Consider the following 288358-nt stretch of genomic DNA (forward strand, 5'->3'; position numbering starts at 1 on the left):
TGACATCCTGCCAGTGAAAATGGATCAAATTATCTTTCAGTGAGTCCATTTCATTTTTATTTCTAGGACAGCTGTCTGGAATATCAGCACATAAACAGACTTCATAAACACATCTTCATTGAGCTTATGTAACTGACTTACTCATCCAACATAATGTATTTTTACTTAACCTACTAGAGCTTTATAAGCAATTCATGGTTGGGGTTCCTGGAGAGATCCTAGAGTTCAGGGATTGTTATCATACCAACTTGAATATGTGGTTTAGTTTACAGTTTATCTTGGGTTGTGAGAAGAGTTGGGGACCTAATGGGAGATTGTAGGAGCTTTTTCTTATAAGGGATGTTAAAAAATCCAAAATTATACCTATTTTTCTGTACATATCGAGAATTTGGATTTGCTTTATGTTTATTTGTTCTGAAATATCTAGAGTCTTTGACCAAATCAGTAAATGTAAAGGCTCAGCTGGTAAAATTCTATTTCTTGACTTTTTTCAGTCTGTGTCCCATCTCAGCTCTTGTAGCCTCCACGTGAGCCTTGGCTTTTAAGTTTGATTAGGTTCCATTTGTTTTTGCTTTTATTTCTTTTTCTTCAGGAGACTAATCTAAAAAGGAATATTGCTGTGATTTATTTCAAAGAGTCTTTTGCCTGTGTTTTCATTTAGTTTTGTAGTTCCCAGTCTTATATTAGATCTTGAAGCAATTTTGAGTTTATTTTTGTGCATGATGTGAGGGAGTGTCTAATTTCATATATTTTCAGGTATTCAGTTTTCCCAGTACTATTTACCAGAGAAACTGTCTTTTCTCCAATTTTTGTTTGCTGTTTCATAGATTAATTGATATAGATGTGTGGAGACCAATTGTTTTAAAACTGCAGTTTTTCTTCTTCAACATCAGGAGTGATAGTTATGTTCTGTTATGCTATACTTAAGTAAAATTGCACTTTTGAGACATTTAAATTGACATGCCACATTACAGGGCTGCCCTGGTGACTCAGATGGTAAAGATTCCACCTGCAATGCAGGAGACCTGAGTTTAATCCCTGGGTCAGGAAGATCCCCTGGAGAAGGAGATGGCTACCCACTCCAGTATTCTTACATGGAGAATTCCATGGACAGAGGAGCCTGGTGGACTACAGTCCCACAGGGTCAAAAAGAGTCGGACATAACTGAACAACTTTCACTGAACATTTAAATTACTATGCAGATGTGAAAGTGAAAGTTGGTCAGTCATAAATAAAGTCATAAATAAATAAATAAAAGTCATAAATAAAGTCATAAAAACTCTTTACCATCTCATGGACTGTAGTCCACCAGGCTCCCCTGTCCATATGATTTTCCAGGCAAGAGTACTAGAATGGGTTGCCATGCCCTTCTCCAGGGGATCTTCTCAACCCAGGGATTGAACCTGTGTCTCTTGTGTCTCCTTCATTGCATGCAGATTCTTTACCCACTGAGTTACCTTGGAAGCCCATTAAGTGGATGAAACAGATCTGATTATTCTTGGATTCTTTTGAGAAACCTGCCTTTAGCAGTGATTCCCAGTAGTAAACAAATGATTAACAGGAAAATGGCATTTATGAGACTAATAAATGTTTCCAGTTAAATGCAAATGATAAAATTAACTGTAGTACCTATATGTTGGGAAAAACACACACACAAAACTATGTCTTATTTAGAGTCCCTGCATATTCTGTTCCTTAAAAAAAAAAACAACTTTTATTTATTTACTTATTTTAGGCTGTGCTGGGTCTTCCTTGCTGCAGTGACTTTTCTCTAGTTGCAGTGAGTAGGGGCTACTCTTCATTGGTGTGTGCAGACTTCTCTTTGCATGGGCTCTCTTGTTGCCGAGCATGGGCTCTAGGCATGTGGGTTCAATAGTTGAGGCTCCCGGGCTCTAGACCACAGGCTCTGTAGTTATGGCACATGGGCTTAGTTGCTCTGTGGCATGTGCGATCTTTCTGGACCAGGGATGGAACACGAGACTCCTGCATTAGTAAGCAGATTCTTTAACCACTGAGCCACTAGGGAAGCCCATCCATCATATTCTCTTAATATGCATTTATTCCAAATATGACCTAAATGAAGAATTAAATACCACTGAACATCAGAACTGTTTTTATAATTATATCACTTGGGCCAATTGTTTCAGACACATTTTCCCCATCCAGAACCATTAACCAAAGTCACTAATAAGTAGAAAGGCAGAGTGAAGGACCCCTTCCTCTCCTTTTCAGTTTGTATGTAGCAAACTTATTAATGAGCAATAAAAGAGGTGAAGGGAAAGCAGCTGAAGAAAGAAAGAGAAACAAGGAAAGAAAGATAATTTGTGGAAACAGATCCAGATCCTAGGCGGTTCAGGTTGGGCTGGCCCCTTGTGCTCTGTAGGCCATGATCACTGGAATTTGGAGCTCAATTTCTTACTTGCTTCTTTAGTCTTATCCAAAGAGAAAACTGGATTTCTGAGATTTCTTCTGTGCCTGCTTATGTGCCAGCTCCTTTTGCCAGCCTTTCACTCTCAGAAGAATAAACTACAACCACATCCAGCTTCAAGAAATATCTCAACCCCTTGGATAAGGATTCTGTTCCTCTTAGAAGCTGACATAATCCAGGACCCTTAAGAAATCCTGGAAGCCTTTGCTTTTTCCCCCAAATATTGCTCAGATTCTCAAATCGACCATTAATTTGTTGTCAGGGCACTGCCCTCTGGTTTGTATGACATCAAGCTACTTTTTAGGTAAATGGAGTTTGATTTTCTTGAATGAAGATATTTGCCAACTCTGTGTATCTGTATAAATTGCCTCAAAGCTCAGAGTCTGAGAGCTAAAGGTGCTAATGATAACGACACCAAATGCCCTGAATATAAAATAAGATGTTATAGAGTACCAGTAGTCATAGTCTAAAGCTTATATTTTCTCTCTTTCCTATAACATTATAATATTAAAAGGTCAGGTTAGGCCTTTGTCTGCCTAGTAAAACAAATTAATCAAACTATTAAAACACCAGCCAGTCCTACTAATCAAAAAGATTTTCTCTGTTCCACTATCCTGCCACTTTTTGAAATACTGTCTGAGTTATAATATGTTGCTGGGAGACATTATGTACTAATGGGTTTCTTTTTGCTGTTTACAGGTTTTGGATTCAGGCAGACGGAAAGAAACTGGTCAGCCAAATGATTTGCTGCAGAATAGAAACACTTTGTTTTATAAAATGGTGCAACAACTGGGCAAGGAGGAAGTAGCTGTCCTCACTGAAAGGGCAAAATAGGACAGGGAGTTGTCATTAAAGTTTGTCTCCACGTTCCCTCTTCATAAGATCTCTATCAAGGGTCTGATAACAAGCACTCTATGCCCTTATAAACCTCCAGAGACTAAGATTCATGAGTGGATCTTAACACATGGCAGGTTAAGAGCAGGTCTGCTGAGAATCTGCAGCAGTGGTGGGGATGGGGTCACCATATGTGAACCCTTCTGTGTGCATACCTGTGCCTGCGACAGAGATGTCAGATTGGACTTTCCACACTTCTGGACTCTGGGTTCAGATTCTCATAGAGCACAAAACACTCTTATTTTGCAGACCCTTTACATTCATTCTGATTGGTGCTCAACATATTTGTGATGCACATTCTGTCAAGGAATATCCAGGAAATTTGAGAGCTCAGGGGATAATTTTTTGAAATATTTTGATTCTAGGAAGATCTTCCAGGGAACAGTATAGGTCTCTTCTGTTTTCTAATCTGTAAAGGAAACTTCTACATGATACTGCCAGTTTCTCCCTAATTCTTTGTTGTTTAGACTTAGGTGTATTTGCCACTCACCACCCCCAGGCTTCCTCTACCTTCTAGAAAATGAAATTGTCATCAGGACAAATCAAGAACTCACACTACCTTCACACTGTAGCCTGAATGGTGCTTGAAGGTTTACAAAGCACTTTCTTAGAGATGAGGTGTGTGAAGGACTAAGCACTGTGCATGGTGTGAGGAAGGGGATCGATGGGTAACATTCAGGTCACGTGATATCTTCCTAACAAAGGTGAGATGGTAACTGAAGTCTAGTGTAGGATATTTAGCCATTGTCATACAGCCATCTGTAAGTCCTTCTGGAAGGAGGTGGGAGTGGGAATAGGGTTGATGGGAAGATAGAGGGAGGGAAGGAAGGTCTGGTGTTCTTGACCCTTGACATGCAGTGTTTGGGGTGGGATGAGGCTTCCCCATAGAAAATTTATCTCCTAGTATTAAATAGTGGGTATGTTTTCTATTCTTCATTCTTTTGTGCATTTCACAGATTTTCACTTGTGAGTAGAAGATTACTAGTGTAATATTTTAAATGTCTTAAAGAAAACATGTCCCAGTATCTTAATTACTACTATATGAAACATTTATCTAAAATGTGGCCTTAGTTCATCACTGTCTCATCTCAACCCTCCTTAGAAATGAAGAAATGCAGAGCAGTACCTTCTACTGCTCATAGTGTAGGAGACTTCCTGGGTTGCAGAGCTGGCTGAAGAGGTGGCAGAGTTAGAGTTAGTACTTAGGTTTAGGGACAAGAAAGTCTGTGTTCTGAACTTTTCCAAAGTACTTATATTGTATGCAACTGTAGAGTGTGTGTGTTAGTCGTCAAGTCATGTTTGACTCTGCAACACCATTGTCTGTAGCTTACCAGTCTCCACCGTCCATGGAATTTTGCAGGCAAGAATACTGGAGTGGGTTGCCATTCCCTTCTTGAGGAGATCTTCCCAACCCAGGGATCGAACTCCAGTCTCCCACATTGAGGACAAATTCTTTACCATCTGAGCCATATATCACCCTATATATTTTTTTAATGCCTGAAATTCACAGAGCATTTTCATTAATTCGAGAGTCTGCCAGTCATTGAAGACTTGATAAGCATTTGTCATTTTCTGTGTGACCAAATCTCAAGACATCCAGGAATCAAACTCTTTTGGTCTTTCCACCTTAGGCATTTCACATCAGAAAGAGGTGTACCCACCTGTGTCAAAGTCTTCATTTAAACATTATTATCATTATGTATTATCAAGACATTGAGTAATGAGAAGTAGATCACAGAACCTCTGATAGGTCCAGATAACATAACAGGTTTCAACAACCTCATTTTACAGGTGATGAAACTAAGGCCCCTTAGAAGGAAGGTGGCCCTATGTATATAATTGGTGTTAAGTTAGTTTGCAGCAGATACAGAATTAGAAATCTTTTATTTCAGTAAATGTTTTAAATCAGGTGCAACATACATATAAAAACAGACATGGGTCATAGAATTAGAAATCTTGTGCTTCCTGGTCTAGTAATCCTGCACCTACTCTAACAATATTCAGGGTAAGTTACATTTGTGTAGTTCTTCATAATTTATTTTACATTGTTCTCACATGTATGATTTCATGTAATCTCATGATGGTCCATTTTTATCCATGTCATGGATGAGGAGAGTGGGTCCAGGGCTCATCTAAGGTCACAAAGCTGGTCCAGGGAGCACAGAGAGGCAATTGCTGGGGGAGGCTGAGGGCCACCCTAGGTACTGTGTTCTGTGTCAAGTCTGAGAACACTGCTTCTTTCACGTGGTAGCCAAGGTGGGGCCATCATCCAAGTTCACAGAGTGGCAGAACCTCACCCTTGAGTTGCAGTCCTGCCACTGGGTCAGGTCACCTCTACAGGAAAAAAAAAAAAAAAGCATTTCTTGATCCTCATCCCAGTTGAACATCTTCTTGACATTCTTTCTGCATACTCTGCATCCTCTTAGGTAAGCTCTCAGATTATCAGGTTTTTGGATGTGCAAGCATCAGATACCAATGAATTGTTCAGAGCTATAACACCAGGAGCATTAGCTTAAGTCAACAAAATTTTCACTCTACTAGAACAGAATTCCTTCATCTGAAAAGAAAACTCAACAGCTTGGAAAAGGTGCTTCCAAGTCACATTTTTTAAAATACATAGTTCAGGTGAGCTGAATCACTGTCTTATTGATCCTTTTAGATGATCCATGAAATAGCAGAGAAATTACCTTTCAGATACACAAAGCTGAAGGGACATTAGTTTGCTAGGACTGCCATGCAGCGTACGACAGAGTAGACGACTTAAACAACAGAAATTTATTTTCTCACAGCCCTGGAGGATGGATGTCTGAGGTCAAGCTGTCAGTAGGGTTGGTTTCTTCTGAGGTCTCTCTCCTTGGCTTGGAGATGCCGTCTTTCCTCTGTGTCTCACATGGCCTTCCCTCTGTTTGTACCTGTGTCCTGATCTTCTCTTCTTGTAAGAATTCCAGTCTGTTAGATTAGGACCCACCTGTTTGACTTCATTTTAACTTTTTTGCCTCTTTAAAGACCGTCTCCGAATGCAGTCACATTCTGAGGTACTGGCAGGTTTAGGACTTCAACATGTAAAATTGGAGGGGACACAATTCAACTCAAACAAATAATAAATGCCCGTCATTCATTCCGTTCTGTGATGAAGCAGACCTAGTTGAAGTTTTTTGTAGTTTCTTTGCTCCTGGTGTGTAACAAAGGTGTTATTTAGTCTATTCATAAAATCACTTAATACAGCCCAGAAGTTACAAAATCCTAATATCCTAGTTCTAGGCACCTGGATCGGTTTGAATCGATGGAGGAGGCATTTAGCATCCATGTGACTTTGTGTGCCCTGAGGCCTCTGAGCCTCATGTCCTCACCTGTGTGTAGAGCAGGGATTATAGCTCTGCCAGTTTCTTCACACTTATTATAGGGATCGATGAGAGAGCAGATGCTTAAATGCTTTCAGACTATAGAGTGTTTTACAGTATAAAAGTCGGATCATTTTTCCAACCCACAGAATGGGAGAAAATAATAGCAAATGAAACAACTGACAAAGGATTAATTTCCAAAACATACGAGCTGCCCATGCAAGGCTTCCCTAATGACTCAGACAGTAAAGAATCTGCTTGCAATGAGGGAGAACCCTGCAATGTGCAAGACCCGGGTTCAGTCCCTGGGTCAGGAAGATCTTCTGGAGTAGGAAATGGCAACCCACTTCAGTATTCTTGCCTGGAGATTCCCATGGACAGAGGAGCCTGGTGGGCTACAGTCCATGGGGTCGCAAAGAGTCGTACACGACTGAGATGCTAACACTACCACACTTCCATGCAAGTCAGTTCCAGAAAAACAAACAACCCAGTCAAAAAGTGGGGAAAAGACATAAGAATGTATTTATCCAAATAAGACATACAGATGGCTAACAAACACATGAAAAGATGCTCAACATTGCTGATTGTTAGAGAAATGCAAATCAAAACCACAGTGAGATATCACCTCACACCCATCAGAATGGCCGTCATCAAAAAGTCTACAAACACTAAATGCTGGAGAGCGTGTTGAGAAAAGGGAACCCTCTTTCACTATTGGTGGGAATGTAAGTTGATGCAGCCACTATGGAAGACAGTATGGAGATTCATTAAAAAACTATGAATGAAACAACCATATGACCTAGCAATCCCACTACTAGGCATATATTCTGGGGAAACCAAAATTGAAAAAGACATGTGTACTCCCAATGTTGTAGCAGCATGACTTACAATAGCTAGAACATGGAAGCAACCTAGATGTCCATCAACAGATGAATGGATAAAGAAGCTGTGGTACATATACACAGTGGAATATTACTCAGCCATAGAAAGGAACACATTTGAGTCAGTTCTAATGAGGTGGATGAACCTAGAGCCTATTATACAGATTGAAGTAAGTTAGAGAAAAATAAGTATCATATACCAAAGTGTATATATGGAATCTAGAAAGATTGTACTGATGAAATTATTTGCAGGGCAGCAATAGAGACATAGACATAGGGAACAGACTTATGGACCTGGTGGGATGGGGGTAGGAAGGAGATGGTGGGATGTATGGAGCGAGTAACATGGAAACTTACATTACTGAATGTAAAATAGACAGTTGGGATTTGCTGTATGACTCTGGGAACTCAAACCTGGGCTCTGTAACAATCTAGAGGGGTGGGATGTGAAGGGAGGTGGGAGGGAGGTTCAAGAAGGAGGGGATGTATGTATACCTAAGGCTCATTCATGTTGATGTTTGGCAGAAACCAATACTATTCTGTAAAGCAATTATCCTTCAATTAAAAAAAATAAAATTAAAAGGGATCATTTTGTAAAGGCTGTAGTCAGAAGCCTTGCCTCCCAATAATAAAACAAATATACCCATAGTCCTTCTAAGTAGCTTCAGAGACTCTAAATCAGGGATCCCCAACCACTGGACCACAGACTTGTACTGCTCCATGGGCTGTTAGGAACTGGGTCACACAACAGGAGGTGAGTGGTGGGCTGGTGAGCAAAGCTTCATCTGCTGCTTCCCATCACTCACATTACACCTGAACCTCCTCCCCTCCCACCCCAGTCCTGTCTGTGAACAACTTGTCTTCCATGAAACTGGGTTCCTGGTGCCTAAAACATTGGGGACTGCTGATGTAAATAATTAAAAGTTATTTTTAATAATAAGTTTTGAAATAAATGATACATATACTGCTACAAAATTTAAAATCTTTTAAAAATACTTTTTAAGAATTTATGAACAGAAAGTAAATCACCCTTCACTCCTGTCATCACACAGCTCCTCCCCAAGTGGAGCCCCAGCACTGCTGTTGACCGTCTTGTTGACTGTTTTGTGCATCAGGAAGAACTTGTGAACATGTGGTCTTCCTGTTTTTAAGCACAGATGATAGCTGTTTTTTCCTTTTTTCAGCTAATATTATATCTCAGATTATATCAATGCATATAGTTGTCTCATTCCTTTTAATGACTACATAGTGTTGCACTTTCTCTATTTCCTATTCCTTATTGTCAATACTTGTCAAGCAGGGTTTTTAAAACATAGGGATTACAACCTGATATTAACGTCCACATTTGTTGTACTCACATTATGTGTGAAAATGAGAAACCCTTGGGCAGACAGTATTAATAGATTTCCCAGCCTCTTTGTCACCCTGTGTTTATCTCCAGGCTTTGAATTAGTAAAATGATTTTATCAGTTTGCTCTAGTGATAGAACTTACTTGTTAATCAAAATGATCAGAACTCTAGTGGGTCTACAGGTTGTTTGGCATTAAGTTCAGCCCCATTGAGGGTTCTCAAGGGGCTACTTCCTCCGTAGAATAAACACACCTGTTTTTTAAATTGTGTCTCCAGTAGTGTTATGATTTGCTTCAAATGAATAAGTGGCCCTAGAAATGTGTTGCCTTAGGAGAAGGACTCTAAAACTCTTAAACATTTTGTTTTTGTCTTTCCCCACCCCCAGGTGTGTTTTGAAGGAAATAGCCAGATTGCACTCACAGTGACTGTGTGGTTTTATGAATGTTATGAATGTCTAGTGGACAGCCCTCAGCCTTAATAATTTTTGAGTCAATTGTGTGATTCTACCATGAGTTCATGTCTATTCCAAAGACATTTTTCCAATATGTTTTTGCACTGTATAAATCATATTGCACTTTTTGCATTAGCAACAAATATTTACGTATCACAAGATGTTTATTTTTTTTCTAGATTTTTTCCCTCCACCTTCAAGCTCTTGCAAAAGGATTTATTATCTTTATTTATATGTTACAGTATTTTCTTTCTTATCCAAATCAGAGTGCAGGCCACCAGTAAACCTGTCTCCCAGGTTTTGTGTCTTGAGAGACTCCAGAGCCAAACTCATTTTCTAAGATTTGAGACAAAGTTGTCACAGATAATTTTTTACTGTTTCCAGATTACATATTACTTTCCAATTATGTCAGGGGTTCTGTTTACTTGAAGACAGTGTGAATTTGCTGTTTTGTGTCACTACTTTCTTTAACAGAACTACAATCCATTTTACCACTCAAAGACCTCTGGTTAAAATACTAGAGATAACTAATAGGAAAAACATACAATACATGTAGTTTAAGTGACATTATAGGAAAGAGAGGTGTTGCCCTCCAAAAAAAAAATGGTTAAAGTATAGGACAATATTTTATGTTCATCTCCTGTGTCCCCGGCATTGCACGCAGATTCTTTACCTCTGAGCCACTGGGGAACCCTCTAGAAGAGAAGAAAGAGAAAATATGCTTTCTCAAAGTAGGAACCCTTCCTGGGATTTGCTCATGAAGGACAAACATGTGCTAGACTGTCTTCTCGATACAGAATTTAATTTTTTTTTTACAATTTAAAAGAATGTGGTAAAACATATAACATAAAATTCGCCATATAACCATTTTTAGTCATACAATTCAGTGGCATTAATCACAGTTACAAGGTTGTGCAACAATCACTGTCTGGGTAGCTTTTGGTAGTTTGTTATTTCTGCAGAGTCATTCTGGTATGTTTCACTTTTCTAGAAGTGGATTTGTTTCCTGTGGGTTTTAAGCTTGATTGGCATACATTTATTCACAGTATCTTATATGCTTAATCTCTGCAGCATCTCTTTGTTCTTTTGGCTTTTAATTTTCTTTAAGCTTTCTCTTTTTTATTAATAATCTTGCATAAATTTTTCCTATTTTCAAAGAATCAACTTTTTGTTTTATTGAGGCTCTTTTTTTTTTCTAATTCTTCACATCATTTTTTCTTTCCTTCAACTTTTCCTTTGAGATTTTTTTCTCTAAATTCTTAAATTGGAAACATTAATAATGTCATTATTTTTCTAATATAAATATATGAAGCTGACTTTTTTTTCTGAGATCCACTTTAGCTGCAACCTACAAGTTTTGATACTACCAATCAATAGTCAAAGTATTATGTATTTTCTAATTACTAATTTAATTCATTAATTATATCTTATCTATGGACTATTCATAAGTATAAGGTTTTCTAAATTTCAAATGCTAATGGATTTTTTCTATTAAATTGAACCATGTGGAACTGCTAACATTCAGTCTTTTTATAAGCTATAAAATGGCACTTTCATATGGTTAAACATAATCGTTTTCTTTTGTTATTAATATATAACTTAATTTCATTAGATTGTGGATTTTAAACCAAAGGTAACCACATTCACACAAAAAATGTTTCTACCATTTTGTATTTTACTTGGGGTTTTATAATGTTTTAAATATGTATGTAACCAGTAAGTTTCAAATAAAAATCCTCCCCAAATACTGGAATGTTTTCTGATACATGTTGCAGGCTGGTTCTCTGGGATGCAGACTCAGATGGAGTTTAGTGCTGGGATGTGTATCAGGGGTACCCTTGGGGTCAACACTGTGGAATTAGGAGAGAAGAAACGGGATAGGCCAGAGGAACACTGGCCAGATGACCTTAGCTGACCCCATGGGGGTCTGGAGTGATGAGGGCTCTCCAGGGTTGTCCTGACACGTCCACTGGCCAGGCTGCCATACCTCCCCCTGGATGGGTAGCGCACATAGGCTGCTCCCAGAGGGGCTGGTGGTTTAAACTTGCCCACTGGCGGCACTTCCAGCAGCTGGACAGCGAGTCCTTGAAGGGAGGTCAGGACAGCACGTCTCCATGTCCCCACACAGCATGTGTCACAGCTCCAGAGGTAGGTGATGAGGGTGTACTGTGGGGGAAACTCTTGATGACTGATGTGTAAGTCAAAATGGTGATTTAGTGATTCTCCTCAATACACTCTGGTCTAAAAAATAGAGGAGAAGGTCCATGTGGGGGAGATATCCTCATTCTCCAGGGTCAGCCCAGTTGTCACCTCTTCTGGGAAGTCACCTAAAGATCAGACATCATCCTAGGTAACTCATATTTCTGTAGGACCCTGAGCACCTCTCGTTTGTTAAACTGAACCATGCTTGGTTAGTGTCCTGTGTCACCATGCTGAGATGCTTCATTTGTAAACAAGGGGTCTGTTCTTTCCATTGTGCCCTGGGGCCTATAAAGGACATAGCCTACCCTGACTGTGAGTGTTCACATGTGGTCTGTTTTCTCATTAAATCAAGTGAGAAAAAGACTTGGAATTATGTCCTATCCACTTTTTAAATTACATTTTCCAGCACAGTGTGCATCATATAGGGGGTGCTCAGTAAATGTTTGTTGAATGAATAAATGATGACTGAGAACTAACCTTCCTTTTCAAATTTATAATTTTGAAATTCTAAGAGGTAGCCTGAATAACAGAAAGCCCTGGTTTTGGAGTCAGCCACACTGGTCTGCCTGTCAGGTCTTTCTCTGCTTTCACCAGCAGTCTGCGTGTCCAAAGAACGTACTGTCCAGAGTGGGAAACTTGAGAGTGACGGGAAACTGATAACCAGCCAAGATTCCAGGGAAATAAACTGGCACCCTTCTTGATAAAATGGGCTCTGGACACTCTACAGCCATACAGACTTAGTTTCATTCTTGGGAGAATATCTTAGCCTCTGCATCTCAGCTTCTTTGTCTGGAAAATGAATATAATTTCTGCTCTTGAACCATTGCTTTAGTTGGGATGATGGATGGACCAAGAGCATCCAAAGACACAGGGTGGAATCACTGACTTGGTGATTCAGAATCACCAAGAGAAAAGAGCAAAATGGGTGTGGATGAAGGAGGTTTGTAGACTGTAGAAGGTGTATTTGAGGAGGTCCTCATCTGATGGGCTAAACCAAACTGTTCCTCCTCCACATGTAGTTAAAATGACACAGCACATGGGGAGGAGCACAAGCTCTGGAGTCAGCCTGACAGGAACAAATCCCAGCTCTTTTGCACACAGACTGGGTTTAGATATGAGTTCAGCTGCCTGCTAATCATGGGCTTTTAAGGTTGGGAAGCCTACTGTGCTTCAGTGTCTTTGAAAGTTGAAATGGGGATAGTATGGTTCTCAGAAGGTTGTTGCAAAGACTAACTATGACAGTGACACTCACTGTGCTCTGTACACTAGTGCCAGTCTGTGAACTGTTTGTAACCAGGTTAGAAGTACACATAGGAAATTTAAGAAAGCTAGAAGCTCAGAGCCATCAGATATTGCTGTGACATCCACACTTTGGATGGTGGGATCCTGAACATCCCAGAGACCAGTGTGACTGTTGCACTTGCAGGGGGAGGGGAATGGGGCTGAGCTGCACACTAGCCATGCACTGTGTTTCAGTGATTAGGTCACAATGGGCTGAAAATGTAAAATTAAATAAAACTGATATTTAATCCCAGACAGGTGAGAAACATTGTTTTTAAACAATGCTGGATGTGTGATTAGCTTTCAATCAGTACTACCCTCTCCAGCACTACCCTCTTTATTAATTGCTACCATCTTATTTATGCTTAAAATGAGACCATATGGGCTTTCAAAAGGCCATACTGTACATTATCAATATTTTTAATAGCATTAAAAAGTTGGAACTAATTAAATTTCTCTTTAAGTTTACAGATCTTTATTCCCCCAAGTCTAAAGCCAATACTGTGCATGTATTTATACTGATGCTATTTTTGAATCAGCAACATGGTCCTAAAGTTGAAGAAGGTACCTGAAAACACAACAGGCTACTTTAAAACTCTTCAGAGTTTTTAAACACAAGATTTTATGTGTGAGTTCTTAACTTTCCTTTAAAAACAGAAAGAATAAGGATTAACTGAGCTTTTATTTTTTAAACCTAATGTTCTAAGGAAATTGTTTTTTTCCAAAAACTAAAACAGCAATGTGTGTTGAAAACTAGGATAAACATATATTTATTTGAATTTAGACCTAAAAAATAACATTACAAGAAGGAATAAAATGCCCAGCACTATGAAACCTCCATCTGTACTCCAGGCCCATCTGACTTGCCTTAGGAGTCAAACTGGAATATTGTGTGTGTGTGTGTGTTTTAAGAAGAACCAAGGTTAAGACACGCTAAGAATGTTTTACACAAAGTTTACATTGGATGGTTCTGACTAAATTCACTCTTTCATTCAGCAACGATGCTCACAAGTATCCATCCCAATAGGTGGAAGCTTGGGGTATTTCAAAACAGTGTTTGATACAAAATCTAATCATATTTAATTGAGAACATTATGTGAAAAACATTTTTAAAATTACATCTTGCAGACTACGTAGACAAAGAATGAGTCTCTTAGATGTAGTTTATATCACATTAGAAATGTCATGAGTAATGATAAACAGAGGCTTGAGGGTTTTTAAACCCTACACGTCACAACAATAAAAATTTTTAAAAATCCAAGTTTATATTGATTCTAATAAGACAGAAAATAGATAGGAGGAAGGGAAAGCTCTTTTTTTGCAGTAGAATGCAAACTCACAAATCTAAACAGATTAACAGAAAAGTACCATATGGCAGACATCATTGTCATGAATAATTCAGACAAATATCATCATTGGCTGAATATGCAGTGAATGTTTGGGGATTGGGGAAGACACGGCATTTTCATGGACTCAAAATATCTTCTCAGATTAATTCTTTAGGGAAGAATTGTATTTTTAAAGTGGAAAAATCTGGTAAACACCAGGCTAAGCAAGTAACCAGAGTAAACATTACTAATAATGAACCTAATGACACCCTTAGCTTTTTTTTCATGTTTCTTTAAAAATTCATTTAAGTATATGACTTACAATGTGTTAATTTCTGCTGTAGAGCAATGATTCAGTTATACAGATACATACATTCTTTTTCATATAAATTAAATCAGGGTGACAATATACAGCCTTGTGATACTCCTTTCCTAATTTTGACTCAGGCAGTTGTTCCATGTCTGGTTCTAACTGTTGCTTCTTGACCGGCATACGGTTTCTCAGGAGACAGTTAAGGTGGTCTCGGATTCCCATCTCTTTAAGTTTTCCAGTTTGTTGTGATCCACAGAAAGGCTTTAGTGTAGTCAATGAAGCAGAAGTAGATGTTTTCCTGAGCAGAGACCATAAGGCCCCCAAAGCCTGGAAATACACTTCCTGGTCCCTTACAGGAAACCTCTGCTCACCCTGCCCTGGGGCTCTGCCGTTCTAAGCGAGGCCTGTGGACCAGCATCCTTGGCCTGCCCTGGGAGGCTGTTAGAACACGGAATCTTGTCTCCACCCCAGACCCACTGACTCAGAATCTCCGGATCCCAGGGGAGTCCTGCTCGCAGTACAGTCAGAGAAGCACTGGTTTAGAGGCTCTGCGCCGTCCTCCTGCTAGCTTGCACCCTCACCGGGGGGCAGGCAGGGAGGACCAGGGGGCGCGGCCACCTGGAGCCCCGCCCCCTCCACTCTATGCTCTGAGGGCCTGATCCCCAGAACCCCTGCTCCAGCGCCAGTGCCCGCCTCCCTCCCCGGGCCCATGTCCCAGCCCGACAGGAGGTCCCAAAGAGTCATCATGACTGAACACACACACCCCTCAGACCCCAGGCACAGGAGGACTCCAGTCACAGCCCTATTATAGACTCGTGCTTGGCCGGTGGCCCGGAGCTCCCTGAGCTTCCCTGCGCAGGAGCGACTCCTGAAGTTACTGCCGAGCTGCTCATCCTGTACGGTTCCCAGCAAGCCACACCTTGGGACTCAGGCTCAGGTTTGTGATGAACTAAGGCTGCGGTGGTTTAGTCGCTAAGTCATGTCCGGCTCTCGTGAATCCATGGACTGTACCTGCTAGGCTCCTTTGTCCATATGGGATTCTCCAGGCAAGAATACTGGAATGGGTTGCCATTTCCTTCTCTAGGGGATCTTCCCGAACCAGGGATTGAACCTTGCAGCTTCTGTATTGGCAGGGAGATTCTTTACCACCAGAGCCACCAGGGAAGCCCAACTAGGCTGGGCTGGTATGAAACCTCCAAGGACAACTGTGCTATACTGAACATCACCACCAGGGGGCAGACGAATCCACGTATCCAGGTGAGCAGCGTGGAAAGGCCATGGAATGAGGGGCCAGGAAGACCTCTCAACGGACAAGAGGTATCACAAGCCCCCACCTTACCCACCTCATCGACACCCTAGACACAGAAGCGCACACTCCTACTCCTACAGAATCACCAGATTTGTTTACTCTGTTCCTCGTCCAGATAGAGTCTTTAAAGCTTAACATGGCAAAGGCTTGTGGTTTGTAAAATCTCCAGGGGAGCTCTGTAAATCCCAGTGCTGAAGCATCATCTCAGTTAAATCAGAATCTCAGGAGAGGGAAGGCAGGAGGCAACGCTTTTTAAAACCTCACAGGTAATTCCACCCTGCAGCCAAGAGAGGACCTCTGTTGGAAGCAAAAGATCTCATTTCTTCCCAAATGGCAGCTGCTTTCATTGCTAGAAAAATGTTTGTCACTCAGTCTTGTCTGACTCTTTGCAACTCCATGGACTATAGGCCACCAGAATTCCCTGGAATTCTCCACGTAAGAATACTGGAGTGGGTTGCATATTCCCTTCTCCAAGGGATCTTCACAATCCAGGGATCAAACCTGGGTCTCCTCCGTTGCAGGCAGATTCTTTACCGTCTGAGTCACCAGGAAAAACAAAGATGGTTTGATTTCTTCCTACTTTGTTACTGACCCTCCCCAGTCAGACCCAAACAGGGGGCAGGGAGTCCTTTAACCAGGTTTGTGTGTGTGCTTAGTCACTCAGTCATGTCTGACTCTTTGCAACCCCATGGACTGCAGCCCTCCAGGCTCCTCTGTCAGTGGGATTTCCCAGACAAGAATAGTGGAGCACGTTGCCATTTTCAGCTCCAAGGGCTCTTCCTGACCCAGGGATCAACGCGAGTCTCCTGCACTGGCAGGCAGGTTCTTTACTGCTGAGTCACCTGGGAAGCCCCTCTGCCAGGTGTGGCTTGTCCCAATAGAATGCTCTACAGGACATTCTTTCCCTTAAAAGCACCCCTGGGACTGCTGTGTGTAATTCCTGTCAGCTGGGGGATGGGGGTTCTCAAAGGACAGGCTCAGCTGTGCTGCTCATGGCTCCAGGTCGTAGTGCTGGGTCAACATCTCTGCACACAGCCCCCTTGCTGCCATCTTGAATCATAGACCTGGGTTCAGCGTCTCTGCACTCGGCCCTGGGACCGCCATCTTGAATCACAGTGCCGGCGCAGAGACTGCACACGGCCCTCAGAGCTGAGGTGTCAGTGTAGCTTTTCACACCAGGGAGTCTCCTCTGAAGGGCCAGGTGCGAGGCTTCTGCACGAGGCGCCCTGTGAGCAAGTGAAACAAGACTCAGCACAAAGGGAGAGAAAAAAGGTGACACTTTATCTCATTAGTCAGATTCTACTTTTACTCCCAGGGAATTGTTGATGGGCTTTGTCAGTGATTGTTCCATCACAGCCCAGCCTCCCTGAATATTAAGGGCACCACCTTACCTTTAAGGTGGAGGGGCAGGGGCTTCCAGGCCTCTCCAGGTGAGTCACCTTCCTAGCATCTGCACAGGTTCACTAGCCGGGAAGCTCTGTGAACCCCATCCTATTGGTTTTTTATTGAGGCTTCATAGAAACATACTTTAGGCAAGACTGGTTAGTGCATTGGCCATTGGTAGTTCAACTGCTTCCAGTTCCACTTCTTCCTAGACATGGGAGGGTGTGGCTGAAAATGCCAACCCTTTAATCAGGTGTTTGGTTTTTCTGACAAACAGATGAATTCACTAAAACTCAGGTGTAGTTAAAAGGGGCCTGTTATAATTATCAAAAGATACTTTTTCACTCTTATCTTAGAGCACCTAAGGGTTTTAGGAGTTCTGTACCAGCAACATCATGAAGACCAATGACATATTCTAAGTCACAACATCATAATCTTCAAGGTTCATCCACGCTGCAGCACTTGTCAGAATTTCCTTCATTTTTAAGGCTGAGTAATATTTCATTGTATGCTTATACCACACTTTGTTTATTCATTCCAGAAATATTTCTTTGAATGCATTTATTTTCTTCCTATATATTCATATGGGCTTCGTGTATGGGGAAAATGTCTGAAGCTATTCATTTCCCTCTTGTATTGGTACCTGCTTATTAGCTCATTTAAAATTTATTTATTTGAGGGATAAACAAAGTAAACCTTGACTTCTTGCTTATGTACTTTTCTCTGTGCTCAGTTCACTGCTGAGTAACTGTCCTTCATGACAGGAGAAGAATGAGCTGTGGTCTTTCCTTTTTCCTTCTCTTATCAAAACAGGATTCCTCAGGGCCAGCCTAGCAGTAGAACAGACACTAGGGAGCCTGGGGCTGTCATGTAAGTAGCCTGGCAGCTTTGTGCCCATCATCAGTTCTCACCTCCGCTGACCAGTACTGGCCACTAGCTCAGGGTATCTCGCGGTGGGGTGGGGTCTATCCCAGGAAGGACTCCAGGGTCCTGCTCCATTCCAATTGGCGCTTCCCACAGTGCCCTTGTTTGGTCCTGATGAGGGCAGCGTGCCAGGAGGGCGGGCTGCTATCTCCTTCTGCCAGCTTTCTCCTGGTCTTCACCACAGCGGAGGGGCATTTCTGCAGCAGCCCGCCCCTCCCTCTGCACCTTGTGGGTGGGGGCCCGGGCTCAGAGCGCGCCCTCTGGTAGAGTTTGCAGCCCAGTGTGGGACCGTGGGCGCCTGGGGTCCTGCGCCCCGCGCCCCGCGCTGTGCGGCCCCCACCGCCTCCATCAGCGGCCTCGCCTCACACCTGCGTGTGGCCCCGGCTGCTCCCACCCCACAGGCCTGCAAGATGCAGCCCGTGTCCCCGGAGGGGAAGCCCAACCCGCTGCAGGACGCGAACTTCTGCTCGCGGCTGTTCTCCTGGTGAGTTCCCGCCTGGGCTGAGACACCCCGCCGCCTCAGGGCCAGTGCATGAGGCTGCTGACCCCTCTCAGGGGCTGAGGGTCGAGGGTCAGGGCGAGGGAGCGCTTTCCGATGGCTGCTTGTAGCGGTGGGGGTCTCCCCACGCCGGCCGCGGGGGTCCCTGTCTGCGCCCTTGGGTGGGGCGGCAGGAAGGGGTAGCAGGACCGGGAAGAGGAACCTGGTGGCGGGGCGCAGGGTCTCCCTGCCTTGCGGCTCGCTGCCCCGTCACCCTCCTTAGTCCCGGGAGCAGGAGGGGCAGCGGGAGCAGGAGGCAGGGAGGCTGAGAACCCAGGCTGCCCAGGGGGGTCACCGCCAGCCGGAGAAGGACCGGACCCCGCACTCCATCCTTAGCCGGCTTCCCCAGGCCAGCTCTGGATTCATAGTTCTGAACTAATTCTCACTTTCCCCGCTAAACGAACAGCCCTGAACAGCTTCTTTTGTCTAATTAGTGGCCTGCTCCTGTTGCCATAATGTCCCCACCTTTCCCCACATTCCTGAGGTGAAGGCTGAGTTCCAGCTGCTCCAGGCTCCCTTGTCCCTGTGTCTGTGACCATGTCTCCCTCCCTCCCTCTTTCTCTCTGTGCGCATCTCTCACTGTTCATTCTGATATCTAGTTGTGACACATTTCACGTGTGTAAGAATACTATTGTTTTTTATTTAATGAACGGGGATGTGATTCTTGAACCATTTTGCTTTTATCTGGGATACACTGACAGGACTGGAGGATGTATTTGACCAGCCGCTTTTCTTACTGTGAATGTCTCTGCTTCCACTTTTGAGAGTCACCCTGGGGATGGGTTCCCTGAAGCCTGTGGGGTCTTATCTGCATCTCTAGGCTTTCCAGAAGCAGTGCAGGGTCTTGATGCAGGTGGTCCTGCCCAGGAGTCCTCTGGTCCTGAAACCACTCAAGGGTCCCTGAGCTGGGAGGAAACTCACAGATGAAAAGGGGCTCAGAGAGATGAAGCTCTTAACTGAAGTTTTCCATCTTGTAGCTGGGACCACTAACTAGGCAGGGCGGAACCTTTGGGTTTAATCACACTTGAGTGATTATTATATCTTTCATTCCTGGATGCTAAACCATTCATCTTTCCCACAAATTCTGATATTTCTTTTGTTTTTATGTGGGAGGGCCTTGGGGATCCCTAGGAGACAGAAACTTGTGTGCATGTTTTGATAGTAGTTTATTCAGTGTGTGAGGCTACATCTCTTGGCCATTTGATAGCCCTTAAGGAAAGAGGGTCAAGAAGGGAAAATATGGGTGTGGGCTTCCCTGTTGCCTCAGTGGTAAATAATTCGCCTGCCATAGCAGGAGACCAGGAGACGTGTGTTTGATCCCTGGGTGGGGAAGATTCCCTGGAGGAGGAGATGGCAATCCACTTCAGTATTCTTGCCTGGGAAATCCCATGGACAGAGGAGCCTGGTACGCTACAGTCCATGGGGTTGCAAAAGAGCTGGACATGACTGAGTGACTAAATAGCAACAACTGTAAATGATACCAAAGTAGAGACACCTCTCCTTAACTTGAGGCAGGGCAAGGAACTCTCCAGGGATGTTCTATTTGTGGATGTTCAAAATGTATGGAAATGGGAAGATGAGGACTTCTCATTGATTTGGGTAGACCCCATTCCAATTTTCCTGCTAAATTGGAAGGAGCTATTACCTCTTATTTTACATGTGAAGTCACCTAAGCAGAGGGTTTGAGTAATTTTTTTAACTTTATTTTATATTAGAGTATAGCCAATTTACAATGTTGTGATAGTTTCATGTGGACAGGAAAGGGACTCTGTCATACCTACACATGTATCCATTCTCCCCCAAATTCTAAGAGTTTGAGTAACTTGCTTGCATCACACAGCTTAATAGTGAAAGTTGGATCCCAAATCAGCAGTCTGTGTAGCCCAGTATGTAACTGCTATTCTGAGCTGCTTCTCTCTGGATACTTGTTCTTAAATGCAGGGAGAAGGCAAATGCAAACAGACCGTTGATCTTGTAGGCAGGAATTTCTCAAGGGAAGTTCTTAAAGTTCTTGCTGTTGGAGATGATGCTCGTGAAGCATCTCTATAAGCAAGCTTTAGGGTGGCTGTTCTCAGAATATGGCTCTCAGACCTGTGGCATCCTTGACACCTGGGAGCTTGTTAGAAATGCAAATCCCCCCTCCAGTCCTTTTAGACCAATTCTGTAAATTTAGAAATGGTGGAGGTGGGGTTAAACAAGCTCCAGGTAATTCTGATGGAAGGTGGAGGCTGGCTTCTGCTTTACGGCGCTCCAACCACTGGTATTGTTCCTTCAGTGCTAACTTTTAAAAAGGGGTCCAGACTTTGTGAAGCTGGTTGGTGACCACAATTGCCATCTTGTTTGTAAAGTGTGAGGTACCCTTGTGATTTCCTCGTCTCCCCCACTGGAAATTGAAATGAGCCCAGGCAGGAAGTGCTGCCCAGAGACAAGGTCCACCTTGTAGAGAAAAACTGAATTTTCATCTTCTCACTGAGTGTTTGCTTTTCTTCTCACATTTCATCTGCTTTCTCAATTTGTAAATGATGGCAATAACTAGCTTACTGACTTTATACAAGTGACTGCACTAGGGTTTTGGTGTTTTCACAGCACAAGTAGGACTGACAGTCTAAGAGAAAGCATACATTTTGACTATTGTAAATTGTGAATTTTAGAAAAGGATACATATTTTTCTATTTCTATGAAAAAAAACTATAGAAGAAGGGCCTCCCAGATAGGTGGCACAGAGGTAGAGAATCCACCTGCCAGTTCAGGAGACACAAGAGATGCAGGTTTGATTCTTGGGTTAGAAAGATTCCCTGGTGTAAGAAATGGCAACCCACACCATTATTGTTGCCTAGAGAATCGCATGGAGCCTGGTGGGCTACAGTTGATAGGGTTTCAAAGAGTTGGACATGACTGAGCACATACAAGAAGAAAGGAATAAGGATTTGTTTTTATTAGCTAGGTCTACTTGCTGATATTTTGGTCATTTCTTAGTCTTTACCCTAGAAATCTTTGCACATCTGCACATGCACAGATTTTTTTTTAAATTAAAATTATAACTCATGGTTTTTCAGAGTTAATTTTTTTGGCAGATAGTTGCTTAACCCTGTTGTGTTAGTTATGCACCACAATAAGACACCAACTCACACATGGGAAAAAAAGGAAGAAACAATAGTGTTGGCAAGGATGTAGATAGAACCCTGCACACTGATGGTGGGGTTGTAAAATGGTGTATCACAAAGGACAAATATTTTATGATTTGATTTACATGAAGTCCTCAGAACAGTCAAATTCAAAGAGAAATAATGTGTCCTTGTGCTTGTCAAGGGCTGGGGGCAAGGGAAGTGGGGAGTTAGTATTTTAATAGCACAGTAGTACAGGATGAAAAGAGTTATGGAAATTGGTTACACAGTAATGTGAAGATAGTTAACAATACTGAACCGTGTGCTTGAAAAATCGTCAAGATGGTAAATTTTATGTTGTGTGCATTTTCCACAGTTTTAAAAAATTTAATGCGAAACAAAAATGGCACCTGATATGCCTCATTTGGAAGTGTTGTTCCTGTGTTAGAGTCTAGACTTTGCCACTTCCTGGTTATATAACCTTGAACTAGCCATATAACCTCTTAGTATTGGCCTCTGGAAAGTGGGGAGAACACCTGGAGAGAACACCTCCCTGGGATGCTGGGAGGATCGGTGATGCTCTGAACAGGACGAGTCCTTCCAAACAAAGAGCAGTCATCACCACCACAGAGTGCTCCAGCAATCCCATGTGGTCCTCAGTAGAAAGCCTCTGATAACTTTGATAGATGAGGATACAACAATAACAGTGCCCAACAGGAAGAAGAGATTCCTCTCCTTTCCTGGCAAGAACTCAGCCAATGAAAAGCCATGGACTCTGTAACAGCTCTCCCAACTTCCTTTTCCCCTCTATACAAGTGCTCTCCAGCTCTGGCACTTTGGGGACTTACACTTGGCTCGCTACAAATGAAAACCTCAAACTGCCATTCTCTGCTTATCTTGAATAAGCCCATCTTTGCTGAAGAAATATCTGACAGTCTATTTGTTTCAGGTCAACAGAGGGTAGGGAATCAACACACTGGGGAACCCATGCAAGACTCCGAATGGCAAATTATCCACTTGACACCTCTGAAAGGACTCTAGTCTCAGGCTGATCAGATACAGAACTATAAAGACCAAAAAAAAATCAAGAGTAAACTACAGATTAACTTAAATTTGTTAGGCAATTTGTTTTGCCTTAAGGACACACCAGTGAATTTAACTATACCTTTGGGATATTCTATTTCTTGCTTGAAGCTGTGGTTATTGTATAAAATTACCAAAACTCATCAAACTAAGCACTTACTGGGAACAGGTCAAGGTCAGAGAAAGAGCCCTGGAGAGCGCACCCAGCCTCCATCTACAACATGTGGATTTCTGACTATTAATGAAGAATAACAAGTGATATTCTGAAAATGGTGCAAAGAATCCTAGTTTGAAATTAAATACTTCTATCCATTCACCATCGATAGTTACTGAGTGCCTAGCAGGACCAACCTCCCTAAACCATCTCAGCACTCAGCCAGTTCACATCCCCCCTCATGTCATCAGCTTCTCTGAAAAGTGTCTCCAGAGAGTCTGTCTTGACACCAGACAGTTTCCACATCCACACTCCCTTTGCAAGGGGAAAGTTCACTGAGACATGGCCAATGTCAGGGGAGCAAGGATTTAACAGCTTCCTGATGGACCAAGTACATCTGGTCCAAGGTCCTGCCCCACCCTCATCTCTGAGGACAGGTCCTGCCCTCACCCCCAATCTGCTGGCCTCAGGGACGAGGGTGGAGAGAAATGCAGAGCTCACCCCAGAGGCTGCAGTGAGGACAAAGTGTCAAGGGACTGGACAATCCAATCCCCAGCTGGACATGCTTCATTAACTATGTTTCTTATTTCCAATAGTGAGGAATAAGAAAAATTCAGTAAACTAAAAAAAAAAAAAAAAGCTAGCTGCCTTTACTGTTAGAAATAAAATAAGAAAAAAGCTAAAATGAAACAGATTTAGATGACATTAGGATTCTTAAAAGACATACTACAAAAGCAGCAGGAGAAATGAAAAAGAAAAGCTTGATTTTATTTAATGATATATAATTTAAAACCTCTAAAGAACAAATGAAAATCTGAAAAAGTATTATATGCATGATTACAAGTTATTTCAAAAATGTAAATGTTCTATAGAAAAAATATATTAACAGACATTTGAAGAAAGACAAATGATAAAGAGACATAAAAAATGTTCCATCTCTATGAATTAAATGACAACCCACTCTTGTATTCTTTCCTGGAAAATCCCATGGACAGAGGAGTCTGACAGGCTACAGTCCGTGGGGTTGCAAAGAGTCAAACAGGACTGAGTGACTGAGCACGTGTAAGTCAAATAAATTCAAATTAAAATGGTTTGAATTATTTTTAACTTTAGGCCCAGAAAAACTGTATCAGGTACTCAAAGGTGACAATGAAATAAGCTCAAAAACAGCTGTTAAGAGGGCAAATTGGTCTGAACCTAATGGAAAACAATTCACCCCTTCACTAATTATTCTACTTCTGGGAATTTGGAAAAAGGAAAGATGCACCAAAATATATGGTCATGGATATGCATCACATCCTAATTAGCAATAAACTGTATTAAACAAAAGTGAAAGACTGCATACATTTCAATTAAATATCACATTTTGACAGACACAGACTCTCAGATTTTAGAGAATGAACTTATGGTTGCCAGGGAGAGTGATGGGGGAAAGGAATAGTTAGGCAGTTTGGTAGGGACATGTACACACTGCTGTATTTTGGATGGATAACCAACAAGGACCTACTGTATTGCACAGGGAACTGCTCAATTTTATGTGGCAGCCTGGATTGGAGCAGGGTTTGAAGGAGAATGGATACAAGTGTATGTATGGCTCAGTCTTTTTGCTGTCCTCCTGAAACTATCACATTGTCTGTTGGATATACTCCTATACAAAATAAAAAGTTTAATTAAAAAATACTATCAAGGGTGAAACAGATCACCAGCCCAGGTTGGATGCATGAGAGAAGTGCTCAGGGCTGATGCACTGGGAAGACCCAGAGGGATGGGATGGGGAGGGAGGCAGGAGGGGGGATCGGGATGGGGAACACATGTAAATCCATGGCTGATTCATGTCAATGTATGGTAAAAACCACTACAATATTGTAAAGTAATTAGCCTCCAACTAATAAAAATAAATGAAAAAAAAATACCACATTTTGAACATTATTTAATGCTATAAATAAATGTCAACTATCAAAAGTTAGGAAGGAATCAGGATCCAAAGATATTTTGATGTTGAACATCTTTTCCTCTTCAAGCAGAATTTTAAAGAGGGTCTTTTGTGGGCTTCCCTTGTAGCTCAGATGGTAAAAAAATCTGTCTGTAATGCAGGAGAACCTGGGTCAGAAAGATCCCCTGGAGAAGGGAATGGCTACCCACTCCTGTATTCTTGCCTAGAGAAATCGGTGGACAGACCAGGGAGTTGCAAAGAGTCAGACACAACTGAGTGATTAATGCTTTCACTTTGGGGGCAGGATATCATCATCTGGGTAAGTCCTGGCGCGCTGATTCCCTGAGCATTTTCTGTAGGGGACAAGTGTGGAATAAATCACCCAACATGTTTCAAACCTGCTTAGTGGTAAATCTCCTAGATATACACTGTTGTTTTGAAAGGAAACTGAGACCTAGAGATGTTAGAGGTCATGGAGAAGCTGAGCTGGAATGAAGTGGAGCAGAGGACAGTTGAGGCCCTGGGTGCTCAGCACCACTGCTGGGACTAGAGTCCAGATTTCTGACTCCTGGACCAGGGTTCTTTAAAGGTGCCAAGGTACCCGGATTAGCAAAATCTGAAGCTCAGTCTATCTTATTGCTTCTTTAATGAGTCATGGATATTCATACATTCAACAAATAGTTCTTGAGCACTTGTACCCATGTTGTCCTTGGAATAACAGGATAGAAGAACTGTGATCTCTGTCATTGCTGTTATTCAGTCCTTCAGCCATATCCAACTGTGCGACCCCATGGACCAACACACCGGGCTTCCTTGTCCTTTACTGTCTCCTCGAGTTTGCCCAAATTCATGTCCATTGAGTTGGTGATGTTATCTAACCATCTCATCTTCTGCTGTCCTCCTCTCCTTTTGCCTTCAATCTTTCCCAGCATCCGGGTCTTTTCCAATGAGTCAGCTTTTTGCATCAGCTTGGCCAAAGTATTGGAACTTCAGCATCAGGCCTTTCTATGAATATTCAGAGTTGATTTCCTTTAGGACTGACTGGTTTGATCTCTGTCCATGGGTTTTTATGGTCTGGCCTTGGAAATTTACCGAGGCCCATCAGTAAAATGGTGTTTACCAATGAACTGTCTCTGCATAGTAACTATTATCATTTAAATAATGCATAATCGATCTGAATAGGTTTTTTGGTGGGATCCTCTGTACAGTTACTGTTTTTTTCCCTTTATAATAAATAACTGCAGAGAGATAAGTTGAGATTATGTAAATATCATCTTCCACTTCAAACTTTCACACACTATTTTTAATTTCCACTGATGACTTTCTGACTTGATTGTTCCTTTTTTTTTTTCTGAGTTGTTAAACATTTTTATTGTGCAGACTTATAACTTTACAGGACATACAGGATAAAAAAGTATAAAATATCAGTAAGCATATAAAATTTCAGCAGTCTTTTTGACCAGCACTTGATTTGCACAAGGGACTAAGCATCTATATAGAACAGACATGTCGTATGACAAAACCCACTGAAAAATTAAAAAAAAAAAATAAAAAATAAATCTCTTCTTTCAGTTTAAAAAAAAAAAAAGAACAGACATGTCTTGGGATACATAGTTTACAGATTAAATCACAAAACAATTTCCCAAGTGATTTTCCTCATATAAAGATAAAAAATATCTTGCACTTAAAAATTATTCAGTATAGCACATTTTCAGTTATGTACACAGCTTAAAATAACTGATGACTTCTTTTATGTTTGTTTGCATTTATTTGCAAGAGCTTTCCTTTCTCTCCTGTTTATGTAGCACTACAGATTCATGGATTCTTTCATTATTTACTGGGTTAAGGCTCATTGCCATTTGTTTGTTCTGATGCTCAAAGTATCCCAGATTTGTCTAGTAAGAGCCATTCAAGCATCTCTGTTCTTCCTGCACATTCTCATGATTTCTTGAACACTTCCTTATTTTATGGCACAAGATGTCCCAGACCTATCTTGGACTCTCTCTGCCTGTTGGTCTTGGCCTGTAGACAGTGAGGCTTTTGCCAGGATTGCCTGGGGCTCTGCTCACCAGGGCTCATACTAGTTATGAGCAGCCCCCAGAGAAATTCTCCTTTTGCAGTCAGTGTTGTGGCTGGATCAGCCCTTGTGGTTCTTAAGATTGTGAGACACGTCTCAGAAAGAACCATCAGGGAACTTTGAAATGCCAAGGTATATCACTCACATGCCCTGGAGGGTACAAGGCACCCCTGGGGTGACACAGAGAGGTCCTGGGTAGAGAGAGAGAGCTCATGAGCAAGAATGGACTTGGGGTTCCCCCTTTTTGAGGTTGAGAGTTGGGTGTCTAGGATTTTAAAGTTTCCCTCTTTATTGGTGAATTTAAAAAATAAGAGCGGGAATTAAAGTACGCGAAGGGAGAAGCAAGCAGTCAGTGAGATGGTCTGTTATCAGGTCAACCAGAGCTTTCTGAAAGTGGTGACTTCACGGGTGGGGTGGCCTGGCTCTTTATCTCGTTGTGTAGCTGTCACGTGTTCACCGGAGATGAATGTCTTTGACATGGATGTCTCCAAAGCTTCATGTCAGGTGTTTATATCTATCAGGTGCTGACACATACAACCCCAACCTTGGAATCAGCCAGTTCTTCAGTTGGTTCCTTCTAGGGAAGAAGGATATTAAAAAGCCAAGAACTGGGTGAAGGGCACCAAAGGATACAAAGTTCCATTATAAAATAAGTTATATAGTAGATTAACTATAGCCACCAGACTGCACATTACATCCTCATGAAAGTGAAAGTCCCCCTGTTGTGTCTGACTCTTTGCGACCCCATGGACTATACAGTTCATGGAATTCCTGTCTGGAATGCGAGAGACCCGAGTTTGATCCCTGGGTTGGGAAGATCCCCTGGAGAAGGGAAAGTCTACCCACTCCAGTATTCTGGCCTGGAGAATTCCATGGACTGTATAGTCCACGGGGTCGCAAAGAGTTGGACACGACTGAGCAACTTTGACTTTCATGAAGGTATAATGTCCAGTTTGGTGACTATAATTAATCCTACTGTATTGAATACTTGAAAGGTGATACGAGAGTAGACTTTAAAAGTCCTTCCCACAAGAAAAAAAATTGTAATTGTGTATGTTAAACAAAACCCCAAGATTAGGGGGCTAGAATGCTCTTTGCTACCAGTGTGTCATTGCTTCTGGGGCCTCTCAGCCTACAGTGTTAGGGAGTGTGTATGTGTCTGTGTGTGAGTGTGTAAACACATGTCTAATTATTCCATCATATCACTATATATTTAAAATATAGTTTGTTTCTTTTTTAACAAAGCCCATCAATGTAGGATTCTAATTAGAGCTGTATAATTTAGATATATGTCACTGTCCTTTTAATTTTTAACAGGTGGCTAAACCCCTTATTTAAAATTGGTTATGAGCGGAAATTAAAACAAGATGACCTGTACTCAGTGCTTCCAGAAGATCGCTCCCAGCACCTTGGAGAAGAGCTGCAAGGGTGAGCACAGGAAGCAGGGACAAGGGAGGGAGAGTGAGAATTTCCAGGTGGGGCTAAAGGGGTTTATGTGTGGGGGGAGGCTTTGCCTTCCTTTGGGTTCTCTGGAGCCTCCTCCCCTGACACTGCATGCTCACCCTCTCAGGCTGACCCCGGGCTTAGCCCACTTTGGAGGCTGGGGGAGCCCGTGTTCCCTGTGTATCTGTGGACGTGGAGGGAGCCCGCAGCCACGGCCCTGGAGGCCGAGCTCTGTCCCCGGAGGTGGGGCCCCTGGAGGAGAGTGTCTGCCCTCCTGAGCGGGTCATGACCTGTGAGTCCAGTAAAGCTTGGCAGGAACTTGTTTCCTGAGACTGGGACTTTTCCCTCAAAACCTGGCCTGGTGGTTTTTCACGTGCTTCGGTCTACACTGCTCATCCTTCAGGAGCCCTGTGACCAGTTAGCCAGCACCTACGGGGCCGCCGCAGAGCGCCTGCGGGAAAGGCTCGGCTCCCTCTCCGCCCCTCCCCCGTCTCACCTGTAGCCGGGCTGCTCTTCACTGTGCTCTGTTTCTCATCACAGGTACTGGGATCGAGAGGTTTTGAGAGCCAAGAGAGACGCACGGCAGCCTTCTTTAATGAGAGCAATCGTCAAGTGTTACTGGAAATTCTATTTCGTTTTGGGACTACTTACGTTTCTTGAGGTTAAAACTTTTACATACTGTGCATTGCTTCTTAGTGTATGCAGATCAGTACTGAGATGGATGAGATGGTGGGGAGAGAGGACAGTGGTTTAAGGTCTGAAGATAAAACTTGTTTCTGAATCAGGATGGAGTTCAGTGGTTGTATTTACTTTTAGAATGGACAGGTGCTTAAAGACAAACACTTCAGGGGATTACTATTGGGTTGGCCAGAAAATTCTTTCAGGTTTCCTATAACAGCTTATGGCAAAACTTGAATGAACTTTTTGCCAAGCTAATAGTTTTTTTTCTAACCAATTAAAACATAGTATTGTGCAAGGATGGCACTGACAAGAAAAGACATTTTATACCATACTAGAAGGAAATGGCAACCAACTCCAGTACTCTTGCCTGGAAAATCCCATGGACAGAGAAGCCTGGTAGGCTACAGTCCATGGGGTCACAGAGAGTCAGACATGACTGAGTGACTTTACTTACTTAGGACATTGTTAGTGCTCAGTAAATGATATAAATGCTAAAAGTGATCCTTGAGAAAAAGAAGATCCTAAAACCTCAAGGAATATGTGCCTCCTGCTTTGGAGGAAGTAATCTTGGACCTGAGCCCAAAACCCAAGACATTTTATAGTCACTCAGCAAGCAATTGTTAACTTGCCCAAGACACATATGATAAATGCTTTCCTAAGAAGGGATCATCACCTCTCCCGTTCCAGTGGAACAGGACCTGGGGCCCTGCATCTGGGCAGGAGCTGCATAGCTCCTTCCTGGGCTGCACCCTCCCCGTGGGCCAGTTCACCCAGGCCAGAGTCCCCCTGTGGGGAGGAGCTCCAGCTTCACCATGAATTGTGGAGAATCCGTGCACCATCTGTGCTGGTTTCAGTCCTGACTGTGGGGGGTGGTTTGCTGGTTGAAGGAAGAGTCTTGGTAGCTGGGATTGGCAGAGAGTGTAGGAGGGGATGTGCAGGAGAAAACCAAAGGCAGAAAGCTATGAGGTCAGTGACCTCCATGACCCTGAAGATCCTGGGTCAAGGCCCCCCAGTGAGACACTTCCTCCTGGGGACACAGTGCCGTCAGCCCCCTGTTCTGGCTGAGCCTGCTGGAGGTCTGCTGCAGACCACCCTGGGTGGCTCATGCTCTACATGGTCCCTTATAGTATTGCCTTAGGGACACAGGCGGGCTGTGAGTGTGTGAGAGCAGGAGGGATGGAAGATGCAGTTGCTATGAAAAGGGTGTTTTAGGTGGAGAAGGTGTGAGCTGTCGTCAGTCCATTGTGTTGGGAGTGAGGTGGGTGGGCAAGTGGTTTACAAGTGGACAGCATGGCTCTTGTATAAAGGCTGTGTTGTACTGAAGGACATTGTGGGCAGTGGGCAGCTGGGTAGGTGAAGTCTGCCCTACACAACTGGAGAGACAGAGAATCTGTCATCTCCCAGGTAATTGGGTCAGGAAGTCAGATTTGGGATCCTAAATGAGGGTAGAGTTCAGGTGTCCATGTCACCTGGATGCCAGATTTGACTAGGATGTTGCTAGAAGCAACATCATGCTGTGTTCAGATAGACCAGGAGCCCTTTAACCTTCCCCTCATTACCACCGGTGATAATTTTAGATAGCAGAAGATCTAAATTCAGCTTGCTGCTGCTGCTGCTGCTGCTAAGTCACTTCAGTCGTGTCCGACTCTGTGCGACCCCATAGACGTCAACCCACCAGGCTCCGCCTCTCTAAAACATGAACACATTTACTTTATGACCTCCTGCCCTCTTAATTCCTCTGGTGCACAGAATGACTCATGGGTTACCCATGATTCTCAGACAGTGCTGTGACCAATCACAGCGCATGCACTCCTGGAAGCACCAGTGGAAAGAGGCAGGGTGATGCCAGTCCAGGGTGAAGCTTTAAGGGTTAGGATTTCAAAGCGTGAAACCTTTGTCCTGTGAGAATTGAGGAGTGCCCATAATGCTTGGGGAAAGAAGTACCAGGCTATTGTTCAACCTGGAGCATGTGCAGGTCTCCCCTAAATAGACCAGCCAGTGAGTTCCCTGCATGCCTGTCCCCTGTGTGTACCTTCATGGGGATCTTGGGTGAGGAGGAGAATAGGTCTCCTCCTGCCTGAGGCCCTCAGGGTAGAGAGGAGGATCCTAAAGACTCTTCCTAGGCCAGAGACACAGAGATCATCTCCCCAGATCATCAGGGCTTCTCTCTGAGAGGTGAGGTCTCCACCTGCTGGTGTGTAAATGGGGTGACCTGGAAGAGCCTCAGTGGGTTCCCTCACTCCCTACCCTGAGTGGGGAGGAGTGACCAGAGTTTATGTCCTCTTCCTGGGAACCTTAGAAATGGCCGGTCTTGTCTAATCACTGACCTTTGTCCAAGGCCACTTTTGCTGGTTGTCTCTGTTTTAGGTAGAGGCTATAAGAAGGCACATAATTGTGTAAGTTTTCGATTTGGAGCTCAGCTGATGGGCAGGAAGTAAGCAGAATCCTCTGCGTCCCAAAGTGGGCTCTGTGCCTGGACTCAGGGCTGGTTCCCCAGGAGCTGAGTGGTCTTTGCATTTATTTCCCAACCCTTTCTTCCATGTGTCCCTCACTTCTGCTCAACCCGGGAGGCTGGGAAGTGGCTGCTGGTGGCAAAGATGCTGTGGGCTCAGAGCAACCACTGAGGGCCACACAGCAGGGAGAGGAGGAGGGGGCACTGAGCCAAACAGATAGGGGCCTGCAGAGCAGACCTGCTGTGTGCGCCCTGCTGGTTCTTGAGAGCTTAGCATTAGCCATTAGGTGTTAGTAATATCCACAGTGATGACCTTGAGACATACTTGAGGGTGATGCTTTTCAATTCATTTAAAAAAAAAACTGTATTTTTATTGTCTCATTGAAAACTTTTTTTTTTAAATTGAAGGATGATTGACTTACAATATTAGTTTCAAGTGTACAGTGTAGTAATTCAATATTTTTGTACATTATAAAATGATCACCCTGATCAGTCTAGTTACCCTCTGTCACCATACAAAGTTATTCCAGTGTTATTGACTATATTTCCTATCTTGTAAATTACATTCCCATAACTGGAAGTTTGTGCCTCTTCATCTCCCTCACCTATTTCACTCATCCTCCAATCCCCCTCAATCCATTTTCTTTAATAAGTCAAGGAAATAGGTGACTCCTTTTTAAAAAGATTGCTTTCATAATGGTGAAAAATTCAAAATTCTTCTTAGAGTGAAACTTTTAATTACTGTCCAGAAAAGTTGACTTTTAGATGTGCCTTTTCTCAAGTTCTTGTTCTGCCAGGATGGCCTGTAAACAACAGTGAGTTTTCTAAGCCCTTTGTGAAACCAAGCTCTGCCATTAAGGATAGAATAGATCTCTTCCCAGGACTCCTGTCTTTTGTGTAAACTGTAGAAATCTTTGCTAATTTTTTGCTTTCTGGTTTGACAAGAAGTTTCTGGCTTATCGTTACACACAAAAAAGCTGTGCATTTTAAGTACAAATTTGCCCCAGCCCTGGAGTCTCCATTTCTCCAAGCAGTCATGGCTCCTTCTAGTGGGAAATGGTATTTAGAGACTATGGTCTGGGCACTAGGGGTGCTCATTGCTGTTGAGTTGGCTATTGTTTCTCAGCTTTGTCATTGGACAAAGCTAGAATACATTGTTTATAGTAAACAGACCTTGAGCTTATATGGGTATTTCCAATCTAAATCAGATTCAGGACAGTAGTGCTTTTACTTTATCTTTTACTCTTAGATTGGTATCTCTTTTCCTCTCATCATCTTTTCTCTTTTCTTCCATGCCTACTGGTGGCTCAGATGGTAAAGAGTCTGCCTGCAGCATGGGAGACCTGGGTTCGATTTTTGGGTTGGGAAGCTCCCCTGGAGGAGGGCATGGCAACCCTCTCCAGTATTCTTGCCAGGAAAATTCCATGGATAGAGGAGCCTGGCAGGTTATAGTCCCTGGGGTCACAAAGGAACACGACTAAGCAATTTCAGTGAATCCCAGTTCTCAATGATACTGACGTAATTATTCATTTAAAAATATTATAATATTAACACTATTAACCATAATGTGACTTTTGGAAGCATATTGTTGTTGTTGTTGCTGTTGATATTGTTCTTAGATAGGCATATCACACAGGGAATGTGTTTTCAAATTTTTTTAAAAAACCACTTTTAATAATTTGTTTTTGTGTAACTGTCAACCTACTTGGTGGATATAGTTTTTGTTTCATTTTACTCTGAAATTTTAGAAATTGATTTTGAAAACTTGATTGTTTTATAATTACAATTCTGTATAATGTTTTCACAATTCCAAAATCAAATCAACAAAAGAGGCTATTTTTAAAGAAGACTGGTATCCTTGTTCCATTATAATTCTTCTCTCTCTTTAGATGTAACATTACAAATTTTGATTCATACTTTTATTTTGTAAATACTTTATTTTATAAACATTTATTTTTTTCCTGTGGTTTCGAATGAAAGATCTGAATTTCATCTTTGGAGTCTCAAGAGCTTGGGTTCATAAAGAATTTTCTTAGAAGTATGATACATAACATGGAACTCAGGTTTAAACCTTCTGTGGTACTTGTAAGTTCTTCAAAGCAGGTTCATGGCCCCTCCAGTCCCAGATGCCCTGATGATGTGGGAGAATAGCAGATGCTTACATGGGATTAGTTTCTACATCCAGAATCTTCCAGGGAGAGAGAACTTCAGGGTTCATCCTTAATCAGTTGAACCTAAACCGGTTTCTGGAGGTTTGCCTTCAGGTCTCAGAGTGCTCTTAATCCCTCCCAAGTGATGCTAAGGAGCAGTCAGGATGAAGACCACTGTGTCAGGAGGAGTGAAGTTGCATTTAGAATCCTAATGATTTTTTCAGGATTATTGATTTTCCTCCTTAGCTCTGGATCTTTCTCAACTCTGCTCCTTGTCACCTGTTCCCCCATTTCTGAAGATAAATTGCCCCTTAATTTTTCCCACAAGCTCATTTTTTTTCTGCTTATATATTTCACTGAAGCATTTTTTCTTTGTCTGATGTAGGTTGTTTCTGTTTTCTGTGTTTTCTTAATTTTTCTCATGAAGCAGAGATGGTGGAGTTGGGTAAGAAACCTTTTAAGTATGTGTGAAAATGTAACGGAGAAACTATACTGAGTAGGAATTTTAGCACTTAACTCTGTGAAAAGTTCCCCTAAGAAGCAGGAAATGGGGCCCAAAAATCAAGTGCTTTCAGGAGGCTGAATACCAAGGACTCCACCAAGAAATGTCTGCTGCAGAGACTCAGATTCTTGTAGAACTTTGATCAAATTTTGTCATATTATATTAGACTCTTTTTTAAAAATCTTTCATGGTTTCATAGTCGTGAAGAATTCCTATTAGGATATAAAAACTCTATTCTTCAATGGTTTATGGAAAGAATATTCTCAAATCAGTCTGATGTCAAACATGAAGAGTTTTGGGGAACAATTTTTGATCTTGTGCTTGCCTATCCAGAAAATTTTAATTTGGTTAGTTTCAAGTTTGGTAGGGAATATTTTCACAGTTGTTTTATTCCTCACTAGTTGAGGTGAGGATCAAGAATAGACAGAAGGGTAGAAGCTATAGGCCCTGGACTGGCATTACTCCTTAGTGAGTTTGTTTGCTCATCTGGGTTATTAAAGACTATCTTTCAGGAGATAACCCCAGACACCTAGGCAGTAATTACCTGCCTTTATTTTACACTCTTTTTGGCTGAATTTCTTGCATTTATTAGTATTCTTTTAGGTGGGTGACATTACTCTTACTCCTCCTGTAATTGAAATGATGTTATGATCAAATACATGAGTAACAGACAGCTGAGTAACAGCCAACAAAGGTCCGTCTAGTCAAAGCTGTGGTTTTTCCAGTAGTCATGTATGGATATGAGAGTTGAACTGTAAAAAAAAACTGAGCACTGAAGAACTGATGCTTTTGAACTGTGGTGTTGGAGATGACTCTTGAGAGTCCCTGGACTGCAAGGAGATCCAACCAGTCCATCCTAAAGGAGATCAGTCTTGAATATTCATTGGAAGGACTGATGCTGAAGCTGAAACTCCAATACTTTGACCACCTGATGCGAAGAACTGACTCACTGGAAAAGACCCTGATGCTGGAAAGATTGAAGGTGGGAGGAGAAAGGGATGACAGAGAATGAGATGGTTGGATGGCATCACTGACTTGATGGACATGAGTTTGAGCAGGCTCTGGGAGTTGGTGATGGACAGGGAAGCCTGTCAATCTGCAGTCCATGGGGTTGCAAAGAGTTGGACATGACTGAGCAATTGTACTGAACAGACAGCAGTGATTCCCAAAAAGAATCAGAGTTTTAGGACACTTTGGGATGGCAGGTATTACCACTGGGCTTCTGGTGGATAGCCCCAGGTTTGTAGCCTGCAGCACTGGGCTTCCCTTGATCCTATCTGGGCTGGTACTGCCATGTGTAGTTTGATGTTTTTGCTTCTCTGTGTAGGTCTCCAGAATTCCATCTCAGTAAACTATATCAACAGTGTGTTTTACAATCTATGAGGGGCTCTTCTTAAGCTCTTTGTGCTTCCAGGAGTGAATGATGAGGCTTCCTAGAAATGTAACAGTGAACCTTTGTGTTCTTGAGAACTGGTCTTCTTCCTCTGAGATGGTCATCTTACTCATAATCCTTCCAATAAACAGTCTTCTCTTCTCTGGAGTAGATGAAATCTCCTATAACCTTGTGGAAGGTAAGGCAGGTGTTACAGCCTGTGAACATGTGTGTAGAACAAGACAGGGGTGTAGGGCTTCAGTGTCACATCCATTTGAGAGATGGCATTAGCTTTCTGTCGTTAATCTGATCAGGCACTATTAGTTGAGCAGAAAGTGCTTTTAGTTATGCTTTGTGTTTTGAATTTTGGATTCTCCTTCTCTTCCTCCTGTGGGTTCCTCAACATTTTACAGACGGAAGAGAGCTATCAAAAACAAACCCATCAGGGGACTCCCCTGGTGGTCCAGTGGTTAAGAGTCTGCCTTCCAATGCAAGGGTCATGCGTTTGATTACCACCCTGAACTTGCCCGATCTCGTCTGATCTGGGAAGCTAAGCAGGGTCAGGCCTGCATAGTACTTTGATGGGAGACCACGTGGAAATACCGGGTGCTGTAGGCTTTGAGTTCCCTGGTGGCTCAGACAGTAAAGCATCTGCCTACAATGCAGGAGACCTGGGTTCAATCCCTGGGTTGGGAAGATCTCCTGGAGAAGGAAATGGCAACCCACTCCAGTATTCTTGCCTGGTAAATCCTATAGATGGAGGAGCCTAGTAGGCTACAGTCCCTGGGGTTGCAAAGAGTCGGACAAAACTGAGTGACTTCACTTTCAGGGAATTAAGGTATCACATGCCTCAGGGCAACTATGCTGGTGCTTTCCAACTAAAGAAGCATGTGCACTGCAATGAAGACCCAATACGGAAAAAAAAAAAAAAAAAAAAAAGGATTCCTGTTGGAGATTTCTTGGTGAATGATGCTTCTCAGTCGAGTAGACCAGTTAAAGTTGATAGACATCAAATCTAGACATTAATTTAGAACAATCAATGTTATATCATGTGGGAGATGGCCAGCATACTCAAAATATGCAAAAGAAAATGAAAGTCATTTCACCATCTTGGTTCAATTAATCACTTTGTTGTTTGGTTTCCACCTAAGTTAAGCGAGGGAAAATAAAACCTTCTTGACCATTATTTCCACATGCAATTCTCTACTGAAATGTAACTATTAATAAAATGCTCCTTTTTAAAAACAAATTGTGATGGTCACTGACATGTGGATACTCTACACTAATTGGAATGAGATGGTTGGGTAAGTGAAATGAACTACCATCAAGCACACCAAAGTCCAGTCTTCATCCAGATAAGGTGATATTGTGTATACAGTGGGACTGGAAGGGAGTCCTCTGTTATGAGCTCCTTCTGGAAAACCAAACAGTTAATTCCAACAAGTACTTCTCCCAGTTAGGCCAACTTAAAGCTGCACTTGATGTAAAGTGTTGGAATTAGTCAACAGAAAATGAATTATCTTCCATCAGGATAGTGTAAGACCACATGTTTCTTTGTTGACCAGGCAAACACTGTTATAGCTTGGCTTGGAAGTTCTGACTCATCTGCCATATTCAGCAGACACTGCTCCTTAGGGTTTCTGTTTATTTTGTTTTTTACAAAATTATTTTAATGGAAAGAATATTAATTCCCAGGAAGACTGTGAAAGGTACCTGAAATAGTTTTTGCTCAAAAAGATATAACATTTTGGGAAGATGGAATTATGAAGTTTCCTGAAAAATGGCAGAAGATAGTGGAACAGAACTTTGAATATGTTCAACAAAGTTCTTGGTGAAAATGAAAAATGTGTCTTTTATTTTTACTTAAAAACCAAAAGAACTTTTTGGCCAACCCAATACTAAGGCTTTATTGTCTTTGAATGAGAGATTTTGACTTACGTTAAAGCTATTTTCTGCTTGTCTTATAGGAGAGAGTGGATGTGTGTATTTTTCTTTTAGGTTAGCCATGAATGTAGCATTTTGTCAAGATGGGTTTTTAAAATGCTAATTATAAAAGTAAAGCTTATGTTAAGGAAAACTGGCATGACTTGTATTTCTGATTAGGGCTTTTTTCTTTCAGGAGGGCACCAAGGTAGTTCTGCCCATATTTTTGGGGAAAATTATTAGTTATGTTGAAAACTATGATCCTGCCAATTCTGCTGCTTTGCACGAAGCCTACGCCTACGCGGCAGGGCTGAGCGCCTGCGTGCTCGTGTGGGCCGTTCTGCACCACGTGTACTTCTACCACATTCAGCGCGTGGGGATGAGGCTGAGAGTAGCCGTGTGCCACATGATCTACCGCAAGGTGAGTGTCACTCGGTACCACAGTGTGTACCTCCCCAGAAGCGTCAGAAATGTCTTGGGAAAGTTCTCTGTAAATTAAACATTTTGTAACTGGGATCATTTACACCTTCCTAGAGAAGCTTGCTATTTGCAGCAGGCCAATTTTGTTGTTATCATTTAAGCAAACTTTACCAGTAAATAATCAAAAGTTTTGTATTGAGATTGGGTCAAATCTGCCTTTGATCACTTTAATCCACAGGTTATTGCATAATATCCACTTAACTTGTAATGGAATCTAATTAAAAAATAAGTATAAAAAGTATCAAATTGGTTTTCAATGTTTTCGTACTTTAATCTTCTAGCTGTATTTGTGGCAATTTTGTTGTTCATTAAGACCATCTTTTGGAAAAGGAAATGGCAACCCACTCCAGTATTCTTGCCTGGAAAATCCCAGGGACATAGGAGCCTAGTGGGCTGCCGGCTATGGGGTCGCACAGACTCAGACATGACTGAAGCGACTTAGCAGCAGTAGCAGCAGCAGCAAGACCATCTTTTATATCAAAGTTGTATTTAAAAGTAAACTTCAGTGATTTGTAAAGTTAAATCTAGGAGCACAGAATGTATTTGAGAAAGGGAATGATTTTATGTTTAAATGACCCATCTAATCATGTTGAATGTAATTATGTGAACTAAAGGAAAATATAAATGGAATCCATGCTAAACATAGACTTGCTCACTATATTCTATAGTTATGATTGTTTATAATGGTATTAAAGAATAGAGCTGAATGTTGGGATGAAACTTGAAATCTTATGTTGTTTTTAGTAATTTTGGTGAGAATTTATTGCTGTTCATTCAAGTTATTTTCTTAATTCAATATTTCCTCTTTCTTTAATATGAATTTTAGCACTTTTAATAAAACCTGATTTGATGTGTTCAGTGAATTTGTATTGAGAAATGCCACAGAATTATTCCATAGTTTACCCTGATCTTAACTAGTTTAAAAGAATAAGGATTTTAGGTGTTTTTACAAATTGCCACAGATACACCAGTGTTAAGAGCTGAAGAGCTCTTTATAAACTTGATCCTACATATCTCTTTGCCCTGGGCTGTTTGCTTTTTCCTAGAATTTTTTTTTTTTTTTTATTTAGCTGTATTTTAGAGTTGAAATTTGCTGAGAGAGTAGATGTTAAGTGTTCTCACCACACACATGAAAGGATAACTACATGCGATGATGGGTATGTTCATTTGTTTTCCTATTGTAACTGTTTCCCAATGTTTATTTACATCAAAACATCATGTTGCCCACATTAAATATATTTAATTCTGATTCCTGTCAATGTATGACAAAACCCACTACAATATAATAAAAAAAAAATGAAGAAAATCCTCAATAAAAGTTAAAACCAGGCAATTTAAATGAAACTTATTGCTTCTTTTACATTTGTTACTTATCTAGAGCTCCTGTTTCTTGGGAATACTTTTCTGGGCAAAATGTAGAATGTCTTCTCCCATCTTTCCTTGAGTAGGCTCTTGTTAAATCTCAGAACCGTGTGGACTCAGGGCCCTGGCATCTCACTGTCTCTGTTTGGTACATGAGCCCAGTTTCTCCTTGGGTGACATACCCTCTAGTTAAGGGTCTTCACTGTCAGTCATCGTCATTTTTGTTATTCTCTTGCACCTTCTATCATTTAGTAGATAAATACTCAGATTTCCCCACAAATTAGCTAGATGTTTATCTTTTCAGATCATGCTTAGCTCCCATAAGTATGTAGGAAATTTCACCAGAACTGCATTGTGAAAACTTTAAGTTAGATTTGAGATGATGGTTTAGTCAAACAAAGCTCATGCATTGCTGCACAGGTGAGCCACTGTCCACCTGGTTTTCTTCCTCTTCCCACTAACACTTTGGAATCCTTTAGGAAATCTGATTTTGGAATCCTAAAAAGGAAATCCAGATTTCCTTTAGGAAATCTGATCTGACCTTGTATGTTGCTTATGTGATTGTAAACATCTCCCAAAGTGTTCATGTACTGGCTTAATTAGCCTAAAATAATTGTTTCTTTACAAAGTCAGAAAGTGTGTACATAACCTGAAATTCCAGAAACATGGGAATTTCCTCGTGCACAGCCTTGCTTCTGGATTTCTCGTGAGATGCAGAAATAAGACACTTCTTGCAGGTTACAGGTGGGCCAATTCCTCAGGGCAAACCTGGGGCTGCTGAGCAGCTCTGAAAGGCCCCTGTGAACGTTTGTGGCTCATGCTCAGGCCCCACCTCCTGATCCTTTGTCCTGAGGAGAAAGCAGGTCGGGTGTTGGAAATGGAATGGCTGCTAAGCTCAAAGTCATAGTTAGTAATTTGGCATATGTATCATATATAATGGAGAGGGAAATGGCAACCCACTCCAGTATTCTTGCTTGGGGAATTTCATGGACAGAGGAGCCTGGAGAGCTATAGTCCATAGGGTCATAAAGAATCGAACGTGACTGAGTGGCTAGTATAAATCATTCTGCTTTAAAAATGGGTGTTAGAACTACTTTTGTAGACTTGGAAAACTAACTAAAACATGTTATTCAATTAAAAAATAAACTGTAAAACAAACAAAAAAAAAGATTGTGTATAAAAGGCTTGTCATTTATTTACCTTTCTGCAGCTGTGGTAAAATTACTTTTGGCTTTGGTTCATTCATTTAAAAAAGTTGTGGTAAAATATATACAACATAAAATTTACCATTTTAACTATTTTTAAGTGCACCATTTAGTGACATTAAGTATATTCACGTTAAGCCATCACCACTGTGCATCTCCAGAATTTTCTCTTCTTCCCAAACTGAATCTCTGCCTCCATTAAACATGGACTCCCCAGTCCCCTCCTCTTAGTCATCACCCTTCTACTGCTTCTTTCTATGAATTTGACTCCTCTAGGTCCCTCATATAATGAAATCACACAATGTTTGTCATTTTGTTTATGCCATGTAAGTACAATATGTTCAAGATTCATCCGTCTTGGAGCAGATGTCAGAATTTAAGTCCTTTTTAAGATTGAATCATATTCCTTAATATGTATATATAATATTGTGTGTATCCATTCATCTGTTAGTGGACATTTGAGTTGTTTCTACTTTTGATTTTTGTACATAATGCTGCTATGAACACAGTGCAAAAACAGTTTAAGTTTGTGCTTTAATATGAGTACATTCCCAGAAGTGAAATTGCTATACTATATGTTAATTTCATGTTTGGTCTTTTGAGGAATTGCCATACTCTCTTCCATTGTGGCTGTATCACTTTATAGTCTTACTTGATCATTGATTTTTCTGTTTAACTTGAGGACTAAATGGAACATTTTTATGAACCATGACATTTTGTTTGGATCCATGGCTCCAGTTGGTGGTCTGTTGAAATAGCTCAAGGTGGTCTGTTCAGGTTCCTCAGATCTCTAGGGAATTTTTCAGAGCTTTTTATCAAATGAAAGAATTATACAGCATAGGCTGTGCTTTTTGTAAAGTCAGCAGACTGGCATTAAGAACACAGGTTCCTCACAGGATTAGTGTTTTGAATATTATACTGGTTAGTTTTAGAATGAGGAAACTAAGACCAAAGTGTTTAAATGATATCACACCTAGTATTAATGACTGATCACATTTATAGTCCACGTCCCCTAATCTCTTCCCTCGAGGTGGCCTCTCCGCTCTCATCTTGTTGTTGTTGTTCAGTCAGTCAGTCCTGTCCAGCTGTCCGTGACCCAATGGACTATATAGCACACCAGCCTTCCCCATCCTTCAATATCTTCTGGAGTCTGCTCAAACTCATGTCCATCGAGTCAGGGATGCCATTCAACCATCCCATTCTCTGTTGTCCCCTCTTCTCCCTGCCCTCAATCTTTGCCAGCATCAGGGTCTTTTCCAGTTTGTCAACTCTTGGCATCAGGTAGCCAAAGTATTGGAGCTTCAGCTTCAGTATCAGTCCTTCCAATGAATATTCAGGGTTGATTTTCTTTAGGATTGAGTGGTTAGATCTCCTAGTTGTCCAAGGGACTCTCAAGAGCCTTCTCCAGCACCACATTTCAAAAGCATCAATTCTTTATGGTCCAACTCTCACGTATGTCCATGACTACTGGAAAGACCATAGCTTTGACTACCTAGAACTTTGTCGGCATAGTGATGTCTCTGCTTTTTAATATGCTGTCTAGATTTTGGCTCAAAATTGCTTTAGTTAACCCCTAAGTCTAAATTTGTATCCCTTTATCCTTCAGGCAGGTCCAAGTTCATTGAGAAACAGGGTGGAGGGTTTTGCTTCTGTCCCCTGCTCCTCCCTTTGCTGTCCTTGTGGGCAGGGCTGCCACCACATTGAATCTTCTAAGGATGAACATGGGTCGCTAGAGCCCTGCTTTCAGGCATCATCCTGCTTGTCCTGACACTACACAAGACCCCATCAAAATACACTCCATTTTGCTATGTCCTCAGACTGACTTGGTATCACTGTAGTAATCCGATTCTCTGTATCTTTTTCTCATTTCAGTCACTTCACCTGAGTACTTTGGTCATGAGGAAGACCACCACAGGCCAGATAGTCAACCTGCTGTCCAATGATGTGAACAGGTTTGATCAGGTGAGCTGCCCCTGAGAGATCCTCTTCCATTCCCCATCCTTCTCACTGGGTTTAGCTTATTGGGATACCAGGTGCCAGGGTTTGGTGTTGGCCAGGATTCTGTTGAGGACACAAGGCAAAAGTTCTCTTTATCCAACCCTCATTTCCTCTGTGTACAGCCTAGATGTGATAATATGTGTTGGCCTATACATGAGCATTTTGTTTTTCTGACATTGTCTGTAGCATACTCCAGTAATAGGCAGGCAGCAGTGTTCTTGCCCAGCTTGGTTAGTGCCCCTGGGGTCCTCCCGGAGTGGCCCTTCTTGGCACGTGGTGTGGGTGTTGAGGGGCTGTCTTCCTCCTCCTCTGGATGATGAAAGCCTGGCGGGCAGGGGTTGTTCTTTCTGTGTGCCCTGTTCAGTGCCTGCTGCATAGGGAGGCTTTGAGGAATATTCCAAGTTGGTAGTCTCCAGCCAGACACAGCACACTCTCTGCTGTCCCATCGTACCCATTTCACACTTACCTTATAAATAGATCACGTTACCCAGAGTGGTGTAGCTGTTGGCCAGATCTGTATAGACCACTTCTCTTTCCTGGATGATCTTGGTCTTTAAGTTTAGGGGCTTCCATTGTAGTTCAGGTGGTAAAGAGTTCGCCTGCAATGCAGGAGGCCTGGTTTCTATATCTGGGTCAGGAAGATTCCCTGGTGAAGGAAATGGCTACTCACTCCAGCATTCTTGCCTGGGAAAATCCCATGGGAAGAGAAGCTTGGTGGGCTACAGTCCATGGAGTCGCAAAGAATTGGGCATGATTAAGCGACTAACACTTTCATTTCTCCTTCAATTATTTTTTCATTAAACATGATGTAAGACCAACCTAGATAGCATATTAAAAAGCAGAGACATTACTTTGCCATAGGTCCATCTGGTCAAGGCTATGGTTTTTCCAGTGGTCATGTATGGATGTGAGAGTTGGACTGTGAAGAAAGCTGAGCTTCGAAATTAGCCTCCAACTAATAAAAATAAATGAGGAAAAAAAAGAAAAAACATAAAAACAACATTAAAAATGGTATCACAGTGCTCGGGCCTGGTGCACTGGGAGGACCCAGAGGAGTCGGGTGGAGAGGGAGGTGGGAGGGGGGATTGGGATGGGGAATATGTGTAACTCTATGGCTGATTCGTGACAATGTATGACAAAACCCACTGAAATATTGTGAAGTAATTGGCCTCCAACTAATAAAATAAAATAAAAAAAAATGGTATCACATTCATATTACATCTTTGAAGTGTTGCTAAAATGATTTAGCAACAAATATTTAGGTAATATTTTAATTATATAAATTCTGTACATAAGATTATAAATAAATTCTTTTAAATGTCTTAAAAAAAAAAAGAAAAATTGATGCTTTTGAACTATGGTGTTGGAGAAGACTCTTGAGATTCCATTGGACTGCAGGGAGATCCAACCAGTCCATCCTGAAGGAGATAAGTCCTGGGTGTTCATTGGAAGGACTGATGCTGAAGATGAAACTCCAATACTTTGGCCACCTCATGCAAAGAGTTGACTCATTGGAAAAGACCCTGATACTGGGATGGATGGGGGGCAGGAGGAGAAGGGGACAACAGGGGATGAGATGGCTGGATGGCATCACTGACTCGAAGGCATGAGTTTGAGTAAACTCTGGGAGTTTGTGATGGACAGGGAGGCCTGGCGTGCTGCAATTCATGGGGTTGCAAAGAGTCGGACATGACTGAGCGACTGAACTGATCTGAAGGCCTAAAAGGCCTATACTTAATTTGAAGGTGAATAAGCCTTAATTTGGGGGGCTCCAAAATCACTGCAGATGGTGACTGCTGTCATGAAATTAAAAGACGTTTACTCCTTGGAAGGAAAGTTATGAACAATCTAGATAGCATATTAAAAAGAAGAGACATTACTTTGCCAACAAAGGTCTGTCTGGTCAAGGCTATGGTTTTTCCAGTGGTCATGTATGGATGTGAGAGTTGGACTGTGAGGAAAGCTGAGCGCCGAAGAATTGATGCATTTGAACCATGGTGATGGAGAAGACTCTTGAGATTCCCTTGGACTGCAAGGAGATCCAACCAGTCCATCCTAAAGGATATCAGTCCTGGGTGTTCATTGGAAGAACTGATGCTGAAGCTGAAACTCCAATACTTTGGCCACCTCATGCGAAGAGTTGACTCATTGGAAAAGACCCTGATACTGGGAGGAATTGGGGGCAGGAGGAGAAGGGGACGACAGAGGATGAGATGGCTGGATGGCATCACTGACTCGATGGCATGAGTTTGAGTAAACTCCGGGAGTTGATGATGGACAGGGAGGCCTGGAGTGCTGCAATTCATGGGGTTGTAAAGAATCAGACACAACTGAGCGACTGAACTGAACTGAACTGAAGCCTTAATTTCTGCCCTGGAAAGGCCACAGCCTGTCTGGAAGGTAAATACTCAAGTAATTATTGGAGAGTGTGGTAGGTCCCATAATATAGCCTTTTTTGGGGAGATGGAGGCTGAATTTTGGAACAGAGAGAGTTTGGGGAAGCCCTGAGCTCATCTGTGTTGTGGACAAAATCAACATCTTCCTTCAGTGCTGCTAGTTGGGTTCTCCCTGGCACGTCCCTGAGGCCGGCCCTATGCTGACCCCGAACAGCATCATCTGGGGTGGACACTTGAATTTCTGCTTCATCAGGTTTAAAACTCACTGAGATCATTTCTGTTTAGATTCCTGTCCCTTCAGAGCAGATTGTTCTACACTCTCTCCTTACTGGTTTTGATTTTATACAGTCCTAAGAAGGCATTGTCTTTCTCTTTTAAGGTTACAATGTTCTTGCACTATCTGTGGGTGGGGCCACTGCAGGCTATCGCAGTGACTGCCCTGCTCTGGATGGAAATAGGAATATCATGTCTTGCTGGGATGGTGGTTCTCATTATTCTTCTGCTTTTGCAAAGCTGCATTGGAAATTCATTTTCATCGCTCAGGTAAGAGAAACACTGGTTTAAAAAATAGGTGATATGTGCTTGGTAATGTTCACCATTTGCTCAATGCTTCTGTGCAAAAACAAAACCAATGCCTTCCCTAGTCTCTTCTTTGCGTGCTTTGTAGACCCTTCAGGATTAGCCAGTGGAAGCTCTAGCCCTAAGCTGAAGGCTGATTTTGAAGAGGGAAAGGTGTTGGCAACTCACTGGCTCCTCCCAGCACCATACCTGAATAAGTGGAGTGTCCTTGAGAAGAAGTTACCTATATTGAAGTTATTTAAGCATTATTAAATAGTAATAAAAAGCAGGTCCCAGAGGGTTGGAGGTGGGTCTTTGTCCAGGTTGTTAGGTGATGGAGGTATTGTGTTTTTTGAATTTTTTTTTCTTCTTCTTTTTTTGGTGACTTTACATGTGTTATTTTTGTCTATTTGAAATTTCCTTTCCTGTCTCGCTGTGGAGAGATGTTCCTTACCCTTTGAGACCCTGTTCCAGTGCTGCCAGGTCTCTGAAGCTCTTGTTCTCCTTTCCCAGTGGAATTAACAGCCTGATCTTTTCTGCTCACTGGCACTTCACTCCTATTTTATCACAGCACAGACACTGTCTTCCTGTTAGATTCAGTGTCTTTTTGCCTTCCCTGCCCAACTGTGACCTCCTTGGGAGGAGAGTTTGTACCTGACTTACTTTAGGTCTTCTTTAGCCAGTACTGCAAGTTCTCCAAGTTACTCCTTGAATTAGGCTGAATGGTTGACTTCCTAGAAGTCTTTTTCTCCATTTGTACTCTGACAAGGGCCTACCTGTGATGTCAGCATAGAAGAGCTGTAGGGAATCATCGATCCCTGGTCCCTCCCTGTGCTCCCTGCTGCTGCTATGGAAAGTTGGGCTGTGGTCACCAAGGCTCATCTCTCACGTCTTTCCCCTCAGGAGTAAGACTGCAGCTCTCACAGATGACAGGATCAGGAACATAAGTGAGGTTATAACTGGCATCAAAACAATAAAAATGAATGCTTGGGAAAAGTCATTTATAGACCTTATTACCAGACTGAGAAGGTAAGTTTCTGTATGTATCACACCATATTTTTGTACTTTCCCCCCTATTTTTACTGACTGAAATTAGAAGTCTTACCAAGTTTTCACATGAAGACGAACTTAAATACTATGAACTCCACACCTCACATGTCGCAAGAGGGTTAAGTGAAAGAGGGTAGGTGTCATTTTAACCTGCTGTTCTATCTGTGATTTTCTTAAAGGCAAAATTATATATGCTTCTGAAGTCAAACAGTCAATAAACACATGAAAAAAATGCTTAACATCACTCTTTATTAGAGAAATGCAAATCAAAACTACAATGAAGTATCACCTCACACTGGTAGGAATGACCATCAAAAAAACATCTACAAACAATACCCTTCTGCTCTGTGTTGGGAGTGCAAATTGGCACAGCTATTGTGGACAACAGGATGGAGATTCCTTAGAAAACTAGGAATAAGTCTACATATAACCCAGCCATCCCACTACTGGGCATATACCCTGAGAAAACCAGAATTCAAAGAGACACTTGTACCTCAATGTTCACTGCAGCACTATTTACGATAGCCAGGATATGTACTTCCAGAGGGGCCATGGCCTTCCTCTGTCTAATGTCTTGGTGTCTCACAATTTTGGGGTGTATTAATCTCTTCCCCCACAAGTTCATGAGCTCCTGGAAGAGAGGGGCTGTGTATTTCTGTCGTCAGTGGGGAGCCCCGCCCAGGACTTGTGGTTATGAATTCTTGTTGGATGAATGTTCAAACCCAGTCTGATTGACCCACAGTATTTAAAAGGGTGTCATGAAGCCTCTGTTTAGTTGTAAGAGTGAAGTGGTGATGAACTGTGTGGTCCTGGTGTCGAGATGGAGCTCCGGAGGTGCACTGTATAGTCCCTCCGTGTGAGGATTTGATATCGATGCTTCTTTTAAAACCTATTTCATGCTCTCTTTTCCAGGAAGGAAATTTCCAAGATTCTGAAAAGTTCCTACCTTAGGGGCATGAATTTGGTATCATTTTTTGCTGTCAGCAAAATCATGATTTTTGTCACCTTCATCACCAATGAGCTCCTTGACAACCTGATCACAGCCAGCCAAGTGTTTGTGGTGGTGACGCTGGTAGAGTCTGTGCGTTTCTCGAGCACCCTCTACTTCCCCATGGCTGTCGAGAGGTTATCAGAGGCCGTCATCAGCATCCAAAGAATCAAGGTTTGGTGACAAATAATTTTTTTCAGTTGTAGGTGCATTTTTTGTAAAATGCCTCCTTTTATTTGGTGTCACTGTGTTCCAGTTAGGTGATATTTAACTTTCCCAGTGCCAAAGGTGGCAGACTTCCCAGAATGTTGTATACTCTCTTCTCTTATTAGGTAGAGTGTGTTACAGGTATCATAAGACTGGTTCTCATGTAGGGCCAGTAGTATATATAGATAGCAGTGGCACAGTGCTCTTGTGTAGTGATGCCTGCAGAGAGTGATTAAAATGTCTAAAAGCAGGAGCAAACAGAGTGCATCTCCTGTGCTAACTCTGATGACTAGGCAGTGACTGTGCACAGTCCTGGGGTACAGGATTCCTCTCTGGGCCGGGAGGGGAGGAACTTGCTGAGAGCTCCCTGCTTCTTGGACAGGAAGAGTGACTTCAGATTCACTTAATTCTCTGTGTTCAAAAATGAGTTCTTCCCTCCACAAATGTTTTGCTTGTTGATATACGAGCCTGCCTTTTGTATCTGCTTTTTCATCCCTGGTCCCTTTTTATTTACTGCTTAATCCTCTCTCTAACTGCTCTCTTCTTTTCAAATTTGTAATTCCCACCATTATGTGAACCAAGAACTTCCATATACACAAGCTGGATTTATAAAGACATAGGAACCAGAGATCAAATTGCCAACATCCATTGAATCATAGAAAAAGCAAGAGAATTCCAGAAAAAAATCTTCTTTTCCTTCATTGACTACACTAAAGTCTTTGACTGTGTGGATCACAACGAACTGTGGGAAATTCTGAAAGAGATGGGAATACCAGACCATCTTACCTGTCTCCTGAGAAAACTGTATTCAGGTCAAGAAGCAAGTTAGAACTGTTGCTGGAACAAGGACATGGAACAAAGACTGGTTTCAAATTGGGAAAGGAGTATGTTAAGACTGTATATTGTAACCTTGCCTCAAGACTCAGTCAGTAACGAATCTGCCTGCAATGTAGGAAACCAGTGTTTGATCTCTGTGTTGGGAAGATCCCCTGGAGAAGGGCATGACAACCCACTCCAGTGTTCTTGCCTGGAGAATTGCCATGGACAGAGGAGCCTGGTGGGCTACAGACCATGGGGTCCTTAAGAGTTGGACATGACCAAAGCAACTATCAGGCTGTTTATTGTCACCCTGCTTATTTAACTTATATTCAGAGTACATCATGTGAAATGCCAGGCTGGATGAAGCTCAAGCTGGAATCAAAATTGCCAGGAGAAATATCAGTAACCTCAGATATGCAGATGACACCACTTTAGTGGCAGAAAGTGAAGACAAACTAAAAACCTCTTGATGAAAGTGAAAGAGGAGAGTGAAAAAGCTCAACATTCAGAAATAAAGCTCAACATTCAGAAAACTAAAATCATGCATCTGGTCCCATCACTTCATTGCAATATAGGGGAAAACAGTGCAAGCAGTGACAGATTTTATTTCCTTGGCCTCCAAAATCACTGCAGATGGTGACTGCAGCCATGAAATTAAAAGATGCTTGCTCCTTGGAAGGAAAGCTGTGGCAAACCTAGACAGCATATTAAAAAGCAGAGACATTACTTTGACGACAAAAGTCCATATAGTCAAAGCTATAATTTTTCCAGTAGTAACGACAGATATGAGAGTTGGACCATAAAGGAGACTGAGTGCCAAATAATTGATGTTTTGGAATTGTGGTGATGGAGAAGACTCCTGAGAGTCCCTTGGGCTGCAAAGATTTTAAACCCCGAGTACTCAGTGAAAGAACTGATGCCGAAGCCGAAGCTCCAATACTTGGCCACCTAATGCCAAGAACCGACTCACTGGAAAAGACCCTGATGCTTTTTGAAGATTGAAGCCAGGAGAAGGCAGCAACAGAGGATGAGATGGTTAGATAGTGTCACTGACTCAATCAGCATGAATATGAGGAAACTCTTGGAGATAGTGAAGGACAGGGGAGCCTGGCATGCTGCAGTCCACGGGGCTGCAAAGAGTTAGACACTACTTGATGACTGAACCACAACAAATACACTATATTATATGATTTTATTGATATAAACCATGAGCTGTAATAACAGTAAATATTATTCCATATGTTATTTAATATGTTCTGATGTGGATTAATACTTTAAGTACAGTTGGTAAAACATTATTTAGACTGTACAAAGGTTTTTATTGCAAATCCCAGGAAAGCAGTTGTTTTTGTTTGTGCTTTCTTCTGCAGTTTAACAATATTTTTTTTCTTTTTTCTTTTCTGTAGGATTTTCTATTACTTGATGAGATACCAGAGCTCCACCCTCAGCGGCCATTGGATGGTAAAAGGATAGTGGACGTGCAAGATTTCACTGCTTTTTGGGATGAGGTAACAAGTCCTCCATTCCAGGACCCTGACTGCTAACAGACAACTGTGACGTGGATTTACTAGAGAATTTTTAAATTTTATGCGTGGTGTAAAATGTGACTTGCTCATTTACTGAAAGTATGTTATAAAAATTCTCAAAATTGGCACTAAAGTTGTATCTAATGGAGATTAAGTATAAAGTCAACCTAAGACCTTTGACTTATTGCTCTCTATGTCATTTTCAAGAGAGCTTTCAAAGTATTAGCACCTTTTGAACTTAAAGTACATACATTTGTAATGTTAGCATTTACAGAAATGGACAGACAAAATGCTGCAGTGTGGAATGGGTTATCTAACAAAGGCACAACTGGTTGTTAAAGAGGCTTTGGGGAGTTAGTGTACAATTTTGCCTTGATTATCAGATCACATTATTATACATAGAGTGAGACTGTGATCTGGGTCTTGGCTGGGGTAGGGTAGGGGCTCCCCCATCCTGAGCTTCTGGATGGTCTGTGCACTTTGTTGGCAGCCAGGGGCAGGAGGAGACAGCAGGTGGGAATAATGAGCACCAGTGATTCCCAGTTAAAGGATTGCACTTGATGACAGGTTGACAGAGAACTGGTGATTTCCAACGCTTGGTTTATTCGTTAGTTTCAGGCAGAGAGAGAAAACAACCAGGTCTGGTCTCAAGAAGCTGTCAGTATTGCACACCCAATGTAGCCCCTTTACCAATGGAAATGCTCCCCCCACCCCAGTTCTGTGGTCCTCTGTGCTCACCCTCCTGTATCAGTGTGGATTAGTCAGGAAAACTGAATCCCACCACGGGAGAGGGAGTTCCATACAGGGAGTTAGTAACGTAGGTGATATAAGAGGGAGAAAAAATTAGAAAGGATGAAACAGTGGTGCATGAGACAACCCAGAGATTAGCAATGGCAGGAAGCTGCTCCCACCCCCGGGCTGGAAGGACTCGGGGAGGAGACACCTCCATCAGAGGGTCCACCCTCCAGAGCAGAGCCCAGGAGCCTGGGCTGTCAGAGTGGGGACCACAGAGCACGTGTCCTGACTGTAGACTCACCCTGTCTTTCGTGCCTGTGACTCTGTGGTGCCACCTGCATCATGTTCACCTGCTTCTGACTCAGCCCCTGTAGTCCCCACAGTCGAGGCAGTGGTTTGCTCCCAGATACATGAAACACATCCCTGTACCTTCTGTCCATGGAGACTCATACACGGTACCTGCCCTTCCCTGATGGTTTCTCCTATTTTAATATAGTAGATTTATCTCCTGCTTGCTGTTTCTCGGCATAATGCTCTTGAAGCATTTATAGAAAGCACCGCTAAAATTCCATTTTAAAGGCCACTTTATGTGAATGCTAACACATACTTTATATGACTCATTAGCAGATTTCTTTTTTCCCAGTAAGCACATAGATTTATTTTATCTGTTTATTTTTTGTAGATTTATTTTAAATCAGTTTGATATATGATGCAGATTGGTTCTGCAGTTTTTAATGAACTGAAATAAAAGTATCTATATACAACCATATCTGCCTGTGCAACAAATATCTGTAAGGTAAAATAAGGGATTTTATTTTATTTTTTATTTATTTTTATTTTTAAATAAGGGATTTTAGTTGTACTACAGTCTATGTGAAAAAATCAGGTGAAAAATCTGAAATGGTTTCTATATACCTTCTAAAGTAAAAAAAAAAAAAATCAAATTATTAATAACTCAGGGTACTAAACTGCTAAAGGAAGAGGAACAAGGCTGTGAGAATTTTCTTGTAAATTCTAATTCTATATTATGGTTTTGTTAGAGCAGCATTCAAAATTACAGGAGAGGCTTCATCAGCTACATTTTCACAGAAATAGCTACAGTGTTAACTTTACTGTGTGGCAAGGTATTCCTGTCTACCTAAATGACAATGATGCCATTGCAGCTAATATTTACCACCTTGGGAGAATGGAAATTCTGTGTATTCTCAACTGAATCTTGCATCTTATAGCACTTACTAAAAACTAATAGTCATGGCACTATTGTGAGGTACCTCGGTTGTTACTACTGAGGGAAACGCAAAAATGTAAGCCTGCCTTTCCCCAGAAACCTCTGAAGCCAGACATTTTAAACAATTAAGGCCCTTGAAAACACTAGGGATATGTACAGATTTGCAGGGAAAAGAAACTCAAGCTGTACCAACAAGTAATGAAGAAATAGTAAATCTTCATTTTAAGAACCTTTAATTGTCTAAATGTAAGGAAATTTGGCTTAAGAAATGGACAAAAACAATTTGTCATTTCTTACCATAAAATATTGAAAACCAAGTGCTAAATTCAACCACTATAGGTTAAAGAAACTAAAACAAAAAAGCCTTAGTGACTGGAGCCTTAATGAGCAAAAGCTCATTTTAAATTGATTTGAGCCCCTGAACTAATCCTGTGTGCCAAAGGCAGGGAAGAAGGATCCCTCTAAGCCTGAGAAAACTAGTGCTTCATAAAGAAACTAAAGAAATGAAAGTATACATGTTATCACACCACAGGAATTGAAACTGGTAAAGGATGGGAGAGAAGAAAGAAAAAGTATGATCTGTTTTCTCAGGGCAATCATCATAAAAATCCACAGTAATCTGATCAACTAAATTTTTTCTTAAATTACACTGCTCACATTTACTGTGTTAAAATGATTGTCTCATTAAAGAGTAAATGATTCTAAAACACCTTCTTTCTTGCCTTATAGAAGTTACTTTTCAAGAAAGCTTGGTGGAAATCTCTTTGAGGCATAGCAGTGTTAGGATAATTTTTTAAAGTACAAAGGAAAGTAAAATGAAATCAATTTTATACTTTAAATAGCCATAAGAAAACTTTTGGGTGGTTCAATAGATGAAGGCTTTTGACTTGATATAACATTGTTTAAGTCACTTGGGCTTTGATTAAAACAGGGATGTTTTCAATTAAATGCTGACTGTTAAGTATCTTAAACCTGGTTTTTTACTGCCCACATCAACAGTTACATCCTCAGACCAACTTTTCCCTTCTTTAATGTGAAATATCGAATCACCAAAATTTTAGGTTGAGTGTACCTTTCAGTCTGTATTGAAGGCACTGTTTTTTAATTTCTCAATGATATAAGGTGCTTTACAAGTATGAACAATATGCTGCTATACTTTACTATTTTTCTTGTTTCTATGTAGAAAAAATTACTGTTATTAAGCACAAAATTTTGCTCTAAGGCTACTAAATTTATGAATTTATTCCACTTTGGAAATGATAGCCCAAAATCCACCTGGTTGATGCTCCTTCAGCATATTCTTCTCAATTCTGGTCACTAAACTACATCCTGAGTTTGCATAAAAATAATGCAGCTTTCAGGCTTTAAAATGACAACATTTAAACTGCCAAGAGAGTCACGGGGTTGTCTGTACAGGACAGTGTTTTCCATCACTTACAGAGTCACAGCTGACATGTCAAGAAGAGAGAAACAATACCACAGCAACAGCCATTTAAGGTAAAAGGAGACACAAGGATTCATGAAGAATATTTTAAATATTCCCTTGAACAAAGTGATTTAACTGATTCTTCTTCAAGGGCAATGCTCATATGGGAACAATTAAAGGTCCTAGAATAACATCTTCCACATGGGAAATATTGAAAGATAATATTGCTTCAGTTAGTCACACTCCAGTCCTTGTTAACTTAGCAGGTCTGTTTTCACAGTGTAGTAGTTCTGTTTTTTAGATCTGCAGAATTTATAGAGAAAGAAAATTACACCCTGTATACCCAAGACAAAGACATTTCCTCCAAAGAAACTGGATGTGTCAAAGGCAGACTTTGGCACAAGTTGGGAGTCGGAGTTAGAGTGGCGTTAGTTGTACCTGATGTGGTCACTATGGTGGGAGCTGAGGAGGGGAAGGCAGAGTTGTGGTTTCAGATTTGGTTGGTGAAGGTTGGCAGTGGGCACAGAACAGAATTCAGCACCTGGCAGTCACTGATGTTGAATTATCTGAAGAGTAGCTTTTAACTTTCATTTATTCCCAAAGCAGGTAGTATTAGCAGCCTTAGCATCAAAACAGGAAACACAGTTGTGCTTTTCACAGATTTCTGGTGCTAAAGAGGTTCGTCTGAGGAGTGGTGGTACTGGGGCTCTTGTGGTGGTACTCAGTAAAGCTGGGGCTGTAGTCATGTTGAGGGTCACGGTGGTTCCCTGAGTCAGTCATCACACAGAGCATGGCTAGGCAGCCTGTGGCCCAGAGCAGCGGGTGGGAGAGCCTGGACATCGCATCCTCCATGAAAGTGTTCAAGTGGACCTGGGGCACCCAACGCTGTCTGTCCTTCTATCCCCTGCACCTTCCCCCCTGCCCCCAGTGTGTGCAGGTGTCCATTGAATTTTTTTTGTACCAAACTATGCAGCATTTTATTTTATTTTTTTTCATTTATTTTTATTAGTTGGAGGCTAATTACTTTACAATATTGTAGTGGTTTTTGTCATACATTGACATGAATCAGCCATGGATTTACATGTATTCCCCGTCCCGATCCCCCCTCCCACCTCCCTCTCTACCGGATCCCTCTGGGTCTTCCCAGTGCACCAGGCCTGAGCGCTTGTCCCATGCATCCAACCTGGACTGGTGATCTGTTTCACCATAGATAATATACATGTTTCGATGCTGTTCTCTCGAAACATCCCACCCTCGCCTTCTCCCACAGAGTCCAAAATCTGTTCTGCACATCTGTGTCTCTTTTTCTGTTTTGCATATAGGGTTATCATTACCATCTTTCTAAATTCCATATATATGTGTTAGCATACTGTAATGGTCTTTATCTTTCTGGCTTACTTCACTCTGTATAATGGGCTCCAGTTTCATCCATCTCATTAGAATTGATTCAAATGAATTCTTTTTAATGGCTGAGTAATATTCCATGGTATATATGTACCACAGCTTCCTTATCCATTCATCTGCTGATGGGCATCTAGGTTGCTTCCATGTCCTGGCTATTATAAACAGTGCTGTGATGAACATTGGGGTGCACATGTCTCTTTCAAATCTGGTAGCCTCAGTGTGTATGCCCAGAAATGGTATTGCTGGGTCATATGGCAGTTCTATTTCCAGTATTTTATTTTATTTATTTATTTATTTATTTATTTTTTCTTTTTTCTTTTTCTTTTTTTTTTTTATTTTTCAGTGGGTTTTGTCATACATTGATGTGAATCAGCCATAGAGTTACACGAATTCCCCATCCCGGTCTCCCATCCCACCTCCCTCTCCAGTATTCTAAGAAATCTCCATGCAGTTCTCCATAGTGGCCATACTAGTTTGCATTCCCACCAACAGTGTAAGAGGGTTCCCTTTTCTCCACACGCTCTCCAGCATTTATTGCTTGTAGACTTTTGGATAGCAGCCATCCTGACTGGCGTGTAATGGTACCTCATTGAGGTTTTGATTTTCATTTCTCTGATAATGAGTGATGTTGAGCATCTTTTCATGTGTTTGTTAGCCATCTCTTTGTCTTCTTTGGAGAAATGTCTGTTTAGTTCTTTGGCCCATTTTTTGATTGGGTCATTTATTTTTCTGGAATTGAGCTGCAGGAGTTGCTTATACATTTTTGAGATTAATCCTTTGTCTCTTGCTTCATTTGCTATTATTTGTTCCCAATCTGAAGGCTGTCTTTTCACCTTGCTTATAATTTCCTTTGTTGTGCAAAAGCTTTTAATTTTCATTAGGTCCCATTTGTTTATTTTTGCTTTTATTTCCAATATTCTGGGAGGTGGGTCATAGAGGATCCTGCTGTGATTTATGTTGGAGAGTGTTTTGCCTATGTTCTCCTCTAGGAGTTTTATAGTTTCTGGTCTTACATTTAGATCTTTAATCCATTTTGAGTTTATTTTTGTGTATGGTGTTAGAAAGTGTTCTAGTTTCATTCTTTTACAAGTGGTTGACCAGTTTTCCCAGCACCACTTGTTAAAGAGGTTGTCTTTTTTCCATTGTATATCCTTGCCTCCTTTGTCGAAGATAAGGTGTCCATAGGTTCATGGATTTATCTCTGGGCTTTCTATTCTGTTCTATTGATCTATATTTCTGTCTTTGTGCCAGTACCATACTGTCTTGATGACTGTGGCTTTGTAGTAGAGTCTGAAGTCAGGCAGGTTGATTCCTCCAGTTCCATTCTTCTTTCTCAAGATTACTTTGGCTATTCGAGGTTTTCTGTATTTCCATACAAATTGTGAAATTATTTGTTCTAGTTCTGTGAAAAATACTGTTGGTAGCTTGATAGGGATTGCATTGAATCTATAGATTGCTTTGGGTAGTATAGCCATTTTGACAATATTGATTCTTCCAATCCATTAATCTGGTATGTTTCTCCATCTGTTTGTGTCCTCTTTGATTTCTTTCATCAGTGTTTTATAGTTTTCTATGTATAGGTCTTTTGTTTCTTTAGGTAGATAAACTTCTAAGTATTTTATTCTTTTTGTTGCAATGGTGAATGGTATTCTTTCCTTAATTTGTCTTTCTGTTTTCTCATTGTTAGTGTATAGGAATGCAAGGGATTTCTGTGTGTTAATTTTATATCCTGCAACTTTACTGTATTCATTGATTAGCTCTAGTAATTTTCTGGAAGAGTCTTTAGGGTTTTCTATGTAGAGGATCATGTCATCTGCAAACAGCGAGAGTTTTGCTTCTTCTTTTCCTATCTGCATTCCTTTTACTTCTTTTTCTGCTCTGATTGCTGTGGCCAAAACTTCCAAAACTATGTTGAATAGTAGTGGTGAGAGTGGGCACCCTTGTCTTGTTCCTGATTTCAGGGGAAATGCTTTCAATTTTTCAGCACTGAGGGTAATGCTTGCTGTGGGTTTGTCATATATAGCTTTTATTATGTTGAGGTATGTTCTTTCTATTCCTGCTTTCTGGAGAGTTTTCATCATAAATGAGTGTTGAATTTTTTCAAAGGCTTTCTCTGCATCTATTGAGATAATCATATGGTTTTTATCTTTAAATTTGTTAATGTGGTGTATTACATTGATTGATTTGCGGATATTAAAGAATCCTTGCATTCCTGGGATAAAGCCCACTTGGTCATGATGTATGATTTTTTTAAATATGTTGTTGGATTCTGTTTGCTAGAATTTTGTTAAGGATTTTTGCATCGATGTTCATCAGTGATATTGGCCTATAGTTTTCTTTTTTTGTGGCATCTTTGCCTGGTTTTGGAATTAGGGTGATGGTGGCCTCATAGAATGAGTTTTGAACTTTACCTTCTTCTGCAATTTTCTGGAAGAGTTTGAGTAAGATAGGTGTTAGCTCTTCTCTAAATTTTTGGTAGAATTCAGCTGTGAAGCCATCTGGTCCTGGGCTTTTGTTTGCTGGAAGATTTCTGATTACAGTTTCAATTTCCTTGCTTGTGATGGGTCTGTTAAGATCTTCTATTTCTTTCTGGTTCAGTTTTGGAAAGTTATACTTTTCTAAGAATTTGTCCGTTTCTTCCAAGTTGTCCATTTTATTGGCATAGAGCTATGCAGCATTTAAAAATTAATTATCTTGTTCTTTCAAGAGCTTAATAACATGGTCACAGACTTCTGTGTAAATTGCACTGTAGTCCAGAACACCCTGTTCTGTTGTCCTGGCCTTGCCTATGGAAGGATTGTGCCCCTTCCTGGGGTCGTTAGTAATTAGGGCTGTCATGTTAGTTAGGTCATGGGTGAGAGAGCCCTCGAGGGGAAGGGGAAGACATTGGGGTTTCAGAGAGAAGCTGAGTCTGAACGAAGTCCCTGCTGGGTTGGGAGGTGGGAAACAAACAAGAGCTCTGTAACCTGCTCTCTTAGACAGCCAGTTGGGCAGGTGTGGGGAGGTCTCAGGGACCCAGGTCTCATTCGCGGAATAATAGTACCTGGTCTCAGTCTTTAAGCTTTAAAGTAAATGATCCAAGGCCTTCTCTGATGGTCCCATGGTTAAGAATCCACCTTTCAATGCAGAGGATGTGGGTTCCACCTCTGGTTGAGGAACTAAATCTCACATGCTATGGAGCAATTAAGCCCACACACTGCAACAAAGACCCAGTGCAGCCAAAATAAATAAACAAACAAACAAACGGTCCTATGGGAGCCTCCAGATCTCATGGGGCAGGGGTTTTGAACTGTGTCTGCACAGAGTGGGGGCTCAACTGATGATTTTTGTGAGTCAGTGTCCCCCAACCTGGATAATCAGTGGCGGAGGGGACCCGGCAGCCATGAACTGTTGAGTGCTGCCGCCTTCTGTTCACCCCAGAGCAGTGCTGAATCCTGAAGCCTGAACAGGGAGGGAACTCAGTCTGCCCCTGAGAGACTGAGGGCCTGCAATAGGAAGCTGATGTTTGTAGGTGGTTCACTATTTTGTAGTCATAACTGAGTAAAAAAATAGTAATGTTGTAATCCTAAGTGTCATACAGGAAGAAAGGAGTGGAGAAGCTTAAAAAGCTTAAAAAGTATTTCTTGTGTATTAAAATCAAGCCTCTTGTTGATAATTTGTCATTTCCCAAATCTGAAACTAGCTTTTTTGGTGTTGAAAAATCATTGTCATTTTTTAAAGTATGTGAATCTTATATAATCAGTTCAGTTCTTTTCAGAAGAAAAATTTCAATTTGAAGATTATTCCGACTTTTAATCCAGAGTCTGTGCTTTTAGTTTTTAGGGCATTTTACTTAATCACATGCAACCACTCCTCTTTTTTTTTCTTGACACAGTGGTTACTGACAATTATATTAACACTTTGAATATGTAAAGACACATGCACACAACCTTAAGTCTCCCAGGAATACAACCTGTGATCAGCGTGATGAGTACTTTGTTCTTCTCCCTCACATTGGAATGTGTGCTGTTGCGTGTACCTTCATGTTTTATGTTTTTCTTACAGTAGAAGTACTTTATTGCTCCTATTTAGCCAGGACAGGTAATGCATGTAACACATATGAATTTGAGGCTTTATCACTTTATCCTATGATGTAATAATTAATTTCTTTATTCCACATTGTTTTGTTGTTGGTGTTACATTAGAGCTCTTGTTAAGTGAGAGCTTTGACTGTTACATGTAAGAGTTAATTTACCAACAGTGACTTCTTCATATTAAAGTTCCCCTTTCCTTGGCTGAGCATTACTGAGTTTCATTCTTTATCAAATGAAAATGGAGAGATTTGTGGAGATGATTATTATATTTATTTATATTATAAATTGTTTATTAAAGTGCCAAGCACTTATGCTGCCACTTTGTAGAGATTAATGAGATAGACAGTTAAAACCAAGGGTTATGATGAAAACTTGAAAAGGAAGTGAGTGTTAGTTGCTCAGACCACTCAGGGGTCCTACTGTTTGTGACCCCATGGTGTGTAGCCCACCAGGCTCCTCTGTCCCTGATATTCTCTAGGCAGGAATACTGGAGTGGGTTTCCATTCCCTTCTCCAGGGAATCTTCCTGATCCAGAGATCGAACCCAGGTCTTCTACATTGCAGGTATATTCTTTACCATCTGAGCCACATGATTAAAAACCTCCCACACTGAATATTCTACTAAGTACATTATTTTTAAAAACTTGTGTGCATCCTTCAGTTTGCATTTCAGGCAGGTGCCTGCTCACCTCTACTGTTTAAATTCTGTGGGGGTCTAGAGCTGTGTCCAGAAATCTGGTAAAAGAAGGAGGCTTCCTAAAAGCAACTAAAACTTCCTCAATCCCCCAAAGAGATGGAGTTGGTTGAAAAGGCCTCCTGGAACAGTATATTGAAATAGGAAGGAGAAAAATGTTGGTTAATGTTAGCATATCAATAGCTATTACGTTATTTTATCTACTTTCTAAAGTAAGTTGTGTGTTACTTTATTGAAATGGGTACATTTTTATAAATTTTAATTTGCAGGAATCAGAAACCCCAACCCTACAAGGACTTTCCTTTACTGTCAGACCTGGTGAACTGTTAGCTGTGGTTGGACCTGTGGGTGCAGGAAAGGTAAGTTGTGATGCCTTTTTTCAGCTCAGTGCAATACCACAGCCCCTGTTAAACACTCAAGAGTGGAACCCAGAGCTGAGTGTGACACAGTTTGAATTGGCTGTATCTAGAACGGTGTTTCTCTAGGTGTGTTCGATGGAATATTTGTTTTGTAAGAAGGTTTCGTGGCCAGATAAATCTGGAAATATGCACATTATGTTTTCCTTCTTGGTGCTTTACGTTGCTTAGTTTGGAACTGGTTGTCAGGAATTTGGACGTCTCAGTGATGGAGATTATTTATATGACAGCTGTTCAGGTTGGATAGAGACAGTGGGGACTTCTTTTTGTCACGGCGGCCCCTCCAGGAAGTCTGGAGGTGGTAAAGGCTCTTCTGGGAAGCTCTGAGCGTTTCCTCACGTGACTTGACTTGGTCCCATCAGTGCACGTGTAGTGAAGGTGCAGCCACGTGCTGGAGATAAAGATATAGACATGAACAAGACCCCGACTCTCTGCCTTTCAGGGGCAACCAGGTTCCAGGACAAGACAGATACACAGGCAGGTTATTTCAGCCCAGTGTGGTGAGCACTCTGATGGTGTGGACACAGATACATCATTTCTGTGTGTTACAGGAGATCTGAAGGACATGTGTAGGTGCACTTAGTGTCCTGTGTTTTGTACAACAAAATACAGAAACCTAAACCTGGGATGTGTACAGGAGAGGGTGATGATTTCTTCCATGGAGGACTTTTAAAAAATATATTTAATTGGAGAATAATCACTTTACAATATTGTGTTCATTTCTGCCATGAATCAGCCATAGGTTTACATATGTTTCCTCTCTCTTGAACCTCTTTCCCACCTCTCACGCCATCCTATCCTCGTAGGTTGTCACAGAGCACAGGATTTGAGCTCCCTGAGCATGATGGACTTCTACTCTTCAAATACAACAACCTCAGAGTTCTTTTAAATAATAATATTTGGATATATTCTTCACACATAGATTAAAAGTTTTTTTAAATTTATTTGGTTGTATTGGGTCTTGGTTGCAGTGCATGATATCTCTAACTGTGGCAAGTGGGCTGAGTTGCCCTGGGGCATGTGGGATCTTAGTTCCCTGACCAGGGGACCAGGGATCTAACCAGAGCCTCTGGCATTGGAAGCAGTTTTGTCTTATTTTTCTTCAGTGCTTATTATCTGAATGTAATTATTGTTTTTTTAACTTTTTATTTTGTATTGGGGTATAGTCAATAAACAATGTTCTGATAGTTTCAGGTGAACAGTGAAGGGTATATGTCAGCCATACATGTACATGTATCCATTCTCCCCCAAATTCCTCTCCCATCCAGGCTGCTATGTAACATTGAATAAGGTTCCATGTGCTATACAGTACGTCCCTGTTGGTTCAGTCAGTTCAGTTCAGTTACTCAGTCATGTCCGACTCTTTGCGACCCCATGGACTGCAGCACGCCAGGCCTCCCTATCCATCACTGACTCCCAGAGTTTACTCAAACTCATGTCCATTGAATCGATGATGCCAACCACCACCTCATCCACTGTTGTCCCCTTCTCCTGCCACCTTCAATCTTTCCTAGCATCAGGGTCTTTTCAAATGAGTCAGTTCTTCACATCAGGTGGCCAACGTATTAGAGTTTCAGCTTCAACATTAGTCCTTCCAATGAATATTCAGGATTGATTTCCTTTAGGATGGACTGGTTGGATCTCCTTGCAGTCCAAGGGATTCTCAAGAGTCTTCTCCAACACCACAGTTCAAAAACATCAATTCTTCGGCGCTCAGCTTTCTTTCTAGTCCAACTCTCACATCCATACATAACTACTGGAAAATATCTATGGTGAAACGGACCACCAGCCCAGGTGGGATACATGAGTCAGGTGCTCAGGCCTGGTGCACTGGGAGGACCCTAAGGAGTCGGGTGGGGAGGGAGGTGGGAGGGGGGATCGGGATGGGGAATACGTGTAACTATATGGCTGATTCATGTCAATGTATGTCAAAACCCACTGAAATGTTGTAAAGTGATTGGCCTCCAACTAATAAAATAATTAAAAAAAAAAAAAAAAAAAAAAACATCCATCACCACACAAAAAAAAAAAAAAAAAAAAAAACCATAACCTTGACTAGGTGAACCTTTGTTGGCAAAGTAATGTCTGTGCTTTTTAATATGTTGTCTAGGTTGGTCATAAGTTTTCTTCCAAGGAGTAAGTGTCTTTTAATTTCATGACTGCAGTCACCATCTGCAGTGATTTTGGAGCCCCCAAAAATAGAGTCTGACACTGTTTCCACTCTTTCCCCATATATTTCCCATTAAGTGATGGGACCAGATGCATGATCTTAGTTTTCTGAATGTTGAGCTTTAAGCCAAATTCTCACTCTCCTCTTTCACTTTCACAAGACAGAGGATGAGATGGTTGGATGGCATCACCAACTCAATGGACATGGGTTTGGGTGGACTGTAGGAGTTGGTGATGGACAGAGAGGCCTGGTGTGCTGCGGTTCATGGGATCACAAAGAGTCAGACATGACTGAGTGTCAGAACTAAACTATCAACTTTTAGTTTACATTGACTAATAGTGCTCTTTTCCGTTTTTTCCTGAATCTTCCAGAGCTGTACTTTATCCTGTTCTGATATTATTGATCAAGCATCATGGTGGGGTTAGCTGTGCTGCCGGGAGTTTTCCATCCTGAGTGCTGCCTGTTCATGTGTGTGTGTTCCCATCTGTTTCAGTCATCGCTGTTACATGCTCTACTGGGGGTGCTGCCCCCGAGCCAGGGGAAGGTCAGCATGCACGGGAGGATCGTGTATGTTTCTCAGCAGCCCTGGGTGTTTCCAGGAACTGTGAGGAGTAACATTTTATTTGGAAAGAAATATAAAAAAGAACGATATGAAGAAGTAATAAGGGTTTGTGCTTTGGAAGAGGTGAGTAATGACTCTTGAGTTGCATGTACTCGAATTTCAAATGACAATATTGGTTTAAGCTCTAAGATTTGTTGAAAGTTCTTTTTATTTGAATTTGGAAGGTTTTTTATTTGTTGTTTTAAGCTGGACTTCTGGATAAGTATGTAGTCATGTACGTTGCTGTTTTGATTCTTATGTGATAATGATGGTCACAGAATGCCTTTGCTTCTTTTGGTGAAGTTTAATTCACTTTTATTCTTTTTTTAATGGACAGTTAACAAAAATATGTAAGAATAGAGAGCACTGTGTAATGAACCCTCATGTTCCCACCACCAGGTTCATCCAGGGTCAGCTGGTGGCCAGTCTTGCTGGATCTTTACCCCTGCCCTGTGCCACCCCTCCACTCAAACCCCCACCTGATCCCCCGGGATTCTAAAGCAGATCCTAGACCTCAGATTAGTTCATCTGTAAACATTTCATTGTTGTTCAGTCAGTAAGTCCTGTCCAACTCTCTTCGACTCCAAGGATTGCAAAAGGCCAGGCTTCCCTGTCCTTCACCATCTCCAGGAGTTTGCTCAAACTCATGTCCATTGAGTTGGTGATGCCATCCAACCATCTCATTCTCTGTCGTCCCCTTCTCTTCCTGCCATCAGTCTTTCCCAGCATCAGGGTCTTTTCCAATGAGTTGGCACTTCATACCAAGTGGCCAAAGTATTGAAGCTTCAGCTTTAGCATCCATCTTTCCAATGAACATTTAGGGTTGATTTCTTTTAGGATTGACTCGTTTGGTTTCCTTGCAGTCCAAGGGACTCTCAAGAGTCTTCTTTAGCAACACAATTCAAAAGTATCAATTCTTTGACACTCAGTCTTCTTTATGGTCCAACTCTCACATCTGTACATGACTATTGGAATAACCATAGATTTGACCATATGGACCTTTGTTGGCAAAGTGATGTCTCTGCTTTTTAATATTTTGTCTAGGTTTGTCATAGCTTTTCTTCCAAGGAGCAAGCATCTTTTAATTTCATGCTGCAGTCAACATCTGCAGTGATTTTTGATCCCAAGACAATAAAATCTGTCACTGTTTTCCACCTTTTCCCTGTCTATTTGCATGAAGTGATGGGACCAGATGCCATATAAATCAACAATAAACATATTCTGTTACCATAAGCAATATAGTATGTAACATTTGCCTGTATATTATCTTTAACCACTTTTAAAAACTTAAGATTTTTTTTTAAAACAAGTTTTTATAAAAAGCTTTTAAGGATTTTAAGAACTTTTAGGCATTACATAGTTAAAGTTATGATGTTGATAAATTCTAGTTTGATATTTTTCCACATAGATTGCTTGACCTTACAAATCCCTCTTGGCTGCCTATAAGTTTGTACTGTCATCTTATATTTACACACTCCTTTCAACTTGGACATTTTCTTTTCAGATTGCCTTGACAATCATAGGATAATAAGTGTATTGATCCTTCTGTGTCTAGGTATAGAGACTTTCAAGACTTGAGTTATTTTAGTGTTGCCTTCATTTCAAATATGCTCATTACCATCTGGGCAGCATGATGTGAAAGAGCAAAAGACTATGAACTGACATGAGCTGGTTCAGATTCCAGCTCTTCTGCTTATCAGCTGACCGTCCTCAGACCAGTGATGTGACCTCACTCAGTCTCAGTTTCCTCATCGTGAAATGGGCCCAGTACTTCCTGTGCAGCTTGTTGTGAGGATTAGAGATAGTCAGCGTCAGGGTCCAGCACAGAGCTTGGTGCACAGGTCTTACCCGCCAAGAGTTGAGAGAAGCCATGTGCACATGTACAAATGATGGAGCAGAATAAGATGATCCTTCATAAGAGATGAGAGATGTAAAGAGAGTCTTAGGAACTCAGCAGGAAGAGATGAATCCAGGTTGGTTTCATGGGAGAGTGTGTTTGGACTGAGCCTGGAAGGATGGGCAGGGTATTGACAGGCGTGAAAGGAGGGGCAATTCCAAATGAAAGAAAAGCTGTGAAGGAAGGCAGGGCTCCTGCTGCTTGATTCTAGAGTCCAGCCCTCCTATGCCAGGGTATGTCTGGACCACATTAAGCATTTCAACAGTCTGCTCTGTGGTGCTTCTACTCTTAGTCTCTGCAGTTGCTGAAGGGCCCTTGATGTGCTTCTGGACAGATGGTGTCAAACCAGCATCACCATTTCCTAGTTTGCCTCTAGTGTGTGTGTCTGCTGTTCAGTAAAAATTGGTGAAATTTAACTTAAAGGAAAATAACGTGAATAAGAACACCTTCCTGTCAGTGGGAGGAATTGTAGTGTATACTAAAGTCAGGCTTTCTCCTTTAACGTAATCAGAAAATGATGACTGGAAAATTAGCCTGACTTGGATTTTGCATCAAATTCTCCGAAATGTTTTTCCCATTTGGGGCTGGTCCATAATTGTCAGAGTCAACAACATACTCACAGTCCTGCTACCAGACTTGGAGGGAGCCTGTTTCTTATGCCCTGACTGTGCTGAGTAAATGAGTGGGTTTAGGTTCCTTTTCTAGAACATGGTTAAGCTTGCTGTGCTATGACATGCTACTATTTTGAGAAACAAAATGAAACAATGTAGAATTAATGCATAAAGCTAAGTGAAACAGTTTGCAAGGACTTCAACAATGAAATAGAGGACAATACCTCTGTGTGTGTGTGTGTGGGGGGGGGGGGGGGCGGAGACTGAGAACCTGACTTAAAATGGCTCATTATTGTTCATGAAAACCAAAGCAAAGGCTAGTAATAACTTCTGAATTCAACAAAGAAAGAAGATGAAATAATGATGAATTTTCATGGCAGAGCAATTGTTGCCTTTCGTTGGATGCACCTCAGTTAATCTTTGAGTGAGCAGGGAAACTGTGTGTGTCTGTCTGTCATTGTGGCTATCAGTGTGGCTTATGATGGAGACCCTATCTTTCTTCTCTTTATGGTCCTGTGCTTTACATGTTATGACCCACACTGTGAATGGTGTCCTACTGTTGGTTTGATAAGAAAATAGTCATCAACCACCAGTAGCAAGTTATAATCAATTCCTATTCTTTTTCCATTTATGGAGGGTGTTCATACTTAGATTCTCACAGCATCCTTGAGTTTAGTGACTCTTGTTTCTGTAACACATTCTGTAGAAGAGGAAAGTGAGACTTAGGAAGATCAAAGGACTTATTTATGATAGAGACACCAGTGCACCATGCTTTCTCCCCAAGTTTGCCAAAGTAGAGACAGAAAAGTGAGCACGTCATCAGCAGAAAGGTACTGTTGTGTATCTTAGGTTGATGCCTGAAGGGTTTGGTAGATAATTCAAAGATTTCTAATATGATAACTGTGTAACTTAAACTTGATTGTTATCTTGTTATTTTGGGCATATTTTTGTCATTTTTTAAAAAATTTCCCCAGATACCCTGGGGAAAAATAGACTGATTTGTCTATTTACTTCTTAAATAATATTCAAATGTAACTTATGATAGATGCCCAGATCCTCAAGTCAAAACTCCATATCCTTCTCAGCATTGAGTTTTTCCTGCTTTCACAGACAAGCATCTATTTAGTTCAGCTGATCTGCTTGGTGTCCATTGAGCACACTGTTTCTTTCCTTTAGGTTTTCCTGCCCAGCTTGCTCTTTCTGTTCTCATTTCTTGCACAGACCTTGTCTGTGTCTGTCACTCTTTAAGTGTCACTGTGAAGACATTGGTCAGGTGTTATCCCTTCTCTGAAAGTGGGAAGCAGAGACCAAGACCAGCAAAAGTGGTAATTTAAGATACAATAAATCCTGTGCCTTCACCAGCCTGGGCCACCAGCTCTCACACCTGTGTCTCTGGCACAGGCCTTCACATCTGCATGTCCAGCTGCAAAGTGACATCACCAAGAGGTCATCTCAGCCTGTCCACAAGCCAAGTCTCCTAAACCTGCCTCCACCATCTTCCCCAACTCAGTAAATGGAAACCCTTTTCTTCCCCATCCTAATGTCCCAAACACCACAGTCCTTCTCTTCTCTTATAGTCCACACCCATCCTGTCAGCAGGTCTTACAGACTCTGCCTTCCAAGTGTGTCTGGAGTGTGATCCCGTCTCTCCATTCCCACTGCTCCTTAGATTATTCTATTTGCTTCCTAACTTGTATCCACCCTCACCCTCCATCTGCCCCCCACCCCGACCTTTCTGTTTGTTTTCTGCAAAGCACAGGAGTGATGTCTTATAAACCTCAGACCATCTCAGTCTTCCCCTGCCCCCTCCCCCTTTTACTGGAGTGACCCCAGGCTCCTCCTGCTCCATCTCTGCCTTCACTCCCCTCATTCTAACTCATCTCCACTCTCTTGTGTCCTTGTCCTGACCGCCTTTGGCATCTCCCTGGGGCCCCTGCACTCGCCCCTCCCTCTGGGAGGAGCAGCCTCTCCAGGTCTGCCTGAGACCCTCCCCGCCCCAGATCTGCTCACAACCCCTCTGAGCAGAGCCGTCCCCCCGCCAGTCCACTCACTTCCCTCCTTCACTCTAGACCCCCCTGAGTCGGCTTCCTTTTCCTTATTGTCCTCAGTACTTCCACTGAGGTTAATTTTTCATTGTTTCTGTCTCCCACTGTGGAGAGAAACTCTAGGGGCTCTGTTTTCTCATGGCTGAATTCACTGTGCCCAGAACAATGCCTGGAGTATAATCAGTCCTCAATAAATATCTGTTAAAATGGTCAAATGCAAAAATGCTTTGAAAAAGTGCAGAATAGAAACCAATGAAAATCCCTGAGAGGTTTTTTAATTTTCCAGGTTACAGATTGGTCACTGTGAAATAAGCCCATTGCTATTGATTAAACACTTGTATGAAGAACTATAAAGGTTAAGGTGGCAAGAGGAGAACACATTTAAAACCTTTTTCTTTTTTCCCTTTTTCGTCTCCATACAGGATTTGCAGAAATTGAATAAAGGAGATCTAACTGTAACAGGAGATGGAGGAACCCCGCTGAGTGAAGGACAGAAAGCCCGGGTCAGCCTCGCCAGGTAAATGGGGTTTCAGTTGCCATGCTGCCCCTCCTCCACGGCTTCTAGTGGACATGAGCACACAGACCCGGCTCACTGGGTGTGCCTGTGTGAAGCAGGGTCTTGGCCCTTTCCCTGGTCTTGTAGAAGGAATATGAAGTTGTTGGACACTGTCATGATTCAGGGATGAGACCCAGGCAGTGTGAAATGTCCTCTCCTGACATCTCTCTCTGCTTTCTAGAGCCGTGTATCAGGACGCAGACATCTACCTCCTGGACGATCCGCTCAGCGCAGTTGATGCAGGAGTCAGCAGGCACTTGTTTGAACAGTGAGTTTGCTCCTGTTTTCTGTCATCTCTGCTTTCCAAGAACCCTGTAGAGATCAGGGAAGAGAGCTCAGGAAAGCTTTTGTGCTCCAGGAGACTCAGCTTGCTCTGCCCTCGTGTCCTTCTGTCCCCTCCCTTCCCTCCACAGAAGATCCAGGAAGTAAGAAGTCTTATTTCCTGATAAAGTTAGGACAGGAAAATATAGAAGGTGCTTCCAGTGTGTGGAGGACAGTGAAATCTGTACTTTAGGGAGTGAGGAATAGATGGAAGATTTCCCCCTGCAACTTGCAGCTGATGAATCCAGACACTGTGGGTGGATCCAGAGCTCAGAAATAAGGATGATGTACGGTTTTTAAATCAGAATGTAGGACTTGGTTACCGGGTAATTGGCTGCCAGTTCTTTTCCTCCATCATGTGTTGAAGGCACATTAGAAGTGAAGTTTATCTCTCTCAGTTCTAGAGGCTGAAAAAGTCTAAGACCAGGGTGCCAAAAGATTCAGTGTCTGGTGAGGGTCCAGTTCCTTTGTCCTCATGTCGTGGCAGGGATGAAGAAGCAGTGTGGGTCCCTTTTATATGGACACTAATCCATTTCATTCAACCTCCACCCCCAAGACCTGGTCACCTCCCAATGGCTATAATCTAGTACCTTTAAAGTGGGGATTAGGTTTCAATGTATGTATTTTGAGGGCAAAAACATTCAGTCTATACAAGTTGTCACAGTTGGGGGTACTTAAAGAATAGAAGTTCATTTTCTCAGTTCTTGAGGCTGGAAGTTAAAGGTGTGGGCAAGTTTGGTTTCTGCTGAGACCTCTCTCCTTGGCTACAGATGGCATCCACCCTACGATGTCCTCACATGGTCTTCCCTCTGTCCTTGTGCACCCCTGTATTTCTGTTCCTTTTTTAAAGAAGTTTTTATTGAAATATAGTTGATTTATAATATTGTGTTAATTTCTTTGTGTGACAAAGTTACTCAGTTATATACATACATGTACATGCATGCTCAGTTGCTTCAGTCCTGTCTGACTCTTTGCAAATCTATGAACTATAGCCTGCTAGACTCCTCTGTCCATGGGATTCTCCAGGCAAGAATACTGAAGTGGGTTGCCATGCCCACATCCAGGGGATATTCCCTACCCAGGGAGCGAACCTGTGTCTCCTGCATCTGCATCTCCTGCACTGCAGGCAGCTTCTTTACCCACTGAGCCATGTGGGAAGCCCGTATACACACATACATTGTTTTTAATATTCTTTTCCATTATGGTTTCTCAGGATATTGAATATAGTTCACTGTATTATACTGTAGAACCTTGTTTATACATTCTATACTTAATAATTTGTATCTGCTAACCCCAAATTCCCAGTCCATCCCTCCCCAACATTGGCTCCATCCATGCAACTGCAAGTCTGTTCACTGTGTCTGTGAGTCTGTTTCATAGATAAGTTCATTTTTGCCATATTTTAGATTCCACACGTAAGTGATATATGATATTTGTCTTTTTCTTTCTGATTTTTTTCACTTAGTGTGATGATCTCCAGGTCCATCCATGTTTCTGCAAATAGTATTATTTTTTTCTTTTTTGATGGCTGAGTAGTATTGCATTGTCGCTATGTGCCACATCCATTTATTTGTGAATGCACATTTAGGTTGTTTCCGTGTTTTGGCTGTTGTGAATAGTGTTGCTATGAATATAGGGGTACATGTGGTTTATAGTTTCATCCAGATATATACCCAGGAGTGGGATTACTGGATTATAAGGTAATTCTATTTTTAGTTTTCTGAGGAACCTCCATACTGTTTTCCATAGTGCCTGCAGCAATTTGTATTCCTGCCAGCAGTGTAGGAGTGTTCCCTTTACTCCATACCCTCTCAGTCATTGTTATTTTAATGATGGTCATTCTGACTGGTGTGAGGTGATACCTCATTGTAGTTTTGATTTGCTTTTCTCTAATAATTCACAGTGGTAAGCTTCTTTTCATATGTCTGTTGACCATCTGTATGTGTCCTTTGGAGAAATGTCTATTTAGATATTCTGCCCATTTTTTAATTGGATTTATTGTTGTTGTATTAGCTGTTTGTATATTTTGGAAATCAAGCCCTTGTTGGTCACATCGTTTGGAAATATTTTCTTCCATTCTATAGGTTGTCTATTCATTTTGTTTATGGTTTCCTTTGCTTTACAAAAGCTGGTAAGTTTGATTAGGTCCCATTTGTGCATTTTTAATTTTTTTAAAAATAATTATTTGTGACTCCCCTGGGTCTTTGTTGCTGTGGGGGTTTTTCTTTAGTTGTGATGAACAAGTGCTACTCTCTAGCTGTGGTGCATGGACTTCTCATGGCGATGGCTTCTCTCATTGCAGAGCATGGGCTCTAGGCTGTGTGGGCTCAGTAGTTGCAGCTCCTGGCTCCAAAGCACAGGCTCAGTAGTTGTGGTGCATGGGCTTAGTTGCTTTGCACCCATGATCTTCCTGAACCAGGGATGGATCCTATGTCTCCCACATTGACAGGTGGATTCTTTACCACTGAACCATCAGGGAAACCCCTGTTTGTATATTTTTGTTTATATTTCTATTGCCTTAAGAGACTGATCTAGGAAAACATTGGTGTAACTTATGTCAGAGAATGTTTTGCCTGTAATCGCTACTGGGAGTTTTATGGTGTCACATCTTATGATTAAGTTTTCAAGCCATTTTTAGTTTATTTTGTGCATGGTGGGAGGGTGTGTTCTAACTTCATTGATTTATATGCCCGTGTCCATGTCCTCATGTCTTAGTCTCCTCTTCATCTATGCACACCAGTCAGATTAGATTAGGTCCAGTGTAAAATCTGCTGGATTATTGAAAAAGCACGAGAGTTCCAGGAAAACATCTATTTCTGCTTTATTGACTATGCCAAAGTCTTTGACTGTGTGGATCACAATAAACTGTAGAAAATTCTGAAAGAGATGGGAATATCAGACCACCTGACCTGCCTCTTGAGAAACCTGTATGCAGATCAGGAAGCAACAGTTAGAACTGGACATGGAACAACACACTGGTTCCAAATAGGAACAGGAGTACGTCAAGGCTGTATATTGTCACTCTGCTTATTTAACTTATATGCAGAGTACATCATGAGAAATGCTGAGCTGGATGAAGCACAAGCTGGAATCAAGACTGCCGGAAGAAATATCAATAATCTCAGACATGCAGATGACACCACCTTTATGGCAGAAGTGAAGAAGAACTAAAGAGCCTCTTGATGAAAGTGAAGGAGGAGAGTGAAAAAGTTGGCTTAAAGCCCAACATTCAGAAAACTAAGGTCATGGCATCTGGTCCCATCACTTCATGGGAAATAGATGGGGAAACAGTGGAAACAATGGCTGACTTTATTTTTTGGGCACCAAAATCACTGCAGATGGTGATTGCAGCCATGAAATTAAAAGAGGCTTACTCCTTGGAAGGAAAGTTATGAGCAACCTAGATAGCATATTAAAAAGCAGAGACATTACTTTGTCAACAAAGGTCCATCTAGTCAAGGCTATGACTTTTCCAGTAGTCATGTATGAATTTGAGAGTTGGGCTATAAAGAAAGCTGAGCACAGAATTGATGCTTTTGAACTGTGGTGTTGGAGAAGACTCTTGAGAGTCCCTTGGACTACAAGGAGATCCAACCAGTCCATCCTGAAGGAGATCAGTCCTGGGTGTTCATTGGAAGGACTGATGCTGAAGTGGAAACTCCAATACTTTGGCCACCTGATGTGAAGAGCTGACTCATTTGAAAAGATCCTGATACTGGGAAAGATTGAGGGCAGAAGGAAAAGTGGATGACAGAGAATGAGATGGTTGGATGGCATCACTGACTCGATGGCATGAGTTTGAGTAAACTCCAGGGATTGGTGATGGACAGGGAAGCCTGGTGTGCTGCAGTTCATGGGGTCGCAAAGAGTCAGACACGACTGAGCGACTGAATTGAACTGAGTATAACTAAGGGTAATTATTACTTTTTTAAGGTCCCTGTCACCAAATTCCAAGGTACTAGTAACTAAGGTGTCAGCAAGTGAATCTGGAGGGGACATGATTGATGTACAGCAGGCCCAGAATAGCAAAGTAGAGACTTCAGCAGAATCAGCAAATGTGAGAGAGAGACATGTGAGGAGCTCTGAGCACTGGACACAAGAAGCTGGGATTCCTTGTCCACTAAGCAGGGGTCGTTAGTCTTTGGTGAAACTTGCCCGAATGTAAAATGTGCTCAGTGTTGGGGTGATGAAAGAGTCGTAGAGATGGATGGTGGTGATGGCTGCACAACAATGTGAATGTACTTAATACCACTGAGCTGTCTGCTTAAAATGGCAGAAATGGTAAATTTCATGTTAGGTATATTTTACCACAATTAAAAAATAACTGTATAGTATCACTGAATCTTTTAGAACATGAGTGAGCAGGGCAGCTGGCACATGGCATGGCCCCCAGCTCTCTGATCTAACCCCCCTTTCCCACTCTCTCCTGATCATGACTTGATGAATTTTCCCTTAGAAAAGTGCCTTGTGTCTTGCTGTGAGTTGAATGACAGGAGCTAGTGCTGTGCAGGGATTCCCCACCCCGACCCTCCTGGCATCCTGAGTATAGCAGGCTCTTTGTTCCCAGCACCCCACCCTGGACTTACAAATGTCTGTCACCCTGTCTTGTGAGCATCTGCACAAGTTCCCCATCACTGTAGGATTAGTTTCTACTGGTGGTTGCATTTGTGTCACAGGGAAGGGAGAGCAGGCATTTTAGTGCCAAGTACAGTATACTGATCACAGAAGTTCTCCTGAGTTCTTTTTCATACACAGGAGATATTAGTAAGATTCTCTCAGATATTTTGGGTGTACCACTTTGGATATATACTTGATAGAAGCAAGCTTAAGTTTGTAGTTTGCTGATCAGAACCACGTCTTTTAGGGTGACTTAAAGCAGAGAGCATGAAAGCAATTTAGGAAATCACTCAGCAGCAACTGGAGAGTGTTCTCAAGTTAGAGAATTGGATGGAACAATATGCTGTGAGAGGTGGTGGTCATATGGAGACTTAGCCATGGGGAGTGTTTTGTATTAACAGTGGATGAATCACACTTCTACTTGCCATTAGCAGTTTCCCACAGTCATGAATCTATCTCCAAGGTCATTGAGGTTTGTGAGTTTATGTTGGGGAGTTTTATGTTGGGTGCACTAAGTGGGTTCTATCACCTACAGAAGGTGAGAGGCCATAGGTGAACTGATGGAGTCTTATCATGCTATGGATCCCATCCTGGTTCAGCCCCACATCCCAGACCCACTCCTCCTGTATCATCAGCTCTTCAGGTCTGTTCTGATCAGATTCCCACACTGCTGTCTACAAAGCTCACCCTCCTGCTCCAGCGCTTCACAGAGCCCCCTCTACCCCTCATGTTCAGGATGCAGCTCCATGTGCTCAAACAGAGAATAGGCTTCTTTGCTGTCTGCTCCTATCAGTTTTTCCAGCTCATCACTGGAAACCCACACCAACTTGGTATCCAGCTGTGCTGGCTTTGTGGTGGGTTCTTTCTCACTCCTTTCTGTCTGTACATGCTGGTCCCTCTGTCCAGAGCCAGGGAGCAGTGTCCCAAGACACAGAAGGAAGGTGAAAGATGGGCCCTGCTGTTCCCTCCTGCTCCTCCAGGGCGCCCATGCCCTCTGTCTTCCCACAGCCCTCAGTGGGTGCACTTGACCATTTATGAGTCCCCCCAACCCCTCCTAAGCTATGAATGCAGGAAAGCACCTCAGCCCAGCATGTTCTATTCCAGGCCCTGCACCTGCTGTGTCTTCTTCCAGGATGTTTCCCCAGACGGTCTCACGGCTCCTGTGTCTCCCCGTCTAAGACAGCAGCACCCTGTGCTTTTCCTTCATAAAACATGTCACAGTGCAATAGTGCATTTTCCACCCTTGTTCTGTGTGTCCCTGTGTACACAGTGCCGAGTATCATCTGCTGTCTTGCCTTAGGACAGTGCCCGGCTCTTCAACAAACCTCTGCTGATTGAATGAATGGAGGTGGGGATTCTGTCTGCCTTATTTGTATCCCCTCCACCATGGGATGTGTCACCTCTTAACACATACAGCCCTTATATAGGATTATATGTGGGATTATAGGATTAACACAGGCTTTATATAAGAATAACAGTTAAAAAACTGGTTGTTGACTCAGTCATTTGTATGGCATGGCTTGGAAATCTTCCCTCTAAAAACTTGGAAAATAGTGTATTTATCTAGTGATTGGATAAAAGCATTATTTAGGAAAAATTCAAAGACATCAACTGATCACTTCATTGTAATAATTTATATTACCTTATCTGTGATGGAATGTGAGGAAGAAAATGTTTTAAAACTTTGGGTTGGTCCCTCTTGGACATAACAGCCTTTCACATTTGGTTAACATCCACTTTTAGGGACTATTGGCAGGTAATTATGAATTAAGGAGAAGAATTCTGTTGAAATGTTTTAGTACTAAGTTTGAAAAGATGTCAATCAAGAAACTTAAGTATGAACATGGAGCAAGCATTGTCAAAATGTAAAAATGAATCCTTCTGGGCTTAATGAAGTGATGGTGTATGTGTCTACATTCCGGAGTCTTGCTTCTGATCACAGACTCAGTGTCCAGTATGTCCCCTTAGGACTTTTCTGTCCTGAGTCCAAAGCACAGGAGCACTTATGGGTCAGGGAGGAGCAGAGAAGGGGGCTGAAGTTTACTGAGCATATTGGTGGTTTAATTTCTTAGAAGGTGTGGATGAGTTGTCATTGACTTTGTTTTGAGATGAAGAAACTGAGGTTGAGTTGCTCGTCTGATGTCGTCAGGCTCATGAGAGGGACTGAAATGCAGTTTGCTGCCTCCAAACTCTTGCTCTGACTCTCTCAGCTGAGCTCTGGCCCAGGTTCCTGAGATTTACTCTGTGAGAGCATCGGGCTCCCAGGGTCCCTGCCTGGAGCCCTGCCCATGGTCACTGGGGTCCCGGACCCAGCTTCTTGCTTCCCTTGACAGGTTGTAGATGCTGTGGGTGAGCCTGGGGCTGAGCTCCTAGGGGTCTGCATTTTATTTTATTTTATTTATTTATTTTTTATTTTTATTTTATTAGTTGGAGGCCAATTACTTCACAACATTTCAGTGGGTTTTGTCATACATTGACACGAATCAGCCATAGAGTTACACGTATTCCCCATCCCGATCCCCCCTCCCACCTCCCTCTCTACCCGACTCCTCTGGGTCCTCCCAGTGCACCAGGCCCGAGCACTCGTCTCATGCATCTCACCTGGGCTAGTGATCTGTTTCACCATAGATAATATACATGCTGTTCTTTTGAAACATCCCACCCTCACCTTCTCCCACAGAGTTCAAAAGTCTGTTCTGTACTTCTGTGTCTCTTTTTCTGTTTTGCATATAGGGTTATCATTACCATCTTTCTAAATTCCATATATATGCGTTAGTATACTGTATAAGTCTTTATCTTTCTGGCTTACTTCAGATCTGAAAGAGACACGTGCACCCCAATGTTCATTGCAGGACTGTTTATAATAGCCAGGACATGGAAGCAGCCTAGATGCCCATCAGCAGATGAATGGATAAGGAAGCTGTGGTGCATATATACCATGGAATATTACTCAGCCATTAAAAAGAATGCATCTGAATCAGTTCTAATGAGATGGGGGTCTGCATTTTAAATGTAGCAGCTTTTTTTTTTTTAACTGTGAATAAAATTTAAGGTTGAATAGTGAGGGTGGTCTTGGATATAGAAAACTGGCATGTGCTCTGAGCTGTTGGGTGGTTTTTGCTGTGATTTGGGCCATTTGGATTCCGTTCTTTTATTTTTATGTTTGTAAGGTATTCAGTCCTAATGAAAAAAGACTTGCCTCCTGGTTGCAAATGGGAATGTTGTAGAGACTAATGGAGGCCACACTGGCATTCATTTTCTATCTAACATTCTTTGGGAACAAGTGCCTAGAAAATGCTCTCTGGCAAAGGTTACCAAGAATCTATTAAGTTTTTGTTGCTAATACGTACATCATTCATTATAAATAATCACCTAGAAAGCTACGAATGTACACATTTCTATATGACATAGATCCCTGTCCTCCCATTCCTACAGAGAGATAAAATAGTGTTTTAGTTCAGTCAAGTTTTAGAATCTCAGTATTACTCAGTTATTTTTCTTTATGAATCATGTAAATAATTGTTAAGCCAAGTTTTAGGAAAAAGAACTTAGCCCTTGGTGTCTCCTCCACTGGAGAACTTTTTAGAATTTTTTAAGCAGAATTAGGTTCAAATTTGTTGCTGATAAGTTTAAGAACCTATTTGGATTAATTGATTTATGTTTATTTAATTTTTATTATTGATTTGATATTTAAACTGCAGATCTTTGACTGCTGTGTGGTCTTTGTCTCATTGTTTTCAAAATGTTTCTAGTTTGAAACACCCCCGTTAATGTGCTTTTGCATTCTGTACCTTTTACATTTGTAGGTGTATCCGTCAGGCCTTGAAGAAGAAGATCACAATCTTAGTGACTCATCAGATGCAGTACCTAAAAGATGCAAGTCAGATTCTGATACTGAAAGGTGTAAGTAGTTTCTAGAAGTCTGTGGGATTGTTAGCACTTAGGCATGCTGAAGATCAGACCTCTCGGCAGGTCATTCTCCCTGGATTCGTGGTAAACACCCTCTTCTCCCTCAGTTTTTCACCCGCTTCTTCTCAGAGCTGGTGTTCTTGCCTTGGAGAATAAATCCAAAGCCCTGTAGAAATGCTACTACTACACTCTAAGTCACATAAATCCTAAAGTATATAGAAATGTAACCAGAGGGTTATTGAATCATAAGTGTTCTAATGAAATTTGTTTGGGATAATGATGCAATTTTATTTAGTCCAAGTGTATTTTTTAGAAATTAGACTTAAGTCAAAGTGTATTATTTAGAAGTTAGAGATCTAAGATTTGTTTGTATTCAGTTGATTGTTATACATAGTTTGCCTAAAGAGCATCTTCCATTAACACCAGAAGCGAGGTTGGGTAGCCGAGCATCCGGGTCAGAGACACCCACTCTGCTGGTGTCGCCAGTTGCTGGTCTCCCTGCCCGGGTCTCTATGTGCCCGATACATGAGAGCCTGTGCGGCAGGAGGACAAGGCTCTGCCTTCACGGGGCTCCTGTTCTTATGGGGATGGTTGTGACAGAGAGAGAGGTGGGTTGACATCCTGGCTGCCTCCCTGAGGAGCTGGTGCCTCACGGGGTCTGAGTGACATGAAGGTGGGGACCACGCAGTCACCTGGGGGAGGGGGTCTGAGGCAGGGGGTCTTGAGGAAGGAACTGACCTGGCAGGTTGGAGGAATGGCAGGAAGACCAGCGTGTATGAGGGGAGTGAGCAGGGGCTGTGGAGGGAGCTGGTCTCCAAGCAGTGGGCAATGGGTGGAAGTGGGATGGAAGTCTTGGACGGTCCAGAGCAGAGGAGGGATGTGGTCTGATGTGGAAGTTAAGAGATTCCTCCGATGTTCACTGGAGGGGCAACCGTAAAAGCAGTTAGAAATCTCAGTAAAGGTGAGAAGACAGAAGTGTGTGCTCAGGCTAGAGTATCAGTTTCTAGAGCTGCCGTAACCAAGTACTGCAAACTGAGTGACTTAAAACAGCAGAAGCTTATCGTCTCCCTGTTATGGAGGCTATAGGTCCTAAATCGGTTGCAGGCAGGGCCATTCTCTCCTGAAGGCTCAGGGGCAATCCTTCCTTCCAGCCTTTGGTGTTTGCCAGCCCACTCCAGTGTTCTTGCCTGGAGAATCCCAGGGAGCCTGGTGAGCTACCATCTATGGGGTTGCACAGAGTCGGACAGGACTGAAACAACTTAGCGGCAGCAGCCTTCCTTGCGTTCCTTGGCTTCCAGCTGCAGCACTGTGGTCTCTGCCTCTGATGTCACATGGCCGTTGTCGCCATGTCAGTCTGAGTCTCTGCTATTCTCACCACGACATCAGTCATATTGGATGTAGGGTCACCCTGCTCCAGTATGACCTCATCTTAACTTGATTACATCTGCAAAGACGCTGTCCTCAAGTAAGGTCATGTTCACAGGTGTCATGTTTGAATTTATCTTTTTGAGGAGGGGGAATCATCCAATCCACAGCTCCTAGCATGGTTGGGGGTGGGATGGAGAGTAGTAAGTGTTCAGACTTGGTGGTCATTTGATGCTTCACTCTTTGGCTTGTTTACCTCTGGGTCTCAGCACCTTTGTTGTTAACCCCTGACTGCTCCATAGGCCCTTGGTTAGATCCCTGACTTCTGAAATGAATCTCTGCTCTAAGAAAGATTATTAAAATACAGAACCCCTACCTCTTTGCAAGCAGTTCCATGTGTTAACTCCTCTCCACTCCTCTAGGAATGTGGGGAGGGACTAAGGTTTTCAACAGAGCGGTTGATTTCATGTGCAAAGGGGGCGATTCTAGTGTGTAAACCCCAGTGTTGACAGTGTTATGAGCAAAGGATCAGTGGGCAGGAGAATAACCTATTTAGCCAGTCCCTAGATGTTTTGGCACCCCTTTATTGCTTCCTTTGAGGACACTACCCCCAATTTTAGTACTAACAAAATAACTATCTGCCCACTAGTGAGCAGCCCTGCCTGAGTTGGGACCATCCTCACTGTTTGTCTGGTCCCTCTCTCACAGCTGATGGGGAATGGCTGTCCCTTCATCCCCCTGGAATTGTCAGCACTTGACTGTTGAGTGAAATTGCTGTCTTTGTAACACCAGTCATTTCAATTTGCATATTACAGATTTGATGTGGTGAGTGGTGATTTCCTTAAAGAGGTGTGTGACTTTTGCCTCCCCAGTGCAACACGGCACACTATATTCTACATCATTTTCTAGTTCTCCAGTATCAGATGGTACTCAGGTGCTTCCCTGCATTTCTCCCAGTGGACCCCCTCAGAGGAGAGGGTGAGAGGGGTCCCAGCAAGGGTCCTGGCCATCTCCCTCCACCTGAGCTGCCTCAACCAGAGCTGCTCTCATTTGATGAGTTTTGCATCCTGACATTTTTTCCTCTGATGTTTTATTTGCTACCGAGTGAACCAGCTGAGTCTGGTTTCATGGGGTCAGAAAATAGTGAAACATCTGCACATTATTTTATGTGACTTTGTTAGAGAGGGAAACTGTGCAAGGATGTGTCACATGTGTTCAAATAAAATGATTTGATTGACTGTAGCTTAAGCAGTTGCCTGATTTGGGGAAGCCTATTTGTCTGCTTGTGGTTGGTCGTTCCTAAGTTTTTTCTCAGATCTGAGTGTATTGATTCTGGCTTAGGTTTTGGTTGTGGGCACAGACTGCCAAGGCTTTAGAGCCACCCCAGCCCCATGTCCTCCTTGTTTAATTACTTTATCAGGTGGAATATTGAATTTTCAGTTGAGAACTTGCTGTGTGTGGGGGCAGGTATGCCTCTCATGTGTTTTCTGTCTGGGACTGTCTCCTATTATCCCAGTGGGGCACATGATAGTGTGACAGTGACAGTGGGCAGTGAAGATTTAATGAGTGACTCTTACCTGTATGTAGATATGCTTGTGCCCACCTCTGGGTTAAGTTTAAATTTCTTTCCTGGAATTGTCACGTGAGGCTTCTCTCAATTCCTGTGTTGTCTAAGAAAAACTGTGCTGATCCTGCCATCAACCTCTGTACTTCTTCCTTCCCTAAGTGCCCAGGATAGTCATGTCAATGGCCTCCATTTTTGACACATGAGCACACCTTTCTTTCACATCCCCCAGCACCTAACACAGGGACAGGGTTTGGCAGAGAATCCAATGCTCAGTTCTGTACTGAGTTGACTGAACTAGATTTCTCAACAAGAATTCCAGAGCCAGGGATTGTTGTTTTTCAAAAATCATAATTTAAGTCCAAATAACTTTTCTTGATTAGTATTTAGGATGGTTTAATATTATCAAATATAAATTAATTCCTCTCAACTTTTTTATTTTAGGGAAAAATGGTGGCAAGAGGAACTTACTCTGAGTTCCTGAAATCCGGGATAGATATTTTTTCCCTTTTTGAGAAGGGGAATGAGCAGTCTGAACCACCTCCAGTTCCAGGAACTCCCACTGTGATCTCTGAGTCTTTGGTTCAGTCTCTCCACTCTCCCAGACCCTTGTTGAAAGATTCAACTCAAGAGGACCAAGATGTGAGTTTCTCATCCTGCAGTGTGCCTGGGTCTGTCTGCTCTTGGTGGTCTCATGGACCTTCAGCCTGCTCTGCTCATGATATCTTCATTTGTCCCAAAGTAAACCCTAAGGTTCCTAAAGTCTTGTTCCATGGAATTGGTAGAAGACCATGAGGGGAGCAAGCCTGCTTAGTGTTCCCCTTTGAGTGTAGGATGGAGAATGTTATGGAGACCAGAAGTGGGTGCACTGCTGTGAATTTCTGACTGAATGTGGCTCACACTAATTGAGGACTCATATTTATATCCTACTCATGCTGGTGGCCCCCGGCTTCTTTTATGCATCCAGAGGCTTAAAATAAAGACCCTCTTAGATGAGTCCTGCTGTTGCTATGTTAAATCATCTACTTTTCCTGTATGTTGGGATGTTCTGGTACTACATATCACTGATGGAAGTATTTTGCCTCAGTGTCAGATGGTTTGTGATAGGTCAGAGGTAATGTGTGCAAAGGACCTGACACATGGTAGACACTTCAATGTGAGTTCCCGTCCTCCTATCTTACCCTTCAAGGCTGAGAACCACATCTTATCAACCTTGAATCCCAGTGGCCAGGAGAGAGTCATGGGCATCCTAGCCTCCTGTGACTTTGTAATGGATTCTAAGTCCTCCAGACAGAAATGCAGAAATGCACTAGATCTCCCTTAAAAATATACATAGATGTTCCTTGATAACCAAACCCAGGAGCCTGGAATGATTCTGATTAGTATTCAGATTAGCTGTTCACTTTCTAGACTCAAGAATCACTCTCTGAAATTTAGGAACCAAATAGATTCAGATCTCATATGCTTGCAACGTGCTATGTAAACTCCTGTTTACTCTTACTCTCTGTGAACTCAGTTTACTGTATTTGGCTAGCGTTTGAGCCCCAAGAATGTTTTATGTTTCTCTCATTGAATGACACAAGTCATCTAGAGGGATACATTAGCTCCATATCATTTTGCATGTTATTTTAGAGGAAATTTTTGCATTTATACTTTAATTGATTTTGTTATGTGTGTGTTGAGAGTCATGTTCTATTTTAAGCAAAGCTCCCCAACAGCGAATAAGCTCATGTGGATGACATTTAATTATTTCTCATAGATTCCTATGAGTGGGATGGCTGGGTCCAGGAGTCAACACATATGTGGTTTGGCTAGATATTCCCACACCGTTCTCTGTAGGAGATGGACCATCCTGTATTCCTACCAGTGTGTGAAATGTGTCTGTGTCCCACAGCTTTGCAGAGGAGGACATTGTTGAACTCTTGAAATTTGGGGTTCATTTTTTAAAATTTCATATCTCACTGCCATTTTCCCCTTCTAGACTGAGAATATACAAGTTACACTACCTCTAGAGGACCATTTGGAAGGAAAAGTTGGTTTTAAGACCTATAAGAATTATTTCACAGCTGGTGCTAACTGGCCTGTCATCATCTTACTTATTCTAGTAAACATCGCAGCTCAGGTACGTAAGGGTGTTTATTTTGATTTGTGCACTCAGCTATTTATGTTATATTTTATAATTATTTTAAAATATTTGTATTAAGAGATTTATCTCAAAGACTTGGCTCATGCAGTTGTGGGCCTAGCTTTGTAAATGTGAAATCAGAAAGGCAGGCCTGCAGGCTGGAACCTCAAACAGGAGCTGACCCTGATGTCTTGAGGCAGGATTTCTTCCTCCTCCAGGAAGCCTCAGGTCTTGCTCTAAAGGCCTTTGACTGACTGGATGAGGCCACCACAGTGTTGAGGGTGATCTCCTCTCCTGAAGTTCTGATGATGGATGTGAACCACATTCACAAACTACCTTCAAGGCAACATCTAGACAAGTGTTTAGTTCAATCACTGGAGATTGGCACAGCCAAGCTGCCACCCAGAACTGACCATCACTGTTTCTGTCAAGCTTTTTGCTTTGAAAAATCTCAACATTTGTTTCGTTATTACTGCCTTTTGCAGTCCACTTGGATTTGCATTGAAGTACATTATATTTGGGGAGCAAAATCTTCTAGGGAAAAGGGGATTTCTTTTAAAGATAGTAACATGTAAGATGCCCTCCCTGGCCTGTGGTCATTGGGGTGAGGGACTTCGCGCAGACCTGAGCCGGAAGGACCGCCTCCGTGTCCTGGAGCCTTCCCCTCCCCCATCCTGTGAGAGGGGTGTGGAGGCTAAGTGATGTCAGAGTCTGAGTGACTGTGTTTCCTGCTCCAGGTCGCCTACACCCTGCAGGACTGGTGGCTTGCATACTGGTGAGTGATTCCTGGTCTGACCCAAAGTGCTAGGAAATCTACATGGAGCCTCACTTTCCCACAGAGTCAGGGGGAGAGATGGGGCAAGTTCAGCCTCCTCTTCTGACCCTCAGGTAGTTTCCCTGAAGAAAAATGAAAGTTCCCGTGGGTGGTGTGTGATCCCCTTGTCGTTTCTCCCCATGTCCCTCCCTGTAGCAGCTTCTTCACGGAAAATTCTTTTTCTTTTCTTTAACTTTAAATATTGTATTTTAACTTTTTATGTTGTATTCCAATATAGCTGATCAACAATGTGATAGTTTCATATGAACAGTGAAGGGATGTAGTCATACATATATGCGTACCCATTCTCCCCTAAACTTCCCTCACATCCAGGCTTCCACATAACATTGGGCAGAGTTCCATGTGCTATACAATAAACCCTGTTGGTTACCTGTCTTAAATATAGCAGTGTGTGCATGAGCATCCAAACATTCTAACTATCTTTCCCCTTGGCAACCATAAGTTCATTTTCTCTCTGTCTTCACAGATAATTTTGAAAATTGAAATTCATGATTCAGACTTTTAAAAAGAAGACACACAAAGGGCCTTGTGAGCTGGGAAACACTTTCCAGCATAAAATACCTTTCTTTAAGTAATTTTTTGGTGATATTTGTGTAAATTTTGTACATATCTATAGTGTAATACTTTTTATTTCCTGTTCCATAGGGCAAATGTACAAAATGACCTGTATTTTGGGAGATATGTAAAAAAAAATGAAGATGTGGTGTTCGTTCTGAACTGGTACTTAGGAGTTTATTCAGGTAAAGCTGAGTCATTTCCTCCATTATATGAGAGTTTAAGGCGCTTACAATGAGTCTGTGTGAGTAACAAGGGCTACCAGAGTAATTCAGTAATGTCTTAACAGACTAAGTGTCTAAATCACATTTACTCAATGTATTAACTAAAATAATTATTTTAAAGCTCTACTAGAAGAAAAGAGGTTGAATGGAGACTCTTAATTTGGTCCATACTGGATTTTGGTAGTTAAACCAGGATTGAATATTGAGAAAATCATCCACTGGAAATATGTAGCTATTGTGTATTCTAATAGGTGCTTTAACTAAATTTTATATTGCTGTATGGATTGGCAAGGGGATTAGAAATGGATCCCCACCCTGTGGTTCAGGTTGTTCCAATTCTGTCCGAATAATCCTTGGCTTTTATTGATCTTGAATGAAATCCTCTGGCTGCATGGACCCCATATAAAAGCATTATTCCCTCCCAGGTATGCATTATTCCCTCCCAGGTATTCCCCCTTTCCACACTGCTCATTTCCTGGGCTTCACTAATAACTCAAGAAGCTAAGCAGGGGAAGTCCATTGTCTGGAATGAGGATTCCTTCTCTTTCTTACCCTGAGAACACAGTGTTACCTCCTCCCCAAGTGTGTGATTAATTCAATTTTGGCTTGCCAGACTAATATTATCATGACTGTCTCTATTCATAAGAGTATTTAGGATACATATAGCATAGCATTACATACTATTTAAAGGATGTCTTTAACAAAAATTTTAAATGCCTTGTTTATCCAGTCATCCGTTTATGGACATTTTGGTTGCTTCCATTCCCTAGCTTTTGTAAATAGTGTTGCTATGAGCACTGGGTTGCATATGTCTTTTGAATTATGGTTTTCTCAGGATATGTGCCTAGTAGTGGGATTGCTGGGTCGTATGGTGGTTCTGTTTTCTATTTTTTAAGGAACTTTCATAAAGAAAGCTGAGCACCAAAGAAGTGATGTTTTTGAATTGTGGTGTTGAAGACTCTTGCCTTGGACTGCAAGGAGATCCAACCAGTCCATCCTAAAGGAGATCAGTCCTGGGTGTTCATTGGAAGGACTGATGTTGAAGCTGAAACTCCAGTACTTTGGCCACCTGATGCAAAGAGCTGACTCATTTGAAAAGACATTGATACTGGGAAAGATTGAAGGCAGGAGGAGAAGGGGATGACAGAGGATAAGATGGTTGGAGGGCATCACTGACTCAATGGACATGAGTTTGAGTAAACTCCGGGAGTTGGTGATGGACAGGGAGTCCTGGCAAGCTGCAGTTCATGGGGTCACAAAGAGTCAGACACAACTGAGCAACTGAACTGAACTTATACTGTTCTCCATAGTGACTGTAGCAATTTACATTCCTACTAACAGTGCAAGAAAATTCCCTTTTTCCACACCTTCTCTAGCATTTATTATTTGTATATTTTTTGACGGTGGCCATTCTGACTGGTGTGAAGTAATATCTTATTAGAGTTTTGATCTGCATTTCTCTAATAATGATATTGAGCATCTTTTTATGTCCCTCTTGGCCATCTGTATGTCTTATTTGGAGAAAGGTCTATATAGATCTACCCATTTTTTGATTTTTTTATATTAAGCTGCTGAGCTGTTTGTATATTGTGGAGATTAATCCCTGGTCAGTTACTTATTTTGTAATTATTTTCTTCCATTCTCAGGACTGTCTTTTTATTTCATTTATGGTACATATATATACTGGGTAAAGGAGGAGGGGGGGGGCTTCCCAGGTAGCTCAAATGGTAAAGAAACTGCCTGCAATGTGGGAGACCTGTGTTTGATCCCTGGGCCAGGAAGAACTCCTGGATAAGGGTATGACAACCTACTCCAGTATTCAGGCTTGGAGAATTCCATGGACAGAGGAGCCTGGCAGGCTACAGTCCATGGGGTTGCAAAGAGTTGAACATGACTGAGTGAGTAACATGCATATACACTGGAGTATTACTTATCCATAGAAAGGAATGCAATTGGGTCATTTCTCGAGATGTGGATGGACCTAGAGTCTGTCATACAAAGTAAAGTAAGTCAGAAAGAGAAAAACAGAAAAAAAAAATATACTTGAATTAATGCATATATATGGAATCTAGCCCCTTCGTGGATCACTGCATGGTGAAGGAGCTGGCATAACTCTCTGAAGCTATGAGCTATGCCATATAGTGTCACCTAAGACAGATGGATCATAGTGGAGAGTTTTGACAAAATGGGATCCACTGGAGGAGGGAATGGCAAACCACTCCAGTGTATTAGCCATGAGAAACCCATGAACTATATAAAAAGGCAGAAAGATAAGATGCCAAAAGATTAGCCCCCAGGTCAGAAAGTGTCCAATATGCTACTGGCGAAGAGTGGAAGACAACTACTAATAGCTCCAGATAGAATGAAGTGACTGGACCAAAGTGTAAACAATGCTCAGTTGTGGATGTGTCTGGTGTGAAAGTAAAATTTGATACTGTAAAGAGTAGTATCACATAGGACCCTGGAATGTTAGGTCTATGAATCCAGGTAAATTAGATGTGGTCAAGCAGGAGATGGTAAGAGTAAACATCGACATCTTAGGAATCAATGAACTAAATTGGACAAGAATGGGTAAATTTAATTCAGATGACCATTGTATCTACTACTGTGGGCAAGAATCACTTAGAAAAAATGGAATAGCACTCATAATCAACAAAAGTCCAAAATTCAGTTAAAAATGACAGAATGATCTCGATTCATTTCCAAGGCAAACTATTCAACATCTCAGTAATCCAAGTCTATGCATCAACCACTGATGCTAAAGAAGCTGAAGTTGACCAGGTCTATGAAGACCTAGAAGACCTCCTAGAACTAAATGCAGCATTCTAGAGAATAACAAGGAGAGACCAGAAGGCCTTCTTCAGTGGACAATACAAAGAAATAGAGGAAAATAACAGAAGGGATAAGGCTTTTCAAGGAAATTGGAAATATCAAAGGAACATTTCATCTAAAGATGGGCACAATAAAGGACAGAAATGGTAAAGACCTATTGGAAGCGGAAGAGATCAAGAAGAGATGGAAAGAATACACAGAAGAACTGTACAATAAAGATCTTAATGACCTGGATAACCACGGTGATGTAGTCTTTCATGCAGAGTCAGACATTCTGGAGTGTGAAGTCAAGTGAGCCTTAGGAAGCACTGTTGCCTATAATGTAGTGGAGGTGATGGAATCCCAGCAGAACTATTTAAAATCCTAAAACATGATGTTATTAAAGTGTTGCACTCAGTGTGTCAGCAAATTTGGAAAATCCAGCAGTGGCCACAGGACTGGGAAAGGTCAATCCTCATCCCAGTTCCAAAGAAGGGCAGTACTAAAGAATGTCCAATCCATCAGACAATTGCACTCATCTCCCATGCTAGTAATGTTATACTCAAAATCCTTCAAGCTATGTTTCAGCATCATGTGAACTGAGAACTTCCAGATGTCCCAGTTGCATTTAGAAAGGCAGAGGAACCAGAGAGCAAATTGTCAACATTTGCTGGATCATAGAGAAAGCACAGGAATTCCAGAAAAACCTCTACCTCTGTTTCACTGACTAAGCTAAAGCCTTTGACTGTGTAGATCATAACAAACTGGGGAAAACTCTTAAAGAGATGGGAATAGTAGACCATCTTACCTGTCTCATGAGAAACCTGTATGTGGGTCAAGAAGCAACAGGTAGTACCCTGTATGTAACAATTGATAAGTTCAGGCTGGAGAAAGAAGTATGACAAGGCTGTTTGTTGTCACCCTGTTTGTTTAACTTATATACAGAGCACATCATGTGAAATGCTGGGCTGGATAGTTTACAAGCTGGAGTCAAGATTGCTGGAGAGTATCAGTCTCAAGATGTGGGTGATAGCACTCTAATGGCAGAAAGTGAAAAGGAACTAAAGAGCCTCTTGGTGAGGGTGAAGAAGGAGGGTGAAAAAGCCAACTTAAAACTGAATATTAAAAAATTAAGATCATGGCATCCAGTCCCATCACTTCATGGCAAACAGAAGGGGAAAATCTGGGAGCAGTGACAGATTTCCTCTTCTTGGGTTCTAAAATCCCTGCAGATGGTGACTGCAGCCATGAAATTATAAGACAATTGCTTCTTGGCAGGAAAGCTATGACAAACCTAGATGTGTTAACCTAATGTGTTAAAAAGCAGAAATGCCACTTTGCCGACAAAGGTCTGTATACACAAGGCTCTCTTTCCAGTAGTCATGTACAGATGTGAGAGCTGGACAATAAAGAAGGCTGAGCACTGAAGAATTGATGCTTTCAAACTGGGGTGTTGGAGAAGACTCTTGAGAGTCCCTTGGACTGCAAGGAGATCCAACCAGCCCATCCTAAAGATCAGTCTTGGGTGTTCACTGGAAGGACTGATGTTGAAGCTGAAACTCCAATACTTTGGCCACCTGATACAAACAGATAACTCAATGGAAAAGACCCTGATGCTTGAAAAGGTTTAATGCAGAAGGAGGAGAGGGTGACAGAGGATGAACTAGTTGGATAGCATCACTGATTCATGAACTTCGGCAATCTCCAGGAGACGGTGAAGGACAGGGAAGCCTGGCATTCTGCAGTCCATGGGTTTGTGAAGAGTTGGACATGACTTGGAATCTAGAAAAATGGTACAGATGAACCTATTTTCAAGGGATGAATTTTTAGGGGATGAACCTATTTTCAGGGTTGTAGATGTAGAGAAAAATGTTTGGACACAGAGCGGGAGTGGGGAAGTGAGAGAGATGAATTGGAAGATTAGAATTGACATATACACACTGCCATGTGTAAAACAGACAGCTAGTGGTAAGCTGCTATATAGCACAGGGTGCTCAGCTCAGTGCTCTGTGATGACCTAGCGCGGAGGGAATGGGGGAAGGGAGGTCCAAGAGGGAAGGGATATATGTATATGTAGAGTTGATTTACTTTGTTGAACAGCAGAAACTAATACAACATTGTAAAGCAACTATACCCCAATAAATTAAAAAAAAAAAACTAAAAATTGAAATATTCTCACAGGAAATGCTTGTACAAGCTTTCTACAAAGAGTAAGTTATGTAGAAATCCACTCATTGAAATTTTTTATTTATTGATCACTTGATAAGAAACTTGAATCTACCAGCAGTTTACCTTCTGAATTAGTGGACAGTGAGGGCTTAGAGAAGAAGGAAGGGATTCTGTTACACATTCATATAGGATGGTGGACTCAGGCAAATTCCTGTTGATGGAATTCAGGAATTTGAGCAGCTTTCAGAAATTAAATAACACTGATGTGGTAGCTGAATGGAAAAAGTACTTGATGGAATATATATTGCCAAAGTTATCCCCTCTCTTTATAGCATTGTGAGTTGAAGAGATGTTTGGAGGGCTATTTTAATTTTTATATGCATAGTAGTGCTCTTTTATGTCATTAATAATACACAAATTTAAATGATTATATTTATTTACAAACGCTTTGGGGTTCTATATAATAGTGAGAGATTAGATTATCTTGTTTAGAATATCTCATGTCAGAATATAATTTGTTGCAATTCAATTATTTGAGAGATTGTCCACTTGCAACTTAACATGGTCTTTTTATACTCTACATAGCTACTTAGGCAAAGAAGTAGCGAGTTTATTTGTATTATTTTAAATTTTTGTTGATTTTTATTATAGTTGCTTTCCAATGTTGTGTTAGTTTCTGTTGTACAGCCAAGTGAACCATTGAACATATGTCCTATCTTTGGATTTCCTTTCCATTTAGGTCACCACAGAACATTAAGTAGAGTTCTCTGTGCTATACAGTAGGTTCTTAAGAAGCTATTTTACATGGAAGTAAATTTCCTTATAAATTACAAGGAAATGGTAGATCATGTCTCCTTTTCCCGGTTAATTCTTGTGCTGGTAGCAAAGCATTGGAGAAGGGAATGGCAACCCACTCACTCCAGTATTCTTGCCTGGAGAATTCCATGGTTAGAGGAGCCTTGGGGCTATAGTCCATGGGGTTGCAAAGAGTATGACACGACTCAGCAACTAACAATTTCACTTTCACCAAAACATACCTTACTTTTAGATTATGGGGCATGTTGTAAATAATGAGATTTGAAATGTGGAGAAAGAAAGATCAGCTACTTGTATAATTATCTTGCTTATAAGTTTTATTACAACTTATAATTGAATTAGGCAAGCCTAGAATGAAACTGTGGAGAAGGCAATGGCAACCCACTCCATTACTATTGCCTTGAACAACCCATGGACGGAGGAGCCTGGTAGGCTGCAATCCATGGGATTTCGAAGAGTCAGCCACGACTGAGCGACTTCACTTTCACTTTTCACTTTCATGCATTGGAGAAGGAAATGGCAACCCACTCCAGTGTTCTTGCCTAGAGAATCCCAGGGACGGCAGAGCCTGGTGGGCTGCCGTCTATGGGGTCGCACTGAGTCAGACACGACTGAAGTGACTTAGCAGCAGCAGCAGCAGAATGAAACTGTACTTTACACATTTTCCCCCCATGTTGTTTCTATTTAGTGAGAGGAAAACAGTGATTTTACACTTTTATTTACAAATGAATTTTTTGAGAGCATTAAACTCTTAGAGAATCTACTTTATATATAAATATATATATATATATATATATATATATATACACATAGATATATGGTTTTTATTCTGTATTCTGTATATGTAAACCTCTATATAAATTTTATTTATAGAATAAAATACACAGTATCTTTTTAAACTGCCTGCCATGATTTAGCATGGTTGAGAATAAGACAGAGATCTTGTGCTGAGTCATGTTTCTTTATTTCAGGGTTAACTGTGTCTACTGTCCTTTTTGGCATCACACGGTCTCTGTTGATATTCTACATCCTTGTTAATTCTTCACGAACTTTGCACAACAAAATGTTGGAGGCCATTTTAAGAGCTCCGGTATTGTTCTTCAATATAAATCCAATAGGTAAGTCAGACACCAAATTTTTCAGTGAATATGTCTTGTTAACACATTAAGTGCCTGGTTTGTATGAAATACAATTTCATATTTGAAAATGGAAGATACACTTGAAAGAAAATCATTGTGTCTGTTTATTCATTTTCAACAAAAGCTTCACTGATAATTTTTCCTACCAGAGAAAATCTGAACATAGGAGCATATAAGCTTTTATTCCAATTTATGCATATCTGTAAAGATAAATGAATGTTTACTTTGCAGGATGATTTAGGAGTCCATTTCTTATGAAACACCTGACAGATGAGGCAAATGTATTGAAATGTTTTTGACTAATTGTTAAAACGTTGGATGTGTTATGTAGTGTTAAACTAAGTAGGAAGGACCTTTTTCCTAGGAACATCTCTACAGAAGACAGGCTATGTGTTTCTTTCTTGCATTGTCCATTCATTTCTGGGACCACAGAGCTCTGCCATGTGCCCGTATTTTGAGTTTTACCTAAATGGTAATGTAAGATTAATTAAAATACAAGATCAGTGAAATATAAGCATCCTCTTAGATAAAATCAACTATCTAGTTTTACAATGGACTTTTGGTTACATTTAAGTGGTCTTGTGGTACCTAGCAGGTGGATCTTCAGTATTAAGTAAGAGTGTCCCTAAGGGTTCCCAGTGGTTATTTCCTCCTCCCTGTGGTCTTCGACCTGTCTTGCTTTGGAAGGTAGCCTCCTGACCTGGGTTCCTATGAAGAGTTAGTTCATCAGTGCATATGCCCACTCTGTTCAATTGGTTAGACTTCTGCTGAGGCCCAGGGAGGTTTTGTTTTTGTAGATCATGATTGACAGGGCCTGTTGAGGCAGGGATGTGACTGGAGGGAGGACAGCAGTAGCCTTGGTCTGGTCATCAACTAGCTGTGTGATCAAGGCCAAAGTAGGTAGATACTACTAGAAGCAAATCTCCAGGCAGGATGTTGTCATGGTTATAAGTATGGACTCTGGAGCCAACTTCCTGGGTTCAGTCCTGGTGCTAGTTACTAATAGTAATAGCCAGTTATGGTTATGTTAATACTTATATGCTAGTTATTTAATTTCTCTGTGTTTCAATTTTCTTACCTGTAAAATGAGGATACTGTTCACACACTTACTGGGCAGGCAAATCTCCAGGCAGGATGTTGTCATGGTTATAAGTATGGAGTCTGAAGCCAACTTCCTGGGTTCAATCCTAGTACTAGTTACTAATAGTAATAGCCAGTTAAAGTTATGTTAAAACTTATTTGCTAGTTATTTAATTTCTCTGTGTTTCATTCTCTATGTTTAATTTTCTTACCTATAAAATGAAGATACTGTTCACACACTTACCAATATCTTGATGTTGTGGGCATTAAGCAGGTTAATACATTCACAGTGCTTAACACAGGGTCAGTGCCTAATGAACCTTAGTGAGGATGTTGACATGGTGTTTGGGAACTTCTGTCCTGTGAAATGGGATTAACTGCTGCCATTTCTGTTTCACAAGACTGTTGTGAGGATTAAATAAGTCTGTTCAGTGAATAAACCTTGTGCAGATTTATTCAAGACATGTTCTTTAGTCCAGGTCCTGTGAGGGGCACAGGATGGTAAACTGCAGAAGCCCACACAATCTTAAGGTATTATGAAGCTAGAGTGAGGAAATAAGTGGAAGAGTCTTGCTATTACTGCTGTGAAGTCTCTCTACTTTGCCTGTTAAAGTGAAAACTACAGTCATACATTTGGGAGCATCAAGTGAGACTGAATTTCTGTTACCACAGCCTCTGAGTGGTTGTGACCACTGTTAACCAGGCTGTTGATGACCTGTAGACTTCTCCAGATGCTGATTTATTATTCAAGGATTTGGAACCAAGTTTAAATCTTTAAGATCACTAATCCTAGAGCAGCAGGCATACCAGTGTGTATCTTGTCTCCCTCTCCTGTGTCTATTATCAGAACTTCATTCCTTCAAGAAAATAGAAGCCCAAATAAATACTGCAAAGATAGGTCCAAAGGTTTAGGGGCATCAGTTATTATTCTTTTAGTGGTAGATTAAATTGAACTCTTCTCTGTGTTTATTTTCAAAAGTTTAATTTTTTAATAGATGATTTATTGTGGTCTTGGTTTCTGGTATGTGATGGCATGAAGAGAAAACCACATAGAGTGGTGTTACTTGTTACCAAGTTCAAGCTTGCTCTGCTCACATCACAATGCCAGTAAGTCTTACAAACGACATGTTAAGGCTAAAGAATAATGACTTTATTTGGAAACCTGGCAGACTGAGAAGATGGCAGACTAATATCTCAAAATAACCATCTTGTTGGAGTCTGGATGCCTGGTTCTTTTACAGAATATAGGGGAGAGTAGGCAAGGGAGTGAAGTCAAAAGGCCATTTATCTTACACAATAAGAAGGTAGTTTTTCTGCAGCCATTCACAGGTGGTGAGGGTCAGATTGTCTCCATGTGAGATGATAAAAGCCACTTTAGTTTAACATTCAGGCAGAAGGGCAGGGTTCCCTGACAAAAGCAGTGAATAGCAATGGTCAAAGAAACAGATCCAGCATGGAGTCAATATTGGCTCATCCCTGTTACAGTTCCTTTGGTGTGCACCTCCCCTGTCTGGAGCCAGTGTCCTGTTCTTTCTCATCCTGAGTCTCCTCAGGGTGCACCGCCCTTGCAAAGGTGGCTGCAGCATCCTTTGTTTACTGAAGTGACAGACGACATTTTTAGTTTATGCCAGATATTTACCAGAAATTCTCATATTCTATCCTGCAGCCTTAAGGATATACTATTATTGTGGATTCTGAGAAGGGAAGTAAAATCAATGATAAGTGATCCTTACTCATTTAGTAATATTTTTGTTTTCCATCCTATATCCCTCTGATCTTCTTAGGTGCTTATTCGTATGTCTGTGCTTGTCACACCTGGTATACCTCTGAAAATAAGAGCTTATTACCCCAGTAGTAAACTTACAACGTGGGAATGGCCACAAGCCATAATTTCCCAAAATGTGAGCTGCTGTGAGCCATCTGGAGGGAAAAAAAAATTGCAGAGAGATTATAATTATGTTTATTTAAAAAGTATCACTTGGCAAAATTAATCTTGATAATGAAAGCAAAATTGGTGTAACAATTAGGATTAACTTAGGTATTTTGCAACTATTTATTTACCAATTTAGCACTTGGAGTATGTCTTAGATGGGATGGATCTAAAGGGACGGAACATTCTCAAATGCACCAACCCTTCCTGTTACTGCCACAAGATTCCCCCATTCTTTTAAAAATCAGGACTCAATTTCAATTCCCCACCCACTGCCTTTGGTGGTTTTTTTGTTTCTCTTTAGGTATCATCCTATTTTGTCTTTCTTTTTACTACTGACATTGACTTATTTCATAAGAATTTGTAATATATTAAATTCGTTGTTGTGTTACCACTAAGTCATGTCTGACTCTCTTGTAGTCCCATGGACTGTAGCCTGCCAGGCTCCTCTGTCCATGGGATTTCCCAGGTAAGAATACTGGAGTGGGTTGCCATTTCCTCCTCCAGGGATCTTCCTGACCCAGGAATTGAACCCCTGTCTCTTATGTCTCCTGCATTGGCAAGTGGATTATTTAGCATGAGCCCCTAGGGAAGCCCAATATATTAAATATTTAATACATGTACTTTAAAAAAAGATGTATTTATTTATTTTTAGTTGCATTCATCTTTGTTGCTGCATGTGGGCTTTCTCTAGTTACAGTGAGCAAGGGTCACTCCTCATTGCAGTGCCTGGGGTTCACATTGTGGTGGCTTTTTCTGTTGCAGAGCTCAGGCTCTAGACACATGATCTTCAGTAGTTCTGGCTCACCGGCTTAGTTGCTCTGCAGCATATGGAATCTTCCTGCACCAGGGATTGAACCCATGTTCCCTGCATTGGGGATACTATACCACCAGGGAAGTCCCTAAATATATAGGCTTCAAAAATATTGTTTTGATTTGTTCATGAATTGTTTCTCTTAAAGCTCCTATCTGAGGAAATGAGTAATTTTTTTGTATCCTATTCTTGCAGGAAGAATTTTAAATCGTTTCTTCAAAGACATTGGGCATATGGATGACTTGTTGCCCCTGATATTTCAAGATTTCATCCAGGTAGTGTACCAGTCCTGCCAGAATTCTCACAGGGAAGAGCAGAGTGCCTGTTTCTCATGGATTTTTCACAGGGACTGGAGGTGGGCCTTTCAACCTGCTGATGTGTCCTGTTATCTTACGTAAGAGGCTGTGTTTCTGAGAGAGAAGTGCAGCTGTGATTGGGAGGCTGAGTTTACATGAGAGACACCTGGGTCAGGAGTGGCTACATAGTCACGTCAAGGTTGGTCTGAAGCAGCGATGTGCAGGGTAAATGGTTCTCCCTCTACCTTCCACGTGTCTTTTGTCAATTACTGTGAGCATGTCTCATAACAGAGAGATAATCACCTCTCATGGAAAGATAACCTAGATCAGCTAAATTATGCATTGTATTGGGCTTCCCAAGTGGCTCAGTGGTAAAGAATTTACCTGCCAATGCAGGAGATGCAAGAGATGTGGGTTCAATTCCTGGGTTGGGAAGATGCCCTGAAAAATGAGAAAATTACACAGAGGAGCCTGGCGGGCTATAGTCCATGAAGCTGCAAAGAGTTGGACACAGCTGAGCACGAGCATGATACATTGTATTCCTACAGGGGACAATTATTTGCTGTACCATTTTATTTGGATAAAGCCAGGTGTGGTTACTTACAAAGAAAAAAATGGTTAAAAATAAGGTGAAATAATACTTTAACAAGGACAATGTTGTTTAGTTGCTAAATTGTGGGACTCTTTTGTAACACCATGGACTGCAGCCCACCAGGCTTCTCCATCCATGGAATTTTTCAGGCAAGAATACTAGAGTGGGTTGCCATTTCCTTGTCCAGAGAATGTTCCTGACCCAGAGATCAGACTTGTGTCTCCTGCAGTGTAGGCAGATTCTTACCACTGAGCCACCTGGGAAGTCCACCAAGTTTCATAGAGAGAACCTTAAGATATGAAGACTTTTAAGCCAGTAATTCGATTATGGGATCAAAGTCATCTCAGAAAATGTCTTTTGCTTTTGTAGACAGTTTTTCTTTTCACAAGCTGATTGCTCTGTCTTAAGGTGTCTTATTACCAAATTCAGACTTAGATTGAAGAAAGTAGGGAAAACCACTAGACCATTCAGGTTTGACCTTAATCAAATCCCTTATGATTATACAATGGAGGTGAGAAATAGATTGAAGGGACTAGATCTGATGGACAGAGTGCCTGATGAACTATGGATGAAGGTTCAGGACATTGTAGAGGAGACGGGGATCAAGACCATTCCCCAGGAAAAAGAAATGCAAAAAAGCAAAATGACTGTCTGAGGAGGCCTTACAAATAGCTGTGAAAAGAAGAGAAGTGAAAAGCAAAGGAGAAAAGGAAAGATATACCCATTTTAATGCAGAGTTCCAAAGAATAGCGAGGAGGGATAAGAAAGTCTTCCTCAGTGATCAGTGTGAAGAAATAGAGGAAAACAATAGAATGGGATAGACTAGAGATCTCTTCAAGAAAATTAAAGATACCAAGGGGATATTTCATGCAAAGATGGACTCAATAAAGCACAGAAATGATATGGACCTAACCGAATCAGAAGATATTAAGAAGAGGTGGCAAGAATACATATAACTGTACAAAAAAGATCTTCACGACCCAGATAATCACAATGGTGTGATCACTCACCTAGAGCTAGACATCCTGGAATGTGACATCAAGTGGGCCTTAGGAAGCATCACTAAAACAAAGCTAGTGGAGGTGATGGAATTCCAGTTGAGCTACTTCAGATCCTAAAAGATAATGCCGTAAAAGTGCTGCACTCAGTATGCCAGCAAATTTGGAAAACTTAGCAGTGGCCACAGGACTGGAAAAGGTCAGTTTTCATTCCAACCCCTAATAAAGGCAATGCTAAAGAATGCTCAAACTACTGCATAATTGCACTCATCTCACACGTTAGTGAAGTGATGTTCAAAATTTTCCAAGCCAGGTTTCAACAATATGTGAACTGTGAGCTTCCAGATGTTCAAGTTGGGTTTAGAAAAGGTAGAGGAACCAGAGATCAAATTACCAACACCCTCTGGATCATCAAAAAAGCAAGAGAGTTCCAGAAAAACATCTACTACTTCTTTATTGACTATGCCAACACTTTTGATTGTGTAGATCACAATAAACTGTGGAAAATTCTGAAGGAGATGGGAATACCAGACCACCTGACCTGCCTCCTGAGAAATCTTTATGCAGCTCAGGAAGCAACAGTTAGAACTGGACATGGAACAAAAGACTGGTTCCAAATATAAGAGGGACTACGTTAATGCTGTATTTTGTCACCCTGCTTATTTAACTTATATGCAGAGTACATCATGAGAAACGCTGGGCTGGATGAAACACAAGCTGGAGTCAAGATAGCTGGGAGAAATATCAATAATCTCAGATATGCAGATGACACCTCCCTTATGGCAGAAAGTGAAGAAAAACTAAAGAGCCTCTTGATATAAATGAAAGAGGAAAGTGAAAAAGTTGGCTTAAAGCTCAACTTTCAGAAAACTAAGATCATGGCATCTGGTCCCCTCACTTCATGGCAAGTAGATGGGGAAACAGTGGAAACAGTGGCAGAATTTTTTTGGAGCGGCTCCAAAATCACTGCAGATGTTGAGTGCAGCCATGGAAGTAAAAGACGCTTACTCCTTGGAAGGAAAGTTATGACCAACCTAGACTGCATATTATAAAGCAGAGACATTACTTTGACAACAAAGGTCCATCTAGTCATGGCTGTGGTTTTTCCAGTAGTCATGTATGGATGTGAAAGCTGGACTATAAAGAAAACTGAGCGCCAGTGCTTTTGAACTGTGGTGTTGGAGAAGACTCTTGAGAGTCCCTTGGACTGCAAGGAAATCCAACCAGTCCATCCTAAAGGAGATCAGTCCTGGGCGTTCATTGGAAGGACTAGTGTTGAAGCTGAAACTCCAATACTTTGCCCACCTGACTCAAAGAGCTGACTCCTCGCCCAGGAGGTGGCGGAGCTTCTAGGAGCTGACCTTTGACTCCAGATGAGAGGGAAAGGCTGCTGTGGATGGTGGGGCAGGAAGTGTTGGTGGAAGCCACATTGCTGTGTGAGGCCCAGTCTTTCTATCACCAGCTGAGGAGGGGAAGGGACGGGGCTGGAAAGTCCTTGTTCAGCTGTGTAAGCGCACCTGTTTCAAACTCATTTTTGATTATTTTGCTTATCCTTGTTGTATAAACCTTTGAAGATTCTTGATTGTTTTTATTTTTATTACTTCTAAAGTATTTATTCCATATACGTTCCTTCATCTAATTTCTTCTCACTCCCTTAAATGAAATTTCAGATGATTTATTTAATATTTTGTGAAAGTTATGCCAGGTGTTGCTAAGGAAAACCCTGGATTCTGAGTAGTTGTCTACACTGCAGGACAGTCCACCCCCTCAGGTGATGTCATTCAGAGACCAGATCCCAACAGAGAGGTGATCGTGAGTTTGTGCACCATCCTGTACACTGACTCTCACAGCTACCAGATATGTTGCCTGTTTAGTCCCATTATATGAGTGGTGGGGGAAATTGGAGCTGCTTACCATTTCAAAGGATGAAGGAAAGCAGCTTAAAAAATCAATTTATGTGGTGTGATTGCACCTGATAGTCATTCATGATGTCAACAGCTTTAAAGTGAGGCAGTGCAGAGCCCCGCAGTCTCCCTTTCCAAGCCCCCGTCCCAGCTTTCCCTCTTACCGTCTCTGCCCCACAAAGCCACACTCTCCTTTCTGTAAAATGGAAAAATAATGCCCACTTAACAAGATTGTTGGAAAGACAAAATGAAATTCATTTTAATATTCTTATTTGCATAACATCTAAATGCATGTTGAGCAGTAAGTAACTGTTTTTAAAATACCACATATGTGTTTTAGGTAGGAAATAGTCTGATGACAGTGGTATTTGTTGTTGTTCAGTCACTAAGTCATGTTCAACTCTTTGTGACCCCATAAACTGCAGCACACCAGGTCTTCCTGTCCCTCACTATCTCCCAGAGTTTGCCCAAGTTCATGTCCATTGAATCAGTGATGCCATCCAGCCATCTCGTTCTCTGCTTTCCTTTTCTCCTTTTGCCTTTGGCAAAATGGCATTATGTTGCATTAAAGTTATTGTCAGAGAGAGTTTCCAGACCCATAAATATCAACTCAAGATTTTGTATCACAGAGATTCCAGGTTTATGATCCTTGAAGATTTGAATGGACACTTTCTTATGTAGACTCACAAAATAAAAATCAGTTGTTTTCAAGACAGACCATTGAGCATTAAGTATTTCAGAGTAATGTAATTTTCATACAATTTGCCAAAGTCCCAAATAACACTGAGTAAGAAGTCTCAATTATCTACAATTCTTGTCATTGAAATCATCACCTCCAAGGAGTCTTCCTACTGCTAAAATAAGTAAAACTGAAAGTGAGATGTGGAAGTTAGGTTTAGGCATTTTAATTAAAAAAAAAAAAAAAAAGTTTGGGGCGTGTGAACTTGCACACAGCTGCTCCCAGAAAAACACTGTAATTTATTGAGGAAAACTAAGTTGTAAAATGCTTATTCCCCACACATCCCTCATTCAGCAGGAAAAAAACAAAATCAGCAGCTTGTCAGAGCTGAACTGAGTCTTCACGTCCGTTCATGGACACAAAGGGCAAATACCCTTGAGCCACCAATGCCGGCTGTGGTGAGAGCACCTCACCACAGCTACAATGCTGTGTGTTACACAGGTAATGCTGTGTCATTCCCTCCTCAGCACACACGACGCACTGACTGCAGTTTTATGAAGTGAAAATGCCCAAGAAAAAGAAAATGTGAAGGAGGTGTCCTCAGTCATTTCTTTCCAGAAAGGGGAGCACAGAAGAACATGCCAGTGCATCTGGATATTGAGAACGAAGCCTGAGAATCAGCATAATTGGTTATTATGGGTCACTTGCTTTTACAGCCTTTGCTTGTCTCAGCACCTCTGACCCTTGCATTTCGTTGTGTAGGGATGTCAGGGAAAGTGTGTAGAGAGTATTCCAGCCTCTCCCACTGAATAATGAGTTTGTCATTTTGAGATTTCTGTGGTGTGGACCCCTTCCCTAACCCCTTCCTCAAATTTCCCTTGGGGACGTTTATTTTTAACATATATTTAATACGAGTCCTTTGTGGATATTTTCTTCCAGTCAGTGGCTTGCCATTTATATCCTTAGTGGAGATCAAGGTTTAATTTTGATGAAGTCTAATGTTTACCTTTTTCTTTCGCAGTTGATGTTTTTGTATCCTAAGAAATATTTGCCTATCCTTAGAACTGTGAAGATATTCTTCTATGTTCTACCATTTTAGATATTGATGCATCTTGCACTAATTTTTATATGTGAAAGAGTAATTGGTGGTTGAGTTATATTTTTTCCAATTTTTCTGGACACATTTGTTAAAGACTTTTATGCATTGAATTAAGGAAATCTGCATCTGTATAATTTATTTTGTTCCTCAGTAGTTGCAGTTTATGCTGATATTTTGATCCTTATACTAATACTGCATTCTTAGTTACTGTACATTTTAATGAGAGATGAAACCCATAGTTTAAATTGTCTAACTTTGTGCTTCTTTGTCAAGGTTGCTTTAATCATTCTGGATTCTTTTACTTTTATGTGTAAATTTTAGGAGTCTTTCAATTTGTTTTTAAATAAAAGCCTGAAAGTTTTATTAATATTTCCTTTTAGCTGTAAAATATTTGAGAAGTCTGAGTCTTAACAATGTTGGATCTACAGTTACTAATATGTGTCTCTGCTTATTTAGGCCTTTAATTTTAGAAATAATTTGTAATTTTTACTATAGACATCTTACACTTCTCTGGTTAAATTTATTCATGCATATTTGCTTTTTCATAGTATTATTGGATTTTTAAAAAAATATTTATTCATTTATTTTGGATGCACTGGGCCTCCTTTGTTATATATGGGCTTTCTCTAGTTGCGGTGAGAGGGGGTGACTAGTAGCTATGGGTGGACTTCTGATTTTGATGGCTTTTCTATTGCAGAGTATGGGCTAGAGGGCTCATGGGTGCCAGTAGTTGCAGCAATCTGGTTCTAGAGCCTGGGCTCAGTAGTTGTGGCACATGGGCTTAGCTGCTCTGCACATGTGGATTCTTCCCAAACCAGGGATCAAACCCATGTTCCCTGCATTGGCAGGTGAATTCTTAACCAGTTGGAACACTAGGGAAGTCTTGTTTCTGATACCATTATTCACTTGCTTGTTGCTAGTCTATAGAAATATAGTTGATTTATTTGTGAATTAACTTTGCATTGATGGAGTCAATAGTGGTATGCTTTTTTATTTTTTTAATTCTATAGGATTTTGTCCATATGCAATCATGTCAGCTGTAAATAATCACAGTTTTGTATCTTCATTTCCAATATTTATGACTTTTATTTCCTTTTCTTGACTTGTGGCTAGACTTTCCAGTTAATGTTAAAGAGAATTGGTTAGATACTATAATCTTGTATTCTCAGGGAAAAATCAATAATTTTTCATTACAAATAATATTAATTGCATTTTAGGTAGATATCTGTTATATTGAAAATACTTCTTTTAGTTCCTCAATTGCAAGAATTTTACTTTTTTTAAAAAATGAAGAAGAGGTATTGAATTTTAACAAATATTTCTTCTGCATCTCTTCAGCTGGTCATACAATTACTTATCTTTACTCTCTTAATGTGAATTATGGTGATTGGTATTTGAAAGATAAACTTAACATTCCTGGAAAAGACTTTACTTGAAAGAGGAGAGTGAAAAAGTTGGCTTAAAGCTCAACATTCAGAAAACTAAGATCATGGCATCTGGTCCCATCACTTCATGGCAAATAGATGGGGAAACAGTGGAAACAGTGGTTGACTTTATTTTTGGGGGCTCTAAAAACACGGCAGATGGTGAGTGCAGCCATGAAATTAAAAAACACTTACTCCTTGTTAGGAAAGTTATGACCAACCTAGATAGCATATTAAAAAGCAGAGACATTATTTTGACAACAAAAGTCCATCTAGTCATGACTATGGTTTTTTTTTAGTAGTTATGTATGGATGTAGGAGTTGGACTCTAAAGAAAGCTGAGCACAGAAGAATTGATGATTTTGAACTGTGACGTTGGAGAAGACAGTTGAGAATCCCTTGGACTGCAAGGAGATCCAACCAGTCCATCCTAAAGGAAATCAGTCCTGGATGTTCATTGGAAGGACTGATGTTGAAGCTGAAACTCCAATACTTCGGCCACCTGGTGCAAAGAGCTGACTCATTTGAAAAGACCCTGATGCAGGGAAAGATTGAATGCAGGAGGAGAAGGGGACAACAGAAGATGAGATGGTTAGATGGCATCACCAACTCAGTGGACATTGGTTTTGGTGGACTGCGGGAGTTGGTGATGGACAGGGAGGCCTGGCGTGCTGTGGTTCATGGGGTCACAAAGAGTCGGACACGACTGAGTAACTGAACTAAAATGAATGTAGCATCTTTTTATTTATTGCTGTTTGTAGTTTGTCAAGAATTTCTGTACCTGTTTTTCATGAAGGATATTGGTCTATAATTTGCTTTCCTTAAAATATTTTGTCAGCTTTTGTTACCAGAAGTATGTCAGTTAGATCAGTTGTTCAGTCATGTCTGACTCTTTGCAACTCCATGAACCACAGCACGCCAGACCTCCCTGTCCATTAGCAACTCCTGGAGCTTACTCAAAACTCATGTCCATCGAGTCGGTGATGCCATCGAACGATCTCATCCTCTATCATCCCCTTCTCCTGTTGCCTTCAATCTTCCCCAGAATCAGGGTCTTTTCCAATGAGTCAATTCTTCATATCAGGTGGCCAAAGTATTGGAGTTACAGTTTCAGCATCAGTCTTTCCAATGAATATTCAGGACTGATTTCCTTTAGGATGGACTGGTTGGATTTCCTTGTAGTCCAAGGGACTCTCAAGAGTCTTCTCCAATACCACAGTTCAAAAGCATCTTATGTATCCTCATGAAAATACATGGGAAATATTTCCATTTTTAATGGTCAGTTTAGTGTCAGCTTGACCAGACTACATTCCTCAGTTTTTCAGTCAAAAGTTGATTTGTGTGTTGCTCTGTAGGTTTTTTTTTTTTTTTTTTTTTTTTGCTCTGTAGGTATTTTTGTAGATGTGATTGAAGTCCATAATCAGTTGATTTTAGTAGGGACAAAGCCTCCCTGAAGTAAAAAGAAATCCTGCATGTGGTGAACAGCATCAGCTCCTGCCCAAATGTTCTAGCCTGTCCTTTGTAATAGGCGACCCTGAGGATTATGGGCTTGCCCAGTCAAGTTAGATTGTGGAATATTATCTTTTTTATATTGCTATATTCAGTTCATTGGTATGTTGTTTAATATTCTAAGACAGTTTGGTTTGCAATTTTTCTTTCTTTTAAAGTCTTCATCTGGTTTTTGTATCATGGTAATGCTGGACCCTGGGAAAGTACGCTGGAAAAGTTTGGTAACACTTTTCTGCACAAGGTTTTTGTGAAGCCCTCTGGACTTACAGTCTTTTCTTTGAGAAATTTAAAAATTATGTATTCAGGAAATTCATTGGTGGTCTAGTGGTCACAACTTGGTGCTTTCACTGCTGTGGGCCTGAGTTTGATTGCTGGTAGGAAAACCAAGATCTCACAAACTGTACAGTATGGCAATTTTAAAAAGGATTCAAATTCTTAAATCAATATGCAGTTACTCAGGTTTTCTATGTCATTATGCTAGTTTTGTATGTAACTTTTAAAGATATTTGTCCTTTACATTAAAATTTAAAAATTTATCTGCACAATGTTTATTATATTCTCTTTGTAATGCTTATGGTATCTTATGTGTTAAAATGAAAGCTAAAGTGTTAGTTCCTCAGTCATGTCTGACTCTTTATAACCCCATGGACTGTAACCTGTCAGACTCCTCTGTCCATGGGATTCTCCAGGTGAGAATACTGGTATAACTAACAATGAGAAAACAGAAAGAGAAATTAAGGAAACAATACCATTCACCATTGCAACAAAAAGAATAAAATACTTAGGAGTATATCTGCCTAAAGAAATGAAAGACCTATATATAGAAAACTATAAAACACTGGTGAAAGAAATCAAAGAGGACACAAATAGATGGAGAAATATACTAGGTTCATGGATTGGAAGAAAAAATATTGTGAAAATGACTATACTACCTAAAGCAATCTATAGATTCAATGCAATCCCTATCAAGCTACTGACGGTACTTTTCAGAGAAGTAGAACAAATAATTTCATAATTTGTATGGAAATATAAAAAACCTTGAATAGTCAAAGCAATCTTGAGAAAGAAGAATGGAACTGGTGGAATCAATCTGCCTGACTTCAGGCTCTACTACAAAGCCACAGTCATCAAGACAGTATGGTACTGGCACAAAGACAGAAATATAGATCAATGGAACAAAATAGAGAGCCCAGAGATAAATCCACGTACCTATGGACACCTTATCTTCAACAAAAGGGGCAAGGATATACAATGGAAACAAGACAAACTCTTTAACAAGTGGTGCTGGGAAAACTGGTCAACCACTTGTAAAAGAATGAAACTAGAGCACTTTCTAACACCATACACAAAAATAAACTCAAAATGGATTAAAGATCTAAATGTGAGACCAGAAACTACAAAACTCCTAGAGGAGAACATAGGCAAAACACTCTCCGACATAAATCACAGCAGGATCCTCTATGACCCACCTCCCAGAGTATTGGAAATAAAAGGAAAAATAAACAAATGGGACCTAATTAAACTTAAAAGCTTTTGCACAACAAAAGAAACTATAAGCAAGGTGAAAAGACAGCCTTCAGAATGGAAGAAAATAATAGCAAATGAAGTAACAGACAAAAGATTAATCTCAGAAATATATAAGCAACTCCTGCAGCTCAATTCCAGAAAAATAAATAACCCAATCAAAGAACTAAACAGACATTTCTCCAAAGAAGACATACAGATGATTAACAAACACATGAAAAGATGCTCAACATCACTCACTATCAGAGAAATGCAAATCAAAACCACAATGAGGTACCATTACATGCCAGTCAGAATGACTGCTATCCAAAAGTCTACAAGCAATAAATGCTGGAGAGGGTGTGGAGAAAAGGGAACCCTCTTACACTGTTGGTGGGAATGCAAACTAGTATAGCCGCTATGGAGAACAGTGTGGAGATTCCTTAAAAACTGAAAAGAGAACTGCCATATGACCCAGCAATCCCACTCCTGGGCATGCACACTGAGGAAACCAGATCTGAAAGAGACACGTGCACCCCAGTGTTCATCACAGCACTGTTTATAACTGCCAGGACATGGAAGCAACCTAGATGCCCATCAGCAGACGAATGGATAAGGAAGCTGTGGTACATATATACCATGGAATATTACTCAGCCGTTAAAAAGAATTCATTTGAATCAGTTCTGATGAGATGGATGAAACTGGAGCCCATTATACAGAGTGAATTAAGCCAGAAAGATAAACACCAGTACAGTATACTAACACATATATATTGAATTTTAAAAGATGGTAATGATAACCCTATATGCAAAACAGAAAAAGAGACACAGATGTGCAGAACAGACTTTTGGACTCTATGGGAGAAGGTGAGGGTGGGACGTTCTGAGAGAATAGCATTGAAACAAGTATACTATCAAGGGTGAAACAGATCACCCGTCCAGGTTGGATGCATGAGACAAGTGCTCAGGGCTGGTGCACTGGGAAAACCCAGAGGGATGTGGTGGGGAGGGAGGCAGGAGGGGGGATCGGGATGAGGAACACATGTAAATCCATGGCTGATTCATGTCAATGTATGGAAAAACCACTACAATATTGTTAAGTAATTAGCATCTAACTGATACAAATAAATGAAAAAAAAAAATACTGGTATAGGTGGCCATTTCCTTTTCCGGGGCGACTTCCCAACCTAGGGCTCAAACCTGGATCTCCCCTATTGCAAGCAGATTCTTTACCATCTGAGCCACCAGGGAAGCCTAATCTTTTGTGTTATCCTCCTTTAATTCATGTAAATTATAAATTCTCTCTTTCTCTCTTTTTATTTTTCCTTTTGCATTTTTGTGGTGATTTCAAAGAACCATGATTTGTGGTTGTTGATTTTTTTGCTTAGAAGTTAGCTTTCTTTTTCATTCAAGTCTTTTGTTATTTAGTTGCTTAGTTGTATCTGATTGTTTGTGGCCTCGTGGACTGCAGCACGCCAGGTGTGCCTGTCCTTCACTATCTCCCAGAGTTCGTTCAAACTCATGTCCATTGAGTGGATGATGCCATCCAACCATCTCTTCCTCAGTCGCTCCTTTCTCCTCCTGTCCTCAATCTTTCCTAGCATCAGGGTCTTTTCCAGTGAGTCAGCGCTTCACATCAGTGGCCAGAGTATTGGAGCTTCAGCATCCAGTCTTTCCAGTGAATAATCAGTGTTGATTTCCTTTGGGATTGACTGATCTCCTTGCTGTCCCAGGGACTTTCAAGAGTCTATTTTTTTTCTTATTTTCATTCTTCTACATATTTTAATATGCTGTTTTTTTCTTTTATTTATAAGATGGATTTCAAAACCCTTGACTTTTAGTTTTTTAAAGACTTTTTTCTTTTTTAAAAATTATTTTAATTTTATTGGAATATGGTTGATTTACAATGTTGTGTTTGTTTCATTTGTACAGCAAAGTGATTTAGTTATACATGTACATATATTCATTCTTTTTCAGATTCTTTTCTCATATAGATTATCACAGAATGTTAAGTAGATTTCCCTGTAATGGTGCTTTTTAAAGTGTACCTTGTTAAATTATCAAATAAGAGGACTCCAGACTTAAATTTGGCAATAAGGTTGAACCCTGACAGAAGCGGAAAGGAAGCTATTTATCAATGAGATACACTAAACACGAAGGAAGAAATACACCATGTTTCCCTAAAGCTTCCTGTTGTGCTGGTTAACAAAGTGTGACCCAAACCCCACCATTCACTGTTCAGTGGAGTTAGCTGTGACTCTCAGTTGAGAGTGAATTGAAGGATACCCAGGTCCCAGAGCTGACGTGGTTGTGAAAAGATCCAAGGCAACCAAACAAGGGATGAAGAATGTGATTAATGTATCCCAAGCAAAGGGAAGGTATAGAAAAGGTTAGTCTTAGGGTTTGTACTTGTGTATGTATGCATATTAGTGACTCAGTTGTGTCCAATTCTTTGCAATCTCATGGACTGTAGACTGTCAGCCTCCTCTGTCCATGGAATTCTCCAGGCAAGAATAATGGAGTGGGGTGCCATTCTCCTTTTCAGGGAATCTTCCCGACCCAGGGATCAAACCCGGGTCTTCCTGCAATGCAGGCAGGTTCTTTACCATCTGAGTCACCAGGGAAGTCCAGGGTTTGTATAGCTCAGACTCATGATATAGCTAAGACTCACCAACATTTTATAATGTCCTAATTTAACAGAGTTAAATGAGTTGAATGATATCAAAGGAAACAGTGGTGACGAAGGAGGGATCTGCGAACCAGAGCTGATCTCTAAACTTCTTGAGACGTACAAGCTACTGTATCTGCTTACATGAAGACTCAGCACTGACCCTTGGTTAGTGTTAAGCTTGTGTGCTTAGTCGCTCAGTCATGTCCAACTCTTTACAACCTCATGGACTATAGCCTGCCAGGTTCCTCTGTCCCTGGGGATTCTGCAGGCAAGAATACTGGAGAGGGTTGCCATGTCCTCCTCCAGGGGATCTTCTCAACACAGGGATCAAAGGCAGGTTTCCCACATTGCAGGCAGATTCTTTACCATCTGAGCCACCAGGGAAGCCCTATCTCAGCACAATATTGGGCTAATGGAGTTTCTCCTCCAAGTATAGATTGTCATCCTCTGCCAACTGAAGAATTTTTCTGAATTGTGAAAAATCACAATTTTCTCTCAAGTGAAAGAGTTCATATAAGAATTTTTTTATTTGTGCTTGTGGATTCATAGACTTTGGATAGAATTTCCCAAATGGTGTGGTCCAAATGGGAAATATATAAAAATAATGATTCTCCTTATTTGGGGGACATCAGGACTTGGGTCACTTGCTTCTGGGTCAGTATGCTTCTTTCTATATACTCATCACTGTCTCTGTTCCATAGTGTGACAGAGGTGCAGAAGCACTGGCTGTGGTGCTGTGGTCCATCAGATGGGCCTGGAATCCAACCAGGTGGGGGGAAATGTGTATGTAGCTTGAATTGGGCTTTTTGGAATTCCTGGGAATGTAGGAGAAAGAAATGAAGTTGGCTTCAAGGAAAGGATTTATTATGTGTTTATTGTACACTAGGATCTTTTGTTTCCTTCTTCAGATGTTAACTTTTTGCTTAGATACTATTTTCATCTTCTACAAGCTTCTATAAGGGGTTTGAGATGACTGGCAATAAAAGATTCACAAATGTATATACATATAAAAGTAAAAGTGCTCAGTCATGTCCAACTCTTTGGGACCCCACGGACTGTAGCCTGCCAGGTTCCTCTGTCCATGGACTTTTCCAGGCAGGGATACTGGAGTTGGTTGCCAGTCCCTTCTCCAGGAGATCTTCCAAACCCAGGAATCAAACCTGGGTCTCCTGCATTACAGGCAGATTCTTAACCATCTGAGCCACTTGGAAAAACAATATGTTGTGTGTGTGTGTGTGTGTGTGTGTGTGTGTGTGTGTGTGTGTGTGTGTGTGTAATAAAGCTGTTAGAGACATCCTCTTTGAATTGCTTTAGAATTTAGGGCCATGAAATCTGAACCTAACTCCAGAGCTTCTGGGAGCATTAGTAATGTATCTTCAGTGGGTACCTAAGGAAAAAGCATTGACCCAGCTTCCATGGAGTCCTTCATTTTGATCTTACCTCTGCTTCCCAGGTTACCTGTCAGGCTAGGTTAGTCATAAAAGGCCCTCACCTGGAGTGGTTTTGTTGCTCAGTCTTATCTGACTCTTTTTGACCCCATGGGCTCTAGCCTGCCAGTTTCCTCTGTCCATGTGATTTTCCAGGCAAGAATACTGGAGTGGGTTGCCATATCCTTCTCCAGGGGAACTCCCTGACCCAGGGATCAAACCTGGGTCTCATGAATAGCAGTCAGATTCTTTAATGACTGATTCACCAGGGAAGCCACCTGGGGAGAGCCACATTATTGAAATGGATGAATGTTATCCATCAAATGATGCAGGTCTGCTAAAAACCAGTAATTTGCTTTTTTTTTATAATTGACATTTTAGTAGTTTTTTTTTTTTTTTGACAAAAATGGAAAGCCAAGTGGCCTAAAGGCTAGACATAGAAGGAGCTGGAAGGACCCCTCCCCATGAACATGAAGGTTGTAGCATAGTGGGATGCACAGTCAAACCAGTGGCTGTAGGAAATTGTTTTTTAATAGGTCTAATAGGAGGGAGGTCAGAAAGTCTTATTTTTCTCCACTTATGATTAGCATTTATTTCTTCAGAATTCCATCATCTTCACTCTGAGTTTTCTTTTGATACCACAGCAGAGGCGGAGAGAGACAGGATAAGCACATGGGTCTCCATCCAGATCATGCAGTTTGGTTCTCAAGGGCTCCTGGCCACAGAGTCACAGTTCTGATTGTTTGTTCCTCCTGTCTGAAGCTGGGGCTCTGGGATTCCCTGAGCATAAACTGCTCCTCTGTTTCTTTAGGATAAGCAATACCTTCCTGGGAAACTTTAGGACAACCACTTACCCTGCCAACCTCATATTTATTATCTTAAAGAACGGCCAGTGTTAACTCAGACAAGCATCTCAACCTTCTCATCCTGGTTCCTTTTTGGTCAAAATTTCCATCAACTGTTATTACTGCCTGCAAGTCATTCATGCCATTCTTTCTATTTGTTAAACAAGCCTATAAAATCAGTCATAAGTCTTAGAACTGTCCAAAAATATTCAGATATTCTTCCCTGTGTTTCCCCAGCACCCTGTGTAGATCACCATGGATTTGTATCCACCTGAGATCATAAACTTCAGAGACCTTGGCCCAGGCTGGGTGAATCTGCAAGTCCCTACCACCTCACCCCACTTTCATAGCAGGCAGACACTAAATGTTGATTGTATTCTTATTGCCTGATACTGTCCTCCAGGGTATCATGCTTTTCCTGATAAAATGGATGCTTAAATCAACATCAACCAACGATATCATTTTCTGTTCTACCGACTGTCTTTTTTAAACCAAAATCATTTCCCAAGAGAATGCCATCTCAGGGTATAATATGATTAAGAGAATGTTCATGGAACTCAGGACAGAGCCTTACATACAGTACGTACATTGTAAATGGAGTCTGGTGTTGTTATAATAGCTAACCTTTGGAATGGACATTTTAAATACTTAGTATAATGATAGAAAGATGGCTGTATATTGGGGGCAAGCTTAAATATGTCATAAAGGCTCATGACATGGGCTTCCCAGCTCCGTGACTCAGGCTTTGCAATGTCCTTTGCAAGTTGCTTTTCCTCTCCCTGTGCCTCACTGTCTCCATTTGTAAAATTAGATAATACTGTTATTAGATATGTTACTCTGAATTTGTAATTAACCACTTCTTTATCCCTACATAGATAGCTGACGCATCTGGATTCTTCATCTGTGATACGTGCTCACTCATCTCTCTAGTAGATGAATCAACACCTGCTGACTCCTGATAGTTTGAGATGCAGCTCCTACTCTCTGAACCTCAAATATTCTCATCTGTTAAAAATAGTAATGCCTGCCTCAAAGGGCTACTGAGTGTGTCACAAGAGCTGATACCTAGAAAGTTCTTATCAGAGTGTTTGATTCATGCAATAAACATCATGAGGACCACATTTAGTTTTATTTCTTTGGAAGAGAAACCATTCCCTACAGTTTCAACAAATTTCAAGGAAAGCAGTTTAATCCTAACAAATCAACAAAGTTTATCTTTGAAAAGTATCCTTGACACGAATGCCTCTATTTTCGCTATTTCAGATATTTCTACTTGTGATTGGTGTCGTGGGCGTGATGGTGGCTGCAATTCCTTGGACTGCTATACCTGTGATTCCCCTTGGCATCATTTTCTTTGTTCTTCGGCGGTATTTCTTAGAGACATCACGAGATGTGAAACGCCTGGAATGTACAAGTGAGTACAGGGTGCTCAGGTTGGGAGGGCAGTGCAGGCTGTCTTCCATTCATACTGCAGTTAACCAGACCCCTGAAATTCTGCAGACTGTTCTGTGGAATTTCTCACTGTTAACATTAGGTGATTGAAAATTATGGCCCCTGAGAGTAGGTTTGGCCCGTAAGGCAAATGGAGCTGGCAGTGGGTCAGCTGCACTTTGCATTTTAGCCCAAGGAGGACGGATGTGAGCACCATGAGGACAGGGACCATTTCTGTCTTGTTCATGACATACTTCCTAACATAGAGTATCTACTGTATTAATACTATCCTTAAAAGTATCTCATCATGTTGAAACTAATGTGGAAGGAAAATAGAGAATAGCATTGAAAAATGTATATTATCATATGTGAAATAGATTGCCAGTCCAGGTTTGATGCATGAGACAGGATGCTTTAGGACTGGTGAACTGGGATGCCCCAGAGAGGTGGAATAGGGAGGGGGTTGAGAGGGGAGCTCAGGATGGGGGACACGTGTACACCCATGGCTGATTCATGTCAATGTGTGGCAAAACCAGTACAATATTGTAAAGTAATTAGCCTCCAATTAAAATAAATAAATTTTTTAAAAAAGAAAAAGAAAGCTGAGCTCTGAAGAATTGATGCTTTTGAACTGTGGTGTTGGAGAAGACACTTGGCAGTCCCTTGGACTGCAAAGAAAGCCAACCAGTTCATCCTAAAGGAGATCAGTCCTGGGTGTTCATTGGAAGGACTGATGTTAAAGGTGAAACTCCAATACTTTGGCCACCTGATGCAGAGAGCTGATTCATTTGAAAAGACCCTGATGCTGGGAAAGATTGAGGGTAAGAGGAGAAGGGGATGACAGAGGATGAGATGGTTGGATGGCATCACCGACTCATTGGAAATGAGTTTGGCTACACTCTGGGAGTTGGTGATGGACAGGAAGGCCTGTCGTGCTGCAGTACATGGTGTTGCAAAGAGTTGGACACGACTGAGTGACTGAATTGAACTGAACTGAAAGTTATCAGAAATGACAAGCAAAGGAAAAGATTAGGAAAAGGAAAGGAGACCTGAGGAAATGTATATCAGAAGTGATATATTTGAAAATATACATTCTTTCACATGTTCTAGTAAGCTGCAGTTGTTAAAAGTATTGAAAATATGTGTGTTAGTTGCTTAATCATGTCCAACTCTTTACGACCACAAGGACTGTAGCCCACCAGGCTCTTCTGTCCATGGAATTCCCCAGGCAAGAATACTGGAGTGGGTAACTGTTCCCTTCTCCAGAGGATCTTCCTGACCCAGGGATTGAACCCAGGTCTCCTGCATCACTGGTGGATTCTTTAATGTCTAAGTCACCAAGGAAGCCCTGCTGAAAAGATAAGCCCTGTTATTTTCAGGTTTCCTCTTTGTCATTGTCAGTATTTGGGGTGACACCACACTGTTTATGTACCCCTTTCTCAGAGCTATTCATATAAATGATGCCGAAAGTAATCCCCTAGGAGAACCCAGGAGGGGAATCTGTCCAGTATGCATTTAGTTGATTACTCCATTCACCTTCCTAGTTTTAGAATAATGGGAAACAGAGGTGTCCCTGGTGGTCCTGTGGGTAAGATTCTGTGCTTCCACTGCAGGGGCCACCACTTCAGTCCCTGGTTAGGAAACCAGATCCTGCAAGGTGCAGCAGAAAAACAATAATGGGGAACACATTTTATGATTAATTAGTCTATTTTACAGGTAATCACAGATGATGAAATAATCAAATTTCTCTTATTAATGCACACATTTCATCAATATTAAAAATAAGGAAAATAGATTGTTATATTTTTTTAAAATTTTATAAACACACTAGCCAAAAATTAAGGAGATAATATGTTTGTATCAGAGACCTCAACCATGAATAAGTATTGAAAATTAATACCAACTTAACCTTCTAGAAACCAAGCCAAGAACAGACACATATTGAGTCTAATGCTTCTCTGTATCTACTAAGTGGACAAAAATCTCAGTTCATCCAGTCAGAGGAGTTGTTTTTTTATTGTGGCATTTGTATGTTTTGTTTTTAATAATAAACACTTGAGGTATTTATCTTTATTTGCAAAAAGGATAGTGATCATCAGTTTCATAAAGTCTGTAGAAGACATTTTCACTCATCAAGAGAAGCAGCTAACCTCCTGTGAGGTTGAGTTTGTTGAGGTGTTTGGATGGATGGGGAGCAGTAGAGTCCAGGTGTGTGTGACATTCTACCTGTATGACTGAGTAGTATGGTAGAACCTGCAGAGGCAGAAGAGGAAGTGATGAGCTCCATCCAGTCTTCTGTGTAGACAGGGCTTCAGACCTTTTATGGTTTGAGGTGACTCATGAAATGAGTCATTCAACAGTGTTGTTGCAAAGCAGGTCTCTGGTACATTGAGAGAGGGATTGTTCCAGAAAGAATATTTGACAGACTTTTTGCCTGGGGCAAGGGCCATTTCCCATTCATATGGAAGTGGAAAGAAGGGCTTCTCCTGAGGCATTTGTCAAGAAGCAGTACAGGATTTTCTCAATATTTGATCTGGAGAGTCTGAGAACTTTGGCACTATCACTGTGGATTATTTGGATTTTTTGCACCCAGTAGGCTGAACCAAGTTAGACACTACATCTAATCCAGGTACCCCATCCTGCACACCTCAGATAACCACATGTGGTGGCCAGTTGACTAGAATGTTTGTGTTCTCTCTCTGGGTGGTGGTGATGGGGGTGTTCAGTCCCTCAGTCATGTCCAACTCTTTGACCCCGTGGGCTGCATGCAGCACACCAGGCTTCCCGTTCCTAGTTATTCACCATCTCCCAGGGTTTGCTCAAACTGGTGTCCATTGAGTTGGTGATGCCATCCAACCATCTCATCCTAGGGCTGAGTGGATGGTCACCTGGCTCCCTGCTCAGGCTGTCCTCCCCCAGCCCAGGGCTTCCCACCCTCTCTGAGCCCCAGTGTCTCACAAGGAGGAAGCCTGCTCCTTCCTTCCTTATAGAGCTGGGGACACTAAACACAAGAGGAGGTTCTGTGTCTTCACCTGTTTGTACCTCAAGCCCTCCAAATGTGCAGTGCCCGGGTGCACGTGGGTACTGACTGAACTGTACCAGCCAGGCATTCAGATCCTGGACTAAGGAGTAAGGACCTGAGAATGGTGTGGAGTTTCCCCCTTGATCCTTTCCCCATCATTTTATAAAGTCTCTGTAGCCTTCTGTAAGATGCATTACTAACTTCCCGTAAACAACCTCGTTGTACTAACAGGTCTTCTCTAGGAGATGCACAGGTAACAAAGTGATGTCAGTATTTCTTGCTGATACAGCACAACTTATCACTCAGCCAGACTGAGGTCACAGGCTCACCATGTGCCCTTGACAACAGCAAGTTACATCCTCATTCATGGTGGGGAATGAAAACCCCACCAGGAAGTGTCTTCCCTGCCCAGCAGCCTGCAGCCCATCTGTTCCCTGACAGGCAGGAGCCTGACCCTGGTGCTCATGGTCAGTGTGCTCTTAGAGAAGATGGTGGGAAATGAATGGTCAGTGATGTGACACCAGACCCCAAACCCACATGAAGTCACTCAAAAGAGACTGGACACAGAGGCCAGTGTCAGATTCTACAAGATTGATGTGAGTGTCACATGCTGCAGTGACCTCAGAACAGCAGGACAGGTATCCAGTAGGCAGTTATAAAGATATCAATTAGATTCCTGGAGCAGAAGTCAAGACTATGCAAAGATTCCTTATCTACCCGGTCCTGTAGGCAAAAGGGCGATGCAGTACCAGATGCACTGTGACCCGCACAGAGACTCCTGGCACAGGTGCAGGGAGAGTCCCCGGATGGGGGAGACGGCAGACTGTCTGTTCTCTTACTCATCTCACCCTGTCCTGGATCTGGCTCTGGTCCAGGGTGGGGGATGTACTGACTCTATCCCAGCCCTTAGGTTACTCATCTAAGGAGGAGATGGCCCACAGGTAGCTTACCAAAATTCAGTGTGGTGAGGACTCTAATGAGGAATTAAATTTTAAAATGCTACTGATTCAAAAATTAGTGAACAGTAATTACTCACTCATGGAAAAGAATGAAATATTATCACTTGCAGCAACATTGATGGACTTAGGGATTATTATTATTAGTAAAGTAAGAGAAAGATAAATATGACATCACTTATATATGGAATCTAAAAATAATACAAATGAATCTGTACACAAAATAGAAATAGACACAGAGACATAGAAAACAAACTCACAGTAGCCAAAGGGGATTTGGAGAAAGGGAAGAACAAATTAGAAGTATGAGATTAATAGACACACTCCTAGATAACAATAAGTCATTACTATAAAGCACAGGGAATTTTATGCAGTATCTTACAATAATATGTAATGGAATATAATCTAAAAAACTAACTGAATGACTGTACTATATCTCTGAAACTAACACATTATTGTAAATCAACTATACTTCAATATATATTTTTTTAAATGTGAACAATTCCCACCTGGTGAGATGCCAGAAAAATTTAGAGGGAGGCATGTTTGAGAGGATCCTGATGAAAGAACAAGAATTTCTTTATCTAAATCTAGCTGTGATTTGAATTTGGTCAAAGATAGCTTCAAAGAGAATCTTTCATTCCCATGTCATTAAAGTGAAGCTTTGTGTGAGCAGGAGTTCAGGGTCAGATGGAGGATTCCCTTTGGCGGGACGTATGATCACAGGGCCCAGGAGGCAGTTGTTTCCTCACGTCCAGTCTCCCTGACTTTCTCTGTGTGTCTGTCTCTGCTTCCCCAGCACGGAGCGTGGTGTTTTCCCACTTAGCATCTTCTCTCCGGGGACTCTGGACCATCCAGGCGTACAAAGCTGAACACAAGTTTCAGAAAGTGTTCGATGCACACCAGGATTTGCATTCAGGTCTGTAAGTTTCTGGAGATAATTTCTAAGGATGAGATCTGCTACTTTGTGAGGCTGACTCCCTCTCGGGTGGCCTGACTGGACAGCATCTCTCTCTGTGCCTCCCCTGATCCCCCTCTGCACACCCGCCTCCCCCACCCCTTCCTCTCAGCACCCGCTCTATGCTCCCCCTCCCCACCTCACAGCCCTGCTTTTCTCCCTTGACTGGCTTGCATTGCCCTTGTATCACTGTGCCCTGTGGACTTCTGTCTGTTTAAACCAAGAGACAGCAAACTTTTCTTTTTTGCAAAGATCCAGATAGAAAATATTGTAGGCTTTGTGTGCTATACTGTGTCTGTTGCAACTACTCACCTTTGCTGTTGTGGCACAAAGACAGGCAAAGATAATACATCAGAAAATGGCAGTACCTGTGTTCCAATAAAACTTTTTTACAGAACCAGGTGGTGGCTGTTCTCACCCTCCAGGCTGTGGTTTGCTGACTCATTTCAGAGTATGGAGGGTGACAGATGTGATTGAGGAAAATAATTTCCTGATTTGCCACCCACTTGATTATGTTTTTATCAGTGAAGATTTTTTCCCTAGGTAGAAAATTCAGGATTTTCTCTAAGTATATAAAATTCAAGCCAATATTTCCAATCATTATTGTATTTTGAAGATAAAATTGCATTTTGAAAGTCACGTGCAGATCCTGTTAGCTGATGGTCACATAGACACTGGCTTCTAAGAGTAAACACCACAGGGCCCTGTAGTGAGGGCAGAAGGTGCTGGAAACAGTGTGAGCTGTGCTCTCTGCTGTGTGAGAGCCAGAAGCAGTTGACCCTGTGAGAGTATGATCTTTAGGTTGAGGCCCAGCACTGCAGGAAATGCACTGATGAGGCGATTTTCCATCTTCCTTCTTGTGATCATATTTCTGTTGATAACCTGTGGGTTGACGTTTTCAGTGCATGCTTCCTGGACTGATTCCTGTGTGTCCCATATGTTGTCTTGTGTTAAAACCTAGTTTTCTGGAATCTTCACGTTTCTTGGGTGTGTAACTTTGCTGTCCTGCCTTATGTAAAGTCTTCTGTAGCTCAACTGAGAAAATGCTCTCACTTGTGAGAAGCAGCTAACATGGTTTTTCTGCTTATGCATTATACGTATCACGGTTCACAAATCCAGAGGCTTGGTTCCTGCTTTTGATGACGTCCCGATGGCTCGCTGTGTATCTAGATGTCATCTGTGCCATCTTTGTCACTGTTGTTGCCTTTGGGGCCCTGATTCTGGTAGAATGTAAGTACAGATGTGAATATTTGTGGTACATTTACAGTTTATATTTTTGTTTGTAGTTATTAAACTCTTGTCATCTTGTCTAATATATACTCTTTGGTTCTAATGAATTGTATTAGTGTCTGCAGTATGTGACTCCACATTGTGGTCCATGTGAAGTCATTTGTGTCTTGGTGAGAAGTTTTATCTTTTTTTCCATTTACTTACTTATTTACAGTAGGTCCTTGTTGAGACCATTTAAAAAAAATTTTTTTTTTGGTGTGTGGTTGATTTATAGTGTGTTAGCTTCAGGTGTACAGCCATGTGAATCTGTTATACATATATCCACTTTTTTAAAGATTCTTTTTCCATACCCCCATAAACATTGGGGTGTATGTATATTTTTAGTACTTTGCATTTTGATTAATACTTCAAATGAATTGTCATTTAGAAAAGAATTTCTGTTTTTGACTTTAGGAATCTTCAGGAACAAAGATCAGGTATGAACATGCCTGCTCCAGCAGACCTGTGGTGCCATGGGCCCCTGCTTTGGCTCACTCAGGCCATTCTTTCATTTTTGTATTAAATTTTATTGGGGTTTAGTTTGTTTACCCTGTTATCTTAGTTTCCGATATATAGCAAAGTATATATATATATCTCCACTATTTTTTAGATTATTTTCCCATATAGGTCATTACAGAGTTCTCTGTACTTTATAGTAGTTTCTTATTAGCTATCTATTTTAATATTCTATATATAGTAGTGTGAATGTGTCAATCCCAGCCTTCCAATGTATTCCTCCCCTCCCTTATCCCCTGGTGAAAAGTTGCTGCTGAATAATAAGACGCTGGGATTCTTGGCCTCCGGAGGAGATGAATTCAATCCAGGGCCAGAGACAAGGCTGGATCGCTCAGAGCTTTTGTGTAATCAAGTTTTATTAAAGTATAAAGGAGATAGAGAAAGCTTCTGACATAGGCATCAGAAGGTGGCAGAAAGAGTACCCCCCTGCTAGTCTTCAGGTGGATGTTACATAGTCACTATCAATCTGTTAATGAAAAGAAAGGAATGTCTTAAAATTCAGAATGGCACCAGATAATTCATCCCAGGCCATAAAATAGTTGACTTGAATCTTGTAGAAGGGCAGATTACCATTCAAATAGTTTCATTTACATAGATTAGGGGAATAATATCTGAGTATAACATCCTGGTTTGTGAAGTAGTTTGAGCCATTTGGCAGAACCAACTTGAAGACAGAGTTTGGGGTACATTAACATAGCTTAAGACAAATATTTCCATAAGAAAAAAAAGTATTGGTTACCTCAAGGTTTGAGAATAGTTAGCCTCAGGTGTAACCAGGTGTCAGGGCAACACAGCATTTTAAGAGAAACCTCTTTTTAAATTTGTATAGAGAAGGAAAAAAAAATATTGCTAGTTTGTTTCCTGCTGCCACTTAAGAGAGATAAAAATGTCTGGCACTTGCAGCCTATTTCCTCCATTTGGAGACCCTTGGCCTTCCTGCCTGTTACCCTCACTGGTAACCATGAATTTGTTTTTTACATCTGTTACTCCTGTTTTATAGATAAGTTGATTTGTAGCCTTTTGATAGATTCCATGTATAAGAAATATCATATTCTATTTTTCTCTGTCTGACTTACTTCACTCAGTTTGAAAATCTCTAGGTCCAGCCATGTTGCTGCAATTGCCATTATTTTGCCTATTGTTATCCCTGGGTAATATTCCATTGTATGCATGGCACATCTTCCTAATCCATTGCTCTTTTGGTGGACATTTAGGTTGCTTCCATGTCCTGGCATTGTAAATAGTGCTGCAGTGAACATAAGGGTGTATGTATATTTTGGAATTTTGGTTTTCTCTGGATAAATGCCCAGGAGTGGGATTGGTGGATGATATGGTAGCTCTATTTTTAGTTTTTAAAGAAACCTCTAAATTGTTCTCCTTAGTGGCTGTACCGGTTTACATTCCCACCAACAGTGTAGGAGAGTTCTTTTTCTCCACGTCCTCTTCAGTATTTACTGTTTGTAGACTTTTTGATGATGGTCATTCTGACTGATGTGAGGTGACACCTCACTGTAGTTTTTTGCTTTTATTTTTCATTTTTTTCACTGTAGTTTTGGTATGCATTTCTCTAATAATTAGAGATGTTGATCATCTTTTCATGTGCTTTTTGACTATCTGCATGTCTTCTTTGAAGAATGTCTTTTAATATTCTGCCCATTTTTTAAATTTTGTTGTTTATTTATTTATTTTTTGATATTGAACTGCAATGAACCATTTGTGTTTTTGGAGAGTAATCCCTTGTCAGTCACTTCATTTGCAAATATTTCCCCCCATTCTGCAGGTTGTCTTTTTTTTTTTTTATGGTTTTCCTTGCTGTTCAAAAGCTTTTAAGCTTAATTGGGTTCCATTTGTTTAGGTTTTATTTTATTTTATTTTCATTAGGAGATGGGTTAAAAAAAAAAAAAGCTTGCTGCAATTTATGTCAGAGAGAGTTCTCCCTGTTTTCATCTAAGTTTTGTAGTGTCTGGTCTTACATTTATATCTGTAATCCATTTTGAGTTTATTTTTGTGTATGATGTCAGGGAGTATTCTAATTTTATTCTTTTACATGTAGCTGTCCAGTTTTCCCGGCACCAATTATTTAAGAAACTGTCTTTTCTCCATTGTATATTCTTGCCTTCTTTACCATAGGTGACCACAGATGCATGGGTTTATCTCTGGACTTTTGTCCTGTTTCATTGATCTATATTTCTGTCCTTGGTGCCACTAGCATACTGTTTCAATTACTGTAGCTTTGTAGCATAGTCTGAAGACAGGGAGTATGAGTCCTCCTACCTTCATTTTTCTTCTTTGTTTTCATCAAGATTACATTGGCTATTCAGGGTATTTTGTGTTTCCATACAAAATGTAAATTTTGTTCTAATTCAGTGAAAAATGCCATTGGTAATTTGATAGGGATTGCATTGAATCTGTATACTGCTTTGAGTAGTTTGCTTGTTTGTTTGCAGTAGGTCTTCATTGAGATCTTTTATCTTTTTCTCTTTCTCAGAATGGGTTGAGGTCTACATAACTGTAGCAAGATTACCTTCTGAAGATTCTAGGTAGTGTCTTATAGTTGGATGGAGACAACCAGGTACAGCTTAGGTTTTAGCTTTGGGGCTACTTGGATCTCTTGGTTGTAGGGGTCTGGTGTACTGGGGTGAGAAAGATTCTCTGTGGCAAAAACAGTATCACCACTGCTATGTAGGTCTCAGGTGAGAAGTTGTTGGAATGTGTGGCATGAATTCATCATCCCTCACTATCCATAGCAGTAACCCTGAATCACAGTCTTTAATAATGGAAAAATGAAAGTAATATTTTAGATTTAAAAGCATTGGCTCTTAGAACCCACTGTCTTGTTTTTGTGATTTCAACTGTAGCTACATTGGACATAGAAAGTGGAATTACTTAATTATAATTGAAGCATAAGGACAAAAATCTGAACAATGACATCTTCACCTATATTATACTGCCAAGTGTATCTCAATCCAGGTGGGATTAATATGGATAAAGGACAAAAATGGTAAGGACCTAAGAAAAGCCGAAGAGATTAGGAAGAGATGGCAAGAATGTACAGAAGAACTGTACAAAATAGATCTTAATGACCTATATAACCACAATGGTGTGGTCACTCACCTAGAGCAAGACATCCTGGAGTGTGAAGTCAAGTGGGCCTTAACTTCAAAGCATTAATATTTAAAAAGTTAGTGAAGGTAATGGAATTCCAACTGAGCCATTTAAAATCCTAAAAGATGATTCTGTTGAAGTGCCACACTCAATATACCAGCAAATTTGGAAAACTCAGCAGTGGCTACAGGATTGGAAAAAGTCAATTTTCATTCCAATCCCAAAGAAAGGCAATGCCAAAGAATGTTCAAACTATCATGCAATTGTACTCATTCTGCATACTGGTAAGGATATACTCAAATTCCTTCAAACAAGACTTCAACAGTACATTCACCAGGAACTTCCAGCTATACAAGGTAGGTTTAGAAAAGGCAGAGGAACCAGAGATCAAATTGCCAACATTCACTGGATCATAGAGAAAGCAAGGGAATTCCAGAAAAACATCTGCTTCATTGACTATGTAAAAGGGTTTTACTGTGTAGATCACAACAAACTGTGGAAAATTCTGAAAGAGATAGGATTACCAGTCCACTGTACCTGTCTCCTGAGAAACCTGTATGCAGGTCAAGAAGAAACAGTTAGAACTGGATGTGGAACAATGGACTGGTTCAAAATTGGGAAAGGAGTATGACAAGGCTGTATATTGTCATTATGTTTATTTAACTTATATGCAGAATACATCATGCAAAATGCCAGGTTGGATGAAACACAAACTGGAGTCAAGATTGCTGGGAGAAATATTAATAACTCCAGATATGCAGATGATACAACTGTAATGGCAGAAAGTGAAAAGGAACTAAAGAGTCTCTTGATGAAAATGAGAGCAGAGTGGAAAAGGTGGCTTAAAATTCAACATTAAAAAAACGAATATCATGGCATCTGGTCCCATCTGGGGTAAAATTGAAAGTAGTGACAGATTTTATTTTCTTGGGCCCAAAAAATCACTGTGAAGTGTGACTGCAACCATGAATGAAAAGACGTTTGCTTCTTGGAAGGAAAACTATGACAAATCTTGACAGAATATTAAAAAGCAGAGACATCACTTTGCCAACAAAGGTCTGTATAAGTGAAAGCTATGTTTCTTCCAGTAGTTGTGTAAGAGTTGTCAACAGATTTACATGTTGGCCCCTTAAAAAGGCTGAGGGCTGAAGAATTTATGCTTTCATGCTGTGGTGTTGGAGAAGACACTTGAGAGTCCTTTGGACTGTTTGTAAGGAGATCAAACCAGTCAATCCTAAAAGAAATCAACCCTGAATATTCACTGGAAGGACTGATGCTGAAGCTGAAGCTCCAACACTTTGACCACCTGAAGCAAAGAGCTGACTCGTTAGAAAAGACCCTGATACTGGGAAAGATTGAAGGCAGGGGGTGGCAGAGGATGAGATGGTTAGATAGCATCACCAACTCAATGGACATGAATTCGAGCAAATTCCAGGAGATAATGAAGGACTGGGAAGCCTGGCGTGTGGCAGTCCATCACAACACAGAGTCAGACATAACTTAGTGACTGAACAACAACAATAACTTTGTTAGTTCTTCCTAAATTCAAAATATTTTTAAAAATTTACTTATTCATTTGGCTGTACTGGGTGATAGCTGTGGCACTTGGGATCTTCAGTCTTAGTTGTGACAGGCAGGACTTTAGTTCCAACAAGTGAACTCTTTGTTGTGGCATGTGGAGTCTAATTCCCTGCCCAGAGATCAGACCCGGGCCCTGTGCACTGGGATCTTGGAGTTCTAGCTATTGGACCACCAGGGAAGTCCCACATAGTGGGTTTTTAAAATTTTTTTAATGTATCATTGTCTTATACAACAGAAGTGATATTATGAGTAATGCTATCATTACATGCAACTGATTTAAATATTATAAAGGAGTCTTCTCACTACTATATATAAAATTGGTAACTAAAATGGACCTACTGTATAGCACAGGGAACTCTATTTAATACTCTGTAATGATGTATATGGGAAAATAATTTTAAAAGGGCAGATTATATATATGTCTGGCCAATTCACTTTACTGTATACCTGAAACTAACACAACTTTGTAAATAAACTATACTCCAATAAAAAATCATAAAAATAAAGGAGTCTTCTTTGTAAAATGACAGAAGGACCTGTGTGAGGGGTTGAGAAGTAGACTGACCTTATTCCTCTTCTTCCTCATTTAGCCTTGGATCTCGGGCAGGTTGGCCTGGTCCTGTCTCTCACGCTCACACTCACGGGGATGTTCCAGTGGTGCGTCAGGCAAAGTGCCGAAGTTGAGAACCTGGTGATGTTTATCTCTCTGTTCTTAGCCTTTCCAGGTCTCCTTGCTGTTAAATGGCATAAAAGCAAACCTTATGTAAAATAATAAAACTGTTATTTGTACTTAATTTTACAAAGTTTTACATTCTCCTCCATCTGCTTAAGGGCTTCCCTGGTGTCTCAGATGATAATTAATCCACCTGCAATGCAGGAGCCACAGGAGACTCAGGCTCAATCCTTGGTTTGGGAAGATCCTCTGGAGAAGGGAATGGCTACCCACTCTAGTATTCTTGCCTGGAGAATCACCATGGACAGAGACGCCTGGCAGGCTACAGTACATGGGGTTGCAGAGTCAGACAGGACTGAGCAACTTTCACTTTCATGTTCCATGTGCTTAAAGTTAATGTAAAATAAAATATATACATATTTTTCTCAGTCATATGTATGCCATGTCAGAAGGTTTTATATTCATCACAAACTGTCTTCAAATACAATAAATGTCTCTATAGGAGGGAGGTTCTGAAAATCTGGAGACAATATAAACTAATTTCTTAGCAGTTTGTTTCTATTTGTTTCTTAATGGGTAATTCCTTATTTTTGGTAAAAGAAAAGAATCCAGTGTTTTGAGGTTTATTTAATTACTATGTTCCTTCACCCCTCCCCCATTTTAGCATTTATCCTTGTGTGTGTCGATCACCTGAATTTGCTTGTGGCCCTTCTTCCTGGTAGGATATGCTCCCTCTCAGAGTGTGCTCTCTAAGGTGTGGAGTCATGGTTGTTTAAGAAGCTTTAGTCAATATGTAAATTATACACTTTTGAATATTTGTACTTTCTCCTAAAGGGAGAAAAACAATAAAAATGAAGTTTTCCCATTTCTTTCTTCTAACAGAGTAGAAAGTGACTGATTATTAAAATGAGGTTTGATGACTGTCCAGTTCTGCTCATCTGTAACATGTGGCCCTTCTGTATCCACATATACCGATTGGTGTCCATAAGTGTTCTTTTCTTAGAAAAAATTCTCTTGTTTTTTATTCAGATGTAAAAGGTGGATCAAAAAATTTTACCATTCATTTATCTAATTCTTTTAGTTTTAATATAAAATTGAAGAAAGTAGTCATAAGTAAAAGTATTGAAGACAATGAACAGGTTTGCTAATTATCCAAGGCCTCATCAGACTCCTGCTTCTGTCCTTTGTGGATGCTGAGACCTGGGATGTTCTGAACCACAGACAAGCAGAAGGCCTCATTTACAATCTCTGAATATCCGTAAACAAGACCCTCTGATACTAACTCATGTGATGTCATACGTGTTTCAGATGATTTCACTAGAAAGGGTGATTGAATACACAGATCTTGAGAAAGAAGCATCCTGGGAACTCGAGTATCGTCCACCACCATCCTGGCCCAATGAAGGACTGATTTCTTTGATCAATGTGAACTTCAGGCATAAGTCGGATGGGCCTCTAGTATTGAAGAATGTGTATGCATACATTTACCCAGGACAAAAGGTTAGTTTAATCCATTTGCCTTTTTAAAATCCAGCTGAAGATTTCACACCACATCTGCTCTTGGTTTCCTTGTCATTGTGTCTGTCAGGGGGATCTGTCAGTGTGTCTGTCCTAATGGATGCAGATTAGATCAGTGACATTGTAGATGAATCCCTCTTGGAAACTGACCATGGAATGGGGATCCCAGCATTTTTTTCCCTGTGTTGTGAGCTCCCTCATGGTGGTTGATGGGCCCTGGGACCCAGAGCTCCATCTTAACCTGATTCAGGGCACTACATGTGACACCTGATTATTCATGCAAAATCTGGGACATCAGCCTTGTCTTCCTGGCCCTAACTCTCCAATATCTCATTCCTTTCCATTTTTTCTTGTTTGTATTTCTGAGATCTTCTCTTCCTCCCATGGTGCCCTCTGGTTGCAGCCTCCTTCTCTGTCCCTTAGCCCTTCCTGCAGCCTTCTCCACTCACCCATACTGAGCTGCCATCCCCCTGCTTCCCCCCAAAAACTGCTGCTTTCTTTAGCACAGATCTGATCCTTACTGGCCTGGCTGAGCTGCTGCTGGAACCATAGCATAGCCTCAAGCCCACTCCAGCAGGGGCCATGGGGTGACCTTGTGTCCACCAGAGAAGAGCCTCAATAATGACCCAGTCAGCAGTGAGGAACCAGGGCCTCAGATGGAGGCAGGGATTAGAGATTGGCTCAAAGTCAAAAGCAAATTTAAGAGAGCAGAGAAGATCCATATGGGAGACGGCAAAGAGGCGTGTGACCTGGACCTGTCAGCATCCATGTCTGCTGGTGATGTTCCTTCCGCACTCAGCTTGAGACCCTCAGCTGGGATCAGGACAGAATCTTGAAGAAGAGACTAAACCAGAACAGACAAGGTGGTAGGAAGCTCTTCCCCACCTCCCTCTGCAGCCAGTATGTCTGACATACACGCCCCCCTGCACTCGGATTGTGTGTAATTTCTCTCGAAGCACCAGGTCCTCCCTGTTTCCAGTACACATGCTGCCCCTCAACTTCAGAGACCCAGGCCCTCTGCCATCTGGATGGTGCAAATCTCCTCATTTTCTGAGTCAACTCTAATGCATCTTTGAGACCCTCAGTTCTTCCTTAGTGTGCTATGTATACTTTTAAGATAGTGTTTATGGTACACCTATGTTTATAGCAGCCAAAAGTTGGAAGGGACTAAATACTTACAATTTAGCCTTAAAAGGAAGAAAATTCTGACTTATGGATAAACCTTGATGACATCTTGCTAAATGAAATAAGCCAGACACAAAATGAATAAACACTCTGATTCCATTTATGTGAGATTCCTAAAGTAGTCAAATTCAAGAAGATGGGAAGTAGGATGGTGGACTTCAGGGACTGGGGGAGGGAAAATGGGGACTTGTTTGCTTAATGGGTAAGAATTTCAGTTTTTTGAGGCAGAAAAACAATGCTCAAGCTTCGTTGCACAGCAATATGGGTGTACTGAACACCGAACTGTCCACCTAAAAATGGTTAGTTGAATTTTATCATAATTAAGATAAAAGATAGCACCTGTGACATGCTTTGTAACTTGGGATCTGTATGTCACAGAACCTTGAAGCCTTTTAAAGTCAGGGAGCATCTTGTTTTCATTTTTGTTCCCAGAAAGTGGCATTCTGCAGGGCACAGAGAGGGTGCTGAGGGACTTCTGGTTGTGAGGGTGAGTGAGTAACACAGGTGTGAGCAAGCAGGAACCAACACACACACATACACACACAACAACTCCGTCAATAACTGAAAGAATTGCTCTTTAAAACTCTTACCACCCCAGACTTATCTAATGGACTGTAGCTGTAATTTAATTAATGAAACCCTTGTAACATGAAAGAATATTCAACTTAATGCCCAAATGCTACCCAGGGAGCTGTCTCAGTTAGTCACAGGGCAAAAGCCCCCTCCTAATTATTTCCAGTTCCATTGTAGGTCAGGAAAAAGGTGAACTGCTGTGTCAGGAAAATATTAACCACAGGTCCTGATACAATCTTTTCCCTGAGAGCACTGTAGGTGATGTTTACTTACTCTCAGACAGTGTGTCTGTCATATTTTCTGTTGTAAATATAATTCTGTTCACCTGCACTTGTCTTATATTTTCCCCAAAGTCATAAAATATGAATTATCTAGGATAATTTGTAGTACAGTGTAGGAACATAACAGATTCTTATTCTTCCTTCTTAAAACCTGCAAATGATAGGATTATCAAGATTCTAAAATGTTTGAGGGAAAATTGAATTTGGAGACTGAATTAATAACTGCAGTAACTTGACTTTTGATCTGTGCCTTGGTCTACTCACAGTATCACTGTTAGCTTCATTTATCTGTTTGGAGATGATACCCAGGCATCACCCCACCTGTGTACATCCCAGGTTCCCTCTTCTGCCTGTCCCATCCCTCACAACTCCAGCACACCCCTTTGATGTTGGATTTTATTGAGAGAAGCTGTGGGGTTGGGGTGAAGGCAGGCAGGGGACATGGGAATGAGCCAGCTCAGCAGACTGGGAGCTTTATTCTCTTTCCCTCATTTCCTCTTCTGTCCTGATTCCTGGAAGTTAGAGTCACTAGGAAACTATAGTAGGTACTATGTAGGATTTTAATTCACAGAAGAAATAGCAAGTAAAAATAAGGAACTAGGACTTCCCTGGTGGTGCAGTGGAGAAGAATTCACCTGCCAATGCAGGGGACTCTGGTTCAATCCCTGGTCTGAAGAGTTCACCTGCTGCAGAGCAGCTAAGCCCTGCACTACAGCTATGGAGCCCCCATGCCACAGCTCCTGAAGTCTTCGCTCAGCATCAGCAGAAGCCCCTCAGGGAGAGGCCCGTATGCTGCAGGAGCAGCCCCCATCATCACAACTAGACAGCTCGTGCAAACAATCAGGAACCAGCACAGCCAAACAGAAAAAAAATCAACATGGGGTAAATAGCACTCTAGACTTCCGGTTGAGAGTCTGAACATGGACTGTGTTTTTCTTTCTTCTTTTTTCTTTTTTTTAAATTTTATTTTATTAGTTGGAGGCTAATTACTTCACAACATTTCAGTGGGTTTTGTCATACATTGACATGAATCAGCCATAGAGTTACACGTATTCCCCATCCCGATCCCCCCTCCCACCTCCCTCTCCACCCGACTCCTCTGGGTCTTCCCAGTGCACCAGGCCCGAGCACTTGACTCATGCATCCCACCTGGGCTGGTGATCTGTTTCACCATAGATGATATACATGCTGTTCTTTCGAAACATCCCACCCTCACCTTCTCCCACAGAGTCCAAAAGTCTGTTCTGTACTTCTGTGTCTCTTTTTCTGTTTTGCATATAGGGTTATCGTTACCATCTTTCTAAATTCCATATATATGTGTTAGTATGCTGTAATGTTCTTTATCTTTCTGGCTTACTTCACTCTGTATAATGGGCTCCAGTTTCATCCATCTCATTAGAACTGATTCAAATGAATTCTTTTTAACGGCTGAGTAATATTCCATGGTGTTTTTCATTTAGATGATTTTGTGGTTGATTTGATCATTTTAGAGAGTCCTGGGAAATAAAGTATTTTCCAGCTCTTGAGGTAGATTGATTTTGCTTTGCTTTTGCTCACAGCTATTATTTGAATGATACATTTTTACATTTTTACAGATGCTTAGTAGACCATGCTATAATGTGCAAAAATATTAGTTTCCTACATTTTTTCCTTTTTTATGTATTACTTTCTTAAAAACCACTCCCCTCATTCCCAGATTGCCCCCATTCTCCTGCTGGCTTCCTAATTCCCTGTGACTCAGACAGATGGTGGTGCCAGGATCAGCAGCACCTGCCTCTCCTGGAGCTTCTTAGAAATGCAGAGTCTCAGGCCCACCCAGACCTGTTGACTCAGCTTCACAGCTGAACATGGGGGCAATTTTTGATGAGTGATAACCTGTGATTCCCAATAAAAGTCCTTTGACAGTTTGAAATTGAATTCAAGGATTTCCAAATCTCTGCTGTGACTGAGCAAGAGACTCTAGAATGTTCTGTGCCACTAGATATACATACTTTTATGCTTTTATGAGATGGTTGGAATGACATCACTAGCTCGATGGACATGAGTTTGAGTAAGCTCTGGGAGTTGGTGACATACAGGGAAGCCTGGCGTGCTGCAGTCCATGGAGTTGCAAAGAGCTGGACATGACTGAGCAACTGAACTGAACTGATGCTCTGTAAAATGCACCTTTGCATTATAATCTAATTTTGTGTGATTCTGCTGCATTTCTTTCCAGTGGAGTCTGTCTTCATTACAGACAGTTTTCATCCTGCAGTCTGTCCTTCCCCACACCAGCCTCCTGCAGGGACTGGAGGGATTTCCCACAGACTCAGCCCAGCTTGAATCTGGAGTCAGAGACACCCTCGTGCAGCAGTGTATGTGTGGCTGTTTCACCACCTGATGGGATCAAAAATGAGTCCTGCTGCCCAAAGCAGGGCATGGGGTCTGTTTAGCCTGTTCCCCAGGCATCATGTGTCCCACTCAGCTGCAGGTTTCTCTCTCAATCTGGTGTGGGTGCCAGGTCTTCCTGCTGACAGCTGATGTCCACCTGCCCTCTTTGCTCTCACTCACCACATGTATGCCTGTGTCCACATCATGCTTTAACATTCTGACCATAAGATCTCTATGATAGGCCTGTTCCTTTAACTGCAGCTACACCTCTCCCCACTTTCTCTGTTCTAGCTACACAGAGGGACATGATAATGTGTCAGGCCATCCAGGGGATAAGGAGGCCCATCAGCAGATGGAAAAGAGGCCAACAGATATGGATTTGAGTCCCATCCTGCTATTTATGGGCTCTAGTATTCAGACAGACTAATTCATTTAAGCCTCAATCTTTTCTTAGACAAAATGGAAGTGATAGATTGTAACCTGTAGGGTTGATGTACAGCTTTAACAAGATAAGCCATGCAAAGCACCCAGAGTAAATGCTTGGACAAAAATAGTTGTTTTCATAGGGTGTAAAATGACCATAACCACTTACGCTGTGGAAGGTGTTGTCTGTCCCATGAGAATGAGGTGTTGGCCATTTGAAGTTGTATTTATGGCTGTAGGATTGATCTGCTGTGTCTGTCTCTGATTTATCTTATATTTAAATAATATGGTAATAGATTTTCCATAAATTTCTCTGGCCTGAGTTAAAAATCTCAGCTCCCATGGAAGTTTCTTTGTCTCAGGACACCACAGGTAATACAAGTAAGAAAAAGTCAAGTCCACTAGAGATCCTGATGTCAACCTATACAGTCTGGTTGAAGAAACAAGAAAATGATTATATTAACTTTGGAAGCTAGAACGAGGTCATAATTTTTGTAGATGTCTATAAAAAATGAAATAACTTTCTGTTAGAGTTGGAATAAGCCCAAATGAGGGGACAGGGAGAACATTTCCAAGGAATTAGACATGTGAGACAGACTTAGTGATGTATGGTTTGGATTTCAGGAGGTGGAAATGCATGTGGAAGACATTCCAGGAGGTGGGACCATCATAAGCAAAAGCATGATGTCCTGATCCTGTGAAGACCTAGACAACTGCAAAGCATTCAGGAAAATGAACTGCCAAGTGTGTAGCATGCATTTTTGCGTTCAACCCTCTACCTAGTGATGCCAAGGAAGCTGACACATGTACATGAAGGATGGAGAGGTTAGAGAGGACAGTTTTGTAGAAGAGACATCCTGGGGTGGAGTGTTGGGTGCTGAACTGTCATTCAGGAGCTTAATCTGAGAAGTGAGAGCACATGGACCAGAGTGGGCAGGTGCAGGGGGCAGGGAGCCAGGAGCTGTTATGCCTCCAGCAAGACATCCTGGGAAAGTGATTCCACTTCTTGGGATCAAATTGGTGTCAATTAAAACAAAGCTATAATACCTGGATTTGTGAACATGCAGGGGAATAGGTGGTAGTAGAAAATGGTATCATATTTCTGAAGGGTAGGTTACCAGCTTAACAGCTTCCTCTGAAAATAGTCATATTTTGTTGTTGTTGTTTAGTCACCTAGTTGTGTATGACTCTTCACGACCCCATGGACTGACACACACCAGGTTTCTCTGTCCCTCACCATCTTCTGCATTTGCCCCAAGTTCATGCTCATTGTATCGGTGATGCCAGCCAGCCATCTCATCCTCTGTCATCTCCTTCTCCTCCTGTTTTCAATCATTCCCAGCATCAGGGAATTTTCCAATGAGTTGGCTCTTTGTGTCAGGTGGCCAAAGTATTGGAGCTTTAGCATCAGTTCTTCCAATGAATATTCAGGACTGATTTTCTTTAGGATTGACTGGTTTGATCTCCCTGCTTTCCAAGTGGTTCATACATGACTCTCAGCAATTCCACATCCGAGAATTTTTGTGAAGGAAGTGATTAAGGTTGTGTGCAAAGATTTAGCCTCAGGGATATTTAACACAGAGTTATTTATAATAGCTAACTATTTGATGCTGCCTAATTATCCAACAGTAGAGGATTTGTAAAATAAATGATATTGAAAGGTTGTTGCTGAACCATGAAAAGACACTGGGATTCTTGGCCTCTGGAGGAGGAGAATTCAATCCAGGGCCAGAGACAGGCTTGATTGCTCAGGGCTTTTGTGTAATAAAGTTTTATTAAAGTATAGAGGAGATAGATAAAGCATCTGACATAGGCATCAGAAGGGGGCAGAAAGAGTATCCCCTGCTAGTTTTCAGCTGGATGTTATATAGTCACTAGCAGTCTGTTAATGAAAGAAAGGAATGTCTTAAAACTTGGAATGGCACCAGGCCCCTCATCCATAAGATGTATTTTGGGATAATCTTGGCGCCAAAGGAGTCATCCTGGGCCACAAAATGATTGACTTGAATCTTGTTGAAAGTCAGATTACCATACAGTTTTGTTTACATAGATTAGGGTAACAATGTCTGGATATAACATATTGGTTTGTTTGTCAACTCGGTTCTGATCCATTAGGCAGAACCAACTTGAAGACAGAGTCTGGGGTAAATGCATAGTATATTAACATATCTTAAGACAAGCATTTCCATAAGAAGAATGCATTGGTTAACTCAAGGTTTGAGAATAGTTAACTTCAGGGGAACCAGGTATCATTAAGGCAACACAGTATTTTAAAGAAACCTCCTTTTAAATTTGTAATGAGGAGGAAAAAAATATCACTAGTTTGTTTCCTCCTGCTGCTTAAGAGAGAGATAGAAATGTCTGACATGCAGCCTATTTCCTCCATTTGGAGACCCCTGGCCTTCCTGCCTGTTACCCTCTCAACATGTAGTATAATATTATGCAACCTTAAAATAAATATTTTTATGAAATACAAAATGAAAACACATATAACAGTATGTTCACATTAATCCCATTTTGTTTAAATATGTTAACTTGTGTCTTTAAGAACATATACAAAAAAAATAAAACAACAACAAAAAGAATACATACAGAAGCCTAGAAAGTAAAAACATTTTAAGAATTTATTTTTTTAGAGTGCTGGGGTACAGCTAGTGTTTATTTGCTTTTCAAATTCATTTGCACTTATTATGATTAAGGAAAGAGTTTATTTTAATTTTACTTTTAAACACTGAGCCTGGCAAAGATGTAATGAGAGTAAAGTGGAGAAGATGGATGAAGGGTTTGTTTTGTGTGGAGCATTGGGTGTTGATTACGCTGAGTGTGGTGTGTGTAGAGAGATCCAGAAGCAAGTGTCTAACAAGTTGTGTCATCATCAGAGAGCAACCTGGTTAGAAAAACAGAAAGGGGTCACTGCAAGCAAATAACAGAAGATTTTCTTTAAGAGTCTTTATAATTGTATCTGTTTCCTTATTTTTGGCTGGGCTGGGTTTCTGTTGCTGCTTGGGGTTTTCTCTAGTTGCTGTGTGTGGGTCTCTCACTATGGTGTCTTCTCTTGTTAAGAGCAAGGACTATATGGTGTGAGGACTTCAACAGTTGTAGCATGTAGGCTCATAGTTGTGATTTCCAGGTTCTAGAGTGCAATAGTTGTGGCACATGCGCTTAGTTGCTTCACAGCATGTGGGATTCAATTCCTGGAGTAGGAATTGAACCCACGTCTCCTGCATTGGCAGGCAGTTTCTTTAATACTGAGCCACCAGGGAAGCCCCTAAGTGTCTTTAGATTGAAGAATGTGAGCTTACTGATACTGGTGACACTCTCCATGGGCAACTGGTAAAACCCTTTGGTTACTCAGAAAAGACGTTTAGACTATAGCTTTGATGACTGAACTCTAGGAATAATCAGAGTCAGGTTTTCTTTGAGTTGCCTTTTTTCTTTTTGGGGATCCTGGGGCCATGCATCCTGTGGGATCTTAGTTCCCTGACAAGGGATTGAATCCATGCGTCCTGCAGTGATATAGCACAGAATTTTAACCACTGAACTGACAGGGAAGTCCCCTGGTTTTTTAGTTTTCTGTGCTGGAGTTTGGAACTCACAGTCCTGTGGTCATGAGCAGTCAGTCCTTGGTGCCCCTACATATCTCAGTCCATTTACCCAAAGTTTACAGATGTTCCCATTTGCACAGATGGATCAGTTTCAGTGGAGTTGATAACATGGGAACATACACACATTCTCACTGATTAGTTCTCACCTGTGTCCTGATGTGTCTTGATTTATGTGTAAGAACACTCAGAAGTACAGGCCCACCTGTATTACTGTGCTTCAGAGATAATGCTTAAAAAAAAAAAAAGGACATTTATGACGACACTCTGTCAGGCAAGTACACTGGCACCATTTTTCCTATAGCATTTGGTCACTTCATGTCTCTGTCACATTTTGATAATTCTTGCAATATTTCAAGCCATTTCATTATTATTGTATTTATTATCCTGATCTGTGATCTGTGGTTTTTAATGTTACTACCCTATCAATGCTTAGATGGCTGGCATTCTTTTAACAATAAAGTATTGGAAATTAAGGTATGTACATTTTTTATACATAAAGCTATTGTACATCATTAGACTACAATATAGTATAAATGTAACTTTTATTTGCACAGAGAAACAAAGCATTGATATAACTTGCTTTATTTTTATATTCATGTGTTGAGGTGGTCTGGAACCAACTGCAAAATCTCTCTGAGGCCTGCCTGTACACAGAACACATGAGCCACATATATCCACACTATGACCTGCCTATATGCAGAGAATGGCCAATCTATATTATATGAATTAGGGTTTAGCATAAGGTACAAAATGTCCTGAGAAGCCTGTGTGCAGATCAAGAAGCAACAGTCAGAACCGGACATGGAGCAATGGACTGGTTCAAAACAGGGAAGGGAGTACCTCAAGGCTGTATATCTTTACCCTGCTTATTTAACTTACATACAGAGAACAGCATGCAAAATGCTGGGCAGGATGAAGCACAAGCTGGAATCAAGACTGCCAGGAGAAATATCAGTAACCTCAGATAAGCAGATGATACCACCCAAATGGCAGAAAACAAAGAGGAACTAAAGAGCCTCTTGATGAAAGTGAAAGAATCATGTCTGACTCTTTGTGACCCCATAAACCACAGCATGCCAGGCATTCCTGTCCATCACCAACTTCCAGAGTTTACCCGAGCCCATGTCCATTGAGTTGGTGATGCCATCCCACCATCTCATCCTCTGTCATTCCCTTCTCCTCCTGCCTTCAATCTTTCCCAACATCAGGGTCTTTTCAAATGAGTCAGCTCTTCGCATCAGGTGACCAAAATATTGGGCTTTCAGCTTCAATATCAGTCCTCTAATGAACACTCAGGGTTGATCTCCTTTAGGATGGACTGGTTGGATCTCCTTGCAGTCCAAGGGACTCTCAAGAGTCTTCTCCAACACTACAGTTCAAAAGCATCAATTCTTTGGCACTCAGCTTTCTTTATAGTCCAACTCTCAGATCCACACATGACCACTGAAAAAACCATAGCCTTGGCTAGACGGACCTTTGTTGACAAAGTAATGTCTCTGCTTTTTAATATGCTGTCTAGGTTGGTCATCACTTTCCTTCCAAGGAGTAAGCGTCTTTTAATTTCATGGCTATAGTCACCATCTGCAGTGATTTTGGAGCCCAGGAAAATAAAGTCAGCCACCGTTTCCACTGTTTCTCCTTCTATTTGCCAGGAAGTGATGGGACTAGATGCCATGATCTTGGTTTTCTGAATGTTGAGCTTTAAGCCACCTTTTTCACTCTCCTCCTCACTTTCATCAAGAGGTTCTTTAGTTCTTCTTCACTTTCTGCCATAAGGGTGGTGTCATCTGCATGTCTGAGGTTATTGATATTTTTCCCAGCAATCTTGATTCCAGCTTGTGCTTCATCCAGTCCAGTATTTCTCATGATGTACTCTGCATATAAGTTAAGTAAACAGGGTGACAACATACAGCCTTGACATGCTCCTTTTCCTATTTGGAGCCAGTCTGCTGTTCCATGTCCAGTTCTAGCTATTGCTTCCTGCATACAGGTTTCTCAAGAGGCAGGTCAGGTCGTCTGGTATTCCCAACTCTTTCAGAATTTTCCACAGTTTATTGTGAACAGTCAAAGGCTTTGGCATAGTCAATAAAGCAGAAATATATGTTTTTCTGGAACTCTTTTACTTTTTTGATGATCCATCGGATGTTGGCAATTTAATCTCTGGTTCCTCTGCCTTTTCTAAAACCAGCTTGAACATCTGAAAGTTCACGGTTCACATATTGCTGAAACCTGGCTTGGAGAATTTTGAGCATCACTTTACTAGTGTGTGAGATGAGTGCAATTGTTCAGTTTGTGCATTCTTTGACACTGCCTTTCTTAGGGTTTGGAATGAAAACTGACCTTTTCTATTCCTGTGACCGCTACTGAGTTTTCCAAATTTGCTGGCATATTGAGTGCAGCACTTTCACAGCATCATCTTTTAGGATTTGAAATAGCTCAACTGGCATTCCATCACCTCCACTAGCTTTGTTTGTAGTGATGCTCCCTAAGGCCCATTTGACTTCATATCCAGGATGTCTGGGTTCACAGATATTGCCTTAAAAAGAAATGGACATTTATGGCAACGCTGTGTCAGGCAAGTACCTTGGCACCATTTTCCTATAGCATTTGGTTACTTCACATCTCTGTCACATTTTGATAATTCTTGCAGTATTTCAAACCTTCCATTATTATTATATTTATTATCCTGATCTTTGAACAGTGGTTTTTAATATTGCTACTGCTGCTGCTAAGTCACATCAGTTGTGTTCGACTCTGTGAGACCCCATAGACACCACCCCATCAGACTCCCCCATCCCTGGGATTCTCCAGGCAAGAACAGTGGAGTGGGTTGCCATTTCCTTCTTCAGTGCATGAAAGTGAAAAGTGAAAGTGAAGTCGCTCAGTTTTGTCTGACTCTCAGCGACCCCATGGACTGCAGCCTTCCAAGCTCTTCCATCCATGGGATTCTCCAGGCGAGAGTACTGGAGTGGGTTGCCATTGCCTTCGCCGGTTTTTAATGTTACTACCCTATAAATGCTTAGATTGTTAGCATTCTTTTAACAATAAAGTATTGGAAATTAAGGTATGTACATTTTTTCTATATAATGCTATTGTACATCATTAGAGTACAATATAGTATAAATGTAGCTTTTATTTACACATAGAAACAAAACATTGCTTAATTTTGATATTCATGTCTTAAGGTGGTCTGGAGCCAACTGCAAAATATCTTTGAGGCCTGCCTGTACACAAAACGAATGAGCCATGACATATATACATATTATGACCTGCCTGTATGCAGAGAATGGCATATAATTCATACATTATATGAATTAGGGTTTAACATGACATACAGAATGTCCTGAGAAGCCTGTATGCAGATCAACAGTTAGAACTGGACATGGAGCAATGGACTGGTTCAAAATTGGGAAAGGAGTACCTCAGTGCTGTATATTGTTACCCTGCTTATTCAAATTACATGAAGAGTACAGCATGCAAAATGCTGGGCTGGATGAAGCACAAGCTGGAATCCACATGCCAGGGGAAATATCAGTAACCTCAGATTAGCAGATGATACCACCTGAATGGCAGAAAGCAAAGAGGAACTAAAGAGCCTGTTGATGAAGATAAAAGAGGAGAGTGAAAAAGCTGGTTTAAACCTCACCATGTAAAAATCTAAAATCACAGCATCTGTCTCCATCATTTCATGTCAAATAGATGGGGAAACAATGGAAACAGTGATAGCCTTTATTTTCTTAGGCTCCGAAAGTCACTGTGGATGGTGACTACAGCCATGAAATTAGAAGACGCTTGTGCCTTGGAAGAAAAGCTATGACAAACCTAGACAGCATAATAAAAAGCAGAGACATTGCTTTTCCAACAAAGGTGCATATAGTCAAAGTATGGTTTTTCCAGTAGTCAATTACGGATGTAAGGGTTGTGTCATAAAGAAGGCTTGGCACTGAAGAATTCATACTTTTGAACTAGGGTGCTGGAGAAGACTCTTGAAAGTCCCTTGAACAGCAAGGAGATCAAACCAGCCTATCCTAAAGGAAATCAGTCCTGAATATTCACTGGAAGAACTGATGCTGAAACTCCAATACTTTGGCCATCTGACAAGAAGAGCCAACTCATTGGAAAAGACCCTGATGCTGGGAAAGACTGAAAGCAGGAGAAGGGGATGACAGAGAATGAGATGGTTGGGTGGCATCACTGATTAAATGGACATGAGTTTGAGCAAACTCCAGGAGACAGAGAACAACAGGGAAACCTGGAATGCTGCAGTCCATGGGTTCGCAAAGAGTCGGACACTACTAAACAAAACAAAATGCCTTATAGTCATTGTATTATCTTTATAAGATAATAAAACTAGCTGAACCCACTTTTCTTGCTTAATCTCTATAAAGATAAATTCTTTTTTGAAATGCCATGATTGATTTGACAGACTAAGATGTGAAACTTCAGAGTTTTTCAAATCAGAAGACATGAAAGGTTCTAAGCATTCTGATTATATTGCTCAGAAAGATTTAGTTATTCTTTTATGAAGCCAGATGCTTTAAAACTTTACTGATTTATAAATGATCCAAGCTTATATTACACTCTCATCAATTCCAGAGTTTACATAGAGATGAAATCATTTCTCGGAAAACTTCCTTTAGAGAATTTGCAGTTGGGCTTCCTGGATGGCTCAGATGGTAGAGAATCTGCCTGCAAAGCGGGAGACTCAGGTTCCTTCCCTGGGTCAGGAAGATCTCCTGGAGTAGGAAATGGCAACCCGCTCTAGCTTTCTTGCCTGGAGAATTCCATAGACAGAGGAGCCTGGCAGTCTACAGTCCATGGGGTTGCAAAGAGTTGGACATGACTGATCGTCTAATGCTTTATTTCACTTTAAAATTCATTGGTAAAAAAGGCCAGTTTCTGCATATATATTTGAATGTGGTTTTAGTCCCCACCAGCATTTTACCCAGGAAAGGAAAATGGTAACCCACTCCAGTATTCTTGCCTGGAGAATCCCATGGACAGAGGAGTCTGGCAGGCTACAGTCCATGAGTTGCAAGAGTCGGACACAACTTAGCGACTAAACCACCAACCACCAGCATTTTACTTACATTGTATTGATTCTTTAATCTTACTGCTAGTGCACTTAATTTCTCTCTGCTTTGCTTTTAATAAATAGACTGACACTTGACATATGTTTTTCAAAGGTTCAATTGTAAATATTAATGTATTAATAAAACGCCTTTTGAACTGCTCTGATGAAAGGTCCCATGTAAACAGTAAACGTTGTTTGTGTTGTTGTTGGTCTCATTATGTACATTTTGTCTACTGGCCTCTGTATTTCAAGACTGAGACCTGCATTTTATATTTGAAGATGTTTCCTTTCAAGATAAAATGTAATTAAGATATTTAATATCAAGAAGTTATTTCATTTTTCTATCAAATAATAATTCCTCTTAGATAAATAACATATCCCTGAGAAAGTGAGTACTTGTTTGTATATAATACTTCTGACTTGACTTGTTGATATCTCTATAAAATTACCCATGTAATTTTCAAGGTCAAATTACACAAGGAGTAGGAATAAAATTAATTTAAAAGCTGACTTCTTATGAACCACTTAGGAGACTACTGGTTTTTCACTGCAGTCAGGTTATTTTTTTTAAGTCATCTTCCTTTACTTACAAATGTTAGTTACATACATATACACACACACATATATATACCTTTATGTCTCCCCCTTTAACATACCACATAATGAATATTATGTGATAATTATAGAAAACAAACAATTTTCTGCATATTAAGCATTTAATCAGGGACATCTGAATAAAATTATCTGACATTTTTAGAAGGCATGAAAGTCACTATAGTTTATATTGTGTATTCTTGGGATGATGGTGGTCTCAATCAGGGACATTTGTGAATTTCTGTCATTTTTGGTTGCCACAGTTTTGGGAATTGCATATGGTATCTAGTGGGTTCATGGCTACTGTTAATCGTCCTACAATATACAGGACAGGTTTCTGACCCTCAACAATGAATTGTCTGGTTCAAAATGTCAGCAGGGCCTTGCCTAAGAAACGTATAGACTATTCTTTACATATAATAGAACTTTTAAGATTCATCTTCGACAATCAGGGTTCTCCTGGGTTTTGTGCATCCTGTTAATTCTTCATCCCCCTGGGTCTCTTTACAGTGTGGCATCGTGGGAAGAACAGGAGCTGGAAAAAGTTCCCTCACTGCTGCCCTTTTTAGATTATCAGAACCTGAAGGTGACACTTACATTGATGATATCTTGACAACCAGTATTGGACTTCACGATTTGAGGAAGAAAATGTCAGTTGCACTTCAGGTATGCATAGCAGAACACTGTCACATGTTCTTTTTATAATGCGTCTAAAGTTTAAGTGCTTTTAATTTGATTGGTCTTTTCAAGTTAAGCGAATGAGTTGATCCTTTTTTTCCCAAATAGAGCATATATGTAGCAGCAGGTATTTTCAACAGACACTTTCATCAGATACCAGGTTTTGTTTGTTTTTTGTTCATTTGTTAGTTTTGTGTGCATGTGATTTAATAACTTACTGAGATAGATTTCTGGACTCAAACTTCCTTAGTTTCCACAACTATATCCACTGATAATCACATTATTCTAAGAATAGAAGGATAAATGGTTTGCTTAGTGCTGGAGAGTTTCCTATAGGAAAACATGATTTTTATTAATAAGTGTCTTAGAGACGTAATTTTGCTGTGGGAAATGAGGACATCTTTTTAAAGTGATTATCTCCTTGGAGAACTTTCTGTGAAACTGTGGGGCTTTGTGAATCATAGGATATATAGATGCTTTGGGGAGACTTTGACAATTTAGCCATTAATGAATAATTTTCACCAGGGAGGCAATACAGAATAATAAGGAAGAGCAGGGGACTCAGAATTCTGTCTCTATGTACCTTGGGTTTCTGTCTTACAAGGCAGATAACAGGATCACCCCCTCAATCTGTTGTGAGGACAGAATAGGTCAATGAGTGTGAAGTGCTTCATGTAGACCCATATATGCCTACTGTGACGGTGGAGAGTTGAGTTGGCCATCTCTTCCTGGGCTCTGATTCTGTTGTCTTTTCTTCTTCTTTGTAAAGTAGTAAAACTTTCAGAGACAGTTTGGAGACTGGATTATATGCAGAGGAAGGCACTCCTGTCATTCCTTGTGGTTCATTCACTCAACATAATTCTGTGACATTTACTGATAATTTACTATTCTCCAGGTATATAGCCAAGGGTAACAAAGTCCCTGTGTCCTCATCTATTATCCTCCCCTCTGCTTTGACAGATTTGCTGATTTTAAAAATAATTTTGAATTTTCATTTATATACTTAGTAATCATCTGCCCATCAAAGGAAGCTCAGGAAAATACCTTCTTGAGATGAGAAACAGAGAGGAGATGAGACAGAACAAGCCAGGCAAATGTGCTTCCTGGAATGTGGGTGTAATGTTTCCTGAAATACCTGTTTATCAGGAAACATGTACAACATGGGCACCAAAAGGAAGGTGAATGTGGGCTTGGGTACAGCTGTTGCCACCTACCCGTGACCTCTAAAATAGCTGGAATTACTCTAAGTACTTTTAAAACCAAGATCTTCTTTTCAGACTCTATTAAAATGCCACCTCACACCCCTTAAGATGTCTGCTATCAAAGAAAAGAGAGAGAAAAAAGAAAATGATAAGTGTTGGCAAGGATGTAGAGAAATTGGAATCCTTGTTCATTGCTGATAGGAATGTAAAATAGTGCAGCTACTATGGAAATCAACTTGTTGGTTGCTCTGAAAAGTTAAGATAAAATTATCATCTGACTTAGAAATTCTACTTTTGAGTATAAACCCAAAAGAATCAAAAGAAATGTCTTGAAGAGATACTGAAACATGCATGTTATAGCAGCATTATTCTCAACAGCCAAAAGGTGGAGGCACCCAAAGGGTCCATTGACAGATGAATCAACAAGCAAAATGTGATGTGTATACATACAGTAGAATATTCAGTTCAGTCCAGTCACTCAGTCGTGTCTGACTTTGCAACCCCATGAATCGCAGCACGCCAGGCCTTCCTGTCCATCACCAACTCCCGGAGTTTACTCAAACCCATGTCTATCGAGTTGGTGATGCCATCCAACCGTCTCATCCTCTGTCGTCCTCTTCTCGTCCTGCCCCCAATCCCTCCCAGCATCAGGGCTTTTTCCAATGAGTCAACTCTTTGTATGAGGTGGTCAAAGTACTAGAGTTTCAGTTTCAGCATCAGTCCTTCCAATGAACACCCAGGACTTGTCTCCTTTAGGATGAACTGGTTGGATCTCCTTGCAGTCCAAGGGACTATCAAGAGTCTTCTCCAACACCATAGTTCAAAAGCATCAATTTTTCGGTGCTCAGCTTTATTTATAGTCCAACTCTCACATCCATACATGACCACTGGAAAAACCATAGCCTTGACCAGATGGACCTTTGTTGGCAAAGTAATGTCTCTGCTTTTTAATATGCTGTCTAGGTTGGTCATCACTTTCCTTCCAAGGATGAGCGTCTTTTAATTTCATGTCTGCAATCACCATCTGCAGTGATTTGCAAGCCCCCAAAATTTAAGTCTGACACTTTTTCCACTGTCTCCCCATCTATTTCCCATGAAGTGATGGGACCAGACGCCGTGATCTTAGTTTTCCGAATATTAAGTTTTAAGCCAACTTCTTTATTCTCCTTTTTCACTTTCATCAAGAGACTTTTTAGTTCCTCTTCACTTTCTGCCATAAAGGTGGTGTCGTCTGCATATCTGAGGTTATTGATATTTCTCCTGGCAATCTTGATTCTAGTTTGTGCTTCTTCCAGTCCAGCATTTCTCATGATGTACTCTGCATATAAGTTAAATAAGCATGGTGACAATATACAGCCTTGATGTAATCCTTTCCAGATTTGGAACCAGTCTGCTGTTCCATGTCCAGTTCTATATTACTCAGCCTTAAAAAAGAAGAAAATTCTGACACATGCTAAAGCACAGATGAATCTTGAGAAAATTAAGCTAGGTGAAATAAGTAATTTACAAAGATCAAATACTATATGATTCTACTAATAGAAGTTACCTAGAGTAGGGAAATTCATGGATACAGGACATAGTATGGTAGGTGCCAGGAGTGACCAGGAGAGAGGATTTTTTAAAAATTTATTTATTTATTTATTTTAATTGGAGGCTAATTGCTTTACAATATTGTTGTGGTTTTTGCCATACATTGACATGAATCAGCCATGGGTGTACACGTGTTCCCCATCCTGAACACCCCTCCCACCTCCCTCCCCACCCCAGCCCTCAGGGTCATCCCAGTGCACCAGCCCTGAGCACTCTGTCTCATGCTTCAAACCTGGACTGGCGATCTATTTCACATATGATAATATACATGTTTCAATGCTCTTCTCTCAAATCATCCCAACCTTGCCTTCTCCCACAGAGTCCAAAGACTGTTCTATACATCTGTGTCTCTTTTGCAGTCTTGCATATACGGTCATCATTACCATCTTTCTAAATTCCATATATATGCATTAGTATACTGTATTGGTGTTTTTCTTTCTGACTTACTTCACTCTGTATAATAGGCTCCAGTTTTATCCATCTCAATAGAACTGATTCAAATGCATTCCTTTTAATGGCTCAGTAATATTCCATTGTGTACATGTACCACAGTTTTCTTTTTTTTTTTTTTTAATTTATTTTAATTGGAGGCTAATTATTTATAATATTGTGGTATTTTTTGCCATACATTCACATGAATTAGCCATGGTTGTACATGAGTTCCCCATCCTGACCCTCCCTCCACCTCCCTCCCCATCCCATCCCTCATAGTCATCCCAGTGTACCAGCCCTGAGCACCCTGGACTGGCAATCAAACCTGGACTGGCAATCTGTTTCACATATGATAATATACATGTTTCAGTTATTCTCTTAAATCATCCTAACCTCGCCTTCTCTCACAGAGTCCAAAAGTCTGATTTTTACATCTGTGTTTCTTTTGCTGTCTCACATATAGGGTCATTGTTACCATCTTTCTAAATTCCATATATATGCATTAATATAGTGTATTGGTGCTTTTCTTTCTGACTTACTTCACTCTGTATATTACACTCCAATTTCATCCACCTCATTTAAACTGATTCAAATGCATTCATTTTAATAGCTGAGTAATATTCCACTGTGTATATGTACCACAGCTTTCTTATCCAGTCGTCTGCCAATGGACATATAGGTTGCTTCCATGTCCTGACTACTGTAAACAATGCTGCGATGAACATTGGGGTAGACGCGTCTCTTTCAATTCTGATTTCCTCAGTGTGTATGCCCAGCAGTGGAATTGCTGGGTCATATGGCAGTTCTCTTTTCAGTTTTTTAAGGAATCTCCACACTGTTCTCCATAGTGGCTGTACTAGTTTGCATTCCCGCCAACAGTGTAAGAGGGTTCCTTTTTTTCTGCACCCACTCCAGCATTTATTGTTTATAGATTTTTTTGATAGCAGCCATTCTGACTGACATAAGATGGTACTTCATTGTGGTTTTGATTTGCATTTCTCTGATAATGAGTGATGTTGAGCATCTTCTCACATGTTTGTTAGCCATCGGTATCTCTTCTTTGGAGAAATGTCTGTTTAGCTCTTTGGCTTATTTTTTGATTGGGTCACTTATTTTTCTGGAAATGAGCTGCAGGAGTTCCTTGTATATTTTTGAGATTAATTCTTTTTCAGTTGCTTCATTTTCTATTATTTTCTCCCATTCTGAAGGCTGTCTTTTCACCTTGCTTATAGTTTCCTTCATTGTTCAAAAGCATTTAGGTTTAATTAGGTCCCAGTTTTTAATTTTTGCTTTTGTTTTCATTACTCTGGGAGGTGGGTAATAGAAAATCCTGCTGTGGTTTATGTCAGAGAGTGTTTTGCCTATGTTTTCCTCTAGGAGTCTTACATTTCGATCTTTCATTCCTTTTGAGTTTATTTTTGTATATGGTGTTAGAAAGTGTTCTAGTTTCATTCTTTGACAAGTGGTTGACCCGATTTCCCAGCATCACTTGTTAAAGAGATTTCCTTTTCTCCATTGTATAGTCTTGCCTCCTTTGTCAAAGATAAGGTGTCCATAGGTGAGTGGATTTATCTCTGGGATTTCTATTTTGTTCCATTGATCTATATTGCTGTCTTTGTGCCAGTACCATACTGTCTTGATGACTGTGGCTTTGTAGTAGAGCCTGAAGTCAGGCAGATTGATTCCACCAGTTCCATTCTTCTTTCACAAGATTGCTTTGGCTATTCGAGGTTTTTTGCATTTCCATACAAATTGTGAAATTATTTGTTCTAGTTCTCTGAAAAATACCGGTGGTAACTTGATAGGGATTGCATTGAATCTATAGATTGCTTTGGGTAGTATACTCATTTTCACAATATTGATTCTTCCAATCCATGAACACAGTATATTTCTCCATCTATTTGTCCTCTTTGATTTCTTTCATCAGTGTTTTATAGTATTCTATATATAGATCTTTTGTTTCTTTAGGTAGATTTATTCCTAAGCATTTTATTCTATTCTTTGCAATGGTGAATGGAATTGTTTCCTTAATTTCTCCTTCTGTTTTCTGATAGTTAGTGTGTAGGAATGCTAGGGATTTCTGTATGCTAATTTTATATCCTGCAACTTTACTGTATTCATTGATTCAGTTCAGTCACTCAGTAGTGTCTAACTCTTTGCGACTCCATGAACTGCAGCACAACAGGCCTCCCTGTCCATCACCAACTCCCAGAGTCCACCCAAATCCATGTCCATCAAGTCGGTGATGCCATCCAACCATCTCATCCTCTGTTGTCCCCTTCTCCTCCTGCCCTCAATCTTTCCCAGCATCAGGGTATTTTCAAATGAGTCAGCTCTTCACATCAGGTGGCAGTAGTATTGGAGTTTCAGCTTCAACATCAGTCATTCCAATGAACACCCAGGACTGATCTCCTTTAGGATGGACTGTTTGGATCTCCTTGCAGTCCAAGGGACTCTAAAGAGTCTTGTCCAACACCACAGCTCTAGTAATTTTCTGGTGGGCTCTTTAGGGTTTTCTATGTAGAAGATCATGTCATCTACAAACAGTGAGGGTTTTCCTTCTTCTTTTCCGATCTGGATTCCTTTTATTTCTTTTTCTTCTCTGATTTCTGTGGTTAGAACTTCCAAAACTATATTGAATAGTCATGATCAGAGTGGGCAACCTTGCCTTGTTCCTGACTTTAGGGGAAATGGTTTCAATTTTTCACCATTGAAGATAATGTTTGCTGTGGGTTTATCATATATGGCTTTTATTATGTTGACATCTGTTTCTTTTATTCCTGCTTTCTGGAGGGTTTTTTTTTTTTATCATAAGTGGATCTTGAATTTTGTCAAAGGCTTTCTCAGCATCTATTGAGATAATAATATGCTTTTTATCTTTCAATTTGTTAATGTGGTGTATCACATTGATTGATTTGTGAATATTAAAGAATCCTTGCATCCTTGGGATAAAGACCACTTGGTCATGATGTATGATCTTTTAAATATGTTGTTGGATTCTGTTTGCTAGAATTTTGTTAAGGAGTTTTGCATCTATGTTCATCAGTGATATTGGCCTGTAGTTTTCTTTCCTTTGGCCTGTAGTTTTCTTTCTTTTTTGTGTGTGTGGCATCTTTGTCTGATTTTGGCATTAGGGTGATGGTGGCCTCATAGAATAAGTTTGGAAGTTTACCTTCCTCTGCAATTTTCTGGAAGAGTTTGAGTAGAATAGGTGCTAGCTCTTCTCTAAATTTTTGGTAGAACTCAGCTGTGAAGCTGTCTGGTCCTGGGCTTTTGTTTGCTGGAAGATTTCTGATTACAGTTTCAATTTCCATTCATGTGATGGGTCTGTTAAGATTTTCTATTTCTTCCTGGTTCAGTTTTGAAGAGTTATAGTTTTCTAAGAATTTGTCCATTTCTTCCAAGTTCCATTTTATTGGCATATAGTTGCTGATAGTAGTCTCTTATGATCCTTTGTATTTCTGTTTTGTCCGTTGTGATTTCTCATTTTTCATTTTGTTGATTTGATTCTTCTCCCTTTTGTTCTTAATGAGCCTGGGTAATGGTTTGTCTATTTTATTTATCTTCTCAAAGAACCAGCTTTTAATTTTGTTGATTTTTGCTCTAGTCTCTTTTGTTTATTTTTCATTTATTTCTGCCCTAATTTTTGTGATTTCTTTCCTTCTACTAACCCCAGGGTTCTTAAATTCTTCTTTTTCTAGTTGCTTTCGGCTGTGGAGTTGAGTTATTTATTTGATATTTCCCTTGTTCTTGAGGTAAGCTTGTGTTGCTATGAACCTTCCACTTAGCACTGCTTTAACTGAATCCCGTAGGTTTTGGGTTGTCTTGTTTACGTTTTCATTCATTTCTATGCATATTTTGATTTCTTTTTTGATTTCTTCTCTGATTTGTTGGTTATTCAGTAGAGTGTTGTTTAGACTCTGTATGTTTTTATTTTTAATAGATTTGTCCTGTAGTTGACATCTAATCTTACTGCAAGTGATCAGAAAAGATGCTTGAAATGATTTCAATTTTTTTTAATTTACCAAGGCTAGATTTATGGCCCAGGATATGGTCTATCCTGGAGAAGGTTCTGTGTGCACTTGAGAAAAAGGTGAAATTGATTGTTTTGTGGTGAGATGTCCTACAGATATCAATTAGGTCTAACTGGTCCATTGTATCCTTTAAAGTTTGTGTTTCCTTGTTAATTTTCTGTTTAGTTGATCTATCCATAGGTGGGTGTGGGGTATTAAAGTCTCCCACTATTATTGTGTTACTGTTAATTTCCCCTTTCATACTAGTTAGCATTTGCCTTGCATATTGTGGTGCTCCTATGTTGAGTGCATATATATTTGTAATTGCTATATCTTCTTCTTGGGTTGATCCTTTGATCATTATGTAGTGTCCTTCTTTGTCTTTTTTCAAAGCCTTTATTTCAAAGTCTACTTTATCTGATAGGAGTATTGGTACTCCTGCTTTCTTTTGGTCTCCATTTGCATGAAATATCTTTTTCCAGCCCTTCACTTTCAGTCTGTATGTGCCCCTTGTTTTGAGGTGGTCTCTGGTAGACAGCATATATAGGGGTCTTGTTTTTGTATCCATTCAGTTAGTCATTGTCTTTTGGTTGGGGCATTCGACCCATTTACATTTAAGGTAATTATTGATAAGTATGATCTCATTGCCATTTACTTTGTTTTGAGTTCAAGGTTATACACGTTTTCCGTGTTTCCTGTCTAGGGAGGCTCCTTTAGCATTTGTTGGAGAGCTGGTTTGGTGGTGTTGAATTCTCTCAGCTTTTACTTGTCTGTAAAGCTTTTGATTTCCCCTTCATATTTGAATGAGATCCTTGCTGAGTATATTAATCTGGGTTGTAGGTTTTTCTCTTTCATCACTTTAAGTATGTCCTGCCATTCCCTTCTTGCCTGAAGAGTTTCTATTGATAGATGAGCTGCTATCCTTATAGGAATCCCCTTGTGTGTTATTTGTTGTTTTTCCCTTGCTGCTTTTAATATTTGTTCTTTGTGTTTGGTCTTTGTTAATTTGATTAATATGTGTCTTGGGGTGTTTCACCTTGGGTTTATCCTGTTTGGGACTCTTTTGGTTTCTTGGACTTGGGTGGCTATTTCCTTCCCGTTTTAGGGTAGTTTTCAACTATTATCTCCTCAAGTATTTTTTCATTGCCTTTCTTTTTGTCTTCTTCTTCTGGGACTCCTATGATTTGACTGTTTGGGCAAATGACATGTCCCAGAGGTCTCTGAGGTTGTTGTCATTTCTTTCAATTCTTTTTTCTTTTTTTCCTCTCTGCTTTATTTCTACCATTCTGTCTTCCACCTCACTTATTCTGTCTTCTGTCTCAGTTATTCTACTGTTGGTTCCCTCCAGAGTGTTTTTGATCTCAGTTATTGTATTATTCATATTAATTGATTGTTTTTTATTTCTTCTAGGTCCTTGTTAAACATTTATTGAATGTTCTCAATCCTTGTCTCCAGACTATTTATCTGTAACTCCATTTTGTTTTCAAGATTTTGGATCATTTTTACTATCATTATTTTGAATTCTTTTTCAGGTAGGCTCCCTATCTCCTACTTTTTTGTTTGGTTTGGTGGGCATTTATCATGTTCCTTTACCTGCTGAATATTTCTCTGTCTTTTCATCTTGTTTAGATCACTGTGTTTGAGGCGGCCTTTCTGTATTCTGGCAGTTTGTGGCTTCTCTTTATTATGGAGGTTCCTCCTTGTGGGTGGAGTTGGACAACTGGCTTGTCAAGGTTTCCTGGTTAGGGAAGCTTGTTTTGGTGTTCTGGTGGGTAGAGCGGGATCTCCTCTCTCTGGAGTGTAATGAAGTGTCCAGTAGTGAGTTTTGAGGTGTCTGTGGGTTTGATGTGACTTTGGGCAGCCTGTATATTGAAGCCCAGGATTATGTTCCTGCATTGCTGGGGAATTAGTGTGGTATATCTTGCTCTTGATGAAAGTGAAAGAGGAGAGTGAAAAAGTTGCCTTAAAGCTTAACATTCAGAAAACTAAGATCATGGCATCTGGTCCCATCACCTCATAGGAAAAAGATGGGGAGACAGTGGAAACAGTGTCAGACTTTATTTTTTGGGGTTCCAAAATCACTGTAGATAGTGACTGCAGCCATGAAATTAAAAGATGCTTACTCCTTGGAAGGAAAGTGATGATCAACCTAGATAGCATATTAAAAAGCAGAGATATTACTTTGCCAACAAAGGTCCATCTGGTCAAGGCTATGGTTTTTCCAGTGGTCATGTATGGATGTGCGAGTTAGTTTGTGAAGAAAGCCGAGCGCTGAAAAATTGATGTTTTTGTACTATGGTGTTGGAGAAGACTCTTGCGAGTCTCTTGGACTGCAAGGAGATCCAACCAGTCCATCCTAAAGGAGACAAGTCCTAGGTGTTCTTTGGAAGGACTGATACTGAAGCTGAAACTCCAATACTTTGGCCACCTTATGCGAAGAGTTGACTCATTGGAAAAGACCCTGATGCTGGGAGGGATTGGGGGCAGGAGGAGAAGGGGACAACAGAGGATGAGATGGCTGGATGGCATCACTGACTCGATGGGCATGAGTTTGAGTAAACTCCGGGAGTTTGTGATGGACAGGGAGTCCTGGCATGCTGTGATTCATGGGGTCGCAAAGAGTTGGACATGACTGAGCGACTGAACTGAACTGTCTTGCTCTGGAACTTGTTGGCTCTTGGGTGGAGCTTGGTTTCAGTGTAGGTATGGAGGCTTTTGGATGAGCTCTTATAGATTAATGTTCCCTGGAGTCAGGAGTTTTCTGGTTTTCTCAGGTTTTAGATTTAAGCCTCTTGCCTCTGGTTTTCAGTCTTATTCTTACAGTAACCTCAAGACTTCTCCATCCATACAGCACCAATGATAAAACATTTAGGTTAATGGAGAAATATTCTCCACAGTGAGGGACACCCAGGGAGGTTTGCAGATTTACATGGAGAAGAGAAGTGGGAAGAGGGAGATAGAGGTGGCCAGGAGGAGAAGAGGGGGAATCAAAAGTGGAGAGAGCAATCTAGCCAGTAATCAAATCCCTTGTGCTCTCCACAACCTGGAATACCCACAGAGATTCACAGAGTTGGGTAGAGAAGAGAAGGGGGAGGGAGGAGATAGAGGTGACCTTGGGGAGAAAAAGGAGAGTCACTAAGGGGGAGAGGGCAATCAAGCCAGTAATCACACTCCTAAGTAAAAATGGGTACATAAGATTGGATTCTTAAAGGTACAAAATTGATAACAAATACCAAAAAGCAAAGATTAAAAATCTAAAGTAGAGGTTAGACTCTTAAAAATACAATATTAAAAAACCAAGCAAAATACCCAAAATTATAAAAAATATAAATGAAATTTGATTTACAAATAGGGTATTTCTTTTTTGCAAGGTAATAGTAGGTTATAAAATGAAAATTAAAGGAGTAATAAAGGACTTAAAAATAAAAAATTTTTAAAATATTGTAATAGTAAAATATATCTAGGAATTTCTCTGGAGCTGTTGAAGGCAGTGTGGGGTCAGTTCAGCTTCAGATAGTTCCTTGTTCCAGCTTGTACTGCTCAAGGTCTCTAGGCCCCTTCCAATGTAGTCAGTGGTAACTACAGGGTTTTAATCTGTTGTACCTGTCTCTTCCAAAGCAGTTCTCTCTGTTTATTTTGGCTTCTTCTGTTTGCAAGTCACTTCAGTGTCTAATTTCCGCCCTAACACAAGGGGGTGAAGGTGGTCATTTATTTAGGCTCCCTTGTTCAATTGTGCTGTGGGGAGGGAGTATCATTGCAAACAAATATCACTGGCAGGTGTGGGAAGTGCTCACAGTGCCTGGGCCACATTGGGTTTGCCCCAGCTCACTGCGTATGTGCTTCCCCAGTCTACACTGCTCAGGCTCCAGGTTGCTCTGCAGGGGAACTGACTGAGGTGGGCGGGGCTGCATGTACTTCCCAGGTCTAAGCTGTTCAGGTTCTCAGGTATTCCACAAAGACACAGACTTGGTTGGGCCTGTGTTTTGTGCCCTTCCCACGTCTGAGCAGCTCAGGCTACTTGATGAATGCACTCTCCCCAGGCAGGTGGTGCATCTTATCGCCTCCCTGGTCCCAGCCACTAGGTTTTCTGGCTGTGCAGTGAGAGCACCATCTCAGGTGTGCTGTGTTTCTCCTCTGGGGAGCTGATCTCTGGCTATGACCCTCCTTGCAGTTGTCAACCATCCAGGATCCCAGGAAGTCTTGGTTAGCAACTGGGGACTTGCTCACAGTTTGGTGGAGGATGCTGTCTCTGGGGCTGAGTTTGCCCCTTTCCCACTCTGGCTGTTGCCCGCCTACCCCTGGCAGGGGTGGGCCTGTCTGCAGCCGGCTAGCTTTCCTCTGGTATTTGCTCAGTCCTTTGTTCTGTGAGCAGGCCCAGCATGCCTTAGGTTAGAGCTTTTCACAAGAAAGTTATCTATCTCTCTCTTTTCTTAATCTTTCTCTCTGGCTACCCCAGAGTTTGGGTAGTTATCTCACATTAGGTCCCTCAGATTGCCCTCAGGGCATTCAGGCCTGGTCCTTACCCTAAGCAATGCAGCCTGTGCCTCCCTGTTCAGCGCCCCCCTCCCCCCCATTTGCTGGTGGCAGATGCGAGCATCTAGGCTACTTCTCCTCTGGGAGTTGTGGTTAGGTATGTAATCTGTGGGTTTTATTATTTTTCCTCCCAGTTATGTTGAACTCTGAGATTCCAAAACTCCCCACAGACCCGCCAGTGAGAGGGTTTCCTGGTGTTTGGAAACTTCTCGTCTTTCATGACTCCCTCCCTGGGACGGGTGTCCATCCCTAGCTCTTTTGTCTCTCTTTTTATCTTTTATATTTTGTCCTACCACCTTTAAAAGATGATGGACTGCCTTTCTGGGTGCCTGGTGTCCTCTGCCAGTGTTCAGAAGTTGTTTTGTGGAATTTGTTCAGCATTCAAATGGTCTTTCAATGACTTTGTGGGGGAGAAAGTGGTCTCCTTGTCCTATTCCTCCACTATCTTAGGACCACCCCCCTGGGGATTTGTTGTTTAATGGGTACAGAGTTTCAGTTCTTCAAGATGAAAGATATGTGGGTGGATGGTGGTGATGGCTATACAACAATGTGAATGTATTTAACACTATTGAACTGTGCACTTAATATGGTTAATGTAGCAAATTTTATGTGTATTTTATCACAATTGAAAAAAATTTTTTTCAAAGGTATCCCTTTCAGGAAAAATGGGAAGAACTTTTTAGCACATTGAGTCCCCATATTTGAAGATTTCCTCTGGCTATTAGATTTATGACTTATGGTTACAATAGAAAATAAATGACCTTAAATTCCCAAGTTTTATGTTTTAATGGTATTCATCTCTGAAATGGCCATGTGAGATTAGTTAGTAGAAATAAAGGGCATGTCTCTAAAGTCCTTTCATATCCTTGGATGCAAAGCTTTAGAAACATACCCTGTGTTATTTTGAATGCTTCTTAATAAGAAAAAGTTATATGCTTGTATACATAAAATAACTGTAAATAAATAATGTTAGATGATTCTTGGCTCTGCCAGTAATATTTGGAAGCACATCTGAGCAAAGACTAAACATGCCTTGACATCAGCATGTTTTGGTTCTATTCTGTTGGTTTCCATCCTTCCTCTGAGCATGTTCTAGCTACACACTCCAGACAGCATGCTTACAAAACAGTGCTAAGCTTTGTATCCATGTAGATTCCACTTTATATGCCTTTATCTCCAAGGTGCAGTGTTGCTTGATTAAAGAGAAAGAATCTGGAGAAAACTTGCAATGTGTAAAGATTCCTAGGAAGTCATTCAGGAGGCAGACAGGGCTAGAATGGTTAAGAGTGTAGACCAAGTGTCAATGTGACCACAGTTTATTCCTGCTCTGCCTCATCAACTGTGGGACTTTGATGATGTCACTTGGCTGCCAAGCTTTAACATCCTCATTCTTAAACCCAGTCTGGAAATCATTGCCCCACAGATTTGTTGTGAAGATGTAACTTAGTAAGATAATGTTTGTGCCCATGTCACATTCTTAGGAATGCTCAGTCATCAGGAACTGTAATTTTCCCTAAGAAACAGGGCACTGGCCTTTTGGGTATTATTTCTACTTAACTAAAACAGTAACACCTTCTGAAATGACTTTATTCTTTCATTTCTGTTTATGTGTTCATGGTCTTTGGTGACTTTCTTTATATTAATTGTTTAATAATGAAAACTAAATTGTTTTCAAAAAGCCATCCAACCATCCCCTTCTCCTCCTGCCTTCAGTCTTTCCCAGCATCAGGGTCTTTTCCAATGAGTCAGCTTTTCACATCAGATAGCCAAGTAATGAAGCTTCAGCTTCAGCAACAGTCCTTCCAGTGAATATTCAGGGTTGATTTCCTTTAGGATTGACTGGTTTGATCTCCTTGTAGTCCAATGGACTCTCAAGAATCTTCTCCTACACCACAGTTAAAAAGCATAAATTCTTCAGCTATGTCATATTCATCAGATATTTTCCACATTTTCCCTACCATCCCACTTGAAAGGACTCCCAAAACCATAGCAAGAGTGAATAAGGATAGAGCAAAGCCAGGAGATACTACTCCTATTGCTCTGTCCCTCATTTGGACAATATCAGCTTAGAAATGGGTTTATGCACTTGTATTTCATGAGCTGATATGTGTCAAGAGAAGATTGTCAAAATCTTATCCCTCCCGAACCAAAAGCGCTTCGTCTTTACCGCATCTTGCTAGCTGCAGAAGTGGAGAACATCTGTTAGTTTAGTTACTTGAATTTACTTGTCTAAGTGCAAAAACTTACATTCCTCTTCCCCTCAAATGAGTAGGAAGCAGTGAGGCTTGTGTCTGAACACCCCAGTGTAGGGAACTTAGGAAGCTGAGAGCAGACTCTGCAGAAGGGGAGCCCAATGCTGTTTCTTTGAGTTGCCACTCTTAGGTGAGCCATACCCACACCATCTTCCCTGGATCCCTGTCTCTGTGATCCTGGAAGCAGCAGGGAGCTTCCATGGTGGTCTCTCTTCCTCCCAGACTCATCCCCGTCACTGCTGACCCCCCATGAACAGGTCAGAACTAGGGGAGATGTGATGGTAACAAGGGCCTGGGTAGGAGCAGAGACAGGGTAGTGGGGCCATAGACCATCAGTCATGGGGGGAATGTTCAGAGATGAATATTGTGTTCTTAAGAAGGTACTCCTCAACTTCTGTTCAAAATTTCAGGAATAAGCAAAAATTAAAGTTCTTAAATAATTTCCTTAAACACAACAGGTAGCTGAAGTATGTGCGTCCTTTTTGCTCAGGATATGAAGTAGTTAAATATGTCCCCAGAAAGAACACTGATTGAGATTATATGCAGGGAGCAGCCAGTTTACTTGAAATAAACTGGAAAATGGAGGGAAGATGGAGAAGGAAAGGAGGAAGAATATTGCGGACCAGCCTCCCCTCGCCTGTTCCTGGCACTTGTGTAAACCTCATGTAGACAGCTGAAGCATGAGAAATCACCTGCATGTGGGAATCTTAGGGTTGAAAATTACAAAGTGTAACAAGTTTTTATTAAAATCTGAAGTAGAATAATGGTTATTCCCCTGACAAGGGATACTTACCATTGTTTAGATGGTTGTTAGCCTTTGGTCCTAAATTCCAGTTTTAAGGGAGACCTTAAATTTGGGTCTCAAGTTTTTTTTTTACTTCAGTTCAGTACTTATTCTGAAATATTGTGTGAAATATTGTAGTGATTTTCAGTGTTTTGGAGGCATATTGGCCACTTAGCCAACTTTGTGTGAATAAATCTCCCTCTATAATGTCTTTTTAATTGTGGATTTACTCAGGGATATCTCTTTTTTTGGTGGCACACCGTGAGTTTTCTGTATTCGTTTCTCTCTCACCAGACTTAAAACTGAAACCATATTGAAGGAAGGTTTGGAAGACTTTCTGAGTATCATTCATCCTCATGATTAGGGAAAACAAATGTCTGTCTTCATCTTTTCTCTCAGGCTTTTGTGAAGTGAGAAGGAAAGTCCAGCCCCAAGGCCAGGAAGGATTTGAACGTGGGGATTCAGAGCAATTCTGGGCACCTGTGGAAGAGTCAGGTCTCCTCTTGTTCCCACACATGTGCATCCCCTTGTTCTGTCCCCTTCACTGAAATGAGCCTGTTGGGCTCTACACTGCTGCCCATATTCTTATTTCCTGGCTTACTAGAACCATCCAGAAGAAAATGTAAATAGCCTACCTGAGCTTTTGTACAGGATTATCTCTTGAAGTCAAGAGGAGGCATATATTTCCAGAGTAATTTACTTGTGGCTCCCCCCGAAGCAGATGAATAGGAAGAGCTATTTAAATTAAAGTATCATGACACAGATCACAGTGGGTTTCAAGTCCTCCTGGTCTTGCAGTTAATAATGAGGTTCTTTGAGGCAGGTCATCCTGACACACAGGTTAGAGAATGTGGGACCAGCTGATGCAGAATCAGAGGAGATCTCTCCATGGACAGACATGCTGCAGATCCCAGGAGTTGACGTTCCCCATGCACATGTGGGGATTCATTTCACACATGTGGAGAGATTTCAGATCCTAAAAGACAGTTTGACCAATGGAGAAAATAGTCTAGTTTATTCTTCAGTGCTATTGTGTAAATATTTAATGGTTTGTTTTGAGGCACAATTGAAAAGACCCTGATGCTGAGAAAGATTGAGGGCAGGAAGAGAAGGGGATGACAGAGGATGAGTTGGTTGGATGGCATCACTGACTCAATGAACATGATTTTGGGTAAACTACGGGAGTTGGTGATGGACAGGGAGGTCTGGCGTACTGTGGTTCATGGGGTCGCAAAGAGTCAGACATGACTGAGCAACTGAACTAAACTGAACTGAGCAAACCTCTACTAATCATGTTGTTGGTATTTCCCAGTCACACCACGATTAACAGTTAGTTTATGTAGATCTTGATGTTAAGTTTCTCATGTAATTATTTCCTCAGTTTGTGTACATGTTTAAGCAGATATTTATTACCAGGGTGGTATTAAAAAACAAAACAAAACAAAACAAAAAACCCAGATGTTCCTTTGTCTTCAGTTTTTTCCTTAAAATGGAAAAAACTTCTTAAATACTTTCTTCTGTTACTGTTCAGTAGTCCAATAGATATTTTGTAGCACACTTTGTACAATGGAAAATTATTGTAGATATAGTTTTGTAAACATACATTTGCAACTTTATTAATAATAATTAATGAATTTAGATGTTTTTGTATTTTAATTTTGACATTCTGTGCATATTGGAATAAAATGAAAAGAGGTTTAGGTAATAACATTCACTATTTTGGGTATTTAGGAACCTGTTTTATTCACTGGAACAATGAGGAAAAATCTGGATCCCTTTAATGAGCATACTGATAATGAACTGTGGAGTGCCTTAGAAGAGGTAATTTAGTAATAGTAACTGTAACTAACTTGTTAGCATCAGTATCTGTGTGTTTATATTTACAGCATTGCAGATCATTAAGGGGAGTATATCAGTTTCACTGACTTCGTTTACCTCCTAGGAAAACACTGATGACATGGGTGCACTTAAAAATGTGTATATTGATGATGATGAAAATCAATAATATAATGTGGTATGTTTTCATTTTAGCTATTTCCCTAGAACCCTGAACAAATAGATACATTATCTTGTCCTTAGCAGAGTACTCAATTAGATGTTAAAACTGTGGGATCAAATTCTATTAGTGACCTAGTGAATTAATTATTCCATTATACTCTAATATTCATTTTATTCCTCTGGTCTTAGGAAACATCTACTAAGTAGAGACAATAGTAATTTTTCCTTATTAACTAAAAGATGTAAACAGGATCATATTAATAAAATGTAGAAGTTTCATAGGAAAGTGTTTATAAATGTAAATTATATAGTTGGAAGTGATGATTATTTGTTGGCAATCATGTCATTTTAATGCTGTAGCATTTATGCAGATAACAGAACCCTGGAAATTCTGTTCAGTTTTTATATGGGTAGGTTCATTTCTAGAGAATTTTCTGTTATTTGTGTCATGTTTTTCCTTGTCCCACTTCTTTGAATTTCCATGAATTTCCCTTGCATGAAAAAAACATTTTTTTTTTTACTATTAAGTTGCTGTCAGTTTATATTTTAATACAAACTATTTTGTGTATTTGTACTCATTTTACAAATCAGTTCTACTGATGGAAAACAGACTTCTAAGCCATAGAGAGATTTCTAATTTCCCCTAGGACCTAGCTCAGTCTTTTGTTTTTAAAAAGTAAGAATGAGCATTCCTTTACATTAACGATGAAAGATCAGAAAGAGAAATTGAGAAAACAATTTCATTTACCATTGCAACAGAAAGAAGAAAATACCTAGGAATAAACCTACCTAAGGAGGCAAAAGACTTGTACTCATAAAACTACAAGATACTGACAAAAGAAATCAAAGATGATGCAAACCAGATGGAGGGATACACCATGTTCTTGGATTGGAAGAAACAATATTGTGAAAATGACTATATTACCCAAAGAATCTACAGATTCAATACAATCCCTGTCAATTACCAATGGCATTTTTCATAGAATTAGAGCCAAAAATTTTACAGTTGTAATGGAAATACAAAAGACCCCAAGTAGCCAAAGCAGTCTTAAGATAGAAAAACGAAGCTGGAGAAATTAGGTTCCCTGACTTCAGAATATATTATTGAGTTGGTCAAAAAGTTTGTTAAATAAGATTTTATGGAAAAATTAATGAACTTTTTGGCTAGTTCAGTACAGAGCTAGGGTAATCAAGATGGCATGGCACTGGCACAAAAACAGAAATATAGATCAATGGAACTGGCTAGAGACCCAGAGATGAACACTAATCTATGACGAAGGAGGGGAGAATATACAATGGAGAAAAAGTGGTCTCTTCAGTAAGTTCTGTGGGAAAACTGGACAGCTAGGTGTAAAAGAATAAAATTAAAACACTCCCTAATACTGTATACAAAAATAAACTCAAAGTGGATTGAAAACCTAAATGTAAGACCAGATACTATGAAACTCTTAGAGGAAAACACAGGGAAAGCACTACCTAAATAACTACTAAATGTTTGATTGACCTTTTCATTTTAGAGAAGTGTGGCATATTTTTTAAAATTTTTTGTTGTTGTTACACAGGTCTGAGAGATTGATTGTTCATGTTGGTTTAAATTGGTGTGTTTGTCATTTAGTGTCACCCTTCCAGGGAGGCTCTGAAATCTGTAATATACAGATAAGCCTTGACTGTGAGCAGGCAGATTTGGAGGCATGACCGTCTCTAGCCAGTAATTCTGGTTTCTGAAGGATGTCACCACTGAGTCTTTATACACCCACCCTGCTTTTCAGCAGCATGTGAATTTTATTTTCTTAAATTGGGTCAATTTCTTCACCTTCTCCTGCCTGAAAAGCAGTGCACCTCTAATTTCATTTAAGGTTGTGGGTCTTTTACAGTAAAATTCTAAAAGAGACAAGGTGTGTATAGCATTTAACCATTAAATGTAAAGAATGGTAGGATGATCCACTACTCTTGAATTCATAGGACAAATTTAATGGTGAAATTGGGACACATCTTAAAAAAAATAACTAGAAGTACTGGCAAATTATTTTTCTATTTGTTTCCCAGATTGAGACCTTTATTCACAGATTCTCAGGTAGCATTACTCTAGAATTTTATAATATATTGTTCCACGGACAGAGAGTCAATGTTCATCTAAATTATAAAAATGCTAAAGTGGTAGATAATACTAAGATCTACTTCTATTTAAACTACATTTGGAACTTTCTATAAAAAGAGAGCAATGTGATTTTATTTCACAAAGTGAAGTGTGTGGTTTCCATGTACTGTTTCTGGAATTAACTCTGTTAACTTTGGTGATATCACTTAGAGAAATCATCCCATCATTATATTTCTCTAGGAATTGATTCCTTAAGACCGTTTTAAAAGAAAGCTTACCAAATCATTCATTGAAAAACATAGAAATATGATTAAAAAAATAATTCCTAGAGACTCTGGAAAAAGGGGTGATTTATTACTCTAAGTTATTGTTGTTCAGTTTCTAAGTCACATCTGACTCTTTGTGACCACACGGACTACAGCACATCTGGCTTCCCTGTCCCTCACAATCTCCTGGAGTTTGCCCAAGTTCATGTCCATTGAATCGATGATGCCATCCAGCCATCTCATCCTCTGTCTCCCTCTTCTCTGCCTTCAGTCTTTCACAGCATCTCTTTTCCAATGAGTCAATTGTTTGCATCAGGCAGCCAAAATATTGGCACTTCAGCTTCAGCATCAGTCCTTCCAGAGACTATTCAGAGTTGATTTCCTTTAAGATTGACTAGTTTAATCACCTTGTTTTCCAAGGGACTCTCAATAATTTTCTCCATTACCACAATTCAAAAGCATCAATTCTTCAGTGCTAGTCTATTGTCTAGCTTTCGCACCTGTAAAGACTACTGGAAAGACAATAGGTTTGATTATATGGACCTTTGTAAGCAAAGTGATATCTTTCCTTTTTAACACACCACCATAGTTTTCCTGCCAAGAAGCAATCGTCTTCTAATTTCAAGCCTACAGTCACCATCTGCACTGATTTTAGAGTCCAAGAAAGGGAGATCTGCCACTGCTTCTATCTTTTCCCCTTCTATTTGCCATGAAATGATGGGACTGGACGTCATGATTTTGTTTTCTTAATGTTGAGTTTTAAGCCAGTTTTTTCACTCTCCTCCTTCACCCTCATCAAGAGGTGTCACTAAATCAATGAAGTCAGTTTTTAAGTGAACCAAAAACTCTAGTTATTAATTTGTAAACGATGCCTAACTGGACATGTGAAGCCAAACTCACAGAGTTAACCTGAGAATGAATAGGAGGGAACCACTATGTTTTCTTCTTTATGAACTTCAATTAAAAGGAAAAGATGGCTTAGAAACTTTTTTAAGGTCCTCTAGTTCTGTTTCATCCCTTTTCCTTGGCAGAGATGGACATTCAGAAGGAAGACAGTCCTATGGATGCTGCCTGTCTCATTTTGGTTATTTTTCTAAATATGCTGAAAATACATTTTTCATGCACTAAAAATTTGCCAACTTACTATAAACTGATAAAAGTTCATCAGAAATTAGTACTATTGGGATGTTAAAACGCAAAGGCAGCTTCAAAATATAATATGAGTAGTGCCTGAAGATGAAGCACTTTATCACTCAGAGGTGAAAAGGTCATAGTAGATAAAACTCTGGGAATGAATCATTGATGTGTTGCTTCTGTTAAAAAGCAAAAACAAAACACCTTAGATACTGGGATTTGGAATTAAGAGTAGAGTATGGGGGCTTCCCCAGTTGCTCAGTGATAAAGAGTCTGCCTGCAATGGAGGAGAAGTGGGGTTGATCCCTGAGTTGGGAAGATCCCCTGGAGGAGGAAATGGTAACCCACCCCAATATTCTTGCTTGGGAAATCCCATGGACAGAGGAACCTGGTGGGCTACAGTCCATAAGGTCCACGACTTAGCAACTAAACAATAACAAAAATGTCCTGTCAAAACCGGGAAGAAATCATACAGTTAAATGTCTGACATTTATACTGTCTCTATTAGGACATAAGTGTGTCTCATCACACAGGAAACCAAGATACAGAAACCAAGGAGTCAGCAGCCTCTGCATCAGGAACCACGTGGTTCAGTCCTTGCGGTGGAGACAGGTCACATGTCCATTTCCCTGGGCCTTGTATTAGGTGAATTTCCTTTACTTCTGGCCCTGCTCTAATAAAAGCTTTTTGCCATTTGTTGATTGCATTTCAGTGTCTCCTTCTGACCCACACCAGATTTTCTTTTTGAAAAGTAAGAAAGTTCCACAAAATTTGGAAACCACCTGACATCTGCGTTCACCTCCTGTGAGGGGCGTCAACACCTACTACACATGGTGCACACTGATGACAGAAACAGGGGCCTTATAAGTTCAGCTTATTATTTTTCAGTTTTGCTATATTCTATTATTTTCCCAAGCTCAAAAACAATCTGAGGTATTCTATACAGAGATATATAGTTTTGAATAGCTATTATTTGCTCTATTTTCCTTAAATTATAACTTTTTCAGTGCTTTCCTTTGTTTAAAGTGTGATGTGATATCTTGGAGCCAGTTAATTGTTATAAGAATATATCCCTTATACAATTACACTTAATAATAAAACAGCTTTATATATAAATTATTTGTCCATATGAATTTAATTTCTAATTTACAGGAACAGATATGTCATGCAGTTAGTCACTTATGTCTTCATTCATGTTGTTGCTGTTTGTCGTGTCTGACTCTTCTGCAACCCCATGAACTGTAGCCCACCATGCTCCTCTGTCCATGGGATTTCTCAGTCAAGAATACTGGAGTGAGTTGCAATTTCCTTAGTCAGGGGATCTCACCCAGGATCGAACCCAAGTCTCCTACTTGGTAGGTAGATTCTTTACCACTGAGCCATCAGGGAAGCCCACCTTCATCCAGCCAACAAGTAGCTACTGAGAGCTTCTTAGGCAATGTTGCAGATTCTGGGGCTGTCACAGTCATCAAGAGACAAAAAATCTGTCCTTCTGGAGCTGAAATTCTCCTAGAGAAGCTGAAAAGCAAGCCAGTGCATATGTAAGAAAATCTCAGTGCTGATAAATGCAAAGGAGAAAAGTGAAGCAGAACATAAGTAGAGGCTAGCTGATAGCATTATTAATAATGTGCAATATCTATTGATCTGTCACAAATTCTGCATGTACTGACTCATTTAATATTCTTAACAGTGTTAGGAGGTACACACCTTTATAATTATGATATTACAGTCTTACTTAGAGTTTAGGAAGCTAAAGTAGAGTAGGTTCAGGAATTTGCCCAGTTAGCAAGCCAGGCAAGACTCATCCTCAGGGGGCCTGGCTTCAAGTCTCCAATTTGTTTTTGTTGGCTGCAAAAAAACAACAACAAAAAAGTCAACAAAAGAGTAAAAAATGCAGTATTTGGATGCAATCTCAAAAATGACAGAATGATCTTGGCTCATTTCCAAGGGAAACTATTCAGTATCACAGTAATCCAAGTCTCTACCCCAACGACTAATGCCAAAAAAAGCTGAAGTTGAACAGTTTAATGAAAACTTACAAGACCTTCTAGAACTAAAACCAAAAAAAGATGTCTCCTTCATCTTCACTTCAGTTCAGTTCAGTTCAGTTCATTCGCTCAGTCGTGTCCGACTCTTTGCAACCCCAAGAATCACAGCACACCAGGCCTCCCTGTCCATCATCAACTCCCGGAGTTTACTCACACTGATGCACATAGAGTCGGTGATGCCATCCATCCATCTCATCCTCTGTCATCCCCTTCTCCTCCTGCCCCCAATCCCTCCAAGCATCAGAGTCTTTTCCAATGAGTCAACAACTCTTCGCATGAGGTGGCCAAAGTATTGGAGTTTCAGCTTCAGCATCAGTCCTTACAATGAACACCCAGGACTTGCCTCCTTTAGGATGGCCTGGTTGGATCTCCTTGCAGTCCAACAGACTCTCAAGAGTCTTCTCCAACACCATAGTTCAAAAGCATCGGTTTTTCAGCGTTCAACTTTCTTCACAGTCCAACTCTCACATCCATACATGACCACTGGAAAAACCATAGCCTTGACTAGACAAACCTTTGTTGGCAAAGTAGTGTCTCTGCTTTTTAATATGCTGTCTAGGTTGGTCATAACTTTCCTTACAAGGAGTAAGTGTCTTTTAATTTCATGGCTGCGGTCACCATCTGCAGTGATTTTGGAGCCCCCCAAAATTAAGTCTGACACTGTTTCCACTGTCTCCCCATCTATTTCCCATGAGGTGATGGGACCAGATGCCATGATCTTAGTTTCTGAATGTTAAGCTTTAAGTCAACTTTTTCACTCTCCTCTTTTACTTTCATCAAGAGGCTTTTTAGTTCCTCTTCATTATCTTCCATAAGGGTGGTGTCATCTGCATATCTGAGGTTATTGATATTTCTCCTGGCAATCTTGATTCCAGCTTGTGCTTCTTCCAGCCCAGCGTTTCTCATGATGTACTCTGCATATAAGTTAAATAAGCAGGGTGACAATGTACAACCTTGACTTACTCCTTTTCCTATTTGGAAGCAGTCTGTTGTTCCATGTCCAGTTCTAACTGTTGCTTCCTGATCTGCATACAGATTTCTCAAGAGGCAGGTCAGGTGGTCTGGTATTCCCATCTCTTTCAGAATTTTCCACAGTTTATTGTGATCCAGACAGTTGAAGGCTTTGACGTAGTCAATAAAGCAGAAATAGATGTTTTTCTGGAACTCTCTTGCTTTTTCCATGATCCAGCAGATATTGGCAATTTGATCTCTGGTTCCTCTGCCTTTCCTAAAAGCAGCTTGAACATCTGGAAGTTCTCAGTTCACGTATTGCTGAAGTCTGGCTTGCAGAATTTTGAGCATTACTCTACTAGAGTGTGAGATGAGTGCAATTGTATGGCAGTTTGAGCATTCTTTGGAATTGCCTTTCTTAGGGATTGGAATGAAAACTGACTTTTTCCAATCCTGTGGCCACTGCTGAGTTTTCCAAATTTGCTGGCATATTGAGTGCAGCACTTTCACAGCATCATCTTTCAGGATTTGAAATAGCTCAACTGGAATTCCATCACATCCACTAGCTTTGTTCATAGTGATGCTTTCTAAGGTCCACTTGACTTCACATTCCAGGATGTCTGACTCTAGGTGAAGATCGCACCATTGTGGTTATCTGGCTCGTGAAGATCTTTTTTGTACAGTTCTTCTGTGTATTCTTGCCACCTCTTCTTAGTATCTTCTGCTTCTGTTTGGTCCATACCATTTCTGTCCTTTATCGAGCCCGTCTTTGCTTGAAATGTTCCCTTGATATCTCTAATTTTCTTGAGGAGATCTCTAGTCTTTCCCATTCTGTTGTTTTTCTCTATCTCTTTGCATTGATTACCGAGGAAAGCTTTCTTATCTCTTCTTGGTATTCTTTGGAACTCTGCATTCAAATGGGAATATCTTTCCTTTTCTCCTTTTCTTTTTGCTTCTCTTCTTTTCACAGATATTTGTAATGCCTCCTCAGACAATCTTTTTGCATTTCTTTTCCATGGGGATGGTCTTGATCCCTGTCTCCTGTACAGTGTCACCAACCTCTGTCCATAGATCATCACGCTCTCTGTCTATCAGATCTAGTCCCTTAAATCTATTTCTCACTTCCACTGTATAGTCATAAGGGATTTGATTTAGGTAATACCTGAATGGTCTAGTGGTTTTCCCTATTTTATTCAGTTTAAGTCTGAATTTGGCAATAAGGAGTTCATGATCTGAGCCACAGTCAGCTCCTCATCTTGTTTTGCTGACTGTATAGAGCTTCTCCATCTTTGGCTGCAAATAATATAATCAATCTGATTTCAGTGTTGACCATCTGGTTATGTCCATGTGTAGAGTCTTCCCTTGTGTTGTTGGAAGAGGGTGTTTGCTATGACCAGTGTGTTCTCTTGGCAAAACTCTATTAGCCTTTGCCCTGCTTCATTCTGTACTCCAAGGCCAAATTTGCCCATTACTCCAGGTATTTCTTGACTTCCTACTTTTGCATTCCAGGCCCCTATAATGAAAAGGACATTTTTTTGCGTGTTAGTTCTAAAAGGTCTTGTAGGTCTTCATAGAACTGATCAACTTCAGCTTCTTCAGCATTACTGGTTGAGGCATAGGCTTGGATTACCATGATATTGAATGGTTTGCCTTGGAAACGAACAGAGATCATTCTGTAGTTTTTCGAGATTGCATCCAAGTACTGCATTTCAGACTCTCCTTCATATTAGGGGACTGAAATACAGATGTAGGAACTCAAGAGATACCTAGAATAACAGGCAAGTTTAGCCTTGGAGTACAAAATGAAGCAGGGCAAAGGCTAACTGTGTTTCCAACATAACATGCTGGTCATAGCAAACACCCTCTTCCAATGACACAATAGAGGACTCTGCACATGGACATCACCAGTTGGTCAATACCAAAATCAGGTTGATTATATTCTTTGCAGCCAAAGATGGAGAAGCTCTATACAGTCAGCAAAAACAAACCCAGGAGCTGACTATGGCTCAGATCATGAACTCCTTAGTTCAAAACTCAGGCTTAAATGGAATAAACTAGGGAAAACCACAAGCAATTCTTATGTGACTAAAACAAATCCCTTATAAATTATACAGTGGAAGTGGCAAGTATACTCAAGGGATTAGTTCTGATAGACAGAGTGCCTGAAGATCTATGGACACAGGTTTGTAACACTCTACAGGAGGTGGTGAACAAAACCATCCCCAAGAAAAAGAAATGCAACAAGGCAAAGTGGTTGTCTGAGAAGGCCTTACAAATAGCTGAGAAAAGAAGAGAAGCAAAAGGCAAAGGAGAAAAGGAACGATATACCCATTTCAATGCAGAGTTCCAAAGAATACCACAGAGAGATAAGAAAGCCTTCCTAAGTGATCAGTGAAAAGAAATAGAGGAAAGCAATAGAAAAAGAAAGACTAGAGATCTCTTCAAGAAAATTAGAGATACCAAGGGAACATTTCCTGCAAGGATGTACACAATAAAGGACAGAAACTGTATGGATATAACAGCCGCAGAAGATATTAAGAAGAGGTGACAAGAATACATGGAAGAATTATTTTTTAAAAAGGTCTTAATGATCCAAATAGCCCCAATGGTGTGATCAATCACTTAGAGAGAGACGACCTGGAATGTGAAGTCAAGTGGGCCTTAGGAAGCATCATGATGAAGAAAGCTAGTGGAGGTGATGGAATTCCAGCTTTTTTATTTCAAGTGGGTGAACACAGCTCCACCCATCAACAGAAAATTGGATTAAAGATTTACTGAGCATGACCCCACCCTTTAGAATAAGACCCAGTTTCTCCCTCAGTCAGTCTCTCCCATCAGGAAGTGTCCATAAGCCTCTTATCCTTCTCCATCAGAGGGCAGACAGACCAAAAACCACAATCACAAAAAACTGACCAATCTAATCACATAGACCACACCCTTGTCTAACAATGACATTATGAGCCATGCTGTTTAGGGCCACCCAATACCAATGGGTCATGGTGGAGAGTCCTACAAACTGTGGTCCACTGGAGAAGGGAATGGCAAACCACTTCAGTAATCTTCCTTGAGAACCACATGAAAAATATGAAAAGCCAAAAAGATAAGACACTGAAAGATGAACTCCCCAGGTCAGTAGGTGCCCAGTAAGCTACCTCAGATCAGTGGAGAAATAATTCCAGAAAGAATGAAGAGACAGAGCCAAAGCAAAAGCAAAACCAGTTGTTTTGTGACTGTTGATGGAAGGAACTTCCGATGCTGTAAAGAGAAATATTGCATAGGAACCTGAAATGTTAGGTCCATGAATCAAGGCAAATTGGAAGTGGTCAAACAGGAGATGGCAAGAGTGAATGTCAACATTTTTGGAATTGGCGAACAAAAATGAGCTGGAATGGGTGAATTTAACTCAGATGACCATTACATCTACTACTGTGGGCAAGAATCCCTTCTAAGAAATGGAGTAGACATCAGAGTCAACAAGAGTCTGAAATGCAGTACTTGGTTGCAATCTGAAGAATGACAGCATGATATGTTTGTTTCCAAGGCAAGTCATTCAATATCATGGTAATCCAAGTCTATGTCCCAACCAGTCATGCTGAAGAAGCTGAAGTTGAACGGTTCTATGAAAACCTATAAGAACTTTTAGAACTAACACCCAATAAAGATGTCCTTTTCATTATAGAGGACTGGAATTCAAAAGTAGGAAGTCAAGAATCACCTGGAGTAACAGGCAAATTTGGCCTTGGAGCACAGAATGAAGCATGGCAAACGCTAATAGAGTTTTGCCAAGAAAACGCACTGGTCAAAGCAAACACCCTCTTCCAAGAACACAGGAGAAGTCTCTACACATGGACATGACCAGATAGTCAATAAGTGAAATCAGATTGATTATATACTTTGCAGCCAAAGATGGAGAAACTCTAAACAGTCAGAAAAAAAAAAAAAAAAAGTCTGGAAGCTGACTGTGGCTCAGATCATGAACTCCTGATTGCCAAATTCTGACTTAAATTGAAAAAGGTAGGGAAAGCCACTAGACCATTCAGGTATGACCTAAATCAACTGCCTTATGATCATACAGTGGAAGTGAGAAATAGATTTAAGGGACTAGACTTGATAGAGTACCTGATAAACTATTGACAGAGGTTCATCACATTGTACAGGAGACAGGGATCAGGACCATCCCAAGAAAAAGAAATGCAAAAAAACAAAATGGCTGTCTGAGGAGGTCTTACATATAGCTGTGAAAAGAAAAGAAGTCAAAAGCAAAGGATAAAAGGAAAGATATATCCATGTGAATGCAGAGTTCCAAAGAATAGCAAGGAGATATAAGAAAGCATTCCTCAGTGATCAGTGCAAAGAAATAGAGGAAAACAATAGAATGGGAAAGATGAGGGATATCTTCAAGAAAATTAGAGATACCAAGGGAACATTTCATGCAAAGATGGGCTCAATATAGGACAGAAATGGTATGGACCTAACTAAAGCAGAAGATATTAAGAAGAGGTGGCAAGAATACACAGAAGAAGTGTACAAAAAGATATTCATAACCCAGATAATCATGATGATGTGATCACTCACCTAGAGCCAGACATCCTAGAATGTGAAATCAAGTGGGCCTTAGGATGCATCACTATGAACAAAACTAGTGGAGGTGATGGAATTCCAGTTGAGCTATTTCAAATTTTAAAAGGTGATCCTGTGAAAGTGCTGCACTGAATATGCCTGGAAATTTAGAAAACTTAGCAGTGACCACAGGACTAGAAAAGGTCAGATTTCATTTCAATCTCAAAGAAAGGCAATGCCAAAGAATTCTCAAACGATGCACAATTGCACTCATCTCACACACCAGTAAAGTAATGCTCAAAATTCTCCAAGCAAGACTTCAACAATACGTGAACTGTGAACTTCCAGATGTTCAAACTGGCTTTAGAAAAGGCAGAGGTACCAGAGATCAAATTGTCAACATCCTCTGGATCATTGAAAAAGCAAGAGAGCTCTAGGAAAACATCTATTACTGCTTTATGACTCTGCCAAAGCCTTTGACTGTGTGGATCAAAATAAACTGTGGAAAATTCTGAAAGAGTTGGGAATACCAGACCACCTGACCTGCCTCTTGAGAAACCTGAATGCAGGTCAGGAAGCAACAGTTAGAATTGGACATGGAGCAACAGACTGCTTCCAGATAGGAAAAGGAGTACGCCAAGGCTTTATTTTGTCACCCTGCTTATTTAACTTATATGCAGAGTACATTGTGGGAAATGCTGGACTGGAGGAAGCACAAGCTGGAATCAAGATTGCCAGGAGAAATATCAATAACCTCAGATATGCAGATGACACCACCCTTATGGCAGAAAGTGAAGAAGAACTAAAGAACCCTTTGATGAAAGTGAAAGAGGAGAGTGAAAAAGTTGGCTTAAAGCTCAACATTCAGAAAACTAAGATCATGGCATCTGGTCCCACCACTTCCTGGCAAATAGATTGGGAAACAGTGGAAACAGTGACAGACTTTATCTTTTTGGGCTCCAAAATCACTGCAGAGGTGACTGCAGTCATAAAATTAAAAAATGCTTACTACTTGGAAAGTTATGACTAACTTAGCATATTAAAAAGCTGAGATATTACTTAGCCAACAACGGCCCATATATTCAAGGCTATGGTTTTTCCTGTAGTCAGGTATGGATGTGACAGTTGGACTATTAAGAAAGCTGAGTGCCAAAGAATTGATGCTTTTGAACTGTGGTGTTGGACTCTTGTGAGTTTCTTGGACTGCAAGGAGATCCAACCAGTCCGTCCTAAAGGAAATCAGTCCTGAATATTCATTGGAAGGACTGATGTTGAAGCTGAAACTCCAATACTTTGGCCACCTGATGCAAAGAACTGACTCATTTGAAAAGACCCTGATGCTGGGAAAAATTGAAGGTGGGAGGAGCAGGGGTTGCCAGAGGATGAGATGGTGGGATGGTCTCACCTACTCAATGGACATGAGTTTGAGTAATCTCTGGGAGTTGGTGATGGACAGGGAGGCCTAATGTGCTGCGGTCCATGGGGTTGCAAAGAATCTGACAAACGACTGAATGACTGAATTGAACTGAACTGATTTCAAATCCTTAAAGATGATGCTATTCAAGTGCTGCACTCAATATACTAGCATATTTGGAAGACTCAGGAGTGGCCACAGGGCTGGGAAATGTCAGTCTTCATTCCATTCCCAAAGAAGGGCAGTGCCAAAGAATGTTCAAATTACCAAACAATTCCACTCATTTCCCATGCTAGCAAGGTAATGCTCAAAATCCCTCATGCTAGGCTTCAGCAGTACATGAACCAAGAACTTTGAAATGTGCAAACTGGATTTAGAAAAGCCAGAGAAACTGGAGATCAGATTGCCAACATCTATTGGATCATCGAAAAAGCAAGAGAATTTAAGAAAAACATCTGCTTTATTGACTACACTGTACCTTTGACTGTGTGGATCACAACAAACTGTGGAAAATTCTTAAAGAGATAGGAATACCAGAGCACCTTACTTGCCTCCTGCGAAACCTGTATGCAGGTCAAGAAGCAACAGTTAGAACCGGACAGGGAACAGCTGGTTCCAAGCAACAATTTGGACTGGTTCCAAATTGGGAAAGGAGTACATCAAGGCTATATATTGTCACCTTGCTTATTTGACTTATATGCAGAGTACATCATGCGAAATTCAGGGCTGGATGAAGCTGGCATCAAGACTGCTGAGAGAGATATCAATGACATCAGATAGGCACATGACACCACCCTAATGGTAGAAAGTGAAGAGGAACTACAGAGCTTCTTGATAAAAGTGAAAGAGGAGTGTGAAAAAGCTGGCTTAAAGCTCAACATTCAAGAAACTAAGATCATGGCATTCTATCTCATCACTTCATTGCAATATATGGGGAAATAGTGGAAACAATGACAGACTTTATTTCCAAAATCACTGCAGATAGTGACTGCAGCCATGAAATTAAAAGATGCTTGCTCCTGGGAACAGGAGTTATAACAAACACAGACAGAACATTAAAAAGCAGAGACATCACTTTGCTGACAATGTCTATGTAGTCAAACCTATGGTTTTCCCCATAGTCATGTATCAGTGTGAGAGTTGGGACATAAAGAAGGCTGAGCACTGAAGAACTGATGCTTTTGAACTGTGGTTCTGGAGAAGATTGTTGTGAGTCCCTTGGACTGCAAGGAGATCAAACCAGTCAATCCTAAAGGAAATCAACCCTGAATTTTCCTTGGAAGGACTGATGATGAACCTGAAGTTCCAATACTTTGGCTACCTGATTTGAAGAGATGACTCATTGGAAAAGACCCTGATGCTGGGAAAGATGGCCTCAGGTTGAGAAGGGGACAAAAGAGGACAAGATGGTTGGATGACATCACTGACTTAATGGACATGAGTTTGAGCAAACTCCAGGAAATAGTGAAGGACAAGGAATTCTGGTGTGCTGCTATCCATGTGGTTGCAAGGTGTTGGACACAACTCAGTGACTGAACAACAACAACCTATATCCATATGCTGGGGGAAATAAGATGTTATGTTTTATTTTTCATGCATTTTCCTTCACTACAATGTATTTATGACACTGAAGAAAATACGGTTGATTGGTCCACTGTTTATAGGTTTAAACTTGGGAAAGAACCATCATCAGAATGGGCTCCAGGATTACTAATGTATAAGGGGCAATTTGCCATTGTTTGAAACTTGCATATATTAAACTTTAGAAAATAGTAAAGGGCCAATAAGATTATATCTTTAGAGAACCAGGTTTTCTGTAAAGGTTTTGAAAGTTTTTCTCTAGTGTACCAACTCCTATGCAAAATGTACTTTGGGAAACTTGACTCAACCATAAAGATCCTTTTAACTTTTCTGTTTAAATCACATTGGGAGAAATAGCTTCACTTTTTGAGAGACTTCCTTAATTAACCCTTAGGTGGGGTTTCTGTTGGATGTCCTATGATGGGAATGGGGGACACTGAGATCTTTCTGTCCTGAGTTGACTCCATCATCTTTCTCAGTGAACATTCATTGGAAGGAGCTCTCCCCATCACCTGGCTGTACACGTAAAATATGTAAGAAGTCCTGAGGATGTCAAAGCTCTAATGTCTAAGAGGCTTGTCTACTTCAGTAGCTGTTTGCTTAGAAAAATGTCATTCTTTCTGTATCCACAGGTACAACTTAAAGAATCCATCAAAGGTCTTCCTGCTAAAATGAATACTGAATTAGCAGAATCTGGCTTGAACTTGAGTGTTGGTCAGAAACAACTGGTGTGCCTTGCCAGGACTATTCTCAGGAAAAATCAGATATTGATTATTGACAAAGCCACATCATACGTGGATCCAAGGTATGGAGCTGAGTCCCAGGAAATCTTGAATCTGAGTTGTAAATGTGGTAAATGGAAAATATTTAGTGAATCTTTGAAATGTTTCTAAGTGCTTGCTTAGCCTCATGGATATCTGTTGATAATATTAATTCCAGAAAACAAAGGAAAAAATCAAAACATGTTATATAGTGTTATTGTTGTTATGAGGCACCCTAAGAAAGCAGAATTCCTAAATCCAGCTCCTGATAATTTCAAGCAATTTGGAGGGAAGACTAATTTTCCATAATTTTATGAAAAATAGTGAATTTCTAAGTAGACTTTTTATACTTAGTTTTTTAGGAACAAGAATATATGCTAAAGTATTAATTTTTAAAAACATTTAAAAAATATCCTAGGATATTTTTAAGTCTTAAGTATGCTTTGCCTGTCTTTACTGAACTAAATTAACTTCTTTGTTTCTAGAACTGATGAGTTAATACAAAAAAAAATTCATGCGAGATTTTCCCAGTGCACTGTGCTGACCGTTGCACACAGGTTGAGCACCATTATTGACTGTGAATGGATAATGGTAAGACCCTCACCATTTTAGCTGTTTCCATTTATGTTCAATTTTCAATGTATCCTTCCTTGTAAAATTTGATAGGAACCTCCACTAATTTTTCTCTTAGTTTATTCTCTTATTCCTGAAAATTACTCAAGTACTTAACTATACTTTTAGAATGCACTATTAAATAATATATCCAATAATCTTATATGTCCATATTAAAAGTTTATTTGAATTGTCATTTTTTAAATGATGGCCAACCATTCAAATATTCCAAACCCAAGTTATAGCTCCATATTCTAGTGGAGTATAACACAGTCATTTTCACTGTGTCATAGTTGTTTCAACATTTTTGGGTTCCCTTATCAAAAAAATAGACTCTAATTTAGACTGTCAAGAGGTTGATAGCTAAAGTTGTAGAATTTCTTAGGAGTCCATGAGAAGAAAAGGCCTAGTGAGAAAAAGAGTATTTTTTAACCGAACGGATTTAATATAAGAAATGTATTACATAGGGATTGCTGCTGCTGCTAAGTCGCTTCAGCTGTGTCCAACTCTGTGCGACCCCACAGACGGCAGCCCACCAGGTTCCGCTGTCCCTGGGATTCTCCAGGCAAGAACCCTAGAGTGGGTTGCCATTTCCTTCTCCAACATAGGGTTAGAGGGCTAGAAAAATGAAACACTGGGGTAATGAATTTAGAAAGCAGCTACCATATCCTCGGACAGATCTCCAGACCTGAGAACTCGGAAGAGAGGCCCTAAAAAACTGATGCTCAGACCTCCAAGGAGAGGTCACTGTCCGGTTGTGAGGGGGCAGCATGGGGCTGGTTCTCCATTTGCTAATAGCGGGGAGCTGGAGTCAGGTCCCAGTGCTGAGGTGATGCTAGTAGCAGAATCAGGTAGAACATTAGCTGTGTTTCCCACCTTCAGTCTCCCTCTAGTGCCCCCTGCTGGCAGAACCTAACAAAGGCCACCTGGCCAAAGAGTGAACTGTTGCAGTGACTTGCAGAGAGCCAGCTTCTGCATCACAGATGAGAGTTTGGAAAGAAAGGGAAATCAGGGATGAGAGACTAAATAAACAACCAGTGAGTCTTTTAAACAATAGCTCTGTTCTGCACACACGGCAGGCTCCAGGCTTTGGTCTCTGGATATCTGTCTAGTATATTCCTTCCAGGTTTGGTTGGGCCTTTCTTCCTTAGTAATTTAATATTTCCTTCCTTAGCTCTATTTCCTTCCTCCCTCTATTCCTTTTCTCTCTCTTTTTCGTTTTATCTCTTTCCTTGTCCTTTTCCTCTTTTGCTTGCTCAGTTTCAATAAATGTTAGGATGTGGCTTTATGAATAAGAAAAGCATCCCTCAAAGGAAAACCTTTGAGCAGCAAATAATTTCAAGGAATGGAAGATACTTTAAGGTATTTTAATGGTCCATATAAAACAGACAATAATTGCTAATGAGTGGCAGTAATACCCAGAGTTCTTTATGTCTCATAATAATAGAACTACCTCTTTTGACTTGGCAGTTCATGGAATATCACCTCCCACCCTACCTCACATGTGTTGTCAGATGGGACATCAGTGGGGACACTGAGTAGATACCAGACTTACAGCACTGAGGCAGTGCCTATAGCCTCACTCCCTGAGCTGGACGTGCATAGGAGTGGGGAGGCAGACGACAGGAGTGGGGCATCCCCAACCAAAGCAATTCTCTAGGCTCCAGTGTGTCTGGTTACCTAGACTAGACATCACAGTAGGAAGCAGGCTATATCTGCAGACTTTCACTAGGAACAGGGTGAAATTCAAGATTGCCCAGCAGTGACTCTTAATTTTTATAAATGTTTTGTGTCAGGCATCATTAATCATTCATTTTGTGTTCTTGATGCTAATTGAAAAGTAACCTTTTATCTCTAGATTTTACCTGTCACTTTGTTCTTACCTCTCAACACTGCATTTCAAAATTGTTCCCTAAAGCTCCATTCTTCCATTATAAATAAATGATGCTGTGAAATTTACCTATTTCAAGCCCTCTGTCACGATTTAGACATAGCAGCAGAAAAATGGGTTGATCTCCAGCTCAGTTAAGGGTTGTTCAATTAAATTCTTTGCTCCTAAATGTACCCTGAAGATTTATTTTTGGTTTTTGGTATTATAGCATTAATCGCAGCAGCTTCTTTTTATTATCTAATTCTTAGAAATACTGTCACCTTGGAATGTGTGGTTGGTTAGGGAAACTGAGGAAGGACAGAATTTGGACATGTCACCTGGTCTCTAGTCTTTCCCATTTTATTGTTTTCCTTTATTTCTTGGCATTGATCACTGAGGAAGGCTTTCTTATCTCTCCTTGCTTTTCTTTGGCACTCTGCATTCAGATGAATATGTCTGCTTTTCTCCTTTAACTTCTCTTCCTTTACCAGCTATTTAAATAACCTCAGATATGCAGATGACACCACCCTTATGGCAGAAAGTGAAGAGTAACTGAAGAACTTCTTGATGAACATGAAAGAGGAGAGTGAAAAAGCTGACTTAAAATTCAACATTCAAAAAACTAAGATCATGGCATCCGGTCCCATCACTTCATGGCAAAGAGATGGGGACACAATGGAAACAGTGAGAGACTTTATTTTCTTGGGCCCCCAAATCACTGCAGATAGTGACTGCAGCCATGAAATTAAAAGACACTTGCTCCTTGAAAGAAAAACTATGACAAGCCTAGACAGCATATTAAAAAGCAGAGACATTACTCTGTCGACAAAGCTCTGTCTAGTTAAAAGCTATGTTTTTTTCCAGTAGTCATGTATGGATGTGAAAGTTGGACCGTAAAGAAAGCTGAGTGTTGAGTGTTAAAGAATTGATGCTTTTGAATTGTGGTGTTGGAGAAGACTCTTGAGAGTTCCTTGGACTGCAAGGAGATCCAACCAGTCAATCCTAAAGGATATCAGTCCTGAATATTCATTGTAAGTACTGATGCTGAAGCTGACACTCTAGGACTGTAGCCACCTGACACAAAGAGCTTATTCATTGGAAAAGACCCTGATGCTGGGAAAGACTGAAGGCAGGAGGAGAAGGGGATGACAGAAGATGAGATGATTGGATGGCATCACTGACTCCATAGACATGAGTTTGAGCAAAGTTCTGGCAGTTGGTGATGAACAGGGAGGCGTGGCATGCTGCAGTCCATGGGGTTGCAAAGAGTCAGACATGACTGAGTGACTGAACTGAGCTGAACTGTCACCTGGTCAATCCTAAAGTGTTATCATCAGCACCTGATCTGCAGATGTGAACATCTGTATCCTCTGAACACAGCAGCTTTGTATCTATTATCAAAATATGTTCATTTGTTTAATGCTTTACTTACTGATTTGTTGTTTAGTCACGCAGGAAGTTCAGGCTTCCATGTCCTTCCCTATCTCTTGAACTTGCTCAAACTCATGTCCATTTAGTCGGTAATGCCATCCAACCAGCTTATCCTCTGTTGTCCCCTTTTCCTCCTGCTTTCAATCTTTCCCAGCATCAGGGTATTTTCCAGTGAGTCATCTCCTCACATCAGGTGGCCAAAGTATTGGGACTTCAGCTTCAGCATCAGTCCGTTCAATGAATATTCAGGTTTGATTTCCTTTATGATTGACTTATTTGGTCTTCTTGCAGTCTAGGGACTCTCAAGAGTCTTCTGCAGCAGCACAGTTCAAAAGTACCAATTCTTCAGTGCTCAACCTTGATTATAGTCCAACTCTCATATCCATAAATGACTTCTGGAAAAATCATAGACAGACCTTTTTCAGCAAAGCAATGTCTCTGCTTTTTAGTACACTATCTAGGTTTGTCATAGCTTTCCTTCCAAAGAGCAAGTGTCTTTTACTTACCAATATCTCCTGGTAAATTTCTATAATCTCACATTTTTCTCTCTTGGTCAATGTCTATGAACGAATCTCTAAAATACTTTTATGAAGCAATGTCCGGCCAGTCCCTCCCCAACTTTATAGTTTTGTCCGACTCTGCTCTCCCTCCTTCCTTTACAGCTAAAATCACACTGACGGTCTTTCAGTTCTCCAGAATTCAGTGTTCACTCTCTTCCAATGTGCCCTCTCTAGACTGTTGGATTAGTCTAAGCTGCCTGTAGTGGAAATGGTGAGATGGTGGGACTTGGGGTAGATAAGGAAGTGAAACCAAGTGGACTACTTGATGGATTGAACATGGGATCTGAGGGCAGAGAAAGAAGTTGATGTTGGTTTCTGGGTACAGAGACTGAGCATCTGTGTGAGGGAGAAGGGAGATGCAAGGGTTCTCTTTGGAGTCTGTCACCTTTGTGATGAATGACCTTGTTTCCAGGAAAGAATCCTACCCTTCACTGTGGAGCTGTCCTTCCCACTCCTGTTTTGGGAGACTGTCAGTTTAGGGCTCCCTGGTTGAGGTCATCAGGGATGTCACAGGGAGGTCCCACCAGGAGATGTAAACTCGGCCACTTGTTTATATCTTGTTCTGAACTGGTTGTGGTTACTGACTCCTCTGGTAGGGATGACAGAATTAGACCTCAGGGGGCCAAAAGACAGGTATCCCCCGGTTACAGAGTTGGTGATTATCCTCTGTGCTCCATTCACTCCAGGTGTAAAGCTTGTATGTTCTTCTAGAGCTTCTGGTTACCAGTTGACTTTCAATTCAGCAAAACATCATCAGTAATGATCTTTCTCAAACCGTTAATTTTTGAGGCAATCTTATTTTTATTGCTTGTTTTAGAAATATAGACATACCTTGTTTTACTGTGCTTCCCAGATACTGCATTTTTACAAATTGAGAGCTTGTCATAAACCTGCATTAAGCAAGTGTATGGGTGCCATTTTTCTAGCATCAATTGCCCATTTTGTGTCTCTCTGTCACCTTTTGGTAATTCTCACAATATTTCAAACATTTTCACTATCATTGCAGTTGTTCTGGTGATCTGTAACATTAATGATCTTTGATATTACTACTATGACTTACTGAATTCTCTGATGATAGTTAATATTTTTTAGCAATACCTTATTTTTAAGTTAAAGTCTGTACATTATTTTTTTTCAGGTGTAATGCTATGGCACACATGCTTGGGTACAGTATAATGTAAACATTACTTCCACGTGCCTTGGGAAACCAGAAAATTCATGTGACTCACTTTACTGTGATGTTAATTATATTCTGGTATTCTGAACCTGAATCCACAATAGCTCTGAAGGATGCCTGTACCTATTTTCTTTCTGGAAAGCAAGTGACTGTCTGTTCTGAAACCTTTAAGGACATAAAGACAAATTAGTCTGCTGCAAAGTCTAATGCTCCAGAGGGTGGACCACCAGCCTGGAGGAGGGGCTGTGGAAGTGACAGATGTTTGATTTTCTTGAATCAAGACATTTCCCAACTCTGTGTATCTTATAAATAGCCCTCAAAGTTCAGAGTCTGAGAGCTAAAAGCACTAACTAATGATAACAACCCCAAAGCCCCTGGGCAGAATATAAAATGCTACAGACTGTTCAGTTCCAGTAATCATAGTCATGATTAAAACTTTTGTTTTCTGAAAATGAAAGAGAACTATCATTTTCTTCTGTTCCTATAACCATATAATAATGAAAGGCTGGGTTAGGCCTTTGTGTGCCTAGTAAAACAGAGTAATCAAACCATTTAAATACCACCAGTCCTACCACCCAAATTCCCCCTGTCCTGCCGCTTTTTGAAATATTGTCTGAATTATATGTTACTGGGAGATACTGTGTGCTAATGGGTTTCTTTCTGGTGTTAACAGGTTTTTGATTCAGGGAAACAGGAAGAATATTATCCGCCATATGATTTGCTGCAAGATAGAAACAGCCTATTTTATAAGATGGTTCAACAACTGGACGAGGAAGAGGCTGCTGTCCTTATTAAAAGGGCAAAATAGGTGAGCTTGCTGCGGGAAGATGTAATTACAATTCACCTCCAGGGTTCACTCTTCACAGGCTCTCCACCAAGGGTCTGAGGAGAAGCGCCCTGTGTTCTTTTCAATAGAAGCCTCCAGAGAGGAAGCTTCATGACTGGGTCTTAACAACACAGGGCAGGTGGAAGGCAGGTCTGCTGAGAATCTGCAGCAGTACTGGGGGTGGGGTCAGGATGTGTGCCCTTCTTTGTGCCTGCACCTGTGCCTGAGAGAGAGATTCTAGATTCAACTTTCCACATGTTTGAACTCTGGATTTAGATTCTCAAGGACCATAGAACATTCTCATTTTGCAGACCCTTTACATTCATTCTGATTGGTGCTCAGCACATTTGTGATACAAGTTCTGTCGAGAAACATCCAGGAAATTTGAGAATTTAAGGGAAAAAAACTTAGAAGATTTTGATTCTAGAAAGATCTTCCAGAGAAAAGTAGGTCTCTTCTATTTCCTAATCTGTAAAGAAAACTCTTATCTGACATTATCACTTTCTCCCTAATTCTTTGTTGCTTAGAATTAGGTCCATTTGCCCCCCGTGCTTCCTCTACCTTCTAGAAGATGAAGTTGCCATCAGGACAAATCAGGAGCTCCCAACACCTTCACACTGTAGTCTGAGTGGTGCTGAAGGTCACAGAGCACTTTCTCAGAGACGAGGTGTGGGAGGCATGAAGCACTAGTGGTGTGAGGAAGGCGCTCAGTGAGGAACAGCCGGGTCATGTGGTGTCTTCCTAACAGAGGTGCAGTGGTGACCAAGGGCTGATTTAAGAGCCTTAGCCACTGTCATACAGCCATCTGTAAGTCTTTCTGGAAGAAGGTGGGAGTGGGATTGGGCTTGATGGGAAGATGGAGGGAAGGAAGGTCTGATGTTCTTGCCCCTTAACATGTATGTTTCAGGGTGGGATGTGGCTTCCCTATCGAAAATTTATCTCTGGGTGTCAAATTATGGTTGTATTTTCCTTTCTTCATATTTTTCTGCACAGAGGGGGAATTGCTGAGGGAGGCTGGGTGCTGTCCTAGGTACTGCGTTCTGTTTCAAGCCGGAGAACACTTCTCCTGTCACATAGTAGCCAAGGTAGGGCCAGTCACCTAAGTTCACAGCGTGGCAGAACCTCGCTCTTGGATTTCAGTCCTGCCACTGGCTCAGGTCACCTCTACAGAAACAAATGCATTTCTGAATTCTCATGCCATCTTGACATTATTTTTGCATACTCTGCATCCTCTTAGGAGGATAAACTGTCAGATTATCAGTTTTTTGAATGTGCAAGCATCAGGTATAAATGTATTGTTCAGAGCTATAACACCAGGAGCATTAGCCTAAGTCACAAGGTTTTTACTCTAATAGAATAAAATTCATTCATCTGAAAAGAAAACCCAACATCTGGGAGAAAGTGCTTCCACATCACATTTTCTTGAACTCCTAGCTCAGGTGAGCTGATCACGGTCTGATTGACCCTTTTTTGATGATCCATGAAATAGTAGAGAAAGTCTCTTTTAGATATATAGAGCTAAAGGGGGCAGTAGTTTGCTAGGGCTGCCATACAAAGACCAAAGAGAGAGTGCCTTAAACAGCAGAAACTTACATCCTCACAGTCCTGGAGGTTGGAAGTCTGAGGTCAAGGTGTCAGCAGGGTTGGTTTCCTCTGGGGTTTCACTCCTTGTTGTGTAGACACCATCTTCCCTCTGTGTCTCATATGCTCTTCCCTCTGTGTGAGACTGTGACCTGATTTCTTCTTATGAGAACCCCAGTCTGTTAGGTTAAGACCCACTTGTATGATTTCATTTTAAGTTTATTGCCTCTTTAAAGATGGTGTCTCCAACTACAGTCACATTCTATGGTACTGGGGGGCTTAGGACTTCAACATATAAAATTGGAGGTGAGAGGGTAACAGGCAAGAAGACCAGGGGACTCCAAATGGAGGGAATAGGCTGCAAGCATCAGACATTTTTTATCTCTCTCTTAAGCTGCAGGAGGAAACAAACTACTAGTGTTATATTTTTTCCCCTTCTCTATACAAATTTATATCCACAGAAAAATAAATGCAAAAAGGCAAATGATTGTCTGAGAAGGCCTTAAAAATAGCTGAGAAAAGAAGAGATGCTAAAGGCAAAGGAGAAAAGGAAAGATATATCCATTTGAATGCAGAGTTCCAAAGAATAGAAAGGAGAGATAAGAAAGACTTCCTCAGTGATCAGTGCAAAGAAATAGAGGAAAACAATAGAATGGGAAAGACTAGAGATCTCTTCGCAAAAATTAGAAATACCAAGGGAACATTTCATGCAAATATGAATACAATAAAGGACAGAAATGGTATGGACCTAACAGAAGCAGAAGATATTAAGAAGCGGTGCCAAGAATGCACAGAAGAACTATACAAAAAAGATCTTCATGACCCAGATAATCACGATGGTGTTGTCACTCACCTAGAGGCAGATATCCTGGAATGCAAAGTCAAGTGGGCCTTAGGAAGCATCATTAAAGCTAGTGAAGGTGATGGAATTCCAGTTGAGCTAATTAAAATCCTAAAGGATGATCCTGTGAAAGTGCTACATTCAATATACCAGCAAATTTCGAAAACTCAACAGTGGCCACAGGAGTGGAAAAGGTCATTTTTCATTCCAGTCCCAAAGAAAGGCAATAGCAAAGAATGCTTGGACTTCTGCACACTTGTACTCATCTCACACACTAGCAAAGTAATGCTCAAAATTCTCCAAGCCAAGCTTCAACAGGATGTGAACCAGGAACTCACAGATGTTTAAGCAGCTGGTATTTAGAAAAGGCAGAGGAACCAGAGATCAAATTTCCAACATACATTGGATCATCGAAAAAAGAGTTCCAGGAAAACATCTACTTCTGCTTTATAGACTATACCAAAGCTCTTGACTCTGTGGATCACAACAAACTGTGCAAAATCCTTCAATTGATGGGAATACCAGACCACCTGACCAGCCTCCTGAGAAATCTATATGCAGGTCAGGAAGCAACAGTAAAAACTGAACATGAACAACAGGCTGGTTCCAAATAGGAACAGGAGTACATTAAGGCTGTATACTGTCACCATGCTTATTTAACTTATATTCAGAGTACATCATGAGAAACACTGGACTGGATGAAGTACAAGCTGGAATCAAGATTGCCGGGAGAAATATCAATAACCTCAGATATGCAGATGACACCACCCTTATGGCAGAAAGTGAAGAAGAACTAAAGAGTCTCTTGACAAAAGTGAAAGAGAGTGAAAAAGTTGGCTTAAAGCTCAACATTCAGAAAACTAAGATCATGGCATCCGGTCCCATAACTTCATGGCAAATAGATGGGGAGCCAATGGAAACAATGACAGGTTTTATTTTTGAGGGCTCCAAAATCACTGCAGATGTTGACTACAGCCATGAAATTAAAAGACGCTTGCTCCTTGGGAGAAAAGTTATGAACAACCTAGATAGCATATTAAAAAAAAAAACAACAACAACAACCAGAGACATTGCTTAAACAACAAAGGTGAATCTATTCAAAGCTATTGTTTTTCCAGTAGTCATATATGGATGTGAGAGATGGACAATAAAGAAAGCTGAGTGCCTAAGAATTGATGCTTTTGAACTGTGGTGTTGGAGAAGACTCTTGAGAGTCCCTTGGACTGCAAGGAGATCCAACCAGTCCATCCTGAAGCAAATTGGAAGGACCGATGCTAAAGGTGAAACTCCAATAGTTTGGACTCCTGATGTGAAGAACTGACTAATTTGAAAAGGCCCTGATTCTGGGAATGATTGAAGGCAGGAGGAGAAGGGGATGGCAGAGGATGAAATGGTTGAATGGCATCAATGACTCAATGGGCATGAGTTTGAGTAAGCTCTGTGAGTTGGTGATGGACAGGGAATCCTGGCATGCTGCAGTCCAAGGGGACACAAAGAGTAGGACAGGACTGAGGGACTGAACTGAAGTGATAAAAAATTTAATAAGAGGTTTCTTTTAAAATCCTGTGTTGCTATAGGATACCTGGTTCCACCTGGACTTAACTTTTCTCAAACCTTGAGCTAACCAAAGCATTTTTCTTATGAAAATGTTTGTCTTAAACTATGTTAATGAACTATGTATTTACCCTAGACTCAGTCTTCAAGTGGGCTCCCCCTAAGACTCAGAATGGACTTGGCAAACAAGAATGTTTTACTCATGCAAATGTTCTCTTAAGCTATGTCAATGAGACTGTATTTGCTTAGAAACCTGCCTATTCAAGATTCATGTCAATCATTTTATGGCCAGGGACAACTCACCTTGTGCCAATGTTATCTCAAAATGCAAGTTGTATGTGAGGGGCCTGGTGCCAGTCTCTGAGTTTTGAGACATTTCCTTTCTCTAATTAGCAGACCACTAGTTGCTATATGGATCTTCCCCGTAGCTCAGATGGTAAAGAATCTGCCTGCAATGCAAGAGACCTGGGTTAGATCCCTGGATCAGAAAGATCCTCTGGAGAAGGGAATGGCCATCCACTCCAGTACTCTTGCCTGGAGAATCCCATGGACAGAGGAGCCTGGCAGACCACAGTCCATGTGGTCGCAAAGAGTTGGACACAACTGAGCAACTACTACTACTACTACTACTACTACTACTAGCTATGTAACATCCACTTAAAGACTATCAGAGGACACTCTTTCTGTTCCCTTCTGATGTCTATGTCAGAAGCTTTCTTATCTCTTTTATACTTTAATAAAATTTTATTACACAAAAGCTCTGAGTGATCAAGCCTCATCACTGGCCCCAGATTGAATTCTTCTCCTTTGGAGGCCAAGAATCATGGCATCTTTTGTGGTTCAGCAACAGCTTTTCAGAGGGGACATGGTTCAGCTCCAAGAATAAATGCCTGCCATCCATTCTGTTCTGTGATGAAGAAGACCTGGTTGAGGTTTTTTGAAGTTTCTTTGTTCCCAGTGTGTAACAGAGGTGTCATTTTGTCTATTCGTGAAATCACCTAATACAGCCCAGAAGTTATAAAATTCTCATATCCTGGCTCTAGGAGCCTGGTCCAGTTGGATAGATTGAGCAGGCAGTTAGCATCCATGTGGCCTTGTGTCCCCCAGAGTCTCTGAGCCTCAGGTCCTCACCTGTGTGTAGAGCAGGATTACAGCCCTGCTGGCTTCTTCACACTTATCACAGGGATCAGATGAGAGAGCAGATGCTCAAGTGCTTTGAGAATATAGAGTGTTTTACGGTATAAAAGTAGGATCATTTTGTAAAAGGCTGTAGGTAGAAATGTTGCCTCCCAATAATAAAACAAATATACCCATAGTTCTTCTAGGTCACTTTAGAGACCCTAATCAGGGGTCCCTAACTGCTGAATATCCTTTGCAGTATTCAGTTCAGGTATTTTAGACCATGAAACAAAGCCCTTTTCAGTTAAAAGTTGCTAAAAGTAATATTTTCTTTATAAAAAATTGTATTGAGAAGGGTTATGGAGAAAAGAGCCAGATGATTTTGGAAAGAATATTAAGCAGTAGAAGATGAAATGAATTTTCTTTTGTTCTGTCAGGTGAGTGTATGCTCCTCGGTTTTTGTCTCGTCACAACAAAGATTTGAAGTGACGGACGTTAGAGCCCCTCAGCGTGTTACAGCCCTCCGGTCTTGGACAGACCATGTTATAGCTCTCAGGTCTCGAATGGACCGTGTTATAGCTCTTAGAGAAATCAGTGTTACAGCTCAGTGTTACAGCTCTATTTTATTTTGATAATAGCAGGAAAATTCATCTTCGAGGCATGAGGGCATGTCGACCCAAAGACGCGAAGAGAAGAGTGCCCCAGTGCGCGGGAGAGAGAGCGAGCGAGCTAGATTTGGCTCCTGTTTTTATATGTTTTTCTCTCCCTGGGCCTGTCCTATGTAAATTGGGTCAGCCAAGAGTGCTGTTTGTTTTACCTGAGGTTCTCACTCTGGTCCTTGGACCTTCCTTTGTTCCATTTTAAAACGTGGGATTTTCCCTTCCAGGTCTTTTAGCCACCACCATTTTGGACTCCTTTTCCCTATTCTGACTACCTAACAGTTTCTTTAACTGTTTTAGTTTCACCAAAAAAGTACTTAAATATATAATCACCAAATATGTCTAGCTTAATAAAATGGAGGTGGGTGATGACATGCAATTAACCTCCCCCCTACTCCCACCAAAGGCTTTTTTAAGTGCTTCCATTACAATGGAAATAGCCTCAGATTTCAGCCAGTGAGTCCAAGCATTCTTGTAGTTTATTTTTCTCCTTAAGTGACATTTAAATATATAGCATTTCATATGCAGAGCAGGTTATATTAGCAACAAGAGAATTAGTAAGTGCAACAAGTGCACTTACTATGAAGGTAGGTGTCCTAGTGCTTTTCTGTTTCGTGTGTGAAGTTCATTCTCTCTCACAATAACTATTTACAGCACCCACAAATGCACTTACAGTCAGGTTTTATAAAAGAGATTTGGAATCATGTGTCTAAGCAACCCAGTTTGTGACAGGTGTCAGCCTCTGATAGAGGATATATTTTCTGTTTTAAAGACTCAAATGAAACTTTTCACATTCTTCTTTGAGGAAAACGAGTTACACTTGAATTCGTTTTTTGCCCAAACATGTTCAGAGATAAGGTTTCACAAGCCCTGACATTATTTTATTTTGTTGTGTGCATCTGTAAGGTACCGATATACAATACAGCTACTAAAAACTGATGATTGTAGAACTTGACAGCACTTCGTTTCCTTTGTGTTCTGGTTATACACTGAAAAAATACTGATATACTGAAAAATACTGATATAAGTTTATCTCTTCCAGTTCAGCTAGAATTTGGTAGAATTGAAGAGCTGTGCTATTATTGTGTATCGTCTTCCATTTTAGAGCAGTTTATTGGTTGAGTCATCATTAAAGTGTTTGATTCTCTTTTCATTCTTGGGACCCACTATCCACAGATCACATTTCTATAGGCCCTATAACTGTTTTGCCACACAAATTAAACACCAGGACATTTCATACATACACACCAGTGTTTCAGTGCCTGTCAGAGTTTATAAATATAAAGATAATAACCCGATACTAACATCCAGATCTGCTGTGCTCCTTTTATGTGTGAAAATGACAAACCCTGTTCAGATGCTGGACTTCCTATCCTCTTTGTTACCCTGTTTTTAATTTATTTCAGGGAATAAATGATTTTGGTTATCAATTTACTGTAATTAGAAAACATCTGTGAATCAGAATGATCAGAAATTTAGATCTACAGGTTGTTTGGCATTAAACCCAGCCCCACTAAGGGTTTTAATGGAACTGCATCCTCCATAGAATAAATACAACCCTGGTTTTAAAACTGTGCCTCCAATAGTGATATGATTGCTTAACATGAAGAATGAAACCTAGAAATGTGATGCCTTAGGAGGACTTTAAAATTTTAAACATGCCGTTTTTGTCTTTTTCTCCCTCAGGTGTACTTCAAAAGGAGATAGCCAGATATTACTCACAGTGACCTTGCGTTATGAATGTTTCCAGCAGACAGCCCTCAGCCTTCACAATTTTTGAGTCAACACTGTGATTCTACCATGAGTTCATGTCTACTACAAAGGCTTTTTTCCAATAGGTTTTGCACTGCATAAACTATATTCTGCTTTTTTTTACACCAGCAACAAATGTTTACACATTACAAGATGTTAGTTCTCCAACTTCACTCATTGATTTCAAACTCTTGAAAAAAGATTTATTATGTTTATTTAAATGTTATATTATTTGCTTTCTTATCTGAATCAGACATGCAGACCACCAATAAAAGCTGTCTCACAGGTTTTGTGTCCAGAGCCAAACTCATTTTCTAAGATTTGAGACAAAGTTGTCATAGATGTTTCTTTACTGTTCCCAAAATTACATATTACTTTCCAATTATATCAGGGATTCTATTTACTTGAGGACTGTGTGAAGTTGCTGTTTTGTGTCACCACTTCCTTTAACATGACTAGGATCCATTTTTATACTAAAAGACCTCCGGTTAAAATACCGTAGAGAAACCTGATAGGAAAAACATATAATACACTATAGTTTAAGTAACAAAAAAAAAAAAAGATATATGGTTAAATACAATACAGAAGGACAATATTATATGTTCTAAAAGAGAAGGAAGGGAAAATATGCTTTCTCAAAAAAGGACCCCTTCTAGGGGATTTGCTAATGAAGCACAGATGTGTGCTAGACTGTCTTCTAGATAGAGGATTTTATTTTATTGTTTACAAATTGTGATAAAGTATATATAACATAAAATTTACCATATAACCATTTTTAGTCACACAGTCACACAATCCAGTGGCATTAATAATATTTACAGTGTAGTGTAGCCACACTGTCTGGGTAACTTTTGGTAATTATGTGCTTCCTCTTCAGTGTGTTATTTCTGCAGAGTCATTTTGATAGATTTCATTTTTTCTAGGAGGAATCTGTTTCCTGTGAGTTTTAAGCTTGATTGACATAAATTTATTCACAATATCTTATATGTTTAATCTCTGCAGCATCTGTGTTCTTTTGGCTTTTTAATTTTCGTTTAACCATTTTTATGAATAATCTTGTATAACTTTTTCCTGTTTTCAAAGAATCAACTTTTTGCTTGATTGATGCTCTTTTTTTGCTAGTTCATCATATCATTCTTTCTTTCCTTCAACTTTTGCTTAACTTTGAGGTTTTTCCTCTAATTCTTAAATTGAAAAGAGATTAGTAATGTCATCATTTTTCTACTATAAGTATATAAAGCTGACTTTTTCCCTAAGATCCACTTGAGCTGCAACCTGCAAGTTTTGGTGCTCATCACTGTCAATAGCCATAGTATTATGTATTTTCTAATTCCTAATTTAATTCATTAACTATATCTTTTACCCATGGGTTATTTATAAGAATCACTTCAGTTCAGTTGCTCAGTCGTGTCTGACTCTTTGCGACCCCATGAATCACAGTATGCCAGGCCTCCCTGTCCATCACCAACTCCCAGAGTTTACTCAAACTCATGCCCATCGAGTTGGTGATGCCATCCAGCCATCTCATCCTCTGTCATCCCCTTCTCCTCCTGCCCCCAATCCCTTCCAGCATCAGGGTCTTTTCCAATGAGTCAATTATTTGCATGAGGTGGCCAAAGTACTGGAGTTTCAGCTTCAGCATCAGTCCTTCCAATGAACACCCAACTGATCTCCTTTAGGATGGATTGATTGGATCTCCTTGCAGTCCAAGGGACTCTCAAGAGTCTTCTTCAACACCACAGTTCAAAAACATCAATTTTTCGGTGCTCAGCTTTCTTCAAAGTCCAACTCTCACATCCATACATGAATACTGGAAAAACCATAGCCTTGACTAGACAGACCTTAGTTGGCAAAGTAATGTCTCTGCTTTTTAATATGCTGTCTAGGTTGGTCATAACTTTCCTTCCAAGGAGTAAGCGTCTTTTAATTTCATGGCTACAGTCACCATCTGCAGTGATTTTGGAGCCCAGAAAAATAAAGTCTGATACTGTTTCCACTGTTTACCCATCTATTTGCCATGAAATGATGGGACCGGATGCCATGATCTTAGTTTTCTGAATGTTGAGCTTTAAGCCAACTTTTTTACTCTCCTCTTTCACTTTCATCAAGAGGCTCTTTAGTTCCTCTTCACTTTCTGCCACAAGGGTGGTGTCATCTGCATATCTGAAGTTATTCATATTTAACCTGGCAATCTTGATTCCAGCTTGTGCTTCATCCAGCCCAGTATTTCTCGTGGTGTACTCTGCATATAAGTTAAATAAACATGGTGACAATATACAGCCTTGATGTACTCCTTTTCCTACTTGGGAACCAGCCTGTTGTTCCATGTCCAGTTCTAACTGTTGCTTCCTGACCTGCATACAGGTTTCTCAAGAGGCAGGTCGGCTGGTCTGGTATTCCCATCTCTTTCAGAATTTTCCACAGTTTATTGTGATCTGCACAGTCAAAGGCTTTGGCATAGTCAATAAAGCAGAAATAGATGCTTTTTTCTGGAACTCTCTTGCTTTTTCGATGATCCAGTGAATGTTGGAAATTTGATCTCTGGTTCCTCTACCTTTTCTAAAACCAGATTTAACGTCTGGAAGTTCACAGTTTACGTATTGCTCAAGCCTGGCTTGGAGAATTTTGAGCATTACTTTACTAGGGTGTGAGATGAGTGCAATTGTGTGATATTTTGAACTTTCTTAGGCATTGCCTTTCTTTGGGATTGGAATGAAAAATGACCTTTTCCAGTCCTGTAGCCACTGCTGAGTTTTCCAAATTTGCTGACATATTGAGTGCAGCATCATATTTTAGGATATGAAATAGCTCAACTGGAATTCCATCACCTCCACTAGCCTTGTTCCTAGTGATACTTCCTAAGGCCCACTTGACTTCACAATCCAGGATGTCTGGCTCTAGGTGAGTGATCACACCATTGTGATTATCTGGCTCATGAAGATCTTTTTTGTATAGATTTTTTGTGTATTCTTGCCACCTCTTCTTAATATCCTCTGCTTCTGTTAGGTACATACCATTTCTGTCCTTTATTGAGCCCATATTTGCATGAAATGTTCCCTTGGTATCTCTAATTTTCTTGAAGATATCTCTAGTCTTTCCCATTCTATTGTTTTCCTTTATTTCTTTGCATTGATTGCTGAGGAAGGCTTTCCTATATTTTCTTGCTATTCTTTGGAACTCTGCATTCAAATGGGTATATCTTTCCTTTTCTCCTTTGCATTTTGCTTCCTTTCTTTTCACAGCTATTTGTAAGGCTTCCTCAGACAGTCATTTTGCTTTTTTGCATTTCTTTTTCTTGGGGATGGTCTTGATCCCTGTCTCCTGTACAATGTCATGAACCTGTGTCCATAGTTCATCAGGGACTCTGTCTATCAGATCTAGTCCCTTAAATCTATTTCTCACTTCTGCTGTATAATCATAGGGGATTTTATTTAGGTCTTACCTGAATGATCTAGTGGTTTCCCCCACTTTCTTCATTTTAAGTCTGAATTTGGCAATAAGGAGTTCATGATCCGAGCCACAGTCAGCTTCAGCTTACACGTGGTAAGACTTGAAACTGTGCCCTGTTCACTTTTTAATTATGTCTTCCAGCAGAATATCTATACATATTGCTCAGTAAGTGTTTGTGGAATGAACAAATGATGACTGAGAGCAAACCTTCCGTCTCAACTTTATAACTTTGAGATTTTGAGTGGCAACCTGGGATAACAGGAAGCCCTGGTTTTGGAGTCAGTCACACTGATCTGTCCTTTCTCTATTACTCACTAGCAGTGTGGGTGTGGGCGAGCAGTACCCAGCCAAGGTGCCAGGATATTAGAATGGCACCATCCTTGACAAAATAGGTTCTGGACATCCTTCAGTCACATAGTCTTAGTTACATGCTTGGGTATATATCTCAACCTCTAAATCTCAGCTTCTTTGTCTGGGAAATGAATATAGTTCCTGCTCTCTTAAACCATTGCTTTGGTTTGGATGATGGATGGACTAAGATCATCCAAAGACACAGGGTGGAATCATTGACCTTGGTGAATCTTATCACTAGGACAGGAGAACAGGATGGGTTTGGATGAAGGAGGTTTGTAGACTGTAGAAGGTGTACTTGAGGAGGTCCTCATCTGATGGCCTAAACCAAACTGTTCCTCCTCCACATATAGTTAAAATGACACAAGCACATGGGGAGGAGCACAAGCTCTGGAGTCAGGGACAAATCCTGACTCCTCTGGGCGCTGACCGGGTTTAGATTCAAGTTCTGCTACCTGCTAAATGTGGGCTCTTAAGGTTGGGAAGCCCACTGTGCTTCAATGACTTTGTCTGAAAGTTGAGGTGGGGATAGTGTGATTCTCAGAGGGCTGCTGCCAAGATTAACTTCGACAGTGACACAGTGTGATCTGTGCACTAGTGTCAGTCCCTGACCTGTTTGTAACCTGGTTAGAAATAAGTACAGGAAATTCAAGAAAGTTAGAAACTCACAACCATTTGTTTTGCTGTGACATCCACCCTCAGGATGGGTGGGATCCTGAACACCCTGGGGACCAGTGTGAGTGTTGCACTTTCAGGGTGGGGGAGGGACACGTGGCTGAGCTGCACCCTAGTCGTGCATAGTGGATCATTGATTAGGTTGCAATGGGCTGAAAATGTAAAATTAAATAAAACTGATATTTAATCCCAGACAGGTGTGAAACACTGCTTTTGAACAATCCTGGATATGTGATTAGCTGTCAGTCAGTACTACCCTCTCCAGCACTATCTTCTTTATTAATTGTTACCATCATATTTATCTTACAATTAGAGCACACAGGCTTTCAAAAGGCCCTACTATACATTGTCAATGTTTTTAGTAGCATTAAAAAGCTAGAAATAATTAAATTCCTGTTCAAGTTTAAAGGTTTTTTTTTTTTAAGTCTAAAAATAATACTGTGTATATGCTTTACCAATTCTATTCTTGAAACAGCAGCATGGTCCTAATGTTGAAGAAGGTCCCTGGAAGCACAACAGGTCACTTTAAAACCTACAGAATTTTTAAACACGAGGTTTTATGTGTAAGCTATTAATTTTCCTTTAAAAACAGGAAGAATGTGGATCTTTTATTTTTTAAACCTAATGTTCTAAGGAAAGTGTTTCTTTTTTCCAAAAACTAAAACAGCAATGTGTGTTGAAAACTGGGAGAAATATATATTTATTTGAATTTAGACCTAAAAAATAGCATTATTAGAAGGAATCGCATGCCCCAGCCCTGTGAGACCTCCATCTGTACTCCAGGCCCATCTGACTTGCCTTTGGAGTCAAACTGGGATTGTATTATTTTTTAAGAAGAACCAAGGTTAACAGACACACTAGGAATGTTCTATAAGAAGTTCACATTGGATGGTTCTGACTAAATTCACTCTTTCACTCAGCAAACGTGTTCACAAGTATCCATCCCAACAGGTGGAGGCTTTGGGTATTCCAAACCAGTGTTTGATCCAAAAGATTATCATATTTAATTCTAGAGGACATTATATGAAAAACATTTTTAAAATTAAATTTTTCAGATTACCTAGACAAAAAATTAGTCTCTGAGATGGAGTTTTCATCACATTAGAAATGTAATAAGTAAATAATGATAAACAGAGAACTGAGGGCTTTTAAACCCTATGTTTTATAACATTAATTTTTTTTAAAATCCATGAGTGTCTGATTCCTATAAGATGTAAAATAGGTAGTAGGAAGGGAAAGCCCTTTTTTGCAGTAGAGGGTCAAATCACAAATGTAGCCAGACTGACTGCATATTACCATACAGCAGCCATCCTTGTCATAAATAGTTCAGACAAAAATCATCATTGTCTGAATATATGGTGAATGTTCATGGGTTGGGGGAGACACAGCATTTTCATGGACTCAAAATATCTTCTCAGATTAATTCTTTAGGGAAGAATTGTATTTTCAAAGTGGAAAAATCTGGCAAACACCTGGCTAAGCAAGTAACCAGAGTAAATATTATTAATAGCGAATCTACTGACAGCCTTGACTTTTTTTCCCCTAGTTTCTTCAAAAATTTATTTAAGTATCTATCATTGATTCACAATGTTGTGTTAATTTCTGCTGTATAGCAGTGATTCAGTTATACATACATTCTTTTTCATATAAGTTGAATAATCAGGGTGACAATATACAGGTCATACTCCTTTCCCAATTTTGACCCAGGTGGTTGTTCCATGTCTGGTTCTAACTGTTGCTTCTTGACCTGCATACAGGTTTCTCAGGAGACAGGTAAGGTGATCTTTAAGTTTTCCATTTTGTTGTGATCTACAGAGTCAAAGGCTTAGTGTAGTCAGCGAAGCAGAAGTAAATGTTTTTCTGAGCAGACACCGTAAGGCCCGCAAAGCCTGGAAATGGACTTCCTGGTCCTTTACAGGAAAACTCTGCCCACCCTGCCCCAGAGCTCTGCTGTTCTAAGCGCAGCCTGTGGACCAGCAGCATCGGCTGGCCTGGGGGCCATTAGAACATGGAATCTTGTCTCTATCCTAGACCCACTGACTCAGAATCTCTGGATCCCAGGTGAGTCCTACTCACAGTACAGTCAGAGAAGTGCTGGTTTAGAGGCCCTCCGTCATGCTGCTGTTGCACCCTCCCCAGGTGCAGGCCGCCAGGGGGAACCAGGGGGCGTGGCCACCCAGAGCCCCGCCCCCTCCAGGCCATGCTCTGAGCACCTGGACCCCCAGAACCCCTGCTCCCGGAGCCTGTGCCCGCCCCTCTCCCGGGGCCCATGTCCCAGCTCGACAGGTGGTCACTATACAGCTGTTTATGGGCACAAAGAGCGTGGCTTGAGATTGGACCTGAAGGCTGGGTAAATGTGCTCTTGCTTGAGCAGCAGAGTGCTCAGGGCACAGAGCGGGTCAGAGACAGAGGCAGGAAGAGCAGGGGGAGACCTGGGGGCTGGGGCGGCCCTTCCCTCTGCTGCCTTGCCTTCTGGCTTAGAGCTCAGTGTCCAAAACCCCAGTCTTCCAGGTTTTAATAGTTACCTAGGTGTACTTGACAGTTTTGTATGACTGATTTATAGCTTTAAAATATTTAAACATATAGTATGGGCTTCATTTATACTCTTGACCTGGGGCCATGGATGTAAGTGACAGGTCTTTTAAATGTTTCTCAGAGTGTTCACAGGACTTCGTGTATCCCAATCCACTGAGATGTTTGATAAAGATTCAAATTCCCAGGCCCTAATATGTAACCTTCTGGATCAGATCTTCGGGATTGTAGCCTAGGACTCTGCATTCTGACCCCCTCCCCTGGTGATTCTGATCCACAGCAGAGCTACAGGAGCACGTGTAATAGTGGGGGGGACATAGAGGGGAGCTGCCATGAGTGGCGGGAAGTGTCAGGGAGAGAGATGGAGGTCCCAGGTCAGAGGAAGGCACTGACACCAACTTACAGCTTCCAGCTTCTCTCCTGATTCTCCTCACAACTTGGCCTGACCCCACCTCCGTGAGTTGGCTGCAGGGAGAAGTTGCCAGAATGGGGCAAGGGTGTCCTCCTGCTGACTGTGGGGCTCTCGGGGGCTGCCCTACAGAAGGAGGGACCTGAGTCAGGGGCAATAGGAGCAAAGGGGCTGCGGGTGCCTAGAGGGACCTCAAGGATCCACCTGGGGAGTCAGGCTGAAGCCACTGAGAAGGTCTTTGGGCAGAGAGACCTCCTGGTCCCACGGGACACGGGTGGAGTGGGGACAGACTGTGTTCCCACCTGCCTGGGTTCAGAGTCTGCATCTGCCAGTTAGGAGTCCTATGACATTGATCAAGGTCCTAAAGTGCTGTAGGATGGGGTTTCTCATACTCTCCGAGCTTGTGTTAAAATTAAACATGATAGTCTTTTGTTCAGGCAGAATGGGCAAGTGTCACGGTCTCCGTACTGCCAGGAGTTTCTGTAACCACTGACGGAGCCCAGAAGCGGCATGATAAATAGTACAAGAAAGCCCATTTGGACACAGTCCTGAAGGCCAACCCTTTAGGAGGCGCTTCTCATGCCAAGAGAATCGTGCTTGAAAAAGTAGGGGTTGAAGCCAAACAACCAAATTCTGCCATCAGGAAATGTGTCAGGGTTCAGGTCATCAAGAATGGCAAAAAATCACAGGCTTTGTACCCAGTGATGGTTGCTTGAATTCTATTGAGGAAAATGATGACATTATGGTTGCTGGATTTGGTTGCAAAGGTCATATTGTTGGTGACATTCCTGAAGTCCGATTTAACGTTGTCAAAGTAGCCAGTGTCTCTCTTTTGGCCTTATACAAAGGCAAGAAGGAAAGACCAAGATCATAAATTTGGATGATGAAAGCATGATAGTAATAAATTTTTATATACCAAAAATTAATTAAACATGATAGTTAAGTAAAAACATATCTTGGCACACAGCAGAATAAGGAGGTGGCTGCTGTTTATTGGGACGCTCATCACCTTACACCTCTGCACTGCTTGATGCTTGATATCATAGGCTGTGCTGTGCTGTTCATGTCACTGGCTGTGATCAGTCATGTCCGACTCTTTGCAGCCCTATGACTGTAGCCTGCCAGGCTGCTCTGTTCATGGGATTCTCTAGGCAAGAATACTGGAGTGGGTTGCCATCTCTTCCTCCAGGGTGTCTTCCCAACCCAGACAAGGAACTTGCCTCTCCTGTGTCTCCTGCAGTGGCAGGCAGATTCTTTACCACTGAGACTGGGAAGCACCTGTCCCTGGCTGATAAGATCAATTGCCTCAACCCCCCAGGGGGTGCTTATGGTAAGGAATCTGCCTGCTACTGTAGGAGACACAAGAGATGCAGGTTTCATTGCTGGGTCAGGAAGAACCCCCGGAAGAGGGAATGGCAACCCACTCCAGTATTCCTGCCTGGGAAATCCCACCCTCTGTCCATGGGGTCCCAAAGTGTCGTTATGACTGAACACACACACCCCTCAGACCCCAGGCATTTGAAGACTCCAGTCACAGCCCAGTTATAGACCTGCACTTGGCTAGTGGCCCAGAGCTCCTTGAGCTTTTCTGCACAGGAGCGACTCCTGAAGTTACTGTCCAGCTGCCTATCCTGTAATGTTCCCAGGATTTCCCTTCCAGAAAACCACACATTGGGACTCAGGCTAAGGTTTGTGATGAACTAAGGCTGTGGTGGTTTAGTTGCTGAGTCATGTCCAACTCTTGGTGAATCCATGGACTGTAGCCTGCTAGGTTCCTTTGTCCATATGGGATTCTCCAGGCACGAATACTGAAATGCATTGCCATTTCCTTCTCCAGGGGATGTTCCCGACCCAGGGATTGAATCCCGGGTCTCCTGCTTTGAAGGCAGATGCTTTACTGGCTGAGCTAGGAGGGAAGCCCCAGGAGTGAAAGTGAAGTTGCTCAGTGGTGTCAGACTCTTTGCAACCCTATGGACTCTAGTCCGCCAGGCTTATCTGTCCATGGGATTTTCCAGGCAAGAATACTGGAGTAGGTTGCTATTTCCTTCTCTAGGGGATCTTCCCGACCTGGGGATCAAACTCAGGTCTCCTGCATTGCGGGTAGACTCTTTACCATCTGAGCCATCAGGGAATCTTTTAAAAGAAGTAACTGCAGGAGTGTAACCCTTGGAGAGGCACTCATCCATACTGAAGCTGTTTTGTAGCCAGCTTTTAATAACATGAGTGAATTGATGTTGTCAGCATCTGTCCATAAATCCTGCGTGTGTGTGTGTGTGTGTGTGTGTGTGTGTGTGTGCGTGCGAGCGCGCTCAGTTGTGTTCAACTATTTGCGACCCCACAGACTATAGCCTGCCAGGCTCCTCTGTCCATGGAATACTGCAGTATTGGGTTGCCATTTCCTTTTCCAGGGGATCTTCCTGAATAAGGGATTGAACTTGTGTCTGTTGCAGCTCCTGTATTGGCAGGGAGATTCTTTACCACTAGAGCCACCAGGGAAGCCCAACTAGGCTGGGCTTGTATGAAACCTCTAGGGACAACTGTGCTATACTGAACATCACCACCAGGGGAGAGCTGAATCAATGTATCCAGGTGAGCAGCGTGGAAAGGCCATGGAATGAGCAGCCAGGAAGACCTCTCAGCGGGCAAGAGAGGCCCCCACCTCACCCAGCTCATCTACACCCTAGACACAGAAACACACACTCCTGCTCCTAAAGAATCACCTGATTTGTTTACTCCGTTCCTGGTCCAGATGGAGTCCTTATAGCTTAAACATGGCAAAGTCCAGTGGATTGTAAAATCACCAGGGGACTCTGTAAACCCAGTGCTGAAGCCTCATCTCAGTTAAATCAAAATCTCGGGAGAGGGGATGCAGGAGTAAACGCTTTAAAAAGCCCCTCAGGTAATTCCACCCTGCAGCCAAGAGAGGACCTCTGTTGGAAGTAAAAGATCTCATTTCTTCCCAAATGGCAGCTGCTTTCATGCTAGAAAATGTTTGTCACTCAGTCTTGTCTGACTCTTTGCAACTCCATGACTCTCATGCGACTCCAGAATTCCATGGAATTCTCCATGCAAGAATACTGGAGTGGGTTGCCTATTTCTTTCTCTAAGGGATCTTCCCAACCCAGGGATCAAACCCGGGTCTCCTCCATTGCAGGCAGATTCTTTGCCATCTGAGCCACCAGAAAACCAAAGATGGTTTGATTTCTTCCTTTTTTGTTACTGACCCTCCCCAGTCAGACCCAAACCGGGGTTGGGGAGTCCTTTAACCAGATTTGTGTGTGTGCTTAGTCATTCAGTCATGTCTGACTCTTTGCAACGTCATGGACTACAGCCCTCCAGGCTCCTCTGCCAGTGGGATTTCCCAGGCAATAATACTGGAGTGGGTTGCCATTTTCAGCTCCAAGGGATCTTCCTGACCCAGGGGTCAATGCGAGTCTCCTGCACTGGCAGGAATGTTCTTTACTGCTGAGCCACCTGGGAAGCCCCTCTGCCAGGTGTGGCTTTTCCTAATATAATGTGCTCTAGAGGACACACTCGCTCCCAAAAGCACCCCTGGGACTGCTGCATGTGATTCCTGTCAGCTGGGGGATGGGTGGGTTCTCACAGGACAGGCTCAACTGTACTGCCTCTGGCTTCAGATCACAGTGCTGGGCTCAGCATCTCTACACACGGCCCTCTTGCCAGCATCTTGAATCACAGTGCCGGGCGCAGAGACTCTGCACACGGCCCTCAGAGCTGAAGTGTCAACACAGCCATTTCACACCAGGGAGTCTTGTCTGAAGGACCAGGTGCGAGGCTTCTGCATGAGGTACCCTGTGAGCAAGTGAAACAAGACTTAGCACAAAGGGAGAGAAACAAGGTAAGCTTCAATTCATTATCCATATTCTAATTTTACTCCCAGGGAATTGTTGATGGGCTTTGTCAGCCCAGCCTCCCTGAATATTAAGGGCCCTACCTTACCTTTAATGAATGTTTCCTTTGTTACCTGTGGAGATAATCTTGAAGAAGAGAAAGAGACCAATTTTTCCCTATGCCTGAAGGTCCAAAAGCAAAGGTATTGATATAATCAGTTTTGGTTTTTTACCCATAACGTAACTCCCTCTTGACTGGGGCTTGGTGTTGCTCCTGAAATAAGTGGGAGTCCGTGGTGCCCTTCATTTGAGGAAGACAACCTGGTATTGCTTAAATGGGCAAGGGAAAGACCAAGGCATCAGGTACCAGATCTGGACTCCAAGATGACACACTAAGATGGCCTGGTCACTATGGAAGTAGCGTGTCCATGCTTTTGAGACAGGAAGGAAGAGGGGCACAGATATTGAGAAACACAGGATTCCACAAAAACTTGCTTCAACCAGCTAAATCAGGATGGTGTTGAGCATGGTCTGACCTCTGATCTTGCATTATAACACTAAAAGTCACTCCCCTCTCACCATGACCAGTGCTGTGATAGTTCAAAGGCTGACCATAGAAGTCAAAAAAGTGATACCAAAGAGGGGGTCTGGCTGCTCGCTGCTCAAAAGCCAATAAAGAGGCCAGGTTGGTGGAAAAGAACTTTATTTTGGATGCCAGTATGTGTGTTTTGGGGCTGGGGGAAGGTGGGCACCTGTCCAAAGGCTGACTGTCACCACCAGTGACAATTAGTGGACAAGAGCTTTTATAGACAGAGGGAGAGGGCTGTGTGTATAAACAGCAGAGTCAGCACTGACAGTCATCTTGAAATTGGTCACTGGTGGTCTGACCAGTGTCAACTTGATTGTTTTAAGCACAGCTAATCTTCAGTTTTCTGTGATTGTGATTTTCAGTCTGTCAAGATTGCCTGGAGAAATATCAATAACCTCAGATATGCAGATGACACCACCCTTATGGCAGAAAGCAAAGAAGAACTAAAGGGCCTTCTGATGAAAGTGAAAGAGGAGAGTGAAAAAGTTGGCTTAAAGCTCAACATTCAGAAAACTAACATCATGGTATCTGATCCTATCACTTCATGCCAAATAAGATGGGTAAACAGTAGAAACAGTGACAGACTTTATTTTTAAGGGCTCCAAAAACTGCAGATGGTGACTGCAGCCATTAAATTAAAAGACGCTTGCTCTTTGGAAGAAAAGTTATGACCAACCTAGACAGCTTATAAAAAAGGAGAGGCGTTAATTTGCCAACAAAGGTCCATCTAGTCAAAGCTATGGTTTTTCTAGTAGTTATATATAGATGTGAGAGTTGGATTATAAAGAAAGCTGAGTGCTGAAGAATTGATGCTTTTGAACTGTGGTGTTGGGGAAGACTCCTGAGAATCCCTTGGATAGCAAGTAGATCCAACCAGTCCATCCTGAAGGAGATCAGTCCTGAATATTCATAGGAAGGACTGATGCTGAAGCTGAAACTCCAATTCTTTGGCCACCTGTTGCAGAGAACTGACTCATTTGAAAAGACCCTGATGCTGGGAATGATTGAAGGCAGGAGGAGAAGGGGATGACAGAGGATGAGACAGTTGGATGGCATCACCAACTCAATGGACAAGAGTTTGAGTAAACTCTGGGAGTTGGTTATGGACAGGAAGGCCTGGCATGCTGCAGCCCATGGGGTTGCAGAGTTGGACACAACCGAGCAACTGAACTGAACTAGTTCTCTGACTATACAGACATAACTGTGTCCCACAATTTAAGTCAATTCTGACACTGTCTGCCTGGAATTTTTGTTAGACCATGTATAGGTCAAGGACCTAGTCCCACAATACTACCCCTTCTTCTCAACTTCAGAAGCCAGTGGTGAGTCTAGGTGGTTACCTGTTCTTCTTATGGACTGATCATAAATCAGGGTTCCCATAACCCCCTCGTTGGATTTTGTAATTTTCTAGAGTGGCTTACAGCTCAGGAAAACAGTTTACCCAATAATAGTTTATTATAAAAGGATTCAACTCCAGAATAGCCAGATGGAAGAGATGCAGAAAGCAAGGTAGGGGGAGGGGCAGGGGCTTCCAGGCCTCTCCAGGTGAGTCACCCTCCCAGCACAGGGTCACTAGCCGGGAAGCTCTGTGAACCCCATCTTATTGGTTTTTTATTGAGGTTTCATAGAAGCATACTTTAGGCAAGACTGGTTAAAGCATTGGCCATTGGAGGTTGAACTGTTTCCAGTCCCTCTTCTCCCTAGACATGGGACGGTGAGGCTGAAAATGCCAACCCTTTAATCAGGTGTTTGGTTTTTCTGACAACAGACGAATTCACTAAAACTCAGGTGTAGTTGAAAGGGACCTGTTATAATTATCAAAAAATACTTTTTCACTCTTACCTTACAGCACCTGAGGATTTTAGGAGTTTTGTACCAGCAACATCATGAAGACCAAAAACATATTCTAAGTCACAACATCACAGTCTTCAAGGTTCATCCACAGTGCAGCATGTGTCAGAGTTTCCTTCCATTTTAAGGCTGAGTGATATTTCATTGTATGTTTATACCACACTTTGTTTATTCATTCCAGAAATATTTCTTTGAACGCATTTGTTTTCTTCATATATATTAATATGAGCTTCGTGTATAGGAAAAAGAGCTGAAGTAATTCACTTCCCTCTTGTACTGATACTGCTTATTAGCTCATTTAAAATTTATTTATTTGAGGGATAAACAAAGTAAACGTTGACTTCTTGCTTATGTACTTTTCTCTGTGCTCAGTTCACTGCTGAGTAACTGTCCTTCATGCCAGGAGAAGAATGAGCTGTGGTCTTTCCTTTTCCCTCCTCTTATCAAAACAGGATTCCTCAGGGCCAGCCTAGCAGTAGAACAGACACTGGGGAGCCTGGGGCTGTCATTTCAGTAGCCTGGCAGCTTTGTGCCCGTCATCTGTGCTCACCTCCATTGATCAGTACTGGCCACTAGCTCAGTGTATCTCGTGGTGGGGTGGGGTCTATCCCAGGAAAATCCCCCAGGGTCTTGCTCCATTCCAGTTGGCGCTTCCCACAGAGCCCTTGTTTGGTCCTGATGAGGGCAGCGTGCCAGGAGGGCGGGCTGCTATCTCCTTCTGCCAGCTTTCTGCCGGTCTTCACCACAACGGAGGGGCGTTTCTGCAGCAGCCCGCCCCTCCCTCTCCACCTTCTGGGTGGGGGCCCGGGCTCAGAGCGCGCCCTCTGGTAGTAGAGTTTGCAGCCCAGTGTGGGACCGTGGGCACCTGGGGTCCTGCGCCCTACGCCGTGCGGTTTCCCCACCGCCTCCATCAGCTGCGCCTGTGGCCTCGCCTCACACCTGCGTGTGGCCCCGGCTGCCCCCACCCCACGGCCCTGGCCCGTACGGGTCCAGGCGGGCAAGATGCGGCCGGTGTCCTCGGAGGAGAAGCCCAACCCACTTCAGGACGCGAATGTCTGCTCTCGGCTGTTCTCCTGGTGAGCCCCCGCCTGGGCTGAGACACCCCGCCGCCTCAGGGGCCAGTGCCAGACGCTGCTGCGCCTTGCAGGGGCTGAGGGTTGAGGTTCAGGGCGAGGGAGCGCTTTCCGATGGCTGTTCGTAGCGGGTGGGGTCGCCCCACACCGGCCGCGGGGGGTCCCTGTCTGCGCCCTCTGGGTGAGGTGGCGGGAAAGGGTAGCAGGACCGGGAAGAGGGACTTGGTGGCGGGGTGCAGGGTCTCCCTGCCTTGCAGCTCGCTGCCCCGTCAACCTCCTTAGTCCCAGGAGCAGGAGGGGCAGCGGGAGCAGGAGGCAGGGAGGCTGAGAACCCAGGCTGCCCAGGGGGGTCACCGCCAGTCGGAGAAGGTCCGGACCCTGGACCTCCATCCTTAGCCGGCTTCCCCAGGACAGTTCGGATTCATAGTTCTGAATTAATTTGCACCCTTTCCCCACTAAGCAAACAACCCTGAACAGCTTCCTTTATCTAATGAGTGCTCTGCTCCTGTTGCCATCTTCCAACAATGGCCCCACCTTTCCCCACATTCCTTAGGTGACGGCGGCGGCTGAGTTCCAGCTGCTCCAGGCTCCCTTGTCCCTGTGTCTGTGACCATGTCTCCCTCCCTCTTTCTCTCCGTGCGCATCTCTCACTGTATATCCTGGTATGTAGTTGTGACACATTTCACGTGTGTAAGAACACTATTGTTTTTTATTTAATGAACCGGTCGTGATTCTTGAACCCATTTTGCTTTTATCTGGGATACATTGAGAGGACTCGAGGATGTATTTGAACAGCCCCTTTCCTAACTGTGAAATGTCTCTGCTTCCACCTTTGAGAGTCACCCTGGGGATGGGTTCCCTGAAGCCTATGGGGTCTTATCTGCATCTCTAGCCTTTCCTGAAGCAGTGCAGGGTCTTGATGCAGGTGGTCCTGCCCTGGAGTCCTCTGGTCCTGAAACCGCTGAAGGGTCCCTGAGCTGGGAGGTAACAAAGACGAAAAGTGGCTCAGGGAGATGAAGTTCTCAACTAAAGTTTTCCATCTGGTACCTGGGACCACTAACTAGGTAGGGCAGAACCTTTGGGTTTAATCACACTTGAGTGATTTTTATCTTTTGTTCCTGAACACAAATCCATTCATCTTTCCCACAAATTCTGACATTTCATATTTTTATATGGGAGGGCCTTGGGAATCCCCAGGAAACCGAAGCTTCTATGCTTGTTCTGATGGTGGTGTGTTCAGTGTGTGTAATTACATCTCTTGACCATTTGGTAGCCTTTAAGGAGAGAGGGTCAAGTAGAAAAAACATGGGTGTAGGTTTCCCTGTTGGCTCAGTGGTAAAGAATCTGCCGGCCATAGCAGGAGACCAGGAAGCGTGGGTTTAATCCCTGGGTCGGAGAGATCCCATAGAGGAGGAAATGGCAACCCATTCCAGTATTTTTGCCTGGGAAATCCCATAGACAGAGGAGCCTGGAAGGCTACAGTCCATGGAGTTGCAAAAGAGTTGGACATGACTGAGTGACTGAATAGCAACAACTGTAAATGATAACAAAGTAGAGACACCTCTCCTTAACTTGAGGCAGGACAAGGACCTCTCCAGGGATGTTCTATTTGTGGATTTTCAAAATGTGTGTGTATGGAAATGGGAAGATGAGGACTTCTCATTGATTTTTGGGTAGACCCCATTTGCAATTTTCCTGCTGAATTGGAAGTAGCTATTACCTCTTGTTTTACATGTGAAGTCACTGAAGTAGAGAGGTTGAGTAGTATTTTTTAAACTTTTTATTTTATATTGGAGTATAGCCAATTTACAATGTTGTGATAGTTTCATGTGGACAGGAAAGGGACTCAGTCATGCCTATACATGTAACCATTCTCCCCCAAATTCCAAGAGTTTGAGTAACTTGCCTGCGTCACATAGCTTAATAGTAAAAGTTGGATCCCAAACCAGGAGTCTGGCTCCTGAGTCTGTGTTGTCCTGTATGTAACTGCTGTTCAGAACTGCTTCTCTTTGGATACTTGTTCTTAAATGCAGGGAGAAGGCAAATGCAAATAGAACTTTGGTCTTGTAGGCAGGGGATTTTCAAGGATTTTCTTTAAGTTCTTGCTGTTGGAGATGATGCTCGTGAAACATCTCTATAATCAAGCTTTAAGGCGGCCGTGCTGTCAGACAAGCAAGATCCTTGTCGTCACCTGGGAAATGCAAATCCCCACCCCCACCCCACCCCCACCTACTCCAGTCCTTCTAGACAAATTCTGTAAATTTAGAAATGGTGAAGTAGGGTTAAACAGGCTTTAGGCGATTCTGATGGAAGGTGGAGGCTGACTTCTGCTTTAAGCCGCTCCTCCCATTGGCATTGTTCCTTCAGTGTTAACTTTTAAAAAGGGGTCCAGACTTCGTGAAGTTAGTTGGTGACCATAATTGCCATCTTGTTTGTAAAGTCTGAGGTACGCTCATGATTTCCTCGTGTCCCCCACTCGCTGTCCTGGGAAAATAGAGATGAGCCCAGGCAGGATATGCTGCCCAGAGACAAGGCCCACCTTGTAGAGAAACTGAGTTTTCATCTTCTCTTTGGGTGTTTGATTTTCTTCTCACATTTCATCTGCTTTCTCAACTTGTTGCTGCTGCTAAGTCACTTCAGTTGTGTCCAACTCTGTGCGACCCCTCAACTAATAAATGATGCCAATAACTAGCTTACTGACTTTATACAAGTGACCACACTGGGTTTTAGTGTTTTCACAGAACAAGTAGGACTGAGAGTCTAAAAGAAGTCGTGCATTATGACTGTTGGTAATTGTGAATTTGAGAAGAATATATATATTTTTATATTTCTATAAAAAGCTTAAAAGTATGGAAGAAGGAGGGCCTCCTAGATAGGTGGCACAGAGATAAAGAACCCACCTGCCAGTGCAAGAGACACAAGAGACAAGGGGTTTGATCTCTGGGTTAGGAAGATATCCTGGTGTAAAAAATGGCAGCCCACTCCAATACTGTTGCCTGGAGAATCCCATGGACAGAGGAGCCTGGTGGGCTACAGTCTATAGGGTCTCAAAGAGTCAGACAGGGCAGCACATAGAAGAGGAAAGGAATAAGGATTTGTTTTTATTAGCCTGATATACTTGCTGATATTTTGGTTGTTTCTTAGTCTTTCCGCTCGACATCTTTGCCTATCTGCACATGCACAGTTTTTTTTTTTTTTTAATTGAAATTCTAGCTTATGGTTTTTTAGAATTAATTTTTATTGGGGTAAATTGCTTAACAATGTTGTGTTATGCACGCTTTCCTATGAAGTTAAATATGTCTGAATCCTGATTTCTTCTTAATTTTTGATGGTTAATATTTATTTATAGCATTATCTAATGTGCAAAACATGGCATTTATTTTTTAATTAAGCTTTTTATTTTGTATAGAAGTATATCCAATGAACAATGTGACAGTTTCAGGACGACAGCAAAGGGACTGAGCCATACATACACATGTATCCATTCTCCCTCAAACCCCCCTCCCATCCAGACTGCCACATAACACTGAGCAGTTCCCTGTGTGACACAGCGGGTCCTTGTTGGTTATCCATCCTAAATAAAGCAGTGTGTACACGTCCCTACCAAACTCCCTAACTATCCCTTACCCCTATCATTCTCCCCGGCAACCACAAGTTTCTTCTCTGAGAGTCTGTTTCTGTCAAAATGTGGTATTTAACTAAAATGTATGCAGTCTTTCACTTTTGCTTAATACAGTTTATTGCTAATTAGGATGTGATGCACATCTATGACAATATATTTTGGTGTATCTTTCCTTTTCCAAGTTCCCAGAGTAGAATAATTAGTGAAAGGCTGAATTGTTTTCCATTAGGTTCAGACCAATTTGCCCTCTTAACAGCTGTTTGTGAGCTTATTTCATTTTCAATTTTGAGTACCTGAATTACATTTTTCCTGGGCCTAAAGTTAAAAATAGTTCAGTTTTAATTTGAATTTATTTAATTTATGCAAGCTCGGTCACTTAATCCTCTTTGGCTCTTTGCAACCCCATGGACTGCCTCTCAGGCTCCTCTGTCCATGGGACTTCCCAGGCAAGAATACTGGAGTGGGTTGACATTTGATTTGTAGAGATGGAACACTTTCTTATGTTTATTGACCATTTGTTTGTATTTCTTCAAATGTCTATTAATAGATGTTTTTTTCCTATAGAGCATTTATATTTTTTAAATAACTTGTAATAGTGCATATAATGGTGATTGCAGTCAAGAAATTAAAAGACACTTACTCCGTGGAAGGAAAGTTGTGACCAACCTAGACAGCATATTAAGAAGCAGAGACATTACTTTGACAACAAAGGTCCATCTAGTCAAGGCTATGGTTTTTCCAGGTGTCATGTATGGAAGTGAGAGATGGACAACAAAGAAAACTGAGCACCGAAGAATTGATGCTTTTGAACTGTGGTGTTGCAGAAGATTCTTGAGAGTCCCTTGGACTGCAAGGAGATCCAACCAGTCCATCCTAAAGGAGATCAGTCTTGGGTGTTCATTGGAAGGACTTATGTTGAAGCTGAAACTCCAATACTTTGGCCACCTCATGTGAAGAGCTGACACATTTGAAAAGACCCTGATGCTGGGAGGGATTGAAGGCAGGAGGAGAAGGGGAGGACAGAGGATGAGATGGCTAGATGGTGTCACCAACTCAATGGACATGAGTTTGGGTGAACTCTGGGAGTTGGTGATGGACAGGGAGGCCTGGTCTGCTGCAGTCCATGGGGTCGCAAAGAGTTGGATACGACTGAGTGACTGAACTGAACTGAAGTGTATGTAATACTTTTTCAGATTTTCATTTGTTCTTTAGAGGTTTTAAATTATATATCATTAATTAAAATTGAGCTTTTATTTTTTATTTCTCCTGTGGCTTTTGTAGTATGTCTTTTAAAAGTCCTAAAGTCATCTAAATCTCTGTGTTTTATTTTAGCTTTTTTCTTATTTTATTTCTAACAGTAAAGACAGCTAGAAATTTTTTTTTAGTTGTTGATATAGGCCTCAATTTTAAAAAAACTGTCCATTTTCCCATTATGGTTGATTAAATAATTCTTATTTCCCTCTGTTGGAAATAAGAAGCACAGTTAATGAACCGTGGCCAGCTGGGGACTAGATTGTCTAGTCTGCAGACACTATCCCTGATGATGTCCCTGCTGTCCTCACTGCAGCCTCTGGGGTGTGCTCTGCATTTCTCTCCACCCTTGTCCCAGAGGCCAGCAGGTTGGGGGTAAGTACAGGACCTGTCCCCAGAGATGAGGGTGGAGCAGGGTCTTGGACCAGATGCACTTTACCCTTCAGGGAGTGGTTACATCCTCAATCCCCTGACATTGACCATGTCTCAGTCAGTGAACTGTCCCCTTGCAAAGGGAGTGCAGATGTGGAAACTGTCACTGGTGTTAAGACAGACTCTCCAGAGACTCTTGTCAGAGAAGCTGATGACATAAGGGGGATGTGAACTGGCTGAGTACTGAGATGGTTTAGGGAGGTTGGTCCTGTTAGGTCCTCAGTAACTACTGATTATGAATGGATAGAAATTTTTAATTTCAAACTAGGATTCTTTGCACCATTTTTAGAATACCACTTGTTATTCTTCATTAACAGTCAGTAATCCACATGTTTTAGAAGGAGGCTGGGTGAGCTTTCCAGGGTTCTCTCTCTGGCCTTGACCTGTTGCCTGTAAGCGTTTAGGTTGTTGAGTTTTGGTAATTTTATACAATAACTATAGCCTCAAGAAAGAAGTAGAACAACCCAAAGGTATATTTAAAGTTACCCGTATGTCCTTATGGCAAAATAAACTGCCTAACAAATTTAAGTTTATCTCTTGTAGCTTATTCTTGACTTTTTTGGGCTTTACAGTCCTGCATCTGATCAGCCTGAGACTAGTATCCACTCAGATGTGTCAAGTAGATAATTTGCCTTTTGGAATCTTCCATGTTGATTCCCAGTCCTATTGATTCCATTCCCTCTGTTGACCTGAACAAATAGACTATCAGATATTTTTCCAGCAAAGATGAGCATATTCAGAATCATCAGAGAATGGCAGTTTGAGGTCTGCATTTGTGGAGAGCCAAGTGTAAGTTCCCAAAGTGCCAGGGCTTGAAAGCACTTTTTTAGAGGGGAAGAGAAGGTTGGGCGGGCTCTTACAAAGTCCATGACTTTTCACTGGCTGTGTCCTTGCCAGGTAAGGAGAGCAGTCCTTCTTCTTCCTGTTGGGCAATGCTGTTGTAACTTCATGTATCAAACTTTCAGAGACTTTCTGCTGGGGACCACATAGGATTACTCAAGCACTCTGTGGTGGTGATGACTGCTCTTTGTCTGGGGCGGGGGTGGGGGGGTGGGGGGGGGACTTTGTCCTGTTCAGAGCATCACTGACCCTCTCAGCATCCCAGGGAGGTGTTCTCTCCAGGTGTTCTCCCCACTTTCCAGAGGCCAATCCTGAGAGGTTTTGTGGCTGGTTCACGGTCATGTAACCAGGAAGTGGCAAAGTCTAGACTCTAACACAGGAACGTTTCTAAATGAGGCACATTGGGTTCCATTTTTGTTTCTCATTAAATGTTTTAAAACTGTGGAAAATGTACACAACACAAAATTTACCATCGTGATGATTTTTAAGCATACGGTTCAGTATTGTTAAGTATATTCATGTTATTGTGCAACCAATTTCTAGAATACTTTTCATTCTATACTCAGTTCAGTTCAGTTCAGTCACTCAGTCGAGTCCAACTCTTTGTGACCCCATAACTCGCAGCAAGCCAGGCCTCCCTATCCATCACCAACTCCCAGAGTTCACCCAAACTCATGTCCACTGAGTCGGTGATGCCATCCAGCCATCTCATCCTCTGTCATCCACTTCTCCTCCTGCCCCCAATCCCTCCCAGCATCAGGGTCTTTTCCAATGAGTCAACTCTTAGCATGAGGTGGTCAAAGTATTGGAGTTTCAGCCTTAGCATCAGTCCTTCCAATGAACACCCAGGACTGATCTCCTTTAGAATGGACTGGTTGGATCTCCATGCAGTCCAAGGGACTCTCAAGAGTCTTCTCCAACACCACAGTTCAAAAGCATCAATTCTTTGGCACTCAGATTTCTTCACAGTCCAACTCTCATACCCATACATGATGACTGGAAAAGCCATAGCCTTGACTAGATGGTATACTAGTGTGCTATTAAAACAATAACTCGCCACTTCACTTGCCCCCAGCCCTTGGCAATCACGAGGCCAATTTGTTTCTCTTTGAATTTGACTGCTCTGAGGACTTCATATAAGTTTAGTTCAGTTCAGTCACTCAGTTGTGTCCGATTCTTTGTGACCCCATGAACCATAGCACGCCAGGCCTCCCTGTCCATCACCAACTCCCAGAGTTTACCCAAACCCATATCCATTGAGTCGGTGATGCCATCCAGCCATCTCATCCTCTGTCATCCCATTCTCCTCCTGCTTTCCATCTTTCCCAGCATCAGGGTCTTTTGAAATGAGTCAGCACTTCACATCAGGTGGCCAAAGTATTGGAGTTTCAGCTTCAACATAGGTCCTTCCAATGAACACCCAGGGCTGATCTCCTTTAGGATGGACTGGTTGGATCTCCTTGCAGTCCAAGGGACTCTCAAGAGTCTTCTCCAACACCTCAGTTCAAAAGCATCAATTCTTTGGTGCTCAGCTTTCCTTATAGTCCAACTCTCACATCCATACATGACTACTGGAAAAACCATAGCCTTGACTAGATGGACCTTTATTGTCAAAGTAATGTCTCTGCTTTTTAATATGCTGTCTAGGTTGGTCATAACTTTCTTTTCAAGGAGTAAGCATCTTTTAATTTCATGATTGCAATAACCATCTGCAGTGATTTTGGAGACCACCCCCCCAAAAAAAAAAGTCAGCCAGTGTTTCCACGGTTTCCCCATCTATTTGCTGTGATGTGATGGGACTGGATGCCATGATCTTAGTTTTCTGAATGTTGAGCTTTAAGGTAACTTTTTTACTCTCCTCTTTCACTTTCATCAAGCAGCTCTTTAATTTTTCTTCACTTTCTGCCATATGGGTGTGTCATCTGTGTATCTGAGGTTATTGATATTTCTCCTGGCAATCTTGATTCCAGCTTGTGCTTCATCCAGCCCAGCATTTCTCATGATGCATGATACTCTGCATGTAAGTTAGATAAGCAAGGTGACAATATACAGCCTTAACATACTTCTTTTCCTATTTGGAAGCAGTCTGTTGTTCCATGTCCAGTTCTAACTGTTGCTTCCTGACCTGCATACAGGTTTCTGAAGAGTCAGGTCAGGTGGTCTGGTATTCCCATCTCTTTCAGAATTTTCCAGTTTGTTGTGATCCACACAGTGAAATGCTTTGGCATAGTCAATAAAGCAGAAATTGATATTTTTCTGGAACTCTTTGGCTCTTTCAATGATCCAGCAGATGTTGGCAATTTGATCTCTGGTTCCTCTGCCTTTTCTAAAACCAGCTTTAACATCTGGAAGTTCACAGTTCACATACTGCTGAAGCCTGGCTTGGAGAATTTTGAGCATTACTTTACTAGCATGTGATGTAAATCAAATCATAAAATATTTGCCTTTGTGATGCACCATTTTACAGTCTCACCATCAGTGTGCAGGGTTCTAGTTTCTCCACATCCTTGCCGACACTATTTTTTATTCTTTTTTTCCCATGGTAGTCTTCCTAATATATGTTAGCTGGAATCTCATTGTGGTTTTCTTTTGCATTTCCTTCATGATTAGTGATTTTGAGCATCTTTTGCTCTTCAAGCAGAATTTTAAAGAGGGTCTTTGTGGGCTTCCCTTGTCACTTAGATGATGAAAAAATTGTCTGTAATTCAGGAGAACCTGGTTCAAACTCTGGGTCAGAAAGATCCCCTGAAGAAGGGAATGGCTACCCACTCCAGTATTCTTGCCTGGAGAATTCCATGGACAGATCACATGGTTGCAGATTGGACACAACTGAGTGATTAACACTTTCATTTTGGGGGTAGGATGTCATCATCTGGGTAAGTCCTGGTGCTAATTCCCTGAGAATTTTCTATAGGGGACAAGTGTGGAATAAATCACCCAACATGTTTGAAGCCTGTTTAGTGGTAAACCTCACAGATGGTATACTGTTGTTTTGGAAGGTAACTGAGACCTGTTGGAAGGTAACTGAGACCTAGAGATGTTCAAGGTGGTGGAGGTGCTGAACTGGAGTGGAGACTTGGAGCAGAGGACAGCTGAGGTCCTGGGTTCTCAGCCCTACTGCTGGGACTAGAGTCCAGTCTTCTGACTCCTGGGCCAGAGTTCTTTAGGGGTGCCAAGGTACCCATACTAGCAAAATCTGAAGTTCAGTCTCATTGCTTCTTTAAAGAGTCGTGCATAGTCATACATTCAACAAATAGTTCTTGAGCATCTGTATCCATGTCGTCCTAGGAATAACAGGATAAAAGAAATGTAATCTCTGTCGTTGCAGTTATTCAGTCACTCAGTCCTGTCCAACTCTTAGCCACCCCATGTACCAGCACACCAGGCTTCCTTGTCCTTTACTCTCTCCTAGAGTTTTCTCAAACTCATGTCGATTGAGTCAGTGATGTCATCTAACCATCTCACCTTTTGCTGTCCTCTTCTCTTTTGCCTTCATTCTTTCCCAGCATGCGGGTCTTTTCCTATCAGTCAGCTCTTTGCATTAGCTTGGCCAAAGTATTGGAGCTTCAGCATCAGGCCTTCCAATGAATATTCAGAGTTGATTTCATTTAGGATTGACTGGTTTGATCTGTATCCATGGGTTATTATGGTCTGATCTTGGAAATTTCCTACCCTGGCAAAATCAGTAAAATGGTGTTTACCTATGGGCTGTCTCTGCATATTAGCTATTATCATTTAAATAATGCATAATCGATCTGAATAGGTTTTTTGGTGGGATCTTCTGTACAGTTCTATTTTTTCCCTTTGTAATAAATAATTGCAGAGATATACATTGAGATTATGTCAATATAATCTTCCCCTTCAAACTTTCACACACTGTTTTTAATTTCCATTAATGATTTTCTGACTTGATTGTTCCTTTTTTTTTTTTAATTGTTAAACATTTTTATTGTGTAGACTTATAACTTTACAGGACATGCAGGATAAAAAAGTGTAAAATATCAGTAAGCATTTAAAATTTCAGCAGTCTTTTGGACCAACACTTGATTTGAACAAAGGACTAAGCATCTATATAGAACAGAGATGTCTTGGGATACATAGTTTACGGATTGAATCACAAAACAATTCCCCAAGTTATTTCCTCATATAAAGATAAAAAAATACCTTTGCACTTAAAAATTTTTCAGTAGAGTACATTCTCAGTTATGTGCACAGTTTAAAAGTAAATGATTTCTCCTTTAATGTTTGTTTGTATTTGTTTACAAGAGTTTTCCTTTCTCTCCTGTTTATGTAGCAGTACTGATTCACGGATTCTTTCATTATTTACTGGGTTAGGGTTCATTGCCATTTATTTATTTTGATGCTCAAAGTATCCCAGATTTGTCTAGCAAGAGTCATTCAAGCTTCTCTGTCCTTCCTACACATCCTCATGATTCCTTGAGTGCTTCCTTATTTTATGGCACAAGATGTCCCAGACCCTTCTTGACTTTCTCTGCCTGGAGCTCTGCTCATCAGGGCTCATACTAGTTATGAGCAGCCCCCACAGAAATTCTCCTTTTGCAGTCAGTGTTGTGGCTGAACTGGCCCTTGTGGTTCTTAGGATTGTGAGACACATCTCAGAAACAACCATCAAGGAACTTTGAAATGCCAAGGTGTATCACTCACATGTCCTGGAAGGTACAGTGCACCCCTGGGGTGACACAGCGAGGTTCTGGATAAAGAGTGCTCATGAGCAAGCTTGAACTTGGGGTTCTGCCTTTTTGAGGTTGAGAGTGGGGTGTCTAGTATTTTAAAGGTTCATTCTTTATTGGTGAATTTAAAACATAAGAGCGGGAAATAAAGTCTGAGAAGGGAGAAGCAAGCAGTCAGTGAGATGGGCTGTTATCAGGTCAACCAGAGCTTTCTGAAAGCGGGAACTTCATGGGTGGGGTGGCCTGGCTCTTTATCTCATTGTGTAGCTGTCACGTTGTGTAGATCTTCACTAGAGATGGATGTCTTTGACATGGATGTTCTCAAAGCTTCATGTCAGGCACTTATATTACAATAATAAAAATGAACTATCAGGTGCTGACACACACTGCCCCAACCTTGGAACCAGCCATTTCTTCAGTTGGTGCCTTTTAGGGAAGAAGGTGTTAAAAAGCCAAGGTCTGGGTGAAGGGGGCCAAAGGGCACTAACTTCCAGTTATAAAATAAGTCAGTTATGGGGATGTAATGTGCAGTTTGGTGACTATAGTTAATCCTACTGTATTGAATATTTGAAAGCTGATAAGAGAGTAAACCTTAAAAATTTCTTCCCAGAAGAAAAAAAATTGTAATTGTGTATGTTAAACAAAACCCCAAGATCGGGGGGGGGGGGGGCTAGAATGCTCTTTGCTAACAGTGTGTCATTGCTTCTGGGGCCTCTCAACATACAATTAGGGAGTGTGTATGTGTGTGTGCATGTCTGTGTAAACACACATCTAATTATTCCTCTGTATCTCTATATATTTAGAATACAGTTGTTGTAGTTGTTGTTGTTTGTAACAAAGCCCATCACTGTAGGATTCTAATTAGATCTGTGTAATTTAGATATATGTCACTGTCCTTTTAATTTTTAACAGGTGGCTAAACCCCTTGTTTAAAATTGGTCACAAACGGAAATTAAAACAAGATGACTTGTACTCAGTGCTTGCAGAAGATCGCTCCCAGAACCTTGGAGAAGAGCTGCAAGGGTGAGCACAGACATCAGGCAGGAGAAAGAGTCAGAATTTCCACATGGGGCTATAGGTGTGGGGGGGCTTTATCTTCCTCTGGGTTCTTCTGAGCCTCCTCCCCTGACATTGCACACTCACCCCCTCAGGCTGACCCTGGGCTTAGCCCACTTTGGAGGCTGGGGGAGCCCGTGTTCCCTGTGCACCTGTGGACGTGGAGGGAGCCTGCAGCCATAGCCCTGGAGGTCGAGCTCTGTCCCTGGAGGTGGGGCCCCTGGAGGAGGATGTCTGCCCTCCTGAGCTGCTCATGGTGCTAAGAATCCAGCAAAGTTTGGCAGGAACTTATTTCCTGAGACTAAAACTTTTACCTCAAGGCCTGTTTCTCTGGTGTTTCAAGGTCTGCACCGCTCATCTTTCAGGAGCCCTGTGAGCAGTTAGCCAGCATCTGGGGGGCAGCCACAGAGCGTCCTGTAGTGAAGGCTCACCTCCCACTCCGCCCCTCCCCATTTCCCCTTTGGTGGACACACTGTTCTTCACTGTGCTCTGTTTCTCATCGCAGGTACTGGGATCAGGAAGTGAAGAGAGCTGAGAAAGATGCACGGGAGCCTTCTTTAACGAAAGCGATCATAAAGTGTTACTGGAAATCCTATATAGTTTGGGGAATTTTTACTTTTCTTGAGGTAAAAACTTTTACATACAGTGCATTGCTTTTCAGGGTATGCGGGTCAGTACTGAGATGGACACGTGTGGAGAGAGGTCACTGGCTTAAGGTCTGAAGCTAAATCTCATCTAGGAAACATGATATAACTCAGTGGTTGTATGTATCTTTTTTTTTTTTTTTTAATGTATTTTGACTGCACTGGGTCTTTGTTGCTGTGTGCAGGATTTCTCTAGTTGCAGTGAACGGGAGCTTCTTTCTAGTTGCAGTGTGTAGGCTTCTCATTGCAGTGGCTTCTCTTCTTGCAGAGCACAGGCTCTAGGGCACACAGGCTTCAGCAGTTGTGGCAGACAGGCTTTGTTGCCCCATGGCGTGTGGAATCTTCCCGGACCAGGGATTGAACTTGTATCCCCTGCATTAGCATGTGAATTCTGAACCACTTAGCCAACATAAGGTCTTTTGAAAAAACCCAAACGAATTTGTTGGCTAATTGAATATTTTCCTTTCAACATAGTGTGATGGAAGGATGACTCTAAAAAAAGAAAAGACATTTTATACCATATTAGGACATTATTGGTGCTCAGTAAATGATATAAATGCTAAAATCAATCCTTTACTAGAAGAATATCCTACAACCTCAAGGAATATATACTTCCTGGTTTGGAGGAAATAAACTTGGACCAGAGCCCCAGCAATGTAAGGCATTTTGCAGGTGATCAGCAAATAATTGTTAACTTGCCCAGGTCACATCTGATGAATGCTTTCCTAAGAAATGATCATTTCTTTTCCCCTTCCTGTGGAACAGAACCTGGGCCCAGTGTCTGGGCTGAACCTGCCAGAGCTCCCAGGGTCACGCCCTTCTCTGGGCTGCTCCCCCTGCCCTAGAGGCCAGGTCACTCAGGCCAGAGCCCCCTGTGGGGAGGAGCTCCAGCTTCACCATGAATCATGGAGAATCTGCACCAACTGTGCTGGTTTCCATCCTGGCTATGGGGGTGGTTTGCTGGTTGAAGGGGGATCCTGGTAGCCTGGCATTGGCAGATGGTGGAGAAGGGGATGTGCAGGGAAAACCAGAGACAGAAAACTGTGAGGTCAGTGACCTCCATGACCCTGAAGATCCTGAGTCAAGATCCCCCAGAGGACAGTCCACCTGGAGACACAGTGCCGTCAGCCCCCTGTTCTGGCTGAGCCTGCTGGAGGTCTGCTGCAGACCCCCCTGGGTGGCTCATGCTCTCCATGGTCCCTTAGCACTGCCTTAGGGACACGGGCGGGCTGTGAGTGTATGAGAGCAGGAGGGATGGAAGATGCGGTTGCTGTGAAAAGGGTGTTTTAGGTGAAGGTGTGAGCTGTCATTAGTCCATTGTGTTGGGGGTGAAATGGGTGGGCCAGGTGGTTTACAGTGGGCGGCGTGGCTCTTGTTTAAAGGCTGTGCTGTACTGAAGGGCACTGTGGGCAGTGGGCAGGTGGGTAGGTGAAGTCTGCCCCACACAACTGGAGAGACGGAGAGTCTGTCAGCTCCCAGGGGACTGGGTGGTCCTGGGAAATGGAGTTCTCATTGATGACAAAGGTGTGTTGACCATTGTGCCAGACGGTGGGAACAGGTGTGTGGGGCAGAGTGCCACATTAGAGAGGGCTCTGACCATGTAGATACCTCAGTGTTTTGAGAAGGGCAGGATGGAGTGTTGATTTCTAAGTTTCCAAAAAGGGGTTCCATAGTGTAATGGTGAGCACTCTGGACTCTGATTTCTAAGTTTCCAGCCCCAGGAATACTTCCTGCTGGGGATCTAGGAAGGCTGGGCCTGGGGCTGCATAAGGTGCAAATGGTAGAGCCCTGGTCCCTCCTTCAGGAGACTGGTTGTTGGGTGGTCATAGCAGAGAATTGGGGAGTCGAGGACCTGGTAAATGTGGGGGTTCATCCTCTGTAGTACTAGAAGTAAGTAACAAATAACTACATACTCAGAAGTTATGGTGGTATCCACAGCAGTACTATTAGTTTAGTAAGCAGGGCTTCCCTGGTAGCTCAGTGGTAAAGAATACACCTGCTAATGCAGGATATGAGGGTTCCTTCCCTGAGTTGGGAAGATCCCCTGAAGTAAATAGTAACCCACTCCAGTTTTCTTGCCTGAGAAATCCCATGTACAGAGGAACCTGGTGGGCTGCAGACCGTGGGGTCACAAAGAGTGGAACGTGACTTAGCAAATGAAAACACACACACACACAAACAGGACGTACTTGAAAAAAGTTATGTATTAGGAATTGCCATGAACACTTTATGTACAGTATCACTTTTATTCCTTTGGCTGACAACAAAGTTGTAGGTTTCATATCACCCATTTTAGGAGAAAGGACTCTGAGTCCAAGTATTTACACAGTGTGCCTCTGATCACACAAAACATAAAGGACAGTGAGGTTCCATCTTGGGCTCTCTGACTTGTGAGCCTGACCATCTCAATGATTGCGAGCTTGTCCAGGGTAGGAAGGCTCGTCTTGAGAGCTTTGTCTTCATGGTCTCAGACATATGCATCCTGGACTTGGCCAAAGGGTAATAAATAGGATGCTAAGAACTTCCTACAGCAGGAAGTCAGATGAGATCATAAATGAGGGTAGAGTCCAAGTGGCCACGTCCCCTGGGTGCCAGAAGTGGCTAGGGTAACAGTGGCAGCAACATCATGCTGCCTTCAGATGGACCAGGAGCCCTTCAGGAATCACCTTCCCCTCATTACCATCCCTATGTGATTTTTTTTTCTTAACTGTGCTGAATCTTCATTGCTGCACTCAGGTTTTCTCTGGTTGTGGCAAGTGAGGGACACTGTAGTTACAGTGCTCGGGCTTCTCATTATGATGGCTTCTCTAATTGTGGAGCACAGACTGTAAGCTCAGTAATTGTGGTGCATGGGCTAAGTGCCATGTGGGATCTTCCTGGACCAGGGATTGAACCCATGTCTATTGCATTGGCAGGTAGATTCTTAACCACTGAGCCACCTGGGAAGCCCATGACATTACTCCTTAATGAGACTGATCACTCAACTGGATTATTAAATATTGTCTCTCAGCAGAAAATTCCAGACACTTAGGTAGAAATGACCCGCCTTTATTTTGTACTCATTTTTGGTGAATTTGTTGTATCTATCAGTATTCTCTTTGGTAGGGGACATTACTCTTATTTCTCCTGTAATTACAGTGATACCAGGCTCAAATGGAGAGCTAACAGGCAACACTGGTTCCCAAAGAGAATCATATGTTTCAGGAAAGGTTGGGATGGCAGGTGTTAGTGCTGGCTTCTGGTGGAGAGCCCCAGGTTTGCAGGCTGCAGCACTGGACTGCCCTCGGCCATGCCTGAGCTGACATTATTGTTTTTCTGTGTGAGCCTACAAATTTCTCTTTCAGTGAAGTCTATAAAAGGTCTGTTTTACATTTTACAGTATGAGGGACTCTTCCATAAACTTTTAGAGCTTCCAGGGGTAAATGATGGGGCTTGCTGGAAATGTAATAGTGAGCCTTTGTGTTCTTGTGAATTGATCCTGCTACTCTGATCTGATCATCATACTCATACTTCTTCAGCTGAATGGTGATCTCTTATTTCTCTGTAGTAGATGAAGCCTTCTGTGACCTTGTGTAAGGTGAGACAGTTGGTACAGCCTGTGAACATGTATGTAGAACAAAACAGGAGTGTTGGAGTTTCACGTTATATTCACTTGAGGAATGGGGACACCTTTCTGTAAATATCCTGATCAGGCACTAGTTGGCTGAACAGAAAATGCTGTTAGTTTTGTTTCATGTCTGATGTTTTGGATTCTCTTTCCCTTCCGCTTGCATGTGGGCTTCTCAACTTCAGATAGACAGAAGAGAGATATCAAAGCAAGCTCATTGGCTGTTCACCCTGTTTGTGTTAATAAAGAGGGATTACCTAAAAGGAAAAGCTTGTTTCAAAGGTCCTGAAAGATTTCCAAACTTTTGTCATTGTGTCTTTTTTTGTGGAGGAAATGATGTTGAGGGCCAAGGTATTCACTTTTGGTGAGTTGGATTTGTGTTGAGTGTTTTGTTTTCCTTGATGGGGGAAAAGGGGACATTCAGGAAGTGACTAGAGGGAGGAAGTAGGTTGTGGGGTGGAGTGGCCATTTGGCAGAGTGAGCAAATGTTGTAGTTTTTTTGCTTTTAGTTTTGGGGAAGAAAATTGTTTTCCGTAAGTCTTACTCAGGAGGTAAGTTTCAATGCCCCCCAGTTCATTGATTTAGGATTTTAATTTTTGCCTTGAGGAAGAGATGATTGGTAACATTTCATCCAAACCAGTGCCCTCAATATGTGGCTGATGACAAATCATGGAAGACATTGTTTTTTAGATTGACTTCTGCCATGTTTAATTTTTGATTCTGAGGTACATTCCAGATTCTAGGGTGTAGAGATGTTAACACAGTATCACCCTGGGGTTGAGAGCCTGGGAACTTCCCCAACCTGGTTTCTTTGTGATACTCCAACAGTGGCTGGGCTCCATTCTCTTCATCTGCAGACATGTGCAGTTCAGGGTGGGAAAGAGTGGATATGTTTGTGCTGGTGTCTCTGTTCATAAAGATTCTTAAAGCAGAAGATGGTAAGAGCATGTTCCACATTTAGGAGCCACTTTGACTTTCTGTTGGGTTGAGACATTGAGCAAACGAGGGACAGGGGAAGCCTGGCAGCAGGGCTTGTGTTCATAAGGAAGCAGATTTCTTAGCCTTCTTCTGCCACCTTTATCCTTATTCCTCTTAAGGCTCACTTGGTATTTTGTCAAATGTGTTCTAAAGTACTGGTTGTACTATTTATTGAACTTCCAGAGTGTATTCAGCACAATGTACTAAAACTTTCTTGTCTTGGAATATAGAGTTTGGGCTTAAGGTTAAAACTATTGTCTGCTTGTCTTCTAGAAGATAGTATATATGCATTTTATTGTTGTTGTTGTTTTTAGATTAGCCGTGGATGTAGCATTATGTCAAAATACCTTTTTAACATTCTAATAATAAAAGTAAAGCTTGAATTAAAAAAATAAAAAGTATGGCTTGCATTTCTATTTAAAGCTTTTTTCTTTCAGGAAGGCACCAGAGTAGTTCAGCCCATATTTTTGGGGAAAATGATTCGTTATTTTGAAAGCTCCAATTCTGTCGCCTTTCACGAAGCCTATGGCTATGCGGCAGGGCTGAGCGCCAGCGTTCTTGTGTGGGCTGTTCTGCACCACGTGTACTTCTACCACATTCAGCGTGTGGGGATGAGGCTGAGAGTAGCCTTGTGCCATATGATCTACCGCAAGGTGAGTGTCACTCGGTACCACAGTGTGTACCTCCCCTGAAACATCGGGAACATTTGGGGAAAGTTCTCTGTAAATTATACATTTTGTGACTGGAAATACTTACACATTACTAGAGAAATGTGCTAGGGCTTCCAGGTGGCTCAGTGGTAAAGAACCCGCCTGGCAATGCAGGAGACACAGGTTTGATCCCTAGGTTAAGAAGATCCCCTGGAGAAGGAAATGGCTACCCACTCCAGTTTTCTTGCCTGGAGAATCCCATGGAGCCTGTGAGGCTACAGTCCGTGGAGCCTCAAAGAGTTGTACACAACTTAGTGACTGAACAGCAACAGAGAAGCTTGCTATTTGCCTCATCAAGCTTGTTGTCATCTCAGCAAACTTTTGCCAGTATAGAATGGGAAGCTTTCTATTGAGATTGGGTCAGAGCTGCCTTTGATGACTTTCAGCCCACAGACTGTGGCATAATCCCTGATTCTGGGAGAAACCAGGCTGGGTGTTAGAAATGGAGTGGCCACTAAGCTCATAGTCATAGTTTGTCTACACCATGGATTCCAGGCTGGGCATGTTTCCAGGAGCTCTCTAAGGTTGCACATCTGCATTTCCTAAAATAGCCCATTCAGCATTTTAGTGCTCTTTTCAGATGAGCTTTGATCTTGTGGGAGGAATCATATGTAAAATGGTGTGTCATTTATTAACATTTCCACAGTTTTGGTAAAATTACCTTTGGCTTTTGATCATTGACTTTTTAAAATTGTGGCAAAATACACACAATATAGGGCTTCCCTGGTGGTCAGATGGTAAGGAATCTGCCTGTAATACAGGAGACCCAGGTTCGATTTCTGGGTCGGGAAGATCCCCTGGAGGAAGGAATGGCAACCCATTCCAATATTCTTGCTTGGAGAATCCCATGGACAGAGGAGCCTAGGGGGCTATATTGTCCATGAGGTCACAAAGAATTGGACATGAATGAGCGACTAACACTTCACTTCATACACAATATAATGTTTACCATTTTTAACTTTTGCTTTTAAACCTCTTTCCATCTGAGCCTTTTTAAAAGAGTATCTCATTACTTTATTATTACATTTAAAATTTTTTTTTAATTGAAGGATAGTTGCTTTACAGTATTGTGTTGGTTTCTGCCACACGTCAACATGAGTCAGCCATTAGTTCATTAAGTACATTCACATTGTTGTGCAGCTATCACCACTGTTGTTAGCCACAACTTCCCTCCCATCAGACATCACCATTCTACTTCTTTGAATTTGACTACTCTAGGTGCTTCATGTAAGTGGAATCATACAATGTTTGTCATTTTGTGTCTGGCTTATGTCATGTAGCACAGTGCCTTCAGGGTTCATTGATGTTGGAGTAGGTGTCAGAATTTAATTCCTCTTTAAGGCTGAATAATATTCCATTATAGATCATTGTTGTATAATATTCCACTGTTGAGTAATATTCCATAATATTCCATTGTTGAATAACATTCCATTATAAAACATTGTGTATATCTATTCTTCTGTCAGTGGACATTTGGGTTCTTTCCACCTTTTGGCTGTTGTGAACATTGCTGCCATGAACACAGATGTGCAAAAAGTTTGTGTATTCAGTTCTTTTAGAACATCCCCAGAAGTGGAATTGTGTACTATATGCTGATTTTATGTTTAGTTTTTTGAGGAACTGCTATACTCTCTTTCATCATAGCTACATCATTTTACATTCACACTTGATTGGTTTTTCTGTTTACCTTAAGGACTATATGAGAAGATTTTACAAATTGACATTTTGTTTGGATCAGTGGCTCCAGTTGGTGGTCTGTTGAAGCAGCTTGTGGTGTCTCTTCAGGTTCTTTATCTCTCTAGGGCATTTTTAAGAACTTTTTACCAAATGAAGGGATTGGGCAACTCAGGCTGTGTTTTTGGTAAAGTCAGCAGACTGGCGTTAAGAACACAGGTTCCTCACAGGAATAGTGCTTTGAATGCTACATTTCAGGTTTCACTCATTTCAGAATGAAGAACCAAGCCCAAAGTGTTTAAATGACATCATCCACAGAATTAATGATTGAGTCCAGATTTACAGTCCAAATCTCTTGTTTTATTTCCTTAATGCAGCCTCTCCACTCTCACTTAATTTGTGTCAAATTTACTTTAGTTTGTTCCCAAGTCTAAACCTCTGGAGAAGGAAAACCTAAACCTACACCCTTTATTCTTCAGTCAGGGCCAAGTTCACTGAGAAACAGGGTGGAGGATTTTGCTTCTACCTTCTACTCCTCCCTTTGCTGTCCTCATGGGCAGGGCTGCTGCCACATTGAGGACACGAAGGATGAATGAATGTCTGTCCCTAGAGCCCTGCTGTCAGGAATCATCTTGCTCGTCCTGATACCACAGAAGACCCCAGAAAAACTCTTCATTTTATGTTCTAAGAGTGATTTGGTATCACCACAGGAGTCCAGTTCTCTGTTTCTTTCTCTCATTTCAGGCCCTTCGCCTGAATATCCCCGCCATGGGGAAGACCACCACAGGCCAGATAGTCAACCTGCTGTCCAACGATGTGAACAGGTTTGATCAGGTAAGCTGCCCCTGAGGGATCCTCTTCCAGTTCCTATCCTCGCTGGGTTCAGCTTAGTGGGATGCCAGGTGCCAGGGTTTGGTGTCAGCCCGGATTCTGTTGAGGAACTTAGACAAGGGTTCTCTTTATTCAATGCTTATTTCTTCTGTGTGCAACTTAGATGTAATAATGTATGTTGTCCTGTAGATGAGGGTTTTGTTTTTCTAATACTAGGCAGGCAGCAGTGTTCTTGCCTGGCTTAGTGTCCGGGGTCCTCCTGGAGTGACCCTTCTTGGCATGTAGTGTTGGTGTTGCTGGACTGTCTTCCTCTTCCTCTGGATGATGAAGGCCTAGAGGGCAGGGATTGTTCTTTCCCCTGAACCCCGTTCAGTGCCTGCTGCATCAGGAGCCCGCGAAGAATATGTCAAGTGGCTGGTCCCCAAACAGACACAGCTGATTTTCTGCTATCCCACCATACTTTTTTCCCCACTTATGTAATGAATAGATCACATGACCCAGGGTGTTATTGCTATTGGTCAAACATCTATATTGCACTAGACACTTCTCTTTCAGTTATTCATTCATCAAACATGAAGTAAGGCCAGTACTCAGTTTCAGAGATGAATGCAATTTAGTTTTTCCCTGGAGAAGTCACAGGTTGTCAGGAAGGTGAGTATACAAGTTATTACTGGAGAGTGTGGTAGGTAATATAATATAAGCTTTTCTTGGGTGCTGGAATGAAATGGGGACTGAACATTGAGGCAGAGAGAGTTTGGGGAAGCCCTGAGCTCACATGTGGTATAGACAAAATCAAGGCTTTTCTTTCAAGGCTGCTGGTCTGGTTCTCCCTGGATGTCCCTGAGGCTGGTCCTGTGCTGCTCCCAGAACAGCGTCATCTGGGGTAGATGCTTGAGTCTCTGCTTCAGCAGGTGTAAAACCCATTGAGATCATTCCCATTTAGGTTCCTGTCTATTCTTTCAAAGCATATTATTTCTATAATGGGTCTTTACTGGTTTTGTTTTTATACCATCCTAAGAAGGCTTTGTCTTTCTCTTTTAAGGTAATGATGTTCTTGCACTATCTTTGGGTGGGGCCACTGCAGGCTATTGCAGTGACTGCCCTGCTCTGGATGGAAATAGGGATGTCGTGTCTTCCCGGGATGGCGGTTCTCATTATTCTTCTGCTTTTGCAAAGCTGCATTGGAAATTTGTTTTCATCACTCCGGTAAGAGAAACACTGGTTTTAAAAAAAAAAGGTAACATGTACTTGGCAACTTCCATAGTCTGCTAGATGTTTTTGTTCAAAAGCAAAACAAAAGGCTTCTCTTCTCTCTTCTTTGTGTGGGCTGTAGACCCCTGGAGAAGGAAATGGAAATCCACTCCAGTATTCTTGCCTGGGAAATCCCATGGACAGAGGAATCTGGTGAACTGTAGTCCACGGGGTCGCAGAGAGTCAGATATGATTTAGCAACTGAACACATATATACACCCTTCAGGCTTAGCCAGTGGAGGCTCCAGCCTTAAGCTGAAGGCTGATCTTGAAGTGGACATGGTGATGGCATTCACTGACTTCTCCTGGCATTGTATCTGAATAAGCAGAGTGTCCTTAAGCAGAATTTACCCATGTCTAAGTTACTTAAATGTTATTAAAAATAATCATAATTAATTTAAAAAATTTTAAAAAAATAATCATAATTGTACAGGCCCATTTCTAGCTGCATTTATTTTTATTATGCTTGTGTTAGACCCATGTTTATGTTGTGCTTTATTTCAATGTTTCCATTAAGTTTTAGACATCCCAAGGGCAAGGTTGACCTTAATTATGTCTTCATAAAACCCCAGAGTCCCAGCAATGTATGTGACAGAGAAGAGACTGGTGATGAAGAGCCTAGTGATGATCAGATAAAGCTAAAGCAGGTCTCAGAGGGTTGGAGATGTGTCATTGTCCAGGTTGTCAGGTGATGGAGGTGTTGTGCTGTTTGAAGGTTTTTTCTTGAGTTTTTTCTTCTTCTTCTTCTTCTTTTTTTTTTTTTTTTTTTTGGCAACGATGTGTGGTATTTTTCTCTACTTGGAAGTTCTTTCCTCTTTGCTGTGGAGAGATGTTCCTTATCCTTCCACACCCTGTTCCACTGCTACCAGCAATTTTTATTCCTATTTTTATTACAACACAAACACTGTCTTCCTGTTATATTCTTTTCTGCCTTCCCCGCCTAACTGTGATCTCTTTGAGCAGATGCTTTGTATCTGAATCATTTCAGGTCTTCCTTAGCTGATGCTGCAAGTTCTCCAAGTTAATTCTTGATTTGGACTGAGTGGTTGGCTTCCTAATTGAAATCTTTCTCCATTTGTACTTTGAGTAGGACCTGCCTGTGTTGTCAGCACAAAAGAGCTGTGGGGACTTCTCTGATCCTTGGTCTCTGTCTGTGCCCCCTGCTGCTGCTGATAATAAGGAAATTTGTGGTTACTAAGGCTCATCTCTCACATCTGTTTCCTCAGGAGTAAGACTGCAGCTATCACAGACTACAGGATCAGGACCATAAGCGAAGTTATAACTGGCATCAAAACAATTAAAATGAATGCTTGGGAAAAGTCATTTATAGACATTATTCCCAGATTGAGACGGTAAGATTTTTTATATATATATGTGGAGATGTCAGTTTAACTTGATCTTCCATCTACCATCTTCTTAAAGGAAAATACATATATGCTTCTTACTTATACAGAAATGAAATTCTAAATATTTCTTAAGCATTGATTGTAAAATATTAGTGTTTGAGATGACAGTATTTAAACTAAAATTGTAATATATGTTGATATAGCATAAATGGGGAGTTGATAGAGATTGAGTGTACCTGTATCAGGCCAAATGTTATGAACCAGTATTACTCATTGTAAACAGAGCCCTGAAAAGACTGTTCTTTTATCTTTGATTTATGTTTGTAGACTTTTAAAAAATATTTCATTTACCCAGTGCACCAGGCCCGAGCACTTGTCTCATGCATCCAACCTGGGCTGGTGATGTGTTTCACCCTAGATAATATACATGTTTCGATGCTGTTCTCTCAAAACATCCCACCCTCGCCTTCTCCCACAGGTGGAGAGGGAGGGGGGATCGGGATGGGGAATACATGTAAATCCATGGCTGATTCATGTCAATGTATGACAAAAACCACTACAATATTATAAAGTAATTAGTCTTCAACTAATAAAAATAAATGGAAAAAAAATAAAAAGAAATTTCGTTTAAATGTCTGATGAGTGTTTGTCCTCGAGCCCAGGGTGCTTAGAATTCTCTGGCTGCTCCCTGTCCCCTCTCACTGTACACCTTTGTGGGCGCCCCTCCCTCTGCTGGGGTTACACCTTCATCTTCCTTCTTCTCTAGCCTCTGCCAAGCGACTGACTCCAGCTCATCTCAGGGTCCACATGTGTGTGACTTATCCTGTCATTACTGTTCAGGGTTACATGCCTCTGCTCTGTGCTCCTGTGGGGGCTGTGCTGGCTGCCTCTGTCTAGTATCTTACAATTTGGGGGCTTACTCTTTTTTCTTTTTTTTAATGTACAGACACATCACACCACATCATTTTCTTTCTTTCTTTATTTATTAATTTTGACTGTGCTGGGTCTTCATTATTGTGTGCAGGCCTTCTCTAGTTGTGGCAAGCGGACTCTTCATTGTGGTGTGTGGACTTCTGAGGTGGCTTCTCTTGTTGCAGAGCACAGGCTCTAGGCACACTGGCCTCAATAGTTGCAGCATGTGGGCTCCAGCGCTTGGGCTCAGTAGTTGTGGTGCATGGGCTTAGTTGCTCTGCAGCATGTGTAACTATCTGGACCAGGGATTGAACCCGTGTCCTCCTCATTGGCAGGCAGATTCTTATCTACTGTACCACAAGGGAAGTACAGGGGTTTATTATTCTCCCCCCTCCTCCAATTTAATGAGCTCCTGGAGGGGGTGGGCTTTGTCTTTCTGTCATCAGTGAGGAGCCAGGCATAGGACTTGTGGTTATGAATGCTTGCTGAATGAATGTTTAAACACAGTGTGATTGACCCAAAATGCTTAAAAGTGCAACATTAAGCCTCCATTTAGTTGGAAGAGTGAAGTGGTGATAAAGTGTATGGTCCTTGGGTTGGGGCAGGGCCCTGGGTATGTACTGTGTAGTGTCTCCATGATGGGAGGGGTGGTTTATCTTAGTCTGTGTCCACTCTATAGAAAGGGGCCACTCACTTAGGTCACTTGAATTCATGCCTTGGATGTCAGCGATTGTTTTAAAATCTGTTTTAAAACTCTTGTTTCTAGGGAGGAAATTTCCAAGATTCTCAGAAGTTCCTACCTTAGAGGAATGAATTTGGCATCATTTTTCGCTGTAAGCAAAATCATGATTTTCATTACCTTCATCACCAATGAGCTCCTTGACAACCTGATCACAGCCAGCCAAGTGTTTGTGGTGGTGACACTTTTCGAGGCTCTGCGATTCCCGAGCACCCTTTACTTCCCCATGGCCATTGAGAAGGTGTCGGAGACTGTCATCAGCATCCGAAGAATCAAGGTTTGGGGACAAATAACTTTTTCAAGTTGTAGGTGGATTTTACGTAAAATACCTTTTATTTGATGTGACGGTATTCCTGTAAGTGAGATTTAACTCTCTCAGTGCGAAACCTGGCAGCCATTCCAAACTGTCTTACACACTCTTCTCTCTTCTTAGGTAGTACATACATGCTCAGCCACTCAGTTGTGTCTGACTCTTTGTGAACCTTTGGGCTGTAGCCCACCAGGCTTCTCCATCCACAGAATTTTTTAGGCAAGGTAGAGTGCATTACAATTATCCTAAGATCCTTACTCATTTATGGGTAGCAGTAGCAGTGGCATTTGCATCTTGATTTGCAGTGACGACTGCAGTGTGATTAAATGTCTAAAAGCAAAAGAAGGGTCTAAAAGCAAAAGAAGGAAGCAGATTGTGACTCGAATGACTAGGTAACAATTATGTTCAGTCCTGAGGTGAATAGGCTTTCCTCTCTGGCCTGGAGGGTGGGGGAAGAACTTGCTGGGAGCTCCTTGCTCCTCAGGCAGGAAGAGTGGCCTCAGATTCACTTAGCTCTCTGTCTTTAAAAATGGGTTCTTTCCTCCACAAATGCTTTGCTGGTGGATTTCTGAGCATGCCTTTTGGATCTGCCTTGTCATCCTTGTCCTCTTTTCACTTACTGCTTAATCCTCTCTCTAGCTGTCCTCTTCCTTTCAAACTTGTGATTCCCTCTATACCCACCGTGTCCTTTTCCTAACTGTTTGTAAATAGCTAGGGGCAGATAATTTACATCACCAAGATAAGGCCCTGGTACACAGTAGGTGCTCAAGTATTCACATGTTTATGAGTAGGTCTACAATGAAGATACATTGACTCTGTGATGCAGCCTGAGCTTGAACTTGTCTGGGCTTTATAAAAAGTCTAAATCGTTCTGTTCCTGCTTCTCCACAGTGATGTATGGCCAGTAATAGATCTCTAGAAAAGTTATATTGCTCTGGTTGGGATGACATTTTATTTTTAGGTCTTGCCATAAAAGCTGATTCTGTGTGTGTGTGTGTGTGTGATGAAGTTTCTATACTACAAAAAACTATTACCCATAAAACACTAGTCATATGGAGTCAGTTCTGATTCTGTGAGTTTATTATTTCTGATGGGGGCTTCTAGCAACACTGATAAGGGATGATACATTCAGTTCAACAAAATTTCTTTTTCATGGCTTTCACATCTTGAAATAAGATGTTTAGGAATACACTTGGACTGTGTGCTTGGACTATGGTGACCTTATCAGTGACAAGGTAGTTTGTTCAGATGAAAGCTTCACACGTATGTATTTTGTGCTGCTGTGGTTTTGTGGTTGTTGCTGGTGCAGTCACTGCCTTAGATCAGTGCTGTCAGGACTCGATGTGTGGTCTGGGCAGTCCTGAAACCTTCACACATCTCTCATTTACCTGATAGCAATTGAATGGGATAATCGTCAATGCCCCCACCATACATATAAGCAAGCAGGTTCCTGGAACAGGTGAAATAGCTCACCCATCCTCACTCATAAGTGACAGAACTAGGAGTCTGTCTAAAGTCTCATTTTTAACCACTGTTATGGTATCTCCTTCACGCCTTCTGGCACGTGAGATATCTCCTGAATGTGGTCTCCGTCATCTAGTCTCACTCAGAAGATCTTCAAAGGCTCTTTGTTTCTTGTAGAATCAAAATGTTAAACCCTAGGCTCCACTGGCTGCTCCATCACTTTCTGCGCTCTGGGGGAGGGGGAGTGTGCCTGTGACCTGCCACACTTACCCTCACTCTGGGGTCTTGGCTCACTCTGTTGGGCCCCCTGGGTTCCTTCTCTTCTGTTCTTGATTTAAGCAAATGCTGGTGAGCCTCCCACAGCCCCATGACCCTCTCCCAGCACTTCCATTCACGCTGATCCAGGACTTCTATTTATGTGCACGGCCAGTCCCACACCACTCAGCCTAGTATTTGTTGGGGTGAAGCTGACTCCCCGGGAGTGTTCTGAGCCCCATGACAGCAGACTATGTCTGGTTGTTCTTAAGTGTAGTGCCCCGCCCATGCTGGACACATCATGGGCATTGAATAAACACTGGATTGACTGAAACAAGAGTTACAGGAAATGGCTGGGATGTGACACAGAGGCCCAGGGTGATCCAACCTGTACTAGAAGCTGCAGAAATGCAGAAGGAGGGAGCAGGTTAGAGTTAGGCATTCCTGCAACATCAGGTCTTGGGGAAGGGTCTCAACCCAGGGGAGCTGGATCTTATCCAGAGTGGGAATAGGTTTGAATCCTCCCCTTGTTCTGTGCGTCTATTTGTGTATCTGAAACCAGCCTGACTGGACTTGGTGGACCTGCTCTTGAAAGAGAGGAGCTGTGCCCTGCACAGCCTGGTGTTCATGTAGACTCTTCTGGCCTGGCTCCTTATCTGGGCTCGTGGGGCTTGTAGGTGATTAGAAACAGTCAGTCTTACTGAGTTAACAAAGTTAGTCCGACTGTCTTGTTGGCCATCATGAAATAATAAAAAAGATCAATACCATGAGGCTTTACGGTAAAATGCATCTCTAGTCTGAAGGTGGTTTTGAGACAGAATTCCCTCCTCTTTGGAGTTGGTCAGTCTTTTTTCTCTGAAGACCTTTGACTAATTGGATGAGGCCCATCCACACTATGAAGACTAATCTATTTTATTCAGAGTCTTCTGGATTTAGAAGTTTGTCTCACCTGAAAAATATTTTCACTGTAATGCCTATTTAAGTAAGTGTATGGGGACTATAGTTCAGTTAAGTTGAGATAAAATTAGCCATCACACCCTCTTGAATCCCCGTCTCTTCCTTAGAGCTCCCAAATATGACTTTGTCTTCATTAGGCCATGTGTTTATGGATTTCTTTGCTTCCCTGAACTCCAGACTTATCTAAAGGGCAGATACAATGCCTCGCTCATCTTCATAGTCCTCCCAAATAGCAAGTACTCAGGAAACGTGCAACTGAAGGGACCTTCTAGCTCCATCATGTCTGGGTTGCAACAGATGCCTAACCAGTAAGCATGGTTGTAGTGGAGAGAGTGATGACTTTGATTCTTTGGTGAATTATGTGATGCACCAAAGAATGTGGTATAAAAGGGATCCTACAGAAGGTTTTCAAGGAATTGTGCTCAAACATTTAGATAGGATTTTTTATTCTTTTTCCACCAAAATGCAGCTGAACTATCTGAGGCTTGAAATTTCTTCCTGTGCAGATATGTGCAGTAATATTAAAATCACCACCTGGGAAACACTTTGAATTTTCTGGGGCTGACTTTGTCAAGCTCCTTTGTGTCCTGATGAAGAAAGCACCTTTGTTTTGGTCATAAAACCTAAAATTTCCCTTGTGTACACAAAGTGTCTGTCAGGAAGGTGGTCTAGAAATTTAGAGATCTTTCTTCAGTAGCTGTTATCAGTAAAGGTGGGACAAATGGCTGAGAATAACAGTGGTGATAAGGGTTGATGTTACCATGGGAAATTGATTCCTGGTGAGTTGAATTAATTGGCATAAGATTTACCTTTTAGATATTAGATGCTTCTTCATAATATATAGTTTTGACAACCCTTTAAAAATCTAGTTCTCTAGTTCATCAGAATAACCTGGAGTGTTTATTAAACCTACATCATCACACCTTGGAGTTTCTGATTCATTAGGGATATTGGCTAGGGCCCAAGATATCTATATCTTTAGTCAATGATCCTGTGTACCTGAAAATTAACCATATTTTGGTAACATTATCTTGGTTACAGAAAACAAAAACAAAAACAAAATGTACTTTAGCATTTAGATGATAGGATCTTGTTAAGACTAAAATCAGTTGAATAAAAAAAAAAAACTTTCTTGTTTTATGCTAGACTTTTCAGGGTGAAATTTGGATTTATTCCTTCAGTCACTTTCTCTACAGAATAACTCAGTGCCTGCCTGAAGCCTGGCACAGGCTAGATGCATATATAACAATCATAGGTAAGGAAATGCAGAGAAGTCCTTCCCACTTGGAATATATGTTTCATTAAGTGGGGGGTTAATAGAGAATCAAATAGTGAAACTCACTGTGGACGTGTTTGTGTGTCATTAGTCCTTGGAAGGAAAAGTCCAAGGTGCCATGGGGTGCTTTGGCAGAGTTACTGGTGTAGTCTTAGAGCTTGTGCTTCCTGGGAAGGCTGAGAAAGTTACCTGGAGAATTCTGTGTGGGGAGGTGGGGTAGGTGGGAGGTTGATGCTTCACATTTTCCTGGGGACGGTGATGTGACACAGGCTTTTAGTGCACAGGAAGGGGTCATGCATTTGAGGAACCAAAAATGTCTGAGGCTGCAGAATAGAGAGTGAGAGGCTTGAGCAGGGGACTGTTAAGTCTCCCTGGTAACTCAGCTGATAAAAATCCACCTGCAATGCAGGAGACCCTCGGTTGATTCCTAGGTTGGAAAGATCTGCTGGAGAAGGGATAGACTACCCACTTCAATATTCTGAGTTTCCCTGGTGGCTCAGCTGGTAAACAAGCTGCCTGCAACGTGGGACACCTGGGTTCAACCCCTGGGTTGGAGAAGGGAAAGGCTGCCCACTCCAGTATTCTGTCTTGGAGAAGTCCATAGACTGTATCATCCATGAGGCTGCAAAGAGTCAGACACGGCTGAGTGATTTTGACTTTATACAGGACTCTACAGGTAACATCAAAGTTTTCCTTATCTCAAAGCTCACTGTGGCTGCAGCCTGGGAAACAGGTCAGGGAAGTGGGATGGGGACCCAGAGCAGTGACAGGAAAATGTATCAAGAGCTTAGTGCTGTGCATGGCCCAGGAAAATTGTAGTATGCTTTAGCTTATGGTGAAATGGCCTTACCCAGATTTGAGAGCCACTCAGGGCACATCTTGAGTTGGGTATGAGAGGAGGGAGAGGTGAATCTGGGGCTGCTTTTGTTTTTCAGGCTGCAAAATCACCTGGATTCACTAAAATAAATACTGTAAGAGAACCAAATTTGGGGAGGAGAAAAGCATGAACTTGGTTTTGAATTCTGAGGGGCTGTGAAGTACCTCAGTATTTTCAGTTTTATTCTAAGACCCACCTGACTGACCAGCCATGGGCCTGATTCAGCATTCTGTCCTGTTATCTAACAAGTAACAGGCAATGATCAGATATTCATTTTCTTCCTTTCCCTGCCTCTCACTTGGATTGTGAAAATGCCCAGCTAGAAGGTGAAAAGGGCAGAAGGAGTGGGAGAAAAGGTCAGCTGAGTTTACTGACCAGGTGGTCAAAACTTGGCAAGATTTGACCACAGATGGGCTGGAGACATGGTGGGAGCATCGAGTTTAGAACACAGTGTGGTGTTGAGTCCTGCTGCCCCACTGCCTCCTGCAGCCTGGGACTCAGTAGACCGGATAGTTCATCATCCAGGATTTCTGCTCAGGTCATGTCTGGAAGCCCTAGGAAGGAAACCCACCACCACTGCCCATCTTGGAGAGGGTGCGATGGTTCATACCCACAGGCAGACCTACAAATGGGCTTCAAAGTTTCTTGTCTTATTTATACATGCTTTTCAATTTCCTTTTTCATATAAAGAATTTGAAGATTTATTATGATCTTACAGGCTCAAGAAGTTCCTCTTTTTTTCTCTGAATAAGGAAAGGGGCTGAAAGTCTTGGCATTGAATGACTCCAATAGTATTGTAAATATCTTGTCTTACCTTTGAAGCACTGAAAGTCTTCAGTGACTTTTACATCCAGTGTAATGTGTCTAAAATTATATTGTTCACAGAGCAGGTTTTCCATTATGCTACTGGGAAATCAGTCATTTTGGCTGCAGTTCTGGTATTAATACTTTCCCATGTGACCAGTTCTGGGTCTGCATATCATGGGTCTAACAGCAATTCAATTTCAGCTTTTTCATTACCTTGAGTCCTGTAGAAAAATCCAGCCAGCACTTCTGCACCTTTACAAGCTGGTCATGTGCTGAGTGGAGTCTCATTTAATCCCTGGAAGACTGTGATGTCTTTCCCTACTCAGTCCTATTATTTGTGGACAAGTGCTCAATGGATTTAATTCTTCACTTAGGACATGCTTATTCTTTACCTTCTTTTTTTTTTTTTTTTTGAAAGTTGGAAATTCCTACTGTGTACATACTGAATATTGTTTTTTGTCATGGTAGCATGCTTAAGCTAAAATTGGAATTTCTGTCTAGACAAGATGTATAATATACATGTGTAACCTTTGGTTGCTATGTTAGCTCAGTTGTGTAAGGTTATAACCATGCAGTCAATGGTTGAACTGATTTGAACCAGCCCTACAGTCTCTTCCTTATCTTACCCATGAATGGGTCAATCTGTGCAAAGCTTGGTCTTAGTTGGAGCTGGGACTGTGTAAGTGTATGAATGACATAGTGTCGCCCTTCTTCGTGACTTATTATCCCTCTGCAGATTCAAAATTAGGGAGGGTGATGCTATCCTGGACTGTCCTGAGCCGGTTCCCAGGAGGATTAGCATTTGAGATGGACTGGAGGGATAGGTGGGTTAGCACTCAGGATGTCCAGACAGAGGCCACCTGGAGAGTGTGGACTTAGGTGCTCACAGGCCACTGAAGGCTGTTAAGTGTGGTGGACACTTTTGGAAGTGTGTAAGGAGATCAGGAGGGAGTGGTGTTGGGGTCAGTTTGATGGGGTTGGGGAGGGCTGGGGAAGGAGCCAGAAAAAAGAAAAGTTGTATTAGTATTTACAATGATTAATAGTGAGTGAGATTCTGAAATTATGTTGTTTCAAGAGGAAAGAAGTGGAAGGGGAGAAACAGTGGCAGAATAGGTGAGAACTGGTACCTGGCTAATGATGGGAGAGGTGGTGTGGAGAGAGGACTCAGGCAGCAGTGGTTGAGAGCCTGCAGAATAGTCCTCAGACCACCGTCCATGCATCCTGTTTCCTTCTGGACACAGGCTCGGGGTGGATAGGAGTAGGTGTACCCAGTGTTCAGATTCTCAGTGAGCTTGGATGAGAGGAGGAGGGACTGAGTGGATCTCATATCCGACCAGCTGGTCTCTGAGAGAAATGCAAGGATCTCATCTAACTTTTCCTGCATAGAAGCAGGTTTTCATATTCAGTTTTTACAACTTGTTCTTTTGCATTAGAAGATTCCAATCACATTTGTGACTTTGGGACATGATATTCTGAAGTTAAATGCTTCAAGGGTATTTATGATTTGTAGGGTAGTAGGTTACTATTTGGGGCTTCCCTGGTAGCTCAGCCAATAAAGAATCTGCCTGCAATGCAGGAGACCCCAGTTTTGATTCCTGGGTCAGGGAGATTCCCTGGAGAAAAGATAAGCCACCCACTCCAGTATTCTTGCCTGGAGAATCCTCATGGACAGAGAAGTCTGGTGGGCTACAATCCATGGGGTCCCAAAGAGTAGGACATGACTGAGCGACTAAGCACACAGCTTACTATTTATGTGTTGTTTTCTTCCTCAAAATCCTCAAAGACTTAATTCAGATTCCCCCTATGTTGATTAGGACTTGGTTTGCCTATGAGTCCTGGAATTACCTATGTTAAAGCTGCTTACACAGTTTATTTTTCTCTCATGTAAGTGCCCTTTAATGCTGTGTTTGGGCTTCCTGATGCTGCCATAACCAAGTACCACAAATAGGTGCTTAAAACCCCAGAAATTAATTGTTTCTCAGTCCTAGAGCCTAGAAGACTGAAATCAAGGTGTCAGAAGAGTCATGATTTCTGTGAATCCTGGAAGAGGAAATCCTTCCTTGCCTCTGTTAACTTAGGTGGTTGCAGAAAAACCTTGGCCTTTCTTGGCTTGTAACTGCAGTCACTTCAGCCTCTGTCTCTATCATCACGTGGGCATTTTCTCCTTCTGTGTGTGTCTCTGGGTTTCTCTTCTTATAAGGACACCAACCATATTGGATTCAGGGCCCACCCTACTCTGATGTGATCTCACCTTAACTGATTACATCTGCAACAATCCTCTTTTTAAACAAGTCATATTTTAAGGTTTAGTTAAGTTCAATCATTCAGTTGTGTCTGACTCTTTGTGACCCCACAGACTGCAGCACAACAGGCCTCCCTGTCCATCACCAACTCCTGGAGTTTACTCACACTCATGTCCATTGAGTCAATAATGCCATCCAACCATCTCATACTCTATTGTCCCCTTCTCCTCCTGCCTTCAATCTTTCCCAGCATTAGGGTCTTTTCCAATGAATAAGCTCTTCACATCAGGTAGCCAAAGTATTGGAGTTTCAGCTTCAACATCAGTCCTTCCAATGAATATTCAGGACTGATTTCCTTTAGGATGTACTGGTTGGATCTCCTTGCAGTCCAAGGGACTCTCAAGAGTCTTCTTCAACACCACAGTTCAAAAGTATCAATTCTTTGGCACTCAGCTTTCTTTATAGTCTAACTCTCACATCCATACATGACTACTGGAAAAACCATAGCCTTGATTAGACGGACCTTTTTTGACAAAGTAATGTCTCTGCTTTTTAATATGCTGTCTAGGTTGGTCATAATTTTCCTTCCAAGGAGTAAGCATCTTTTAATTTCATGGCTGCAGTCACCATATACAATGATTTTGGAGCCCCAAAAATAAAATCACCTGTTGTTTCCCCATCTATTTGCCATGAAGTGATGGGACTGGATGGCATGATCTTAGTTTTCTGAATGTTGAGCTTTAAGCCAACTTTTTCACTCTCCTCTTTCATTTTCATCAAGTGACTCTTTAGTTCTTCTTCACTTTCTGACATAAGGGTGGTGTCATCTGCATATCTGAGGTTATTGATATTTCTCCTGGCAATCTTGATTCCAGCTTGTGCTTCTTCCAGCCCAACGTTTCTCATGAAGTACTCTGCATATAAGCTAAACAAGCATGGTGACAATATACAGCCTTGACATACTCCTTTCCCTATTTGGAAGCAGTCTGTTGTTCCATGTCCAGTTCTCACTGTTAGAATTTCAGCATACTTTTTTTGTGGGGATGTTGTTCACCCCATAACAAGTTCTGTGGTTAGTATCATCCTCCATGGTATCAGGGGCCCAAATTCTTTTAAAAAAAATAAATTTAATTAATTTTTGGCTGTGCTGGGTCTTTTTTGATGCTTTCTCTAGTTGCGACAAGCGTGTTTCTCATTGCGGTGACCTCTTGTTGTGGAACATGTTCTCTAGGTGCACAGGCTTTAGTAGTTGTGGCACATGGGCTCTGGAGCTTGGACTCAGTATCTGTGATATATGGGCTTAGTTGCTCTGTGGCATGTAGAATGTTCTGGGCCAGGGATCAAATCCCTGTCTCCTGAATTGGCAGGCAGATTCTTATCCACTGCATCACTAGGGAAGTCCCAAACTCTTGTTACCCCACTGTGTATGGCCTTGACCAAGTTGGCAGCCTTCAAAGCCCAGGCTTGGGGTGGGGAGGGTGGAGGAAGGTCTTGGTCATTGCCACTTTCCACTGACCTGGATTTAGTCATGTGACTGCACCTATTTTCTCGGAAGGCTGGTAAGGCCTTCCTTCTAGGTTGCCAGGTGCAGCTAAAATCCGGCATTGGGGAAGAACAGATTTTGAGGACAGCCAGCAGTCTCTGCCACGCATTCACAGTTCTTGCAGGAGGAGGTGGCACTGGGGTTGTCTTGGTTGTTTACTCAATTTCTCTATCATAGTAGCTTTTCTCATTGAATGATGTCTAGCATTTGAAGGGCAAGAGGGAATTTTCCTGCATAAGATTATGTTAGTTTTGTAGTGGTTCTCAGGACTTGGTTTTATTCAGCTATATTCCACTGAATAGCTGCTAAGTGGTGTGAAAAATCACGAAAAGTGGGAGCTGCACCCATTCCTACTCTAGAGGAGGAGAGAGAGGGCAGTGACTAAGGAGAAGAGACAGTGATTGTGAAAAGATACTTGTAAAATATTTCATAAGAGATGGAAATTTACAAGTATTTCATTTTTAGAACAGCGACTTAAGTGATAGTTAATGAAAAGCAGTGATACTGACCTAACACACACGAGGAGAAAGGCAAAGTGTGCTTAAGTGCCCAGGGAAAGACCATGAGGCAAAACAGGCATAGCTGGGATTTTTGTTTGGCATCTCTGCCATTGGTTTCGTGTCCCCAGCCTGTCCTGTGCCACTTGATACTTGAAGACTTGGGCATGGCCTTCCTCTTTCTGTTCCTAGCAGTGTGCTTAATAATGCTTGGCACATGGTGGGATTCAGGAAATATTTATGGAATCATTTCCTATCAGCTCAGCTATTTGTTGTTAGTAACTCAAAAGTTAAGCAATAAAAAATGTCCAGGTTCTTAAGTGTTGGAGTTTGGAGTCATATTTTCCCTTTAAGGAAGAACTAGTTCACTTGTTGAGAAAGTTATAACTTTGCTCATGGCCAGGAACTCTTTATTTTGTATATATATTTATATGGCTTCCCAAGTGGTGTAGTGGTAAAGAATCCTATCAGTGCAGGAGATGCAAGAGATGCAGGTTTGAGCCCTGGGTCAAGAAGATCCCCTGCAGGAGGAAATGGAAACCCACTCCAATATTCTTGCCCAAAAAATCCCAAGGGGGTCTCAAAAGAGTTAAACATAACTGAGTGATTAGACAATAATGTTTATATGTAAAGTATTCTTATATGTGCTTTCTATACAAATATATTTACATATTTATACATATATATGTTATAAAACACTATGTATACTATACTATATTACATGATTGTATATTCCATATTATATATATTATTCTATAGAATATATATTATTTAGTATGTTCTGATTTAAAACAAAACTACTGTAAGTACAGCTGGCAAAATGATATGTAGGCTGTATAAAGTCTTTTATTGCAAATTCCAGGAAAGCAATAATTTTTGTTTGTGCTTTGTTCTTGCAACTTAAACTGTCTGTTTTTCCTTTTTTTCTGTAGAACTTTCTATTACTTGATGAGATATCACAGCTCAACAGTCAGCTGCCATCAGATGGTGAAACGATAGTGGATGTGAAAGATTGCACTGCTTCTTGGGATAAGGTAACAAGTCCTCCATTCCAAGATCATGACTACTAATTGACAACCAAAGACAGTTTTATTGGAGAATGTTGTGGTTTTACACATTGTGTAAAATGTGATTTGATCATTTACTGAGATTATGTTACAAAAATTCTGAAAATAGGAAATAAGGTTTGAAGCTAATGGAGATTAAGTGTAAAATCAGCCTAAGAAGTTTGACATGTTGCTCTTTATTTCATTTTCAAGAGAGCTTTCAAAGTATTATACTAATAATTTGAGGTACATATGATTGAATTTAAAAGGACATATGTTTGAATTTAAAGTACATGTGTTTCTAATATTGGATTTTACAGGATTGGAGGGACAAAATGCTGCAGTGTGGAATGGGTTAACTAACGAATGCACAACCATTTATTAAAGACAAGAGGCTTTGGGAAATCAGTGTACATTTTTTGCCTTGATTATCATTTTATTATATACTGGGTGATCCTGATCTTTGCTGTGGGGTAGGGTGGGCATTCCCCCATCCTGAGCTTCTGGATGGTTCTGGCTACTTGGGTGGCAGCCAGAGGCAGTGGAGAGACAGCAGGTGGGCATCGTGAGCACCAGTGATCCTAGTTTAAGGGTTGCACAGTGTGGAAGCTGATAGGGAGACTGGTGATTTTCCAACACTTGGTTTTTTTATGACTTTCTGGCAAACAGAAAAAACCAAAAGGGTCCGCTCTCAAAATTGCACATGCATTGCTGTACCCTTTACCCATGACTGAAACATTTCCATCACTATGGTTCTCTGGTCCTCTGTCACATCCTCTTGTATCAGTGTGGACCAGTCAGGAAAACAGAACCCTAACCACAGGAGAGGGAATTCCTGCAGGGAATTCCTGCAGGAATTCCTGCAGTTACATAAATGATGAAAGCGGGGAAAAGCAAAAATGGTTTAAAATGGTGGTGGGTGAGACAACCCAGAAATCAGCAAAGGCATAAGTCCTCTTGGAGGAGGTCACCATTAGTGCCACTATAGAGCCGCCTTGCAGACAACCCACAATTTGGAGAACAATTATACCGAAGAAGTTCTTGCAGTGTTGCAAAAGTTCTAGGGCCCACAACCTGGCCCACAACCTTTCTAGATTTCCCAACCTGGGGATCCGGCAAAAGGACTGAAAACACTCAAAGAAACAGACTCTTTGAGGACACAGCAAAACCTTGTGCACACCAGGACCCAGGCGAAAGGAGCAGTGACTCCACAGGATAATGAGCCAGACTTGTCTGTGAGTGTCCGGAAGTCTCCAGAGGAGGCATGGATTGACAGTAGCCTGCTGTGGGGTCAGAGGATTGACAACAACAGACCTGAGTGCCTTGACATGTTGGCATGAGTCCTTTTGAAGGAGAGCCATTACCCCTCAGGCCAAACTATGGGAACACAGCTGCACCCATCAGTAGAAAATTGGATTAATGATTTACTGAGCTTGGCCCCACCTACCAGAGCAAGACCCAGATTCCCCCACAGCCACTCCCTCCCACCAGGAAGCTTCCACAAGCCTCTTATCCTCATCCATCAGAGGCAGACAGAATAAAAACCACATTCACAGAAAATTAACCAAACTGATCATGTGGAACACAGCCTTGTTTAACTCAATGAAACTATGAGCTGTGCCATGTAGGGCCACCCAAGATGGATGGGTCATGGTGGAGAGTTCTGACAGAGAGTGGTCCACTGGAGAAGGGAATGGCAAACCACTTCAGTATTCTTGCCTTGAGAACCCCATGAACACTATGAAAAGGCAAAAAAAGAAATGACACTGAAAGATGAACTTCCCAGGTTGGTAGGTGGCCAATATGTTGCTGGAGATCAGTGGAGAAATAACTCGAGAAGGAAAGAAGAGGCTGGGCCAAAGAGGAAACAATGCCCTGCTGTGGATGTGTCTGGTGGTGAAATTAAAGTATGATGCTGTAAAGAACAGTATTGCTTAGGAACCTGGAATGTTAGGTCCATGAGCCAAGGTAAATTGGAAGCGGTCAAATAGGAGATGACAAGAGTGAACAACATTTTAGGAATCAGCTAACTAAAATGGACCGGAATGGGTGAATTTAATTCAGATGACCATTATGTCTACTACTGTGGGCAAGAATCCCTTAGAAGAAATGGAGTAACCCTCACAAAGTGAAATGAAATGAAGTCAGTCAGTCGTGTCCAACTCTTTGCAACCCCATGGACTGTAGCCCACCAGGTTCCTCCATCCATGGAATTTTCCAGGCAGGAGTCCTGGAGTGGGTTGCCATTTCCTTCTCCAGGTGGTCTTCCTGATCTGGGTATCAAACCCGGGTCTCCTGCATTGCAGGCAGATGCTTTACCATCTGAGCCACCAGGGAAGCCCATAGACCTCATAGTCAACAGAAAAGTCCAAAATGCAGTAATTAGGTGCAATATCAAAAACAACAAAATGATCTCTGTTTGATTTCAAGGCAAACCATTCAATATCACAGTAATCCAAGTCTGTGCCCCAACCAGTAATGCTGAAGAAGCTGAAGTTAAACAGTTCTATGATGACCTATATAACCTAGTACTAACATAAAAAAAAAAAAAAAAGTTTTTTTTTTTTTTCACAGTAGGGGACTGGAATGCAAAAGTAGGAAGTCAAAAGATACCTGGAGTAACAGGAAAGTTTGGCCTAGGAGTACAAAATGAAACAGGGCAAAGGCTAACAGAGTTTTGACAAGAGAACTCACTGGTCATAGCAAACATCCTCTTCCAACAACGCAAGAGAAGAATCTACACATGTATATCACTAGATGGTCAATACTGAAATCAATTGATTATATTCTTTGCAGTCAAAGGTGGAAAAGCTCTCTACAGTCAGCAAAAACAAGACTGGGAGCTGACTATGTCTCAGGTCATGAACTCCTTATTGCAAAATTCAGGCTTAAATTGAAGAAAGTAGGGAAAACCATTAGGCAATTCAGATATGACCTAAATCAAGTCCGTTACAATTATACAGTGGAAGTGAGAAATAGATTCAAGGGATTAGATCTGATAGAGTGCCTGAAGAACTATGGACATAGTTTTGTAACATTATACAGGAGGCAGTGATCAAAATCATCCCCAAGAAAAAGAAATGCAAAAAGGCAAAATGGTTGTCTGAGGAGGCCTTATGAATAGCTGTGAAAAGAAGACAAGCTAAAGGCAAAGGAGGAAAGAATATATATACCCATCTGAATGTAGAGTACCAAAGAATAGCAAGGAGAGATAAGAAAGCCTTCCTAAGTGAACAATTCAAAAAATAGAGGAAAACAATAGAATGAGAAAGACTAGAGATTTCTTCAAGAAAATTCGAGATACCAAGGGAACATTTCATGCAAAGATGGACACAATAAGGACAGAAATGGTATGGACCTAACAGAAGCAGAAGATATTAAGAAGAGGACTTAGAAGAACTATACAGAGAAAAACTATACCAAAAAACATCTTAATGACCCAGATAACCACAATGGTGTGATCACTCACCAGAGCCAGACATCCTGGAATAAGAAGTTAAGTGGGATTTAGGAAGCATCACTAGGAACAAACCTAGTGAAGCTGATGAAATTTCAGTTGAGCTATTTAAAATCCTAAAAGATGATGCTGTTAAAGTGCTTTATTCAATATGCCAGCAAATATGGGAAACTCAGCATGAGACACAGGAATGGAAAAGGTCAGTTTTCATTCCAATCCCAAAGAAGGGTAATGTCAAAGAATGTTCAAACTACTACACAATTGCACTCATTTCACATGCAAGTGAAGTAATGTTCAAACTTCTCCAAGCTAGGCTTCAACAGTGTGTGAACTGAGAACTTACAGATGTTCAAACTGGGTTTAGAAAAGTCAGAGGAACCAGAGATTAAATTGCCAACATCCTTTAGATCATAGAAAAGGAAGAGAATTCCAGAAAAATATCTGCTTCATTAAGAACACTAAAGCCTTTGACTGTGTGGATCACAAAAAACTGTGGGAAATTCTTTAAAAAATGAGAATGCTAGACTACCTTTCCTGCCTCCTGCAACATCTGTATGCAGGTCAAGAAGCAACAGTTAGAGCCAGACATGGAACGACCGATTGCAAATTGGGAAAGGAGTATGTCAGGGTGTATGTTGTCACTCTGCTTATTTAACTTCTATGCAGGGTACATCATGAAAAATTCTGGGCTGGATGAACCACAGGCTAGAATCAAGATTGCAGGGAGAATTATCAATAACCTCAGATATGCAAAAAATACCATCCTTATGACAGAAAGCAAAGAGGAACTAAAGAGCCTCTTGATGAAAGGGAAAGAGGAGACTGAAAAAGTTGGCTGAAAACTCAACATTCAAAAAACAAAGATCATATCCTGGGTCATAAATCTAGCCTTGGGAAATTCAAAAAAATTGAAATCATTCCAATCATCTTTTCTGACCACAGTGCAGTAAGATTAGATCTCAATTACAGGAAAAAAAATATTAAAAATTCAAACATATGGAGGCTAAATAACACGCTTCTGAATAACCAACAAATCATAGAAGAAATCAAAAAAGAAATCAAAATATGCATAGAAATGAATGAAAATGAAAACACAACAACCAAAAACCTATGAGACACTGTAAAAGCAGTGCTAAGGGGAAGGTTCATAGCATTACAGGCTTACCTCAAGAAACAAGAAAAAAAGTCAAATAAATAACCTAACTCTACACCTAAAGCAACTAGAGAAGAAAGAAATTAAGAACCCCAGAGTTAGTAGAAGGAAATAAATCTTAAAAATTAGGGCAGAAATAAATGCAAAAGAAACTAAAGAGACCATAGCAAAAATCAACAAAGCTAAAAGCTGGTCTTTTGAAAAAAATAAACAAAACTGACAAACCATTAGCAAGACTCATTAAGAAACAAAGAGAGAAGAACCAAATTAACAAAACTAGAAATGAAAATGGAGAGATCATGACAGACAACACTGAAATACAAAGGATCATAAGAGACTACTACCAGCAGCTCTATGCCAATAAAATGGACAACTTGGAAGAAATGGACAAATTCTTAGAAAAGTATAACTTTCCAAAACTGAACCAGAAAGAAATAGAAGATCTTAACAGACCCATCACAAGCAAGGAAATCAAAACTGTAACCAGAAATCTTCCAGCAAACAAAAGCCCAGGACCAGATGGCTTCACAGCTGAATTCTACCAAAAATTTAGAGAAGAGCTAACACCTATCTTACTCGAACTCTTCCAGAAAATTGCAGAAGAAGGTAAAGTTCAAAACTCATTCTATGAGGCCACCATCACCCTAATTCCAAAACCAGACAAAGATGCCACAAAAAAAGAAAACTACAGCCCAATATCACTGATGAACACAGATGCAAAAATACTTAACAAAATTCTAGCAAACAGAATCCAACAACATATTAAGAAAATCATACATCATGACCAAGTGGGCTTTATCCCAGGAATTCAAGGATTCTTTAATATCTGCAAATCAATCAATGTAATACACCACATTAACAAATTGAAAGATAAAAACCATAGGATTATCTCAATAGATGCAGAGAAAGCCTTTGACAAAATTCAACACCCATTTATGATTAAAACTCTCCAGAAAGCAGGAATAGAAGGAACATACCTCAACATAATAAAAGCTATATATGGCAAACCCACAGCAAGCATTACCCTCAATGGTGAAAAATTGAAGGCATTTCCCCTAAAATCAGGAACAAGACAAGGGTGCCCATTCTCACCACTACCATTCAACATAGTTTTGGAAGTTTTGGCCACAGCAATCAGAGCAGAAAAAGAAAAGGAATCCAGATAGGAAAAGAAGAAGTGAAACTCTCTCTGTTTGCAGATGATATGATCCTCTACGTAGAAAACCCTAAAAACTCTACCAGAAAATTATTAGAGCTAATCAATGAATATAGTAAAGTTGCAGGATATAAAATCAACACACGGAAATCCCTTGCATTCCTATACACTAACAATGAGAAAACAGAAAGAGAAATTAAGGAAATAATACCATTCACCATTGCAACAAAAAGAATAAAATACGTAGGAGTATATCTATCTGAAGAGACAAAAGACCTATACATAGAGAACTATAAAACACTGATGAAAGAAATCAAAGAGGACACAAACAGATGGAGAAATATACCATGTTTATGGATTGGAAGCATCAATATTGTCAAAATGACTATACAACCCAAAGCAATCTATAGATTCAATGCAATCCCTATCAAGCTACCAATGGTATTTTTCACAGAACTAGAACAAATAATTTCACAATTTGTATGGAAATACAAAAAACCTTGAATAGCCAAAGCAATCTTGAGAAAGAAAAATGGAACTGGAGGAATCAATCTGCCTGACTTCAGACTATACTACAAAGCCACAGTCATCAAGACAGTATGGTACTGGCACAAAGACACAAATATAGATCAATGGAACAGAATAGAAAGCCCAGAGATAAGTCCACGAACCTATGAATACCTTATCTTTGACAAAGGAGGCAAGAATATACAATGGAAAAAAGACAACCTCTTTAACAAGTGGTGCTGGGAAAACAGGTCAACCACTTGTAAAAGAATGAAACTAGAACACTTTCTAACACCATACACAAAAACAAACTCAAAATGGATTAAAGATCTAAATGTAAGACCAGAAATTATAAAACTCCTAGAGGAGAACATAGGCAAAACACTCTCTGACATAAATCACAGCAGGATCCTCTATGACCCACCTCCGAGAATATTGGAAATAAAAGCAAAAATAAGCAAATGGGGCCTAATGAAACTTAAAAGCTTTTGCACACCAAAGGAAACTATAGGCAAAGTGAAAAGACAGCCCTCAGAATGGGAGAAAATAATAGCAAACGAAGCAACAGACAAAGGTTTAATCTCAAAAATATATAAGCAACACCTGCAGCTCAATTCCAGAAAAATAAATGACCCAGTCAAAAAATGGGTCAAAGAACTAAACAGACATTTCTCCAAAGAAGACATAAAGATGGCTAACAAACACATGAAAAGATGCTCAACATCACTCATTATCAGAGAAATGCAAATCAAAACCACAATGAGGTACCATTACACGCCAGTCAGGATGGCTGCTATCCAAAAGTCTACAAGCAATAAATGCTGGAGAGAGTGTGAAGAAAAGAGAACCCTCTTACACTGTTGGTGGGAATGCAAACTAGTATAGCTGCTATGGAGAACAGTGTGGAGATTTCTTAAAAAACTGGAAATAGAACTGCCATATGACCCAGCAATCCCACTTCTGGGCATACACACTGAGGAAACCAGATCTGAAAGAGACACGTGCACCCCAATGTTCATCGCAGCACTGTTTATAATAGCCAGAACATGAAAGCAACCTAGATGTCTATCAGCAGACGAATGGATAAGAAAGCTGTGGTACATATACACCATGGAATATTACTCAGCCATTAAAAAGAATTCATTTGAATCAGTTCTAATGAGATGGATGAAACTGGAGCCCATTATACAGAGTGAAGTAAGCCAGAAAGATAAAGACCTAAACAGTATACTAACGCATATATATGGAATTTAGAAAGATGGTAACGATAACCCTCTATGCAAAACAGAAAAAGAGACACAAAAGTACAGAACAGACTTTTGGACTCTGTGGGAGAAGACAAGGGTGGGATGTTTTGAGAGAACAGCATTGAAACATGTATATTATCAAGGGTGAAAGAGATCACCAGCCCAGGTTGGATGCATGAGACAAGTGTTTGGGGCTGGTGCACTGGGAAGACCCACAGGAATCGGCTGGAGAGGGAGGTGGGAGGGGAGATCAGCATGGGGAATACATGTAAATCCATGGCTGATTCATGTCAGTGTATGGCAAAAACCACTACAGTATTGTAAAGTAATTAGCCTCCAACTAATAAAAATAAATGGAAAAAATTTTAAAAAATTAAAAATAAATAAAATTTCTTCCAAGACAAGAGAAAAAACAGAAACAAAAACGAAGATCATGACATCTTGTCTCATTACCTCATGGCACATAGATGGGGAAACAATGGAAACAGTGACATCCTTTATCTTCTTGAGTTCCACAATCACTGCAGATGGTGACTGTACCCACGAAATTAATAGATGCTCACTCCTTAAAAGAAAAGCTATGACCAACCTAGACAGCATATTAAAAAGCAGAGACATTACTTAGCCAACAAAGTTTTGTACAGTCAAAGCTATGGTTTTTCCAGTAGTCATGGATGGATGTTAGAGTTGGACCAGAAAGAAGGTTGAACACCAAAGGATTGATGATTTTGAACTGTGGTGTTGGAGAATACTCTTGAGAGTCCCTTGGACTGCAAGGAGATCAAACCAGTAAATCTTTAAGGAAGTCAACCCTAAATATTCATCAGAAGTACTGCTGCTGAAGCTCCAATACTTTGGCCACCTGATGTGAAGAGCTGACTCATTAGAAAATATCCTAATGCTGGGAAAGATTGAAGGCAGGAGGAGGAGGGGATGACAGAGGATGAGATGGTTGAATGGCATTACTGACTCAATGGACATGAGTTTGAGCAAGTTCTGGGAGATAGTGAAGGACAGGGAAGCCTGGCATGCTGCAGTCCATATGGTCTCAAAGAGTCAGACAAGATGGAGCCACTGAAAAATATCGAAGGCATGCCAGGAACTTATGCTGCCACCTTTGGAGTTTAGTGAGATAGTTAAAGCCAAGGTTTATGATGAAAACTTATGTGATTAACCACACCCCCCCAATGTTCTATTAAGTATATTATTTTATTTATCTCAGGTGTATCATTCAGTTTGCATTTAAGGCAGATGCCTTGCTGTTTCTACTACTTAAATTCTGTGGGTGTCTAGAGCTATGTCCTTATGGAAATCTGATAAAAGAATGCGCCTTGTTAAAGGCAACTAAAACCGTTCAAACTCCCAAAGAGATATGTACAATTGGATATAAAGGCCTCTAGAACATAGTATCTTAAAATAGGAAGGAGAAAAATTGAATTACATTAGTTTATCAATGACTATTACATTATTTTCTCTACTTTCTGAAGTGATGTATGTTACTTTATTGAAATGTGCACATTTTTATGAAATTTAATTTGTAGGCGTCAGGAACCCCAACCCTACAAGACCTTTCCTTTACAGTCAGACCCGGTGAACTATTAGCTGTGGTTGGATCTGTGGGCTCAGGAAAGGTAAGTTGTGATGCCTTTTTTCAGCTTGATGCAATACCACAGCCCCTGTTAAATCCTCAGAGTGGATCCCAGAGGTGAGTGTGACTCAGTTTGAATCAAGTGTGTCTAGAATAGCATCTCTCTAAGTGTGTTTCATGGACTATTAGTTTTGCAAGAAGGTTTTATGGCAAGTAAATCTTGATAAACACACACAGTTTCCCTTTTTGGTGCTTCATGTTGCACAGTTGGGAACCATTGTCGGGAGTTTGGACATCTCAGTAAAGGAAATTATTGGTGTGATAGCTGTTCAGGATGGATGGAGACAATGGGGACTTCTTTTTGTCACAGGGGCCCCTCCAGGAAGTCTGGAGGTGGTAAAGGCTCTTCTGGGAAGCTCTGAGGATTTCCTCATGTGATTTGACTTGATCCTGTTAGTGCACGTGTAGTGAATGTGCAGCCATGTGCTGGAGCTGAAGATACAGACATGAGCAAAACCCTGACAAGTCTACCATCCAAAGACAACCGGATTCCAGAGTAGGACAGATATGCAGGCAGATTATCTCAGTCCAGTGTGGTGAACACGCTGATGGTATAAACACAGATATGTCACTTCTGTGTGTTACAAGAGATCTGAAGGACATGTGCACTTGCGCTTAGCTTCCTGTGTTGTGAAACAACAAAATACAGAAACCTCAACGTGAGATGTGTACAGGAGAGGGTGATGATTTTCTCTGTGATGGACTTTTGCTCTTTAGATACAACTCACTTTAGAGTTCATTTAAGTAATAATTTTTGGATATATTCTTCACACATAGCTTTTTAAGAACAAGTGTTTGTCAAATGAAGGATACCCAGATGCAGGAACAGCTGCATTAAACATCATGTGCGTGAAATACACATTCTGCTGGGCTGCTTTGCTAGTTAAGAATGTTAAACATTCTTAGTTTTTGCTGAATGTGGTATTTCATTTGGGGTATCCTCTTGGGCAAAGGAGATTGTTGTAGTATTTTATTAATATTTTTTTAATCAACCATTCATTTACATTGACCAGTAGTGTTATTTTCAATTGTTTTTGCCCAAACTTCAAGGGCTGTGCTTTATCCTGTTCCAAAACAAGGATTTTATTGTTTATGAAGCACCAGGGTGGGGTCGGCTGTGCCGCAGGGTGTGTTCCATCCTGAGTGCACCCTATTCACTTGTGTGTGTTGCCCTCTGTTTCAGTCTTCACTGTTGAGCGCTCTGCTGGGGGAGCTGCCCCTGAGTCAGGGGAAGGTCAGCGTGCAAGGGAGGATTGCCTATGTTTCTCAGCAGCCCTGGGTGTTTCCAGGGACTGTGAGGAGTAACATTTTATTTGGGAAGAAATATGAAAAAGAATGGTATGAAGAAGTAATAAGGGCTTGTGCTTTGGAAGAGGTGAGTAATGACTTTTGAGTAGTTCCATAATTTCAAATAATGATAAACTGGTTTAAAATAGAAGTATGGTTTGTTGAAAGTTTTTTTTTTTCCCCCAAAGTTTGAAACATCATTCAGTGTTGTTTAATATTTATGCTGGTCTCCTGGGTAATAATGCAGGCATATATGTTACTGTTCAATTCTGATGTCATAACGACACTCACAGAATGCCCTTCTTTGGGGGGTAGATTGTTTCATTTTGTGAAGTTTCATTCACTTTTAACTTCTTAGTTTATAGTTATGAAAATTTCTAAAATTAGAGAGCACAGTGTAATGAACCCCCATGTATCCATCCCCAGCTTCAGCCAGGTTCACCTGGTGGCCAGTCTTGCTGAATCTCTACTCTTGCTCCCTGCCAGCCCCACCCCCCACCCCAGATTATTCTAGAGCAGATCCTAGACCTCAGATTAGTTGACCGGTAAAGAGTTGGACTCAACTGAGTGACTGAACTGAACTGAACTGAACTGAAATCTTCCCTGGTGGCTTAGATGGTAAAGAACCTGCTTTCAGTGCAGGAGAACTGGGTTTGATTCCTGGCTTGGGAAGATCGCCTGGAGAAAGAATGTACCCACCCCAGTATTCTTGCCTGGACAATTCTGTGAATAGAGGAGCCTGGGGGCTATAGTCCATGGAGTTGCAGAGTCAAACATGACTGAGCAACTAACACAAAAAATGTTTTACTAAGAAAAGCCTTTACAAAAACACATTATTTCACCTGAAAAATAACCCAAATTCCTCAATATTATCAACCTTTTGGTCAGTATTTACCTGTGGCTAATCACTTCACTGAGAAATCTCCTTCACCATTGGTTTGAATCAGACTCCACATGAGGTCTGCCCCCTGCACTCCTCCTTGGTCCCTTTCAGTCTCTAGGTTTCTCTCTTCACTTGGGTTTGACTTATTCTTATTTAAAGGAAATAGCATGGTTTAACATTTCTTCTTAATTCTTCCTATTTTACTGGGGGAGAGATTGTTTTCAGAAATAGCATTGAATTTTACAGAAAATGGCAAGATGAAACCCTGTGTTGGAATTTAGATAAAATTGGTGAATGAATGGTGAAAACTGAACTTACCTGACAAGAGGATATAATTTGGCAAAAAGAAAGAAAAAACTAAATGCTGATAAATACTATATTACTCTCTTGAATTATAAAAATCTGTGAATAATACAGTGTTCAAGGGCTTCCCCTCCCCAGGCCTATTCAGTGCAGTCTGTTTTTTTATACTGTGAGGAAAAAGCTGGGATGGGCTTTTAAAAGTATGGTATTGAAGGCTCCAAATTCATTTGGTGAGGCATTAGTAATTTTGCTTGAACAGTGGCTTGCACATCATAGATTGTATCAGGTGAGTAGCATTTTATGATGGTATGAACAGAACATAATCATTTGTTTAATGGTCCTGTGTCTGACTCTTTATGACCTCATGGACTATACAGTCCTTGGAATTCTCCAGGCCAAAATACTGGAGTGGGTAACAGTTCCCTTCTCCAGGAGATCTTCCCAACCAGGGATTGAACCCAGGTAGATTCTTTACCAGCTGAGCCACCAGGGAAACCCTTCTTTCTCCTGGATTGTTGTTGATGGGAGATTGTGCTTCTGTGGAAATGAATTGTTACCGAGACCAAGCTCGCTTTGCTCAGTACACAGTAGGCTAGGAAATCCGAGATAAGGTGTGGAGACAGTTCAGTTCAGTTTAGTCACTGACTCTTTGCAACCTCATGGACCGCAGCACACCAGGCCTCCCTATCCATCACCAACTCCCAGAGTTTACTCAAACTCCTGTCCATCGAGTCGGTGATGCCATCCAACCATCTCATCCTCTGTCGTCCCCTTCTCCTCCCACCTTCAATCTTTCCCAACATCAGGGTCTTTTCCAATGAGTCAGTTCTTTGCATCAGGTGGCCAAAGTATTGGAGATCCAGCTTCAACATTAGTCCTTCCAATGAACACTCAGGACTGATCTCCTTTAGGATGGACTGGTTGGATCTCCTTGCAGTCCAAGGGACTCTCAAGAGTCTTCCCCAACACCACAGTTCAAAAGCATCAATTCTTCAGCACTCAGCTTTGTTTATAGTCCAACTCTCACATCCATACATGACTGCTGGAAAAACCACAGCTTTGACTAGCCAGACCGTTGTCAGCAATGTCTCTGCTTTTTAATATGCTGTCTAGGTTGGTCATAACTTTCCTTCCAAGGAGTAAGCATCTTTTAATTTCATGGCTGCAGGTACCATCTACAGGGATTTTGGAATCCAAAAAAATTAAGTCTGTCACTGATTCCACTGTTTCCCCATCTACATGCCATGAAGTGATGGTACTGGAGGCCATAATCTTAGTTTTTGAATGCTGAGTTTTAATTCAACTTTTTCACTCTCCTCTTTCACTTTAATCAAGAGACTCTTTAGTTCTTCTCCGCTTTCTGCCATAAGGGTGGTGTCATCTGCATATCTGAAGTTATTGATATTTCTTCTGGCAATCTTTATTCCAGCTTGAGTTTCATCCAGCCTAGCATTTCTCATGATATAATCTGCATATAAGTTAAATAAGCAGGGTGACAATATACAGCCTTGACGTACTCCTTTTCCTATTTGGAACCAGTCCATTGTTCCATGTCCAGTTCTAACTGTTGCTTCTTAATCTGCATACAGATTTCTCAAGAGGCAGGTCAGGTGGCCTGGTATTCCTATCTCTTTCAGAATTTTCCACAGTTTGTTGTGATCCACACAGTGAAAGGCTTTGGTATAGTCAATAAAGCAGAAGTCAGTGTTTTTCTGGAACTCTCTTGCTTTTTTGATGATGAATGTTGGCAATTTGATCTCTGGATCCTCTGCCTTTTCTAAATCCAGCTTCAACATCAGGATATTCACAGTTCATGTACTGTTGAAGCCTGGCTTGGAGAATTTTGAGCATTTCTTTGCTAGTGTGTGAGATGTGTGCAATCAGACAAGGAAGGGACTTTATTTCAGGAGTTAGCTGCCTGGGAAGATGACAGGTTAGCACCTCAAAATAACCACTTTGTTGGGGCCTGTTTCCAGGTTATTTTATGGATCAGAGCTAGGAGGAGGTGAGGAAACAAAATATAAGGCCATTTAATTCTTGCAAGTATCTCATAAAGCAGCAGCCTCGGGCAGGGGGATGTGTTACTTTCACTTCCTTATAACCCTTCAGAGGTGGGCAGGATTATTGTTATTACAATAGCAAAAGCAGCAAGATAAGAGTTAACATCACAGAAATAGATCCAGTATGAATTCAAAATTAACCCTTCCTGATTACAGTATCAAGGAAGGAAGAGTGAACTGGATTTATATTAAATGATGTTTGTATTGTGATGGCCCAGTGGTTAAAACTGTGCTCTCAATGCAGGGGGCATGAGTTCAATCCTTGGTCAAGAAACTAAGATCCTACATGTCACATGGCACAACCAAAAAGTGAAAAACAATAGAAAAGCAAGTATTTGGACTTTGCTGGTGGCTCAGATGGTAAAGGATCTGCCTGCAATGTGGAGACCCAGGTTCAATCCCCGGGTCAGGAAGATCCCTGGAGAAGGGAACGGAATCTCCTCCAGTTTTCTTGACTGGAGAATCCCATGGACACAGGAGCCTGGTGGGCTATAGTCCCTGGAATCAAAAAAGTCAGACACAACTGAGCAACTAACACTACATTACAAATACTGCATAAGAAAAGGGGGAAGCAAATGTGAAACAGTGAGAACGTCAGCTCCCATTTTTTCAGAGTGTACATGCAAATCATTTTTCTCTCTCTCATCCATTTGTGAGAACACACATAAGAAGGTATGTAAGCTATTCTTTGTGAGTGTCCTTGATGTTAAATTCCTTGTTGTTTTTTGGTAAAACTAAAACTTGGGGAATTGAAACAGCTGTCCTTAAAGTTTGGTACTCAGGTTCAGATTCATTTCTGTACAACTCTAGACTCCATGCTTGCCCATGGTGCTGTGCTGTCTTGAAGAAGTTTAAAATAAAGAACTTTTTAAAAAAGCAGATGATGCATGAAAGTGGAAAGTGGGATGTGGAGTAAACAGATCTCAGGCTTTCCTCTTTAACTTAGTCACGTCCACCTCCTGATGCCCAGATCAGACTCCAGAGACTCAGGCCAGGGTGGGGTGTTTCTTTCATGGCCTTCCCTTTCTGGTGAAGCTCAGCCCTGTCTTTCTTCCCCACATTTGAGCATCTCTTGAGAAGAGCAAATACTGGGACAGTGTCTGCTGTTCAGCGTTTTCCCCAGGGAACTTATGCTTTCCTGCAGCCATGTGGGGTGACAAGAATGGTAACATGGACAGTGTCCAGGGCTTCACCCACCCTCAGAGGTCTGTGCAGCAGGCTCTGGTGGGAAGGGCCCCTGCAGGACTGGCCTGCACAGTAATTCTTCTGTATGTGATGGAACATTTATAAACATGAAGTGCTCTTCTGTTCTCTGTGTGGTTGGGACATAGAGTCGGGGCCCCTTGTGCCCATTCCCTCCTTGGCAGGAAAGGAGGCCCAGGGTGGAGTAGAAGCTAAGAGGGAGTCCTGGCCTCAGTTCATCACATGCTCGCTATCACTTTGGACACATCCTGTTACCTTCCTGACCCTCTGACATTTCTGCAGCAAAGTAAGGACCATAAATCAGAGGGTTTCCAAGAGGTTTTATTGCTGCTCTGAGATGTTGTCTATGACTGTGATTAGCAACTAGCAAGGGGTCAGAAAGGTCTTTGTAACACCTGAGAACCACTTAATGAGTTATAATCCTCTGCTTATCTCCTTGTGAAATCCACGTGTCAGTGGATGAACATAAGATAGTCTCAGAATAGTAGTGTTTTAAGAGTTATTTTGGCCTGAATATACAGAGACTACCTCTGCAAAGGAAAAGGCTTGATCTTTGAAGAGAAACAGTCCTTGGTACTAGCTCCAGGTGTTTATCTCAGTTTCTTCATTATTAAGTGGGGGAGCGGTGGGATTACTGTGAAGGCTACAGGCCATGCGTGTGAAATACTTTGAGTTAATGGTAGTCATTGTCACTATTATAGCCTGTTTTTCTTCATTCATCCATACTTAAATACATATACATATAATAAAGATTTCTCCTTACATTTCTCCCTATGCTCACATCTGCCTAATTTTGAAGGACAAATAGGTTTTTAAAAAAGCAACATTTTTTTTGTATTACGTATGTTAATAACAACGAATGTATTAAACTAGAGCTAATTGAAGTAAAAGGTCAGTTTTCAGTCAAATCCCAAAGAAAGGCAATGCCAAAGAATGTTCAAACTACCACACAATTGCACTCGTCTCACACACTAGTAAAGTAATGCTCAAAATTTTCCAAGCCAGGCTTCAACAGTACATGAACTGTGAACTTCCAGATATTTAAACTGGGTTTAGAAAAGGCAGAAGAACCAGAGATCAAATTGCCAATATCCGTTGGATCATAGAAAAAGCAAGAGAGTTCCAGAAAAACATTTACTTCTGCTTTGTTGACTATACCAAAGCCTTTCACTGTGTGGATCACAACAAACTGTGGAAAATTCTGAAAGAGATAGGAATACCAGACCACCTGACCTGCCTCTTGAGAAATCTGTATGCAGATTAAGAAGCAACAGTTAGTTAGAACTGGACATGGAACAATGAACTGGTTCCAAATTGGGAAAGGAGTATGTCAAGGTCAAGGCTGTATATTGCCACCCTGCTTGTTTAACTTATATGCAGAGTACATCATGAGAAATGCCAGGCTGGATGAAACACAAGCTGGAATCAAGATTGCCAGGAGAAATATCAATAACTTCAGATATGCAGATGACACCACCCTTATGGCAGAAAGTGAAGAAGAACTAATGAGCCTCTTGATGAAAGTGAAAGAGAAGAGTGAAAAAGTTGGCTTAAAACTCAACATTCAAAAACTAAGATTATGGCATCCAGTCCCTTCACTTCATGGCAAATAGATGGGGAAACAATGGAAACAGTGACAGACTTTATTCTTGGGGGCTCCAAAATCACTGTAGATGGTGCCTGCAGCCATGAAATTAAAAGATGCTTGCTCCTTGGAAGAAAAGCTATGACCAACCTAGACAGCATATTAAAAAGCAGAGACATTACTTTGCTGACAAAGTTCTGTCTAGTAAAAGCTATGGTTTTTGCAGTAGTCATGTATGGATGTGAGAGTTGGACTATAAACAAAGCTGAGTGCTGAAGAATTGATGCTTTTGAACTGAGGTGTTGGAGAAGACTCTTGAGAGTCCCTTGGACTGCAAGGAGATCCAATCAGTCCATCCTAAAGGAAATCCGTCTTGAATATTCATTGGAAGGATTGGTGCTGAAGCTGGATCTCCAATACTTTGGCCACCTGATGCAAAGAATTGACTCACTGGAAAAGACCCTGATGCTGAGATATTAGGGCAGGAGGAGAAGGGGACGACAGAGGATGAGATGGTTGGATGGCATCACTGACTCGATGGACATGAGTTTGAGTAAACTCCAGGAGTTGGTGATGGACATGGAAGCCTGGTGTGCTGCAATCCATGGGGTCACAAAGAGTAGGACATGATTGAGCAACTGAAGTGAGCAATTGAGCAACTGAGCAACTCAATAAACCTCTGAATTCATTGAGCTGAAGACTTTTCTGTAAGAAAGTAGGGAGCTATGAAGTAATCACATTTGCAACATCAATTCAGGCTGATGACATAACTCTGAAGTCCAGGAGTCAGAAGGCTCAAGGATTGAGTCTCAGTTTCTTTCTTTACTAGGAGTGTGATCAGTCACCAATAGGAAGTTATCAATTCCTGTCCTTTTTTTCATTTATGGAGAGTGTTCATACACTTCTTTATATTCTCACAGCATCCTTGAGTTTAGTGACTCTTGTTTCTGCAGCACATTCTATAGAAGAGGGAAGTGAGACCTAGGGAGATCAAAGGACTTGTTTATCATGGAGACCCAGTGTGCCACTTGCTTCCTCCCCAAATTTGCTAAAGTAGAGACAAAGAAATGAGTGCTGCTTTGTCTATGCCAGGGTTTGTCCAGTGATAATTATAGGTAGTCTAAAATTTCTAATATAGTAACTGTGTAACTTAAACCTAATTGTTATCTTGCGATTTTGGTGATGTTCTTGTCATTTCTTTTTTAATTTCTCCAGGTACTCTTGAGAAAATAGGCTGAATTTTCTATTTATTTCTCAAGTAATATTCAAATAAAACTCGTGATAGATTCCCTGATCCTCAAATCAAAGCTTTATATCCTTCTTAACTTTGTTTTCTGCTTCCACAGGCAAGCATCTACTTGGTTTAGCTGATCTGCTTGGTGTCCCTTGAGTACACTGTTTCCCTTTGGTTTTTCTTGCCCAGCTTGTTTTGTGTGTGTGTGTGCACTCACGTTTATTGTATAGCTTTTGTCTGTTGCTCTGCTTGCCTTAAATATCACTGTGAAAACACAGATCAGGTGTTATTACTTCTCTGAAAGTGGAAAGTGGAGACCAAGATCAGCAAAACTGGTAATTTAAGATGAAATAAATACTGTGCCTTCACCAGCCTGGGCCACCAGCTCTCACACCTGTGTCTCTAGCACCGACCTTCATACCTGCATGTACAACTGCAGCATGACATCACTGAGAGGTCATCTCAGCTTGTCCATGAGCAAAGTCCCCTAAACCTGCATCCAACATCTTCCCCAACTCAGTAGATGGAGACCCTGTCCTTCCCTTTCCTCATGTCCCAGATACCACCTCTTCTCTTATGACCGATGCTTATCCTTGCAGCAGGTCTTACAGACTCCACCATCCAACTAGGTCTGGAATGTGACCCTGTCACTCCGTTCCTGCTGCTCCCTCTCTGGTTCTGACTGTGGTCATCTCTCACCTCGATTATTCCAGTAGCCTCCTCATTTGTATCCACCCTCACTCATTGCCCCTGTCTGTTTTCCATAAAGCACAGGTGTGATTCCTTAAAAACTTCAGACCAGATCCATCACCCACCTCCACCTTTTACTGGAGTGACCCCAGGCTCCTCCTGCTCTGTCTCTGCCCTCACTCTGTCATTCTTAGTTTGCTCTCCTGTGTCCTTGCTTGTCCTGAACCCCTTGGGCATTCTGCCTCTGCACCCACCCCTCCCTCTGTGAGGAGCAGCCTCTCCAGGTCTGCCTGAGCACCCCCCCCCATATATGCTCACACCCCTCCTGAGCAGAGCCCTCACACCCCAGTGTGGACTCACTTCCCCCCTTCACTCTCCATCCCCCTAAGCCGACTTCCTTTTCCTTCTCATCCTTAGTACTTGCACTCAGGTTAATTTTCCATATCATCATCTCCCACCATGGAAAGAAACTCTGGGACTTTGTTTCCAGTGGCTGAATTAATTGTGCCCAGAACAATGCCTGGTGTGTAGTCAATCCTCAATAAATATCTATTAAAATGGTCAAATGCATAAATGCTGTGAAAAACTACAGAATGAAAACAAATGAGAAACCCTAAGAGGTTTTTTTTTGCTGTTGTTATTCAAGGTTATAGTTTAGTCGCTATGAAACATTCCCATTGCTCTTCATCAAATTCTTGTATGAAGAACTGATGCTAAAGGATTAGGATGATGGGAATTCCCTGGTGGTTCAGTGGTTAGGACTTTGTGCTCTCATGACTGAGACTGTGGGTTCAGTCCCTTGTCAAAGAACTAAGATCCCACAAGCTAAACGGTGTGGCTTAAAAAAAAAAATAGGATGAGAGGAGGAGAATACATCCTAAATCTTTTCTTTTTTCCCTTTTCTATCTCCATACAGGATTTGCAGCTTCTGCAGGATGGAGATCTAACTGTGACAGGAGATGGAGGAAGCCCGCTGAGTGCAGGACAGAAAGCCCGGGTCAGCCTCGCCAGGTAAACAGGATTTCAGTTGCCATCCTGCCCTCTCCTCCTCCACTGCTCCTAGTGGACGTGAGCACACAGACCCCGCTCACCGGGTGGGCCTGTTTGAAGCAGGGTCTTGCTCCTTCCCCTGGGCTCCTGGAATGAACATGGAATTGTTGGACGCTGTCATGATTCAGGGCTGAGACCCAGGGAGTGTGAAGTGTTTTCTCCTGACGTCTCTCTGTTTTCTAGAGCCGTGTATCAGGATGTGGACATCTACCTCCTGGATGATCCGCTCAGCGCAGTGGACACAGTGGTCAGCAGGCACTTGTTCGAACAGTGAGTTTGCACATGTTTTCTATGATCTCTGCCTTCCAGGCACCTGTAGAGAGAAATCAGACAACTCAGGAAATCCTTTGTGCTTTAGGAGTCTTAGCTCACTCTGCCCTGGTGTTCCTACCTCCTCTCTCTTTCCTCCACAGAAGATCCATCGTAGAGAAGTTTTGCATCATGATGAGGTCAGGACAGGAACATACAGAAGGTGCTGCCAGTGTGGAGGAGACTGGGGTCCATGCTTTAGGGAGTCAGGGATAGATGGCAGATTCCCCCATGACTTGCAGTTGATGTTTCCAGACCCCAGGTATAAGAAGGATGATGTAAAATGTTTAAATCAGAGAATAGGCCCTGGGAACCTGATAACTGAATGCCAATCATTTCCCTCCATTATGTGTTGAAGATACATTAGAAGTGAAGTTTTCAGTACCAACATAGGGCTTCCATACAAAGACTGTTGGTTTATTAATCTGTTGGTTTGGAAATACTTAATAAAGTCTAGAATTTACAAATGGTTTATTTCACATCTGAGTGTGACTCAATTATTTAGCACTGTTTCATGGATTCTTACTAGAATTAATACTTAGACCCTCGTGTAGGGTCGCCTTGAATTTGAAACTCGGTATCTTGGTTGAAGTCCTGACTCTCACTTTGTTTCTAGAATTTGTTGTCAGTGGCTCTTTCTTGGCCACAGAACTCCTGAAGGAGGACAGCTCTGATGCCTCTCTGTCCTAACACATGCTGACCAAGGCCTCTGGCGGAGTCTATACTGGCCTCTTTAAAAGCCTCATGAATTCGCTCTTTCTGAAGCAGCCTCCACATCTACCCCACAGTTAGTTCTCTTGCTGTTGTTCACCTTGTTAAAGCCAATGAGCCTTCCAGCTGTACTCATTAACACCCTGCTGTGTGCACTGAGTTAGATGCCCTTACGGATGTTCCTACAGAAAACCTCTCAGTCTACAAGGAGGACAGTGAGCTAGGAGAGGGGAAGGACCACACTGGACCAAATAAGGGAGACTAGGATGCCCAGCTGTCATTCCTGCCTCTGAGGAACCTGTCTCTACGTGGAGCTTATTAAGACAGATGCCTGGGAAAAGGTCAGCAGAGTCAAGCTTTAGAGAGTTTCGATACAGGGTAGGAAATACTAAGTGGAAGTGGAAGTGTCAGCTGGAGGCTTTCACTGAAGTTGGAAAGCTCCCTGTGCCCGGGGCTGGGTGGGCAGTGCCCTGGGGCCTGCAGGCTGGGCAGGTATATGGAGGCTGAGAAGAGGACCCAGTTCTTTTGGGGAAGGAAGAGTAGAAGCTCAGGTGTGGTGGGAGGAGGAAGCAGGGCTGTGAGAAGGACAGCAGGCATGTCCTTGCCTGGAGGAGGCGGGGTACTCAGCAGAGAGAAGCTGTTTGGGAATTCTCACTGTCAGGTCCTGTGTTAGTTGCTGGGGCTGCGTATATTCAGGCTGCTCTCACAGGAGACCAGAGCCTGGATGGCTTAAAAATAATGGAAGTTTATCTATCTCAGTTCTGGAGGCTGAGAAAGTCCAAGTCAGGGTGCTGACAGATTCAGCGTCTGGTGAGGGTCTGATTCCTGTGTCCTCACATGGTAGAAGGGTGAGGGAGCCCTGTGGTTCCTTTTATCAGGACACTAATCCCTTTCATGGAGGCGCCACCCTCATAACCTGATCACCTCCTCATGGCTCCGCCTCCTAATACCAACAAACTGGGGATTAGGTTTTAATGCATGAATTTTGAGGACAAAAGCATTCAGTCTATAGCAAAGTGTCACAGATGGAGGTGCTTAGAGAACAGAAATTAATTTTCTCACAGTTCTTGAGGCTGGAAGTTCAGGGTGTGGGCAGCTTTGGTTTCTGCTGAAAACACTCTCCTTGGTTACTGGTGGCATCCACCTTGCTGTGTCCTTACATGATCTTCCCTCTGTCCTTGAGCACCCCTGTGTCTCTGTTCATTTTTTGTGTGTTTTTTTAAGTTTTTATTGAAATAAAGTTGATTTACAGTATTGTGTTAACTTCTTTGTACAGCAAAGTGACTCAGTTATACACATATATACATTCTTTTTAATATTCTTTCATTATGGTTTATCTCAGGATATTGAATATAGTTCTCTTTACTATACCATAGGACCTTGTTGTCTGTCCATTATATATATAACAGTTTGCATCTGATAACCCCAAATTCCCAGTCCATCTCTCCCCCAAACCCCCTCCATCCATACAACCCCAAGTCTGTTCACTAGTCTGTGAGTCTGTTTCTGTTTTGTAGATAGGTTCATTTTTGCCATATTTTACATTCCACATGTAAGTGATATATGATATTTGTCTTTCTCTTTTTGGCTTACTTCACTTAGTATGATAAAGTCTAGGTCCATCCACATTTTTGCAAATGGTATTCTTTCTTTTTTTCTATGGCTAACTGGTATTGCATTGTCTATATGTATCATATCTTCTTTATCCATTCATTTGTGTATGGACATTAGGTTATTTCCATGTTTCAGCTATTGTGAATAGTTTTGCTATGAACATAGGGATGCATGTGTCTTTTTGATTTATAGTTTCCTCCAGATATATGCTCAGGAGTGGGATTACTGGATTATAAGGTAATTCTGTTTTTAGTTTTCTGAGGAAGACTATGAACTTCCATAGTCTTTTCCATAATGCCTGCAACAGCTGATATTCCCCAGCAGTGTAGGAGGATTCCCTTTACTACATTCCCCCCTACCCCCCAGCAACTGTTATTTTAATAATGACCATTCTGACTGGTGTGAGGTGATATACCTCACTGTAGTTTTGATTTGCATTTCTCTAATAATTCAAAATGGTGAGCTTATTTCCATGTGACTATTGACCATCTTGATGAAAGTGAAAGAGGAGAGTGAAAATGTTGGCTTAAAGCTTAACATTCAGAAAGCTAGGGTCATGGCATCTGGTCCCATCACTTCATGCAAATAGATGGGGAAACAGTAGAAACAGTGGTTGACTTTATTTTTCTGGGCTCCAAAATCACTGCAGATGGTGACTTCAGCAGTGAAATTAAAAGATGCTTATTCCTTGGAAGGAAAGTTATGACCAACCTAGACAGCATATTAAAAAGCAGAGACATTACTTTGTCAACAAAGGTCCGTCTAGTCAAGGCTATGGTTTCTTCAGTGGTCATCTGTGGATGTGAGAGTTGGGCTATAAAGAGAGCTGAGCACCAAAGAATTGATGCTTTTGAACTGTGGTGTTGGAGAAGACTCTTGAGAGTCCCTTGGACTACAAGGAGATCCAATCAGTCCATCCTAAAGGAGATCAGTCCTGGGTGTTCATTGGAAGGACTGGTGTTGAAGCTGAAACGCCAATACTTTGGCCACCTGATGCAAAGAGCTGACTCATTGGAAAAGACCCTGATGCTGGGAAAGATTGAGGGCAGGAGGAGAAGGGGACAACAGAGGATGAGATGATTGGATGGCATCACTGACTCTATGGACATGGGTTTGGGTGGACTCCAGGAGTTGGTGATGAACTGGAAGGCCTGGCATGCTGCAGTTCATGGGGTCACAAAGAATTGGACATGACTGAGTGACTGAACTGAACTGAATTGGCCATATATATGTGTCCTTTGTTGAAACGTCTATTTAGTTCTTCTGCCCATTTTTTGATTGGATTTTTTGTAGTTGTTGTTGAGCTGTTTGTGTATTTGAAAATTAAGCCCTTGGTGGTCACATCGTTTGTAGTATTTTCTCCCATTCTGTAGTTTGTCTCTTCACTGTGTTTATGGTTTCCTTTACTGTGCAAAAGCTTGTAAGTTTGATTATGTCCTGTTTGTTTATTTTTTTAATTAAAAAATACTTATTTATGTCTGTGCTGGCTCTTTGTTGCTGTGGGGCTTTCTCTCTAGCTGTGATGAGCAGGGACTTCTCTCTAGTTGCAGTGTGTGGGTTTCTCATTTCAGTGGCTCCTCTTGAGCAGAGCACTGATTCTAGGGTGTGTGGGCTCAGTAGTTGAGGCTCCTGGGCCCCAGAGCACAGGCCCAGTAGTTGTGGTGCATGGATTTAGTTGCTCCATGGCATGTGGGATCCCTCTAGGACCAGAGATCAAACCCATGTCTCCTGCATTGGCACACGGGTTCTTTACTAGTGCGCCACCAGAGAAGCCCCTGTTTGTATATTTTTACTTACATTTCTATTGCCTTAGGAGACTGACCTAAGGAAACATTGGTATAATTTATGTCAGAGAAACTCTAATCTCTTCTAGAGTTTTATGGTGTCACATCTTATGATTAAGTCTTTAAGCCATTTTGAATTTATTTTTGTGCATGGTGAGGGGGTGTGTTCTAACCTCACTGATTTACATGCCTGTGTCTCTGTCCTTGTGTCTTAGTCTCCTCTTCATCTAAGCACACCAGTCAGATTAGATTAGGTCCAGTATAACTAAGGGTAATGATTACCTTTTTTTTTTTTGTTATTAGTTGGAGGCTAATTGCTTCACAACATTTCAGTGGGTTTTGTCATACATTGACATGAATCAACCGTGGAGTTACATGTATTCCCCATCCTGATCCCCCCTCCCACCTCGCTCTCCACCCGATTCCTCTGGGTCTTCCCAGTGCACCAGGACCTTTTAAAGTTCCTGTCAGTGAATTTGACGGTACTGATGGTTAAAAGTGTCAAGTGAATCTGAGGGGACATGATTGATTTATAGGTCCTGAATAGCAAAGTAGAGACTTCAGCAGAGTCCAGTGTGTGAGAGGGAAACATGTGAGGAGCTCTGAGCTCTGGACATGAGGAGGTGGGATTCCATGTCCTCTAAGCAGGGATCGTTAGTCTTTGGTGGAACTTGCCCAAATTTTACATGTGCTCAGTGTTGAGGTGATGAAAGAGTTGTGGAGATGCATGATGGTGATGGCTGCACAACTATGTGAATGTACTTAATGCCACTGGCCTGTATGCTTAAAATTGTTAAAATGGTAAATTTCATGTTAGGTATATTGTAACACACATACAAACCTGCATAGTAGCACACAATCTTTGAGAATGAGAGAACAGGGCAGATGACACATGGCTTGGCCTCCAGCTCTCTGCTCTGACCTCCCTTTCCCACCCTCTCCTGTTAATAACTTGATGAATTTTCCCTCAGAGAAGTGCCTTGTGTCTTGTGGTGACTTCAGTGACAGGAGCTTGTCCTGTGCAGGGATTCCCCACCCTCACCCTCCTGGCATCGTCAGTATTTCAGCCTCCTTGTTCCCAGTGCCCCAACTTGAGCTCATAAATATGTGTCACCCCATCTTGTGAGCATTTGCACAAGTTCCCCATCATGGCAAGAACAGATTCTGCTGGATGTCGCATCCGTGTCACAGGGGAAGGCAATTGGTGTCAGATATAGTGTGCTGACCACAGAAGTTCTCCTGAGTTCTTTTTCGAACACAGGAGATATTTATAAAATCCTTTCAAATATTTTGGGTGCACCACTTTGGATATATATTTGATAGAAGCAGGCTTAAGACTGTTGTTTGCTAATCAGAACCACATTCTCTAGGGAGACTTAAAGTAAAAGCAGAGAGCATGAAAGCAAATTAGGAAATCACTCAGCAGCAACTGGAGGGTGTTTTCAAGTTAGAGAATTGGATAGAACAATATGCTGTGAGATATGGTGGTCACGTGGAAGCTTAGTCATGTGAAGGGTTTTGTATTAAAAATGAATGAATAATACTTTTACTTATGATTAGCAGATTCCTTCAGTCATGAAGGAAGGTCATTAAGGTTCATGAGTTTTACATTATGCTGTGAACACTAAATGAGTTCTGTCACCTACAGAAGGTGAGAGGCCTTAGGTGAACCTATGCTGTCTCACCTGTGTCCAGCCATGGATCTGGTCCTGGTTCAGCCCCACATCCCAGACCTCCACCTCCTGCATTATTAAGTCTTCAGTTCTGTCCTGATCAGATTCCCACACTGCTGTCTACACAGCTCACCCTCCTGCTCCAGCCCTTCACAGACCCCTCTTCACATTCAGGAAGCAGCTCCAGGTCCTCAGATAGAGAATAGGTTTCTTTGCTGTCTATCCCCATCAGCCTTTCCAGCTCATCCCCACACCAACTCGGTATCCAACTGTGCTGGCTCTGTGGGGGTCCTTTCTCACCCCGTCTGTCTGTGCACACTGGTCCCTCTATCCCAGAGCCAGAGAGCAGTGCACAGGACACAGGACGGTGGGCCCTGCCGCTCTTTCCCACTCCCCCAGGGGGCGCCCATGTCCTCTGTCTTCCCACAGCCCTCAGTGGGTGCCCTTGACCATTTATGAGTCCCCTCTACCCACCTCCAAGCTGTGAAAGCAGGAAAGTGCCTCAACCCAGAGTGTTCAGTCCCGACCCCTGCACCTGCTGTGTCTTCTTCCAAGATGTTTCCCCAGAGAGTCTCAGGGCTCCCATGTCTCCACATCTAAGACAGCAGCCCTCCTTGGTTTTTATTTAGAGCACAGGTCACAGCCAAATAGTGCATTTTCTATACTTGTTCAGTGTGTCCTCTACATGGTGCAGAGCATTATCTTCTTTTCATTTAATTAATTTATTTATTTTACTTTACAATATTATATTGGTTTTGCCATACATTGACTTGAATCCTCCATGGGTGTACATGTGTTCCCCATCCTGAAGCCCCCTCCCACCTCCCTCCCCATCCCATCCCTCTGGGTCATCCCAGTGCACTAGCCCTGAGCACCCTGTCTCATGCATCAAACCTGGACTGGTGATTCGTTTCACATATGATAATTTACATGTTTCAATGCCATTCTCCCTTATCATCCCACCCTCGCCTTCTCCCACTGAGTCCAAAAGACTGTTCAATACATCTGTGTCTCTTTTGCTGTCTCGCATACAGGGTTATCATTACCATCTTTCTAAATTCCATATATGTGCATTATTATACTGTATTGGTGTTTTTCTTTCTGGCTTACTTCACTCTGTATAATAGGCTCCAGTTTCATCCACCTCATTAGAACTGATTCAAATGTATTCTTTTTAATGGCTGAGTAATATTCCATTGTGTATATGTACCACAGCTTTCTTATCCATTCATCTGCTGATGGGCATCTAGGTTGTTTCCATGTCCTGGCTATTATAAACAGTGCTGTGATGAACATTGGGGTAGAGGTGTCTCTTTCAATTCTGATTTCCTCAGTGTGTATGCCCAGCAGTGGAATTGCTGAGTCATATGGCAGTTCTATTTCCAGTTTTTTAAGGAATCTCCACACTATTCTCCATATTGGCTGTACTAGCTTGCATTCCCACCAACAGTGTAAGAGGGTTCCCTTTTCTCCACACCCTCTCCAGCATTTATTGCTTGTAGACTTTTGGATAGCAGCCATTCTGACTGATGTGAAGTGGTACCTCATTGTGGTTTTGATTTGCATTTCTCTGATAATGAGTGATGTTGAGCATCTTTTCATGTGTTTGTTAGCCATCTGTATGTCTATATTCTATCTTGACCTGTGGGTGGATCCTCAGCACTTAGGACGGTGCCTGGCTCCTCAGCAAACCTCTCCCAATTGAATGAATGGAGGTGGGGCCTCTGTCTGTCTCATTTGTGTCCCCTTCAACAACGGATGTGTCCTCTCTTAAGGTAAAAGTGAAAGTCACTCAGTTATGTCCAACTCTTTGCAAGCCCATGGACTATACAGTCCATGGAATTCTCCAGGCCAGAATATTGTAGTGGGTGGCTTTTCCCTCCTCCAGGGGATCTTCCCAACCCAGGGATCAAACCAAGGTCTCTTGCATTGCAGGCAGCTTTTTTACCAACTGAGCTATCAGGAGCCAGTCCTTAGATATGATTATATGTGGGATTATAGGATTAACACAGCCTTTATATTGGAATAACAGCTAAACAACTGGTTGCTGACTCAGTAATTTCTATGTCATGACTTGGAAATCTTTAATCTAAAAACTTGGAAAATAGTGTATTTTCCTAATGATTTGGATAAAAGCATTTTTTTAGGAAAAAATATAAAGCCATCAACTGATCACTTTGTTGTAATGATTTGTTATCTCATCTGTGATGGACTGTTAAGAAAACATTTAAAAACTTTTGTGTTGGTTGGACATAACAGCCCATTGAATTTGATTAACATCCACCTTCAGAGACTACTGGCAGGTAATTATGAATTAAGGAGAAAAATTTCTATTTAAATGCTTTAGTACTATATCTGAAAAAAGTGTTAGTCAAGAAACCTAGTATGAATGCTGAACTAACACATGTTAAAGAGTAAAAATGACTCCTTTTGGACTTAATGAAGTGATGGTGTATGTGTATACATCCTGGAATCTTGCTTCTAATCACAGACCCAGTGTCCAGAGTGTCCCTTTAGGACTCTTCTGTCCTGAGTCCAAAGCACTTGACCATTTGTGGTAAGGAAGGAGTGGAGAAAAGGACTGACGTTCACTGAGCGTATTGGTGGTTTGATTTCTTAGAAGGTATGGATGAGTTGTCATTGATGTTGTTCTGAGATGGAGAAACTGAGATTTACTCTCTTGTCCAACATTGTCAGGCTCCTGAGAGGGACTGAGCTGCAGTCTGCTGCCTTCAGACTCTCCTGACTCACTCACAGGCTGAGTTCTGGCCCAGGTTCTTGAGATTTACTCTGCAAGGGGCTCAGGCTCTCAGACTACCTGCCTGGAAACCTGCCCGTGGTCACCAGGGCCCCAGACCTGGACACTCACTTTCCTAGAGGGGTTGTGGACCCTTTGGGGTTAGACTGGGGCTGAGTTATTGGGAGTCTGCATTTAAAATGTAGGAGCAGTTTTTTTTTTTTTTTTTTTTTCTATGAAAAAAAATTTAAGGTCGAATAGTAAGGGGGATCTTGACTGTAGAGAACTGGCACGTGCTCTGAGACTTTGGGTGATTTCCACTGTGATTCGGGCCATTTGGAATATGTTCATTTTATTTTCATGTTTGGAAAGTGTTCAGTTCTAATGGAAGAAGACTTGCTTTCTGGATGGAACTGGGAATATTGCAGAAACTAATGGAGGCCACGCTGGCATTCATTTTTTACCTAATGTTCTTTGGGAACAAGTGTCTAGCAAATGCACTGTGGAAAAGATTACCAAGAATCTTAGTTTTTTTTTTTCGTTGTTAATATTTACATCATTAATTATAATTACATAGAAAGGTGTCTAAGAATGTACACATTTTTATATGACATAGATCCCTCTCCTCCCATTCCCACATAGCAATAAAATAGTATTTTAGTTCAGCAGAACTTCAGAATCTCAGTATTAGTTGTTTTTATTTATGAAACATGTAAATAATTGTTAAGCTGTGTTTTAGAAAAAAACCTTAGCTGTTGGTACCTCCTTCACTAAACTGCTTTTTTAAGCAGAGTTAGGTTCAAATTTGCTGCTGATAAATTTAAGAACCTAATTGAATTGATTTATGTTTATTTAATATTTATTATTGATTTGGCATTTAAACTGCAGATCTTTGACTGCTGTGTAATCTTTGTCTTATTCTTTTCAAAATATAAGTTTCCAGTTTGAAGTACCCCCATTATTGTGCTTTTGCATACTGTATCTTTTACTTTTGTAGGTGTATTCGTCAGGCCTTGCGGGAGAAGATCACGATCTTTGTGACTCATCAGTTGCAGTACCTAGAAGATGCAAGTCAGATTCTGATACTGAAAGATGTAAGTAGTTTCTAGAAGTCTGTGGAATTGCTAACACTCAAGTGTGTTGAAGGACAGACATCCCCACAAATCACTCTCCTCGCATTCATGGTAAACACCCTCTTCTCCCTGAGTTTTATGCCGTTTTCTCAAAGCTGGTGCTCATGCCTTGGAGGATGAATCCAAAGACCCATAGCCTGCCAGGCTCTTCTGTTCATGGGATTTCCCAGGCAAGAATACTGGAGGGGGTTGCCATGCCCTTCTCCAGGGGATCTTCCCGACCCCGGAACTAAAACTGAGTCTCTTACCATTGAACACTATCTCATTGACAGGCAGGTTCTTTACCACTAGTGCCACTTGGAAACCCCAGAAATATCACTACTACATTCTAATTCTACACTCTAGGCCTTCTCTTGTGGCTTAGCTGGTAAGGAATCTGCCTGTAGTGTGGGAGACCTGGGTTCAATCCCTGGGTTGGGATGATCCCCTGGAGAAGGGAAAGGCTACCCACTCCAGTATTCTGACCTGGAGAATTCCATGGACTGTATAGTCCATGGGGTCACAAAGAGTCAGACATGACTGACTTTCACTTTCTTTCAAACTCTAGGCTGCATAAACCCTAGGTTACTGAATCATCACTCTTCTAATGAAATCTGTTAAGTGTAATGATGTAATTTTATTTAGATTTTTTAAATTTTCTTATTCCATGACTTAAGGCAAAGTTTATTACTTAGAAATTAGAGATACTTAGATCTGTTTGTATCCAGGTGATTGTCATATAGTTTGCCTCAAGAGCATCTACCATTAACACGAGAAGTGAGGTTGGGTAGCTGAGCACCCGGGTTAGAGATGCCCACTCTGCTGGTGTCTCCAGTTGCTGGTCTCCCTGCCCAGGTCTCTATATGCCTGATACGTATGGGAGCCTGTGCAGCAGGAGGACAAGGCCCTGCCCTCATGGGGCTCCTGTTCTTATGGAGAGGATGTGACAGAGAGAGGTGGACTGACATCCTGGCTGTCTCCCTGATGAGCTGGTGCCTCACGGGGTCTGAGTGACATGAAGGTGGGGACCACGCAGTCACCTGGGGGAGGCGGGGTCTGAGGCATGGGGTCCTAAGGAAGGAGCTGACCTGACAGGTTGGAGGAATGGCAGGAAGACCAGCGTGTCTGAGTAGAGTGAGCAGGGATATGGGAGGGAGCTGGTCTCTGAGCTGTGGGCCTGGAAGTAGGATGGAAACCTTAGACGGTCCATCGAAGAGGAGGGATGTGGTCTGATGTAAGAGTTAAGAGATTCCTCTGATGGTCACTGGAGGGGGGACAGCAGAAGCAGTTACAAGTCTTAGTAAAGCTGAAGAGACAGAAGTGTGAGCTCAGGCTAGAGTATCGGTTTCTAGAGCTGTCCTAACCAAGTACTGCAAACTGGGTGACTCAAAACAACAGAAGTTTATCATCTCCCTGTTCTGGAGGCTTTGGGTCCCACATCTAGGTGCTGGCAGGGCTGTGCTCTCCTGAAGGCTCCAGGGGAGAATCCTTCCTTCCAGTCTCTGGTGTTCATGGGCCTTCCTTGGTGTTCCTTGACTTCCAGCTGCAGCACTGTGGTCTCTGCCTCTGATGTCACATGGCCATTGTCCCCGTGTCTGTCTGGGTCTCTTCTCATAAGAACATCAGTCTTATTGGAGATAACACTGCTCCAGTATGACCTCATCTTAACTTGATTACATCTGCAAAGATCCTGTTTCCAAATAAGGTCATGTTCATAGGTGTCATGTTTGAACTTCTCTTTTTGAGGAGGGGGCACCATCCAACCCACAACTCCTAGAATGACCGGGGGTGGTGTGGAGATTAGTGAGAAGTTTGCAGACTTGATGGTTGTTTAATGCTTCACTCCTAGGCTTTTTTACTTCTAGGTCTCAGCACTTTTGTTGTTAACCCCTGAGTGCTCCACAGGCCCTTGGTCAGATCCCTGACTTCTGAAATGAATCTCTGCTCCAAGAAAGACTATTAAAATACAGAACCCCTGCCTCTCTGAAAGCAGTTCCATGTGTCAACTCTTTCTCCACTCCTCTAGAAGAGGCTAAGGTTTGCAAGGTTGAGAGCCGTTGATTTCATGTTCAGAGGGGGTGATTCTAGTGTGTAAACAGCAGTGTTGATATTGACCCACTGAGCACAGGATCAGTGGGCAGGAGAATAATCTGTTTAGCCAGTCCCTAGATGTTTTGGGGCCCCTTTATTGCTTCCTTTCAGGACACTACCTACAATTTTAGTATTAACAAAACAACTATTTGTCCACTGGTGAGCACTCCTGGATGAGTTGGGGACCATCCCCACTGTTTGTCTGGTTCCTGTCTCACAGCAGAGAGGGGATGGCTGCCCCCCTTGTCCCTTCGGAATTGTCAGTGCTTGACTGCTGAGAGAAATTGCTGTCTTTGTACTACCAGTCATTTCATTGTGCATGTTATAGATTTAATGTGGGGAGTGGTGATTTCATTAAAGAGGTGTGTGAGTTTTGTCTCTGCTGTGGAACAAGACAATACATTCTGCATAATTTTCTAGTTCTGCAGTATCAGACAGTACCCAGATGCTTCCCTGCATTTCTCCCAGTGGACCCCTCAGGGAAGAGGGTAAGAGGGGTCCCAGCGAGGGTCCTGGGCCATCTCCCTCCACCTGAGCTGCCTTAACCACAGCTGCTCTCGATTGATGAGTTTTGCATCCTGACATTTTTTTCCTCTGATGTTTTATCTGCTACTGAGGGGACCAGCTGAGTCTGGTTTCATGGGGTCAGAAAATAGTGAAACATCTGCACATTATTTTATATGACTTTGAAAGGGAGGGAAACTGCAAGGATGTGTCACACATGTTCAAAGAAAATGACTTGATTTGCTGTAGCTTAAGCAGTTGCCTAATTTGGGGAAGCCTAGTTGGTTGCATGTGGTTGATTGTTCCGAAGTTTTTTCTTGGATCTAAGTGCATTGATTCTGGCTTAGGTTTTGGTTTGTGGGCACAGACTGCCAAGGCTTTACAGCCACCCCAGCCCCTTGGCCTCCTTGTTTAATTACTTTATCAGGTGGAATATTGAATTTTCAGTTGGGAACTTGCTGAGTGTGTGGTGCCAGTTGTAAAGACCATGGAGATGCCTCTCATGGATTTTCTGCCCAGGGCTGGTTCCCGTTATCCCAGCCGGGCACATGATAGTGTGACAGTGACAGTGGTCACTGAAGATTTAATGAGTGACTCTTACCTATATGTAAATGTGCTGGTCCCCACCTCTGGGTTAAGTTTAAATTTCTTTCCTGGAATTGGCACATGAGGCTTCTCTCGGTTCCCATGTTGTCTAAAAAGACTGTGCTGATCCTGCCACCAACCTCTATACTTCTTCCTTCCCTAAGTGCCCAGGGTAGTCATGTCAATGGCCTCCATTTTTAACACATGAGCACACCTTTCTTTCACATCCCCCAGCACCTAACACAGGGACAGAGTTTGGCAGAGAACACAATGCTCAGTTCTGTCCTGAGCTGACTGAACTAAATTTCTTAACAAGAATTCTAGACCCAGGCATCATTTTTTTTGTTATAAAAATCATAATTTAAGACCAGATAACTTTTTTGATTAATATTTAGGTTGGTTTAATATTATCAAATATAAATTTCTCTCAGTTTTTTTAATTTTAGGGCAAAATGGTGGAAAGAGGAACTTATTCTGAGTTCCTGAAATCTGGGGTAGATGTTTTCTCCCTTTCTGAGAAGGGAAATGAGCAGTCTGAATCATCTCCAGTTCCAGGAACTCCCACTGTGATCTCTGAGTCTTTGGTTCAGTCTCTCCAATCTCCCAGACCCTCACTGAAAGATGCGGCTCCAGAAGACCAAGATGTGAGTTTCTCATCCTGCAGTGTGCCTGGGTCTGTCTGCTTTGGTGGTCTCACGGACCTTCAGTCTGCTCTGCTCATGACATCTTCATTTGTCCCAAAGTAGACCCTAAGGTTCCCAAAGTCTTGTTCCATGGAATTGGTAGATTAGAAGAGCATGAAGGGAGCAAGCCTGCTTGGGGTTCCCCTTTGAGTGTAGGATGGAGAATCTTATGGAGACCAGGAGTGGGTGCACTGCTATGAATTTCTGGGTTTATGTGGCTCACACTGATTGAGAACTCTTCAGTTTACCATAGTTACATCCTAGTCATGCTGGTGGCCCCTGGCTTCCCTTATGCATCCAGAGGTTTAATGTGAAGACTCCCTTAGACTGAGTCCTGCTGTTGCCACATTAAATCAGCTGCTTTTCCTATATGTTGGAATGTTCTGGCACTGCAGGTGGCTGATGGTAGTATTTTGCCTCAGTGCCAGATGGTTTATGATAGGTCAGAGGTAATGTGGGCAAAGGACCTGACACATGGTAGACACTTTGGTGTTAGTTCCCATCTTCCTTTCTTACCTTTCAAGACAGAACCATATCTTATCAACCTTGAATCCCAGTGGCCAGGAGAGAGCCGAGGACACACTAGGCTCCTGTGGTGCTATAATGCATTCTAAGTCCTCCAGACAGAAATGCACTAGATCTCCCTTAAAAACATATGCAGATATTCCCTTGATAACCAAACCCTCAATATCCAAACCCAGGGCCCTGGAATGACTCTGATAAGTATTCAGATTAGTTGTTCACTTTCTAAACTCGGGAATCACTCTCTGAAACTTAGGAATCAAATAGATTCAGATCACATGCTTGCAATGTGCTATCCAAACTCATATCACTCCAACTCTCTCTGTGAACACAGTTTACTGTATTTGGCTAGTATTTTGGGCCCTAAGTATGTTTTATGTTTCTATCATTGAATGACACAAGTCATCTAGAGGAATACATTATCTCCATATCATTTTGTGTGTTATCTTAGAGCAAGCTTCTGCATTTATACGTTAATTGATTTTGTTGTGTGTGTGTTGAGAGTCATGTTCTATTTTAAGCAAAGGTACCCAACAGTGAATAACCTCATGTGAATGACATTTCCTTCTTTCTAATAGATTCCTAGAAGTAGGATGGCTGGGTCCAAGTTTAAACACATATGTGATTTGGCTAGATATTCCCACACCCTTCTCCATAGGAGATGGACCATCCTGCACTCTTGCCAGTGTATGAAATGTGTGTTTCCCACAGCTTTGCAGTGGAGGACATTGTTGAACTCTTCACATTTGGGGTTCATTTTTAAAAATTTCATCTCACTGACATATTCCCCTTCTAGACTGAGAATATACAGGTTACACTACCTCTAGAGGACCATTTGGAAGGAAAAGTTGGTTTTAAGACCTATGAGAATTACTTCACAGCTGGTGCTGACTGGCCTGTCATCATCTTCCTTATTCTAGTAAACATCACAGCTCAGGTATGTAAGGGTGTTTATTTTGGTTTGTGCACTCAGGTTGATATTTGCATACTATTTATACTATATTTTATAATTATTTTAAAATATGTGTTTTAAGAGATTTATCTCAAAGAGTTGGCTCATGAAGTTGTAGGCCTATCTGAGTGAATGTGAAATCAGAAAGGCAGGCCTACATACAGACTGAAACCTCAGGCAGGAGCTGACCCTGCTGTTTTGAAGCAGAATTTCTTCCTCCTCCAGAGAGCCTCAGATTTTGCTCTTCAAGCCTTCATCTGACTGGACGAGGCCACCACAGTGTTGAGGGTGGTCTCCTCTCCTGAAGTTCTGATGACGGATGTGAACCACATCCACAAAATACGTTCACAGCAACATCTAGATAAGTGTTTGGTTGAATCACCGGAGACTGGCCCAGCCAACCTGAAACCCAGAACTGACCATCGCTGTACCTGTTAAGCTTTTTGCTTTGAAAACTCCCAGCATTAGTTTTGCTATTACTGCCTTTTGCAGTCCACTTGAATTTGCAGTGAAGTATATCTGGGGAGCAAAGTTTTCCAGGGAAAAGGGGATTTCTTTTAAGCATATTAAGCTGTAAGATGCCCTCCCCTGAGCTGTGGTCATCTGTGGGGCTTGGCGCAGACCTGAGCCGGAAGGACCATCTCCGAGTCCTGGAGCCTTCCCATCCCCCACCCTGGTGATGTCAGAGTCTGAGTGACTGTGTTTCCTGCTCCAGGTCGCCTACGCCCTGCAGGACTGGTGGCTTGCATACTGGTGAGTGATTCCTGGTCTGACCCAGAGTGCTGTGAAATCTACACGAAGCCTCACTTTCCCACAGAGTCAGGGGGAGAGATGGGGCGAGTTCAACCTACTCTCCTGACCCTCAGGTAGTTTCCCTGAAGAAAGATGAAAGTTCCTGCAGTTGGTGTGTGATCCCCCTGTGGTCCTTCCTCATGTCCCTCCCCGTAGCAGCTTCTTCACAGACAATTCTTTTTTTTTTGAACTGTTAATATTGTATTGCAATATAGCTGATCAACAATGTTGTGATAGTTTCATTTGAATAGCGAAGGGACACAGCCATGCATATACATGTACTCATTCTCCCCCAAACTTCCCTCCCATCCAGGCTGCCACATAACATTGGGCAGAGTTCCAAGTGTTATACAATAAGCCCTTGTTGGTTACCTGTTTTAAATATAGCAGTGTGTGCATGAGCATCCACGCATTCTAACTATCCTTCCTCTTCGCAACCATAAGTTCATTTTCTAAGTCTGTCTTCACAGATAATTTTGAAAACTGAAAGTCGTGATTCAGATTTTTATTCTATTTATTTTATTTTTTTTCATTTATTTTTATTAGTTGGAAGCTAATTACTTTATAATATTGTAGTGGTTTTTGTCATGCATGTAAATACATGATTCATATTTTTAAAAGGGAGATACACACTGGGCCTTTCAAGCTGGGAAACATTTTCCAGCATAATATATATTTCTTGAATTGAGGTAATTTTTTTGTGATATTTGTGTAAAATTCTGTGTATATCTATACTGTAATATTTTTTATTTCCTGTTCCATAGGGCAAATGTACAAAATGACCTGTATTTTGGGAGATATGTAAAAGAGCATGAAGATGTAGTGTTCGTTCTGAACTGGTACTTAGGAGTTTATTCAGGTAAAGCTGAGTCATTTGCTCTGTTATACCAGAGTTTAAGGCGCTTACAATGAGTCTATGTGAGCAACAAGGGCTTCCAGAGTAATTCAGTAATGTCTTAACAGACTAAGTGTCTGAATCGCATTTACTCTATGAATTAATTAAAATAATTATTTTAAAGATCTACTAGAAGAAAAGAGGTTGAATGGGGACTCTTAATTTGGTCCATACTGGATTTTGGTAGTTAAACCAGGATTGAATATTGAGAAAATCAGCCACTGGAAATATGTAGCTATTGTGTATTCTAATAGGTGCTTTAACTAAATTTTATATCGCTGTATGGATGGGCAAGGGGATTAGAAATGGATCCCTACCCTGTGGTTCAGGTTGTTCCAGTTCTGTCTGAATAAACCTTGGCTTTTATTGATCTTGGATGAAATCCTCTGACAGAATGGGCCCCAGATAAAAGCAGTATTCCCTCCCAGGTATGCAAAGCTCCCCTTTCCACACTGCTCATTACCTGTACTTCACTAATAATTCGAGAAGCTAAGCAGGGAAGTCCATTGTCTAGAATTAGGATTCCTTCTCTTTCTTACCCTGAGATTGCAGTGTTATCTCCTCCCCAACTGTGTGATTAATTCAAACTTTTGCTTGCCAGACTAATATTATCATGATTGTCTCTATTCACAAGAGTATTTAGAATACATATAGCATAGCATTACGTACTATTTAAAGGATGTCTTTTACAAAAACTTTAAATGCCTTCTTTATCCATTCATCTGTTGATAGACATTTAGGTTGCTTCCATGTCCTAGCTTTTGTAAATAGTGTTGCTATGAACACTGGGGTGTGTGTGTCTTTTTGAACTATGATTTTCTTAGGATATGTGCCCAGTAGTGGGATTGCTGGGTCACACGATGGTTCTATTTTTTATTTTATTTATTTATTTATTTATTTTATTTTATTTTATTAGTTGGAGGCCAATTACTTCATAACATTTCAGTGGGTTTTGTCATACATTAACACGAATCAGCCATAGAGTTATACGTATTCCCCATCCCGATCACCCCTCCCACCCCCCCCTCCACCCGACTCCTCTGGGTCCTCCCAGTGCACCAGGCCCGAGCACTCGTCTCATGCATCTCACCCGGGCTAGTGATCTGTTTCACCATAGATAATATACATGCTGTTCTTTTGAAACATCCCACCCTCACCTTCTCCCACAGAGTTCAAAAGTCTGTTCTGTACTTCTGTGTCTCTTTTTCTGTTTTGCATATTGGGTTATCATTACCATCTTTCTAAATCCCATATATATGTGTTAGTATGCTGTAATGTTCTTTATCTTTCTGGCTTACTTCACTCTGTATAATGGGCTCCAGTTTCATCCATCTCATTAGAACTGATCCAAATGAATTCTTTTTAATGGCTGAGTAATATTCCATGGTGTATATGTACCACAGCTTCCTTATCCATTCATCTGCTGATGGGCATCTAGGTTGCTTCCATGTCCTGGCTATTATAAACAGTGCTGCGATGAACATTGGGGTGCACGTGTCTCTTTCAGATCGGGTTTCTTCAGTGTGTATGCCCAGAAGTGGTATTGCTGGGTCATATGGCAGTTCTATTTCCAGTTTTTTAAGAAATCTCCACACTGTTTTCCATAGTGGCTGTACTAGTTTGCATTCCCACCAACAGTGTAAGAGGGTTCTACTGTTCTCCACAGTGACTGTAGCAATTTACATTCCTACTAACAGTGAAAGAAGGTTCCCTTTTTCCACATCTTCTCTAGCATTTATTGTGTGAGGTAATACCATATCAGAATTTTGATCTGCATTTCTCTAATAATGATAATGAGCATTTTTTCATGTGCCTCTTGGCCATCTGTATATCTTCTTTGGAGAAAGGTCTATATAGACCTTCTGCCCATTTTTTGATTAGGTTTTTCTTTTAAGCTGCATGAGCTGTTTGTATACTGTGGAGACTAATCCCTGGTCAGTTACTTATTTTGTAATTATTTTCTCCCATTCTCAGGACTGTCTTTTCATTTCATTTATGATACATATATACACTGGGTCGGGGGGGGGGGGGGCTTCCTGATAGCTCAAATGGTAAAGAATCTGCCTGCAATGTGGAAGACCTGGGTTCAATCCCTGAGTCAGGAAGAACTCCTAGATAAGGGCGTGGCAACCTACTCCAGTGTTCATGCTTGCAGAATTCCATGGACAGAGGAGCCTGGCAGGCTACAGTCCATGGCGTTGCAAAGAGTTGAACATGACTGAGTGATTAACACACATATACACTGGAGTATTACTTATCCATAGAAAGGAATGAAATTGGGTCATTTGTCGAGACATGGATGGACCTAGAGTTTGTCATACAAAGTAAAGTAAGTCAGAAAGAGAAAAACAGAAAAAAAAATACTTTAATTAATGCATATATATGGAATCTAGCCTCTTTGTGGGTCTCTGCATGGTGAAGGGGCTGACATAACTCAATGAAGCTATGAGCTATGCCATGTAGGGCCACCTAAGACAGACAGGTCATAGTGCAGAGTTATGACAAAATGGGATCCACTGGAGGAGGGAATGGCAAACCCCTCCAATGTACTAACCATGAGAAACCCATGAAATGCATAAAAGGGCAAAAAGATAGGATGTCAAAAGATTAGCCCCCAGGTCAGAAGGTGTCCAATATGCTACTGGGGAAGTCCAGATCAGTTCAGTTGCTCATTCATGTCTCTTTGTGACCCCATGAATCTCAGCATGTCAGGCCTCCCTGTCCATCACCAACTCTTGGATGATTGAGTCGGTGATGCCATCCAACCATCTATTCCTCTGTCATCCCCTTCTCCTCCTGCCTTCAATCTTTCCTGGCATCAGGGGCTTTTCCAATGAGTCAGCTCTTTACATCAGGTGGCTAAAGTATTGGCGTTTCAGCTTCAACATCAGTCCTTCTAATGAATATTCAGGACTGATCTCCTTTAGGAGAGACTGGCTGGATCTCCTTGTAGTCAAGGGACTCTCAAGAGTCTTCTCCAACACCACAGTTCAAAAGCATCAGTTCTTCTGCACTCAGCTTTCTTTATAGTTCAACCCTCATATCCACACATGACCACTGGAAAAAACATATCCTTGACTTGATGAACCTTTGTTGACAAAGTAATATCTTTGCTTTTTAATATGCTGTCTAGGTTGGTCATAATTTTCCTTCCAAGGAGTAAGTGTCTTTTAATTTCATGGCTGCTATTGGGAAGAGCAGAAGACAACTACTAATAGCTCCAGACAGAATGAAGTGGCTGGGTCAAAGTGGAAATGACACTCGGTTGTGGGTGTGTCTTGTGGGGAAAGTAAAATCTGATGCTGTAAAGAACAGTATTGCATAGGAGCCTGAAAAGTTAGGTCTATGAATCCAGGTAAATTGGATGTGGTCAAACAGGAGATGGTAAGAGTAACATCGACATCTTAGAAATCAGTGAACTCAAATGGATAGAAATGGGTGAATTTAATTCAGATGACCATTGTATCCACTACTGTAGGCAAGAATCACTTTGAAGAAATGGAATAGCACTCATAATCAACAAGAGTCCAAAATGCAGTTCGTGGGTGCAACCTTAAAAATGACAGAATGATCTCGATTCATTTCCAAGGCAAACCATTCAACATCTCAGTAATCCAAATCTATGCACCGACCCCTGATGCTGAAGAAGCTGAAGTTGACCATGTCCATGAAGACCTAGAAGACCTCCTAGAACTAAATGCAGAGTTCTAGAGAATAACAAGGAGAGACTGGAAGGCCTTCTTCAATGGACAATACAAAGAAATAGAGGAAAACAACAGAAGGGAAAAGGCTTTTCAAGGAAATTGGAAATATCAAAGGAACGTTTCATCCGAAGATGGGCACAATAAAGGACAGAAACGGTAAAGACCTAATGGAAGCAGAAGAGATCAAAGAAGAGATGGAAAGAATACACAGAAGAACTGTACAATAAAGATCTTAATGACCTGGATAACCACGGTGATGTAGTCTCTTATGCAGAGCCAGACATTCTGGAGTGTGAAGTCAAGTAAGCCTTAGGAAGCACTGCTGCCTATAATGTAGTGGAGGTGATGGAATTCCAGCAGAGCTATTTAAAGTCATAAAATATGATGTTATTAAAGTGACACTCAGTGTGTCAGCAAATTTAGAAAACCCAGCAGTGGCCACAGGACTGGGAAAGCTCAAGCCTCATCCCAGTTCCAAAGAAGGGCAGTACTAAGGAATTTCAATCCACCAGATAATTGCACTCATTTACCATGCTAGTAATGTTATGCTCAAAATCCTTCAAGCTATGTTTCAGCATCGTGTGAACTGAGAACTTCGAGATGTCCAAGCTACATTTAGAAAGGCAGAGGAACCAGAGATCAAATTGCCAACATTTTCCAGATCATAGAGAAAGCACGGGAATTCCAGAAAAACATCTACCTCTGTTTCATTGGCTAAGCTAAAGCCTTTGACTATGTGGATCATAACAAACTGGGGAAAACTCTTAAAGAGATGGAAATACCAGATCATCTTATCTGTCTCCTGAGAAACCTGTATGTGGGTCAAGAAGCAACAGTTAGAACCCTGTATGGAACAACTGATTAGTTCAGGTTGGAGCAAGAAGTGTGACAAGGCTGTTTGTTGTCACCCCATTTATTTAACTTATACACAGAGCACACCATGTGAAATGCTGGGCTAGATGGGTTACAAGCTGAAGTCAAGATTGCTGGAGAGTATCAGTTTCAGGTATGTGGGTGATACCTCTGTAATGGCAGAAATAAAGAAGGAACTAAAGAGCCTCTTGATGAGGGTGAAGAAGGAGGGTGAAAAAGCCAACTTAAAACTGAATATTAAAAAAATTAAGATCATGGTGTCCAGTCCCATCACTTCATGGCAAACAGAAGGGGAAAATCTGGGAGCAGTGACGGATTTCCTCTTCTTGGGTTCTAAAATCCCTGCAGATGGTGACTGCAGCCGTGAAATTAGAAGACAATTGCTTCTTGGCAGGAAAGCTTTGACAAACCTAGATAGTGTGCTAAAAAGCAGAGACATCACTTTGCCAACAAAGGTCTGTATACACAAGGCTATCTTTCCAGTAGTCATGTTCATATGTTAGAGCTGGACAATAAAGAAGGCTGAGCACCAAAGAATTGATGCTTTTGAACTGTGGCATTGGAAAATATTCTTGAGAGTCCCTTGGACTGCAAGGAGATCCAACCAGCCCATCCTAAAGGAGATCAGTCCTGGGTGTTCACTGGAAAGACTGATGTTGAGGCTGAAACTCCAATACTTTGGCCACCTGATGCAAATAGCTGACTCACTGGAAAAGACTCTGATGCTAGCAAAGGTTGAATGCAGAAGGAGAAGAGGGTGACAGAGGATGAGCTAGTTGGATAGCATCACCGATTCATGAACTTGGGCAAACTCCAGGAGATGGTGAGGGACAGGGAAGACTGGCGTGCTGCTGTCCATGGGGTTGTATAGAGCTGGATATGACTTGGCGACTGAACAACAACATGGAATCTAGAAAAATGGTACAGTTGAACCTATTTTCAGGGGATGAATAGAGTTGTAGATGTAGAGAATAGATGTTTGTACACAGAGCGGGAGTGGGGAGGTGAGAGAGATGAATCGGAAGATTCAGATTGACATATGTACGTTACCATGTGTAAAACAGATAGCTAGTGGGAAGCTGGTACATAGCACAGGGTGCTCAGCTCAGTGCTCTGCAATGACCTAGAGTGGAGGGAATGGGGGAAGGGAGGTCTAAGAGAGAAGGGATATATATATATGTATAGCTGATTTACTTTGTTGAACAGCAGAAACTAACACAACATTGAAAAGCAACTATACCCCAATTATTTTTTTAAAATAACTAAACATTGAAATATTCTCACAGGTAATGCTTGTACAAGCTTCCTACAAAGAGTAAGATACGTAAAAATCCACTCATTGAAATTTGGTATTTATTTTATTGATCACTTGATAAGAAACTTGAATCTACCAGTTTTTAACTTCTGAATTGGTGGACAATGAGGGCTTAAAGAAGAAGAAAGGGATTCTGTTACAAATTAATATAGGACGGTGGGCTAAGGCAAACTCCTGTTGATGGAATTCAGAAATTTAAGCTGCTTTCAAAAATTAAATAACACTGATGTGGTAACTGAATGGAAAAAAGTACTTGATGGAATATATATTGCCAAAGTTATCCCCACTCTGTATAGCATTGTGAGTTGAAGAGATGTTTGGAGGGCTATTTTAATTTTTATATGCATCAGTTCAGTTCAGTTCAGTTGCTCAGTCATGTCTGACTCTTTGTGACCCCATGAATCGCAGCACGCCAGCCCCCCCCATCCATCACCAACTCCCAGAATTTACTCAAACTCATGTCCATCGAGTTGGTGATGCCATCCAGCCATCTCATCCTCTGTTGTCCCCTTCTCCTCCTGCCCCCAGTCCCTCCAAGCATCAGGGTCTTTTCCAATGAGTCAACCCTTTGCATGAGGTGGCCAAAGTACTGGAGTTTCAGCTTCAGCATCAGTCCTTCCATTGAACACCCATGACTGATCTCATTTAGGATGAACTTGTTGGATCTCCTTGCAGTCCAAGTGACTCTCAAGAGTCTTCTCCAACACCACAGTTCAAAAGCATCAATTTTTCGGCGCTCAGCTTTCTTCACAGTCCAACTCTCACATCCATACGTGACCACTGGAAAAACCATAACCTTGACCAGATGGACCTTTGTTGGCCAAGTAATGTCTCTGATTTTTAATATGCTATATAGTTTGGTCATAACTTTCCTTCCAAGGAGTAAGTGTCTTTTAATTTCATGGCTGCAGTCACCATCTGCAGTGATTTTGGGGCACAAAAAATGAAGTCTGACACCAGTTCCACTGTCTCCCCATCTATTTCCCATGAGGTGATGGGACCAGATGCCATGATCTTCGTTTTCTGAATGTTAAGCTTTAAGCCAACTTTTTCACTCTCCTCTTTCACTTTCATCAAGAGGCTTTTTAGTTCCTCTTCACTCTCTGCCATAAAGGTGGTGTCATCTGCAAATCTGAGGTTATTGATATTTCTCCCAGCAATCATGATTCCAACTTGTGCTTCTTCCAGCCCAGGGTTTCTCATGATGTACTCTGCATATAAGTTAAAAAAGCAGAGTGACAATATACAGCCTTGACGTACTCCTTTTGCTATTTGGAACCAGTGTGTCGTTCCATGTCCAGTTCTAACTGTTGCTTCCTGACCTGCATACAGGTTTCTCAAGAGGCAGGTCAGGTGGTCTGGTATTCCCATCTCTTTCAGAATTTTCCAGTTTATTGTGATCCACACAGTCGAAGGTTTTGGCATAGTCAATAAAGCAGAAATAGATGTTTTTCTAGAACTCTCTTGCTTTTTCGATGATCCAGCGGATATTGGCAATTTGATCTCTGGTTCCTCTGCCTTTTCTAAAACCAGCTTGAACATCTGGAAGTTCATGGTTCATGTATTGCTGAAGCCTGCATTGGAAAATTTTGAGCATTACTTTACTAGCGTGTGAGATGAGTGCAATTGTACGGTAGTTTGAGCATTCTTTGGGATTGCCTTTCTTAGGGATTGGAATGAAAACTAAGCTTTACCAGTCCTGCGGCCACTGCTGAGTTTTCCAAATTTGCTGGCATATTGAGTGCAGCACTTTCACAGCATCATGTTTCAGGATTTGAAATAGCTCAACTGGAATTCCATCACATCCACTAGCTTTGTTCGTAGTGATGCTTTCTAAGGCCCACTTGACTTCACATTCCAGGATGTCTGGCTCTAGGTGAGTTATCACACCATTGTGATTATCTGGATCATGAAGATCTTTTTTGTACAGTTCTTCTGTGTATTCTTGCCACCTCTTCTTAATATCTTCTGCTTCTGTTAGGTCCATACCGTTTCAGTCCTTTATCGAACCCATCTTTGCCTGAAATGTTCCCTTGATATCTCTGATTTTCTTGATGCGATCTCTAGTCTTTCCCATTCTGTTGTTTTCCTCTATTTCTTTGCATTGATATGTGAGCAAGGCTTTCTTATCTCTCCTGGCTACTCTTTGGAACTGTACATTCAAATGGGTATATCTTTCCTTTTCTCCTTTGCTTTTTGCTTCTCTTCTTCTCATAGCTATTTGTAATGCCTCCTCAGACAACCATTTTGTCTTTTTGCATTTCTTTTCTATGGGGATGGTCTTGATCCCTGTCTCCTGTGCTCTTTTATGTCATTAATATGGCATAAATTTAAATGATTATATTTATTTACAAATGTTTTGGGGTTCTATAAAATAGTGAGAGGTTAGTTTAGATTATCTCGTTTAGATTATCTCATGTCAACATATAATATGTAGTTTCTCCAGTTCAATTATTTAAGAGATTGTCCACTTGCAACTTAACATGGTCTCTTCATACTCCTTGTAGCTACTTGGGCATAGAAGTAGCTAGTTTATTTGTATTATTTTAAATTTTTATTAATTTTTATTACAGTTGCTTTCCAATGTTGTTTTAGTTTTTGTTGTACAGCCAAGTGAACCATTGAACATATATCCTATCTTTGGATTTCCTTTTCATTTAGGTCACCACAGAGTATTAAATAGAGTGAGTTCTTAAAAAGCTACTTTACATGGAAGTAAATTTCCTTGTAAATTACAAGGAAATGGTAGATCATGTCTCCTTTTTCCTATTAATTCTTGTGCTGGTAGCAAAGCTTTGGAGAAGGGAATGGCAACCCACACATTCCGCTATTCTTGCCTGGAAAATTCCATGGACAGAGGAGCCTGGGGTCTACAGTCCATGGGGTTGCAAAGAGTATGACACAGCTGAGCAACTAACACTTTCACTTTCACCAAAGCATACTTTACTTTTAGATTATGGGACATGTTGTAAATAATGAGATTTGAAATGTGGCGAAAAAAATATCAGCTACTTGTATAATTATCTTTCTTATAAGTTTTATTAGAACTTGTAATTGAATTTGGCCTAGAATGAAACTGTAGTTTACACAATTTTTCCTCCATGTTGTTTCTATTTAGTGAGAGGAAAACAGTGATTTTTACACTTTTCTTTATAAATGTATTTTTTGAAAGCATTAAACTCTTAGAAAATCTACTTTATATATATATACATATATATATATATATGTTTTTTATTCTGTATTCTGTGTATGTAAACCTCTATACAAATTTTATTTATAGAATAAAATACACAGTATCTTTTTAAACTGCCTGCCATGCTTTAGCATGGTTGAGGATAAGACAGAGATCTTCTGCTGATTGATGCTTCTTTATTTCAGGGTTAACTGTGTCTACTGTCCTTTTTGGCATCACACGGTCTCTGTTGATATTCTACATCCTTGTTAATTCTTCACAAACTTTGCACAACAAAATGTTGGAGGCCATTTTAAGAGCTCCGGTATTGTTCTTCAATATAAATCCAATAGGTAAGTCAGACACCAAATTTTTCAGTGAATATGTCTTGTTAACACATTAAGTGCCTGGTTACATTTTCATATTTGAAAATGGAAGATACACTTGGAAGAAAATCACTGTGTCTGTTTATTCATTTTCTACACAAACTTCACTGATAATTTTTCCTGCCAGAGCAAATCTGAAAATAGGAACATATAATCTTTTATTCCAATTTATGCATGTCTGTAAAAATACATGAATGTTTACTTTGCAGGATGATTTAGGAGTCCATTTGTTATGTGGCATATGAAACACCTAACAGATGATGCAAATGTCTTGAAATGTTTTTGACCAGCTGTTGAAACGTTGGGTGTGTTATGTAGAGTTAAGCTAATGAGAAAGAACCTTTTCCCAGGAACATCTCTACAGAAGACAGGCTATGTGTTTCTTTCTTTCATTGTCCATCCTTTTCTGAGACCACAGAGCTCTGACACATGCCCGTATTTTGAGTTTTACCTAAATGGTAATGTAAGATTAATTAAAATACAAGATCAGTGAAATGCAAACATCCTCTTTAATAAAATCAACCTTCTAGTTTTACAATGGACTTTTGGTTACATTTAAGAGGTCTTGTGGCTTATAGCAGGTGGATCTTCAGTGTTAAATAAAAGTGTCCCTGAAGGGTTCCTAGTGGTTGCTTCTCTCCACCCTGAGGCCTTCACCTGTCTTGCTTTGGAAGGTAGTCTCCTGATCTGGGTTCCTATGAAGAGTAAGTTCATCATTGTACATGCCCACTCTGTCCAGTTGGTTAGACTTGTGCTGAGGCCCAGGGTGACTTTGTTTTTGCAGGTGATTATTGACAGGACCTGTTGAGACAGGGGTGTGACTGGAGGGAGGACAGGAGTAGCCTTGGCCTGGCTATCAACTAGCTGTGTGATCAAGGTCAAAGTAGGTAGATACTACGGGAAGCAAATCTTCAGGCAAGATGTTGTCATGGTTATAAGTATTGACCCTGGATCCAACTTCCTGGGTTCAGTCCTGGTGCTAGTTACTAATAGTAATAGCCAGTTATAGTTATGTTAATACTTATATGCTAGTTATTTAATTTCTCTGTGTTTCAATTTTCTTACCTGTAAAATGAGGATACTGTTCACACACTTACCAATATCTCACTATTGTGGCCATTAAGCATGCTAATAGTTCACAGCATTTAGCACAGGGTCAGTGCCTAATGAACCTCAGTGAGGATGCCGACATCGGGTCTGGGAACTTCCTCTCCTGTGAAATGGGAATAACCACTGCCCTTCCTGTTTCACAAGACTTGTGAGGATTAAATAAGACTGTTTAGGGCAGCATCTTGTGCAGATTTATTCAAGACATGTTCTTTAGTCCAGGCACTGTGAGGAGCACAGGATAGTAAATGGCAGAGGCCCACACAGTCTCTTCTCATTACAAAGCTGAAATGAGAAAGTAATTGGAAAGGTTTTTGCTATTGCAGCTGTGAAGTCTCTATACATTGCCTGTTAATGTGAAAACTACAGTCATAAATTTGGGAGCATCAAGTGGGACTGAATTTCTGTTATCACAGCCTCTGAGTGGTTGTGACCACTGTTAACCAGGCTCTTGATGGCCTGTTGGCTTCTCCAGATGCTGATTTATTATTCAAGGATTTGGGACCAAGTTTGAATCTTTAAGGTCACTAATCCTAGAGCAGCAGGCATACACAGTGTGTATCTTATCTCCCCCTCCTGTGTCTATTATCAGAACTTCATTCCTTCAAGAAAATAGAAGCCCAAATAAGTACTGCAAAGATAGGTCCAAAGGTTTAGGGGCATCAGTTATTTACTCTTTTGGTGGTATATTGAATTGAACTCTTTTCTGTGTTTACTTTCAAAAGTAGAATTTTAAATAGATAATTTATGGTGGTCTTGGTTTCTGGTATGTGATGGCATGAAGAGAAAACCACATACAGTGGTATTACTTGTTACCAAGTTCAAGCTCGCTCTGCCTGCCTCACAATGCTGATATGTCTTACAGACAATGTGCTAAGGCAAAGAATAATGACTTTATTAGGAAACCTGGCCGACTGAGAAGATGGCAGACTAAAATCTCAAAATAACCATCTTATTGGGATCTAGATGCCTGGTTCTTTTACAGAATATAGGGGAGAGTGGGCAAGGAAGTGAAGTCAAAAGGCCATTTATCTTAAACAATAAGAGGATAGTTTTTCTGCAGCCATTCACAGGTGGTGAGGGTCAGATTGTCTCCATGTAAGATGATAAAAGCCACTTTAGTCTAATATTCAGGCAGAAGGGCAGGGTTCCCTGACAAAAACAGTGAATAGCAATGGTCAAAGAAACAGATCCAGCATGGAGTCAATATTGGCTCATCCCTGTTATAGTTCCTTTGATGTGTGCCTCCCCTGTCTGGGGCCAGTGTCCTGTTCTTTCTCATCCTGAGTTTCCTTCGGGTGCAGCACCCTCACAGAGGTGGCTGCAGAGTCCTGATGGCTGCAGCATCCTTTGTTTACTGAAGCGACAGGTGACATTTTTAGTTTATGCCAGATATTTACCAGAAATTCTCATATTCTATCCTGCAACCTTAAGGATATACTATTATTGTAGATTCTGAGAAGGGAAGTAAAATCAATGATAAGTGATTCTTGGTCATTTAGCAATATTTCAGTTTTCCTGCCTACATCCCTTTGGTCTTCTTAGATGCTTATTCATAAGTCTGTGCTTGTCACACCTAGTACACCTCTGAAAATAAGGGCTTATTACCCCAGTAGTAAACTTACAGCTTGGAAATGGCCACAAGCCATAATTTCCCAAAATGTGAGCTTCTGTGAGCCATTTAGAGGGAAAAAAACAATTGCAGAGAGGTTATAGTTATGTTTATTTAAAAAGTATCACTTGGCAAAATTAATCTTGATAATTAAAGCAAAATTGGTGTAACAATTAGGATAAACTTAGGTATTTTGCAACTATTTATTTACCAATTTAGCACTTGGAATGAACCTTAGATGGGATGGATCTAAAGGGAGGGAACTTTCTCAAATCCACCAACCCTTCCTGTTACTGCCACAAGATTCCCCCGTTCTTTTAGAAATAAGGACTCAAATTTCAATTCCCCACCCACTGCCATTTGGTGGTATTTTTGTTTCTCTTTAGGTATCATCCTATTTTGTCTTTCTTTTTACCACTGACATTAGCTTATTTCATATGAATTTGTAATATATTAAATTTGTTGTTGTGTTACCACTAAGTCTAACTCTTTTGTAGTCCCATGGACTCTAGCCTGCCAGGCTCTTCTGTCCATGGGATTTCCCAGGTAAGAATACTGGCTGCTGCTGCTGCTAAGTCGCTTCAGTCATGTCCTACCCTGTGCTACCCCATAGATGGCAGCCCACCAGGCTCCTCCATCCCTGGGATTCTCCTAGCAAGAACACTGGAGCGGGTTGCCATTTCCAACTCTAGGGGATCTTCCTGACCCAGGAATTGAACTCCTGTCTCCTATGTCTCCTGCATTGGCAGGTGGATTCTTTAGCATGAGCCCCTAGGGAAGCCCAATATATTAAATATTTAGTACATGTACTTAAAAAAAAATTATTTATTTATTTATTTTTAGTTGCATGGGTCTTTGTTGCTGCACATTGTGGTCGCTTTTTCTGTTGCAGAGCTCAGGCTCTAGGCACATGGACTTCAGTAGTTGTGGTGCACAGGCTTAGTTGCTCTGTGGCATGTGGAATCTTCTTGCACCAGAGATCAAACCATGTCCCCCGCACTGGGGACACTGTATCACCAGGAAAGTCCCTAAATACATATACTTCAAAAATATTGTTTTGATTTGTTCATGTATTATTTCTCTTAAAGCTCCTATCTGAGGAAATGAGTAATTTTTTGTATTCCTATTCTTGCAGGAAGAATTTTAAATCGTTTCTTCAAAGACATTGGGCATATGGATGACTTGCTGCCCCTGATATTTCAAGATTTCATACAGGTAGTGTAGCAGTCCTGCCAGAGTTCTCACAGGGAAGAGCAGAGTGCCTGCTTCTCAAGGATTTTTCACAGGGGATTGGAGGTGGGCCTTTCAGCCTGCTGATGTCGCCTGTTATCTTCAGTAAGAGGCTGTGTTTCTGAGAGACAGGTATGGCTGTGATTGGGAGGTTGAGTTAACATGAGTGACACCTGGGGCAGGAGTGGCTACATGGTCATGTCAAGGTTGGTCTGAAGCAGTGACATGCTGGGTAAGTGGTTCTCTCTCTGCCTTCCAGGTGTCTGGTATGGATTCCCTTTACTGTGAGCACGTTTCACAACAGAGAAACAATCACCTCTCATGGAAAGATAACCTAGATTAACTAAATTATGCATTGTATTGGGTTTCCCAAGTGGCTCAGTGGTAAAGAATTTACCTGCCAATGCAAGAGATGCAAGAGATGTGGGTTCGATTCCTGGGTTGGGAAGATGCCCTGAAGAATGGAATGGCAACCCACTTCAGTATTCTTGCCTAGAAAATTCCACAGACAAAGGAGCCTGGTGGGCTATAGTCCATGGGGCTGCAAAGAGTCGGACACAGCTAAGCACGAGCATGATATATTGTATTCCCACAGGGGACAATTATTTGCTGCACCTTTTTATTTGGATAAAGCCAGGTGTGGTTACTTACAAAGAAAAGATTGGTTAAAAATAAGGTTAAAATAATACTTTAACAAGGACAGTGTTGTTTACTTGCTAAATTGTGTCCAACTCTTTTGTAACACCATGGACTGCAGCCCACCAGGCTTCTCCATCCATAGTATTTCTCAGGCAAGGCTACCAGAGTGGGTTGCCATTTCCTTGTCCAGGGAATATTCCTAACCCAGAGATCAGACTTGTGTCTCCTGCAGTGTAGGCAGATTCTTACCACTGAGGCACCTGGGAAGTCCAACAATTTTAATAGAGAGCAGCTTTGAAGATATGAATGCTTTTACGCCAGTAATTCAATTATGGGATAAAAGTCATCTCAGAAAATGTCTTTTGCTTTTTGTAGACAGTTTTTCTTTTCACAAGCTGATTGCTCTGTCTTAAGGTGTCTTATTGCCAAATTCAGACTTAAATCGAAGAAAGTAGGGAAAACCACTGGACCATTCAGTTACGACCTAAATCAAATCCCTTATGATTATATAGTGAAAGTGAGAGATAGGTTTAAGAGACTAGATCTGCTGGACAGAGTGCTTGATGAACTATGGATGGAGGTTTGTGATATTGTATAAGAGACAGGGATCAAGACCATCCCAAGGACAAAGAAATGCAAAAAGTAAAATGACTGTCAGAGGAGGCCTTACAAATAGCTGTGAAAAGAAGAGAAGTGTAAAGCAAAGGAGAAAAGGAAAGATTAACCCATTTGAATGCAGAGTTCCAAAGAATAGCAAGGAGAGATAAGAAAGCCTCCTCAGCAATCAGTGCAAAGAAATAGAAGAAAACAATAGAATGGGAAAGACTAGAGATCTCTTCGAGAAAATTAGAGATACCTAGGGGATATTTCATGCAAAAATGGGCTCAATAAAGGACAGAAATGTTATGGACCTAACAGAATCAGAAGATATTAAGAAGAGGTGGCAAGAATACACATAAGTGTACAAAAAAGATCTTCAGGACCAGATAATCATGATAGTGTGATCACCCACCTAGAGCCAGACATCCTGGAATTTGATGTCAAGTGGGCCTTAGGAAGCATCACTAAAACAAAGCTAGTGGAGGTGATGGAATTCCAGTTGAGCTACTTCAGATCCTAAAAGATGATGCTGTGAAAGTGCTGCACTCAGTATGCCAGAAAATTTGGAAAACTCAGCAGTGGCCACAGAACTGAAAAAGGTCAGTTTTCATTCCAATCTCATAGAAAGGCAATGCCAAAGAATGCTCAAACTACTGCACAATTGCACTCATCTCACACGCTAGTGAAGTAATGCTCAAAATTTCCCAAGCCACGTTTCTTCTCCTGCTTTCAATCCTTCCACCATCAGGCTCTTTTCCAGTGAGTCAGTTCTTCACATCAGGTGGCCAAAGTATTGGAGTTTCAGCTTCAGCGTGAGCCCTTCCAATGAACACCCAGGAGTGATCTCCTTTAGGATGGACTGGTTGGATCTCCTTGCAGTCTGAGGGACTGTTAAGAGTCTTTTCCAACACCACAGTTCAAAAGCATCAATTCTTATGTATCCTCATGAAAATATATGGTAAATATTTCCATTTTTAATGGTCAGTTTAATGTCAGCTTGACCAGACTACATTTCTCAGTTATTCAGTCAAAAAGTGATCTGTATGTTTCTCTGTAGGTATTTTGTAGATGTGATTGAAGTCCATATTCAGTTAATTTTAAGTAGGGACAATGCCTCCCTGAAGTAAAAGAAATTCTGCTTGTGGAGAACAGCATCAACTCCCGCCCAAGGGTTCTAGCCTGTCCTTTGTAACAGGCGAACCTGAGGATTTTGTACTTGCCCAGTCAAGTTAGATTGTGGAGTATTATCTTTTTTATATTGCTATATTCAGTTCATTGGTATGTTGTTTAATATTCCGAGACAGTTTGGTTTGTAATTTTTCTTTCTTTTAATGTCTTTATCTGTTTTTTTTTTTTATATCATGATAATGCTGGACTCATGTACTCTGGAAAAGTTTGGTAAAACTTTTCTGTACAATGTTTTTGTAAAGCCCTCTGGACTTACAGTCTTTTCTTTGAGAAATCTAAAATTTATGTATTCAGGGAAGCCCATGTAGTCAGGGAATTCCCTGGTAGTCCATGGGTCACGACTTTATGCTTTTACTGTTGTGAGCCTGGGTTCGATTGCTGGTAGGAAAACTAAGATTCCACAAGCTGCATAGTAAGGCCAAAGCAATAAAATAAAGTAAAATGAAATAAAGGATTCAGATTCTTAAATCAATATGCAGTTATTCAGATTTTCTATGTCATTATGTTAGTTTTGTATGTCGTTTTTTAAGACATTTGTCCTTTACATTAAAATTTAAAAATTTATCTGCACAATGTTTATTATATTCTCTTTGTAATGCTATGGTATCTTTTGTATTAAAATGAAAGCTAAAGTATTAGTTCCTCAGTCATGTCCCACTCTTTGTAATCCCATGGACTGTAGCCTGTCAGGCTCCTCTGTCCATGGGATTTTTCAGGCAAAAATACTGGTGTAGGTTGCCATTTCCTTTTCCAGATCTTCCCAACCCAGGGCTCAAACCTGGATCTCCCCTATTGCAAGCAGATTCTTTACCATCTGAGCCACCAGGGAAGCCCAGTCTTTTGTGTTATCCTCTTTTAATTCATGTGAATTGTAACTTTTCTCTCTTTTTTT

General features: G+C 41.4%; 3 protein-coding genes and 1 pseudogene across 3 annotated transcripts in view; all 4 read left to right on the forward strand.

Annotated features, from left to right (window-relative positions):
• LOC136144145 (ATP-binding cassette sub-family C member 4-like) overlaps positions 1–3262 on the forward strand; it is a 147356-nt gene extending 144094 nt beyond the window's left edge. Inside the window, exon 30 of the mRNA XM_065901805.1 lies at positions 3128–3262. Coding sequence (XP_065757877.1) covers positions 3128–3262 — 135 coding nt within the window. The remainder of the gene's footprint in view (positions 1–3127) is intronic.
• A 15233-nt stretch (positions 3263–18495) lies between these two features.
• Positions 18496–177049, forward strand: LOC136144146 (ATP-binding cassette sub-family C member 4-like). Its single transcript, XM_065901806.1, has 30 exons — positions 18496–18569; positions 28292–28402; positions 28958–29078; positions 37694–37918; positions 42417–42506; positions 45318–45481; positions 46400–46525; positions 47459–47708; positions 49967–50068; positions 59915–60004; positions 62725–62916; positions 67808–67902; positions 68123–68209; positions 76686–76782; positions 80162–80359; positions 81699–81839; positions 82580–82617; positions 83323–83417; positions 90224–90370; positions 94411–94490; positions 110426–110576; positions 115371–115490; positions 116649–116759; positions 122591–122691; positions 123982–124173; positions 138807–138962; positions 155512–155601; positions 170463–170635; positions 171077–171182; positions 176915–177049. The coding sequence occupies exons 1-30, from the start codon at positions 18496–18498 to the stop codon at positions 177047–177049; spliced, it is 3858 nt and encodes a 1285-aa protein (XP_065757878.1).
• A 15383-nt stretch (positions 177050–192432) lies between these two features.
• On the forward strand, positions 192433–192864 carry LOC136144426 (small ribosomal subunit protein uS12-like; annotated as a pseudogene).
• Positions 192865–199283: 6419 nt separating this feature from the next.
• Positions 199284–288358, forward strand: part of LOC136144262 (ATP-binding cassette sub-family C member 4-like) — a 160309-nt gene continuing 71234 nt past the window's right edge. The window contains exons 1-20 of the mRNA XM_065902011.1: positions 199284–199357; positions 211103–211213; positions 211752–211872; positions 216913–217128; positions 219604–219693; positions 220733–220896; positions 222168–222293; positions 223966–224215; positions 235100–235201; positions 244275–244364; positions 245565–245756; positions 254543–254637; positions 254860–254946; positions 264502–264598; positions 268243–268440; positions 269798–269938; positions 270669–270706; positions 271510–271604; positions 280911–281057; positions 284945–285024. Of these exons, the coding sequence (XP_065758083.1) occupies positions 199284–199357; positions 211103–211213; positions 211752–211872; positions 216913–217128; positions 219604–219693; positions 220733–220896; positions 222168–222293; positions 223966–224215; positions 235100–235201; positions 244275–244364; positions 245565–245756; positions 254543–254637; positions 254860–254946; positions 264502–264598; positions 268243–268440; positions 269798–269938; positions 270669–270706; positions 271510–271604; positions 280911–281057; positions 284945–285024 (2514 nt within the window). The remainder of the gene's footprint in view (positions 199358–211102; positions 211214–211751; positions 211873–216912; positions 217129–219603; positions 219694–220732; positions 220897–222167; positions 222294–223965; positions 224216–235099; positions 235202–244274; positions 244365–245564; positions 245757–254542; positions 254638–254859; positions 254947–264501; positions 264599–268242; positions 268441–269797; positions 269939–270668; positions 270707–271509; positions 271605–280910; positions 281058–284944; positions 285025–288358) is intronic.

This window comes from Muntiacus reevesi, chromosome 11, assembly GCF_963930625.1.
Source record: "Muntiacus reevesi chromosome 11, mMunRee1.1, whole genome shotgun sequence".
Classification (NCBI taxonomy): domain Eukaryota; kingdom Metazoa; phylum Chordata; class Mammalia; order Artiodactyla; family Cervidae; genus Muntiacus; species Muntiacus reevesi.

What these genes read in the sequence shown, in the direction of transcription:
- LOC136144146 (XM_065901806.1), top strand. Translation starts at nt 18,496, where the DNA reads ATGCAGCCCGTGTCCCCGGAGGGGAAGCCCAACCCGCTGCAGGACGCG. An exon ending in CTTGGAGAAGAGCTGCAAGG is followed by an intron (nt 28,403 to 28,957) that starts GTGAGCACAGGA and finishes TTCTCATCACAG; the next exon opens with GTACTGGGATCGAGAGGTTT. An exon ending in AGCAGGCACTTGTTTGAACA is followed by an intron (nt 68,210 to 76,685) that starts GTGAGTTTGCTC and finishes TTACATTTGTAG; the next exon opens with GTGTATCCGTCAGGCCTTGA.